Source organism: Teleopsis dalmanni, chromosome 1 (genome assembly GCF_002237135.1).
Source record: "Teleopsis dalmanni isolate 2A chromosome 1, ASM223713v2, whole genome shotgun sequence".
NCBI lineage: Eukaryota > Metazoa > Arthropoda > Insecta > Diptera > Diopsidae > Teleopsis > Teleopsis dalmanni.
The window spans coordinates 165,140,360-165,428,717 of record NC_051846.1 but is presented as its reverse complement, the minus strand read 5'-3'; the positions used below and the strand labels follow the sequence as shown (position 1 = coordinate 165,428,717).

General features: G+C 27.0%; 19 protein-coding genes and 1 non-coding gene across 33 annotated transcripts; 11 read left to right on the top strand and 9 right to left on the bottom strand.

Moving 5' to 3' along the window:
* Positions 1-11,526: 11,526 nt before the first annotated feature.
* Positions 11,527-11,622, top strand: Trnay-gua. Its single transcript has 2 exons — positions 11,527-11,563; positions 11,587-11,622. It is a non-coding gene; the product is annotated as a tRNA-Tyr (tRNA).
* Positions 11,623-29,540: 17,918 nt separating this feature from the next.
* Positions 29,541-30,238, top strand: LOC119669397 (enhancer of rudimentary homolog). Of its 3 annotated transcripts, none has more exons than XM_038079294.1 (3): positions 29,541-29,608; positions 29,694-30,006; positions 30,101-30,238. In XM_038079294.1, the coding sequence occupies exons 2-3, from the start codon at positions 29,704-29,706 to the stop codon at positions 30,104-30,106; spliced, it is 309 nt and encodes a 102-aa protein (XP_037935222.1). In that variant the 5' UTR covers positions 29,541-29,608; positions 29,694-29,703; the 3' UTR covers positions 30,107-30,238. The 3 variants fall into 3 exon arrangements, with proteins under 3 accessions (XP_037935222.1, XP_037935214.1, XP_037935206.1); XM_038079286.1 differs by having other exon boundaries at positions 29,541-29,630; positions 29,694-30,011; positions 30,101-30,237; XM_038079278.1 differs by having other exon boundaries at positions 29,694-30,011; positions 30,101-30,236.
* A 40,927-nt stretch (positions 30,239-71,165) lies between these two features.
* LOC119666639 lies at positions 71,166-71,977 on the bottom strand. The gene is made up of 2 exons (XM_038075921.1): positions 71,459-71,977; positions 71,166-71,366 (listed from the first exon to the last, which is right to left on the bottom strand). Exons 1-2 carry the CDS (start codon positions 71,486-71,488, stop codon positions 71,166-71,168), a joined length of 231 nt encoding a protein of 76 aa, XP_037931849.1. The 5' UTR covers positions 71,489-71,977.
* Positions 71,978-73,877: 1,900 nt separating this feature from the next.
* Positions 73,878-74,873, top strand: LOC119669390 (enhancer of rudimentary homolog). Its single transcript, XM_038079265.1, has 4 exons — positions 73,878-73,993; positions 74,110-74,196; positions 74,276-74,684; positions 74,748-74,873. Exon 3 carries the CDS (start codon positions 74,296-74,298, stop codon positions 74,605-74,607), a length of 312 nt encoding a protein of 103 aa, XP_037935193.1. The 5' UTR covers positions 73,878-73,993; positions 74,110-74,196; positions 74,276-74,295; the 3' UTR covers positions 74,608-74,684; positions 74,748-74,873.
* Positions 74,874-82,209: 7,336 nt separating this feature from the next.
* LOC119669899 (protein MAK16 homolog) lies at positions 82,210-89,095 on the bottom strand. Its single transcript, XM_038079946.1, has 4 exons — positions 88,978-89,095; positions 88,866-88,912; positions 88,036-88,801; positions 82,210-82,470 (listed from the first exon to the last, which is right to left on the bottom strand). Exons 1-4 carry the CDS (start codon positions 88,990-88,992, stop codon positions 82,282-82,284), a joined length of 1,017 nt encoding a protein of 338 aa, XP_037935874.1. The 5' UTR covers positions 88,993-89,095; the 3' UTR covers positions 82,210-82,281.
* A 2,758-nt stretch (positions 89,096-91,853) lies between these two features.
* Positions 91,854-97,086, top strand: LOC119669898. The gene is made up of 4 exons (XM_038079945.1): positions 91,854-92,075; positions 92,233-92,571; positions 95,023-95,671; positions 95,734-97,086. Exons 1-4 carry the CDS (start codon positions 91,972-91,974, stop codon positions 97,006-97,008), a joined length of 2,367 nt encoding a protein of 788 aa, XP_037935873.1. The 5' UTR covers positions 91,854-91,971; the 3' UTR covers positions 97,009-97,086.
* Positions 97,087-99,149: 2,063 nt separating this feature from the next.
* LOC119669382 (uroporphyrinogen-III synthase-like) lies at positions 99,150-100,089 on the top strand. The gene has a single exon (XM_038079251.1). The coding sequence runs from the start codon at positions 99,222-99,224 to the stop codon at positions 99,993-99,995; it is 774 nt and encodes a 257-aa protein (XP_037935179.1). The 5' UTR covers positions 99,150-99,221; the 3' UTR covers positions 99,996-100,089.
* Positions 100,090-103,667: 3,578 nt separating this feature from the next.
* LOC119669895 (moesin/ezrin/radixin homolog 1) lies at positions 103,668-171,539 on the bottom strand. Of its 4 annotated transcripts, XM_038079944.1 has the most exons (9): positions 164,430-164,542; positions 123,519-123,606; positions 110,317-110,496; positions 106,806-106,931; positions 106,508-106,534; positions 105,633-106,399; positions 105,179-105,566; positions 103,958-104,176; positions 103,668-103,889 (listed from the first exon to the last, which is right to left on the bottom strand). In XM_038079944.1, exons 2-9 carry the CDS (start codon positions 123,531-123,533, stop codon positions 103,725-103,727), a joined length of 1,887 nt encoding a protein of 628 aa, XP_037935872.1. In that variant the 5' UTR covers positions 123,534-123,606; positions 164,430-164,542; the 3' UTR covers positions 103,668-103,724. The 4 variants fall into 4 exon arrangements, with proteins under 4 accessions (XP_037935872.1, XP_037935869.1, XP_037935870.1 ...); XM_038079941.1 differs by lacking the exons at positions 106,508-106,534; positions 106,806-106,931 and adding an exon at positions 165,608-165,689 and having other exon boundaries at positions 164,430-164,590; XM_038079942.1 differs by lacking the exons at positions 106,508-106,534; positions 106,806-106,931; positions 164,430-164,542 and adding an exon at positions 171,307-171,539.
* A 2,241-nt stretch (positions 171,540-173,780) lies between these two features.
* Positions 173,781-175,954, bottom strand: LOC119669892 (SWI/SNF-related matrix-associated actin-dependent regulator of chromatin subfamily E member 1). Its single transcript, XM_038079938.1, has 2 exons — positions 174,795-175,954; positions 173,781-174,727 (listed from the first exon to the last, which is right to left on the bottom strand). Exons 1-2 carry the CDS (start codon positions 175,885-175,887, stop codon positions 173,973-173,975), a joined length of 1,848 nt encoding a protein of 615 aa, XP_037935866.1. The 5' UTR covers positions 175,888-175,954; the 3' UTR covers positions 173,781-173,972.
* LOC119669894 (frataxin homolog, mitochondrial) lies at positions 175,894-176,705 on the top strand. Its single transcript, XM_038079940.1, has 2 exons — positions 175,894-176,360; positions 176,413-176,705. Exons 1-2 carry the CDS (start codon positions 175,956-175,958, stop codon positions 176,671-176,673), a joined length of 666 nt encoding a protein of 221 aa, XP_037935868.1. The 5' UTR covers positions 175,894-175,955; the 3' UTR covers positions 176,674-176,705.
* On the bottom strand, positions 176,692-177,814 carry LOC119669893. Its single transcript, XM_038079939.1, has 2 exons — positions 177,589-177,814; positions 176,692-177,529 (listed from the first exon to the last, which is right to left on the bottom strand). The coding sequence occupies exons 1-2, from the start codon at positions 177,617-177,619 to the stop codon at positions 176,718-176,720; spliced, it is 843 nt and encodes a 280-aa protein (XP_037935867.1). The 5' UTR covers positions 177,620-177,814; the 3' UTR covers positions 176,692-176,717.
* Positions 177,815-181,974: 4,160 nt separating this feature from the next.
* LOC119669891 lies at positions 181,975-186,405 on the top strand. The gene is made up of 3 exons (XM_038079937.1): positions 181,975-182,134; positions 182,225-183,299; positions 185,176-186,405. Exons 2-3 carry the CDS (start codon positions 182,519-182,521, stop codon positions 185,796-185,798), a joined length of 1,404 nt encoding a protein of 467 aa, XP_037935865.1. The 5' UTR covers positions 181,975-182,134; positions 182,225-182,518; the 3' UTR covers positions 185,799-186,405.
* An 11,966-nt stretch (positions 186,406-198,371) lies between these two features.
* On the top strand, positions 198,372-204,743 carry LOC119669890 (alpha-(1,6)-fucosyltransferase). The gene is made up of 4 exons (XM_038079935.1): positions 198,372-198,677; positions 201,183-201,660; positions 201,728-202,152; positions 203,992-204,743. The coding sequence occupies exons 1-4, from the start codon at positions 198,445-198,447 to the stop codon at positions 204,629-204,631; spliced, it is 1,776 nt and encodes a 591-aa protein (XP_037935863.1). The 5' UTR covers positions 198,372-198,444; the 3' UTR covers positions 204,632-204,743.
* A 4,097-nt stretch (positions 204,744-208,840) lies between these two features.
* Positions 208,841-244,852, bottom strand: LOC119669886 (phosphorylase b kinase gamma catalytic chain, skeletal muscle/heart isoform). 7 transcript variants are annotated; one of them, XM_038079926.1, is made up of 10 exons: positions 243,814-244,852; positions 218,962-219,140; positions 218,605-218,889; positions 218,437-218,527; positions 218,226-218,362; positions 216,725-216,822; positions 216,052-216,189; positions 214,591-215,034; positions 209,309-209,467; positions 208,841-209,243 (listed from the first exon to the last, which is right to left on the bottom strand). In XM_038079926.1, the coding sequence occupies exons 1-10, from the start codon at positions 243,903-243,905 to the stop codon at positions 209,109-209,111; spliced, it is 1,758 nt and encodes a 585-aa protein (XP_037935854.1). In that variant the 5' UTR covers positions 243,906-244,852; the 3' UTR covers positions 208,841-209,108. The 7 variants fall into 7 exon arrangements, with proteins under 7 accessions (XP_037935854.1, XP_037935856.1, XP_037935857.1 ...); XM_038079928.1 differs by lacking the exon at positions 243,814-244,852 and adding an exon at positions 235,704-235,798; XM_038079929.1 differs by lacking the exon at positions 243,814-244,852 and adding an exon at positions 225,812-225,898.
* Positions 244,853-248,272: 3,420 nt separating this feature from the next.
* Positions 248,273-269,662, bottom strand: LOC119669889 (septin-1). Its single transcript, XM_038079934.1, has 5 exons — positions 269,259-269,662; positions 249,566-249,758; positions 249,225-249,483; positions 248,799-249,164; positions 248,273-248,729 (listed from the first exon to the last, which is right to left on the bottom strand). Exons 1-5 carry the CDS (start codon positions 269,274-269,276, stop codon positions 248,474-248,476), a joined length of 1,092 nt encoding a protein of 363 aa, XP_037935862.1. The 5' UTR covers positions 269,277-269,662; the 3' UTR covers positions 248,273-248,473.
* Positions 254,258-258,977, top strand: LOC119669888 (UDP-glucosyltransferase 2). Its single transcript, XM_038079933.1, has 4 exons — positions 254,258-255,146; positions 255,208-255,650; positions 258,372-258,588; positions 258,661-258,977. The coding sequence occupies exons 1-4, from the start codon at positions 254,500-254,502 to the stop codon at positions 258,947-258,949; spliced, it is 1,596 nt and encodes a 531-aa protein (XP_037935861.1). The 5' UTR covers positions 254,258-254,499; the 3' UTR covers positions 258,950-258,977.
* Positions 269,663-270,928: 1,266 nt separating the features above from the next.
* On the top strand, positions 270,929-272,214 carry LOC119669884 (NAD-dependent protein deacylase Sirt4-like). Its single transcript, XM_038079924.1, has 2 exons — positions 270,929-271,217; positions 271,288-272,214. Exons 1-2 carry the CDS (start codon positions 271,040-271,042, stop codon positions 272,031-272,033), a joined length of 924 nt encoding a protein of 307 aa, XP_037935852.1. The 5' UTR covers positions 270,929-271,039; the 3' UTR covers positions 272,034-272,214.
* Positions 272,215-272,444: 230 nt separating this feature from the next.
* LOC119669882 lies at positions 272,445-275,437 on the top strand. Its single transcript, XM_038079921.1, has 5 exons — positions 272,445-272,707; positions 272,764-273,004; positions 273,072-273,848; positions 274,028-275,029; positions 275,084-275,437. Exons 2-5 carry the CDS (start codon positions 272,855-272,857, stop codon positions 275,282-275,284), a joined length of 2,130 nt encoding a protein of 709 aa, XP_037935849.1. The 5' UTR covers positions 272,445-272,707; positions 272,764-272,854; the 3' UTR covers positions 275,285-275,437.
* A 38-nt stretch (positions 275,438-275,475) lies between these two features.
* LOC119669883 lies at positions 275,476-276,217 on the bottom strand. The gene is made up of 3 exons (XM_038079922.1): positions 275,908-276,217; positions 275,729-275,838; positions 275,476-275,664 (listed from the first exon to the last, which is right to left on the bottom strand). Exons 1-3 carry the CDS (start codon positions 276,212-276,214, stop codon positions 275,482-275,484), a joined length of 600 nt encoding a protein of 199 aa, XP_037935850.1. The 5' UTR covers positions 276,215-276,217; the 3' UTR covers positions 275,476-275,481.
* Positions 276,218-279,381: 3,164 nt separating this feature from the next.
* LOC119669880 (fumarate hydratase, mitochondrial-like) lies at positions 279,382-287,831 on the bottom strand. 3 transcript variants are annotated; one of them, XM_038079918.1, is made up of 5 exons: positions 287,523-287,831; positions 281,939-282,070; positions 281,668-281,868; positions 279,814-280,618; positions 279,382-279,745 (listed from the first exon to the last, which is right to left on the bottom strand). In XM_038079918.1, exons 1-5 carry the CDS (start codon positions 287,667-287,669, stop codon positions 279,483-279,485), a joined length of 1,548 nt encoding a protein of 515 aa, XP_037935846.1. In that variant the 5' UTR covers positions 287,670-287,831; the 3' UTR covers positions 279,382-279,482. The 3 variants fall into 3 exon arrangements, with proteins under 3 accessions (XP_037935846.1, XP_037935847.1, XP_037935848.1); XM_038079919.1 differs by lacking the exon at positions 287,523-287,831 and adding an exon at positions 286,994-287,188; XM_038079920.1 differs by lacking the exon at positions 287,523-287,831 and adding an exon at positions 282,163-282,318.
* Between the last annotated feature and the right edge of the window lie 527 nt (positions 287,832-288,358).

Here is a 288,358-nt window from a genome sequence, read left to right as displayed (position 1 = left end):
TTAAATAACAAACAATTTATATATTGAACTTTTATTAATTTTTTGTGTAAATTTTATCATTTGTAACACTTTGCAAAAAAAAAATAATAATAAAGTATATAAATAGTAAAATTTAAGGAATTTAAAATACCTACACGCAGTACAATTTAAAATACAATAACAAAATTTTCCATATCAAAAAAGTAATATACTATGTCATATATGTGGATCTTAAGAGAATAGTATCCTTTATTAACTACACAAGTTGGTCTTAAAATTTAAATCTTAAAAAATAAAATAAAGTTATACGTACACTTGATAAAAGAACATGAAATTTACACATGAAAATTAACATTGAAGTAAGAACTGTGTTAGTTGAATCTATGTCTATAAAAAAACACTGCCTAGGCCGATTTAACAATAAATTTTCATATAGTGAAATGAATAAGATATATACATAATATAAAAAACGTCTTATTATAGAATGCAAATAAAAATTTGTTTCAGTTAATCATTTTTTCCTGATGCAATAGTATCACATTTAGCCTCTGACTAATTTTTCAGAACTTATTAGGTGTTAGTCTGTCTTTACTAAAAATTATCAAATATTATATGATACTTTAATCCACTTTAATTTAAACCGACTTAATAGAATATGCTCATACAAACATATTTCTACACCGTGTCAAAATTTTTTCTAAATTTTAATTTATATTTTTCATTATTTATGACATTAGACGAAACGATCAGGAACAAATTTTTCTGATTTTATTGTTTAATTTAACAAATTCAAGGAGAATCGATTGAAAAGAGGATCTTTATACATTTGTCATTTCAGCACTTAACTCAATTACTAAGCTACATCGGAGGTAGCTCCGATAGAGGTACAATTTTTTCTAATATTTATTTAATATACTTATGATAAAATTTTGATATCCAAATTGAATACGGATATTCTAATTTCTTGATTGTGATTCATATCCATCAATAAATAAGAACACCTTTTTGGATTACGGTAGTACAGTCAAACTTCCATAACTCGAACTTCTTGCTATAACTGGAATTTTCTTTAATTCGAACTGCAACAGAGTTTAGAGACCAAATTATACCTACTGCTCAAAAAGTCTCCGGATTTTGTTGTTTGTTAACTACATCTTAAGTAATAGACCTTTTTTTTTCTTTTTTTTTGTTATGTTGGTACACTCTTTCTTGACATATGGTACAAATCTGTCAATTAGTTTCTTTACAGCAGCTGTTAATGTGAGACTACCGCAAGTGCATTTAGTGATTTTTACTGTGGAAAATTCTTGTTGTACGCGATTTTTGACCAAACACGGCACCGCTGTCATCGCTCAGTCACCATATTCGCCAAATCTGGATCCGTGCGACTTTTTCCTGTTCCCGAAACTTCGTGGTAAGCGTTTTGAATCGATTGAATCGGTAAAAGAGAATTCGCTGAAGGAACTAAAAGCTATACCTTCACGGGCCTGCGAAAAGTGTATGGAAGATTGGGTTAAGCGTTGGCATATGTGTATTGCTTCAGAAGAAGCATATTTTGAAGGAGATAAAATAAATTTGAAATAAAATTTAAATTTTATTAAATCCGAGTACTTTTTGAGCAGAAGGTAAACATTTACAAAAAATTCTTTAACTTGAAGTCGCCATAAGTCGAACCTTTTCTTCGCAAAATGGTACTTCGAGTTATGGAAGTTTGACTGTAGATGTTTTTGTAGCACTCTTCACCAACGTGCATATTCGATACACTTTACTGCATCGTACAAACGACTGCAATTTAAACGTGCTGTACTGAGACGACTTATTTTCATATCAGAGTTTAATGGCGTGTGAATATGATAATAATCATTACAACTACGCGTTAACCATGATAACCACAATAGCAATTATGAAATTAAAATAAATAAATAATAAATTTTGTTTGTTAATATTTTAATTATGCTAAAACTAATTCTGTTTTAATTGCAAACATAAAAAACTTTTAGAATAAATGTTAAAACTTTTGTAATTATGTAAAATAATTTTTTATACTTTTTTATACATTATTTATTCACCTACATTTCCTTGTGATATATGTTCATATTCAATATACATAATACATGCATGTAGGAAAATATTACTTTATAATTAATTTATCTAGTTGCCAAATATAAATAAATAATGTAAAATAATTGTTACAATTTTGAATATATTTTCATTCAATGAAATAAAAACAAATTTTACTTTCCCCCCAACACAACAAAAAAAAAATTGTATATAAAAAATATTATATTTTTGACTACACGACGGCAGTGCATAGTAATTTTGGGTATTTATTATGAAATTATTACATATATACTATTAGCAATAACTTTCCAAATTACTAGTTAATATTGGCAAATAATTTGATTTGGGCAATAATATGTAATTTCTTAGAAACAATTTCAAACCGTTTAAGGATAAACAACATATGTTGTTATCTGAATACAATCTGAGCGTAGCTCAAATAATTTAAGCTCTTTATGGAATGTGCTTCAATAGTGCCCATTTGGTCTGTGGTAAAAAAAAATTAGCAATATTTCTTATTAGTTCATGTCGAGCTCTCTATGGCCGACCTCTCTGTATCTGGTTCACTGTATCTTGTATTTTTATTATGACATTTTAACATAATATTGTTTGTTTTGTGTATTTTGTTTATTTTGTTTGGCTTTATTTGTTATTGTGGTTACCGAGTAAAATAAAGAACAATATGCCAACATATCCTTTGTCGAATTTCATATAAAAAATATGCTTGGTAATGTGTATGGATATGTGCAGATATGTGTGTTATTAGACAAACAATTCTTGCTATGAGTGTAAATGGACGTCCTGTTTCGCTTTTGTTGATATTCATGCAGGATATTTAAAAAAAATTATACAGTTCCGGTAGTTCTGGTTGTTGGTTGTTGGTTGGTCTATGCCAATAAAATAGTAAATTTTGACACAAAACAAAAACCCATTTCGTTTCTTTTTTCAATTATTATGTTTCCAATTATTTTATGTGAGTACTGCACAAAGGAGCATAGGGCAATAATAATATTTTTTTGGAAATGTTAAATAATATTGAATTTTGGTTAAATTAATAGTTTTACTATTTTCGGTCATTCTGCCAACAGTTTAATAGATATAGAAAGTAATGTATTTTTATTTGTATTTCCTTTTATAAGATTATTTACAGTATTGCACCACATTTGAACGCTTTTAATGGTATATACAGATGTAGAAATATTGAGCTAATTGTAATTTGATATAATGACGTTTAAAAAAGCTTTAAAAATTTATTATATACACCTAACTTTATCTCTAATTGCTTATCAGATGCAAATTTATATTAGTGAAATCAATGTAACATAAGATACAAGATGAACTATATCATTTGGTGAACGAAGATATTACTGAGAAGAAAGAAAAAATAAAACACACTAGTCATATTGTACGAACATTGTGAGAAGATAGACTACGAAAAAAGTTTGTCTTAACAAACTTACTGGACACCGCTAGAATAAAGCAACCAATCTAAAAATGAATAAATTAACTGAATCATGATATCCTAATTATAGGCAATAATTGAAAATAAAATGCAAACAATCGACAAAGTTTGGAGCAATCTGATGTTATATGTTTTAAGGACTTTCACACCAAAAATAATGACTTTTATAATGACTGAAAGCAAGCCGAGATAAAAACATTTTATATGTAGCAGATTTTCAATTTCAAGTCACTAAATTTCAGCAGAAAGATGAGTGAACCATTAGCTTAGTCAAGATGATATAAATAAGAGAACAGTTTATAAGATTATTTAATGCGTGCAATTTAACAATTATGAAGCTATTAACAAAATATAGAAGCTGCATTTGTCGTTTTCCAAAAATTCGAACCATTTACGCATAAACAGTTATGTATCTAATAATCTTTTTAATATTTTTTAAGTCACTAAATTTCAATTGAAAATTTGGTGAATCATATCTGATTGAGCTAGTTAGAATAATAGAAGACTTTCTTAGATTCTTTCTTAAATCCTGGAAAAAAGGAAAGAAGAATGACTTCTCAAAACATACTTAAATAGAGAAAAATTTGGTAAACGCATTATAGGCAATAACAAAAAAAGAAAAGGAAATAATCAACAATCGACAAACAAGATTGGAACTCTATCGAACTATAGACTTTAAAATTTGTTGTGCCAAGGATGATAATGGTGAAACCTGCAATATGGAATGCCTTAGATTTCAACCTGAAGTCGTCACTAATTCCAATTTAAAGTTTCAATTCAAAACTTATTAAACTATGTATTTAGTCGAGTTTATATGAATAATATAACCTTTTATCACATTCCTAAGACCGATTTAACAATTATGAAGCTACTAATAAAAGACAGAAACCGAATTTGTCGTCTTCATAGAATTCGAACCATCTCGTACGTCTATAAAAAAAAAATATGATTCACATCAAATAAATATAAATATTTTAGAAAATGAAATTATATTAAAAATTTAGGTAATCAGAACGAACCATATCAGTTATCAAAAATATTTAATATAAACAGTTTGCAAATCCAAACAACACATTCAATGGACTAAGTAAAGCTAAAATTAATAATTTATTTTCAAGAGAACATAAACTTGTAAGCTATCTCTTTTCCAATATGAAGAGCCTGAAAAATGCCAACACCTAATAAATTTCATGAAGACATGTTCAAATTGTGCTCATTTATTGTAATTTTGAGAGTGCATCTAAAATGAAAAATCATAGTTTAAGAATTTGCGACAGTGGTTCGGTAAAAGCACAAGATTAGTCTCTGGAACAAGTCAAGGATGGTAATCACATTAACCAACGTTCGTAGTCTAGAAAGCAATCAAAAGAAGAAAAAATGAATCTAAGAATGTTAAAGCATTTCTAAAGTTTTTTAATCTCACCTCGAACATATGAAAAACAAAAACCTTCAGAAATAGTCTCAAAGAAAGTAGTGTCATTGTGACTTTTCCGATGGTAATAATATTAAGTAAAGATTTAACAATAACATCAGATGATTATGCAGTTATACGTTAAAGTTAAAATCTCTTTTCTAAGATATAATAGATCTCATCAAATAGACCGCACAAAAAATGTTGCAACACTGCATTTTCAAACAATAATATTAACTGAAGACTTAACAGATAGCATGAGTTGATTTTGTAGTTATATATATTTATATCCGAGTGGATTCATATGAAAATTTTTACTTTCAATTATTTGCGAAAATGTTTGCAGTAGCAATTTTGTCTCAATCTTATTCTACATTTTTAGTGAAACTAACTAGCACTTTTGTGTTTATTGTTCAATTTTTTCATATTATTAAAAATATTAATATTAAAATTAAAATATTAATTAAATTAAATATTTTTAATATTATTAAGTAGAACATAGCTTTATTTTAGACTATATATAATACATATTTGAGTTAAGTTAAACACCAGTGGCATAACCAGAAGTCTGCCAAGTTGGTTGATGTAGTCGAAATACAAGTAAATTAATTATAATAATACTTAGCAACAGAATGATTTATATTATAATTAAAAATTTAGTTTTAGAATATAATTATGTATTATAAAATTATATATTATGATTTATATTGGCAAAAGGGGCCTGGTCTCACCCTGAATAAGCTGCTATTGTTTACTTCGCGTTTGGTGTGAATTCAACTTGGTAAGGCAATTAGTATGCAGTGTGACATTTTCAATATACAACCTAATGACTTAAGTAAATCATATTGAGAATTTTTTATATATGTAACGTATATACAATTTCAATTAATTGCTTTTATTAGAAATAAAAGAGAAACCAAAGCGTGAAAGCTGAAGTTGACCATTTAAGTGAAAATAAAACGGTCACTGGTAAAAATCTGTGACAGAAGACAGATGTAACTGACAACTTTGACGTCAATTAGCTGAAAAATTAAGCATAAGGATAGAAATAATAATTTGTTAACTTAAGTTCAAAGTTTAAGCATATGCTATACTTCAATTTTATTTCAATTTTTCTTCTCGTCATAAAATAAATAATAGCTGTTGATTTCAAAAAAAAGAAATTTTTATTTTTTTCTAGAAAGGATATACACGTGTTGGCACCAAGTCTTTGGTGCATGTGCTGCACTTTGGCATGTTGACATCTTGACATGAATGTCATACTGAAGGATAGCTTGACCTTCAATGACGACATAACTGGGACATTGATATAAAAAACATGTCGTATATATAAATACTGAAAATACAGAAAATACTAAAAATACTGAATATTTTCAAAAAGTCCAAAGTTACTGTTAATGACATTTCATGTTGCAGCTATAATTTCGTTTGGACACTTTTTCAAAGTAAAAAATGTTGCTGACTTTTTCTTTGGTTTTTTAAGCATCAAATGCAAAATAAAAAAAAACTACTTTTGTATTTATTTTGTGTTTCTAAATACATGTTTATATAAAATATTTTTAATTAAATATAAAAAAACTATAATACGTTGTTACTTCGTTAAAATTGCAGTAGTCTCGCCTGGGTTGCCGCTTCATTTTACAAACATTAATCATTTGGCAGTTTTTCAGTGCTGTTTTGGCACTTTCCGATGGCATTGGCATAAAATGTCTCAACATGTCATTTACACCCTTTTTTTATTGTTTTATAATTCAAACAATTTTGCCTCTGTTCTTCTCTTATTTTTGGTAATTTTTTATTTAATTTTTAATTGAATGTATAAAGTATTTTGGTTTACGCCAAATGGTTTCGGACATTCTGATACTTCCCAAGCTTCATTATGTCCGACCGAATTTGTAATTTCATTTTATTGTTTTTTCTGCAATTAAATTTGATAATGACGTATTTTGTTGAATGCAACTGAAAGCTAAAATCTTTTGTTTTAAATTTTAAGTGATTTTACGAAAAAAATTTTTAAAGCACAAAGAATTTGGGGATTTGAATATTTGATTAAAAAATTATTTTTTTATTTTTTTTTATAATTTAAAAAATTTTAAACATAAAAATTTTAAAAAGAATTTATGCAAATATTTATATTATTTAAATTTTTTTTTTTATCTCAAGTTTTATGTTTACGCAAATTATCTATCAAATTACCGCCGAGATATTGCCATCACTCATTTTTCAATAGAGAGATTTTCATCGAACAATAATAAAATTGCAACAACAACAAAATTTATTTTTTTTGTTATAATTTTGTATCAATTGAATTATTGACCAAATAAGTTGATTGAGTTTTAATTGTATTTACTTGCTTTACTTAAACAAAAAACTTTAAATTATAACCAAAGTGAAGGTAGAAAAAATTACAAAAAAAAATTTTTTATACAACTAATTATATTTAAAAGGCTTATAAATAAAAATTATTTTTGTCATCATCTAATTATCATTTAATACACAACAAAACACTTTCAACCAAGGGCATAACCAGAGATGTAAGAAGAAATCAATTGAAGCCCTTTCGACAGTCGTAATACAGGACTGCAAAAAGTAATGCAATACTTTTTTAAACTATGGTAAAACTATTGAAATATTTAATTGATATATTATAATATTATATTATAAGTTGTAATTTAACGTCAGTTTAATCTCTCAAGTACCAGGCAATTTCAGACTTGGAATTTTACGGTGAAATTTTCATAGTAAATAGTAAAATGAAAGAAGTTTAAGTAAATGAGAAGACTTTAATATTTACTTAAAAGATTACTCTCACTTTATCTTTATCTAAAAGAGATAAAATATTCTTTGAATAATAAAAAATATTCCGAAATGAGTTAAGACGGAAGTGACTATTATATTTAACAGAAACTAGTATATTTGGTAAAGAGAATTCGAAAAGTAGTAAAACACAATAACAAGTCACAAGTTCAATCCCTAGTACTTGCAGTCTGTAAAAATTTTTTACGAATAATTAAATACAGAAATATTTCTTAGACTACTGACGATGGGTATTTGACAATGCTCGAAAGAGCTATACCATATTATCAGACAAAAATTTAATTAAAAAAAAATAATGTAAAATACTATTATATTATGTTATATTATATAATATAATATAAATTAATAAGATATGTGGATAACTGTAGATATATAATATCGATAGTTTGACTTATGTTTTAAGGAATCAAAGTTTATAACCCGATTATATGAAACGTAATATATAAATACAGCATAAAAATATCTCTACCACAATTACTCATTAGAATATAAGCAGCCATATTAATTACTATATAAATATAATAAAAATATTAGTTCTTGTACTTAAGTACATAATTTTATACATTTCATACATTATAAAATTTTCAGGTATTAATTCATATAACAGACTAATTAAACATTTTACTGATATATTGCGATATTAAATACATTAAATTTTTTTGAATTTAATATAAATAAGAACGTTCAGAAGACCAGGAAACTGAATTTTATCTTTGTAAATCTTTATAAAATTTATATTAAATAAATATAGCCACATCATAATAGATATGTATACAATTATATATACTGTTTACTTAACTAAAGCAAATGAAAATTATATAACATAAATACCTTATATATATATGGACATTTATGTAATAGCACAAAACATGATAAATAGTAAATAATTAAAACGAAGAACTTGAAGCGATAAGTCGCTTTTGGAGTGACAGCCTAAGTAAGAATATTTTCAACGAGAGAGCTCTCGAGCTTAGCAAAAAATATCGGTTATGGTCGTACTCCGTTTTAAAACCTAGTATTCTGTAAATGTTTAGTTGTGCTTTTCAACTTAATTAACTATTAAAATCATTTTAAAGCGTAACCTTAAAAAATTGCCATAAGAAGAATACGCAGAATAATCAGCAGAATACCATAAAGAATAACTTCAAGTATAATTTAAAATAATAATGAAGAATCTTGCAGTTGATAGAAAGCGATGTGAAAACAAAATCACTAAAGTACAATAGATTTTTGACAGTTATTGACCGCTTCTATAACAAGTATTGGAAGATATGAAAAATACTCTCAATTTTTTGGTACTTTTTATTTTAGACACAATATGTAGACTGCTGAAGTAGCTTTAATAGCGCCCAAGTGTGCTCATCTTTGCAGTCCGGCTAGCCTTTAAGCAATGTATTATTATTTAATTTGAGTTAAAATTTATTAAGACTAGAAACTGCACCAATACTTATGATTCTTATATTTTAATAATAATTTTCAAATGAAAATAATATTAGCAGGGTTCGAACAGTAATGAACAAAACAACAGACTGTAGTTTATAAGCTCGTTCTAACTAAAGTGAAAAAAAAAATTTCAAACACGATTAATTATTGTTTCTAATTTGACAGGTACGAATTCTGAGCCTGGCTCTTACAGTCCAACAAAGTATATACAGTCAAGAAACTAATTAAATATAAATTCGAATATTTCCTAAGTATACTAATCATGAGGACTTGACAATACTCGAAACAGCGTAGTGTATTCACCTAAATTTCAATAAATTAATTAAAATTTCTGCTGTTATTTTTTCATTACTGTTTAAACCCTTCTAAAATAGTTTCTTTTTGTCATAAGATGCCTTATATTCCACAAAAAACTGAACATTTGAAAATTATGTTATTTTAATAATTGATTTCATGAACCTAATATATATCATTTAACGAATTCAAAATAAATTATTTTATCGCTCAGACGTTTTTCAATTGCCTTACTTTAGATAAAATTTATATATACATTGATTTATTAACTTAAATAATGTCATCTTTCAGACAGTTCTCAGTATTCTTAGTTTAGTTGAAATTAATAAATACATTTATTTATACATCAGTCTTCGTTTATTCTCAGTTTAGGAAAAATTGAAATTTTATTTCAAAATAAATCAATATATAATATACTTAAGCCTAAAACATAATATATCTAATAGAAAACGTCTCCATAAATAAATTAAACCCTCGTAACCTGCTTCAATACTTTACCACAATATTTAATATGTCATTTATTTAAAAAAAAGGCATTTTTCTAAAGTAAAAAGGATAGCAAAAGTATTAAATTCACCTTACACCATTAGACGCTTTCAAAGTGTTTAAAGAAAAACACTTATTTAAGTGACAAATCGCATCAAATTTTGTTCAAAAGCTTAACAAAACCATAAGACTGCGTAAATCACCGGCATAACCGGCAACAAATCAACAGACCCATTTTCTATTACCTAGAAAATCCTGCTGAAAACGAAGGAATAGCAAAAATAAACTACGTTTATATGTTCGAATTGCACGTGATTAACTTAGCTATGCTTAGCACTCCACATTTTACTAGCAATTCCATTGAAATCTTTTGAGAGGAGAATCCTAGTTCCAGTCACCAGAGGACGCAGTTTGCATATCAATGTTTCGAGCACATAACGAAAACGTACAGAAAGGTTAGAAATGTGTAAGGTTAACAGCAGTGGTGGGGCTGGGTTGCACGTAAGCAGTATAATTTTTACAACGTTGTAATTATGCGCCCACAAACCCACAAAGTTCAACATTTCTGCATTAAAAACTTTTGGTTTAACATTGCACAAAACACTGAAGTGTTAGAGTTAATTAAGCATTCCACGAACTTGTTAATTAGCTTTGAAATTTATTTAATATATAATTTAAAATATGAAACATTCAGTTTGTATTTTAATTTCATAGAGAATTCATGCAAGTTGTGCTAAATTGAATATTCGCGCAATTAAATTTATTCAAGAAGTTTTGACAAAAGTTTTTAAATTTTATATAGTGTTTTGTATATTAACAATAAAAATAAGTTATTCATTATTTTATTAATATATTTAATTACTTTAAATAATTAAATAAAATAATTAAATAATTTGATTTAAATAAATACAAACAGTCACACACTAATGTATTTAACATTTTTAAGTGAAATGAATCATGTAGAATATCTTAAAAATTAAAAAAAAAAACATTCCTTCGAGCCGGATTTGAACCAGCGACCTATGGATGTCTGCACCCGATGGAGGTTTGGCATTCGAAAATGCTTTGGCCGTCACACAAGTTGTTTAATGCATTCTGATAAACTACTACAGTCCACCGCTCTACCAACTGAGCTATCGAAGGCACTTGTGCGCTTTCGATTTATTATGAATTTCATTTTAAAAATTTTTTTTCCACAGCACATATTTCTACAATTTTTATTGTATCTTTCGCTACGTCTCACTTGTGCTTCATTTAAATACATTTGTAGTTGCTTTGTGCACTTAAAATAGATTTACTCGCATAATAATGAAGCTTCGTTGCTTTCTCCTCTCAGATCATCATTTCATTGATGATCAACCATTTTGTAGTCATTCGCTGTTGGCACTGCGAATACGTGTGGGCATTCAATCATAATGAGTAAACTACAAAGCGCATTTACTTCTATGAATTATTGAGTATGTGTGTGTGTTTTTCAATTTGAATTTTACTTTCTTTTCGTTTGAAGCACAGTCAGCAGTTTATATTACAAAAAAAAAAAATTTATAAAACTTTTGACATCAGAGTAGCAAGACCTTCGATAGCTCAGTTGGTAGAGCGGTGGACTGTAGAAGTTAACAGAAAGATGGCAGATATCCATAGGTCGCTGGTTCAAATCCGGCTCGAAGGATAAGTTTTTTTGTTTTTTTTTATTCGCTCATTCAAATTTAGTATTCTTAAAATTTTTCTTACCTTCTATATTCTGTATATCAAAAATAATTGCTTTTATTTCATGTTGATATTTTTATATTACTTTTATATTTTTTCATATAAACTTTTTGTATCATTAACTTTTTTTGGTATTTTTATGTTTCTATATACCATAGACACTTCTGATTTTTTTTTTTTGTTTTTTATATTACTTCATATTTGTTAATATTTTCTTATTTTTATATATTTCTTTTTATTTTCTTACTTTTATATATTTCTTTATATTTTCTTATTTTTATATATTTCTTTATATTTTCTTATTTTTATATATTCTTTAAATTTTCTTATTTTTATATTTCTTTATATTTTCTTATTTTTTTATATTTCTTTATATTTTCTTATTTTTTTATATTTCTTTATATTTTCTTATTTTTATACATTTCTTCATATTTTCTTATTTTTATAACGAAGTATAAGTAAATTATATAAAGAAATATTATATTTTCTTGTACTTCTTTATATTTCTTTACATATTTTTATATTTCTTTATACTTTTTTATATTTTTGTATTTATGCTTTTATATTTTTTATATATACTTTTGATAGTTTTGTATATATATTTTTGATATATTAATACATTTAATATATTTTCATAATATTTTTATATTTCTTATGCATACCTTATATATTATTATATTTTTTATATATATCCTTAAATATCTATATTTTTTCATATATTCTCTTAATGTTTTTATATTTGTTTATATACACCTTCGTAACTTTTATATTAATTATGTATATATATTTTTAATATTTTAATAATTTTTTTATATTCCCAGTCAAGGTTTTTTTATTTCCTTTTTTATAAACTCGAGTTTTTTATATATATATTTTTTTTCACATATATTTTTTTTTCATATATATTTTTGGTATTTTTTCTATATTTTCATATATACTTTAAAGATTTATTATATATACAATTTTAAGTTTTTATATTGAATATAAATGCTCTTAATATTTACATGTTTTTTATACATTCTGTTGATATTTTTTTCTGTCTTTATATATATTTTTAAATATTTTTATATATTTTTATATATTTTTATATATTTTCATATATTTAATTATTTATTTAATATGTTATATTTTATATATTTTTCTTATATACATTTTTTTTAATACATATTATAATCATTTATAAATTTTAATATTTCTTAAGTTTAATTTTTATATTTATGATGTTTTCATATTTCTTTATGTTTTATATTAACTTAATTTTAATATATTTTTATATACAAAATATTTTAAAAATATATATTATTAGAAATGCTTATTTATTGAAAATTTTAATTTGACGTCAATTATGATAACAGTGACTATTTTACTCAATAGAGTAAATTGAGTAAATTTTACTCAAATTTACTCAATTGAAATTAATAGAGAGGTTTCGAACAGTAGTGAACTACAACAACAACAAAATTTTGTTATTAATTTGTTACTTCCTTTTGTGTAGAATCTAATCTAGGATCGTATTACGGAGAAAGGCGTGCTAATATAATTCTACGATCCGTATAGCGAGACTGTATATAAACTTCCAGGCTCAAAAAATTATTTATAAATAATTATATACAAGAAATAAATTCGAGACCATTGATAATGAATTTTTGATAATACTTAAAACAGCTGTATGGTCAGTCAAAAATTCAATTAATTTAATTAATTAAAATAATATAAAAGCATTGTGGTTAATGTAGTTCATTAGTTTCCAAAACTTCTCTAATTTAATGAAAATAAATTAAGAAAAATTTCAATTAAGTGAAAAGCTGTATACATATCAGAAATGTTTATTTAGCTTTATTATTATTATGTTGAAGCTATTTTGAGCTAGTACACTTAAGCACTTATACTCTTTTTTAACTCGAGGTATTTTCAAAACCCCTCTTTACGCCTTGACTAGATTATTATTTATCACTTCATCAGATGATTTTTAATAAATTAAGCTGTATCTGAATTGAGTATAAGAATTAAATAATTTATTGAGAATTGAAATCTTCATTTAGTTTTAACGAAAAATAAATTAATATTTTTTTTAAATGAAGTTGTGTCTGAACAGGGTATTTGAAATAAATAATTTATTAATAATTAAGAAAAAAAAATTTGAAAGTTGTGTTCATATCAGTCATCTTCATTTAGCTTTAATGAAAAATAAATCAATATGTTTGTTAAATGAAGTTGTAAATGAACTTCCTAAAAATAAAAAATTTATTTGCAAAATTTTATATACACTACAGATTTATATTTTATATTTAAATGTATAAATTAAAATAGTTAAGTTTAATGAACTTTGCTTAAGAAGCTTTTCTCTTAAGTTTATTTGAGCACATATTCACCATAAAATATCATGTTTTATATATGTACTATATATCTTATACACCATAAATCAAAATTATATATGATATAACATAAAAATAATAAAAAAAGTGAATTAAATTAATCTACAAATGTATTTATTAGCTTCATAGAGTGTTTATTCATCTTGAAAATAATTTGGAACTTAAATGGCAAAAATGAAAAGTTAATGTGCTCATAAAAATAAACCAATTTTCTGTTAATTTAACGAAAGTAGATTTTATTAGTAAAATCAGAATATTTAATACACTCTTTTATACACAAATTGTTTGCAGTCAATAAAATATTATACTACATTTAAGCGATAAAATACAATACCAGTTGAGGAAAAATTTAGCAAAAGGATATAAAGAAACATTTCTTAAAGCGAATTATTATAATCTGTATGAACTTTGAAAACTTTTTCACACAGTCAAACAACCGTCAACCGAACAACGTGAACCTTAATTAACTTTTTGTACTTTTATTGGCGCTGTGGAATTTTCACATAATAGCGCTATATATATGTATGTATATAATTTAAATACTTTTAATTTAATAGAGCATTCACTTGTCTTTACTTACCGAACATACAACATAATATATAGACTAACAAAAGTACTCGTATACAAAAGATTGCGGTAGGTCGTGTAAAAGGTTATGTTTATCTTTGAGTGCTATGACCATTTTCCTATCCTATCCTCCATTTCTTCGCCGCCTCAAAATGGTTATTGTACTTTATAAACACAACAACACAACAACACAACAAAAACATTTGTAATACAACAGTAGCAACAGCACAAATTAACAATTTTAGCACAACGACACTAAATCCTTAAAGTTATTGTACCGAAAACAATCGACTAAAGTTTAGCTACAAAAATAGACTAAAAGTGCAGTAGAAGAAGAAAGTGTCTATTGTGCCACACAAATAGAAAAAAAAGAATCTATAACAATGCAAAGTAGCTACAAATAATGATACAATCAAAGTAAAGACAGACAGTTAGACAAACAAACTTGGAACTGGCAACTGGCAACTGAGCGGACGTACTGGGGCAAATTGCAAAATAAAAAGAAGTACGCGTCGTGGTGACAAGACGACATTTAATGATATGCCAAAATATTAACACAAAACTGCCAAAGGAGCAACACAATGGATGGTGTATCCTTGCACGAGTGTATAACGTTTTGTTCAACAAAATACACTTTTCTTAAGTATTTTGTTAGAAAATTAATGCAATTTTCGTCAGCTTTATTGAGTTAATTTGGCTTTTATTTTCTTGTTGGTTTTCTCCTTATATACCATACATTCTCTGCAACCGTATATGCGTGTATACGTTTGTATGGATGTAAGTAAGTACTACAAATTGTTGAGCATATTTTGCACGTCATATTGTATTGTATTGAGAACCAACAAAAAGGTATTGTCACAGTGTAGCTGGAAAGGATAATTCATGTATGTAACAATATAGTGGCAGAAAAAAAAGGTACCTATAGTACACATATTTTATTGTAATTCAATGAACTTTTTGTAAGGACATTGAGAGAGCATAGAAAATCTGCATAAATGATACAAAATACTTGGCACATTTACTTTGCATATGTGGGTGCTTCAAGAAGTGTATAAAAATAAAGAAACTTTTTGTAAATTATTCAGTAAAAAGTTTAGTAAAAATAGTACGTAAGTAAATATATATGCTTCAATATATAAAGAACTATTAGAAATCTGTTATAGAAATACAACAGACTACATGTTGCTGTTTAGTTTTTGGTTTTATGCCAAAAATATAAAGAAATTATTTTTATTCCTTAAAAGTGCAAGATATTTGCTATATAGTTTTTGTGTCAAAATATAAAAAAATTATTTTTATTCCTTAAAAGTGCTAGATATTTACTCTATGGTATGTGTTTAAAATGTCCTTTAAAATAAACAAATTTTATTTACTTCAATCTTATAAATATATGCATTATGCATTTTCGTTTAGATGGTTCTGTAATCTCATATTGGCACTAAAAGTTTTTCATATCTATTTCCATACCCATTGTCAGACTATAATATTTTGTGATGTGTAATATCTAAGACTTAAAATCTAAGTTATTCTTTCCTCCCTACTTGACCAATGCACACACAGTAATCTGTTCTAAATTAGAGAATTTCTAAAATTGGAAATGAAATTCAAATTCAAATTTAAGTTGAAATTTGTCAGACTTCATTTTGCTCTATTCAATTTCAGTTAACATCAAGCCTACATGTTATTCTAAACATTAAGCAAATAGAAGGGAATTGGTTATTTAAAGAAAATTTATGAAATGTGCAAAGAATGTCCTGTAAGCTTCTATTTGCATTTAATAGTAAAATCTCCTAATATTATTCCAAAAAAAAAATATATATAATATTTAAGAACTTGCACGTAATACTAATGAACTCTTGATTATTAATAAATTCATAATTACTAAACTAACCAAAGGACTGACATAAGTATTTAATAATTTAATTAAAATGTACAAATTGCATTTCAAATAATAAGATAAAATATTTAAATAATTTAATTAAAATCTAATTTCATTTCAAATAATAAGATAATTTATTTAAAAATTTTAATAAAATATTATTATATTTACCAAAGGACTGACTAAGTATCTAATTAAACTTTCCTAATTTGATTAAAAAAAAGGTAAAATATATAATAAACTCTTGATTGTTAAAGTAATAGTAACTATTAAATTTACTAAAAGACTGACATAAATATTAAAATAATTTTATTAAAATCTCTTAAACTTTTTTTTTTAAATAATAAGATTAAATATTTAAAAACTTCAACAAACTATTATTATATTTATCAAAGGTTTGATTATTTAGGTATCTAAATAATTTAAAGTCTTTTAAATTCATTAAAAAAAACAGATAAAATGTATAATCAATGCCTCTATATGAAGCATCAAAAACCTTGTGAGTAAATTTTCAACCATATGAAACTAACGAGACTGATTTGGGCAGGTGTTTTTCACAGAATCAGAGAAACTAAACCAACGGGAGTTCGAAAGTAACGAGATTGATTTTGGCAGGTATTATTAACAGAAGTACACTCAGCAAAGCATATAGACCATGGTAATAAGCGCCATTATCCACGAATTTAAATTAAAAATTCGATATAAGAAATATAAGAAAAATGCCATTTGAACTCTATTGGATTTCAATCAGCATTACTGGGACATATTACAAGAGGGACGTAAAATCTTTGACATATTTTTTTGTAAAGTCAATTTATAAATTTCTTGTTACTTCATCATATAAAGTAGTCTTTAATGAGATAAGAATTAATTGTTCAAATAAAAAAAAATTACAACTGTTTTCATACAGAAAAAAAAATTTATTTATGCTATATGTTAAAGAACATATAACATTGACTGACTAGGCATTAAAAACAGATTAAATTATTTAGTATCAATACTAAATTCAAAGAACAATAGAATACAGAGACAGTTACAGAATTTTGGTTTGCCAATGGAGCAAAACAATTTCACCTTAGTGGATCTTGTAGACTAGCAACTGATTCTAATCGAACCAAAGCTAGTCAGTCTTTCGTATGAAAATCTTCGTATGCCTCTTTTTGATAATTTAATGCAGAACATTGAAATCAAACTAGATTTTTATACTAGCTCTAATACAAACAAAAGAGAAGATAATCATTATTTTCAATGATAATCCGAACATCTCTTGATGATAATTTTCGAATATCAAATGAAAGTATAAGGTCTCGCCCCAATACTCTCTTCCTGCGCATCGAAGCACTGACACCATAGTAGGTCTTTTGTACTAATAAATTACCCTAACTAAATAGATGATAGTTTGAATGATATTAAGAATGTGTTGCGTTATGAATTTTCCAATATCAGACATGGGTAGAAACACCCATTCGAATATTTTTCTGCTGATTAAAATCAAAACCACGTAGTTACAAAATATGTACCTCTTTTACGCAAGAACAGACAATATTCTATCACTTCAGTTAAACCTATCTTGTTAAGATGGAGATGGAGAAAGAACACTACTTGCAGGATATATAGGTCATATTACAGGGGATAATATTGTAGAAAAAATTATAGAACGAGCAGAAAATTGGAACAATTGGAACTCAATTCATCGGTAATGTTCTAATGGAAAAGAAGAAAGATCTGGACGCAATCTAATCTTAAACGAAGAGCACGAATGAGAGACGGAACACATACTCTGAGATTGGGGCCTAGACGCAGGGCACACCGATGGAAGTCTTAAATGACTAATAGGGACCCTACCTCGAAGTAATACTAACGTAGTCCCGGGGTAGAACAAGGTCTCTAGGAATGAGGGGGAATGGTTTAGCCCGTGCGAGTCGGACACTCCGGGGCGCCGGAAGGTGGTCAGTGCGTAGGCATTCCACTCCTCTTTGCCGCAAAAAAAAAAAAAAATCTTGTTAAGATGGAAGCGTAGAATTTATATAACCTAACAGTAAACTTCGTTCTATTTTACTGCGATAAAATCTAAATCTTTAAATAATTGGATATATTTAATATTTTCAAATTTCCATTATTTCCAATATTTTTATATTTAAATATAAGAAATGTTAAAAAGAACTGGGAAGGTTTGTCTAACATCCCAAAAATAAAAGAAAGCATGATAACATGGTATACAGACGGCTCTCTCACCAATGAGGGAGCTGGAGCTGGTGTTTATGGACCAGGCAAAAAATACTGGGAAGCATTAGGAAACAATACAACCATCTTTCAAGCGGAAATATACGCGACAGATACATGCGCCAGTTTCAATCTTGAACGTAACTACCGGAACCGTAAAATTGCAATACTGACTGACAGCCAGGCAGCTATAATGGCACTCCTATCTTACCAGGTAACATCCAAACTGGTATGGGAATGCATTGACAAGCTGAAAACACTCGGTGGGATCAATCAGGTGCACCTTTTATGGATTCCGGGACATACTGGTATCCAAGGTAATGAAATGGCAGACAAACTTGCAAGAAGAGGCGCGGCATCAAGAATGATAGGCCCAGAACCATTTTGTGGTCTAGGCAAAGGAGCTCTATCCATTATCATGAATGACGCAGAGAAAAAAGAGAGAGAACTCTATTGGTTAATGTTACCAAGACTCTCACAATCTAAAATGCTTTTAGGGACTTACAACCTAAAACGCTTTAAAGATTGCATAGTGCAATCAAAGACTAACATAAGAATTATTACGGGATTACTGACCGGTCACTGCAGATTGAATAATCACCTATCGAAGTTAGGAATTCAATCCAACTCAGACTGCAGATACTGCAGGGAAGAGAGAGAAACGGCATACCATGTGCTTGGGGAGTGCCCGGCACTGATGCATAAACGAAAGAAACACCTAGGAGGGTATTTCATGGATCATAAGGATTCAAGACTGGGGAAGATAGGATCCATACTGTCTTTCATTAAAGAAATCGGACTTGGAGAAATACTCTAACCCGACAAAGGGGCACAATAGATCTTTTAGGTCGCAGTGCACGATCCTTTACTCAATAATAATAATAATAATAATAAGAAATGTTGCAATATTAAATATACATACATATTTTTCTTGGTATTGTTGGTATCGGCATTATATCTTTAAAGTATAGAACTCTCTAAAACGTAATTTAAACTAATTGATGGACAATCCTTCACACAAGTAGTTCACTTAGGCCTTAAGATGTGGGTGTAGTGAGATCTGTTTTGGCCTAAGAAATTACTGAGTATTTTTAATAATAAGTTCAGTGATGCTGATGATATATTAAACAGACATTTTGGGAAAGAGAACCCTATAAAGTGTATGAAATGCTTATAGTGAACCTGACAGAGTAAGTAACATTTTCCTGCTTTTTCTCTGGTTAAAAGTTATAACAGTTTTACTTAAATTAGATTATAAAAGGTGGGTTTACTAAGCAATAGGCAGTACAGGGCAATTATATTGAACAGTGAAGAGCTAGTAAGAGTTGTCTCTGTGAGTGAGTTCTTTATTTTCTATTTGTAGACAAACTATATCAAACGTGTAGTATGACTTGTGTGCTCCTCATGTTACCTGTGGTTCACCATTAAGTGATACAAACTTATACAAATAAATCTCAATAGCTACACATATATACTATATATAAAGAAAAATAAGAACTAGTATATACGTCCAACTACAAAAACTTCACAAAAAGACATTAACTATCATAATTATGTCGTTACATGTATTTTAAACTAATATATAATTAGTGATAATTATATATATAACATATACTTTCAGTCAACATAATTTATTTCGCCTTTTAAGTAAAACAAACGCGCACAAGGCATAAATTGCTTAATCGCTCCAAGCACGCGTTACCAATTTTTCACTGAATTTTCCTATTCCTTTTCCCTTTCGTGAAAAGTTATTTGGTTGTCAAAGTTACTAAACGGAAAACAATTTGGGTGGCATTTTAGATAGTTTTAACAGCCCAAAACCGAAAACTGAAAACGGAAAATTTCGGTGATACGACGCCATATTTTGAAAGGAAATCTATTAATAATAGATTCATATGCGATATATGAGTGCAGTAGCCTTTTCATATGCTTTTAATGACATTCCACTGAAATGCGGAGTTAACCTAATTTGCCACCACAATTTTCATATTAATTATTCAGTATAATAAATATTATCATTATCACTTATGTGATTAAGATAAATAATGTGAGTATGAGTATCCATAATTTAATTTGCTGACAGCTAAAGTTAATATAAAATGCGTTTTCAATTAGCAAAAAATCCAAAAAAAATGGGGCAAATTATTCTATTCGGTCGACACAACGGGGTTTTAGAAGAATTATCAGTTTATATAATTACAACTGATAGAAAATAAATCAGACAGATATCAATGAACCCATAATCGATAAATTTTGATTGAAATTTATGTATGAGTCGAAAAATAGAGGAAAAAATACCAAATAATCAATGAAAACATGAGAACGACAGGAAGTAGAAAACTGACATTTGTTTAGAATCGCACAAATGGAAAATACGAATAAAAAACATTAGCAAAATGTATAGATTAAAGGAAAGGAAATAGGTACATTTGTACAAAAAATTTAGGAATGACGACAAATTGTGAGTATATCTAATGTAAAATAAAATAAATCTATTCTATGAATCAGTATTTGTATTTTCTAAAGTAAATTTTAGTGTTACAACCGCCACACAATAAAAATTTTCTGATTATTTTTCAGATAGATGTATATATCTATCAGACAGTTTTTCAATTAGTATGTTAAAGTAAATTTGTATGAAAAATATAATATTAATAGCTCGAATTTGGATTTTTCTTAAATAGATGATGAAATACGCAGAAGATTCGTATCCTCTGAATCATCGATTTTATGATCTAGAGCACAATTGAAATTACCAAATGTAAATGAAACCAGCAAAAACGAGAAAACTAAATACTTATAATAAATTAAAAAAAAATACTTATTACTTAGGAGCACCGTAGTGTTGAGCCTTCAAGGTAGATAATTACATTAAATATCTCTAGATTAGTAAGATACAAACAATTATGCATCAAACATACACTAAGCCAATAAATAACATCACCATATAAGCATTATGCTACATTAAACAGGCAGGTCGCAAACTAGGGACCTTAGCAACAATATAGCGGTAAGCGATAACTAGCTAATTAGTAGATCAGGTAATGTCAATAGAATAACGCCACACAGTATATAATTCAAGTGGATTACGAACCACCTTTACTTAAGATGTTAAAATAATAATAATAAAACAGTAGAATTTAGAAATATATTGAAAATATGTGAAAATGTAAATATTTAGCCATGTATAACAGAACTCTTTTTCTATACCACTATTCTATTTTTCTAAAAAAATGAGTCTGAAAGCACTTGTATTTTTATTTAATTTTGTAAAGTTTAATTTTGATAAAAAAAAAATTCTGCATATTTTCCTGTGCGAAGAATAATATATAACATTTTTTTTAGAAAATTTAGATAAATCGATATATAGATATTTTTCGAAAAAAATTTTAAATAAAAATTTCATTAAAAATTTAAAGTTAACATTATTAACTAATGTTAATATACATCATATGAAGCGTGAGGAATAAAAATTATATAAATAAAATTCATTTAATATTCTTTTAATTAAAAAATATAAATTTTGAAAATATTTAATTTTTATTTTTATTTTGTTTTTATTTTTATTTTTTTGTTTATATTTTTTTTTATATTTTTTCTTTATATTTTTTCTTTATTTTATTTTAAGTTATTTTAATTTAATTTTAATTTAATTAATTATTTGTAATTTGATTAATTAATTGTAATTTGATTGATTAATTTTAATTTTTTTAATTTAATTTTAATTTAATTAATTAATTGTAATTTGATTAATTAATTTTAATTTAATTAATTAATTTTAATTTAATTAATTACTTTTAATTTAATTAATTAATTTTAATTTAATTAATTGATTTTAAGTAATTAATTTCAATTTAATTAATTGATTTCAATTTAATTTTTTTTTAATATTTTATGTTAATATTTTTGCTTTTACTCAATATTTTTTAGGACGTCCTATTACTCCAGAAGGAGTTCAGAGAATCAATATAATAGTAATAATAATTTAATAATTAAGTTTTTTCTTTTAAAAAATGTAAATTCTTGTGTTTATTTTGGTTGGAAAATTGCTTTAAATATTTTTAATATATATAAAATTCATGTAATAAAAAATTTAATAAAAAGAATTTGTAATTACCTTATATTAAAGCGATATCCCTTTCCTTAGCGTCTCAGAGCACTTCGTTTTTATAGCTGCTTTCCTTGAAAAAGTACTTCAAACATAAATTTTAATAAAATTTCATTTAATAACACTTGTGAGTACATATTTTTTTTAAACCATATTCATTTTTAATGCTTAATATCTAGATATTATATCTGGGTATACTTAATATTATTATAAGGTTTCTTCTATGGCTTATTGAAAGGAAATACCGGAAACACCGTCAGCACAAGTGTGTGAGTTTTTTTTGTTGGTTTCGTATTTTATTTAATTTTTTTTTGTTTAATATACATGCTCTTTATTAACAATATTGTACAAGAAGAGGCGTTGTCTACTGTTACGCGAATTGCACGTTTTTATAATAATAATCAAAATAAATACGGCGCCAACAATGTCAAATTGAGGAGTCGCAACGTGGCGCAAGTTCAACTTGTGCAAAACCACAAACCACGTCGACTATCGCCTGTAAAGTTAAGGAATTAACATAAAATTGCATTTAATTTATGCGTCCGGAGGAGGACTATTAACACAACAACTTTTCCAAAAATAAACAACTGAAAAACAATGAGAAGAAAATATAAAGAAGTTAATAAAAAATTAGAATGTATACACATTATATCTATGTATTATAGACTGTATATACATATTAGATATATAGTAGAGTATATATGTATATATACCTACATCTATAATATAAAATGTATTTATGCACTAAAAAATTGAAGGCATGCAAATTGATGGACTTTTCAAGTACCATGCTGGGCTTTGAAAATGGTAGAAGAAACAACCAGGATAACGGCGCGGAAAATTTATGCGTTTTTAATGGCGGTAAGCGTTAAAGTTGTTACTGTAAATGAAGTAAGGAAACCAAACAAAGAGAGATAAGCAAAGTAAAGCAGAAACAATTAAATAATCATATAATTGCTGCTTTCAATATATACTTCAGTGAATTTTCTATATAGTAAATTTAATAAAAATTTTAATTACTACTAAGCTAACATTTAAATTTTAATTTTTAATATATGAAATTATAATTTTCAACTAATTTATATGCAATTAAAATTGATTTAATGTAAATATTTATTTAAAGTTATTATAGAAATAACAACGAAATAGTCAGGATTGTAAGGATTGTAAAATCCTTACGTTGTATGAAGATTTCTAGAAATACACATAACGAAATTTATAAAGGCTTTGCCAGCTGGTAACTTTATAATGAGTTATAATACCACATATGATACCAAATCTGATAAATTTATAATAAAAGTTACCAAATTAGGAACGAGGTTCACAGAGACCTTTATGGTATACGGCTAAACTAAACTAAATAACTAACTCAAGGAACTAAAATCTATGACTAGAAGACGGAAACTTTAAACTGTTAGTTACTTATATTCACCTTACTTATATTTTTACAGACTGTGCAAGCAAACTTTTAAACTACCTAAAGAATATTAAAAGATCAATTAAGAAAGACTTTGTTAAAATAGGTGAGAAGTACAGCAGTAAAGTAAGTAAGTAGGAAGGACTTAGAAGTCAAACGTAGAAGAACGAAAATATAAACCATTAACTGAAGCACTTTAAATCAAAGTTAGCAAAAAAAGTTTACACAGGATGAAAGCCCGAAAGGATATATACTCCAGATGCAGCAATCCAGTGATGTTAAAATTACGAAATTAAAGTGAAAATTGCTTAATTTTGTTGATAAAAAGCATATGCACTTACATATATAACTCTCGATACCTTTCTAATTACGTAGTTATTATTTAAAAGATTCTACAACATACGAGAAAATTTTACTACCTCGGTAAGACATAAATCTTGGCGACACCATACTGATTATGTATCTTAATATCATTCTTTGTAAAATTTAATTAGAAACATATAAATTCGGGACTACAGACAAAATTATCAAAACCTTATTGTTTTAGTTTTACAGTACTATATTAAAAAAATAAGAGATATAAATAAGGGATTCTAACGATACAATAATGACTATATATTCTCATATACACTTTTTCAAATTAAAAAAAAAAAATAGTATGAATAATACAGGAAACATTTACTAGCGAATTAACCAATACCGTCTCCAGAAAGTCAGAAATAGTAATAAGGACTGTACTCAAGATTATACAATGGTAACATAGTCAAAACTATTATTTATTAAATTTATGTTTATCTATTAAACATTAAATTTTATTTTAAAGTCATTTTTCATTTTCGTGAAATAATTAAGCTGCTTTGTGATATTTTTACACAAGTTTGTGATTTAAATACTTTAATAAAAAATGTTAAAGACTTTCGGTTGTTATTTTCAGACTCAAACCACTAAGTCATATTTTTTATGATATTTTTCTATTTTTAAAACAAAAAACTTAAAACTATTTAAACAGTAAACGGGTCTGAAAATAAAAGAACATATTAGAAATGCATATAAGAAAGACGTACTCCGTACAGTAGCAAAGCTATATTAATAACATAACTTTAGAAATCGTAGATAATTAAACCAGGAGTTATAAAAAACCGATTAGTAATTCTTACAAATATTTTTGTGATTTCACTAAATCAAAAAAAAAACCGCAGGAATAAACACTATCTTAATATATTAATATATTGTATTTTAATATATGGTATATATAAGCGGTCTATTTTACAGAATACTAAATATATTCGTTTAGTCATTGGTATGAAATAATATGCACACATATATTGTTATATATCTAACACTATAAGCACTATTGTGTGAATTTATATGAATATACCAGTCTCAATATCTTAAAAAGGTTTCGGATAACCATTATGTACAGATATTGTTTATTAAAATCTAATTCAAATAACAAAAACCATAGGTAAATCTGTTGAAGTTTTTTATTCACCAATTTTTTTTCTATTACAATCAAACAGAGTCATATTTTATTCACGTACCATTAAGATTATATTACAAAACATTTAATTTATTGCTAGTAATATACACTAATTAAAGTGCATTGTGGAGAAATGATTAAAGAACTGCATTAAATAACTAACTAACTTCCATTAAACAAATTCATGTATCAAAAACACCAGCTTATATATAATTCAAAAGGTAATACTTAATAATGTACACAATAATGCATACTTAATGGACCTATAGTCATGATAGGTTTGGGTAGGTAGAAATTAATTATACTGTGTCACTTAGAACACTATTTTCAAATTCAATTAATTTATGTTGTAGCTGCACGTATCTGAAATAGGTATTATTCTCTTTTGCAATTAAACCGAGTATGAATGAACTTCTTTTCACATGCAAATAGCCAATGTAAATGAATTAAAATTTTTGCATAATTAATAAAGATTAGCTGGAAGCTTTCATTTGATTTGATTGAATTTAATTTAGTAATGTAACTTGAGAATTTAGTTATACACGAATCTACAAATCCCAAAAGAATATTTTTTTGACATAGAGAAGTCAAAGGCCACTACCAAAGAATGAGTTAGTTTCGTTTGGTTAGTTTACTTACCAAACAAAGAAAATTAATGCAAAATGTCATTGAATAGATTTTGGTATAGTCACTTTGAGTTTATTTATTTACAAATTACAAACATATATATTATATTATATTAGAAGGTATATATAGTACTCTTCTACTTCTATGTAGTACTTCAGATGTGCTTAACTAGTGTTGGAGCAATTTAGAAACGATTAACGTCGGCACACGTAAATGCAAACAGAACACGTATAAACTCAGAAAACTACACACTATAAAAAGACGAAAATAAAAGGAAAAAAGTTTAGTACAGACAAAAATGTAATATAGAAAGAAATATACATATATATATTTCCAATACGTAAATCCCAGGCTAGACGTAAATTGCAAAAGCCAATACAAGTCATAATTATTTGATGTACATATGCGAGAAACAATATGATGCCGCAAGGATATAGAACTCATGCATATAACTACTTACTAACACATATGGATGGATGGTTGGTTGGATATCTATGCGTATGACTAACTGTATGACTGATATAAGGTTTTTAACTACCACAGGATGTGAATTCAATTTTCCAAAGTAAACATTTTCATAACAATAACAAACTGACATATAAAGCCAGCAAAATTGAACTATAGGCAGAAACAGCACAAAAGGTATCGCATCGCGCCATGGTATGTGACAGAGGAAGGACTAAGTTCATCCAAAAAAAAGAAGAAAAAAAATATTGTGATTTTAGTACAATTTTCACAAAATGTAAACGAAGTATGTAAAGAAATGTGAATGAAACTTAAGTAGCCAAAAGTCAAATAACGTCAAAGTAAGAAAAAATAAAAATTTTCACACAAAAATGCGTTTGTAATGTACTCTCATCCGAAAATAAAATGAATTATGTGCCAAAAGTAAGTGAAACTTGTTGAAAATAAAACGTACAAATAAAAAAAAATAAATTAAAATGGTTACCGGAAACGTGCACCGCAAATTGTTTATAAAGGAAAATATTACGGTTAAATTACACCAGAAGGAAACCGAAAAGTGCAAGGAAATAAGTGTAAAAAAAAAATACTTCTAATAAATCATTTGTAAATAATGCTAATAAAGAAACAAATTTCACAAAAAAAAAATAAATAAATAAAAATAAATACTAGAAAACAATTATACTAAAATGGCAATTAGAATAAGGAGCAACAGGATTAAAATAAGATTGATTTAGGTTTCAAGCATTAAGAATTCTAAGTTAAGGAGCTTAACAAATGGTATTAGTTGTTAAACAAAATAAACAAAATCATTTAATTACTTTCAACAATTTGTTGTAGTTAAATTTTAAAACTTTTCACTATACAACATTCACTTAATCGCGTTCACTTTAACTTTAACTTTTACTTTTACTTTCACTACAATTTTTAATCCTTTGAGTCAAGCTCACAAATACTTTGCACAAGTAATTCCAACATTTTGCATATTTTGCGTATTAAATTTAAACAGTTTTAAATTTTAAATAAAATAAATTACAATGTTTTTGAAATAATTAATTACACAAATTTAAGGAATAAGAAAAAAATACGCTTTAGGCAATGTACAAACAATTTTTTTTTAGAAAATTCGAAAAAAATATATAATTTTTTTTGAAAGAAAATTATTTTAATTTTCTCTACTAAAAATTTAAATTTAAAATTTAGATTTTCTTTGCTTTTATCTTAAGCGCGTAATTTTTCACAGCGAACAATACGCGTCGAACGTTCAATGCAAACTGATTTGAAAATGGAAAAAAAATTTTCATATAGAAATTTTTCATACGAAGGAAAGCACTTTACAAAGAATTGTTTTGCTTGGTTGCACTTCAACATGTTGTTGCAAAGTGAGTGAGTGAGTGTCTGTCACAGGAGATGACGGGAACGTAGCGTACTCATATAATAACACACACAAGCAAGGAGTGCTGTACATGCGAGCTTTTTCAAATATTTCAGAGTAAAAAGCTTTCACACACACACACACACACACACACATAAATGTTATCATACATATTGAGTAGAATATAAATTCATGTGAAGGAGTGCAAAAGAGCACACAATAGCACGGTTGTATTTCATTGAAAACACCTGTAAGCATCCTGTTATATGGAAAAGCCGGTAAACAAATTTATTTTTTTTGTTTTTTTTGTTTTTTTTTATTTTTTTTTTCTCTTTTGGTGTAGAGAGTTGTTTTCAATGTCCAATTTTTTTGTTGCACAGTTGCAATGTTGTCATTCCTAAACAATAATGTAAGCCTTTAATTTTTCATAAAACAATGTTGTGAGAATATGAGAGAGAACAAGAGTATGAAAATTCAAGTTATTCATACGCCTAAACACATATGGTATGTACACATACACATACATATTTCCATGTTTAGAATGAATGAGTAAAACATTTTTCTTTTGGATTTTGTGTTTTTTTTTTGATGTTATGTAGAAAAATTATTGCTACTTTGTAGTGTAACGGAAGCGGAAGCTCAACAGTTGGCACATCATTTCTTCTTTTTTTTCATTTTTAATGTTGACATTGTATGAAATTTATGGTATAAGAGCGCAACAGTTAAAGAGTAGTTAGTTATGTTAAAAGGACGACAGCCAAGTAAGTATAATTTTAGGATATAATATTATTTATTTTATTTATATGTGTTGTGAAATATGATATAAGCTTTGACATATGGTATTGTGAAGAAATGGTAATGATCTAAAGTTAATCTGATATATTTAATGATGTTAAGAGATAATAACATTCAATTTTAAAGTAAATGTATATAGAATGTATATTATATTAACAGAAATTATTTCATTAAATATTATTATTTCATTTATGGACTGGCTCTTGCAGTCCAAACAAATTATATATGGACTATAAACTAATTAAGAAATTCGAATATTTCTTAAGACCACTGATGATGAGTACTTGGCAATACTCGAAACAGCATTGACCATACAACAAATTTTTGCCCTTGTTTTTTCTTTGCTATTCGAATTCGTCTATTATTGTTCTTTAATACCCTAAATAATAAAATAATTAAAAAAAAAAAACAAAAAAAAATCAAAATTCGCAATAGTAAAATCGAAATCAAAAATCATGAAAAATATCGATAACAATTTGACATATAGGTTATACAATTTTGATCTTAGTTACCTGACATTTGTGAAAAAAAATATACACACAATATTTTTTTTTCGAGATAATTTTGAAAAAGTTGAGCTGCACATCTCACAATAAAGCTCTGTCATTTAACAACAGCGCTACTATAAGGTTTTACTATTGTAAGTAACATACTATATGAAAGTAGGTATATTATTTATATAAATTTATTCCAAGCTTATTAATATAAAATTTCTTTTTAATTAGTTGAACCCACATGTCTCATACCGTCTTGTTGATCCAACCAGGTGGAGTAGAATCTCGCACTTTTAGTGATTTCGATACGGTTGAGCAATGTATCGAAGGCGTTTGCAACATTTATGAGAAACACCTAGAACAGTTGAATTCGGATAATTCCACCATCACCTATACCATGCAGGAATTATTTGAGTTCATGGATCAACTAAATGATATAGTCTGCCTTGTTTACGAAAAATCTACAAACTCCTATTGCCCTTGCCCCAAACAGTGGATTAAGAAAAAAATGTATGAATTCTTCGAAGATTCTGCTGTTCGTCAAGTAAAGTAAATACAAATCAAATTTATTTATTACTAATAACGTTGACAGTTTGATTTTATATTAAAATTTTTTCATTTGTTTTTTATTTCAATAGAACTGAGAGTGGTAGCGGTGTTCTGGATTAATCATTCACTTATATTTCCTTTAATCGTGTAACACAAGCACCTTCGATGCAGAATTTTAAAAAAAATAAATTCTGTTTTGCCTAAAGTTATGAAATTTAATCTTTTATAAATATAAGTTATATTGAAGCATGAAAGAACATTTAAAATTGAAAAATATCTATATATATGAACATAGTTTAAATTTTTCTAATATAACATATATATAATTTTTCTAACATATATAGAATTATTTTAAAGATGTAGACTTTGGATTAATTTCCAACAGAACTAATCTAATACAATATAAGAGCTAATAAAATTAAAATAATACTCGAATAAAATAAAAATAATAAAATTTTTATTTCAATAAAAAATTATAATAAAATGAAAAATGAAATACTATAAAATTTAATAAAATAAAATAAAATCTAATAAAACAAAATAAATTCTAATAAAAATAAAATAAAATCTAATAAAATAAAAGAAAATGTAATAAAATAATATAAAATAAATTAAAATAAAATAAAAATAAAATAAAAATAATATAAATTAATGTAAAAATAAAAATAAAATAAAATTAAATAAAAATAAAATAAAAATAAAATAAATTAAAACAAAATAAATATAAAAATAAAAATAAAATAAAAATAAAAAAAAATGAAATAAAAAAAAATAAAATAAAATAAAAATAAAAATAAAATAAAAATGAAATAAAAATGAAATAAAAATTAAATAAAAATAAAACAAAAATAAAATAAAAATAAAATAAAAATAAAATAAAAATGAAATAAAAATAAAATAAAAATAAAAATAAAAATAAAATAAACATAAAATAAACATAAAATAAAAATAAAATAAAAAAAAAATAAAAATAAAATTAAATTAAAATAAAAATACAATATAAAAAATAAACTTGGTTATAAAGCACTCTCTAGAAAAAAATTAAGAGTAACAAGAATTTAGGAGGATTGGTCGACTTCCACTTCATCTATTCACTAACCTAAATGCAATGGAATGAGTATCACATTAATCTCGAAGAATAAACTATGGTCACAAAAATAAATTAAATGAAAAATTAATAATATTAACTAGGTTACTAGGATTTTATATATTTTTTGTGATAAAGTTCATTGCACTATACAAATATATATATATGAACAATGGTTGATATGACCCCCCACTGACACTAAAATTCTCTAGAAATTGAAATGTCGCAAATCTAAGCCAATATAACGAAATGTGTTGCCATTGAAGTTAATATGCCTCATTAAAGAATTGAAAAATACGCCAAAAATAATAAAAATAAAGTACAACACAGTATTGAAAAATCATGTTAGTTCCTGGAATTTTCGTTCACAAAATGCTTTAAAAAAAATTGGGTGAAAATTTGGAAAAGTGTTTAACACGCGTCATAAACTGAAAAAAATCACACAACAGAATAAATTTTTTTAATTCTAAAAATGTTAATTTGGCGAAATAAAATTTTCTTTCATAAAAAATATAGACTCATACCTTTTTTCTTATTTGGCTTAATCATGATTTCCTAGCAGACAGAATGACTTTTTATTATTAACAATTAAAAATTTTTAAATAAATTAAAAATGCGTTTGTGGGCGGAAATTTAAGAATAATATTTTTTAAGTTGCGTAGAACGTGTGTCAGTTGAGTTATGATAAATAATTTTTCTTTTTTATTTTAGCTTCTATTTAATTTTTTTTCAATGTGAATGATTTATGTATAGTGGAAAAAATATTTTATTTTTAAAATTATCTTATAAGTAGAAGTGTGCTAAGGGGTCGAGAAAGCGCACAGGTAATGCTTCATTGACTGCAATTAAAATTTATTTACAATAAAAATGAAAAGCAAAACAAACAACTCATCATTTTAATGAATAAAAAATATTAAAGACATTCTTAATCATTTAATAATAAAAGATTTATACAAAAACAAAATATTGAAAAATTAAAAACAAAATAATATTGGTATTGGTAGTTTCTTGTAAATATTGGATATGACATTGTTGCAAGAGTGTATGATAGAATTGCCACATACGCTTCGTTTCCAACCTTAAAGTCCACCTCCATCCTCGTGAAATGCACTATTTCGACTAATGAAGGCTCAGGTGATCGCGACTAGGACAGAACAATTGTTTTTTTTAAGCATTACTATATGCTTTAACTTTTTCTCTATAAGAGTAGGAAATGTGAAATATGTACCAACAACATTGATACCAATAACCTTTGATTCCCAAAAATTTTTCAGCAATATGTTAAGGACGGAAAGAAATAAGACTGATTATTAATGTGTCACCATAAGATTGATGAAATATGAAATAAAATATTTTTTTACATACTCCTAATAGAAGTATATTAACATATTAGATAACTATTATATTATTAAAATTCTGACAATGACTAATCACCTTCTATAAAATTGTATGACTACCTTCAAACGACTATTAAAACTGCGTCAGTGATCTATGTATTTTCAAACAGATTTTAGCTTCTTCGTAAACGATATTTTTTCGAAATCATATACTGATGATCATAGTATGGTATATTATATAAAAAACAGTAAAAAAGGTATATATTTGTGATTAAATTTATATAATAAATAACAGATGTACAATTGAGCTAAAAAGCACTGATCATTTTTAACAGAACCTCTGTACTTTAGAGGTTTGCGATATCATTTGATAGGACGATTAACAAAGAAATAAATTTATCTAATATAAAGAAACACACCTTTCGCATACATCAAACGTGGTACCAGGTTTTTTTGATTTCTTCAAATCAAACTGTTTAATGTTACCTGAGGCAATATTGTCAGAATACTTTCGTTTTCATGTTCCCGGTTCCTAATAAACATACCAAATACTAAAGTACCAGTTTATAATACAATTAGCTGTGTTCATTCGAAAATATTTTTGTTTGATTATACATAATTAATTTTTGTGAAGAAACGTACTAAGTTTTCTTATTTAAGTCACATTTAACGAACTGGGTCTCTCCACTAAAATAAGGATGTAATGAGATTTCTACTGAGATATATTCTGATAGATAACTTTTGATCAGAAAGAGAAAGCTAAGACGAACGAAATGGGTCTCTCTGAGGAAATTCTAATGCGATGGGATTTCTACTCATATATAATCGGATAGATAACTTTTTATCAGAAGGAGAAAACCAGGACTACATTTGATATTATGAATGGTAGATACTCTAGCCATCGTTCAAAGAACCGGTATATCCTCTATACCTATACTATAATTACACAGCTGTGCTCTCCTGGAAGTCTGAATTGAAATGTTACTCTATCTCTAGGTAAAATATATATGTTACTAAGATTCGGATTGATTATACAGTTTAAAAATTAGTTTATTGAAAAAACAACTGTACTTTTAGTCCTAATATCACACATAAAAAAGTAAAAAATAAAATAAAAATTAAAAAGGATTTTCGACATTAGATTATATACAATGAATTTACTATATAAAACCTGATTTCGGATTTGATGGATTATGGTAAAAATGATATTCTAATAACTAGAAACAAGAGACTATATTTTTTCAAATTTACAAGTTATATATGCAAAAGTAATTTAAGATGTAATTATTTAACACAAATTAAATGACTTGTGAAATGTTTAAAAATTATAACACGCAACTAAAAATATTCACAGAAATGAAAAAAATAAAAAAAAATAAACTAAAATTAAATTTCTGTCTAAAACAGAAATGTCAATGGAATGAATTCTCTAGAAATTTTTGGCTTTATTCATTCGGAAAAAATGTTTAAATGTGTGTCGTAGTTGAAAGTATTTAATAAATTGCACTCTGGTGGTTAGATTTCCCAAAGTTATTTAAAAATTCTGGAAAATATATAAACATTAAGTCACCGGTTTCTATTGAATATCTTAAAGTATTATTATAAGTATTAAATACTATATTATAAGATGTATATAAATTATATACAAGAAGTAGAACTTGTTTTCTCACTTCCGTAATTGATAGTTATTAATATGATGTAGATATGTGTTTTATGCTATATATATATTATAGATATGCTGCAACGGAATAAGACGTCCTCACCAAAAAATTCGTCAGATATTTATTGCTAAGCTAAGTGGAATTAAGTAGTTAACTAAGTTAACTACTTGGGGGATCACCATTTCAAGAAATTGGCATAATAAAGAAGCATATTTTGATAAAAAAAAACCATTAAGACCAAAATATTGGTGTACAGGAACCCACACTGAGAAACTACGCATTCCTCATAATTCTCAATGCAGAAGTTTTGAAAACACACAGGAAAATAAAAAACAATAGTACATTTTCTCTGTGAATGCTCGACTTTGGTGTCCAGAAGAAATAGGTTTTTAGGAAAGTACTTCTTTGGCGTCCAGAAGAAATAGCTTTTTAGGAAGAAACTTTTGACAGTTTATTACACTGCACAGCGTTAAAGACGAAAAACCTATTAAATTATATAAATTCGATGGATTTAGTCTCTATTCTTCTGTATTAAGGGTTCTTACGGAGAATGTGGTAGCAAAACGATGAAAAATCGCTAATTGAGGTACATGAAAGTTATCTAATGGCCTGCCACTGCAACCAACCAAACCGAAATAACTGTAATATTAATATTTTTTATGAAAATTAAAATATAATTAAATGTATTTAACACAAATTAAAATAGGTGTAATTTTTTATAATTTTATATGTTAAAAATTATATGGTGAAAATTAAAAAGCTAATATTAAATAATTAAAAACTTTAAAACAAAACTCAAAAACATTACTCATTTATGAAGAAATGGCATAGTATGTACATATGTAATATCAGTACCAGAAAATATCATTGAATAATAAAAAATAAACCAGCAGTTTTATTCGAACAAGTATACCATTGAAAAATGAACTTAAGATGCTACAGGATACTCATATAAACAGGACTCCTCTTGATGTATAAAAAGAACGATTCGATTCAAATGAAGAGAAACTCAGAAACGTGTCGCTATTTGCATATGACAATACGAATATCAACAGGCAATATAAACATAACGTTTAGAAATGGATTTTTACTTAAGTAAGAATAATCTAAAATTTATAAAGAAAACATAAAGACAATGAAAAATGCGTGCAAATATTGAAAATAAAAATTTTAAAAAGTTTAAAAATATGATAAAATCTGAACAAAACGTACTAAGGCAGCATAACATATGCACACTCGTAAAATCGTAAAAGTTTATCTTCCACAAATTTCCATATTCCATACTCAGTAGTACACAGAAAACGGGCTGAACTGACTAAAGCATTGTCATGGCAAAAACGGATATCCGTTTTACCTGCAGTTCGACATGCTTGGCCTGTGCGTGGGCTTTGAGGTTTCACATCTTACACTCTTCAGGCATCTCCAGCCTCCATCACATGCCATTGTTAGATTTATGTTGTTGCACACTTGCGGCGACACAATTTTAATATTAAAAATCAACCAACAACAATCACAATGGCCATAATAATATGACCTCAAAGTTAACTTCTGGCTTTACACATTGGCACACATCTCAAAGGCTACGTACATACATAACTGTCAATACAAAAAAAATCATATAAAGGATATAAAATGTTAGTGTACATATAGGAAAAATGAATGCGTATGGCAAGGTAAAAGGATTACAATAAACGTTTAGAAATGTATTTTTAATATATTGAGCATCTCCGCAAAATTTATAATTTACGAGTAAAGTATGTTGAGTTATAGTTGAAAGTATGGGAATATTTTTTGATTCATATGCGGACGAAAGTAATAAAATTAAAATTTTATTGATGAGAATTTTCTTAAAAATTTGAAATTTAGAAGAAATTAGAGATTAAAAATACTTTATTTTGAAAATTTGCACACAATGGTTCTCTAGTAAAATTATTTTCAAATTTTTTTTTATTTTATTTTATTTTTTGTTTTCATTTCTCTTTTTTAAAGCTATTAAGTAGCACTTTAGCGGTTGTTTATAGTGATATGTATATATATTTGAACACTAGGTCTTCATTTTAAATATTACCCGTCGACGCTGACATAACCTACCTCCAATACATATTTGAACACTAGGTCTTTATTTCAAATATTACCCATCGACATAACCTCCCCCCGATTTACTGTACACCAAAGAACTTTCAACTGATTTTTTTCAAGCTCTTTTCCAAAGGTCTATCCGGTCTCTTGCTCTCTACTTCTACAAAATGAATCACTCGCTCACACGATTCCGTTCTACAATCGCGGATACCCTAACCCGTTCTACAGAATATACTCCTAGAGAGTCACAAACTGCTGTAAATGCCCATCATTGCCCATAACTAATGGTCATACGTTCTCTCTCTTAGCTTAGATAAATTTGAAAACTCAAATACTAAATTTTTAACATCTATAATTTACAATTAATAAAATACGACCTGTCAGATATCTTTCACACTTTAACGACTGAAATATTCTCAACTCGCTCCTAAGAGTTGGATTTAGTGCGTTCACGTCTCACACTATAACTTTCAATGCTTTTCGCCTATTGCAAGAAAAAAGAAAGAAATCAATTAAGATATGGTTGGTTGGTTGCATAACACACCAGCAGATAACTTTCCATTGATCTCAATTAGCAAAATTGGACCATTTTGCTACTATATTCTTAGCAAGAAACACTAAGATAGAAAGATAATTTAATAGGTCTTTAGTATATAGCGATGAACAGTCTGATAAGCTATCACGAAAATACTATATTTAAAATAAATTGAAAACTGACTGCAAGCATAAGTGAAGTGAGGGTGTTCAATCCAATTATTATTAATCCTAACCTTTTGTTTCGCAATTTTTCAATTATATTTCATTGAAGTATAAAAAATCTACAATAAAATAAACATACTTTGTAATAACATACTTTCTAATGCTTGGCTATGGAAATGGGTTTTAGAAATGATTTTTAGAAATGGATTTTAGAAATGGGTGTTAGAAATGAGTTTTATGTACATTTTTATTTTATTGTTGTTTGCAACTATAATTTGAATATATACTAGATAATTTGATTTTAAAAGTACAAAAATATATATTATTAAATTGTATTGTGAATTGTATAATTATATTATTTTATTTCATTGAATTATTATTTAAGTTATATAAAAACAAAAATTCTAAATTACTATTAAATCTTGTCTAAGATACGTTACAATAGTATTTTTGTGTATGCAAAAACCAACCGAGAATCCTTACAATTTCTTCGAGGTAAATATTTTTTAAAATTCTCGAGCTTCGCATTTACATATTGCAAAAATTATTATGCAAATATTGCAAATATTATAAATACAGTAAGAGTGCATTCATAAATCAAAAATAAAAATACTATTGCATTAAAAAGTTATATTTGCTATATAATAAAAAATTGATTTTATACGTGTTTATGCAAAGTAAGAGTATTTAATAAAAAATGCAAGTAAAAACATATTTAATTTACACATGAAAAATATTAATATTATTGAACAATATTGTATATTATAAATATTTTTCTTGTATATTTTGAACAAAGTTTCAGGAATAGGGGAATATTCAATATAGGATTTGCAAATTATATCACTAAAACGAAATTATTGCTCACACTCATTAAATTTTAAACCGTTTGATTCCAACTTCTACAACTTCGGCAGCTATATCTCAATTAACGGCGATAATAAATGAGACATCAAAGTTTATTATAATCAGATAAAGCCCCATTTTCAACAAAATATAAAGATCTTCAAAAATCTTTATACTGATTTTAAAAAAAAGCACACTTTTAAATTATAGTGAATACTTCGTAAGCTTTGTCAACCACAGTCACCACCGTATCTTACGAGTATTCTAATCGAACATAATACCAAACGCTGAATCATGGTTCAAAACTCAACAACCTTTAATTAACGAATCAAAAAGGATTTGAAAATATGTGCCTTACTAACAGACCTTTAGAAGACATAACTAAATGAATTCTAAATTCCAATCCCCATAACAATAGAAGATCCGGGTGAAGACATATCTAAATAATTAAATTATTAAATTTCTAAATTTCAATTCTCAAAGCAATAGATGATCTTGGTGTTTACCCAAAATACAACGTAAGTGATCGTTGTTCTGAATTCAGAAAGAGCTATATTGTCTAACCATAGAGGTTTAGGTAGGATAGAGGTAGGATCATGTTATCATATATAATTATGCTTATGCTTGATTTTTATATTTAAATTGGTCCTCAGCTTCAAGATATACAATATCAACAATGTATGCGACCTGTCTACTTCCACTATAGAGATATATAATACATTTCGTGTTAGTATGATTTATTCTAAATGCAAACTACGTACCACCTCTATAAGTATTATACGTATATGCTATTTCTACAATGCAGTTACTAACCGCTATGAGTACGATATCGTCTGCATAATTGCAGATTTTATAATTATAGATTTTCTATTAATCTCGATATTGAAAAGTCTCTGGAAGTCGATACATAAGGACAGAATATTTGTTTCAAATTCATAGAATGATATGCCTGTACAAATATAATACCGGCCAAATTATATTGCCAAATTATACTTTAGTTTTTATATATATCTGTTTTTTTTTAACTATTTGTATATATTTTATTTGATATATCTATAAACTTATAATATAACGACTTTCAAGCACATATTTAATGAGTGCATATGTCCTGTCATCAATGTTTTCTATATGTCAATTATTGTATTAAAATGTGTATAAAAAAATATTATTTTTAATAGTATGAATATCAAAGGTTTGTATCATTTTTAATAAAAGGGAAGCTAAAAACAGTTTTTCTAAAAACAAAAATTTAATATAAATGCACCGGATACAGCCACGCGCCTACAGTATTTCATTGAACGAGTGTATAGAATGAATACAATTGAACAAAGGCTCGTATTCAAGCTTCCATTTGAAGTATCCTTAATACAAACGGAAAATTATAACATAAAAGTGCTCAAAAAGTGACATTTGACTAGAAAGTTTCCGTTTGTAAAAGGCGTAGTATTGTCAACACACAGCACCAATAACACAAATGGAGCAATGAATAGAATAAAAAGGAACTACCAGGAACACAGTTAGTTGCATTTGAAACGTTGGTTTAGTCATTTGTTATATGGACAAAAGCGAAGTCAAAAGAACACTTTGAAGTGATATAAGCTTCGTTTTTCGCACATATCATTGTACAATGGATAAAGGATATAAGAATCTGAGATATATACAATTTTGGAAATAATAAAAAGAATGAAGTGGAAAGAAAAAAAATTGATGTTATTAAACAAAAATTAAAAAATTGATTTTTTATATAATTATTTTTATTTTCTTAAGTACATTTAACTTAAAATAAAGTGAAACATAAAACACTATATATATAATGTCAAATATATTTGACATATATTATATATTTAATTATATATATATTATATATTTGACAGCGTATCGCACTATTTCAGCGAAAGCATTTTTTGTAATAGCAGGTATAAATTCAATTAATCAACAAGCAAAGGAACACCAAAGAGTATTCAACAAAAAAATACACGACTCTTATACTCAACCAATAGCAAGAGAAGATCAATAGTAAGCCATCGCAATATGACAAGAAGGATGGAACAATATCACACAAGGAAGATGAACAATTAGACTGATACGTAATATAATCATCTGGCTTAAAGAGAAATTGAAAGACACATATTACTACCTCATTTAGATGCTTATCAGATTTGGATATTTTTGGAAGTACCTCTGCCGATACTATCAACCCGGCTACATTTATGACGACTATGACGACGCAGAGCACACCTTCTTTTACCGTAACAGATGGCTCACATTTGGAGAAGAGATAATAATTCAGAATGAACCAATAAATCTCAAAAAATATAGTAGAAAATATAAGAACTACACAGAAAAACGGATGATGATGTCATATGCGACTCAAGTCATCAAAACGAAGAAATTAGACCTAAGGCACGTCTAAAAGCGATGAAAAAGAGGTGGTCTGGACGCAGATCGAAAAATAAAAAAATTTGGCTTGCGAATCCTATATAAAGGAAACCCTCTCCGGGTTCAAAAGCGGATCCAGGGGAGAATAAGTCTCTTCGAAAAGAGAGTGCTTTAATCTGGATACTACATATTGGTAAGTCAAAGGGTCGGGCACACCATTACGACAACAGTCGGTTTGACGGTGCATAAAGCATAACACCTCGCCACAAAAACAAAAAAGAAATCATATTTACACATATCATGACAAAGGTTTTTTAAATATTATTTTATAGAAAATTCCATATGAATGGAACAGTAATACAATATAAGTACATCAATTCTCACAATGAATTTTTGTATACAAGACTGAAGCAACTCACAATTTCTATGTCACCACATATTAAAATAAGTGTCTATATTGGAAAATATACTTGTAGTACTTTAAACCAAAACATAATATAAAAACAAAATCATACAAAGTTAAATTTCATTTTGAGAATACAAACATTGCACTCAACACAGTAGTGGAATTTCGAACAAAGCTCAAGAAGTTTAAAAGGAACACCTTCGCAATGTATTTTACAGCTATATTCAGTAGATTCCTTTTTCATATTGAAAAATAAACTACGAGTACACAATACTTTTCGTATCCTAAAAGACTTATCTCGTTTCACTCATGGACGTCAGACAACAATAAAGCTTACATGAACAATGCTATGTACCCGCACAGTTAACCATTCGCATATTCTCTATATTCCCTTCAAGAAGTAGTAAGTGCCAATACAGTAACGGTAACGGCATTACACAGACACTTTGTGTCTGGTCGTCAGCTTATGTTGTCATTGCTGTAAACAAGTATATCGATTCAATTTGATATGATAATATCCTTTCGCATAGTCGCATTTGTAGTGGAAGTTCTAGTCATGCTCACACTAGCACTCGTTACCATCACTCACTCAGTAGTAAAGCAGTAAATTTAAAATTCTTTAAGGCAACAATTTTTACACTTAGCATCATAAAAGGGACTCGTTCGTATGAGTTCAGTGTTGTTTTAAGTATTTACCAGGAGTCACATTGTATAAGGAAAACTCCTTGACACACTGTTCCGGTTGCAATGAAATTTAGTGTGTTTACATGATATTAAAGGTTTATTTGTTCCTTGAGTATATGTGCTTTTTAGAGGTCTTAAAATGGTATAGCACTCTTTTATAGTTTACCTTTAAGAAACTAAGTTACAGGAAAAGTATTAATATATATGTATATAATTAAAAATTTTCCATTTGAAGTACAAATAAAAAAATAATTTAAAAAAAAATTAAATTATAAAATAAGACAAAAATTAAATTAAAAAAATAACACAAAATTAAATGAAAAATAATTAAATTAAAAAAATAAATATATAAATAGAATTAAAAAAAAATTAATAAAAAAAATAATATTAAAAATAAATAGAATTAAAAAAAAATATTTTAAAAATAAATAAAATGGAAAAAAATACAACTAAAAAAATAAAATTATAAAAAAAATAAATAAAATACACAGATAACAAAACTATAGTGCTAGGTAATTTTTATAGCAATTAGAGAGTAACAAACTATATAATGTTTATATTATTATATCCAGTAGCGAATGCTCTAATTTATTTGAGGGGTTGTTTAGGAACACAAATTCTAAATTCATGTGAATTCAAATTTAATTGAAAAAATATCTATTATATGTTGTGAAAATCCCAAACCTCTATTTCGTCCGTTGAAAACGCCATTAATTATGGTAGGTATATGCAATGAATACCATGTGAACGCTGTATCCACATCGAATTCAAACATTTATAGCAATATTAAAATGCAATATATCATAGATTTTTAATTAATTAGATCAGATAATGAATATCAAAGGCAGCTATAAATTATTTCCGATAATTTTTCGAACATCATAAACGATTGAAAATATCATTCAAAAAAATTTTAGTATATATTTTGAGATTGAGAGTCTAACGAAATAACCTGTTAAAACGTAGTATACCTACATATGTCAGACCTAAAGTGATTTCTTTAGATTCCATTAATTTATAGTAATTATTGAAGAACTCTATTTTCCAAATAGTCTTATATCGAAAAGGTTAGCTAACCAGCAAAAATTTAAAAAAAATAGATTAAAATACAAAAGTTTTACTTGAAACTATTACGTATTATTAAACAAAAACAAAGTGTATTTTATAACTCAAAGTTATCTGATATATATCCGTTTAGTTTCGGGTCAGGAGTGATAAAGTTTAGATATATTTAGGCCGCCTTTAGCATAACACCTAAATATTACAGATTTCGAAAAAAAACAGATTTCCTTAGATTTCTGAAGCAAAATGTAAGCTAGACTTTTAAACAACAACATGGAAGAAACTACTATGCACTGGGAAAAAGCCAATTTGTAAAGTATTAGTAGATTATATCAGAAATCAGAACTTTAACGGAACCTTGGATATTATGATATTGAAGATAATATATTTTCTAAAAGAAAGGGAGAGGCACTTTAGATGGTATTCAATTAATTAAATAACTTTTAATGAACTGAAAACTTGTATATATCTTAAACTATTTATATGAAACCTTTTTTGAGATCTAAAAGTATTAAGATTAAACTTTATCATTCGGCTACTTGACAAATATTGGAAATTGACACTTTTTTTGTGTATCTGGGATCATTTATTTTGCGGGTGGATTTATTTATACTTTGATAAATATTGAAAATGGATCTTCTCCTCTCAAATACCTTTTGTTTTTAGACCGTGTATTTTTCGAAAAGATTTATATACACCTTGATAAATATTGAAAATGGGTCGTCTCCTTTCATATACTTTTTTTTCTTATATCTTGTATATTTCAAGAAGATTTATTTTACACTTGAATAAATATTATATTAAAAATAAACCTCTTGTTCCCGTACACATTTTTTTGTCTCTTAGACCATTTATTTTTCGGAAACATTAATTTACACTTGAACAAATATCGAAAATTCTCCTTTTGATCGATTTTTAATTTCTGGAATCATGGAAGCACCTACTGAAATTAATCGAAATTAAAACAATATACTCTTTATATTTTGTATTTTATTCAACTAAATGAAATCTGATGAATCTTAAAACAAGCTATGCTATGAGGCTACCTTCCAAGCACTTATTTTTGTTTCTTGAATCCTGAAATCACCCACAAAAAGTAATCCACTTTTAAACGAAACACCCTGTATACTTTGCATTTCATTAAACTCAAATTCATTTCATTTCCAGATAAAATCTATTAAGTTTTAAAACAAGGAATACTGTTGGGCTTATCAAGAGACTTAATTTGTCCATTTTAGCTTAGTTAACTTTCTCCACAGATAATACAATAGACCCTGTATACTTTGCATTTCATTAAACTCATTCATTCCATTTCCAGATAAAATCTGTTAAGTTTTAAAACAAAGAATATTGTTGGGCTTATCAAGAGACATAATTTGTCCATTTTAGCTTAGTTAACTTTCTTCAGAGATAATACAAAAGACCCTGTATATTTTGCATATTATTGAATTCAAATTTATTCAATTTCCGGATAGAATTTGGAAAGTCTTAAAACAAAGAATATTGTTAGGCTTATCAATAGACATAATTTGTCTTTTTTAGCTTAGTTAACTTTCTTCAGTGATAATACAAAAGACCCTGTATACTTTGCATTTCATTGAACTCAAATTCATTCAATTTCCAGATAAAACCTGGTAAGTTTTAAAACAAGGAATATTGTTAGGCTAATCAAGAGACATAATTTGTCCATTTTAACTTAGTTGACTTTCTCCAGAGATAACACAATAGACCTTATCAATTACAATGTTTCTTTCTATCTTTTAATAATAAATATACGAGATTTTTGTGAAATATGTATATAAATCACATCGTATCCCCTTTTTTGGATGCTATTATTATTTGAAATTGAATTATAATACCTACAAATTTCAATAATTTTATTATAGCACAAATGCACAGATATCCATTGATATTTTATTTGAAACTTCAAATTGACTTATCAACCTTATATTGTCAACTATAACCTACAGCACAAAAAAGTATCATCAAAAGCCTTTAGTAAATGATTTTACACATTTTATTCACTTTTATTTACTAAGAATGCCAAAGGCAAAATATCATTTTACCTTTCGATTCATTTTGAATAGTCAGTCAGAAATGGTCCATAATATTATACAATGAAATTTTGTCAGAGTGGCATAAACAAAATATACTTTTCCTTGTGAAATTGTCATAAACAGATATTTTCAGCGATGATGACACTCAAAATAAGAAATCAGATAAGCACTGAATTGCAATCAAAATGGCAAAAAAGGCGATTTTCGCGTTTATGATTATACTTCTGAGCATATAGAAAATGAGTGTATCGCTTCAGGTAGAGAAATAAAGCCAATACACGTTAAAACAATAATAAATATAATCCTTAAAATGAGTATAATCATAAGCATAATAACAACGATAAATGCTTTAATTTTATTTTATCCACTTGAAATCAATTGGAAAACAGTTCTCATAACAAAGTGATTTTTGTGCAATTTCATTTTTGAAGTATATATAGATAGATACATATGAGAGATATACATATATCTATCACTGTTTCAAAAAGCAATTTTTGTAGTTCACAAGGAGTATAACTCCTATCAAATCGGTAAAATTTTTGTAATCAAACGTCGGTATTGACGTTGATGTTAATAATGATGATGATGGCAATGTAAAAGGCAATGATGATTGTTCGAGTCTGAATTTGTTATTGCAGTTTTTTTTCTCCTATTTTTACACGGCGGCAAATTTTAACGGAAATACTCGTATCTAACACAACTAGCGTGTCAATAAAGTATATTTTCGTATATATATATAAATATCAGCGAATATATCTGTACAGACGTTCCACTATTGCCATTGCACACATGCTACATTTCCGTTTCTGTTTTACGATTAATTCCTTGAAATTGTTTTTTTACCTGTCTGCTAGCATAGATAAATATACTGAGGCGTTATAATTTTCATGAAAAATTGTTTCAGTTGCAAACTGGCATTTCTGAGATTCTGCGATGCTTTCATGTTTTTTTTTCCTTTTTTTTTTACTTATATAGTAGTACCTTAAGGCGAGAAAATATGATTACAAAATAGCGTGCAGTTGAACGCGTTTACCGAATTTCTGCATTTTCAAAAACCCGATAAAAAACAAAAGATATTCGATGCTTCGAGGTAAAGTGATTTTCATTGAATTTTCACTTATTTTTTTTTTCTTATTATATTATAAAAATTCATTTTTCTTAGTTATATATATATATGTTTGTATATAAATTTTAATTAAAAAATAAATTACTTGTATTATCCATTTGGCAATTAAATTAAAAATTTTATTTAATCAAAGTCTTTTCTGGTCTGTTTTTTTTTATATTTTTTTTTTTTTGTATTAAAGTAACAGAAATTTAAGTACAGTTCATTGCATTGGATATGGAATTGTGTAAATTGCAGTTTTACGCTTTTCACTAAAAATCATTTAACGAGCGCAAAGACTTGCTGCAAATTCCAGTGAAATGATATCTATCCATTTTCTACTATATTTTAAATTACTTACTCTATTTGTTTGGAGCTCACGCGATTATACGATAAAAATAATTGAAAAATGTAAAAAGTTTTCATTGAATACTCACGCATCTCTGAAATGAAACAAACAAAAAAAATAAAAATAAAATATTAGAATAAAATATATTGGATTTGTTCAAAAATATAATAGTTCACAATTTTTAATAAGCTTAACAGTAGAAAAATCATTTTACAATAGATTATATATTTATAGAGTTATACTATGTTCATACAGTCAAATTTCCTTAATTTCGTGAAAATGAAATTAAGTTAATTTCGAAAGTGTTCATATTGCCCCAAATTAAGAAAATCAAATGTTTTTTGTTTACAAATTGAATATTAAAAATTACTGTTAATGACATTTATTAAAAAACCAAAATGTCGCTTATACGTTATTTCAACTTCATATTTTGTTTTAAATTGATCTTACGTATAGTTCTAACCTTAAAACTGAATTTTATATGGAAAAAACTACTTAATTTCGCTGAAACGAAGGTGAAATTAAGATACTTGCGAAATTAAGGTGTACCTAAACATAGTTTTAAATATAAATATATATATAAAGATATATTATTTTATATATTTTTCTAAATATTGCTACCAAAACTAAAACAAACTAAAACCCGGCAATTAAACAAATATAATATTTTATTTTAAAACAGAGTAGTATTGAAATTTAACAATTAACAATAAAAATATATCATAAATTAATTCAATTATTCTACAGCTGGTTTATGATTTCGTTCTAATATAAGCATAGAAAGTGAATTTGTTAATAAAACTTTCACAGTAAACTAACAAAACTCCAGAAAAATATGCGAACATAAAAGTCAAGTACAGCTTTGGATCAGTTGGTTAAGGTGCACTGACTCTAAGCTTCAAATTTGACAGGGCACGAGTTCGATTTTTGTATTTGAAGTCTCAAAAAATTATTGACGAATAATTAAACACAAGAATTATTTTCAAGACCAGTGATGGATGATGGTTTATTTGACAATACTCGAACCAGCTGTATGGTCAGCCAAAAATTCAATTAATTAAAATAATATAAAATAAAATAAAATTTTTGTTGTTGTTGTTCACTACTGTTCGAAAAACCTCTTTAGAAAAGTTTTTATTTTTTATTTTTCATTCGTATTAATCAATAATTTCTACTTGTCCTGTTTTTCATTTAAACTTTAAAAGAGGTTAACAATATAATAGAATTTACTTATTAGATAGGTCATACGATCTATCTAATGGTATAACTTGTGTAACTATAACAGTTGATGCTAGCGCTCCATTGGTATTTTTGAGCATTATTGAGCATTAAAGCTGTGGAATATTTAAACAACAATACTATATCGTCCCATGAAAACAGGCCGATGGCACTTATATATATACTGATATGTACTGACGGCTATAAAACATAAAACTAGGTGGGTAGTGAATTTTTTGTTTGTGGATTTGGAAATATTTACATATTATAAGTTGCCTCTTTGGACTGAATATGTTGCTATTAGCGAAGTAATAACTTAACTTGAAGTTGATAATATATTGAAGAGAAATATATATAAAACATGGAATAAAGAAGTGGCTTTGAAATCTTTGAGATTTCAAATCTTTGAAATCTTTTATTTGAGAATAATATCTCTGATTACATGTTTTAACATTTCTGTTCTTTAAGTTAATAACTTTATTGTAAATTCCAAAGCATACAAGCTAACCAGATAAGATGCCTGAGAACCTCCTCTGAATGAACCTGAGAAGTTCATTTTTCAGATTTGAAACAGATTTGAATGCTTTATAGATATTAAAAGAATAATTTACAAAAAGTCCACTCTTTCAAAAGAATTTCTTTTCAACTCTACTATTTATGCTACAGATTTAAACCGTATAACGTCTGCAATGGCTTCTCTAGACTGAGTACTTTGTCAGATGAGTGTAAAAAATACTTAAGCATTGGCTAAGTAGCCGCTAAGATAAATAAAATATATTATATATATTATATATTACTTATATTACAATCCCTTCAAGTGTTCCTTATTAAATTTGACGATAATATTTTGATAATACAAATGCTTTATTAAAATATATATTTGTCATTGCACAAGTTTGTAACAAAGACAAAGTACTTATTATCGTATTTACTCACATTAGTAAAAATATCTTATATTAATAAGAAATTGAAATATGAAAATTATGTAAAAATACTACACAATACAACAGTGGCGCCACGGAATGCGTTTTTAATGGGAACGAAATTCAATGACAATAAAGTTTCATGAAGAGTATATAATAAGTTCGCGGAACAAAGAGATACTAAATATTTTCGATAATAGAAAATTACAAGAAAAAAAAATTGTCAAATTGAATAACTTTGAAAGACTGTAACGCATCATTTATCTGAAACACAAATATTGCAATTTAATAAATGAATTTCTTAAGTTCTGCATGATTTGGATTAAAAAGAATGCAACATAAGTGCAGTACGAGTATCTTAATCATGAATTCTGTAGAAATTTTGAGTTTGAATGACGCAGAAAAATTCATTAAAAATATAGAAGAAAAAGCTGATGTGATTATAAGATATAAAAATTCGAAAGAATAGAGATTTCAGCTTTGTGAATATCGATATAGTGTAAGACATCTGAAGTGGAAAGAAAACATGTAGTACAAAACCCGCATTAAAAGTTACTCATACGTCTGGACAAATTTAATTAAAAATGTAAGGCATAAACGAGTACAAGGAAAAAATACCAGGATGAATCTCTGTTTATGAAGTTCTTTACAATACTTGCAATGCAGGCACGTATATTTCATTTAAGCACTTAAAGGAATAAATACAAGGGATATGTCAATATTAAAATATGTTAAAAAATTTTGAGGTCCACAAAAAAAAATTTAGATGGTTCCACTAACATATTAGGTAGTCATGTAATTTGAAATCAAAAATGGAATGAAATTTAAAAATGCAGGTAATGTAGCCATTTTAAAACAATATACAATATATTAAACAATATATATACTATACACACATAGAAGTATATAATTTATGCAACAGCATGACCACAATTAATCGAAACCTTCAATGTTTGAACTTTTTTGTATGAATTTTATACAACCAATCTTATATATATATTTCTTCTGTACGTGTGTTGACAGTGAACTCCTCCTAAACGGCTGAACCGATTTTGATGAAATTTTTTGTGTGTGTTCAAGTGGATTCAAGGAAGGTTTAGATTCACAATTTGGCCCACTGGATAACGTCTTTTTAATTAATTTTTTATTTTTTGGTATCCATATACATTTATATTAGAAATTTAAAATTTATCCATGCTTACTTTGATTTGTTTAAAAAGTTTAAAATCTCTAAAATGAATCGTAAAATTGCATAGCTTAAATGCATTTAAATTCCGCAGTATAATTATAGGGGAGCCAATTTTTAATCTTAAGTTATGTGGTGGTATTCCTGGTAAATCCAGCGAATTCAAAAATTCCACAGGATAGTTGAACGATTCATTTTAGAGTTTAAACTTTTTAAACAAATCAAAGTAAGAATGAATAACTTTTAAATGTCTAATATAAATGGACCAAATTGTGAATCTAAACCATCCTTGAATTCACTTGAACACACACAAAAAAGAAAAATTATATATATAAAGATATAAATAACGTACAAAAAACAATGCCACGTCTTCGTGGACAAGGAGAAAATATTGGTCGAGCGACTCGGAATTCACAATTACTCCAGAACCGTCGGTTAAATAGATCGGCAGAAAACAATGAGAATGTAAGAAACCAGGATACAATCACACGTGTTAATGAAAGTCAAGAGCAACGCAAATAACGCCTTCGAGCTAATGCATTGAGACAAAGACTGGCCCGTCCACGAGTCACCGACATATTCAGAACACGTGAACAACGGCGTTTGCAAGTGTATCGGGCATTGACACGTGCATCATTTCATCGCCTTGCGTTTAAATATGAATCGGATATCGACTATTCGTCACATTCACGAATTGTAATCGGTGCTATGAACAAACAGTGCCAACACTGTCATGCACTCAAATACAAAGGTGAATCGGCCAATTTCTGCGGCGCATCTGGAAAAGTTGTATTGCCACCATTGAATTCGCCACTAGAACCATTGAAAGCACTATTGGCTGGAGCTACATCTCAATCTAAATTGTTTTTTCGTAAAATTCGCAAATTCAATTCGTGCTTTCAAGTGGCATCATTTGGAACAACAAAAATCGTTCAGAATGAGAATGGTCGCAATTTTCAATCAACGTTTAAGATTCGGGGCCAAGTGTATCACCAAATTGGATCTTTAATGCCGATGCCCAATAACGATCCCAAATTTCTGCAAATCTACTTCATGGGTGATGAGAAGCAGCAAATAAACACACGTTGCCAGTGCAACCATATCGAGCAGATGGAGGAGCAAGAAATTGTAGGTATTTTAGAACCGTTTTTAAAAAATCACAACCAGTTGGTCCAGTTGTTCAATACCGTTTCAAACAGACTGCTAAACAACAACTATACAAACCAGGAATGCTACCATATAACTTAAGATTAAAAATTGGCTCACCTATAATCATGCTGCGGTGAAATTATTTGCGAAATCTGACAGACTTACCAACACCGCGTTATCAAATCTCTGAATGGTTCCAGGCTCCTCGGGGAGGTATGCAGATCTGAGGTCAATAATTGCTTAGTCTGATGAAGTGATAAATAATAACCTTTTTTCATTTAAAATGTATTGCTTATAAGGATTTGAAGTAACATGCAAATATTTGTAACATAAGTAATGCATGTGGACTTTTTGTAGATCAAAAGAAAAAATCAATTCAAAATAATTTTCGCATTAAAATGCTAAAGGTTAAGTTGAATAACAACAAATATTATAACTCAGCTGAGCCAGGAAAATTAATTGCAAAGGGAAACAACGTTCGCCGGGTCAGCTAGTTTAATATAAATAATATTTAATAATAACATATTTAATCTTATATATATAATTCTTCTGTACGTGTGTTGACAGTGAACTTCTCCTAAACGGCTGAACCGATTTTGATGAAATTTTTTGTGTGTGTTCAAGTGGATTCAAGGAAGGTTTAGATTCACAATTTGGCCCACTGGATAATGTCTTTTTAATTAATTTTTTATTTTTTGGTATCCATATACATTTATATTAGAAATTTAAAATTTATCCATGCTTACTTTGATTTGTTTAAAAAGTTTAAAATCTCTAAAATGAATCGTAAAATTGCCGTTGCATAGCTTAAGTGCATTTAAATTCCGCTGTATAATTATAGGTGAGCCAATTTTTAATCTTAAGATATGTGGTGGTATTCTTGGAAACTCCAGCGAATTTAAAAATTCAACAGGATAGCTGAACTATTCATTTTAGAGTTTAAACTTTTTAAACAAATCAAAGTAAGCATGAATAACTTTTAAAGGTCTAATATAAATGTATATGGATGCCAAAAAACTGTATAATAATTAAAAAAACGTTATCCAGTGGACCAAATTGTGAATCTAAACCATCCTTGAATTGACTTGAACACACACAAAAAAGAAGAATTATATATATAAAGATATAAATAACGTACAAAAAACAATGCCACGTCTTCGTGGACGAGGAGGAAATATTGGTCGACGGACTCGGAATTCACAATTACTCCAGAACCGTCGGGTAAATAGATCGGCAGAAAACAATGAAAATGTAAGAAACCAGGATGCAATCACACGTGCTAATGAAAGTCAAGAGCAACACAACGAACGTCTGCGAGCTAATGCATTGATACAAAGACTGGCCCGTCAACGAGTCACCGACACATTCAGAACACGTGAAAAACAGCGTTTGCAAGTGTATCGCGCATTGACACGTGCATCATTTCATCGCCTTGCGTTTGAATATGAGTCGGATATCGACTATTCATCACATTCACGAATTGTAATCAGTGCTATGAACAAACAGTGCCAACACTGTCATGCACCCAAATACAAAGGTGAATCGGCCGGTTTCTGCTGCGCATCTGGAAAAGTTGTATTGCCACCATTGAATTCGCCGCCAGAACCAATGAAAGCACTATTGGCTGGAGCTACATCTCAATCTAAATTGTTTTTTCGTAAAATTCGCAAATTCAATTCGTGCTTTCAAATGACATCATTTGGAACAACAAAAATCGTTCAGAATTAGAATGGTCGCAATTTTCAATCAACATTTAAGATTCAGGGCTAAGTGTATCACCAAATTGGTTCTTTAATGCCGATGCCCAATAACGATCCCAAATTTCTGCAAATCTACTTCATGGGTGATGAGAAGTAGCAAATAAACGCACGTTGCCAGTACAACCATATCGAGCAGATGGAAATTGTGGGTATTTTAGAACCGTTTTTAAAAAATCACAACCAGTTGGTCCAGTTGTTCAATACCGTTTCAAACCGACTGCTAAACGACAACTATACAATCGTCATAAAAGCAGACAAAGTACCATCTGGGCAGCATGCGGGCCGATATAATGCACCGACTATTAATGAAGTTGCAGTTGTTATGGTTGGCGACGCATTTGAACGTCAAGATATATGAATACAACGCAGAGATAACACAGTGCATACGATTGATGACAGTTATCGCTCTTACGACGCTTTGCAATATCCATTGATATTCTTTTTTCATTTAAAATGTAGTGCTTATAAGGATTTGAAAATATTTGTAACATAAGTAATGCATGTGGACTTTTTGTAGTTCAAAAGAAAAAATCAATTCAAAATAATTTTCGTATTAAAATGCTAAAGGTTAAGTTGAATAACAACAAATATTATAACTCAGTTGAGCCAGGAAAATTAATTGCAAGGGGAAACAACGTTCGTCGGGTCAGCTAGTATACATATAGTATTTTCATTACAATAGGTGTTTAATATAATTGTGTCGACTTTAATTCTTTATATTATAATAAATATTCCAGTAGTTAATTGGGAACGCAAAACGAAATGTCGACGCAACTCAATATTTCTCTAATCTTGATTCCCGGTCATAGGGATAATTTCGACAATTGCAGAGCAGACGAGAAAGATTGCTACTCTAGGCATAGAAAGACTCAACGATATGCAAACATCTGTATGCAATCTAGTCACACTCCGATAAAAGGAAATCCAAAATTCGCATTGAGATACCCAGTAGAGATATCAGTTTTTTGGTAGATTTACAGATCACTGTAAACTAGAGAACCATGCTAGAAGATTACGTCTCCCTTTGAATCAAACATGTCGCAGCTGTGGGGAAAACGATGAGAGTGCCTCCCATCTACTATGTTTTTGCCCAGTTCTTGCACGGCGGCGATTTAACACTTCTGGAGCGCACTTTCTTGAGGATCGTGATCAATTACAAGACATGACACTCAATAGCATTTTAGGCTTCGCCAGAGGTTCTAAGTGGTTTTACGGCAACACTCATTAAAATTTCATTCATTAAAATTGATGTTTGGCGAATACCGAAAAACTGGTTGAATTATTAACGTCTTAATTTCACAAACACAAATATATAGTATGTACAGATTTATTACTTTACCAAATTATCAAGTTACCGAGCCAATCGTATTATAAATAAATTTTATAATAAAATTATATTAAATTGATTTTTAATGTCCATTTTGATGAAAGAAACTAAATTCTTAACATAAACTATTGTTTTCAATAGAGAAGTTTTTAACGAACAGTAGTGAATTGCAACAACAAAAAATGTTATTATTTTATTTAAATTTTTGGCTGACCACACAGCTGTTTCCAGTATTGCTAAATAGCCATCATTAATCAGTGGTCTTGGAATTATTTCTTTGAAAAAATTTTTGAGACCGCATGTATCAAGAATAGAACTTATACGCTGTCATATTTGAAACGCAGAATCAGTGTTCTCTAGCCAACTGACCCAAAGGCACATCCAAAGGTTTATTCAAACTTATATATATATAAATTAATTTAACTCCTAGAAGAAGCATAGATCCGCACAGTATTTGGTTAGAACTTGTAGTTTTGTTAATTAGCTGTGAAAGTTCATTAACAAGTTCACTTGATGTGTTATATTAGAACGAAATCATAAACTAGCTGAAGGATAATTTAATTAAATTAAATTTTTTTATTTATTAAATTTTAATACTATTCTGTTATTGCATGATTTTATTACTCTTTCTTGAGTATAGAACCTAATCCTAAGAACGTAATGCGGAGAAAGTCAGGCGAATGTTACGATTCGCTTAAGAGAAATTGGAAACTTGAATAAATATTTCTATTTATAATAATAATAATAATAATAACAAACCTTATAAAGTTTTAATAAAGCTTAAATTGAATGAAATTTAATTTTTTATAGAAATCTTACTATAACAATGAGTGAAATTTTTAACAGTTCATTTTATATATTTTGATTTATTAGAATTAAATTTATGTATAATAAGTACATTTATAAATTTCTCTTTCATAGATAATTAATAATTAAAGATAAATAATTAATTTCATAAAATCACTTTACTATATATGAACAATTATTCAAGTATCAAGGTCAAAAAACTGTATCTATTTTGCCCTGAAAGAAAATATTTGCGCTGTGAGATATATTTTGCCTGCCTTATTCTGTTTGTAATTATTTTGTGTCTGCATTATAAATAAAAACTTCAAAAGTGTTGTGATTAATCACTTTGCTGGAAGCAATACTTATTCTTCTAAAGAGTATAAACACGCTAGAAAGAATAAAATATAAATATTATAGAGAATAACAACAGAAAAAATAATATTTGCATATGTTTTTTCACTTCATCCAGGGTCAAGTACTTCTCAAACAATACTTGAGAAATATTACAGAGAAGAAAATCGACCAAGTTGTGCCTGAGATGTGTCAGAAATGTCGAAAGGATTAAGAGTTAGATTTATACAATGACTTTAAGGGATTTAGCAAGTACAAATATAACTGCAAACTTGAAGTCGTCAAATGTTCCAAAACATTTGTTCTTAAAAAAAATTTATAAAGAATTTTCGCAATTTTCTTAATTAAACAAATAAATTACGGCAATTTTTTTTTTAAATGAATATAGAGAATAAAAAAGTAATTATTTTTCTTTGTGTTCCTGAATGGCTTAATTAACGCCAGGAACAATTGCTCTTATAAGGGCGCTTACTCTGCACTGTTTTTTCGAAAGAATATCATTTGAGTTCTTTATTAAGCATATGCCTCACTCGCATTCTGTCCGGATGGCGCAAATATGTTGCGTCGCCTCCACAACGGCATCATATCATCGTGTCGATTCAGACATTTTCATTAGGCAACCGCTTCTGCAGTGGCAATGAGATACGTTCAAATATAGATACAATTAATGCAAAATAAAAAGTTCAAGTTATTAATGGACTTGAATACAAAATATAGCGCGACCTTCATGAGATTTTTGAAATAAGCGAGTGTATATTTATATCATTTAGAATTTGAAATACGATTATGTTTACTGTGTACTTCAGATTTCGCATATATTTTTTATTAAAATACATAAAAAATCAAATATTCTGAAAATGCTAATTAGAGAAAATATTATGCCTTGGGGCTTGGTAAATATAATATGAATATTAAATTGCCTTAATTAATATTGTTTCATAAGGGTGAGTGAATAATTATCACTTACTCTATATAGGTTACAATCTTTTCAAGTGTGAATAAATAATTTCAAAAAAAAAAATAAAATTTAAAATCGTTATCTTATTACCTCATATTTTAATAAATAAATAAGTTAGTATTTGTTTTAAATATTTAAAAAATCTACATAAATTGAATGAAACATTATTTTATCTTCTGCTCAAAAAGTATTCGGATTTTGTAAATAAAACACACAAATTTAAATTTTATACCAAATTTATTTTATTTCCTTTAAAATACGCTCCTTCTGAAGCGAACGCTTAACCCAATCTTCCATACACTTTTCGTAGGCCCGTGAAGGTATGACTTTTAGTTCCTTCAGCGAATTCTCTTTTACCGATTCAATCGACTCACAACGCTTACCACGAAGGGGCTATTTGAGTTTCGGGTACAGGAAAAAGTCGCACGGATCCAGATCTGGCAAATATGGTGCCTGAGCGATAACAGTGGTGACTTGTGTGGTCAAAAAATCGCGTACAACAAGAATTTTCCATAGTAAAAATCGCTAAATGCACTTGAGGTAGTCTCACATTGACAGCTGCTGTAAACAAACTAATTGACAGATGGCGCTCAAATTTGCACCATATGTCAAGAAAGGGTGTACCAATATAACAAAAAAAAATTTATGAAAAAGGTCTATTACTTAAAGACTAGTTAACAAACAACAAAATCCGGATACTTTTTGAGCAGAAGGTATATGAGATTAACGGAAATTATCATAAATAGGCATAATCATATCAAAGAGTCATACATATGTGAGACTATTTCACTTCACTCAACAAGTTTCCGTAAAGAGTAAGATCCTTTAAGCGATATATAGAACAATTTTGTGATAATTAGCTTACAGGGTATAGTGCTTTTGATGGCTGGATATTTGTTATTTGCAAAACAATGGAAAAAAAATTATTTTGTTTGTTTTTTCAACATGGATTTATCATTGGAAAACATGCTGCAGAAATCAAACACTTGTTTGATGAGCGTTATGGAGAGTCTGCACACATGAAATCAACTAATTTTAACTAGAGTGGAGAATTTCAACGATGTTTATAAGACAGGATAAAACATGAGATCGTATTACATAAAATAAGAATGTATAAGAAAGTCCACAAAATTAATACCCTAAACATATCAGAAGGTTGTTTGTTTGTAATTTTACCGTACTCTCAAACTCCCCCTGCGGGTAAGAGGTTAGAATATTCCCGAGTAAGGTATGCTTGTCGTAAGAGGCGACTAAAATTCCGGGGCTATATCGACACTGTTTTGGAGTGTGCATGTTAGTAAGTGACACGGCACTTGCGACACCCGACCGGAGGTATAAATCTGGTACTATGGGGGCCAGGGGCCCACAACTTTGGCCAATTAAGGTTAGCTGAGTCGTAGTAGTAGTTAGTACCCAAACTTACACGAATAGAATGATCAAGTATTTGTTAATCATTCATTCGGCGTGGAGTTGCGTATTCACCACCGGGTGCTGTGACCCAAAATTCAGCAGAAGTATTGGTAGACCTCGCTCCTTACCAAGGAGGAAGTTATGTCCAAGACACATAACTTCATTTGGAACCGGCGGAAATTCATTACAATTACCAATGGAGCATTTATCAGCATAATATACCATTACGTTTGTTGAGACCACCGTGGTGTTACGCCTTCACGGCCGTTAATTACGTAAAAAATTCTGGCCGACGGAGTACTCTCAAGCCCCACCAATGAGGAAACGATATCCAAACGTAGTGTTTTAATTGGTATCAAAGGAAAGAAATTTACTCAAATGAAGAAATGATGCCGAAACTAAGTCCTATTTCAAGAATGTATCACTCTTAAAAAATGAAGTCGAAAAAAATGAATTATCTTAGCTCGACTGAAGACTTATTAAATAATATATTATATGATGAAATTGCGAAGAAGCCCATTACTTTAAACTTAATGTATCTTTTATTAACATTTGCTGCTGCTAGTATAGAATATGTGTATTATTAATAAAAAATTAATAAAAAGAATATGAAGAAATTAACTATAATGGCACTATTTTTAAATTATATTTGCTTTAACACTCAAACAAATATTCAAATATTCTCCAGATCTTATAAAAGGTTCTTTATGTCTTTAACAATTAACTGAGGAATAACTTGTTCAAGCGCTTCATCTAAAATCCATATTACATAATTTTATCAAATTTATTTAGCAACAGCTCAGACTTACTCGACTAAATCAATATCACTATCGTCTTCTTCATCCTCGTCCTCTTCGTCTTCATCATACTCATAGTCCCTAGCCAAACTGGATCGACGATTTACATTCAGTGGCACTTTTACGCCAACACCTTGTAACTCGTCGTCCTCATCATCATCTTCAAATTCGATTACATCCATATCGCGTCGCTCAGGCATTTTTAACACTTCAAATTTTTATTTAATAAATTGAAATAACTTTTATTTTCTTGTTTAAAAAAATTTATTATTACAATATTAAATATTTAGTACAAATATTTTTAATTAATTTTTTAAAACTTTTTGTATAGATTTTAAAAACCAAATTTATTTTATATTTATATTAAGTTAAAAACTCACAATGCCTTAATTTTTTTATTTAAAGAGAATTTGTTATAGTTTTAATTATTTGAAAAAAATATTTCACTGAATAAATTTTATTTTTAAAAATAAATTTTTGTTTTTAGTTGTTATTAAAATTTTTAATTTTTTGCTAAAATAAACTTTAACTTTTATTATTCGGCAAAAATTTTATTAGTTAACAATAATTTATTCTTATTTTTTGTAAATTTTTTTTTGTTGTTGTTGACTAATAAAATTTATTTTATATTATTTTTTAATTGAATTTTTTTTTAATAATAGTTTTTAAATTATATAAATGTATACTAATTTAAAATTATTTAGCTATTTTAACTAAATTTTTTTGCTATATATTATTTATGGTCCCATTTTTTTTTTACAAAAATTATTATAGCTTAAAGTTTGCATTTATAATATTTATAGTTATAATAAATTATTTTTTGTTTGTTTTTATTTTTGTAGTATTATTTTATATCATAGATATACTACACATAGGAGTATAATATATATTTTTCACTATTTAATTAATGATATAATTGAATTTTATTGGAATTTAAAGAACTTTTACACTTTTATATTTCGCTAATATATTATACTATTAAAATTAATTAATTATTAATAAAATTATAATTAATATATATTAATATATTATATATATTAAAATCAATAATTACATTACTTTTTTTATATTTATTTATATATGTTTTGCTTTTTGGTACTAGTTTAGTATTAATAAAACAATTTTTATTTCTTAATATATATATATGTTATATATATATGTTTTTATTGAAATGAATGTAATTTTTTTGTTAATTAAATATTTTTATTTGTTTTTTTAAGTAAATTAAATATTTTTTTTATTTATATTTTTGCTTTAGTTAATATAAATTAATTCTGATTATAGTTAATTACATTAATTACAATAAACGATTTTTTTTATTATTTAATATTTAATAAAAATATTAAGATTTTTTTATTATTCAACAAAAACATTTTTTTAATGTAATTCTTTTGTTAATTAAATATTGTTGTTTGTTTTTTTAAGTAAATAAAATATTTTTTTATTTATATTTTTGCTTTAGTTAATATAAATTAATTCTGATTTCAGTTAATTACATTAATTACAATAAACGATTTTTTTTACTATTTAATATTTAATAAAAATATTTAGATTTTTTTATTATTCAATAAAAAAAATTTTTTTTTGTTTTATTATTTAATAAAAATACTTAATTTTTTTATAATTTTTAACAATTATTTAGTTTTTTATTTATTTAAAAAAATAAATTTAATTGTTTTTTATTTAAAAAAAGATATTTAGCTGTTGTTATAATTAAATTTGTTGGAATTTAAAAACAAAATTTATTTATTATATATTGTATCATATCAAAAAACACGGAATCCTACGGTTCTTTTATTTAAGTGTAGCTGTAGGTATATTTAAATATATGTATGTATATATAATACTTCCAAAACACAGGCTGCTTTCAGTTTTTCTATTTAAGAGTAAATTAATTTTGTGTTTCTTGATAAATTTTGACTTAATTATTACTTGATCTTTATTTTAATTCTTTGCTATTTATTAGATTTTTAAATAATTTTTATATTATAAATTATGCAACGATATGAAAACTTTTTTTTTCAATAATTGATACTACAACTTCCGACAATTTTTGAACCAGCACAAGAAACGCTAAAATATTTACTAAATTTGTTTGAGGGAATCTTCATAAAAGACTACGTTATAGTAGAGAAACGAACCAACCATTCACTATTAGGGCTTCATTTTAGAGGTGAATTCTAAATCTAATTAGCGACTAGAAAAGTGTCAACATATTTCTGCAAAGATTGCATATATGGAAAAATTTCAAAGAATAACGAATATACGTATTTCTAAAAAATTGAACATAATCCCAAATAAATAGAAACAGTAGAAGTGGGAAATGACAATGAAAGCAAACTAACTGATTTAAATATGTCATGACATAGAATTTTAAATTCCTTTTTAAAATAGAATATATTTAAAATACTATATAATACTTTAACTATGCGAATACTTTAACTATGAAAAATATTCAACAGTTTTTGTTCATATATTTTCTAATAAGCATAAGACGATATTTTTAAAATAAGACTAAGATACGTACTATGAGGTAGTTCGCAATATATGTAACAGCATTATTAACAAAAATTAAATTCATTTGAACATTTAATCAAATAAATGATAATAAGTCCAAGAATAATTCCATCTAATCTATGGCCAGTTTTGATATGCATTATTTTCAACGATTACCTAAGGTTAAATAATTATTATTAAAAATAGTGTCTTAAAAATGTAAATTAATTATCAATTTATTTCATAATTATATTCTTCACAATTTAGAATTTATTCTTAACAAATCAAATATAGTAAATATTAATGTTAGTTTACTATCAAATAGTTTTATGAAGAGATAGATAGAGATGAAAGAAATTTCGTTACTCACCCTAGATATTGATAAAATCAAAAAATCGTTATGAATCACAATTTAATATAAAATGTTCCGATTCTTTCAATTATCTCTAGTCTTTTCCCAAAACAAAATTTTGTGGGGTAAAAATGTTTAATACTTCTATATTAAACGTTTTTAAATTATCCATCAAAATTGACATGATCAAAATCTGGTCAACCCGTCTAGTCCAAAACGTAAGCGTCCTACTAGTACTAATTACACAATAAACCAAAGTGTGGAAACTTCAACTTCTTGAGAGTTCCAAAATGTTACTGATTAGACTTTAGAGCATTGACAATGCAGTTAGAGGAACTAAAGAATTTTATAGATACTTCATAATTCATTTTGCGTGGATTGAATTAGATGATTGAATTAAATGATTGAATTAGATGATCTCGACCTGTAGTTCCAACAAGACGTAGCAATATTTCATACATCTAACGCAATAAATTTATTGACGAAAGAATATTATTGACGAAATATATTGTTCTTATTTATACACCCTATTGAGATCTCAGTAATTGTTATATTCCAAAATGTGAACTAACACTACTACAAAAATGTTAGATTACTCTAAAAATGTTCGTTTTGGCAACAAAATTTGACAGATCAAGAATAAATCTAGATTGATTCTAAATTTACCTATCGAAAACACCATTACAGTTGATATTATGTTCGTAACTTTAGTCTGAAAACTCATATAAATATGAATTAAATCAGTAAAGTCGATGAGCTAACTATAACTTAAATTAGTATTAATTTATTTAAAAGATTATGACAGATATAGAGAAACCTGTCACAGGAAAAAACTTATATATCTTCTCTGACAGTAAATCGTCACTCCTAGCACTACGCTCACTTCGAGTAACCTCAAAACTAGTGTGGGAATGTCTTCTACTTCTCAAATACCTTTTGAAAGGAACAGGGTTCACTTAATATAGAGCCAGGGCACAGCGGATTTGAGGGAAACGAAAAAGCAGATGAACTAGCGAGAAAACGGGGCGGTCTCATATTATATTGGGCCACAACCATTCTGTGGTCCTTTATAGAGCTTTTTCAAAATTCATTTAAAGCCAAAGAATTCAGACCATATCGATCAAAAGCCAGAACTAGGGAGCAGAAGTGAACTGAAGTGGCTTTCGACTTGTCACAGGGTTTCTCACTGGAAACTGCGAATTTAAAGAGCATCTATCGAACCTAGGTATTACTAGAGACGATAGCTGCCGACAAAGTCGTGACAGTCTTGCCAGACTCAGACTTCAATACTTATCCACTGCCTATCCAAGTATAGCGGAGTTAGGCAACATCTCTCCAAAGGACAAGTGGGCGTTCTTAACTGCTACTCGTCTATGGAACTGAAGTGGGTATATCACAATAATCCTCAAAGGATGCAGTGACGTGATGACAACTTCCCAACCCATCGTAAAATCTAATCTAATCTAACAATCCACTTTAAATAGTATAAATTTATTTAAAAGTTTAAGACAAATATAGAAATTACAATCTTTAAGAATAAATACGCATACATACATAAAAAAAGCAGTTTACTGGAACAATTTATAAACATTTTAGATTATGTTATATGATTAAACTAGAGTATGTTAACTTAGGGCAACGAACCAACAAAATAAAAGATACTTTTAAGTCATGTACCCAATTAAGTTGCTTAATATGGATAGTTGACCATTTACTTTTAATAAGTTAATAAAAATTATGAAGTAATATTAAAGCAAGAGGCCCTGAACTTAACTTTAGTTGAACCGGCACTTTATAGGTAATAATTTATAGTATACATTGTTGTTGCTTTGTAAGTATTTTGCAATTTTTATGTGCTTGCCTAACATTTAAAGCGCAAATATTTTATAACATTCAATGGAATATAAAAATTGTTTATATATAGAAGAACGCAGAATAAAAATACTTAAAATACGTTATATAATAAAGTGTGTGTGTCTATAATTGTTGCAGTTGAAATCGTTACGCGTTATATCTCAACAGCACGTTTCCAATTTTAAAAGATATACAATATATTTTTGTTTGGTTTTATTGATTTTCGAAGCTATTTCGGCTGAGCACTATTGACCGATAATTGAATTGTAATATTTGTTTCTCTCTGTTTTATGGCTAATTTCAATATGAAAATTATTTATTTTAATATTTTTGAATGTAATTCTTAGACGATGTGTGGGGGAAGTGTATCACGTGCTTTACAATAGCTGCAAAATAAGTACAATAGATAGGAAAACTTACAAAATAGTGCTATAAGCAAGCAGACTAAAAATCTGTGAAATGTCAATGAAGTAGAAGCCAATGAGGTGTCTTTGATTCTTTCGTTCAAGTGAAAATTGCAGTATTGCAAATAAATAGAAATAAATAGACTAAAAAGACTAAAAAATGTGGAATGAGGCAATTTATTATCTATTATCTTAATTATTGCTTAGTCTGATGAAGTGATAAACAATAATCTAGTCAAGGTGTAGAGAGGGATTTTGAAGAAACCTCGAGTTAAAAAAGAGTATAAGTGCTTAAGTGCACTAATTCAAAACAGCTTCAACATAATATCTTAAATTCTCGCTTTCCTTTAATACGCGACCTTTAGCACTTAAATCTTGACAGTTTATCTTAAGAAAAGCCATGCTTTTGTTGTTTATCATTTGACATATTAAACCCATAACCCATTAACAATTTTGATTAAGTGACATTAACCAGCCATCTTCCGGCTTAAGCACAATTAAATTGTTGCTCAGTCTTACAGAAACCGACAACCGCTATTGTATCGCAAAGTCAAGTTGCCTACTGAAGCAATTAAATTAATAGCAATTATTGCTCTTTGCGGTTGTTGCTGCTGGTGATGCTTGCAACATTTCAGAAATGAGCGAAATGGAATTGTTTTTAAGGCAAACGATTGCCAGTGTCAAGGCAACAGTCGTTATCAATTGACATAAATTGTATTCGAAACAAATTTATCACTTGAGAATGTAAATATTTTAATTACTAATTTGACACTAAATATATTTAGTAGTAGTGGTCAAAAAAAAAATAGATATTAGATACGTTTTGTAAATTCGTATTCAATCAATGATAAAATTATTACCTCTTTCTATAGCGTACAACGAATTAATTAATTTAATTTAATTAATAGACACTGTATATATTGCAAAAATCTACTGGAAGTGTAGTAGAAATAAGATCAACCATCAAGTAATTAGAATCTTCAACAAAAAGAAACAAGAGGATGATTGAGAGATCTCAATAGACGACATCTGAGAGTTCTATGCAAAGTCACCACAAACCATTATTTAAGTAGACAAAAAGCAAGTAACAATGGCGTATTAAAGCACCAAACACAAAACCCTATACTGATGTCAGTAATCGATTATTGGAAAATGAAAACAGAACAGAAATTTTAAATAGCAAATTTAAGCAAGAGGCAGGAGACAGTGAAAAGCATTTGTTCATCAAAGATCCAACTTCAGATGTATTGGAAAATGACAGATATATTTTATCACAAATTTAAGTTGGAAAGAAGGCAAGAGACAATTGAGTATTTAGTCACCAAAAACCGAACTCTATACTGAGGTCAGTAATAAATGGTAAGAGAACGGAAACTAACAGATATATTATATAGCAAATTCAAGCATCCAAGAAGACAAGAGGCATTGGAGCATTAAAACACCAAACACCCATCTCTATGCTGATGTCAGCATAGACATAGACGAGAATGACTGAGATATTCTTAAATAGATTTGTTGTGATACTACATCTGATATATCACTCTAAAAAAATTTTGAAATTTAATAACATATATTCCATTCGGTACCAAAAAACCAATTTATTACTTAAAGTAATGGAGTTTACTTTTCATGACTATAATGAGTATTTTTATAAGACAATTAAAGAAAGGAATGCATAAATAAAATGAAAGTTGTTGAAAAAAGATGGATGTGGTAATATATCCCATCCAAACTATTAAAACAAACTTATAGATCAACATTAATAAAATATAAGATACCTGACTGAAGTCATGTTTAGTGACTATGGTTCATAGCTTACAGAACCATAGACTTACAAATCGATAAGTCTATTCTTCGAAATGCATGCTTCATTTTTCATTCTATATAAAAAGAAGTGTTTTTTTATTTATATATTAGTACCGGGTTAATTCCCAGCTTATTCTGGTTTCATTCTCATTCCTAAAAAATTTACAAGTTTTATAGGATTAAGTTCCAAATCTAATAATTATTATAGGTTATAATTCAACCAACGATGCCTTGTTAGAATTTCTGTGAACTTTTTAAGTCAACTTTCGGACAATTTTTAAAACGGTTTAGGTGGCAAGTCGTTATAAATGATTTCGATTGTTAAAATCCTGGCAGATTGTCTCAGTGTAGCTTTCTTCGTTTATTCATATTAGCTCTAGGACCTCATTGAATTATAATACTTTAACAGTTTTCTAAGAGTGAAAGCCCTGACAGATTGTCTCAGTGTAGCTTTCTTCGTTTCTTCATAGTAGCTCTGGGACTTTATTGAATTATAAAACTTTAACAGTTTTCTAAGAGTGAAAGCCCTGGCAGATTGTCTCAGTGTAGCTTTCTTCGTTTCTTCGTAGTAGGGACTTTATTTAATTATAAAACTTTAACAGTTTTCTAAGAGTGAAAGCCCTGGCAGATTGTCTCAGTGTAGCTTTCTTCGTTTCTTTGTAGTAGCTCTAGGACTTGATTGAATTATAATACTTTAACAGTTTTCAAGGAGTGAAACCCTGACAGATTGTCCCAGTTTAGTTTTCTTCGTTCCTTCGTAGTAGCTCTAGGACTTGATTGAACTATAATACTTTAACAGTTTTCAAAGAGTGAAACCCTGACAGATTGTCCCAGTATAGTTTTCTTCGTTTCTTCGTAGTAGCTCTGGGTTATGTATATTGTGGACTTCATTGACTTATATCCTCAAATATATATCGGTAATATCCAAACCCGATTTGATTTTTGAACTAAAAATAAACTATTTCTGCTGATGTTCTTAAAATAAACGTATGCATCTTAATTATGCTTCTGAGAAAAACGAAAAACTCTTATTAGAGGCGACAATGGGCCTTTAGTTTTTGGTTCGATGATTTATGAAGGCTTTTAAAATAAAATTTAACCTTTTCAATAAAACAGTGCGAATGTTTAGATTTACACTTTGCACAACGCTAAAGCGTTATAAATTTTTTATTTCGACCTTGTTGCCGCCAACAAAATCTTGTATGTAAACACAAAATGCAAGATACAAAAATCAAAACTTTTCAAGATCAGAGCGGAAATTTTTAAAATAAACAATTGCAAAATATAAACAAAATATTGTATAATTATACAGCGAATGAGTAAAAGTGATAAGCAAATCACGTGCTTGTGAGAAGTTGACTTAAGTCATTCAACTTGAACTGAAATTGTGAATATATGGGCGGGTGAGTGAAGGCATTTTTTATAAACTAAAACTGAACTGGAAGTAAAAATTTTATATGAACGAAAACGATGAAAGACAGCTCAACTGACTGACATATGAATGAATTGTTGATAAGAAAAGTATATCGCAAAAAATACGCACAACAAAAAGTATCTGTGAATTACGAATTTAAAACAAAACGATTTCAACTGCACTCACGTTTTGTATGAAGTAAAATACAATAAAAAAAAAAATAAAAAGTAAAAAAATAAAATAACTGAAAATGAAAATAAAAATAAAAATAAAAATCATGAGAGTTTATTTTAAAAAACATAAACAAAGCAAAGCCGGCAAAATTTTTTATCTTTTATCTTTAATAACTTAAGCAGTCATATTTCACATTGAACTCGTTAATATGAGATACATATATTGTGACAAATTAGTTTGTTTAATGATTGCCGGTATCTAATTGTCAAATATAAAGAACGTTATAGATACAAAGTAGATTTATAAATGATTTATGATATGAAAAAATATGGAAAATATAATTCAATAAATATGTACTTAGATAAAAATATACAGAAATAGCAATAGATATAAAAAAACTATTTTTATTTCAACTATTATTTATCTATTTAGTCATCTATCTTTCCAAACTTATGTATATCTTTTTATAGGTGATTTTTGTCTAAAAGTTTATTAAGATAGATTTTTTTAACTTTGTATCTCAGTAATGATTTATGTTATAAAATATATTGAAAAATTATTTTTACTTTACCTATTATTTATCTCTATTTAGTCATCTATCTTTCCAAACTTATCTACATAAAGGTGATTTTTGTCTAAAAGTTTATTAAGATAGATTTTTTTAACTTTGTCTCTCAGTAATGATTTATGTTGTAAAAATATTTTGAAAATATAATTTATTATAGTTAAAAACATAGTTAAAAACACATAGGAAACACATAGGTTATCTGATTTTCGTTGCTTCAACTGTTATCTATCTATTGAACTATCTATTTTTCTACATACATGTAAAAATCTTTGTTAAAAACACAAGAAAATAGCACTGAATATAAAAAAGTGTTAGGTTGTTCCTTTATCTATTATCATCTATCTAGTAATCTATCTTTCCAAACTTATCTATATCTTTTTATAGGTGCTTTTTGTCTGAAAATTTATTCAGATAAATTTTTCTTTAACACTCTCGATCTCTATACTATATATATAGTATATAAATGATTTAAGTGTAAAAATATATTGAAAATATAATTTATTAAATACATAGTTAAAAACACATTGAAACACATAGGTTATCTGATTTTCGTTGCTTCAACTGTTATCTATCTATAGAACTATCTATTTTTCTATACTTAACTATATATACTACTCATATATGTATACACTCATAGTGTTTTCTGACCAAATGTTTATTCGTATGGATTTTTTTTATACACTTCGTGTATTAAACTCACGATTTTGTATATTATTATTATTGCTATGGGATGGATTCTAACAGCACATGTGTGACTGACTCTTTATTCTCTTCGCAGAATCTACACATTACAACCGTATATGGTATATACCCAGTCTCATAAGGTGGTATTATAGTTTACAGTGCCCTCTTAAGAGTCCTGTGATGATTCTAAGTTTTTCTTTTGAAAGGTTTTTACAATCCTGGTATCTATTTTTTACCAATAAATATTTTTTTACCTATGTTTTGCTACCAATAAGTGATTTGGAATACGTTAATCCTGGTATATTATCCCAGTAAACGATTTTCTATATGTGTTAAAACAAAAAAAACTACGACCAATTTTTCATTTGCAAAGTATCATATGAAAAAGTCGTCATGAAAAAACTTTCCGTCCATATCGTGTTTATTGACCTTAGATCAAAAATGTAATTGCGTATATATTTTAAAGGCTTTGTTACCAAGGATTTTCTTTTTAGAACCTAAGTTTAAAATGACATTTACTGCTACTGAAATCTAACTATCTATCTATGTTGGGCTTGAGACTTTTTAAATAAACATTAGTTGTATATTTGAAAATTTAATTTTGCTCAATATATATTTTTTTTTGCTCCTATAAATATTGATAATAATAACCATTGATAATAATTTGATATCGAAGACGAGAACGAGCTTTTATAATAAAGCGTAAACTAAATTTAAGCATATGTTGAAAGGAGCGATACCTATAAATACAACAATTGACAGCTGAGGAGGTGTTTACATCATTTACAGAGTTATCATTTAACGGTATTAGATGTAGTTATGCGAATGGAAGCCACTCTAGTTTTAACTCTATATCGACATCCGAGAATCGAAGGACGAAAAAGGGCCCAAGTCGTTTCGTGGTCTATTTCGGCTAATCCTTTACTTCAGTGGGGTCACTTGCTGGGCGGCGCGCTGTCCCAACGTCCCACAATATATATAACGGTATTCAAAATGTCTTTTCGAACCCTTAACTTTATATGGGATAAAAATAAAAGAAATTTCAATTTTCCATACACTACTACCCTATTATTTAACAAATTTATTTTATTTTTATTTTTTTTATAATATTACAATGCGTATATATTTTTTTACGTATGGAGATCAAGGCACCATTTAATTTTTATTGCTTGGCAGTTGTTCAATTTTGTTATTAATTTTAAAGCCAACTGCAGATACTATTTTAGCTTTAAACGATTTATGTTTGGCAGCAAAAAATAAATGAATAATTTTATTTGAAGTCAGTAGTGTTTTTTGTATGAGACAAAAAATTTAAACACTACACAATGGCTTTCTAGGGAATTTCCTTTGAGCTCGGTTAAGTTCAAGTTGAATGGGTCATTGAACCAAGACGCAAACGATTTTTCGACCAAATACGCGCAACTCAAACTTTTTTTGTTAGCTGACTAAAAATCATTTAAGAAGAATAACTTTTTTTTGGGAAGATAATATTAATTATTTAATTAAAAAACAAAATGAAAGTGTGTTTTTAAACATAAGGTTTTATACACATTAGCCAAAAAAAGATTTAGCAAACAAAATTGAAAGTTTCTGTTGAAACCATCAAACTTAAAAATGAAAGTCAGATGATAATTAAACAAAAAAATGATTAAAAATTGATGAACCAGAAAATTAGAGTTAAAATACTTTAAAGAAATTAATGGAAATATATAACAATTTTAGAAGCCAATTTTAGACGATGATAGATATTAATTTAAACAAATTGCGTTTACCACGAGCTTTTGTTATTATATACTCCCTCTTCCAGTAGTGGACATCTTTAGGGTTTCTATTATTCTATAATACATGCAATTCTGATTTAAGAATTAAGTGTATAACTTAAAAAATTACAAAACTACTTAGTTTTGTTTTAAAATGCTATAAGATTTCAAAATCATATACGAAATAGAGTGTCTCAAGAATTGAACCCGGTTCCTTGCATTTAACTCAGCATCTTAACTACATTGGCAAATGTGTTCTTGACAATTCTTATTCTAATTTAAGAATTTTATTTAATTTTTGTTAAAAAATATGTCTCTATGGGAAATTCTTAGTTCCCCATAGACAATGGGAATGCATTGTCAAATTTTTTTTCTTTAAGTTGTCAACACTGTATTGTATTAACATGCGATATAAGATCCCGATCTTCCTGCTTAGTATGTTAACATCAAGTGTTTTTAAAAATATACATTACTTTACTCCTTACCCAGGTGTATTTTCATTAGGTGCCTTAACAAATATACTTTTGAATGCTCTGCGATTACACAAGATCATCGTTAAGCCAAAGTTCTTAACAGCAAAATATGTGATCGAAATATGTGATCAAAAAATCGCCGTACTCAACTAACATAACTCCATAGCACTTTTTTCTGTTCACGAAGCTAAAACACTAGACACGAAAATACTTCGTCCCTATAATGGCTCTAAAAAAATTAGATAAATGAGTTGAAAGCCAAACTGAAAATGTCTGAAATGTTACGTCAAGCGACAACTTATGGCGTTATTGATTGGTTAATCTGGATTCAATCTAGATATACTTTTGATCTGTCAAATTTGGTTGCCCAATTGAACGTTTTCAGTGTACTCTAACATTTTTATAGTTTTGTTAGTGTTCATTTAAATTGTACACTATTTATAAATAAATACATATATCGAATGAAATCACATTTTATTTGACAAGTCATATAAAACAGATGGTAATTTCAGCGTAATGTTACTACTCTGACCAAATATCTAGAGTGTTATAAATTAATCTTAAGTGTTATACATTTCGCTCGAATCTTATCAATCAAGAATGAAAATTACACAAAAAGTGAATGCCGGTTAAAAAAATTACCCCAGGTTTAAAAATCGAAAACGCCATTACGAATCGAAAATGAAAATAACACTAAAAATAAATCTCGATTGAAAAAGTTTCCACAGATTAAGCTATCCAAACGATATTACTTTATCTGCTTGTATAATTAGTTGTACTTAATAATTTTCCAAAAAATGTATTTTCAATATCGATTTTATCTAACATAATACTGGATTTACACAAGAGTTTTGTTTGTAATTTTGGCTGTCAAAAATTTTCATTTCGCATTGAAAGCAACAACAATTGACAGTTAAAATTACAAACAAAACTCTTATGAGAATCCAATATAAGTTATTAAGACCGTGTGCGAGTTCAAGTAAATTAAGGTAAAGTAAATTCAAATTTTCTAGGGATTTTTTGCACTGCACTTATGTAAATACTTATTTATTTATTTATTGCACTTATTCATTATTTTTTGTTAAAAGTTTTAAAATAAATTTATTTATTTATTAAACATCTTATAAAAATTTCGAAACTCTGGTATATAACAACATTCGCTGCCATACCGACATATCAACTATTTCCCTCAATTTACCATCAACTTACTTGAAATCGCACAATGCCTAAATTTTATGATTAAATAGCTTATTAGATTATAATAAATGAGGTAAGAGTGATCTCATTTTACCATTTAATAAATTATAATTTTTTTTAGAAGGAATACCTACTATTAGTCAAATTTAATGATAATAATTTTTTTTTAATTAAACTCTAAAAGCAGTAAAGACAATACTATATCCAGAAATAATTTACAATACAATTCATATCTACTGCTTATATTATTTCATTTTTATTGTTTATTTGCCATCTACTACTCATGCCATTTTATTGTTTTGTTTATTTGCATAACAATAAATATTGTAACTAATATGGAAGCAAAAAATCGAAACTTACCCATTTGGAGAATCGATGACTTCAGGTGTTGTTGGTACTGGACGATAAATAAGCGGCTTAACACTGCAATTGTCGACCTCATCGAGAAAGACAATATCGTGCACCGGCGTAATACGATGATCGGTTGAGGTAAAATGGAATTCGCGAAATGAGCCCTGCAAAAGGCAACGCAGCGTCGGCGCAGACTCATTGGGTAACTAACGGAAAACAACAAAAAAAAAATTAATGACAATGCGACTGCGTAGAAAAAAACAGTTACTTAATTCATTTTTAGTAATAAAAAAAATACCTTAACTTTAGCATTTGTTGTGGAAAACATTGGAAAATTTCATTTCTCACTACAAACGCGATCACAACACAACAAAATAATAAATTTGTAAACAAAAACAAGAAAACTACGCGCAGCTGCTCAGAAAATTCTAACAAGAAATTATAAACGCTACGTAAAAACTGAGAATAATCGAACGGTAGAATTTTAAATGCAACACGCCGAGTACCGCAATTCAAACACAATATACCTTTTTTATTACATTTTTTTTTAGCAAATAAATTTTAAACTTTCATTTTAAACACATTTTCAGGCACTTCTCATTTATTTATTCAAGATTAAGCAAGACCAATTGGCGCCGTTATTTCATGTAAACTTCAACACACACACATTATTGAAATTTTTTCCCTTTATCTTTTGATAAAAAAATTTAATTTTCATAACATAAATACTTTTTACTAAATTTTTATATGTATTAATAAAATCACTAAAAACAAAAAAACCTCTGATCAACAAAAAATAATAATAAAAATAAACGTCTCATTTCCTTGGACCATTCACACAGCTGATTGTCATTTTTGTATTACACTTACTACCTCATTCGTATTGAACTGACCATGGGAAACATGCGATCGTGTTAGTGTTTTATCTCATTCTTATCATTTGATCATTCTACCTTTGCAAAAGCGAGATATGTAATACGTGCATTTGAGAGAAATCCAGTTGAGAATTTAGAGTTGCCAGCTTTTGCTTTACTAAACAGTCTACAGGAAGATATATTAGAATTATGCTATGAAAACAATCAAATGATCATCGATCCACATATATGTTGTTGCTTTCAGTATTTTAATATTTTTATATAAATATTTTTTTTCAATACAACAACAAATGTGGGAATTCAAAATCAGTAAATTGTCTACTGTCGCTTAGGATATATAGTTCAAAATTGGTAGCTTAAGTAGTTTTCCATTGGTAAATTTGGATTCAATCTACATTTACTCTCGATCTGTCAAAGTATATTATCCAATCAAACAATTTCAAAAATATCCAATACAAAAGTGGTTTAGTAGGAATTTATATTTTTCATAATTACATATATCGAATATCAAATCACACTGTGTTTGTCAAGTCATAAAAAAACCGTAATTAATTTTAGGGTAATCTTACTACTCTGACAAAATATCTAGAGATATAAACAAATTTCTAGTAATATAAATTTTACTGTGATTTTGCAAATTGATAATCAATTAATAATCGAATAGTTCAGTAATCTCAAATTACTTGAAAATAAACTACTCATCGGTCTGTATATCTTAGATCAAATATGAACTCTGTGCTTAATATTTCTTAGCATATCCAACAGTCCAATCGTGATTTGTAATAAATAATACAAAAAAACATATTAAATTAATTGGATCACTGTTTCGGTTACGTCCATTGAACTGCAAATTTGTAACTAATATACAATAATATATATAAATAAGTACAATAAATATATATATGGAGGCAATTCAATAACATAATCAATATAATAAAAAATTCTAACAATAGATAATAGATATATCATTGTCGATACCAACTCAACAATAGTTGAAATTATTTAATTTGAATATAACAAAGATAAATATTTAAATGTAGTGTAACAATCGAAAACCAGGTCTGCTCCACGAGACACTCGTAGTAACTTCGAGTAACACTGTATATACACAAGTGTGTACCATCAGCAGTCTTTACTTGTTACACAGACTTTACTTGTACATTTTATTTCAAGAAAAATTTGAATTGATATGTGAATCAGGTGTTTTGATTTGAATTTAAATTTTTGTATAGTTTATTTGCACGGCACTGGTATTTACACCAGACTTTACACAAAGGTGTCCCATGAAAATCTGTATAAAGAGCGTAATTTGACACTTTATTTGTGTTACACTCTCAGTTTGTAATTTAGTTATGTTTTATTTGAGTTTTGCTACGAGCAGCTTGCGAAACAAACCTATTATTAAATATAAATAAATTTATAAATAATATAAATTAAATATAAATATTTAAATAAATATTAAATTAAATATTAAACATAGTTTATTTTTAATTTAAGCATCTTTATGGAACGAGTACTATTTCGCAATTGTACTTTGGTATTATCAACGATGTGTTTTTAAAAATCTGTTATTAAAAAGTGCTATAATGGGATAGAAAAATAATTAATACTTTCATGATTAAAAACGAAATCGTTTTTAAAAAGTGTTTAATATATATAAAATTATTTTGAACTTTGCATTATAATACTTTTTGTAATTGAACTTCATTTTATAATAACAGTTTTTATTTTTGAATTAAAACATTAAGTAATCATATGCAATTCCTTATATTTATCGATTATATTTAGACATTTAGTTCACAGCTACTGTCATGCACTGAACATACGACAGCTGTCAAAAAGTGAGATAGCTAATGATAAGCGAACAAGTGCTATTAGTGAAAAGGAAACCAAAGGAGTTGTGCGGCATAAAAAAGCCGACAGAAATAAAACCAAGTAGCATTTATTAAAATAATTTGGTTAGTGACAAATAAAGTTTTATTTTTTATGTATGAAATACGTAAAATAAATAGTGTATAAAATATTACAAATAAATTTGTGTTTTATGTTTAATAAAATAATACATATTTTTCAGAATTAAAATATAAATTTGTGCGGAACAAAATTTCCCCATAACAACGCTGCCATTTGTCAAAAGCAGCAATAAATAAAAAGTTTTGTAGTAAGTTCAGTTAATAATCGCGCTTGTATTAAAACGAAAAAAATATAATAATTTACTTGTGTATTTTTTCTTTAAATAGTTTATTATACACTGCCCAGTATGTCTCATACAATTTTGTTGGTTCAACCTGGCGGTCGACCAGAGACGCGCACGTACAGTGACTACGAATCGGTTAATGAGTGCATGGAAGGTGTTTGTAAAATCTATGAAGAACACCTCAAGCGTCGTAATCCAAACACCCCCACCATTACTTATGATATTAGTCAGTTGTTTGACTTCGTGGATCAGTTGGCAGATATAAGCTGCCTTGTGTATCAAAAGTCAACAAATACTTATGCGCCATACAATAAGGAATGGATAAAGGAGAAGATATACGTATTGCTGCGCCAGGCTGCTGGTAGCACAGACTGAATTTCATAAATTTTTCTTTCAAAATTTAATTTAATTGGAGGTTCTTTTCTTACTATGTCATCATTAAATAAATAAAGGTAAATATTGCGCTTAACATTTAATTTAAAATATTTTTGCTAAAATATTCTTTTATTTTTCAGATTTTACTAAGAGTCTCCAATATCGAAATAAATATTTGCATTAAAGTATACTCTGTTTTATAAAAATCTTCATCTTACTAACTCATTACAATATTCTTATTGTTCAATAGATCAATCAATATTAATAATAAATCGTTAACAAAAAGAAAAATTGACAAAAATCAACATTTTTAACAATTTTCTGTTAAAATGCATAAGTCAAGAATATTTCTTTGAAAATTTAGTAAAATAGTAACAATACTAATCATAATTTAATACAAAATGTTTTTGTAAATGCCGCAGAAGCGACTTTATTTAATTCTTGTAAAAAGTTAGTTTTAGTTTCATAAAATAAAAAAATATGTAAAAAATAAAAAATGCACTTGATTGAAATTAAAAAAAATCGTTACTTTAGGCGAAGTATAAGAGGCAATTAAATTTAAACAGCACAAATAGTTTATATTGAAAAATATTATAAATTAAAGTCTTTGTACATTATTAAATAAATTAATTTTATGTTTAATTAAAAATTAAAATTATAAGAATTTAAAATTAAGTGTGTATCATATTCCAGCAACACAACACCACATAAATAATTTGGTGTTGCAGTCATAAAGGTGTTTAAAAAAAATTTTATAGTGTGAAGTATAATTAATTGATATTTTGTAAAAATAAGAAACATTTTATATACATATATATATATATTAATAACCATCAGACAAATGGAAATCTCTTTTGAAAATCGTTATAAAAGAAACTACGTATAATTCCTTGATCAATGACTAACAGTCAAGTGGAAATCTTTCTTCTCTTCCACTTGTATCCAAAATATCCAATAAGATTGCCTTTAATATCTCATTTTTTATGCCGTTTGCAATAATTAGAATTCCACATTTTATATTTTTATCATACAACATTATTGTGTTTAGAATTATCAGAAGAAGTAATTGCATGGATTCCATAGTATCAAATCAATCTGTTGGTAGAAAAGAAATAGAATAGGCAGGATTTTCTGGCGAAAATAATGAAAGAAATGGAATACGCAATTGAGCATTTAAGAAATTATTCCAAGACAACTGATGATGGATATTTGGCAATATTCGAAACAGCTGTATGGTCAGCTAAAAATTCAATTAATTAAAATAATAAAAATTTTTGTTGTTGCAATTCACTACTGTTCAACGAAAACTTCTTTATTTAAAACAATAGTTTATATTTAGAATTTAGTTTCTTTCTTCAACGCGGACATTTAATATCAATTTAATACAAAAAAAAAATTAAAATATAGAATCTAATCAAGGTTATAATCAAGCCACACATTTAAAGGGGTTCTATTCAACTAAAACATTATTCTGATTATTATTTTATTATTCTAATTGTTGTTAAAATTTTGCCCTCGTAATCACGGATGTTTATAATTCCTAAGTCCAGTTAAACTACGTGTTGGCATTTATTCCGCAGTCTGGAACCATTTTACTTTCCTTTAAGTATCATTTTGTTACCTAGCTTTCGAATAACATAATCAAATCATATTATACTATGTGTCTTGACATTGAAACATTGGGAAACAATACCAAATTTTTACTGGTAAGAAATTATAGACATATATCCAAGTAATGATGAATAAATACCTGGTTAGAAATTGATCGATTCATTATCAAAGACATCTAGATATGAAGAAATACCTTAAAACTGAACAATTCCAATGTAAGATAGACTTTAAAGACAATTTGGGACAAATGAGTAAAATGTCTTCAATGGATTTTGCCACTCTTAAAGACTGGAAACCTCCAAATCTCTTGTGCAGCGTCTGTGTTTGAGTAATAATATTCATTCTTAACGTAAAAACTGTAAATTATTTCAGTATTAGTGTCTGCTACGTATGTTTGTGTAGTTATCTAATGATGCTATCCTCGGACAGTCGATAAGACAATGTCTATTGTGAAATCCAATAGCAATAATATTAATTAATTGTAGAAAATTACTAACTAATATTAAGAAAATGTGATGTACATATATTAAAATAAAGATAAAATATACTAACTTCTTCACAAATACCAAAAAATAGAAAAAGCATCGGATATCTGATAAGAATTCTATGTACAACATAAGGTGTTATTATAGTATAGTACCCTAATGTAAAATAAGCACTTATCTTAATCCAATAATTTTGCATAGATTATTTTATAACAAAAATAGATTCAAGCTAAATATGTTATGTATTTTCTTCTCTGCTTATGGAATAATTATACGATCTGAGAGAGAGGTGCTGAGATTTTTTTTTCGTAGTAATAAAGTTTTAGAGATAAGATTCACTATCTATTATTAATATTACATGCTGGAGTTTATTCGCAAATAAAAAAATTAAATGAAAATAATATCAGAGGAAGCAATTCAATGTCGTATGAATTTTTTGCAATTCTAATTTTATTTTATTGGTTCACCTAATTTTGACGTCACGATTTACTGAAGAAAATTCAGTAATTATCTGAAAAGCTGAGTCAGAAAATTTTATTGGGGCTACAAAAAATGTGGGTTTGGATTTTTACACTTTTATATATATATACATATATATGTATGTATAACATTTTGATTTTTAAACAATAAATAATGTAAGTAATTAAAATAGTATGTAATGTTATTTATTTATTATATATACATATATAAATATTTAGTTTACATATACATATGTGTGTAATGAATGTATATTAATTACTGTGTAATAGTATATAATGTTTAAGATGAAGTATCAGATTTTATGGTTACATGAGTTTTCTGAACTTTTGTTTATTCAGGGTTAACGTAAATGTAATTTATATTTTGAATTGTTTTTAATAATTTTTTTTTTAAATCAAAATTTTAAACACAATTAAATAAAATGTAGGAACTGACCTGAAGATGACTAAGTGAGTGCTCCCAGTTATGGAAACATTTTCGGAATTAAAAGTATAAAATTTCATATAAAGAAAATTTTTATTTAATCACTGATAATTGCAATATTATTCATAATTTCTTCTGAAATAACAAAACAATGGGCACGTCTATTAAAAACTTAAACAAAGGTTATAAAATATGATCCTATTTACACACTCAATGTAGAGGCCCGTAAAAAAATTAATTTCCGGGTGATGCATTACTAATGAATAGACATATGTATGCATGGAATCATCCGTTTTATTTCAAAAAGAACTTCAGTTCCTTAAACCTTACCCCGTTTGAGATTCAACATATCGAGTATATCTATTTAGATTATTGAATCAATTTCTGAGCGCTGAATTTCTTTTTCTTCATCTTTTTCATCATTCTTTTGAAATCCATTAAATTAAAAAGTATATTAAGATATATAAATCCGATCGTTATTCATAACTAATATTATTATATTAACACCTAAATTTATAAATTAAACCAATTAAATCATAACATTCATCTATTATAAACTTAAATAATCGATTTGGTTTCTGACTTATCCTTTTCCCTTTTTAATAGAAATATTCACCAATACGATGACATTTTCTCTGTGAATGCCCGGCTTTGGCATCCAGAAGAAATAGATTTTTAGTAAGATACTTCTTTGACAGTTTATTAGACTGTTAATCGGTGAAAGACCTACTAAATTATCTAAAAAATACTCTTCTATATAAGGAGTTCGAGCGAGTAATGTGGTAGAGAAACGGCTTAAAATCTTCAACCGAGGTACAAGGAAGTCAACTGATGGCCTGTCACTGCAACCAAACAATCAACGATGACTGATTTTACAAGTGATAATGTTGATCATTTCTGTAGTGAAAACTAATTGAAAAGATACTGATTGGATTTCGTAGTAGGTCTAATTAGAATCAGACCTGTGGAACGTGTTGGCATTCAGAAAAAATAGATTTTTAGGAAGATACTTCTTTGACAGTTTATTAGACTGTTAATCGGTAAAGATAAAAGACCTACTAAATTATCTAAATTCGTCGGTATGGATTTAGACTATACTCTTCTATATAAGGAGTTCGTGCGAGTAATGTGGTAGCAAAACGGCTAAAAATCTCCAATCGAGGTTTAAGGAAGTTATCTGATGGCCTGTCATTGCAACCAAACAATCTACGATGACTGATTTTACAAGTGATAATGTTGCTCATTTCTATAGTGAAAACTAATTAAAAAGATACTGATTGGATTTCGAAGTAGGTCTAATTGGAATCGGACCTGTGGAACACGTTGAAATAGAATGTAGCACTAATCTAAATATTTTTATATTTACCTAAATAAATTTCTCATAAGAAATCAATAATTCACTATTGATTCTCGTTTCCCAAAAAGGCTATCCGTTATATCCAAAGATTTTCTGAATGGCATGTTCCATTTATTTAAAATTACTTAGTGGTTCCCAGATTTGAATCAGGGTTCTATTTAAAATTTTTCACTCAGCTAAAGTGTTTAAATTTTTTTTGTTATTATAACGATCAGACTTATTAGTTCCTAATTAGGTTAGTTTAGGAAATCGAATACCGATACAACTATCAGTACTTCTACTTTAGTATGTTTTTGGCACATTGTGATGCCTTAAAGGTGACCTACATATAGATGCTTAATTAGCGCGAGTACCGATACAGCTATGAGCACTTCCACTTTAGGATATTTATGACCCATTGTGATGTCTTAAAGATTACCTACATATTGGTGTCTAAGTAAACCATGTTGAAAGTAGATGCCATCTTTTAATTACATTTAAATTTTTTTTATTAATTACACATTTTTTCATAATTATTAAAAATGTATTGTTAAACTTTAAAAGAATTAAAAATAATATATTTGGAACTGAGGTGTCGAGAAATAGTTGCCTACAGTCTTAAATATTTTTTCGTTTTTTTCTTTTAATAGTTAAAAATTAATAATATATGCATAAGTATGTATGTCTAAATGTATATCAAAGTAAACAATATTGCAGTTTAAGTCAACGTAATTTTGCAACTGCATATTGTTAATGTTAAGTAAATATTATCGGACTTAGAGCAAAAAAAAAAAATAATTGTTTAAACATTGTTATAAGCCACATAAAATGAGATAAGCGTTAATGAGAGATATGCTAATAAATACATTATCAACTATTCTTTAGGAGCTTGAAATCTGTTAGGTATACATATATTACTTCAATACACATATATCATATATTTAAAGGTCTTTGAAAACAAAAAAATATCTAACAATATAACTTTAAATATTTTTTTGTAATAAACTAAATGGTAATATTTCTTACATATACATATATATAATAACAAAACTGACAATCTATAAAGATGCTGAAAAATGAAACGTGAGCCCATGCAGGTTCATCAGCTTATATAGAACGGCAATTTATATCAATGTCATGTAAAATATATTTTAATCCGGTTTTGCAAATCTGTATAGGCAATACTATAAATAATTTTTTTTTTTAATAAATTGTTAATACTCTTACGATTGAGTTTGTTTTAATTACTATACGTCATCAGTTGAAACCGGTTACATTCTGAACAAAAAGAATCTGCTATATAAGTGCATTACTTTAAGCGCAATGTGAACAAGTGAAAATAGTAAGAATTGTGGAAATATTTCAATACTTTGATTTTGATACTCTACAGTTGGTATTCCTAAAATAAACTATAGTATTCAAACAATAATAGAAACTATCATAACAGATTGCTACCAGTTTTTACAAAAACATCTTCTTAGTTGAAATAGATACACATGCTTCTGAAAACAATTCGTGGAATCCGTGTTGCACCTTCTTTGTAATCTGCCTATATTTAGTCAATGCAAGGTTAAATGTCTTTCGGTCAACTTCTCTTACCAACCTACAAAATTAGGCACTCAACTAAATTTATAGACAGGAGGAGAGTAGGAGAGTAGTCAGGAGAGTAGTGAGAGTAGTGCCTTTTATCGTTGTCTATACGCTATTAACTGCATTTCTTTTGGGAATCCATTTACTCTGCCTATGAAACGGTAATCCGTGATACCGTGAAACGTGCCATTATTTAAATTCACGTGGGTTTTGTTGTGTAAGACCGCCACTTCAACTTAACCTAACCTTCAAATATACAACATTTCAGTAACTTTTCCAGACCAAGTGGATGTGTGCAGACATACACTGCTTGGTTGCCGTTTACTATAAAATCTATCACAAAATATTTTCAATACAGGCTTCTAGTCAATCATATGAAAAACAAGAGCCTACCGTCCTTAATCCCTTTGAATATAAATATTGATTCTAGTTAAGTTCAATTTAAATCTCACCCATTACCCAATCCTACGCTACTCCCTAACAATCCCTTCCCCTTTCACACACCCATCCACATCCAAACCCCTATATTCGTCACGTAATTCCTTTTATTCTAACTGCTTTTCAGATCCCCGCGGGTTATAACAATAACAACCGAACTTATTTTTCTAACTGTGTCTACTTCGAATTAGATAGCGTTCAGTTCGTGATTGTGGCATCTGCTAGATCGCCCTTCTGCGCAAATGGACTTAAAGATTCTCAAATTCTTTTTCAAGAATACAGTAGGGACTTTTGAGTGCTTTTTACTGTTAATAATATTCCTATATATATATAATTTTATATAAACTAATTAAAAAGAAATTCCCATATTTCCTAAGACCACTGCTGATGAGTACTTGGCAATATTCAAAACAGGGTTGTATTGTCAGCCAAATTTAAAAAAAAATAACTAAAAAATGTTTGTCTTTTCTTTGATATTCAAATCCGTCAAATCCTTATTCGCTCTTAATTTCTAATATTTGATTTACATTGCATACAACAACAATTTTCCATCCGACGAGACCATGACTGTCTGCATAACATGTCATTAATTAATATCAGTAATTAATTTAATATTAAGATTATTATTTTTTTTATTTAAATTTATTTCCTTGATATACATAAATATCAACAAGTAACTTTATAATAAGCGCACTTTGTATGTCTGGTTTTACTATAATAATTGCTGTTCAGAATTTTTCATTGAAATATAAATTATCCACAAGTAACTCTATAGTAAGGGCACTGTTAATATCTGGTTTTAAAATAATTGAAATAATTGGTATTCAGAATTTTTTTTGTTTTTTTTTTTTCATATATCAATATCGTAAAAACTTCAACGCTACTGCATCTAAAATGTAGCGGGTTAGTATTGTTTGCTTAAGTGAGATACTTACTTTTTTGTGTTATAGAATAACACCCGCGCGTATTAGTGAATATACAAATATGTACATTAATCATAATACCCACAGTTATTATTAAATTATTAAAAGTTTAAAACGTAAAATCGCCCAACAGCCGGTACTGCGGCCAGAAGACTCCTCTTGTACCAATTTCAATATTGATTACACAAAGCCCTTGAAGCTTTCTGAACAAAGTCCAGAGTTAATAAATGTTAAAATATTTAAAATAAATTATATACAGAAATCTGTTTAAATATTATATTTATTTTTTCTTTTTATTATTTTATATATCATTTTTTATCTAATTTCATAATATCTATATATATAAAACACAATCTCACTGTCAAATAAAATACTTGACCCATATACCTTAACGGCGTATCCTTTGCATTGACGTATTAGCTTCAGTTTCCATCTCATATTCAATTTCTGGTTTAGCTTTCCGAAGACGACGTTTACTCGTAGGTTTACTGTCTTTACTATCCGACTTACTTGTGTCTTTCTTTGATTTAATATATTTAGGCGCGAGTACAAAGGCACCGGGTATAACAGGCGTGTCCTGTATTAAAACGAATTTTTAATTAATATAATTTATATTTTTCTAATTTAAATTTTATATTTTTTAAAGAAATAAAATATAACGCAAAACACCGTATGTATATTAAATTTTAAAATAATTATAATTTGTTTAAAATTTTACTATTTAGCTATTCAAAAAAAAATAAATAACTTAGATTCATTGAGTAAATTATTGAATTATTTGAAACACATTGAACTTTTGTAACACAACTAAATAATACACTGCTCTGCTCTGCTATTATTATTATTTTTATTTTTATTTATTCATAAGTTTCAAGAAAACAGCAATAACAATAACAATTATTATTTTGTTAATAGAAGCGTGTTAATTAATTTTAAACTGAAATACTTAAATCAACAATTTTCAAAATTTTGCCCTTGCAATGAACACGTTTAGTTGCCGGATTTGATTTGACAAAACGATATTTGGTATATTTGGGATATGAAAAAATATATTTAAATTCATTATTTAATAATAATACAAAAATAATAATGTAATATTATTTATAATCTAAAAATTCTACAATAATGTTTGCCACTAATCAGCACTTAAAATCATATCGAAAGAATAAAGCTTACACAGCAGCAGAAGCTATAATTTGACACAATAATTTTTATTATTTATTTTTTACTGCTTCGATTTTATCTAGAAATATTTTATTAAATTACTTGCTTTATTTAATAATTTATTATATTTCACTTTTATTTATTTTATTTAATTTATATACGAATTTATGGCGCAAATATGAACAAACGAGAGACGACGACGGGCCGAAACGGTCGACTGCTGGTAGAGCAAAAGTTACTGCCGTAATGAAATGAGTCTAATCAAACGCGTACCAGACAACGTTCCGACCTACCGTGTTCGAAATGCTGAGATAAATAATTTTTTTTTTTTTTGTTTATGTCATTACAATTAAAACAAACATAATATTTATTTTTTGTAAAATAAAATTTAAGTGCCGGCTTGAAATAAATTAAAATGCAATCATAACAAAAACAGTGGCTAATAAATAAAAAAATAATTAATCAAGTGATTTAATTGAGATAGGTACGTGGTTCGAACACCGGGCCGCGGCTACTCTCCAAGTAGTGCCGTGATAGTTAAATAGAAGAGTTTGAGAAAAGAATTACGACAGTTAATAGAAGCATAACCCAATACAATTATACAATTTACTTAGATAAAAAAATACTAAAATTTCTAAAGTTATTAAATAGTTTTTATTATTCTTATAAAAACGGGCGGTGCTATACTTGAAGTTTGTTAAAACCTTCAGATGTTATAATTGTTGGTTTTTCTTACATGTGGATTTGGCGATCATAGGATCGATAATAATTTCATTGTTCCCATTTGTATCTGCCAAAGCTTAAGAAAACTGTTGTCAGCATAAAACTCGTTGTCTTCATACCAACCCCTGCGGAAAATGGATTAGAATATGCCCAAGGTAAGGCATGCCTGTCGTAAAAGGTTTCTAAGATCGAATGATCATCACTCGATACTGTTTGAAGTACAAATGATAGAAAGAGTTTCACTTATAACACCCCATCAGAACTTCGACTAATCTGATCAATTGAGAATAGCTCCTATTATATAATGGAAGTATTATGCGGACTGTGGTTAAAACCCAAAGTTACACGAGATAGATGACTGCGTTCATTACTTTCATATGATATGGAGTTCACAGGTTGGGTGTTCGTAAGAACAGCAGAGATGTTAGATGGACCTCGCTTTCTTGGAATCTAACTGAATCTAACTTTATATTGAATCCAACTTTATATCGACAATTTTCAAATCTGACATAATTATCTAAGTAGATTCTAAATCCGATTTGTTCTTTATAGAATTGAAAAAAAAAATAATAATATTCTTAGAGATCAAATTTCGCATTTTTTATTGAATCCAACTTTAAATTGGCGACAATTTTAATATCTGACTTAATTATCTAATTAAAATCTAAATCTGACTTGTTCTTTATAGAATTGAAAAATAAATAATTTTCTTAGAGATCAAATTTTTCTAAAATTTGAACTATGGAACTATTTACGAATTATCGGTGAATAGGAAAAATAATCGAGTGTATGTTTTCAAGGACAGTTAATTCCTAAAAGACCTAACCAACAAAAAAGAATAAATAGGTATAGAAGTAAATTGAATATTTTGGGGGAAACACATCTCTTTAGCTATTCGTACTCTGACCACTTCAATATATCGGGACACAAAATGAGAAATGAACACACAAGAACTTCATCGGATATGGTATTTTTTGATCCAAAGTAAACGGAGTCATATAAATATACATACACACATTATAAACAGTTCAAACTGATGTTACCAAAAATTAACGAGAACTTTATAGGTTTTCTTAAACATATATTATAAACTATAGATTACTCTAGAAAGTGTACTCACTGACAACATTATTAAGCACCTAATTTTTTGCGAATCACTGACTATAATATTTACTTTGTTGAGAAGAGGTTTATGCTATGGAAGCTATTTGCAACTATTTTGTATTCATAATAGTTAAAATAAGAACACTAAATTCTGATGTTATAAGCAGCAGACAGCACATCCCCTTTCTACTCTCAAACATCTTTCCACTTTCAACAATTTTTATATAAAATGAATTTTAAATACAAGAAGTCAACAAAAACTTAACAGGTTTTTATATATTATAGATTGTAGATTACTATAAGCTGTAGTCACAACTGACTTTACCTGCGCCAAGCATCTCATTTTTAGGTGTCACTGACAATTGCATTTACTTTACCGTGAGGAGGTTTATGCTATAAAAACAATTTGCAATATTCTGAATTCTTTGTACTCAACTTTAAGACCCTGAACTCTGACATTAAAAACAGAGAAGAATGGAAGACTGTTGTTAAACAGGTTAAGGTCCTACATGGACTACATGTATGATGATGAAATCTGATATTGTAAGAAGCAAATATTACATCGCCTAAATACTCACAAATCTCTCTCTACTCCTTGAAAAATAGTTTAAATCTATAATTGAACTATGAGATTGTAAGAAGCGAATATCACATCTCCTTAATAATCTCAAACATCTCCCTACTCCTTGAAAAATAGTTACAATTTTTTTTCAATGGTATGAGATGGACTCTCAAAACAATTGACCTATACGAGTATCATTTTTCAAAGTTGATTTCTAGGGTATTGGTATTATCTATGGTAGGGTATTATTAAATTATTCTTTGAAACTGTATCTCCTAGTTTTAATTATTAATATCACTACTAACGGAAAACTGTTTATATAACTTCAATTAAATATACAAGCAATCGATTTAAAAAAAGAAATTATATAGGGCTGTGTATAATTTGATCATCCGTTATTTTAATAAATGTTCTTCATTATATTCCATTAAAAAGCTTTTGTTATAGCTTCAAGTATCAAAAAATAATTGATAATAATTTAAATTACTTTTCGAGTAAAAAATTTATTAACTTGAACTTTAGAATTGTTCTGCTGCATCGTCGTTGACTTTGTTGCCGACTTACTACTTAAGAGCAAATATTATTTATACTCGTAGACATTTTTTTCATTTTTTAATAGTAAATACTAATCACACGCTTAAGATTTTATCATTTCTTTGTCAATTTTAAATTACAGCTATTTAATTACAAGTTTCATTCAATACATGAAAAACACGTAATTATTCGATAATAATGATCAATCTTGCTTATTATAAATGCAAAAAATATAATTATGCTTCTATATTGTTTTGCATATGAAGCGATAAATAAAAAATTGATCATAAATACTACTTAAGTGACTGAACAATTCAATAGCTTTTAACTATCTAGCGGACTAGATAATCACTGACTTACATTTACGACCCATTTTAAATTACGACAAGTCAACACAAAAACTACGTATTATCACAACTAACATGAATTTATAGATAAGGCTATATATATACATACATATATATGTCTAAATCTATATTTGTATATAATATACAGAAAAAAAAATAAAAGGTTGGATCATTATCTAACACAGATAATATCACTGACGAATAGTGTTATTATTTAGTAAAATCATCTACTACTAGTATTTATTAGTGGAGCTGTAAACGTTATCGAAAACTATAAATATCGATAAATATCATTAAAATTAAAACAAAATTTTACCAAGTCTATTCAAATAAGATTCAAAGATTATCTTACAAGATTATCTAAATATGTATTCATCAAACATTTAAATAAACTTTGTTGATTATTTAAACTTTAAGCTTTAAGTGTTATCGAAAACTATAAATATCGATAAATATTATTAAAATTAAAACAAAATTTTACCAAGTCTATTCAAATAGAGTTCAAAGATTATCTTACAAGATTATCTCTATATGTATTCATCAACCATTTAAATAACCTTTGTTGATTAATTAAACTCTGCTCCGCTGGAGAATGTAAAGCAATGGTACAACAATCGATAAATATCAATTCATCGATACTTAAATAGCAGATTTGATGAGAACTAACAGTGGCTTAGATGTCAATGGATATTTAATTTAAACTGGGTGTAATTTTAGTTTAATTTAACTAAATGTAAGAAGCTTATCCTCCATTCTCCTAAGAGAACACAAAAATCAAAGGAAACTTTCACAGATGGTAAACCATTTAGACATTATACATATTGCTCCTTTTAAAGAAATACAAAATAATCATTGCAATAAACCAAAAATATGTGCGCTTACAAAAAAACACTCCAAAACGACACTTTTTTAAGAACATTTACGGCTCCTAAAAGGCACATACATCTGAAGATTTCCGCTGGATAATTTTTAAATAGATTAAATCAGTGCAAGTGAAATATATTATTTAGAGATTTTAGAGCATTACTTGACCGGTTATTTCAAAATTGATTGCAAATGACTTAAAAATATTAAGAAATCAATTGATTTGGCATATTTTCTGATTCATTTGAGTCATCTGATTCAGTCCTCTGGTATTATAAAAAATACATTAATTTTGGGATCTAAAAAAAGCTTATATATGGAAAAATTGCTCCGAAATGTGTAGAATTTATCCTCATGAAAGAGTGTTTTGGGACGGTTTTGTTTGATAGGGAAGTCGCTTTTGTTAACACAAACATATCAAATGAAGTTCCTTTAGATCTTCCAATATCCACCACTACAAAGAGTAGATTCAAATTACACTGGATGTTTGAAGAGTGTTAGGCACAAACATGGAGAAGTTTCTTCACGTAAAAAGTATTTTTTTTTTGATTTTTAAACCATTATTTTTCATTTCTTATGCTTTCGGGTTTAGTCACAATAATCTACTCTGACTGCCTTAGTTTAATTCTACCATCCCATAAATAAATTGTTTTTATAACTTTATAATAAGTAATATAAACACACATTAGATAACAGATCTAAACTATTACACATAGTCCATAACTACTTTGCAACTTATAAGAAAGAATTGCATGTAGTATTTGTACACAATTAGCGTCTCTGCGTTAATTTTTAAATTTCATCCAACTGTTAAAATATATCATTCAGATAACAATATGCTTACCTCAATATCATCTCCATTCTCTTCATCTGATGATGCAAAATCACTCTCCAATTCTACTTCTTCTTTTTGACCAGAATCACTTAATGCATCCTCATCATCACTATATTCCTCATCATCATCTTCCAAATCGGATTCAGCTTCAACAAATTCTTCATCAAGTAATTCACGTCGTACATCTTCATCAAGTTCCATTTCTTTTTCAACTTCGGCTTCTTCTTCCTCACTTTGTTCAGCTTCTTCATCTTCAATCTCTTCCGCTTCAAGTGCCTTATTAAAGACTGTCTGCGGGAAGTTGTATATATCTTGATACGTGCCACGTTTCAAACGTTCCAACAATTCCTTCTCAATATGATTATCAATTTTGGCTGCTATAAGCGCCTTTTGTTCTCGTCTAGTTTCACGTCTTTCTATTTTCCTAGACAGCGGTACTATAAGTTTCTGTCGTCGCAATTTCAGTTTACGCATACGCATCAGATACTGTGTAATTTTCAAGAAGCGCTGTTTATTTTTTGCTATCATATATTTAGGCCAGAAAACTAAATTTTCATTTATTTGCTGTATTGCTTTCTCAAAGTTTCTTGACAGTTTGACGCGTTCCCAAGTTTTGTTCGGCATGTGTGAACGTTCGGCCGTCTTCATGAAAAGATAAATAATACCATTTTCTTCACGGACTGTGGCATATTGAGAGTTGGCGAGCGGGCAAGTGCGTCTTGTACATAAGCCGGTTATATTGTATTCATGTCGACAAAATGTTCGCGTATCAGTTCTGTTGTAAAAAATTTATGAAATGGTTAATATTATTCACTATTTTTATTGATATTTATGCTTACCGAACTTTATGTGAACAAAACGATTTGTTTATGATGCTCCACACAAGCTAAAAAGTAAATATTGATAAATTGATATAGTTGTTGTTGACAGTACGAATCCTTTTATACTTACATCGTCGTGCTGCATTTTGTACTATTAAAATAAATGTAAAAAAAACAAACTATAATTCAATGCCAGCAACAAAATAAAGGAACACGTGCCGCGGCAATATACTCAGTTGTGATTGCAAATGTCAAACTCAACAGTTGTTAAAATTTCGGTGTAGTGAAATTCTCTTTGCTGAATAACCCAGCAAGACTTAAGAGTGGTAAAATGCGTTTATATATCTTTGATATGAATCATGTGTATAATATAATTCATTAAATAGTTCAAATTTTGAATTAGAATTTTATTCTTACTTGAAAAGGAGAACAAAATAAGTTTATTAAAATAAGGGATATACTTATATATTATGAACAAAATTAAATAATATATAATTATTATTTAAATTTATTTAAATATTATTAAATTAATAATTATATAAAATATTTATTTAAATAAAAATTATTTTAAATTATATAAAAATCAAATTTATAAAATAAATGATTATTAAAAAATATTTTACCAATAAAAATTGAAAAATGAATTTATTTGTAAAATAAAAGACATTTTGGCCAATTTTTTCAATTACATATTAAAATATTATAAAAATATATAATGAAGTTATATTTTACCTTCATCCAACATTTTTTTGGCACAAGCCAAACATCAAATCAACAGGCACGTTGACAAATCAGCTGAGAACAAATGAAAAACAACTAATGTGAACAGTTTGAAATGACTGATTTGAAATGAGTCATCATATACTCTGAAAACTTCTTTTTAGCTTCGATGAAGTACTTTTTGGAAAGTAGAAGTTTCAAAAAGAGATACATCGTTTTCAAGGAAATGCAACCACCGAATATTTATTTATATTTCAAAAACAGCTATCTCAAATTGTCAAAATCCCAGGTTCAATGTTTTCATTTGCATTTGCAACACATTTAAAACTCGTCGAAACTGATATATATAAAATGAGATACATTGCGAGAGTGTGGATCTGATTTCCGCATATGAGATTTTGTATGCAGAAATCAGTCATTTGCTTCTCAATTGTAATTTTTGACCCAAATCACTCATTCGAAGCCAGTCTAAGACCGCCATATTAAGACCGGAAAGTATAAGAATTAGATATTAGCGACTTATAAAATAGGCTAAATTATTTCCAGTCTTTTTCTCCAAAACGTATTGAAATTTTAATAATTTGCTCCTGAAAGGACAGATAGCTTCGGTTTTGATGATGAAATTTTAACCGACATATTGCTTTTTCTCTCACTATTTATTTTATAATTTGCATTGAAAACAACAATTTTGGTTATGATGTGTTCATTTCTATATATAAAATGTATGTTTATAAAATGAGTTATGTTGCTTACTGACATTTTTTCTCTTAAATGTATAAAAATTCTAGTAATTTGCTCCTTAAAGACACAAATGTTGATATATATGACCAACAACATAACGATGCACAAAAAGCAATACTCCATATTCAACGTTAAATTTAATACCAGAGACCGTAACAGTTATCATAAAAAAAATAAAAATCACCTTATAACTATTATCATTGGCATTTTAAAATAAAACTCAAAAAATAATAATTAAATTTGCTTTATATTATATTCATCAAAAATAATTATTTTATATGCCTTTTATTTTATTAAATTAATTATTTATTTATTTATTAATTAATTAATTGTTAATTTATTAATTATTATCATTAGGCCTTTTCGGTGGCTCGCAAGTACGGCAAAAAATGCATGTTGGCCTATGTTGGCCACGCGAGGCATTGGCATCACTGTTGCAATCTGTCAAATGTTTTGTTTTGACAAACAGCAAATCTTGTATATGTGCATATAAATCAAATATATTTTTATAAAAATATTATAAAATTAAAATGAACACGGAATTAAAAGGAATGGTAAGAATATTGGAAATTTAAAAATAAAACACTAAGATAAGTAAATTTTTGTAGGTACTGTCGATGTTGGGAGAAGAAAGCAACGTTTTGCAGCGGCCGAGGGATGCAAGTTGTTTCACGGATTTTTTAAATGTTATGAATGCACTCTAGAAAACACTTCGTTTCCTTTGTGGTCCATAGTTTGCGTGTATTTCTATAAAAAAATTTTTTAGAAAAACTTCAAAAATTATGTTTGTTTATTAATTTTACGTATGTAAACTACAAATTAAATGAAATAAAATAAATGTTACTTGGTAATAACTAACATAATAAAAAATTCAATGTGCTTAATACTTACGATTTCTCCATTCTTATTATTTCTTCGTTACTTTTCAAGATTTTTCAAATTTTTGAATTCTGTTTGAATTTTTATTTCCTCAATTTTTGACATTTGATTGCACTATTCGTTGGAATTTTCAATGAAGGTTCACAATAGTTCGCTTATTGCGTTGGTAACATTTTTTTTTTTACTGGCCGATGTGGTTGGCCAGCATAACTATGCTGGCCGAGGTAGAGAAAATAGTGTTGTTGTTTTGCATACATTGCGGCCAGTATAGGCCAGCATAGGCCAGCAACTTGCTGTTTTTTGCCGTACTTGCGAGCCACCGAAAAGGCCTATTGGCATTTTAAAATAAAACTCAAAAAATAATAATTAAATTTGCTTTATATTATATTCATCAAAAATAATTATTTTATATACTTTTTATTTTATTAAATTAATTATTTATTTATTTATTAATTAATATTTAATTTTAATTAATTGTTTATTAAATTAATATTATAAAATTATATATAATTCATACTAACTGCACCAATCAGCTGCCGCGATGCGAGGTTGTATCTGGTGCCACCAAAAATACTTAAATGCTTTATCTAATATTCAGTAGTTAAACTGTGGTGAATTGCAAAGTATAAGTACATACAGACAGCATGAGGCCAAATGTACTGCATAAGGTGACATACACTTGATTGGTTGTCGCGGGGACCGCGCTAGTGATTTTTTTGCTGTGCAATATTTTTATAATAAATAATAAATTAAATTATATGTAAAAACATTCTAATTGTAAAATATGAATAATAATTATATTATTGAAATTGCGGCTAATACAATACCGAAATTGGCTTTTGTTTTTGTGGTGTTTTTAGTACTACATAAATTTTATGTAAAAGTGCGGTAAGTTAACTAATCTGACATGTGCGGAAGAATTTTAAACCGGTTGCCGCCTAATCTTTTTGTATAAAAAAATATATATGCAAACGAATAAATATATATGTTGAATAATTAGTGTAGCAAAATTTTGGCGCTATTATTAAATAAATTCTATTTATAGATCAAAAACTAAGACTACCGTGAATTGTTGGTTTTGCAATGAAAATACCAAAGTCCTATATGTCGAATCCAACAGTTGGACCTGTCCAAAATGTGAGCAATATAATGGATTTAACAAAAATGGGGATTGTAATCGCCTAATATATGAGAAATATGACTGCAGCAATCTAACTACTAATAAAATACAATTTGCTGATCCCTCATCAACACCACTTACCTCATCACCGCAAAATGGACTTTGTAAAGCATGTAATGAAGCCCAAAATTGGATAGTAGAAAAACGTGCAGAATTTGAACCAACGAAAGAAAATCGTTTCGATCAGGAATTTAAGGTCTACAAGTAAGTTAACGTACTATTAGAGACATTTATGTAGTGGTAAAAAAAAAATTAAAGAGATTAAAAGGTTTAGACGACAGATGTTACATCAATTTTTACCTGCTCAATAATGCCTTAAACTATGACCTTATTATCTATACTTTAATCAGTTTAGAATAAAAGAAAGGGATTATTTTTGCAGAACTAAAAAATTCAATTAGTTATATTTAATCATTTATATACATATTTTGTTCTGTTGATGAAATCATATTCGACCTTAACTTAGGAATGAAATTCACAAGGTCTTAAACATAAAATAATTATGTTTATTACAATAATTAATATAATTAAAATTATAATTAAAAGTAACTACAATTTGCATAAATAAACCTTTTTTAGGTATTTCATTTTATTTTTATTTATTCAAATATTGTTAAATGACAACATATATATTTAATTCTTATTATTGTTTATCTATAGATTATATCAATATTAATAAATATTCTAGTATTCATTAAGCAAATGTTATGTCTGCAGATTCCAACGTATTTTCGATACAAAATATTTTCCAAAATTTTTAAAATTCTGTAAATAAAGTATATATTAAGTTTGACTAATTGATCATAATAGAGAAGAGAAAATAGCATCATGCGTTGCAAGAAGATTAAGGACAGAAAAACATTAAACCCTATCAAACTTAAATTTTCTTAATCAGCCTACAAAATAAATCCATTGAACATTGCTGGTCTGTTTGTCAGAGAACCTCTAAGTATTTGAGCTATTTTGAGTTACTTGGTCCAGAAGTGGAGATAACGTTAGATGTTATAATATGACTGTATTCCTAATTCATCGGCAAAATAAACCGATCTAACAAAAACAGACTACAAGACTTTCCAATAAATATTGAAAAAGTTCAAGATCGCTAAAAAATTAAATTAGTTGACTATATGTGAAAACCATGAGAAATAGAATTAACAATCAAATTGGATATTCAGATGGAAAAATTTAATAGGTGTACAGATAAATAATTGGTTTCTAACATAGGTATTTTTGTAAAGCGAATTGATTGAAATTGAGTTTTCCATTTTATATATTTATATTGAGAAACTTATTTGGCATTCCAATATGATCAAAAAAAATTTTTACACCCCAACAGTTCATCTTCTTACATATATATATGATATAATTAATTGATCGTAACAATCGAACAAAATACTTGTAAAATTCTATATTGAAAGAATTAATCAATTCCGAAATCTTGAATTATCATTAAAGTCATAGTTGCACACTATGACTATAAGTAGTTTATGATACTTATCAAAAATCAACAATGTAATCTACATGATTATATGAATAAACATAGTACATATACAATTTAAGTTTTTGTATAAATAAACAATTTTATGCACATTTATTTACAAATTGTAATATTCTGATTAGTAGTGGAGAGAGTAAGATTGATGACTACTGTACTATCAGATAAGGAGAACATGTAAAAACCTTTGGTTTTCATGGTTTGGATTTCTTCATTAATATATTTCTAATAATTCTTATAGAATCCTTTCTATACCAGATCGTAATTTATTGAAAACTTCAAAATAGATTTAGTTTCTGTTTCCAGGATAATTTCTTCATTTCAATCATAAGTATTTTCGCGTAACATCCGATTAAGGTTTTTGAACAGATCATCGTTATCATAATCAACATCATTATCATCATCAACATAGATATACAGTCCATTTGAAACGTAAGCTTGTTTCACAACACCATCATCATCATCATCATCATAGATATACAGTCCATTTAAAACCTTAACTTGTTTCACAACATACTTTCATTCTTTCCAGTTCTTTGCTTTCATCTCTCTGAGATCTTACGGCATACTGCCGATTTTTTCGGTTCTAAATTCACCTTTCAATGATTTGCGAGCAGATAAAAGCCTCAAAAAGTCAGATCTGAAAAATAAACCGAACAGGAAAGAAGTTTTTATAGTATTATCGTTTTGTTGTAATAATATCTGATAGGTGGAGTAAGCGGTACTTTTTGATCTGTATAAAAAAATCTACAAATAACGTAGATCTGAAAGTTTCTGGAACTTTAATATAATATTTTTAATATAATTTTTTCATTTGAGTCCCTTTTTTTGCAACTTTAACCCAAAATACAACTCTCTCTTCTATTATTGGTTACAGTTACTGTTAGTGGACTTCTTTCATTTTTGATATCATATATATGTCATAAGATATAATGACTTATATGTCATAAGATATCATAACATATATGTCATATGTTATAGATATCATATGTCATAACTTTCCATTCTCTATTTGATATTGTTGTAGCTCTCGAGGATCTGTTTGTGTTGTCACTTCTTTTGATTGGTTTTAGTTGCATTTATCTTTATAAAATAATATATATTATATTGGTAAAAATACTAATTAAAATATTTTCTATATTTATGTTTGTATTTTTCAGTGCTCAGCTAGAAAAGCAGTATGGTTTATGCCGTACTTGTAAACTTCATGTACGTAACGTACTGAACGAGGGGAAAAATTTAGCTTTGGGTGCAAAATTTTTAGACTATGTCACCAAACGTGCGGGCTTATTGAAAGAAGGACAATTCACGGAACTTGAAGAGGCTGTTAAACAACGAAAGAAACATAAATTCAAGATTTTAATTGCCACAATGGCACTTTTGAATATATTTTGTCTTCTAGGCAATATGACGACAATAAAACGTGATATACTTACAGAAACATTTGGAGAGCTATTAGGAAGTAGTATCTTCAAAGTATTAACGCATTCGATTGCATTCATTCGTGTACTGTACACATATATGGACACCTTTAGTAAATATGATATTATAGCCAGAATTGGATCTTTCGTGCGCACACTTTTTATGATGTTACTTTACTCAATGGGTTTGAGTATGCCAGATATAGTTCGCCTAGATTTCAATTCTATATATATGGTTATAAGCCCATTTACAATCTTATGCACTGCCCTCTACTATAATTTATTGGATAGTTTGAAATTGACACGTTTTACATTTTTAGTCGCACTCTGGGCTGCATTTGCTATTGGTTTAGTGAGTGATGTGCATATCTCACAAAATATGTTATTCGTAAGTTTTAATTGAAGTTATCAAAACTATAAATAAAATTAATATTTTTTTTTATTTTTAAGTTTTCGGCGTCTGTCTTAACAGTTATTCTTACGTTAACGAAGACGAGCGACTGGTCTAGTGCACAACACGACAGTTCAACAAATAGTTTTCACAAAATTTACTCTGAATATTTAAGTGACGAGGAAACAAAGAGTTTTATAAGCGATTATTACAATAGCAGCATAACATCAGCTCATAGCAATCGATCATATCCTACAACAACCAATTATTCAACTGTAACACCATCCGCTCCATCAATAAACAGTTTTCCACGATCTCAACTTTCTCCTACTTTGAGTTATCGTACCTGCTTTACAAACAAGAAACCAACTTCATGCTCACCTAATTCTTCATTAAACCACAACAATAGCACGCCACATAATTCTACCTTTAGAGGAGAAGGTCTAAAATCAAGTAAAAATATTTTGCGAGAATCTGTACTAAATCTGAATCGTAAAAATAATGAGAATTCTTTATACAAAAACTCTTCGTTTACTACTAATCCCTATGGTGATACTTTTATTATCAAAAACAACGAAAGTAACTATTTAAATTCAACACTGCAACATATAGACGCAGACAATTGTAACAGAGTAGCTCATTCGCCGTTTTCGGCTTCTAACACTGCCTTACATCAATATAATTCTTATGCCGAGCCTCTGTTAAAGAAGAACAACCATAGTTTTTTAAATTCAACTTTACAAAGTATGGACTCTGATGTATTTTCAACAAGAGCCGAATCGCCATTTTCCGTTCCTAACAATACTCTACATCAACAAACACAAGCACACGTTGTTATGCCATCACCTTCAAATGCAAACACATCCTGGTCTTCAGGTGGGTTATTTAATCGATATAAACGTACAGAACAAAGAGCTACAAGTTTATTTCATGAACCACATAATACCATTGATAATAATGATGCAAAGTTTTCACGTTCATCTTCCTTATCATCAGGTTTTGAATCACAAATTGATCGTGATAATTCTGCATGTCCTGACAGTGTTCAAGCACCACATGCAACTTCGCGTTTAGATTATTATAATTCCTTCGAACCAATCAATGGAAATTATCACATTAATACAACTGCCAAAAGGAATTATGAGCAACCGTTATCAATAAATTGCTCTTCGCGGGCACAATCCGTTTGCTCTGAATTATGGAATCTGCCAAGCAATGGTAGAAGCATAAATAGTCAAAATTCTTTCAACTTACGTAAAATTAACGATGTACTGCCAACATATAGACGAGGAGATTTACTTAAGAAATGGAAGGAGAGTCAAATGACTTCTTAACAAATCTTCGTTCAAATCTAAAAGTTAACTATTTTGTTAATTATCGTTAAGCAAGAAATTGTTTTAAATTAATTTTTGTTCTCTATAGTATATATATATATATGTATGAATTAAATATTTATTGATTGAATTATATATAAGACTTAACTACTAGAATAGTTTAGAATTAATTTATTTGAAATTAAAAATGTTTTGAATTGACATAATTTTTTATCATAGGTTTAAGACAAATTATACATATTAAAAGACAAAAACAACCAACTTTAATATACTGCCATTTTTTTTTTTTGTGTGTGTTTCTATATATTAAAATTATAATTATTATATATAAAATACAATTAAATATATAAATAAAGAAGTTTTAAGGGCACGTGAAATTAAATTAATTTTGTTTTTATTTGTATTTATACAGTTAATTCTAATATTTTCTCTTATATACTCTCTCCCCCTTAACTCTAATTACATCCATCAATTCCCCTACCCATGTATTCGTCTTGTAATCCTTACATGTTATCTGCTTTTCAGATTCAGGAACATGAATTAATGATGATTATTTGTGGCTAATACCTTTTCAGTCTCCACTATTAAAATTTCGCAGACTCTATTGGCTCTATAAAAATCTGTTCACTGGACTTTTATGCCAATGACATAACTAAGATGATAGATAAAAACAAGAAATTAATAATGGTCCCGCCCACCATTGAACCTTGACAGACATGACTATTATAGTAATATTCTTTCCTATAAATATATATACATGTATGTTCACTGAACTATTATGCTAATGTGATCGGGGTGTAAGGTAAATAATTGGTTGTCTACCGCTCACAACTTTACCGCTTAAACTAAACTATCAAGCAACAGCTACCAGCATTGGCCAACAGATAATAAGTTGTGCTCCATAATGACACTGCTAGGTAACACGCATCTTTGATGATCCAGTACAAATTCACGAAAATTCAGTGTGAAGTTTTAATGTATCCATCGTTTAATTCAAAGCTTGCACCATCTAAATACTGTTTGTTTTAATCTATGCAAAACTCTCTAAATGGTAATAAGTTAGACGACCAAAGAGTTATTAAAAATCAAATCATTGACCAAGTTTTATACCGATAAACCACAGAAATTATGCACTAATAGAATTTTAAAGCTAACCGAAAAATAGCAAAATATTGGAAATAATAATGGCCAATAACGTTAGTTGAAGTGGAGAGGGGAACGAATCCTCCTCAATTAGCTAAGAAAACTATTTTGAATCCACAATTCCTCGTAATAGTGGGAAGAAGAAGGCAGTTATAGAGGCTAGATTCTGCTAAATGCTAATATTGGAGATTATCGCTGAGTGTGAGTGTGGCCCCCAAAAACCTAAACATAGTCCTAACCAGTACTGAAAGTAAACACAACAGCTGTTTTGGTGTTTTTTCTGAGAGAGTTGCTAGGCATAGGCTGCAGCAGACAGTAAAGGGTAGGCCGAGTCAATATGGTCAATAAAAGCTTTATTAAAATTCATTTATTATTTAACTAATAATTTCATTAATAATTTTGTTTAAAAGTATACCAAAAAATTACAGATACTTTTTATATCAACTAATATATGGGTAGAAAATGTAACAATCAATTATTGAACAAAAAAAAAATTTTTATATTTTAATAACAACTCTAAACAAATTCACCTTTTTTGTTATTAACAAAATAAGCCATGTGCGAGTTCGAGTAAATTGATGGTAAATATTATATTATATCGGTATGGCAGCGAATGTTAGTATTTACCAGAATTTTTAGTAGGGTAAATTACATAAAAATTAGGTAAATTAGGTATTATTATTGTGAAAATTTTATAAGATGTTTAATAAATGAATAAATAAATTTGAAAACTTTTAACCAAAAATAATAAATAAGTGCAATAAATAAATAAATAAATATTTACAAAATTGCAATACAAAAAATCCTTGGGAAATTTCAATTCACTTTACCTCAATTTGCCTGAATTCGCACACGACCATAATAATATTTTGAATAAAACAGTCGACAATTCAGCAATATTATAAATATTATTGTATTGTTGGTAAATGCAACCCTGTGTTTGTTACTTCACTTCTTCATTATTTTTTGTTTTTGTTTTTATATTTACATTCACATTCCACTGCAACAGCGCAGTAATTTTTTTAATTGCCTAATAATATAAAATTATTTTGTTATTTATAGTCGCCTAGATGAGTCGTCAAACGATAGTTTTCTTGAAATCGGAAACGGAGAGCTCCGATATGTATAATGACGTTCTACGAGAACATGGGAAGAACGTTATATTCGTTACTACACTAGTATTTTGTTTTAAAAATCTTGATGATTTACGAGCGAAATTATTGCAGCCGGACAAATATTCCGGTATAATTTTCAACTCGCCACGTAGCGTAGAGGCAGTGGAAAATGCGTTGAATGATATGGAACTTAATCCTGGTTGGAAATTGTTACACAATTATGCTGTCGGGGAATTGACACATAATTTAGCAATGCAGAATTTACAACAACTTTTCACTCACGGCAAACAAAGTGGAAATGCAGCCAGCCTATCACAGTTCATAATTAATAATTTTGATGGCAACAAGGAACGACCATTGCTTATACCTTGTGGAAATTTGCAAACAGATGCCCTGCGCACAAATTTAACTGAGAATGGTTTTGATGTGGAAACTTGTGAAGTGTATGAAACAAAATGTAATCCAGATTTGGCTGAAAATTTGGAAACTGCACTCAAAGACGATACCGTTGATACACTGACCTTCTTCTCACCGTCAGGCTTCAATTGCACCTATGACGTATTCAAAGCAAAAAATCTGTCTTTCGATAAATATAAATTGGTTGCAATTGGACCCAGCACACGTCGTGCAATAGAATCTAAAGGCTGTATTGTGCATCGCACTGCAGAACGTCCAAATGTTGAATACATTGTGAAAGCGTTATTAGAAACAGAAGGAAATACCAAATAAGACTGATGCTGGTTTTAAGTTGAAGCAACATTGTCTAACAATGTATTTAAAAAATATGAAAAATCATAAAAAAAATTTTTCTAAAAGCTTCAAAGGCTATATATTGTTTTGTTATTTAATTATTTTAAAATCAATAAAATGATTTTTTACTTAAGATTTTGTTATATATTTACCGGAAGATATATTGAGAAAAATGTATGCTATTTCTGCACATTTTCTTGACCCACTATACGTACAGTTATCGTTAAAGTTTAAGGTGTTTTATCTTGTCTAAATGCTAATTCAATATTGGCTATTAGCCAATTAAGAGTAATCAACCAAAGCAATTACAGTTTGTCAATATGAGATACAATTAATTAATTCTATGGTTTTATATTCCTATTATTTTTAAAACAAATTATATGTTTTTTAAGAGTAAAGAGAAAATCTTGATTTATAATTGGAACAAAGTGTGGAAGACAACATTTTCTTATTTTTTGATTTCTACTTGCTCACTCCTTTGCTTGGGTTTTTAATAGTTGCATAAATATGAGTTACTTATCCGCAATATTTGCATATATTGGTTAATAATTAATTTCATAATAACAATATTTTGATACTTTCAGTTTTTATGTGCCACATTGATACAATGTTATTCTTCTTGAAGGATGAAATGAACATATATAGCAAGAAGATGAAACAATAGAACTTAATATTCATAAACCATAAACTGTCTCTGTAGAAGACAAAATTTTTTTTCATCTAATCTCTACATTTTCACTCCTATTTTTTGAATTTTCATAGATGCATAAATAGAAATTTATAAATTTTCTGGCAGATGGGAATAAATAAATCCGTAATAAAAATATTTTAATTCTCTTACAATTCTCTCTGCTACAATAATACAATGTTATTCCTCTTGAACAATCAAACGATCATCTATAACAAGATTTTATGTGTATTTCATGACCACAAACCTTAATTAACTTGTTCTTCATCGTTGGAACCATTTATAATAACTAACAAAAAAATTTGAATAAACATTAAATAATAATATTAAGAAATAAAAAGATGAACTTAAATTTCAATGCTTAATAATGGGCTCCTTATATTATCGTTAAATGGCCACAAAATTTTTAGTTCTAATATTTTATAATATTAGATAATTCTATTATATCTAATGTCCCTCAACATTTTCAACAGCCTTCTGCCGTTCTTCGATTAGAATTATTATTATTATTATTGTAGAATAATAGTTCTACAATCTCGAGTTTATTTTCAAAGAACTAACAAAGATTTTCCAGTTTTTCTTTGAGGTCAGTATTAGACCAATAAAAAAGTATTATAGCAACGGGAATATATGATAATCTAATAATGCTTTAAGAAGACAACACGCTTGATCACCTCCTTCACAATAATGTCTTTGCAGTAATAAGCAAATAAAAGCTAGAAGCACCTTTCATATCTAAATTTCTCTAATGGATGTAACTGATCATCTAAGAGTTTATTAGTTGTAGTACCACAGGATTAACGTTTGTACATGCGCAAACTCGAGGTCAGTATACGAGGAACGCAGAAGGGACGACTTCTCCATTAGGTAAAATTGAACCAACCTAACAATTCTATTAACTTGCATAGTTCCCTAATATTACAGGACGACACCAGGTTTTGATCGGTAAGGGGCCCCAAAGTTTTTAGATCTTCCCCTAGAACACTGACACATAAGGTGAGTACAGTTCGCTCCTCATCCACAGAGTGATCCTTTCTATCACATAGTGATCCGCCAACACCGACAGTTTATTGTAATATAATACTGACTCTACCACCATCATGTTTTCGGGCCATATTTTATTCGAAATTTTGTTTCATAAGAATTTTCATATCAATGTCAATCAATTATCCAAAAAAAGATAATTTGTTTAATTGAAAAACAATTTTCAGATGAGGTTTAGATTTAAATACATAAAATTTTTAATGAAAGCGAACAGAAAAATAACGCCGAATACTTTTCGCCCAATCTAATACTTATAATATTACGTGCACTTTCTATTAAAAATAACAAATAGATATCTAATTAAATTCTGTTAAACATTGTAAGAAGACTGTTGACTTACAGGATGGCATAGTTAAAACCTATATTTAAAACCTATATATGCCTATAAAGGTATCGCTTTAACAAAGCTTGCACTGTAACAGGATATTAATTTATAAAATGTTGGAAAAGTACAAATAAGTCATTTTACATTATAAAATCTTAGACTAATTTAAAAATATGTTGCTAATATTTGATATTAGCATATATTACATATTAGCAAACATATTATATTATTATGTTATTAATTTATATTATTATTATGTTATTAATTTAATTATATTATTATATTTTAATTATTTTATTATTATTATTATTATTATATTATTATTATTATATTATTATTATTATTTTCTTATTATTATTATTATTATTATATTATTATTATTATATTATTATTATTATATTCTTATTATTATTATATTCTTATTATTATTATATTATTATTATTATATTATTATAATTATATTATTATTATATTATTATTATTATTGTTATATTATTATTATTATTATATTATTATTATTATCATATTATAACTTTTAATTATTATTATTGGTTAGCTGGCTATTTAAAGTCGTAAACATATTATGGAAAGAATCAAAATTAAATTTCTATTAAAACAATTTATATTATTATCATACGCACTTGTAAATAAATGACTTGTTTCTGTTTTGTAACTATTAAATTAATTTTTATTTATTTAATCTTTAATTTTATAAAAATATACTATGTATACATAAGAAAGTTTCGAATATTTTGCGTTACAAAAAAGAAAAATAATACAATAAAATTAATAATTCAAACCTGCGCTAGTATGCGTTGTTTCATCTTTATACTTTTTTTTCCAATAATACATGTTCTTTATAAATATATATATATTTTTCTTGTTAAATTTAAAATGCTTCAAATTACTATTTTTATTTTATATAATAATAAAATTATATTAATGTAAATGGATTTGTTTTTGTTTTTTTTTATTTTGTGTGTGTTATAGTTATATTTCAATTTTTAACCGTTCTCATTTTATGTAATTTAATTTAAATTTAAAATTGTAAAAACATCAACTATGCCTTAAAATTATATTTAAACTTTCAAAAAAAAAAAAATATAATAGAAATTATATATATTTATATATAAGTTGATTACATAATTAATCATATAATAATAATAATAATAATAGTTAAGACGGAACAATCTTAAATAAAATTTCTCCAGTATTTTTAAAAGGAAAAATGGAAGTAATTTATTAAATATAATTAACTTTTATTTTCGATTAAACAATTTTAAAAATATAAGAAAAATAATATATTAATTTTCAAACTTAAAAATGCAAATGAATGTCGTTATTATTGTTGTTTGTATTAAGCGTTTAGAAATACATATATATGTTAATAAATATATATGTATGTATATATATTTATGTTTTTATATGTTATATACACATATATATAAATATATATATATAAAAATATGTTGTTTTTGTTTTTATTTTGCGACATAAAAGACACTTTCCTGCTGATAATTGCTTAAATTGTTAAGTTTATTAATATTGGTCGATATTTGTTGTTGTATTCTTCGTGGTAGTGTTGTTGTTGTTGTTTTTATTTTTATTGTTATAAATGTTATTTTTAAATCAATGGAATCAGAAGAGTAATTTACATGTTTTCGAATTGATCCACACGACGTTTTGTGTTACCTTTTCTGATTTCACGTAATGTCTTATATTTGTCACGTCCTTGACGTACGTTTTCACGATGAATTTTATCGTTTTGTGTTTCTTTTGTTTCATCACGAGATTGTGCCAAGTCTTGTTTTAAGGCCTATTATTGAAATAATTAATTAATTAGATATTTATCATAAAACAATAATATTTATAAATGGTACTCACCTTCAACTGATCATGTAAACGTTCACTACGTTCAGCCAATGTACGTCTATCCTCAATTGGATCTTTAATATGCTCATCTATATCCAAATCCCGTGAAACATCACCGCTAGCGTCACCATTTGTGAGTTCTTCTTCATTTTCATTTTCATTCTCATCTTCTGCGACATGATGATGTTGTGGTGTTGTTGAAGCAGCCAATAGAGCAGCTGCAGCTTCAGCCTAAAAAAGTAACGTGTTTTGTAGTTAAGTTATTGTAGCACATTATTAAGCTTATATATATGAACTTTAATTAATATCTATTAATTAAATATTTATGTTTCCACTATATAATTATAAATAACTACTAAACTAAATTAGAAAATCTCTCCAATCTCTCAATCACTCTCTAATTTAGTTAACTAATTGATATCTATTAAATAATTTTTTTAATATAGATATCTATGAATGTAAGTTGGGGTTTCGCTCAAATAATTTTTAAATTTTTATTTAATTAATAACATTCAATATTTAAGTAAATATTTTAAATTATATAAATTTATTAAAATATAAATTGTAGTATCTCTTAGCTGAAACATTTTGCTAATTAAAATTCTATTACTAGAGCAAAATAAAATTGTTATATAAATATTTTAGATATTTAAATATTAAATACTTTTTTTTTATCCTATATACAATATATAGCTTATATATACAAAACTAATATATATTTCGCAGGAATGTAGAAGCTCGTTAATAAAATATTAATTATTATATAAATTATTTTTTTTCTATTTATGTGGCTAATATATATTAAACTAATATATACTTATCAGAAATATATAAGTTCATTAAATTAGGAATAATTATATTAATTTATATTATTTAAAAATAATTAATTTTAAATTAAAATATTATATAAATTTTAATGATTAATTAATATAAATGTTTGAATGATAAATTTTTTAATTTAGAACAAATATAATTAATATATTTGTATAATTAATCTTAGGTATCATTTCTAATAATAATAATTAATACTTTTTTTTCTAATAATAAATAAAGATTTCATTTCTAATAATAATAAATAATAACCTCATTTCTAATAATAATAATTAATCGTTTCATTTTTAATCATAATAATTAATAACTTTATTTCTAATAATAATAATTAATAACTTTATTTCTAATAATAATAATTGATCATTTATATTCGAATAATAATACTATACATAATAAACTCACTTGTTTACGTCTGGCTTCTTCGACTTCATCTTGTAAACGTTTAGTTTCTTCATCCTTAGCATTAACTTCATCTTGAATGCGTTGAACTTCCATTTGCTTGGCATGAATTTCTTCCTCCAATTTCGCCTTCTCAACGGCTTCCATATTCTTGGCTTCTTCAAGACGTTGCAACATGGATTGTAATTCTTTTTGACGTAACTCCAATTCATCCTTGGCGGCTTGCAATTGTCTAAGTTGTTCTTCTAGACGGCGTATCATTTCTTGTGCCTCCAAGAGATCCTTTTGAGAACGTTCCATTTCTTCAGCCATTTGCTTAAGGCGATCTTCGTACTCTTGCTGCTTCTTCTCAGCACGTTCACGTGCTGCCAAAGCAAGTTGCAACTTTTCACTGCGTACCAAAAAGAAAACTCAAAATTATTTTCACATTTTCTACTTATTTTTCTTTACAACTTACCGTTCTTGTTGTTTGGCATTTTTTTCCTCTCGAGCCTGTGCTTTCATTTGCTGCACGTCAATTGTATCCGGTTTGCGACGGCGCATGTATAATTCATGATTACCCATACACAAAGCCAAAATACGTTTGTTAATTCTGACGCGACTAGCGAAGAATATAAAATCTGGTGCTTTTTTATCAATCGGTTTAATTATAAACTTCTTATCAGAAAATGATATGTTACGAATTTCTGACCATGGAAAACCAATTTTAGGTGTGAGCTTATCATCTTGCTCGTAAATGTTTAAGCCTAACGCATCAACACCCAACCACAATTCCGTACCTTTCTTGTTACGAATTTCAAAATAATTGACACCGTACATTTCTAAATCTTGTGCTATCTTTAGATACTCCATCATGGCATCTTCACGTAACATGCCACGGTGTTCCTGCCACCAGGTCATAATTGACTGTTCCCATTCATCCTTGGACATCTTGTGCTGATCAATTACACGTTGTGGCAACAAACGATCGTTCGTCAAGAAGCCGGCGGTATGCGTGCCCTTGTTGTGATCACCATGGCGTGCCTGTACAGCGTACGAAGCTAACAGCACAGATGTTTCTGGTGGGCAATAGATTTCATCGGATAATATGGCATTTTTTACTTGTAAATAGAACAAGCGAAGTGTAATATCCTGTATGATCTCTTCGGCTACATCTTCAGGATAGAATTTAGCGCGGAATCTGAATTGAAGAGGATTCTCTTTTTTAACATCTTGGTTTACTACCTATAGTGAAAAAATTATCATATTTATTTATTAGTACAGTGATAAATTTTCTTTATATATTTATTATATTAATATATAAAAATTGTATTTCATTTAAAAAAAAGTTACCCAAGTAGAAAATGGCATCGAACCAGTCTGCGTTTTGTATGGTTTGCATTTTGGAATAGATACGAATATTGAGTTAATTTGTATTAAAATTTTGAGATTTTCTTGAATTCTTGTTAACAAACTACAAAGGAGAAATTCAATAAAAATAATAATTCAAAATTGCTATAATAAAATTAGAACAAAACTAAAAAAAAAAATAAATGATGACTACATTTCAATTCCTAGTTTAAATCTATCTACATTTATTGGATTTAGGGGTCACGTCAACACATTTGAATGAAACGGATGCGTGGCTCACCATATCATCTGCATCATCGTCTTCGTTGCTATCGTCGTTGTGATGTTGTCCATCCGCTGTTTTTTTGTCGACATATTTTTTAACACGTTTCAGATATTTTATGGTCTTTATTGCCGGTGATTCAGGCTGATGTTTCGTTCGAGTATTTTTAGTTGTGCAAAAATATATATAAAGCATTCAGGTTTTATAGTTAAATTTATGCATGTACAAGTAGATGAAATTATGTATAAGTGAATACTTGTGTGACTGATGTGCCAAATTGTAAAAATTGTGTTGGCGAACATATAACCTGCTTTCATTTCAATTTTGGTTAAGTATTTCTTAGTCGGCACGAATGATTGGACAGAAAGAGCAAGAAATGTGCAAAGGATACAGGAGTTTATGGGGTAACCCTCATTTTATATAGGTTAAGAGTAAAGAAAATGATTAAAACTAGTTTTATGGCATTAGATAAAATTTGTATGAATTATTTATTAACTGTTAAAACTATTTCGAATAAATGGTATAAAATAAGCTTTGCATATAAAGTTATCTGTAGCAATGTGTGAAGACGACGCTCATGTGCTATTTGAACAGAAGAAAACGCTTTACCGTTACAAACCAAAAAACGATCTGTATGTGAAAGAGAAGAAAACAAACTACAACTCATTCGGCGTAAAACTTTTTTAAGTTTCTTGGAAAAAGAGCAAAAGTAGAATACAACAACTGGACTTATTAGGTATCTTTATTTTCTTTATTGAGACAAAGATGCAAAATTTCATAAAAATAATATTGCGTAAAATACAGTGTTAGGGGGGCTTTCTCAACAAGTAGTTATTATTATTAATATTATTGTTGTTGTAACCTGCTTGAAGAGTCCCTTTGGAACGTGTCGACAACGCCACTTGGTCGTCGTTGGCGATGACCCGACAGTTCTTGAAACCTTTTTAATGGGTAATAGGTCATTCTATGGATAAGATCTTTATGGATCCAAACTGATGTAATCGGAAGCACTAGACAAAACATAGCCTAGAGACATGTGTGTTTATTTTACCTTAAATGTAACTATCGTAATCATAGAATAAAAATCATAACTTATAGACAGGCAGCTATAAATAAAAACTCTCAATTCTTATAAGATAACATTAATAAACTTGATGGAGTAGTTTTGAATGACTAATATTCTTAACTACAATATGCAGATATAAATCTAATGAGTTCTAGACCTTGCTGGATCTTTCAGCTATAAAAATTGTAAATAATTTGCTAAAAAAATGATAAGCCCTACTGCTTTTAAGCCCGGAACAAGTCTGTGAATGGGGAAAACGGAATTTCTTTTCATACATTAGGAAGGAAGAAAAAAAATGGAGATAACTATACTTAAGTTGCCCAACTCATGCACGGCGGCGAATTAACACTTAGCGAATCCCCTTTCTTGAGGACCTGGACCAGTTACAGGAACTGACACTAAATAGCGTTTTATACTTCGCCAAAGGTTCTAGGTGGTTTTAAACCAACCCTGAGTTTTTCCCATATATACGGTAACACAATGGGCCATTAGGCCTAAGTGGATCCACTAGGGATCGCCGGTATAACCTAACCTATACTTAAGTTATTTTTACAATATCCAGATATGAATCTAATGGCTTCCGAACCATGCGGGAATTTCCAGCAATAAAAGTTACAAATAATTTGACAGAAAAGTGATAGCCCAACTGCTTTCAGTTGGGCTATTCAAACATTTAGAAGCAAGAAGAAAAATAAAGAAAGGTATACTGCTTCAAACATTTAGAAGCAAGAAGAAAAATAAAGAAAGGTATACTAGGATAATTTCGATCACAATAAAAATAGTTTATAGAGGAATGATTTAAGTATTGTATGCAACGAAATAAAAACAAATTAGAAAACATAGCAGAACATTTGTTAGGGCACTGTAGGTTTAACAATCAATCACCATACAAAACTGGAAGCATACTGCATAGAAATTGCAGGTTTTCTTAGAAAGAGAATAAGACCGCAAAGCACATGTTGCTGGATTGCCTGACACTGTTACTTCAACAAGAGAAGTACCGTAGTTACCGTAGGATGAAAAAATAAGACTCAATAAAGTTGGTTCAATATTCTAATTAAATGAAGAAATAGGACTTGTAATGTGAATCCATGAATAGGGAACAATAGATCTCAATATGGTACTGAAAAATCCCTAAACTGAATTCCTAAACTGAATTCCTAAACTGAATTCCTAAACTTAATTGGAAAAACTTATATTTTTTAACGATATTAACTGTTTTGTTAAGACAATTTTCGTTAAGTCTGATTTAAGTAGCTGTTACATATAGTTGTATCGTCAGTTATAAAATTACTGCTATACTCAATCAAAACGTAAATATAGATATCTCTTTATCTATCAGAATCTTATATTTATTAATCCCGAATCTAAAAGAATATATTGAAATGTTTAACAGTATTATTCGGTCAATATTCAGATTACATTAGAAACAAAAAAAAGTATATTAAGACGAAGTAATATATAAAAGGGTACGTTGAAGATGACCTGAGAAAGATTAAAACTAAAACCTATCACATACTTTCGGCTTTTGAGAGACTTAAAGTTAACTTAAAATTTTTATTAAGCTTTAGTTTCTGTAGCAACGTTCTCCGTTTACTCTGATGCAGAAAAAAATATATAAATTAATATAGGAATCAGATATCAGAAATGCGAAAAGATAAAGGGGAAGTCTAACCTTTCTACTTTGGTAGCGTAAGGGCTCAGGATAGTGTTTGCTTTAACACAATTAAACAAATCGTCAATGCAATGACCTGTAATTTAGTTACACGTTTAAAATAGATAGATTAATTTGTGATAAGCAACTGTTTAGATCGCTGCTAAGCCGAGCTTAACTTTTATCAGTTTATCAGTCTATCTTAAATTTTGTTGAGCTTCATATGGGAACTTGTAAAAGGTTCTAAAGGTGTGAAGGACTATAAGTTGCCGTCAATAATCAACCTTATTCTTGTTAATATCATTTACTTTTTTCTAAGGTATATTGTTTTAAGTCCTTGCAATGATATGAAATGTACTGCCATAAATTAAACTTGACTTGCCATATAATTTGACATAAAAATTGTGATTATACCAAGTATCGCTCCCATATGGTACTCAAGAATGTTCCCTGCCTGAATTACAACAAGTACAGAGACATAATCAGTATACCTATTTTTAATTTTGGAGTAATAAGCACTTCGTTTAGAAGAGAAGTTACAATTGTGAATTTTAAACATGAATTTATTAATAAAAAATAGTATTTTTTTTTTAAATATATATATATATATATATATAGTGTCTTGTACTTCATATTCTTATCACTCGATAGAAATTTTGTCAGACAATACGTAAACAATAAATTATCATTAACAAAATCAAGTGATATAATTAATTTTAAATGAATTTTCGAAAAAAAAAAAAAAATATCACATAAATTAATATCTATAAATTCATATAAGATAAAATAAGTCACGCGACTTTACTTACCTTTTTATACAATTTGATCCATGTCGAATCGCCTCTTGAGTCGGTGTATTGCAAACCAAAGAACCAAACCTCACGTAAACCAATTGTTTTGACAACTTGATCGAAGAGTTGCTTACCGGTGGTGGCTTGCTGTATGGCAAACTCCAGCTCGGCATCCATTGTGGTGACGCGTACATTTAACTAGAAGCAAAAATAAAAGGTATTATTATTAATAAAATAAAATTTATTAAATTTCTATAAATAATTATCTTAAATTATTTGATACCATACTAACAACAATTACGCATAACTGAAATAGTTACAGTTCAATTGTGGAATAGGAAATTATGTATCAAATGTTACTGCCAATATAAGATGTATGATAAATATTTCCATTTTAATAATATTTATGTTAAATATAGTATACGAAATCGCCATGGTGCAAAGCTATGTAGTGGGCTGCTAGGGTCGGCATGAAATTATACGTTATGCATGACTGCCGTGGTTAGCGTTGGGACTGACAACAAACATTAGAAAGTGGGACATAGTCACGCTCACCTGCACGTGTGTGATGTCACAAACGCTGTCAGAGACGTTTAGCGACGCATTTGCATGTGGATATGGAAAACAATTTTCCGACAAGTGAAATGACCACCGACCACCGTAGAAAAACAAATAAGTGTATAGATAATATAATAAAAAAAAGTACTAACAGACATTAGGTAGGAATATTGAGCATCGTCCATGTGCAATTTGTCAACACTCTCTCTGTTAGTATACAATTTCTTTCAATTTTAATCTTTTTTGTTGGTATTTTAATTTTATTTGCATAACAGTGAATGACTGACTGCATCCAAATATGAACGCACTGAAACTGGCGACTAAAACTGAATGGCACTGCATGCATGCATTTAGAAGTGGCGCATTTGCGACATGTGACTTAAAATTACTGAAATGTGTGTCACTGGTCTTCTTTATATTGACGCGAATGTTATGTATGGTGACACACAACGGTATACAAATGATTGATTTTTGATATACCATTTTATTTTTCAGATTTACAAGTTAATTTCGTAAAACGTAGTGCACGTTTATTGTATTCTACTCGTATAACAATTGCGATTAAAATAAAATAAATAATTTCGATAGAAGAAAAAAAAAATTAAAAATACTAACAAAGACAATTAACTAGAATTTTAATTTAATCTATATACAGTGTTGTGCATAACAAAAGCAACCAAAATTTGCCCATTCAATAAATAAGTTTTTTGTCTACTTTTTACTTTTCATTCAAAAATCTAAATACACAGTTTTATTTGTTATTGTATTAGCTATTATAAAAAAACAACAAAATCTACAATTCTTCATAACGGGTTAATTAATTCACACAAATAATAAAATATTGCGAAATGCGGCTGTGCAGAACAATAGCAACTTTATTTATTATATTAAATTTTTGTATTATTTTTCTAAATTTTGTATAAAGCCCTTTGCTTTTTATTACTTGGGCACTTATACGGGTCATAGGTGATATTAAATTGTTAATAAAACTATTTGGAATTTTACACCATTCATCTTTCATGACCTCAAACAATTGGAAACTTTTCGACCCCCAAAGCGACGTTTGAGAATACCAAAATGTTCTCAATTCAATTAAAATCAGGTGTTTGGGCTGGCTAATCTAAAATTGGAATTCCATTTTTCAAAATCCATTCTCTTATCAGCTTTAAGGTGTGTTTTGGGTCGTTATCGTACTGATATACCCGTCGGAGTGACATTTTTCATCCGCCATGGGGTACCATATGGCTCTCTAAAATTTTTTTGTACACATGTTGGGCTATTATTTGATGAATTTCATGAAAAGATCTTAGTCTAAATCCTGAAAAGAACGCTCAAATTATTACTGACCCACGCCCATGCTTCACAGTCGCTTGGCAGTTACGCGGATACAAACGATTTTCTTTTTCGCGACGTACTGTGCACATCCCATCAGAATTAAAGATGCTAAATTTTGATTTATTGCTGAAAAAAATTATTTTCCATTTAGTAAAAGTCCAATTTAAGTGATTCCACGCGAAATTTGATCTAAATGAAGTATATTAATATTAATTAAAAAGCAAAACAAAAATCTGCCTCTTTTGCTAATGCTTTTTAGTCAACATTGGTTTTTTGACTGGTCTGTAACTTTTGAAACCGGCTTCGAGAGTAAGCCTGCGTACAGTATTAGAGTCAACACCTTGTTTAAGCTCGGCTACGACCTTTTTCAACGACACGAATGGTTGTTTTTTTTGTAATTCTTATGATGTTTCGATCAATTCTACAAGTAATCTTAAGAGAGCCTTCACCCAAATAAACCGTTTTAACGGTATTTTGTCTAATTATATTTTTTTATAAGCTGCGAAACAATAAACTAATTAATTTTAAATATTTTGGCTATTTCATTTGAGCACTGCCATTTAAATATTTTTCAATTCTTGCTTCTTTAAACTTCAAAGTATACGTGTCACGAGCCATGATAAAAACGTACTTCCATTACCTGATTTAATATTGAACTATTCTGTGTTTATGTTCTAATTTGCTTAAAAACATAAATCACAGCATAAAAATGCAAAAAATCAAAAAAATATCTTGCTAGAATGCACTTTGGTCATAGATCTATCATTGATCTTGTCTCAGTTGCTATTGTTCTGCACAGCCGCATTTCGCAATATTTTATTATTTGTGTGAATTAATTAACCCGTTATGAAGAATTGTAGATTTTGTTGTTTTTTTATAATAGCTAATACAATAACAAATAAAACTGTGTATTTAGATTTTTGAATGAAAAGTAAAAAGTAGACAAAAAACTTATTTATTTGATGGGCAAATTTTGGTTGCTTTTGTTATGCACAGCACTGTATATATATAGTTATTATGAAAATATGGTGGTCTAACCACATATCAAATACAGAACTTTTGCTCCAAACAAATCAGAAAGCTCCTGTGAACGAAATAAAAATTCGGAAATGGAATTGAATAGGACATACTATTCGACGACCAAATAAATACATTCCACGACAAGCTTAAACGTGGAACCTACAAGGTAGAAGACGCCCTGGTGCACCGGCTTTAACTTGGAGAAAGACAATTGAAAGAGAAATGACAGTAGCGCACTATACATAGAACGATATATGCAGAGAAGCACCTAACAGAGTGCGGTTTAAGAGAAGCGTTGCAGCCCTATGCCCCATTAGAGGAAACAGACACTAAACACACTAAGTACAAAGATTAAGAAAATATATATTCAGATTTTACATTATATATTTGGACTTTTTAAATAAGTTTTCTACTTCTCCTTTTCTAAGCATTGATAAACAAAATTAAACAGATGAACAATCCTTTTGTCAGTTTTCAAGATCGACTTGGTAAAAACTGAACAGGAAACGTAGAATTAGTAAAGAGCGGAAGACACCCATTATTTTGAAAATAGAATGATTTAATATAGAAAATATAGTGGTGCAAATGGTACCAAGAACGATTGTTACTATATCTCTGAGACACTTGTACTGCCATTCATCCACTTACGTTGAAGATTCACTATTTACAATAAAAACGAAAAAGCAGGTTTTGCTGACATGGATAAGACTTTGGACTACACAATAATACATTGCAGAAATCTGGTATAATGTATCTGTATTAAAATAAAATGGTTGAAAAGAAATAATGTAAACTAGTTGTGTGCATTGAGTTCAGAAAACAACATTTAATATTAAAACTTCTGAAAATTGGATAATATTTATAAAATATATTTTAAGGTGCATATAAAGAAAAGAGTCAATATAAAATTTAAAAGTAATTTGTTCAGCACATATAACATTTAATATAACATAATAAATATAATATATAGTATAATATATATAGTATATATACTATGAAATATAAATATATAGTTAAACTATAGAATAAAAAGCTTTAAGGTTATTATTACAAAAAAAAACAATATGTTAAAAAAACAGTACATATTTAAAAACATGTTTAAAATTCTTATGTTATGACTAAGAATATATTTTCTTAACTTATGTTAACTATTTATCTTAGTCATTACTTAAATATAAAAAAACAATATTTTTGCTTAAGCAACCATTTCAAGGTGTTCAATCGATTTTTTTTTAAGAGACACTAGGGTAAATATGGAAATAACTATTTGACTACTAATTTTATTTTTAGTTAGATGATTTTATAGTGATAAATTATATAAATCATTTTAATTGTTAAATGATTTTACTTGATCCCAATACTCGTCAGCTGAGTTTAGATAACTTTTAAGTAAACTGATGAAATCAAAAAATCGAAATTAGGTTATTTAAGCAACTCTTACAAAAAATTTAATTTAAATTATATACCCACAGTGACGAATTCAATTCAGATTTATCAACCTCAAATTTTAAAACCATTGAAAATTCAAAAGAAACTTGACTTTCTTGTATAATTTTTTTATAATTTATATGATTTAAGACAGATAAATACAAAAGTGGGCCATGATATTTTCACATAAGTGGTATAATAAAGAAAAACCACAATGCAATGGCTATAAAAATAAGATGCAATTTAAACAGAATGGTAACCACCATTCTAATTATCAATTAGAAATTAGCATATATATTCTATATATGCTAATATTAATTTTAACAAAAATATAAAAAATATATAATAATTAAAGTGTGAATTTATAAAATAAAAGAATTCTATATCAATTTAATGCATTGAAATTACGATATAAAACAAATGCATTAATAGCATAAATACAAATATAATATATATGTAAATAACGCATACATCATATATGTTAAGATTTGTTTATGCATCAAATCAAACATAAATAATAGTATCGATCCCAACACTCAATCCAATTAACGTTTTGAGGTTAATGCAGTCAGTCATACCCAGCCTGTGTGCGCATGGAATTGAGTGCATGCGAGTCTAAGCTACATGATGAACACCTTTCATTGTCTAACTTTTTTCTCGCATGCTACAAAAATTGGTCAAAATAACAAATTGCAAAATATAGTACAGTTTGTGTTTTCAAATCAAAAATTATTTGGATTAGTATTTAAATAGATATTTTAAATATTTATATATTTTAATATAACTAAATTATATTTAAAAAAAATTATATATTAAATATATATTTTTAATTAATAATAATTTTTTTTCAATTAAAAAAAGAATTAAAATTGTAATTTATTATTAAAATTATTAAATATGATATAAATAATAAAAGCATTTTAAAAGTCTATTCTAATTATTAAATAAATAAATTAACATTTTTGAAATATTTATTTACATATATGTTTATTGTCACAGTAATGACTATTGAATTTAATTTAATTCTAATTAAATTGAATCATTATTAGCACACTTTGTTTAAACAGACTCTCTAAGTGTTAACATTTCAAAATAATTAATAATTTTCAAAATAAAAAATCACCCTAAATATTATATTAAAAAATCAATCACAAAATATATCACAAAACCGTTTTTCTATACATATATAAAAAAATCGTGATAGATTAGGCCTTATAGGTAGTTTTGATATATGGTACTTAAACTATTTATTAATACAATGAATTACAGTTTCCATTAAGACTTCTATCCCTAGTTTTCAGCTTTAAGGACCATTTTAATTTTTCATTAAATTAATTTTGTTAATTTTTTTCTCAGTTATATCCTAGAAGGATAAATAGACTTTGAGCCGGCAATATTCTTAAAATATGAACAGTAAATCGGATATGAGCAAGACAGTAACATAAGAGATAATGTACGCTTGTTTCTTCATTTTCAATCTTAAAACTTCGACGTAGAATTGTGCGTGATATATTTAGACTTTTGAAATGGGTTTTTATTAAACAATGTTCCATTATTACATCCTCATAATTCTCTCTATAATTAGTTATTCTACTAAAGCAGTATTTGTTTTTAGCAAAATCACTGTTTTTTGACACCAGTATAGAATACAAAGACAAGTGATAACTTGAAAACAATTCGATTTAATTTTTTTTGATAATAATTACATATATTAATTTAATTTCCTTTGATAATTAAGCATATAGTGTGGGAAAAATACTGAAGAACATAATTAGGGACTAAGGCAGTGTTTAGAAAAGCTATTTTAATATATTTCTTACTAGATTTTATTATTAATATTATTATTATATTACTATAATTACTATAATTATTATTTTGTATTGTATTATTATATTTATTTTATTATTACTGAAATGGACAATGATATGACGGCGTATATTACTGGACATACCTGGAATCCCAATCATACCTATAAGTATTTTTATTGTTGACCTGAAGTTCAGATTGTCTTAAGCGTTGAGCGCAACCATTTATTATGTTAATTTAATAAGTTAATAGCAGTTTGGATTGAGTGCAATCGCTTATCTTAATTTAATTTACAATTTTCAGTACTAAAACCTAGTAAATGTATTTGGTAAAAGTATTTGGTATAACATGTAAGTTCTACTTTAAATCACTTCCAATATATAGATCATCTAAGTAGGCATATTATATATTGAATAAGCAATTCTACTACTAAAAACATACCGTTTTTTGCTTCAAACTTCCATTATAGCGTGACAATTGCACGCGGTTGTCTGAAACAACCATGTTTATAATTTTTGGTTTAATAACGTCAATATTTTTAAAAACACCTCAATAGAAAAACGTTTATTATATATTATTATTATTATAAGTTTAATGTATTTTACACTATAATTACTGTATAATTTTAACCTATTCTTTTCTAAGCTAACGTTCACACTTAGTTGACAGTTCGCGCAAAACTAAAATTTAAAAAACCCTGATTTCGAACTTGGGTGACTTTGTCACAGAGAGGGTTGAAACTAATTAAACAATTCTAAATGTAGCGCCTGTGCATTTAAACAAAGAAACAGAATAGAATTTTCCATTATTTTCTAGCACATGTTAGAAAGATCGGGCAAACTGAAAACACCACCACCTACGGTTAGAATTAAAAACAACAAAAAAAAAAAGAAGGAAAACTATGTTAAATATGCATAACTTTGCATGTAAATTTGTTTATATTAACAATTAAAAATTTCAAAATTCATTCAAAACAAAATTCGCTAAATTTTTTTGGTGTTTATATTCTGTTTACTACAATAACAAATATTTGAAAAGTTTATCTTTATGGCACAGTGGGCCGGGGACAAACATCTCCCACCTCATCTGACTAATTAACGCATAATTACGCATTTTAAGGTTACACATTTCTTGTGAATATGTGACTATATTTTATGTTTACTACTACTCTTTTTAACGGGGTTTCGTATTGTTTTGTTGGATATTTTGTTGTTATTGTAGCGAAAAATTTTGAGGCGTTACATACCAAGCCCAACTGTATTGAGGTACTTGTCACAAATCTTTATTCCGTTTTATCTGTGATTCATTTTTTTAACGTTTTAAATTTTTAATTTTTTTTCATTTAATTACACTTGCTGATTTTAATAGTCAAAAGGCAGTGATTTTCATAGCAATTTTAAAAATATTTATAATTTCTACTTATATATTTATTTAAAAATTTTAATTATTTAATAAACTTTAGATTAGGTTAAATGATTTTGTTGGGATTATAAAGAGCGATATTAATAGAAAATTAAAATAAATTTAGAATTATTTTATAAAAAAAATATATAAAAAAATATATATAAAAAATAAAAAAAATATATATAAAAAAAATATATAAAAAAATATATAAAAAAAATAAAAAAAATATATAAAAAAAAATATAAAAAAAATAAAAAAAATATAAAAAAATAAAATAAATATAAAAAAATAAAAAAAATATAAAAAAAAAAAATATAAAAAAAATATAAAAAAATAAAAAAAATATAAAAATTAAAAAAAAAATATAAAAGTTTAAAAAAAAATATAAAAATTTAAAAAAAAGTAAAATTAAAAAAATCAAAATTTATTTAGAATTTAATTTTTTTAGGATTTTATTTATTTAGGATTTTATTTATTTAGGATTTTATTTATTTAGGATTTTATTTATTTAGGATTTTATTTATTTAGGATTTGCTTAATTATTTAAATATTTAAAATATTTTATTAAATAATTTAAATCAATCGTTAACTGAAAAGAAAATTATAATAAAAATACGGATATTTACTAAGAATACTGGCAATACTCGAAACAGCGTTGTATGGTCAGCCAAATTTCAATAAATTTATCAAATTTTTGTTATTCTTTCTTCATTACTGTTTGAACCCCTCTATAATAAAAATATTTTAAAAAATATCTACATAAATGTAGAAAATCTTAATTATTAAACTTAATTATTCTTTATTAGAAACTTTATTACTAATAAAAAAATTAACTCAATCATTAATAAATTCCTCGCAAAATATAAAAAAGTGAGTTATTTTGTGTTGTCCAGTATAAAATCAATTAAAACAATAGCTTTTCTCAACACATCGTATCACATATACTTGACTTGTGTGTTTACAGGCATATGACAATTAATAATTAACAGACCTCTTATGTAGTATTCAGTTGAGTAATAACTAATTCCTATGAAATTTTACGTTCCATTGATAATTTTTACCTTTTTAACAAATAAATGTTAATAGCTTCTCTCTTCCCTATTTGGCTGTATGTGTTTTAAAGTTTTAAACACAAGATAGCAAGTATTTTTAGAGTTTAGAATCTATAACATCACTTAATTTTAAACCAGTTTGTGTAAAATTTTACATGCCATTAATAATTTTTTTCAATTTTAATCATATAACAATATAGAATATATTTTGCTATTATAATCTGCATATAAAATGTGTTTTCATAAAGAATATAAGTTGAAGAACCCATTCAATTGATTTTTTGAAATATTTTTCTTTAATTATTTATTCTTTTTACCCTATATAAGTCTTTATAATATAATATATTATATGTGTATTTTCTGTATTTTCTATATTTATATTTATAATTTAAATTTTTAATTCAATTGAGGTGAAAATCTAAAGAAAACTAAATAAGTTTGTACTCAACGATATATTATTTGAATATATAGAAAACATCACCAACATATTTATTCTTTGTCAAGCTCCGATACAATCTTCTTCATTGGCATTTAGTAAAATGTAATTTTAATAAATCATATTAAATAAAATTGTTAATTATTTTTAATAAAATACCTTTAAAAAAACATTACTGATAGATATTTTAATATGTGATTTAATTGGAACATATATAATATGCAAAAGTTTTTAAAAATTTAATTTTGCGAATTTATAAACACTGCAGTGCAATTGTTCTTTTATGTATACATAATATTTAAGCATTTTTAATATAAAGAAATAATTTATAATTCTCATTTTGTTTGCTCATTTATTTTTAACAACTTTGTTAATTACAATTCTTAAACACTATGACTAATTTTTGTATTAAGAATCAGACTAAAAACCTTTCTCTTCAAGTTTCAATTATTTTAATATACGCATTGACTAAACATTAAACATCAAAGTTGATTTTTACTATATAAATTTAATATATAAATTTATAAATTTCTATATAAATATAATTATTTTCATTTATATAGCCTGCATTTACGATAAAAAAACAAAAGTAATAACTAAAACCTTAATATAAAGAAAATTGATCACAATCCTCTTATTGGTTTTTTTTTTGTATTATTTAAATTGTGTAAAGTTCGTTATAATTCTCAAAGACTACCCTTGTTTTTGGTATTAAGTATCAAAATTAAAACTTAGTTATTCCAATGATTTTAATATATGTATTGACTGAACCTTAAAAATCTGTGTTAATGAACTGAGAATGGTAAGAAAAAAAAATTAATAAATATTTTTGCTTTATTATTTATAAAGTTTGCATTTATAATGAAGAAAAATAACTCATGTATTGTTATAAAAAGTGTTAAAATTCTATTTTTATATAAAAGTTCTAGAAAACAAAAAAAAATATTCACGATAGATGTCTAGCTCTATTAATAATGTTTAAAATGTTGAACGACGAGAGAAACAAACAAATAATTCGAAAAGTTAAGACATAAATTAATATATCGTATATATATAGTGTGGTCTAAATGTAAGTGGACTTATCGTTGTGATATATCAAATTTATATATATAATTGTTGGGAAAAATAAAGATATAACACTTTTAAGGTATAACTACTATTTCATAATTCAACTTTATCATTTTTGAATGGACTTTCAATTATGGTTAAACATCTTAATTTTTTATCAAATTTTTTTATTATGTTACTTTTAAAAACTTCCGCTTTTAAAACGTTGCAAAATTGAAAGGTTTACTGTGCCGACCTACTCAGAATTACAGCATAACTAATTAATGGTTAATTTATCTAATTCATATTCATGTCATTTTAATTAACTATGAATTATTTGTATGAAACTTTATTCTAACGAATTACATTGTAAGATATTATGATGTGGGTATGTGGGTATGTTATTCAATAGTGTAGTTTCTATTAGAAGTATGCATATCTATAATATAGTACATAATCAGTAAATGTCGTACATTTTGTTCATTAGAGTTTATAGCTATGTAATAATATAACTACACAATGTGAAGCTTGTAAATAGTTCAGATATTAAGTGCCTTTAAAAATAATTAATGTTAACTTGCATTATATTAAGGAAAAAATATTACTTTATTATTTTTATATTGATTCATCAACGCTATATCCTCGCATATTAAAAAACTACAAGTTACAAACTTTAAGAGCTTCACTCTAAAGCCTTACATTATAATAGACATAGAGAGAATTATTTACAATTTTTACAAACAGACGTCGAATTTCTGAATAACATAATTGTTAGTCAGATTAAGTTGTATATAACTTAACTTTTATTAAGTTTTTTTATATTTTTTTATTAGATTGTAAGAATCGGTTAAGTTAATCTAGCTGAGTGTAAGGCACGCATAAGACCCATATTGCTCCCTACCGATACCAAATACATTTAAATCTGTGTATTTATATATTGTAATAGGCATTTTTTGGTAAGTTCTTGAAACTCTGTTACTAAGACAGAACCACTAGGTATTTTTTAAAGATTTCTTAATAGCATGTTTTTATTCCTGAACTTAATGAAATTTAAACCCAAACTCTGTGTACCGTAGGTTATGGGAATAATGTTCTCAGGAAAGTGGTTTTTAAGTATTATTTTAACTTTATTAAATAATATGTTAAATATTTGTAACGAAAAGAATAAACAGATTAATATTGATATAATTTTAGTTAATTCTACTAAGCTGTTATGTCAAAATTAAGCTAAAACGAAAATTTAATTAATAATAAAAACTAACAAAAATGTAATAACAATTTTTTTTGAATTTTCTAACACAAACACATGAATAAAATACACATTATATATATATATATATATTATAATAATAATATCATACAGATGTTCCAGTGTTTTTACGTGATTTCCTGCCATCAACATCACGGTGCTCTTAACACACGTATTAATTTAAGCGTCAATCAACGCCCCATTGGAATAGCCTGCTCTATTCCGCCGGTACCAATGAAGAAATTCATGCAAGTTATAACTTCCACCTTGGTAAGATGCGAGGCCTACCTACTGACCTCTGCTACAATTTGGGCTGCAGCACCCGGTTTGAAACGCACACCATGGCGAATGAATGACAAGCAAAACATTTTTCCCGCGTAAGTTTGGGTATTAACCACAACCACTTCGAAGCCAACACCAATGATCAGTACAGCCGAAGCTGTCGGGCCACTGACCCCCGAAGTACCAGATAGTATCATCTCTGGTCAGATGTCGCAAGTTGTCGCCCACAACTCACTACCATTTGCACTTCTTGCATAAGTGCCAGACTGGCACTGGGGGATATTAGTCGCCTCTTACGACAGGCCATCCTAACCGCGGGAGTGTTCTTTTTCCCTCTCCGCAGGGAAAATAATATCGTAAGTAGGTGCTCACAATTTTTAAGGTTCAGTTTGAAATCATTACTTTGACTTTAGTTCTCAGAACACTTGTTATTGAATTTTTTTTCGCCATGCTATATGCATACATAGCTATATAAATAAATGGAAAATATACCATCCATAAGAATACCATCTATTCAATTTTAAAAAATTTGTAACCACGAAGTTCAAACAGCACATTAATACATTCAAAAATTCTTATTACAATAATTATTTTATTATAATATCTCTATACTTTATGGGTTCAATAATAAATCAAGTCTAAACGTACACGATTGTTCAACTTGGTGAATATAAAACCCTCACTAAACTTTTCTCAAAACTCTCCATTAAATTCCTACAAAATTGGAAACATGGTCAAGAACTCTGTGACGTCTTATAACTTTCTCTTCACTTATAATTTCCATTTCTAAAGGATCAAAGGACCATTCCCAAAAGTGTTCTTCTCTTCTTTCTGTGACTGCAGTTTAATGCCATGAAGAAAAATCATATTTGTTATAAAAATATATCTATGACGTACTTTTTTGATCAAATAAATTCTTTTCAATTTTAAAAACTATAATGCTACCAATTGCGTATAAAACATGACGAACAAAATCAAATATTCTCTAAGATAAAACTTTTTAATTTATAACTTGTAAAATACAAAAATCTTAATTATACAAATGACGTCAATATCATGACGTAAACTAAGAGAATTAACCTCTCCTTGACAATTAGCGATTAAAAATTTTTATTTTATTTAAAGATAAAATCTACACTCATAAATGTTTGTTATCAGTTAATGCAAGTACATAGTATATATAGATTCCAATTCAATACTAAAATTTTAGCGAAGTTAGACAATAGTACTTAGAACTCAGTACTTAATAAGAAAAATGTTTATTTAAGCATGAAATGTGTTTCTCTATTAATAATTTCATCAAGAAATCAAAAATAAAAACCCCAATGCAGTTAAAATTGTATTCGTGATTGGCATTTAAAATGATTTATCACTGGACGAGTCAATCAAGTGACAATCGTTTAGAAACGCTTGCGTATCCAAGTTTTATACTGTGGGCGGCATTTCGTTGGCATTTTAATGACACGATATCATCTAAAACGTATCTTCATAGCCACGTACATGATTTTTTAAGTACAACTATTGCAACGTCGGTTGTTATACAATTGTTAATGGCACCAATTTAATTTATTTGTAATAAATAACAAATTTTATGTGTACTTACCGATTTGGGCGACATTTTGATTGATTTTTTTCTTGCTCTGCTTTAATTAAATCCAATTATGGGTCAACGGTGTAAAGTGAAAAAAAATCTGTAAAGAAAACAAAATAAATATAAATTTAATTAAAATTCAAACAAAATTAAAGGTTTTAATGTTATTTTAACATGATTAAAATGAGTCACCGTCCTCCACCAGTCTAAAATATTGATGCAAAGTTTACAGTAAAACACATTTTGTGTATAAAATGATTAATTTAAATATATTGTATATATAGGCACTTAAATTATATACAACAATAAATAATAAAGCTGAATAAACAATTTGTAATTTGTAATTGTTTATATAAAATATTTAAAAGTAAGACAAACATCATAAACAGGTTTCTGATGAATCAGTACTGCTGTTTTTAATTTTATTTGCTGAGATAATCGAATTGTTCAAAGTTGAGCTTTATGTGAAGTTTCGAAAAGAAAACGTTTTAATCAATAACAAAAATTCATAATTATAATAACATATATAATGAATTTAACAGTTTCAAATAAAACACTAACAATTGAATTAAAATACTACTACTACTATGGCCATCAACTATATTAATATTAAACCTAAACAGTTGATTATCACACAAACAACTTCTTTGCAAAAACTTATAATAGCTTAAGATTTGATATATTGTCGCAAAAAATATATAAATATGAAATAAATCCAGGACAGTTAACCGTTTTAAGTTGATGATTTTCTAATATCAGAAATAAATAGATATTCCTGGTACAATATTCTACTCATAATACAATATTCTCTGAGATTAAGCCTGGAGAGTCACCAGAAGTGTGTTTGTTTAATAGTCTCAATTGCTTTCCAGTCAACTATAACAACATGTCAACTTATAAAAGCATTTCACTTACACATCACATCAATAACAAAATACTTAAAGCAACTTATGATTATGATAATGATTCAATGTTTTTCGTAAAAGGTTCATCATTTAATATGCGTATTAAATGATCTATAGCACATGCAAAACGTTATCTGATAATTCTGCTATAATCATGGTACGAATGTGTTTTTGTCACTTTTTGAAATAAACATTCTAGTCACTAAAGAAATACAAAAACGCAAACTACTTCACGATATGTATATAATTTCTTTTATTTCATTACACAACAAACTCCAACTATAATGTTATAAATATTCTTGGATTTAGTTTGATTGGAATAAAAATGAACCGTAGCTTCATTTCTTAAAGGAATTAATTCTGACATTGAGAATATTTTAAATAATTTAATAATTATTTCATTGAATGTTCAATTTTTCATTATAATTAAATTATAGAAAAAAAATTACTAACATATGTAGACCAGAAATATTAGCACAAAAGATCAATCATGGTCGCAGTGCTCTGCTCAAATGGGAGCTAACACTCCGTTCTTTCTCTATTCTATTATAGACCAGAAATGTACTTCAACAGAATGGTCTTTCAGATAGTTACATCATTTTGGAAATAGATGATATTTTATACAATATTAACGGACCTATTCTGTGCACTTTATAAACTTGTCAAACATTGACACTTGTCAAAATTGACTACTGTAAAGGTTTTGGTATTCTGTGACATAAATAAAAAGCTCTTTTCCTGGTTAGTTGTCAATACTACAAATGCTGTTGACAACTTTAAAAATATGCTCTTTTTAAGCATTTTTTATTTTTTGCATGCATGACAAATATTCTTTACTAAAATATATGCTTTTTACAAGCATATTTTTTATTGTTATTTGAATACATGGAAAATACCTTTGGTAACTTAAAATATGTGCTCTTTACAAGCATTTTTTACGAACAGTTAAGAACAATTACGAACAGTTTTCTATACAAAACACTTTACACCATAGTGTGGTGAGAAGCACTAGGTACTTGAGGTTTGAAATTTGTCAAGATGTGTCCAGAATACCAAAAAGCTTTCTGCTCTATAAAACTCAAAAATTTTATTAAAGAATTTGACAAATCTGTCAAGTGCACAGAATAGGTCCGTAAGAATAATAATAATAATAGATATGCATAAATCCATTTCTAAAATTCCTTAATATTGGGTTATCGATGGTTTTTTTCAGGTTTGTTTTTTGCTCCAGTCCACCTTGACTAAGTGAGGGGGATTGTAATTAAAAAAATTACAACATATACAAAAATCCATTTATTCCTAACTGCCAAGCCAGCATAAACAATCACCAAACGATAATACTCGCCAAAGAATGATAACTTACTATCTATTATTATATGGATAAAATTAATGCTAAAACATAGAATATAAAATCATACTTCGACATCAATTAGATTTTGACTGGGACTAGAATATCTCCCATCACTGACACTATGCTAATATTTGTTCACAGCACCACTCGTTAGCTTAATCACATCTTATAATTCCATATTCAATGAATCAAGTTACTCATCTTGTTAACAATTGTTCGTCGCAAACCATGTATATATGTAAGTATGTATATAAATATATATTTATTTAATTATTCATTTATTCATTTATATACATATATTAAAGTAAGTACTCAAACAAGTAATGAGAGTTCAAATTTGCATATGTATGTACCCATATCCATTATAATATCTAAGCTCTTTTGTACATCGCAGTTTTGCTCTTTGAGCCAATCTTCATCTGAAGTGCAATAATTAAAAAACAAATAAATAAAAGAATTCATTATGAAGTAGATAATAAAAACTCTGGAACTATTTTTGTTTAGGCGGCATGGCACTGGCATTATATGCAGGCGTATATGATGATTAATTTAAACAAATTGTAGTTAAGTCAAGAAAAGAGCAAATATTTAATAAAAGAATTATTGTAGATATAAATAGTATTTTGTAAAAAAATTAAAAAAAAAAATTGTTAACATATTTTTACTAAGAAAAAATGTTGTTTAGGCTCATTTTATCTTTTTTTTTATTTTTATTTTGTGAGGAAGTAAAATGCAAAAAAAAATTATACTGTCAATGTCAGCTCTTAATAGTGAAAATGAGAGCTCAGTTTGAGGTATTGGCCAAAAGTCAATGAATTCATTAAAATTAATATTAACTAAAAAGAAAAAAAATTTAGTTAATAGTGCAAAAACATAATAACAAAATTAAATGAATACAAAAAAAGTTAATGACTTTCATATGACAAAAAAATAAATAAATACACAAAAAAAAAAAAATTAACAAAAGCACATAAAACTTGTATGTGAGATTAAAACCAGTGGCGGAAAATCTACAAATTTTGTACGAACAAATGTATTTCATCGCTACAAGCAAACAAACTTTAAAAAGAGAAAAATTAAAATTGTAAAATAAAATAAAATAAAATAAAATTAAATGGTTTTAGCCTTTCTGTGACTTTTGTTTTGTTGTTGTGCTGATTTTTTTGTTTTTTTTTTTCTGTAGTTGCGTTTGTTATTATTGTATAATATATATTTAGAAATAATTTACAAAGTCAAAAGGAAGGCAAAAAAAAAAAAAAATCAAAAATATCTTTTATATTTCTACTGCCCACCGTAAATAAATTTTGCCTTGAACTTGATTTTTATAAATGAGGGCTGCTGCTACGTCGCTGCATTTTATTTTTGTTTAGAGTTTGGCATCATATTTTTTTAAGAAATTCGTACATAAATAAAATTTAACATAAATGCAATCCATATACAACTGTATAACAATAAAGACTGAAGACAATAATAAAAGATAAAATATACAATATGAAAAGGAAAAAAATTTTTAAAATTAAAAAAAAAAGCTTAACAAAAGATTGAGTTAAAAATGGTGTGAAATTTTTGTATCTGTTGGTTGGCATTCGTGCCTGAGGCTATTTAGTCAATTACATTTGAATTTTTTATTTTGCCTTCAATAAAGACATGGATTCTTTGGTATGTATAGCAGCATTATTAGCATCAAAAGCTATACAATTAATAGCAATAAATAAATAAACAAAAAAAAAATTCAACAAAATCCACAGTTATTTTTTGAGTATGTATTAAAAAATCATGAACTAATTTAAAAAGAAAAAGAATTTCAGAAATTTTTTGGGAACGAAATTATAGAGAAGAAAATAACCAGTTCCAATATTTTTAAAAACAAAACAGTTAAAATATTTCAAGAACTTTTGTTTAACAATAAATATTTATTAGGCTTATTACTGTTGTTCTATAATTAAACCAGAATGGTAAGTAGATAGGTGAATACATGTGGTCATCGGATTCCATTATATATGGAAATCAAAACACAGGCTAAATAGACATATTCTGATAGAGCATGATATCTTAGGAAACCAAATCAAAGTTATCGATTCTCTCTGAATTAATTTATCGATATTTTAAGATCTAACAAATTTATTCACAGAAATACGGGCAACTTGTGAGATCTCTTTCAGCGGATAGTGCTATTCATATTATTTGAATATTTTAAAAACCGAAGTTCAACGAATATTCGATTAATCGGATTTCAATGATTACACATGTTTGGTACTTTAGTGTTTGTTTTCGTTCACTGATATGTTGTAATAGTCATTGGATGTTATACCCTTTTTTGAGAAGTAGTGCTATTCATATTATTTGAATATTTTAAAAACCGAAGTTCTACGAATATTCGATTAATCGGATTTCAATGATTACACATGTTTGGTACTTTAGTGTTTGTTTTCGTTCACTGATATGTTGTAATAGTCATTGGACTAGCCTTTTTTGAGAAGTAGCATGTATAAAGTGTATAAGAGAGTATCGGTGAAGGATTGAAATATGATCTTTTCGCTTGAGGAGTCTCATACTAAAATATTAAAATATATAAATTCTTAAATCAAATAAATAATTTATTTAATTACTTTGAGTTCACTTTTTATGGATGTGTTTATGATTTGAAGGCTCTTTGGAATTTTTTAAATAAAGAAATATTCTTTAGTTCTAATTATTAATTCATTTTCTGTAATTAAACAGTAAACTGATAATTAGTTGGAATTTAATTTAATAATCATTTTTATATAAAAAGCAATTTTGATTGGAGAACTCAATAGCAGTCTGTATAGAAAGTTTCAATGTGTTAGATCAAAAATATATGGAAAAGTGCAACAAAAGGCAAAATTTATTAATCAATACGAAAATATAAATACATATAAATATCTATTTTTTAAATATACTTTTAAAGATTTTCAACTAAATTATACAATTTTCATATACTCTTTAAGATATGCAACTAAGTACTATTAAACAAAGAAATACACAATATCAGCATTAAAGAGAATGCAAAGTATACGTAGAATTAAGCATTTGTATTCTTAATCAGTTTAATCTTAAAGATAAGAAGATATTTATCTAAATATGATACGATCGTTCACAAAACATCTTAATATTTTTTACTTAGCTAAAAAGTTTTTTATTTTAAATGGATATATTATTTTTTTGAAATAATTATTATTCTTATGAAAAGATTTCTTATCTTGAATGAATTTCTTTTTTTTTTTGGAATTTATAACAATATTGAATTCACATTGCAAATTAGTTGATTTACTGGATATACAGATATATGTTACAATATATTATATATATTAATTATATATTATATATATATTAGTTATAAAAATGCTAAATATCTTTAGATTGATAATTGGAGATATTATACAAAACTTTTTTTCTTGGAAGAACTATTTCAATCAATTAGAATTTTAAAGCGATCTATTTAAACTGAAGCAAAACAAAAATTTATCAATTATATCTTATGGTGGACGGAATTACTGAGAAAAAGTTAATTCAATCAAAACCGGGTAAATAATATAAAAATGTCAATACCTTAAATTTATATCTAGACATATTATGGTAAGATTAAACGATGTTTAAATGTATCTTTTAATTGCTTATAGACGACTAAACCAAATGAAAAAATGCTTTAAAAAATGTATTAATATTTCAAAATATAATAATTTATATTAAATAATTAATTTTTACATTGAATAATATAAATATAACTACTTAATACTGACAAAATATATCCTTTACTGAAAACAAAATTTAATTTTAATTTAAATAATAGATAGCATTAGATATATTAATCCAAAAAAAAAAAACATTTAAATTTGTGAAAAGTTTATCTATGGCAGTGTTTCTAGCTCAAATGTATTGTGAGCTGGAAAAGTTTAATTAATGTAATGCAAAGGCAAATGAAAATTTCAATAAATTAACTAAAATTTTTGTTGTTGTCTTTTTATTTCTATTCGAACCCTTCTAACTTTAAAAATAGTTTCTTTTCGTCATAAGATGGTTACAACAATAATAACTTATTCACGTTTATCAAGGATATACCATATATATGCAGTGTTTCTCTATCCAAAACTTATTGTGAGCTGGAAAAGTATGTATGTAAGTGTTAGACAAGGGCACTAGTATCTTCGCAAGAAATAAAACACTAAAATACAATATTTTATGCACTAGTATTGGTCCACGGACCGGTTGTTGAGAAACCCTGTTATAGAGCATGAGCATACTAATATGGTATGTTCTATATTATGAAATATAAATTAATTGTACATTAATGACCGAAAAGCTTTCGGAAATTCTCATTTAAAATTCGCGCGCTGTATATTTTCCGATATTTTAAGTTTATGTAGTTTGGCAGCACTGTCCTTAATTACTATGCCAAAAATGAGCGCGATCTGTCAGACAGTTCGTTTACGGCAGCTGTTGAAACCAGTTCACCTCAGTAGGGCGTTGCGAAAAAAACAATGGAAAAAAATATTGAACAAAGAGTTTGCATCAAATTTTGTGTTTCGAACGAAATTTCGTGTGCAGAATCGTTGCGAATGCTACAAAAGGCTTATGGGGAATCAGTTTTATCGAAAACTCAAGTTTATGAGTGGTACAAAGCCTTCCAGGACGGTCGTACGACCGTCGAAGACATTTCGCAACGCACTACTGAGGTGAACTGGTTTCAACAGCTGCCGTAAACGAACTGTCTGACAGATCGAGCTCATTTTTGGCATAGTAATTAAGGACAGTGCTGCCAAACTACATAAACTTAAAATATCGAAAAATATACAGCGCGCGAATTTTAAATGAGAATTTCCGAAAACTTTTCAGTCTTAATGTATAATGGCGTGGAGACAGAATCCATGAGAGACAAAAATGAAATGTTTTATAAAACTAATAACTATGAAGACAAAATGAATCTTTTTCGATATAAGATATAAATTCTATCAACTTATGCACAAAATCTCAAGTTCATTGCTGCATTTAAACAAAAACAAAAATTAAAAATTCTCATAAACAAATCTTGAACTTCCGTTCAAAAAAAAACTTATTTCCGATTAAACTTAGAAATATAAGATTTTTTTTGAACTTCAATTAATAAAACGAATAAAAATAACTCAAAATGTAAAAGTCAAAAAAAAAAATAATACTAATAGTGATTATACTCGTAATATAGAAATTAACGGAAATGACGCATTCTCCAAGTAGCTCAGATGGGCGCGAAAACATGTGGAATAAAAAATGAATAAATTAAATAAAAACTTTGCCAAATAAAACAAAAATACACATTTCGTTCCTTTCGAGTACAGTGAAATTAATTGCATATACGACGCTTAAGCTACACCAGACCAAACAGATATAATTTGGCTGAGATAAATTATGTGGAACTAAAGAAATTGTGTCAAGTGCATTTTACAGTTGTTGAGGTGGCAGGATAAATTAATTGTGAGCAGATCAGCAGATATATTTCAGACTGCCAACAGACGTACACAGAAAGATGAGATATTGTTGGACTGTATGTAAAATAGAGAGAGAGGAAGAAAAAAATTATATTTATTTAAAAAAAAAATACACAACGTGAAGTGCACCCAAGTGGAAAAATAATACATATTGAGGTTTAATTTAACTAAAATGCAAATAGGCCAACAATACAGCGCTCAACAATGAATGAATGAATGAATGAAAGACTGACTAAATCAATGAATAAAGGCAAATTTAAATAAATGAATTAAAAACTGCAAAAAAAAGGCATTAAATCTTTTATTAACTAAAAAAATAAGTAAGTTATGCGTTTAATTAAACAAAAATAACACAGAAATAATTTATTTTTGAAAATGAAGTGTTTTAAGAACCTAAGCACGTAAATATGTCAAGTTCAGAGAGTATGTCTCGACTCGTCCGTCCGCAAAGTACAGTTCAACGTGTATAATAAAAAAATAATACAAACGATCTCGTCTTATTGCTGTTTTAAAGCACACATTCATAAAAATTGATTCAGCTTTAAAAAATTCGAAAAAAAATTCAAAATTTAATCAAAAACAAAATTCAAAAAATGTTCGTTAAAAATATTCAATGAGGAATGGAAAAAACTAACACATGATCTCATATGAAACTTATAACTTCAAAATAATTCTACACATTTTTCTTCGAATACAGAATGTGATAAAAAAAAATTCAATTTAAATTCAAAGTAAAATTGTCGTCAGTCAACGCTTTGATATGCGAGAAAAGCAGTACAAATAAATTAAAAGGCGATAAAGAAGATGACATCATAATTTATTGAGTAAAATAGCTTAACTAAAAATAAAAGATGGTACAAACCGTACAGCAATAAGAATCAAAACGATCGCAGGCAGGCAGGCAGGCAGGCAAGAGTAGACAGCTTTTGAGGTTTATTAGAAACGTTAAATTAAAAAATTCCAAATGTGAAGCGAAAACTTTTAAAAATATACAATATAATTAGCAATAATATCTAAAGGGAAGGGTGCTCAGGGAGAACTACGATCGTTTACCAGTAGTAACAGCGGCAAACGCTAAATAAATAAGCCAACAATGAACAAATATTGACACATTTTTTTTGTGATTTTTTTTTTTATTTACTTAATTATGAGCGGAGTTTTGCGGTATTACAAAAAAATTCATTAGAAATTATCTAAACATAGGATTTATAGGGGGTGATTCTGAAGTACATAATTGAAAAACTCACTAAATTATTAGCAATCACATGTTTGATTGCAATGACACAAATTACTAAAATTAACTCTACATACTTCAATTATATATGTATGCATATAGTTTATTTATACAGTCCAAAATCAATTTCATGTATTTAATTATATTTGTGAATATAATTTATATAGTTTTTTTAATTAACACTAAATAAAATCAATAAAAATATTGCTTATCAGTGGATTATTCTAGAAAAAGCAAGTATAAAAAAGATATAGCTTTGACAAAGCTTATTGAACATTTGCTAAACAATAATTTTTGAGATTAGAAATTTGTGCTTATATATTTATATTTAAATAATAAAAAAAAAATATTTCCATTTAAAAAAACTATCTTCTCCTGAACGATATCGATTAACAAAGATATTGGGAAATTAAACTGAATTGTCAGTCTGTCGACTTCAACCTACAAGTGTCGATACTGTAGAGACATCTACAATAAAGGATTTATTTCTATATATTTAAATATATATTTATAAATTTAAATATTTAAATATATATTTATAAATTTAAATATTTAAATATATATTTATAAATTTAAATATTTAAATATATATTTAAATACATTTAATTTATATTTATATATAAATTTATTTATATATATATTTATATATAAATATATTTAAATATATTTAAGCTATATTTAAATACATTTAAGCTATATTTATATTATAACTACATTCAAATATAACTATATTTAGATTATAGCTATATTCAAATCTAAATCGACTAACAAAATTTTTAATAATGAAAACGAGATATAAAGTCCTATAGATGTATTTAATTATGGTTGAATCCACTAATAAATATGTAACTTTTCCACAAAAGGATTTATGTTAGATCATTTAGCTTATATGACAACTACAACTACTTAGTTGTAATAGTAAAACTATATGTTAATAGTAAAACTATATTTACAAATTTTTCATATTAAAACTTGTATTTTAACCATCCGTCCCTCCATATTCTCCTTTTCAACTGCCTATCCATTCAGCAATCACATTTTTTAAATTTAGTTATTTATTTTACATTAATATGTAGGAGGTTTCAAAAAGTAGTGAACTATAACAACAAAAATTCTTTTTATATTATTTAAATTGAGTTTTTGGCTAGATCATATAGTATTGACAAATATCCATCATTAGTGGTCTTGAATTTATTTCTTGTATTTCATTATTAGTAAACTGAGACTGTAAGTATCAAGGTTTGAACTTGTGCCCTGCCAAATTTGAAGCATAGAGTCAGCGTTCATTAGCCAAGTGACCTAAAGCCGTACTTGACTTGTATGTTCGCACTTGAAATTTTGTTTCTTTGCTGTAAAAGTTCATTAACAAATTTACTTGCTGTGTTATATTAAAGCGCAATCATAAACCAGCTGTAGAATAATTAATTAATTATATTTATATTTTCAATTGATGAAATTCAATACTATTCTTTTGTAATAAATATAAAGGCTCGAACAGAATATATAGAAATAAAATATATAGCATACAAAGATAAAATAAAAAAAAAAATTAATTACATGAGTATAAAAGTTCGAATAGGATCTAAGATCCTATTAGATACGAAGATAAAATAAAAAAAAAAGAAATTTATTCATATTAACAATAAAATGTGAGTATAAAATTTGAGTATAAAATCTGATTATGTGTGTTCTTAATCCAGCCGATTCACAAATATTCCTCTAAAATACGACATCTGTGTACACCCCATACACCGTTTTCCTTCTATTCTTCTGTACAACATCGTTTGTAGTAGGTCAGATTTAGTGCTACGAGGGATATGCCACGAATAAACTTTTCTTGTTTGAATCTGATAGAGGAATGTTTTATGTCGACAATTTATTCAATAATAAGGTCAAGTTTATTGAAGATTATTCTAATTATTCTATTATTTTAACAAGATCCACGGGTCTTGTTCTCTAGAGTCTTCGCGTTTTCGTGAGTTATTTTATTGAAAGTGAGTTAATTTTATTATTTTCGAACTTTTCTTAAAGATTACAATAACTCTAATATTTAAAACCAATTGAATGTGTTTCATTCCTCAATTTTTGTGAATGGGTTTCCTCAATTTGGTGATCTTTTCTTTAACTTTCAAATATAACGAAATAACAATTAAAAAAAACTACTGAATAAAAGTGAAAATTGAAAATTTAAATTTAAATTTAAAATTTAATTGCTTAGAGTGATCAAACTTTTAAATATTCAATAAAATTTTCAAATATGTACACAGTTGATTGAAGTGATTATACAACAACGAACTTGGGAAAAAACCGTAAACAACATTTTAATTGTTGACCACTAAGAGACCAAAAAATCAACACCACTGGAAGCTTAACTGAATAAACAAAAAAACCAAAATAAACTTTTCATAATTATGTATAATCAGGTATCGTTGCTCATAGCAATGTTCAAATGGAGGGCACCGCTATATGAAAGAGCAGTCACAATTTTATACACCAAGTGCTGCTGTTACTAACCATCAAAATAAAAAAAATGTAGGTAATTATAGTTTATAGATAAATTATAAGCAATGGAGAAAAAAGCGTTTTTCATTCAAAAAATTTTACATACTCTGCACTTATAAATACAATACAATACACAATATTGTACTCATTTTAACATATATTTCAACATAAATAAAATATACTTTTCACAGTTCAACAGAGTTCACACATGGGTCACTATTTGGTAATTGCCAGTTGGGGTTCCGCACTTTTCAAACCATTTCTGTACAGACTCGCATAATAACAAACAACATCAGCACTTACTTGTTTCCAATTGTACTCGTATTGACTATAATTTTTACAGAAATAAAATAAGAAAAGCAAGTTTCATAAAATACTCGTATCCACACAATTAATGCTAGCTAGGGTTAGTAAATAAAACTTTTTATGGGGATCTATTTAAGCGTGTACAAGTTGAAAAAATTTCTCTTCAAACTATTCGTACATTCATATATTCGTAAACGTATGATGTAAACCTTTTAAATACAAGTGCATACTCCATTAATTTTTTAAATGTTTGCTTTTAATCGACTTTTAAAATGTATGAATTCCGAGTTGTAACTCACGTGAAAGAGTAAACACGCACATTTATGGACTGAACGGACAATAAACAGACAGACAGACAGACAGACAAACAGACAAGCAAAATGACAGATAAACTTTAGCGAAAGTGACAACAAAATGCTTGATTATGATAAAATGTTGTTGTTGTTGTTGTAGCTTAATTAATTATTCAGAGTAATAAATATTTAATTAAAATACATATAAATAATGCATTTCAATTCCTCTTTTAAGAGGAATTATTTTGTACAAAAAAAAAACATTAATGATAAGTCTGGATCAACGACATCGCAAAATTAATAGAAAAAAGTAGAAAAATAATAGCAAGATAATAGAAAGATAATTGAGAGATAATAGAAAGATAATAGCAAGATAATAATATGGATTTTTCTTAGATCGAAATAATATACATAATATCTTCAGTCAGTTTAGATAGTAAGGCATAAAAACGAATACCATTAGTTAGGCATAGTCAAGATGAGTAAGTATTACCAAGTCCTATGTTTTGTAGAGTGTCATGGTCATATTAAGAAACTGAGAGTGAAAGAAAAAAAAACAAGTGTCGGTTTAAATTTGGTCATGACAGCCGAGGCTATCTGTACCTCGTCACTCAGTCAAAGACGTGTTGTATGCATGTATATATTTACTTGAAAATTAAGGCACAACCAAAAAGTACAAAAGTAATAGTAAAAATTACTTTTTATCATACCCCAATTTTGACATTCCCGTGACACTCTATATAACATGGACCCAAATTGTGATTCCTGATATATACTATAAATTGTAACAGAAAGAAATGAACCGAAGGTATAAGAATATTACTACCTACAAATAATCACGGATAAAATAGCTACTTCTATATAATATAGAAGTGGATGAAAAAAAGACAAAATATCTAAGCCGGCTTTATATGCGCGTGATCGCTGTTTTGATGGGGGTGAAAGCAGTCCACTATCTAATAGGAAGAAACACGTGCTGCTATACTCAGAGGTTCCTCAAATGATTTTGTGTGAGCTGACATGACACGAAGTATCATCTTCTCTGTAATTGTCTAGCATACGTAAAACTCGTACGAATACACTAGGGAAAGGACTCCTAAATAATCTGAGAGACATTAACAAAATAGACTTATATCCGCATTTTGCTGTTTACAAACGACAAAATTGGTTTCCTGTGGAACGGTGAGAGATTTCTTAATGGAAATCTGATGGTATAACAACCAATAAGCTAATAAAATATTTGATATATAGTAACTACAAATCGTAAATTATGAAACTTAATATATTTATGAACAAAATGCAACTATCATTTAACAACTGCTTCTTTTTTTTTTAATTACATATGTAACGCCAAGTTACGTTATTACAAATAAAATCTTAAATATCTAAGCCGCATAAAATCATAATATTGTATATTTTGTATATAATATTATGTTTAATCAAGATGCAATAATATCAATAAAAAGTTCTTTATTTAGGAAAACTTTCGACGGAAAATTATGATATTACAAATAAAATATTGGAAATTTATATAAAAATCTATTGTAGTTAACACAAAAAATGATATCACGAAATCATTTTCTAGGGGATATCTAGTGATATATATTGCTCAAACATTAATCACTTCAAAAGTCATAATTGCAACAACTGCATATGTATTATATTAGTATTCTGATGATGACTATAGGATATAGTATATATATATTAAACTTCATGTTATTATATCAAAGTATATATTTAAAATTTAATGTTTAAAAAGAGAATAACAAACTATTAAATGTACTTTTTATTATATTAAATAAAACATTCAAAATTTTATATAAAAATGAAAAATATAATTTTGACCACAATTGACATTTTTATAATTTATTAAGGAAAGATAAAAATATTTCCTATAATAAATTCTTTTAAAAAAACGTAGTGTTAGCAATAATTCATTGGCATTAGAGGATTAATATTTTCTATTTTTTTAATGAACTTGAACTAATTTGTTGGCCGAACACTTAAAAACTATATATTAAGAACCAAAAATAAAATTGAAAAATTTATTTAAGTATCGTCATAAAAAATAATGAAATCATCGTACAAAGTTTTAAACATAGTTATTAGTTGGAATGAAAACTTATGTTTTATAATGATACTCGGTTGTAATGATGATGATACCAAATGAAAACGATGACGAGGAGGGCATTTAAAAAATTGGCAACTAATAGGGAAAAGGAAGCTCATTGATGACAGCAATTTAACAAAAATATAAACAAAGAAATTTATAATACTTTAAATAAATATGATTTATAAGCGGTAAATATGACATAATTTTTAAAATTTTATTTTTACCAAATATATTTGTAACATACAAATATATTTTTGTATATAGAACGCTTTAAGTTAAAAAAATAAAATAGAGAAAATAAATATAAATAGATACACTCGTATTTTTGAATATGATATACATATAGTGTATTGGTCACGTTGACGTGATTTTGACATTTGTTTTGTCAAAAAATTTTTAATAAAATTTGAAATTCCTTTAATGAAATTTTTTTTATCTTAAATTGATTTTAGAGGCATATAATAAGAACAAGATTTTTTTTATATTAATGAATACTAATCTAAATCTTAAAACTTGCTTAAACCAAAAAACAATCTAAGCACGAATATTTTTCCAAGTCTAGTATCAAGTTTAAGTTATGTATTAGTTAATTACTAAACTCGCTCAGATTTATTTTGAAGTATGATGATGTTTTTACTTTATAAATACAATTTCTATGACAACGACAAATCATCGACAGATTTTTAAGATAGAGATACCAGACAGTGCTGTTATAAAAGTTCTAAACAATGCTAGACAGTATATTGTTGTTGTTTTGTAATCCATTTGATGGGTGGTGAACTACATTTGGAACCAGAAAACATAATATTCAACAATATATCACGTTGCTATTAATTTAAATCTAGAGCAGTGTTTCTCAACAGGGAGATAGTTGAGATCGTTTGTAACAGGGAGCGATTTCACATTGATTAAATTGGTGCTTTGGTATCACCAGAAACTGAACTCGAATCTTTCTAACAAAAGGGTTATTTGTAAAAAATAACAAAAGTAAAGCTTGTCATTTTGATGTAAAAATTTTATTGTCCATAATCACATTTTTTACAGAATCTTTATGTATGTTATGTAGAAGGGGCATATACATTTTTAAATATTCTAAGTGGAACATACCAAAAAACACTGATCTAAAACCTTAATAGCACTATTAAAGAACTTATTTAAAATAATAATTAAAAAATAAAAATATTTTAAATATTTATTAATTATGTATATACCTATAAATCCAACAAAAAACCAATTTACAGAAAATGTATTTATTAATTATACATAATGTAAACAAATTTTTTTAAGGCGTTTTTATTACAAAAATATTTTAAAATTGATACTCCTATTTCAGGTTTTTGTTTTTTAAAAAATATAACTTGTAAATTTATTTTGAATAAAAATAAGATATATTACGTTTCTTAATTTACTATGAATAAATATTTACATATTTTCTTTGTCTATAAAATTGTTAAGCCGTATAAAAAAAACTGTCCCATTAATATAAACAAAAAACTAAGGCTATCGTTCATTCCTCATCGTTTGATGACGTAAGCTGCTTACACTTGTAAAAAAAAAAATTATTGATAATACCCAAGCAATAATTAGTCAAGGTTCTAGTAATTAATAATCATAAAAACAGATAATTTTTCTTTTTGATAATAATTTTGACCCTTAATTTTTTTTTGCCCCCATTTTTATTATTCAATTTATTAAACGTTATTATTGCTTATTTTATCATAGGCATTGAATTTAAATCATTACAATAAAAGATATATAACAAGTAAAATAAAAAAACATTTTACAATATATCGATTCATACAATTTTTGATATATAGTATATTTTTAGCATATCAAATTATATAACAATTTTATATCTACAAGAGTTTAAATTTTTTTATAAATTCAAAATTGACAGCGCATAGGATTATATCAATTTTTAGTATAAAGTCACGTAGTACGTTTATTGTCATTGTCCACTTTCTTTTCAAAAAAATAAAATTAAAGTGAATTAAAACATTTTAGCAAAAAAAAATTATTTTTAAAATTATATTAAATTAATTTTTATACTTGAGACCCTATTCACACAGCACAAGTAATCGTAATTTAGAATTATGATTTAATGGTCATTTTTAAAAAGTCATAATGAAATTAAATACGTCATTCACAATAGCTTATTGGGTAGCGTTATTGTGAATAATTATCATAAACTAAAGCCAAACAAAACAAAAGATCTCTATATTGTTCGGCAATTTCATTTACGAGCACAACTACGAGAACAATTATGAAAACCCTAATTAAGATAAAATTATGATTTGCTGTGTGAACAGGTTTTTTAATGAATCTGTCTAACTAAGACATTTATTTGTGAATGACTAATATAAAACAATCTTAAACTATTATACTACCCATATAGACCTAAAATTTATAGTTCAATCAATTCCATTATTTTTACAATGTTGAATCATTTTGAACTTAACCAATTTTATGAATTTGTACTTAAATTCAAAGAAATCAAAAAATTATTTATAATGTAACTTAATATACTTAAGTATATTATATCATTTGAACTGTATAGATATAGTATGGTAGATAGGAAGATAATAAGTAGCTATTATAAAACCTATATATTTTATAACTTTTTATATATTTTAAATTTCTTTTGTATATTTTAAATATTAATAAATATAAAATATTTATATGTTATTTATTTCTACATATATATAGATTAAATTTAAATTAAATTGAAAATTCTTTATATTATATTATTTATTTTTATATATATCTATATAAATATTGTATTTAGATAGTCAATAGATTTAGACAAACAATGGAATTTAGCATTAAGACCTAAGATGTTAAGATCTTACGTATATATATTTAAATATACATGAGATTTGCTAAATAACGTTTTCCTGTTATTTTACTCTAACGCAAGATATATATTTTAATTTTTAATAAATATTCTTAATTTATTCATAATTACTTACACGCTCTATGAAATTGTATGCGTTTTTATCGAAAAAATTACACGTTCGCTTCAGATGCTAATTGCGAGAAAACAATAAGTAATAGAACAATAATTTTATAGTGAAAATAACATATTATATATTTATTTATACGTAATAGTCGTATATATAAAAAAGTGTTCTTTCTTAAAAAAGTGTTCAGAAAAATATGAGCTATTCGAAAAAGTAGATTATAAAAATGAACAAAAACCAAGGTTTTGCTTAATAACTATGTTTTTCAACTTTGGAACTCCATAACTTTTTAATCCATTACAGTAGAATAACCAATTAATTCGGTAACATATTAAATTGGTATTAATTGGTATTAAATTATTTATGTAGTAAGGATTTTTTTTTAGAAAACACTGCTTTTTGACAACCTGTATCTGAGCAAAAATTTAAAATGTTTTTTTCATTTCTTAGACCAAAGAATTCTCTCCAAACTTTTTCGGAATGTTCCCGTAAAACAACCTATATAACTTTATAGACGTTTTAAAAACGCAATGATCCTATGCTAAAGTATACATATTTATTAAGTTTGTCTTTCATTTTCTAAATTTACATATATGACATATTTTGTTGTCTTCAACGTTAAAATATATTTATTATATAGTAGTAGTAATTAAATAGGAATTTTTAATAAAATAATGCAGATGCCTTCAACTACAAAATAATATTGTCAAACATTTAATTTTTAAGTGATTTGAACGAAAACAATTTTTTTTTTTTTTTGCAGATACCACTTATAACATATAAATATTATCTAATCTAATAATGTCAGCATATCGGTAAATATTTAATATGTTTTGATCGAAATTTTACGCTAATTAAAGTCTAAGGCCTTTTAAGTACAAAACATCTTAGGTGCGCAGTAGTACAAAAGTCGAAACAATACACATAAAATTATTATAAAATAAAATTTTAAATATGCAAAAATATATATTCACATTATACTAAAATAATAGTTGCAACAATATTCATAAAAATATAAAATATAATATGACAGAAAAATTTAATAAAAAATCATAATATAATATATAATATTAAACAAAACATATAATAAAACTACCATATTAATTTTTACAGTTCTACCCTAAACCAGCGCTGTCCAAGGAACAGCCAATAGGCCACTCTACCACAATCTACCACAATTAGGCAAATATTTCTTTGTGATATTTTGGTAACATCACAATATTTCATTATTATGGTATTCTAAATAAATGAAATAAAATGTTTTAAATAATTTAATACACTTCATTCACGTTAATTTACTTAACTAACAAAGACTTAAGCAAATATTTCTTTGTACAATATAATTTCAATATCACATTAAAAATAAAACATCTTTCGTAAAGTAACAAGTACGTCTACAGCAGGAACTCACATTGCTTTAATTAAATTCTTAATGAATTGCACCTTAACAAAGCATTTTTTGCTTTATGATAGCACTTTTTTAAATTGTTTCAAAAAAAAACTCCAAAGTTGTTACTTTTTAACATTAATAAAAATTTAATTAATTAAACGCCTTTGAGGGTATAATTATTTATTTTGTTGTGTTTGATTACGCATTGTTCCAATTAAGTACAAGAGATTAAATTCACTTTAAAGACGAAATACTTTAAAAAACGATACCAAAAATATTACAAAATGAAATAAGAAGATGCAAAAGCAGCAAAGTTCGTATTGTGCTAATAAATTTTATTGGAATTATATAATTCCCTTTGACAAAATTTATTAATAAAATTATTTGTTTACATAAAAAAAATTTATCTTATCTATAGAAACAAACACAATAACATAAACTTTTTAAAAAGCAAAAGTAAAAAATCATCGTCAATGTGGCAATTTTGGCTTAAAACAATTATGAAAAGAAAATCAGAAATAATTAACTAACAGAAGAAGAAGCAAAAAAAAAAGTTTAGTAAATATTTTAACAAAATTTTAAAAATATATACACTCACATCGAGTTACCAAGAAATCAATTATTGGCAATAAACTGTCATTGTCACACATAAAAAAGATACCAGATACAACGAGAAACACCGAAAAAGCCATAACCACGTTTGGTATACAAATTTCGCAGACGGTATGACAAAATTGAGGTTTTTGTATTTCATGGATGTCAGCGAGTGAATTTGTTAATTTTACTTTTGCTTTTTAGCTTTCAGTTTTTTCAACTTTAGTTTTTCAGTTTTTTTTACTGTTGTTATTGGAGTTTTTGGTAGTAAAATTGCCTACGTGATGCTTTCGATATTTTGACATGATTCCGTACATTGATAACAATTAAATTGTCACAGGAACGGTTTTAACAATCAAAGGCCGAGTAGAGGAAATTTTTTTATATTTCGAAGTTAATGGAAATATTTTTTAAAAATATTTTTATATACTTAATAAAGGTAACAGAACCTTGAAGTATTTCATGATAATAAAAAAAATACATATAAATAATACATAAATTTATTTAAATAAATAAAAACGGAAATACGTTTGACTAAATACTGATAAGTAAAGTAAAGTACTTTGCGAGTAAATAAACCTTATTTTTATTATGAATGAAATTTTTGTTTGCAGTTTTGTATATTAGGGTTTTATTAATATATATCGCTATACTAAAGCTTTAACGATTAAAATAGTTCAATTAAACGCAATATCTATTATTGTATTGTATGTTATATTGAAGTGAGACCTATCTGAAAATACAAGGTGTTCAAAGTAGTATTAATCTTTATAACAATTATTCAATTTAGTGCTACAAGAAAGTCTAAGTTCTTGAGAACAAGATTTCAAGCATACCTCATAATATTAAACCTCATAGCTCATACCTCATGTTTGAAAATGAACGGAAGTAGTTGTAATTTAAAAAAAGTAATTTAAAAAAAATTTAAATTATAATAACCAAAGTAATCGACATACAGCGCTTAATTTGTTATAAAAACTTAAAAACAGTGCTTGAAGTATCAAAGCTTATGAACCAAATAATATTTGAATATAGAGTACAATCTTGTTAGATCTTGTTCTCAAGAACTTGAACTTTCTTATAGCACTAAAATGAATATTCGTTATAAAGATTTGCACTTCAAAACGTATAAAATTTCGTTGTTCCAATAAAGTTTGAATATAGAGTACAATCATTTAGAGCTTGTTCTCAAGAACTTGGACTTTCTTATAGCACTAAATTAAATATTCGTTATAAAGATTTGCACTTCAATACGTAAAAAATTACGTTGTTCCAATAAAGTTTGAATATAGAGTACAATCATTTAGAGCTTGTTCTCAAGAACTTGGACTTATAAAGATTTGCATTTCAACATTTAGACGTTGTTCTCAAGAATTTCGACTTCTTTATAGTTCTTAAGTTCAATTCGAATATTCGTTATAAAGATTTACATTTCAAGGCGTATAAAATTCCATGTCTCCAAGAACTTGACCACGCACCTAATTCTTATGTAAAAATTTTTGGTATGAACTCTATAACAACTTGAAACAGATCTATTATCGAAAAGTCAACTCTAACTATAAATCTCTTTATGATTAATATATATACAAATTAATTTATTTATAGAAAAATTTTATATCTTATTTCTTTACTTTTATATATCTCATATTTGTTACAATGTAAAAGTATTTAACATAAGAAATTGTTGGCACATACAAAATACCACTTAAGCCCGTACACATGTACTAAGAGTATATTATATATACTTTCAAATTATGTAAAAAGAAACTATACCCAGTTAAATATAAGTATTCGTGATATCTAAAATATTTTATATGTATATAAAATATACAACTATTTATATAACCACTTAATTGAAAAGCAATTAGTACTCTAAAACAATGTCACCAATATCTTACCGAACGTGTGATCCTCAAGTGGTTTGACGCACTAAATTAGCGAAACGGTAAAGTCATTATACTATTTACAAATATATAGATAGACAAGACACGCGCCTTCAGTTCACTTCTTTTTGAAATATTTGGACACGTTTTATTTATCAAATTGTTTTCAACAAGTCATTAAATGCCAAAATAAATTAAAAATACTAACGAAAAACATAAAACAAATTACAAAAAGAATATAACAACATGAAAAATAATCCAATATTTTCGTGAATGAATATTAAATGAGAAATTTGTGGAAATAAAAATAAAGTATAAAACATGCAATAAGCAATAGGCCAATATTTTTTTAATTTCAAAATAAAAAAAATCAAAAAAACTACACGTTAACAATAGTGGTTTAGGAAAATATTTAATTTTAGATTTTGTTAAAATTATTATCTAAAAGGTGGTATTATAGAAATTGCATGATAAACTTCATTATCGTAATAAACCTTCAATATTGGGAATTTTTCTAGGTACTTTACATATTTTTAAATAATTTCAATTTTATTCAACTCATAATTAAATTAAATTTAATAATTTGTTATAGGAATTATTTTTAATATTATTTAAAACTAATACTGTTTTGTTTTTCATTATTAATACTCATATTAATTTAAATTTTATTTTTGAATAATATTTTGAGAACATTGAAGATAATATACAAATTATTTTAAAATGTTGAACATAAAAATATTTTAAAATGATTTTTTTCATATGCAATGACTTTATCAGTTATAAATACTTTTAAAATAAAATAAATACAAATATTTGCATTAAGGTTCGTAATATTATTATGCCATTATTTAAGTTGAATGAACTTATAAAAAAACGTTTAATAAACGTGCAAACATTATCAGCAAAAAATATATTTTATTAATACAAAATATATGTGCAACACTTACATATTTTAACAAAAGAATTTTAAATTTATATATTAATTTTTTATATAAAAACTTATTTACTAGCGTTAAAAAAATTTTTAAATTTTTAATTTAAGAAAATTGGTTATATATTTATTTAAATATAACATAAGTAATTCTAATATACGAGTATATAGCGTAAAATTTTTTTCTAAAAAAAAATCCCGTAGCGAATATAAATTTGTATAGATAATTTAAATTCAATTACTTGATTAATTTTTTTTCCCAATATTTAATTCATGTATGTATGCTTTTATTACTCAAATTAAGTAATAAATTAAGTATCAAGTTTTTGAACTATGATATGAAAGCCATAATATGTAACGACATATATATTTGAAAAAATTTTAGATTGTGCAGAAAATAAAATATCTCATATAATCCATCAAATATCCTCTTAGGAAGATATTAGGTGGAGGAGGAGAAAATGCATATAAAGAATATCATATAATATCATTAATGTAATTCCCTATTAGAAGAATTAGTTTTCTAAAACCAATATTTTTATAATTATTTCATATAACTTAGCCTCTCTTTATTTTGTATATGAACAACATATGGCGACCCTGTAAACACAGAAAGTAGACCAAACTGCGAATCTTCAACACAAACCTATGAAACATGGAAAAACACTCCAGACATATAGAGAGAAAGATGCAAGTGTTTGTCTACACGTCTACCTAGAATTCTGTAAATATGGTGACCAGATCGAATATCAAATGAACGCCCGCTAAATCAAACGAATCAAAAAGCCACACAAAATAAGATAAAAATGAGAAAGTGAAAGTGGATAAGCCATACGCTTAGAGAGAGATTACATAGCAAGACAAGTGTTGGCATGAAATCCACAAGGTAGCATAACACCTGGTCTTATGCTACGTGGAAAAGAACTATCGAAAGTGAGCTAGCTGAAGCACCAAATAGAGTCAGATTTAGAAGAATCATTGAGGCCCTAAATGACAAACCAAGTCATTTAACAGATGATGTTATCTATCTAAATAATAGCTTAGATAGACGATTAACTGTTAGTAGGTGCTATAAGCACATTGAATCTAGAAAAAAAAATGAGATTGAGGATATCAGATATTGGAAAGTCAAACAAAGTTAGATGTTGACAATCACAGCAAGTTCAAATATAATAAAGCTCAAATGTACAGATCTCAAAGAATAAACTAATTTTGAATAAAATTTGTCACTATGAAATAAACTTACTTTGTCGTTATTTATTTATTTATATTATAAACAAAATTAAGTTTACAAACAATAAATTTTATTTCAAGTGAGCTCAATTTTAACTGACATTAATATTTGTGTATAAAGCAATATATACTTTACAACACAAAATCAATTATAATAGTAATAACTGCAGAAATAATTTCTTGGTTATGAAAGCAGTAATATATACTTTGGAACGACAATAATAATTATAATATGGACAGCTTCTACAACTGTAAAAGCAACGAAAAAATAAATGAAGGAAAAAAAATATAGAAAAATAAAAGTTCCATTGAATGTGTGAAATTAGAAATACGTTCTATTTGTTAAAAGAGTCTTTTAACATATAAATATTTTTTTAAATCTTAAATAAAATTTCATATAATTGATTTTTACTACTTAATCAATAAAAAAATCTATTTAAAAAATATATTTATATATTTATATTCCAATTCCTCTCATATTTGTATTAAAATTTTGCAAAGCTCAAATTTGAAATCGTTTACCTAAGGAAATAAGTCAAAACCATGTTATTTTATTTTATGATTTTAATATCTGTCGATTGATCGAATCGATCCGTTTTATGTGTCAATTAAGCCTTAAAATTATTTCATTATATTTTGTAGCAATAATTTTTACTTGAACTATAAACAAAATCTGTATAATATATCAAATTTATCCGTTTACTGTTTAATATATATCGATATATCTTTTAGATTTTCTTGATTTAAAGAATTTGATGGTTAACGGTCTTCAAGAAGCCTTAAATTGCTTGAAAATTGTGCAACTAATTAAAACTGATGTATAAAACCTGACTTAATTACTCGTTAATATGAGGGTTTCAAATTTATAAAATATATATTTAGAAAAAGTTAATGTATGGGATCACTATATTCTCTACCTCTCAATTGTGTTAACTTCTAAAGATTTCTAACGTAAGTTATTGTGACTATAAAAATCTATATTAATCAACGTTTTTTTATTTTTAAATTATTATTAAAAAATAATGTAGTGTATTCTAATTTAGAACAATAAAATTTAATGTACATTGTGACCGAAAAGTTTCCGGTCATAAATAAATAAAACGCAAAATTCTTAATCTTCATCAATATTTATTTTATCTCCTTCAAAATATGCTCCATTAGAAGCGATACACAAATGCCAACGTTTCTTCCAATCATCAAAACATTTTTATAGGCGCTTTCCGGTATGGCTTTGAGTTCCCTCTGCGAATTCTGTTTTACGTCTTCTATGGATTCAAAACGCGTTCCTCTGAGTGGTAATTTGAGGTTGGGAAACAGGAAAAAGTCACACGGTGCAAGATCAGGTGAATACGGTGGCTGTTCGATGGTATTTATTGAATGTTTGGCCTTAAAATCGTTGATAATGTTGAACAAATTGAGGTGAATCGGAACAAGCCGGGCGTTGACACGTCGCATACACAAATTGTCCACCAAAATCAAACGAGCCATCTCACGACCGATGCCTAGCTCTCGTGCTATCTCTCTAACACTCACATGAGGATTTTTGAACACGATTTCCTTTGCCTTTTCAATGTTTTCGTCGGTGGTAGAGGTCGAAGGTCGTCCAGAACGCGGCATGTCTTCGACGGTCGTACGACAGTCCTGAAAGGCTTTGTACCACTCATAAACTTGAGTTTTCGATAAAACTGATTCCCCATAAGCCTTTTGTAGCATTCGCAACGATTCTGCACACGAAATTTCGTTCGAAAAACAAAATTTGATGCAAACTCTTTGTTCAATATTTTTTTCCATTGTTTTTTTCGCAACGCACTACTGAGGTGAACTGGTTTCAACAGCTGCCGTAAACGAACTGTCCGACAGATCGCGCTCATTTTTGCATAGTAAGTAAGACAGTGCTGCCAAACTACATAAAACTTAAAATATCGAAAAATATACAGCGCGCGAATTTTAAATGAGAACCTCCGAAAACCTTTCGGTCACAATGTATACGACAAAATATGATTAACGAATATTTTTATTTTAAATTATATTTTAAAAATATGTTTTATTATCCTCTAGAGCAAAAAATTTTAAAAATGCATCAAAATTTTAAATATTTTTGTATAATTTTAAACAGACAAAATTGTTTTCGTTATATTATCTTATGAATATATTCATTAAAATTATACATATATATATATATATATATATATATATATATATATTTAAATAACAAGAAATATTGCTATTTTCGAGTTTTTAATGAGTAAATTTTTTCCACGCCTACATCTGTATGAATAAATTTTGCGTTTACTAATTATTCATATGCGAAATTAGACAAAAAATAATAAATAAAAAAATAAAGTGAAAAACGAGTGTCAATAAATAAGAGTTATTAAATATATTATGAAATATAATACAAATTTTTATGTACTTGAATTTCACTGAATCAGAAAAAAAACCTAATATGTACTTTTAAATCGAGATATTTTTTGCTCATATTTAAAGTATATACATACATATATATATGTACATATGTATATATGTTCATGGAACGTTACTAATATATAACATATTATTATTATTATTGATGACGCTTGCACCTAACCGCACATAAATACTAAATAATGGATACAAAATTAATGAGAAACAATAAATACAAACTCTATTTTTTGCTGATAAAATGAAGCACGTATGTGTTAATAATTTGTGGGAATTAAATTACTCACTAATCAAATAAAAAACTTTAATTAATAAAAATAGATGAATTACGTATTAAATATGGCATTGAATATTGCAAATAAATTTATCTATAAAAACATGAATATTTTTGAGTGAAAAAAGAGCACGTGCTATAGCTAGGAAGGTAAAAATAAATTATTGTATAATTATAATATATCATTTGCACTACAAAAAATAATTATTTTAATATGCATTTAATATTGAATTTTCGTTTGCTTGAAATTAAAATTAAATTAAATATTTAAAGTTCTAATAATAAAAATTCAAAAAGAGAAAAAGAGAAAAAGAGAAAAAGAAAAACTAGAAAAAATATACAAAAACCTGAAATAGCAAATGTTTATATCAAAGTTGACTAAACGCGGTAATTATTTTAGCGCAACGGAAATGGCATTAAAACGCTAAATAATTAAAACAGTAAATAAGAAAATATTGGATAATACATAAAAACAAAAACAAAAACAAAAACAAAATAGAGAAAGAAAAACAAGGAAATATATGAAATAATATTGTGTGTTTACTGTTGATGTGGCACAGTTTAACACAAAAAAAAAAAAGCATTTACTTCTGACTTAATTAGAAAAGCGGTGAAACGTCATTTTAACGGCCTAGAAATGACGTTAGCTTCGGGATTTGAAAAAGTGACTAGCCTTGTCAGTTTCAGTGGAAAACATGTTAATGCTTTAAAAGGTTTTTAAATAATAAATAAATAATCAGGTCAATAAAACAAAGCTTGAGACGACATTTAAAAAAAAAAAACCTATAAAGAATATAGAAAGAATATTTATAAAAATTAGAATCGTCTAGGTATTTAAAAATAAAATATAAATTTTTATTAAAAAGATATATGAAATTTTTATTATTATTTTATTTTTTATTTTATTTATTTTATTATTATTAGAGAATATTTTGCAACATATTGATATTTTCAGTTTTTGAGTACATTATAGCTTTGTAAAGGTTCTCATGTACAACTTTTTTAAGGTTAAGTTGAATATAGATGCATTGTAATATCTCCGATATATTATGCTGTTTAAAAAAAAATGGAGTCATTTCTTTTTATTTTTTGATTTTTCAACAATTTTATATTAAATGAGGTCTGCCGAGCTTATATTTACAACCCACTATTCTCACAGACATATGGATCTCTCGCAACAACGGAATACAATTTATTTCCCTATGCAACAAAAATGAAGTCTTTTTTTTTTTAATTTTTAAAAGTTTTATATTAATTTTGGTTTGCTCAGCTAAAATTTGCACCCACTATTCTAGCAGACATCGGAATCCCTGGCAACAACGGATTACAGTTTATTTCCCTATGCAACAAAAATGAAGTTTTTTTTTCTTTTTTTTAATTTTTCAACAGTTATATATTAATTTAGGTCTGCTCAGCTCAAATTTACAATCTGCTATTCTCGCAGGCATATGGATCTCTGGTAATAACGTAACACAGATTATTACTCTGTGCAACAAAAATGAAGTGTCTTTCCTTTTTTTGATTTTTCAAGAGTTTTGTATTAATTTATAGTATGTTTCCACTGCTTAATTAATAAGCGTAACTTATTTAGTAAATTTCGTTGAGCATAAAAAGAGTTTCTGTGCTTTTTACCTTACTTAAAAATTAAGTAAGAAAAATAAGACCAAAAATTTCAAATACAACTGTTAAAAATAAATTTCCCACAAGGGAAATTACCGTAATTTGAAATAGTTGTCATATGTTGTATATGTAAAATGTGAACAGACAGCAACTGAGCTGTAAACAAAAGCACTAAAGAAGTAAATAATTAATAAAATATTTGATTTTAAAAATTGAATATTTAATGGATATATAAAATATATATATAAACATGATTTAAAATATCAATTATATATTTAATTTTATATGCGATATGTTATTAAGTGAAGCTTATTTAAATAAACAAAAACTTTCTTAGAACTTTTTGAAACATAAAAGCTCTTTCACATGCAATAAGTAACTTATGTCAATGGAAACGCTAAAATCTTAGCTACTTAAGCAGTGGAAACGTGACATTAAGTCTGCTGAGCTCAAATTTGCAACCATCTATTCTCCCAGAGAGACGCAAAAAACGGATGGCAAAAACGGATTACAGTTCGAGGTTATCTTGCACTAGATATTTCTGTTTCTCTCTCTTTCTTCAAATTCTCTTTCTACTCTCTCAAAAAATAATGTTTCTTAAAACCAACTTGTGGAAAACAATATTTGAAAAATCTGTCTTTTAATAATGTGTAAGCGAAAATTATGAGAGTGGCGATTAATTACTTTACTATAAGTGATTAAGTGTAAATCTAAGATAGGATTACAACAATAAAAAAAGTAATAATTCAGATTCAGTACTTCGTAATATGACCTTATTCTATTATCATATATAATATTACAAATATTATTATTAGCACATTATAATGAATATATTTGTTTATAAAATTATTTTCGTAATAAATATTACTTTATATAATTATTAACGAAACAAAGAATTAACTATTGAAAACCCTTTTTAAATTACTCAGTAATTAACACATTGAAACGTGTTTTATAATTACTCTCATTATAATGAGCAATTTGCAGTTAGTACGTGTTTTTATTGGTTTCTTTGTAAGATAAGTTTTGTAATTAAAGTGAAACTAAAATAATTATGTATTTTTTCAAACGTCTGAACACACATTTTTGAAATATCAGAATGACTATGAATTTATCAAAAATAATAATAAAAAATACTACAAAGTTCGCCAGAAGTATAATAGTAGCTATTGCAGTTTCCAGAAACAATATTTGTTTAGCATTTTTCAAAGATACTTAAAGTTCTTCGCATATTTAAAATTGCTCATATATATACTTATTATATACAAATATATATATATATGGTATATATATGTAGAGGTATGTATACCTTATGTAAGTAACTGCAATGCAATTTTTTTATAAATCTTATCTAAAATTGTTCTGCTACAACAATTCATATCAGAACAAAATTGCTCAGAATGAAATTATATACAATACTCGTAGTTTCAATGTGAATCATTTGAAAAGAGTTTCAGCGGACTGAAACGAAAGGTGTATTCTCACTTTTTATAACTTGAAATCACAGTAAAGATTAGTTGCACACAACTATTTATTTAGTTTGTAGTCATTGATTTAATATTTAAAAAAAATTCATTCTTGATAACAGCATACTTCGTGATTTATACATCAAAGGAAATTACTTAAAAAAAAAAAATGTATATAAAATTAGATCTTTTTTATAAAATTATTGAACTGTCTTTTCAATGAATCACTAAAAAAAATTAATATATCATTTAAAATTAATAATTAAAAATATTATTTAATGAATATTACAAATCTCTGAGCAAATAATTTTTAATTTAAGTAAAAATGCCAGCAAAATAATTGTTTACAATAATATTGAATCTTATTATATTGTTTATAACATATTGGTGAAAATAGTGGTACTGTTTTCGCAGAACCACTGTTTTAGCAGAACCACTGTTTCAGTGGCATATGCCAAACAAAACTCTCATCTAAAGCAATATACATTTAGTTTAAGGTTTGCCATTTCACAGCATGGATCGTTTAACAACCGCTAAAATGTGCTAAAATTATGAATTTTGCTACAAAAATAATAATTTTTGGTATCAATTTTTTTTTATTATTGATATATACCTATGTCACATCAGCTGGGTAGTGAAAATTTACTAAAAATAAATGTCGATCATTATATCCATAAAAAGTCTCTACAGCCACATATTAACAAAGTGTTTTTGATGTGAAATTGAATCTTTGAATGTAATAGATATATTCCTTCAACAGATCAGTAATTCTTTATCGAAAATTTGTGTTTACAACTTTATTTAATTGCTACAAATAAGTACTTCAGATATTAGTAAAATAAGCATGAGCACTGGATTTCTAAATAAAAATTGCAAAAATAAAATTTTATTTGGTTTTTTATTGCACATTTTAAAAGTTATATCAATAAATATTTTGATATACTCGTTAAAACCATTTAACCTTAGCAACAAACATTTCTACTAATACAAATACTTGAAATTGTTAGCACAAATGCATTAATGTATACTGACACTGGCATGTATTTCTACCGCCTTGAACTTTAAACAGCAAAATCTTTACGATACAAAGTCAACGTTTTATTGATACAACAGTGTTAGAGACTGGGTCCAACAAAAAAGTTAAGATAGAGAGAGAGTGAGTGCAGAGTAGAGTACTCTGCACTCACTGGCATATAAAATAATTTAAAATATAAATTATTGAACTCACTGAATTTTTTATCTGATTTTTATTGTTTAAAATCAAATATACTTAAAAATATTTTTTTGGTTATTTTTTAAACAATTCTTTTGAAATTTTATATATCAAGATTAGTAGATTATTTTATTTGAAATTAATTTTATCAAAATGTACAGTTTAATTTAAAAATTTCTAATATTTTTAAATGCACATTATTATATTTAAATATTTTTAAATAATATTATTTTATATTATTATTTTATATTATTATTTATTATTATTTATAAACCATTTAAAATTATTTTGTAGTAATAAAATAAAAGAATTTCTTATCTTTTTGAAAATACAAACTTAAAATACAACAGTATATATTACAATACTTTATTATTATAAGAACTTATTATTCATATAACATTATATTCATCAATAAAGAATGTTTAAAAAAAAAATATTTTATCGTAATTAATCACGCCGCATACTTTTTTTTGAAATACATGACGTATGAGTAATATCTTTTTCGGCAAATCAAACAAGATATTGACTAATAAGCCTTATATGGTATATTATACAATTCGAAATTATCTTCTCTATATATGTTAGTAAAACATTACAAGGCAGCGGGAATTTTCTTTATTATTTTCGATGATAATATTTAAGTATTTTTAGATGTTTTATAATCATTTTCCAAATAAATATATTCTGAAAACTTAGAATAAAAAAAACATCAGATCGTTTTGTTAATTTAAGATATTAATTAAAAGGAAAAAACCTAACTATCTGATAGATTTATATGTTTGATTTAGAAGACTCAATACTTTACTTTTACAAAGATAAAACTAAAGGTAAATTGTAATGCATACTACAAAAACTAAACCAATAAGAAATTTAGGAAGAGCATTTAATTTAAATTTAATCTAAATTTAGTAGAGAGGTTTTGGTAGTTTCTATTAAATAAAATATATTAAAAATATATTTATTTTAGTGTTGACAAAAATTAGGACAAGAAATAGTACTGTGAAAGTACTTTTCAGTTAAGTTATTCCACTATAGAAGGCTTTGAAATCAATTATTTCGCTCAAATGCTATATATATGAAGATTTTATAACTACAATATGCTTTATTAATACGAAAATTGGCTTCAAAAATAATCATATTAAACATCTCTGGATGTGCTATTTCGTCAGAGGAAGACGCTCTAACGCCACTATTATTGCCTAACCAACAATCAGTTTTTAACAATTATATGGCGAGTACATAGTACTGTCCTTACTGTCAAAAGTTTCCTGCGTATGATCTAACATATCTTTGGTTCAATTCAGAGGCCATTTGGAAGATAACTATATATGATACAAAATATATATATAAATTGTATACATATTCTAAACATATATACAAAATGTATTTACAAAAAAATGTTTTTATTATAATAAGGCACTAAGATACGCGAATTAATAAATTTTAGATAAATCAGATTTTCTAAAAATATGACCGAAATCTTTTTGCAAAAATGGTGCTATATGATGTCTTAAGATATTAGAATAAGTTTTTTTGTTCTTTTGTGATATTGAGGTTTTGATAGGCTTATTTGATTGAGGCTTATTTGAGATATGACTTTTGTTGGGTATCATATATTTCGAGTTAAACTAAAAATAGGATCTTACTTTAATGCTACTTCTAAGTAACATGAGGTAAGGAATAGGAAAAAAAAAAAAACTTACTATTTTTAGTTAAATATATATTTTGAAGTGTTTATTTTTATTTCAAACGCAGTAAAAATATTCTGTAACAATGGTACATTTTCATAAGCAAATTCAAAATCAGGTGTTTGAAAATATATAGCCTCTACAAAGTTCCAAAGAAAAATTAATAGATTCAAAAATTCTAATCACCAGTTACAGAGTAATTATGTAGAACAATTCGCAATAAATAAATGCATAACAACCCAATAATTTTCTAACAAATTTTGTAGGTAATAAAGAAGAAAACTCTTTTATTACATAGAGATGCACCTAATATGACTACCCTACTTAGAGTATTTAAAAATAGCTCGTGCAAGCCTTTAGGCGATTCCTTAATTATTATAAAGTGTGCCTATGAAACAAAAGATTTATGTGCATTTAAACACTTCAGTTAGCTTCGAGCAATCTTAACTCATATTTCAAATTGATGGGTTTGCGTGTTCAAGATGAAAAAGTAGACAAGGCATACGAACAAGTCAAAAATATGTGTGGATATTTCCGTCCGTCTATCAGTTGCGACTTTTGTTATGTTTATAATTGTTATTATTATTGTTGATTATATTGCATGTTCTTTTAAGCATTTTCTTCCCTCTTCGCACAATAAAGGTTATTAAAAGCTATTGTATTTTGGATGACTGTTAAATTACAATCACGTTTAAAATTACTCATATTTTTACAAATAGAATATCATATAAATAGAATATAATACAAAAAGCACAAAATTTACAAAAACTTACTACTGATTACATCCATTTAATTTTAAATGTAAATAAATACATTGTTAAATTTAATATGTTATATAGAATTTTATCTTATTAATATTATTTTTGACTTTTTCGAAATATTTTTTTCTTAAAAATTTTACTATTTGTATCTTTTATTGTACAATTAAAATCATTACCTATCAAAACAATAGTATTTAATTGTATTGCAGCTATAATATTGTAGCTTTTATATATATAATAAATAACTTCAATAGGTATCATAATATATAACATAAATAATATAAAATTTATATTTAATAACGTAAATAATAAAATAAAAACCCACAAGTTTAATAAATCGGAAAGTTTTATTTATATAAACATTTTAGAGTTTAATTATCTGTCATATCAAGAAATCGGTTGACTCCCTCCCTAAAATTTGACATAATTCCTATTTCTGTGGCGTCCAGATTTTACAACGGATTAAAGTAAAATCGATTATTTTAGACAAATATTTCCATATCACTAAATGCCGATACCATTATCTTTCACTGAATCGCTTTTTTGAATAAAAAACTTCATATAAAAATAATTATTAATTATATATTTAGAGTGCACCCTAAACTGCAAACAAAAAGTGCAACCATATAGCACAAAGACAGAATTAAGAACGAAACATAATCATGTCTTAAAAGTTTAAAAATGCTTGCAATGCTTTTAATTTATAAATAACCAAAATAAAAAGAATAACTTAATTCTGCATTTAGAATTGATTATTAGAAAGCTGATATTTTATTATATGAAGATTTTTATATGGAGCTTCTTAAAGGTCCACCTTTATACCTCATTTATCAAATAAACATATAATTGCTTTCATTAATGGATACCACTTGTTTTTCACAAAATTATATTATTTAATGCTGCTTAATCTGCAGAAATAGTGCTAGCAATTAGCATGAAAAAAGGTAAACCAAGAGCAAAAAAACTAATTTTTTCATTTTCAAACATTTTTCACAATTAATTATAAGAAATGTGATCTTATTTTTCTATGCGAAGTGTTTCGGGAACGTCCCTTATGAGTTAGCTGAGTATTAATATTACGCGTGCTATAGAAAAATACCTGGTTATATCCCTAAAGAAGAGTTTAAATCAAATTTTCACAAGAATTTAATAACAAAAAAAAAAATGCTTCCAATTTTTGCACACAAAAATTAAAACGCACTAGATATTTATATTTTAGGAATTTTATCAGTTTTATGAATAATTAAAAATTGTCATCAGTTAATCCATGCAATCTTCAGAACACAAACTTTTTATATTTCAATTTTAATATATATTTTCACTGTTGATTTATAACGATTTATAACTTTAGATTAGAAAAGTAAATGTTTTTTTTTTTTTACTTTCTACAAAATATAATACATAATAAATATATAGGACAAGGTTTATAGTGTATGTCTGCGATATGAACTTGAAAAGTATTTCCGCTGCTATGTATCAATACAATACAAAAACGGTAACAATTTCTTTGAGCATTAATTATATATAATTTATCCACATAAGGCGAAATTTTCTTAACGTCAAGTTGGCACAAATTATATAGAAATGAAAACCTGTAAAAACTGGACACATGAGCCTTAATTGCAAGTTATTTCAAATTCAAATAAAGAAAACAAGAAATTCGTTCTTAAAACTGTGACAAAGCCAACCAGAATTGACTGGAAGTAGTTAAGTAGGTTTAGTTTGCTTACTTCGGTTAACATACACAGGCGTGCAGGTTGCCAATGCTAACTTAGGCATGTGATGAAGAGAAAAAAAAATTTTATAAAGTAGCATAAGGCACAGAAACTCTACAATAAAAACAAATGTCTTTTGTCGAAGAGACCCAGAAGATGATGGTAACACCAACAATACCAACAATACCAACAGTGCTAACGACCAAAATGTCGGCAAGTCTGAAAATATGTTTTATATGCTTGTCTCCAATACTCAAGCAAGATACTTTGACTTAAAAGCCGCATAGCAACTTTTAGTCACTTGTCTCTCTAACTTCTTCTTCTTCTCATATTTTCTTAAAGATTTTTAGAAAGTATGTCAAATTAGAAAAGCCAAAGTAGCTACACAAAAAAATTAGAAAAAACAATAAATAAATATTTCTTGAACAAAAAAAAAAGAAGAGAATCACTGAAAAATGTTGTTTGCTCAAAATACGAGTAGTTTAAATTCGATGCGGTACATAAGCTAATGGAGTGCCTTTACAGTGAGTACGCAGCATCCGTTCACGGCAACAGCATGCACAGGTGTTACAGCAGCACTTATTTTTATTATGTATGATTTTTTTCAATCTCAATGATGCTAATGTTACTGAAAGACGAAATGATTAACATTTTCATTAGCAACTTCAGAAATGCGCAAACAAGTGCGAGAAGAAGCAAGTTTATTCAATTTTAAAATTTTTTAACTCATAAAATTTTAATTTTAAATCCAGAGACGACACATCAGCAGCAATTCAATCATTTAATAAATATAATTTTTCTAATTACAAATATATTCAATTTTGTATTTAAATTAATGTATAAATAAGTAAATTAATTACTAACCACTTTTATTAATATTATTTAACTCAATTTCAATTGAAGTTAACACAAGTCCGGAGAAACGTTAACCGATATGACCAATAACAAGCTGGATATATAATATATATGCGAGTAAGAAAGCGTTAATCGCCGACGATCGTACGCGAAAGCTTGTTTTCTGCTGACTAAATGGCAAATTTAATAATTTCTGAGTGCCTGCCCGAATGCTTGCCGGAATACTTTGGCCTAGAGCTTAAGCTTTGTAAGTTATGAAGAAATTATACTCACAACACTCCAAACACAATAGCGCTACGACAATAGAAGTCAAAAACATCTACGATAAGTAAAAAAAAAATAACGACAATATTTTTAAGATAGCAGCAACAGAAATACGACAGAAATAACGCTAACAGATAAATAAATAAAGTATAAGCATATCAGCTCCTATAAGGTGAGATAATGTAGGGTCGTACTGAGTATATAAAATTCATGAGCAAAAAATACCTATACAACGAAAATAAAAGTGTAGGTAATACAGAAACACAGCGACATTCTTTATTAAAAAAAAAAAAGATGTTTCTAATAATCAGTAATAATTTCTAAAGTAATTATAATTTTTTTATTACTCCTCGTATGTACTTATATAATCAATTATCTCAAAGCTTGTTTAATTATAGATACGAATATATAATCGTATATTATATAAATGGAAATAAATTATTTAAATAAAAAATGTAGCTTTTTTTATACTTAAGGTCAAATAAAAAGCATTTCCATAATAAACGAAAACATAAATATTCTAAAAAAAAAATTAATGGTTGTTTCCAGGTAAGGACGAAAATGTAGTTAAACAGATGACATTAATCTGTTTACACACATTATTATTATGTCTATAATAGACATTATAGAATAAGATATTGTATTTCAAAAATATATATGTAAACTAAAAAAAATAAACCTAAATAAATTCGCTTTTGCCTTCACCAGGAGAATTCCTAATAATATTCTATTAATATTAAGTATAGATTAAGTACAGATTAATGTCATCTGTTTACACACATTATTATTATGTCTATAATAGACATTATAGAATAAGATATTGTATTTCAAAAATATATTTGTAAACTAAAAAAATAAACCTAAATAAATTCGCTTTTGCCTTCACCAGAAGAATTCCTAATAATATTCTATTAATATTAAGTATAGGAATAATAGAAATAAACGGAGTACCCAATGGAGCGGAGCACTGCGACCATGGTTGATCTTTTGTGCTGCAACAAACGCTAACCGAACAGAAGACATTTCACCTTCCGAATGAAAGCCAGAATGTCGGTCATTAAGGACCTCATAAGGTCAGAAGGGGAGAGTAGTTCTCGACCCAGTGACCTCCTCCTGGCAAAGATCAAGGCTGGGCAATCACAGAGAAAGTGACTGGAAGTCTTGTCTGCTTCATTAATATTTCGAATATTAAAAGCGAATTTGCCGAAATACGTATAGTAGTTTGTAGTAAATGGCAAATGATTAAAAGACCCTACACACCAAATTCTGAAAATTTTCTGTTGCTCAAGATAAAGAATTTTAACATACTTAAGTTATTTATTAGAACAGCGTAAACTAAGATAATATCTATTTAAAAAATCACTCAATCACAGAATCCAATTTTCTATGGAATTGATATAGAAATTGCATTCCAAATTCTCTGCGAATGTTATGCACTCGCCAGAAATGATATATGGAAAACTATATCAAAAATAATAGTAAGTATTATGAGCAGTAAGTATTTTAGCCATCTTCTCACCAATAGCTAAGAAACCAATAAGTATTACTGTTAAAGCTAGCGGCAAATCTTTTATTTGCCTATTTATATTATGCTTATCATCGATAAACTGAACTTGAAATTTTATGCAGACTATAATGAGCTACTAGTCTTAAATATTGAAAAGTTCTTCCATCTATGAATCGCTATTTGAAGGGTTTATTCCGCAAGAGTTGCTAGCACAACAAATACTCTTGTTGGCAGTTCAGTTTTTTCGTTTCAGAAATAACTTTGTTTGTTTAAATATATGTAAACAGTTATACATATTTAAAGTAAAGCCTGAATTACTAAATATAGATTGTGTAATCTATATTTAGTATCTTACATCTTAATTAAGAACACTTCTGCCTGTAATAAGCTAAAAGTGTTTGAAGATTCATAAGATTCAGCTACTCGAAATATATACCTCAACCTATGAGGCAAGCAATTTTGGAACCAACCATAAAAACTACAGTAAAAACTACTAAAACTGCAGTGAAATTCTTGCTGAATATTATCTTCGCATCAATGTAGACATTTTTGTTAGAAAAATTTGTTATTTTAATAGAAACCGAAATTATTAGAAACCGACTAGCTCCACTCAACCTTAGTGTACTTATGATAGTCGATAAATAGATATTTGAGATCATATGAATCACCACATTAAGTGCTTCTCTGGAGTATAACTTAAGCTACAAGTGCTGTTACACAGGTTTACCTTTTTATACTTTATATATCTCTATATACTCCATAATCACGTACTGTTAATGTTTTAATGATTCATAATAAAAATATACTTTTAGAAGCATTTGATTGTTCTCAGACCATGACTCACCAAACACCTTACCAGTCGTTTTACCATAACACTGAGCTTATTATAAACATAGACCTATCACTTTATTTTTACTTTCACTTTATTTATAATAATATAAGATTGCTTTTCTGGATCATTTATCGAACTTTTATTTGTTAGTTAAAAATTATAAAAAATGCTTAACTTTTTTAGGCACTGTTATTAATACGAATTATTTATGACATCATTAACCATAGATTAGTTTTTGTTCTAAGTAAAATTTAGAATAAAAACAAAAACACTTGCTAACATTATCACATCTTCATTGACCTTTAACAAGCTTTTGGGATAAGATATATTTTATTCTCTATAATCGGAAAGTATAATATATCAAATGAAAGTAACATTAATATAATAATTTTGTTTCAATAAAAAGTCCAATAAAGTAAAAGAGGTGTTTACGATTTGACAGTTTACCATTAGGAACATTATTAGAATAAAAGTCTTTGAAAATAGATACGTAGGTTTTATACAATCTAAGCATCGATAGCAATAGTAAATTCAATTGGATTACAACAGTTTTTCTTATTTCATATGAACTACTAAATATTTTTGGAATTTTGAAGAAATAGATAATATTACTAATATTACTATATAACCGCCTCTGGTATTAAACCATGAATGCTATGCGTGCCAATTTAGTACGTTAAACACTGCACTAAAAATGTCACTATTCTAAATATAGATAATAATTTTTTTTTTTTTTGTATGTACTTTACTGATAAATTACTTGTAAGTGGAATTCGATATTAGATGAAAAATTCAAAATCAACATCATACACATTTTTTAATTATGAATAATATTTTGCTTTATATGCATCATAATTATATTAATAAAAAAAATTCAGCAAAAAAAAAAAAACAATCATCAAATATACATTAACCATAAAAAAATGTATAGTAAAATGATTAAAAAATAAATTTTTAAAACAATTAAGTAATTTCTTTTATAAACATTAATACAAATATTTATAAACCTACTTCAATGTATAAAAATAAAAAAAAAATATGCTTCAATATTGCAGCAAAAGAATTTTTATGTCCAACGCCAAAGATAAGATATGGACACCCCAACCCCCTCTGATACCGTTCTCTTTAAGATGAAGGAAAATTTCGTTATACTGAGTATCTAAAAGTGCTTAGTTTTTTTATTTACTTATAGTGATAATAATATTAAAAATAAAATCTTATCAAATAGAGCAAAATTTTTATATATAAGAGCATATGATAAATTTGCTGATGACGCCAATAATGATTGCTATTAGAAGCTTTTCATAGCAGTGAAAGATAAGTACAAATATTAACTAAAAAAAAAATGGAAATCAAGAATCTTTAAGTATAAAACATATAAATTACAAATATAGTTTTTTGTATTTGAAAAATTTATAAAAATTACTAAAGTTTTCGCACTTTTAATTCGTTTTTAAACTATAGTAGTTTTAGTGCTTTCTAGTTTTTTAGTGGCATACATATAATGTAATAGCATGTCAGTTTTAAACATAATATTTCTGTAGTAGATGGATATTTATTCTCACTTGCACAAAGGTTTAAGCGGTGTCGGCATTACCTCTTCATAACCTGCAAGTAAAATCTCTTGCTTCTGATTTCCTTCAATATTTGAGGCAATTTTAATCTAAGGTCACTACCACTTTATGCATAGAATCTATAAATTAATTAAGCTAACAATCAATTTTCCTAATAACAACCCTTTATTGTTTTATATGATTTTAGCCCTTTGCTCCACTTGGAGTAAACGGAACAAAGAAGAAGAAGATGATTTTAGCTGCTAAATATGAAAACTATAAACATGTCCTTTTCTTTCCCTTCACTTACGTAGTGATACTGTTAGTGATATCTACAATATTTTCTTTATGCCCAACACATAATTACAAGTTAAACAATTTTTTTGTATTTTTTTTTTCGAATTATGGAAGTTCGAGTTATTGAAGTTTGACTGTATCTGTTAAACCAAATAGAATAGGAATAATTATTCATATTATTCAAAATAATATTTCTATTAAAGAATTTTAATATTTTGAGAAGAAAATGTACTCCTGATGAATGAAATTGTATTTAAACTAATTTATAAAAAGTTATAACTATTGCATATAATGGTTTAAGTTATACATATGATTTATATTTCATACAGATTTTTTAATGTTAATAATCGTGTATTTCTGTAATAAATAGAATATGAATTTTTGTATTCAGAATAATTTCAATTTCTTACAATAATTTTATAATAATTTATTGTTTTAATAACCAAAAATATTTAATCATAATTTTGTTTTTAAACGGGCTAATGGTCAATAGTTAAATAATGCATTTTTAAAAAATATTTTAACCAATATTTTGACTTTATTGTATAGTCATCTCCAGTCTACTATAATGTTCCTATTATGTAGCAAGAATTTAATATAAATCACTTATTTATGTATATTAAATTTGAATTTGATTTATATTAAATTTTTATTACATTATAAGAACATTATAGTATCATGAAGGTGACTTTAGAATATAGTTGAAATATTGGTTCAAATAAAATTGTTTAAAAACAATTTATTTCGATAAGTTTTTTTTAATAAAATTATATGGATGTAAAAACTATAAAAAGTTGAAGGGTGAATTAATAGGAAAACATAAAACACAAAATTTAACACAAAATTTATTTTTCGACCTGTTTATGGTTTTTTTATATATATTTTTATTCTGGCTGTAGGTCCCTTCTTGTTAAATAATAAAACGTTTAATATAAGGATGGAATTAATATATTTCGACTCTCCTTAAGAGTCATCATCAGAATTACGATACGTTCTCCTCTTTGTTCTATATTGTATATTGTACAATTGTTGTATAATTGTACAATATAGACGATAAACCAAATAGGAGGACGTATCGTAATCCTGATGATGCCTCTCATGAAGAGTCAAAATATGGAGTTTAATAAAATATATTAAACGTTTTTTTATTTAACAAGAAGGGACTTAAAGTCAGAATAAAAATATATAAAAATATATAAAACATATACCAACTTATAAAAAATATTTGTCAATATATGTACATTCATTAGTATTAAGGTTTTAAATTTTTTGTACTTACATTTTTATCTTATGATATAGCAAGCTTTTATCTTATGATATTGGTTGATCATTCAGATATTGTTTTGTATATTAAAACTTTTTTCTTTAATTTTTCACAAAAACAAACTTTTCTTGTAATTATTATCACAGTTATTATTTATTATATTTTCAATTAATACTCTATAAATAAAATTTAAAAAAAAAATAATTAACTATGCACTTGCGAAACACATACAAATATATTACTTATGTATATATATTATATATTACAGTAGAAAATGTAATTATTTAACGTTGCAAAAATGATAAAAATTTAGAGAAATCATGAAATAGCACATCGCGAGGCAAAACACGTTTCAAAATTGTAAATGTAAAATTATATTATTCGCCTATACTATATAATATATAATTCCAACCGATTTTCATTAGCGAGGAACGTGATTTGTAATGTATCTACGACAAAACGACAAATAGTTGACAATTTGAAAATGCAGTACTTCTCACTAACTGCAACGAATGTTGGCATCTATAAAAATTACATTAAAAACAAAACCTAAAAAAAAAAAAAGAGTACATACAAATCCAGTTAAAACTACTGCAAAGTGCAAACTGGAAAACTACAAAAGATACGTAACTGAGCTATTAAGTGATGGTCTACGGCTACAGTAACTGCAGTTAGACGCAATATTTTATGCAAGAAAAAAACTAAAACTAAAGCAAACAAAATTAAAGAATAAAAAAGTTAATGAAAAACATTGTCAACGTAAAGGTAAAAAGTATCTACAATAAAAAAGTATCTACAGCAAAAACAGATCCACACACATTACAGTAACTATAAAAGCCGGTATAGAAAACAGTATGTATGGTACAAAAAAAAAAACAAAAAAAAAGATTAAATGGAGAGCAAAGGAACTGACGGTAGTCAGAAAAAAAAAAAATATGGTTGCTTATCGACGACGCGTTGTTCTTTCAAATTTTAGTCGTTTAAATTTGAATTTATTTTCTGTGTTGTTGCGCGTGTTAAAAAGTCCGATAATCGTCGTTTTCTTTTAATTAAAATGATATACAAGATACAAAACTATTGCTCGAGTAGGAACACCCAAGCAAGATAAAAATTCGCATTGTGTAAATTTAACAAAAACAACACATATTCATTCTTTAATAAAATATATCTACGAACGCAAACATTGAACATACACAATAAAAATGAAGAATACGCACACGAACACACAATTAACTTTATAGCTTGAACTGTTCCCGACGAAAGCCAAATGCGAAATGAATTCGGGGGAAAAATAAACATCACGAATAAAATATGTTATCCCACATACAACACAACCAACATCTTTTAGCGCAAAAGATGGAGCAAAAAGCAATATGCAAAAGAGAGAATACAAGTGAACCCCGCTGCTCGCTCTCAACTACTCAATTCAGTCAGTCCAACAAGTAGGCAAACAAATTTAATGGAGACAATTGAATGCCCATTAAACAAACAAGTTAACTCGTTTTGAGTACGCGATCATTTTATGCACCTTACAGTTGGGGGTTTCTAGCTACTAGAAAAGCACTGACAAATTTAGAAGAATATATGTATGTATATATCTTATTTAATATGTATAACTTAATATATGTAACTCAATACATATAACTTATTACATATAACTTAATTTATATAACTTAATATGTATGTTGATCCTTTTTTCGAGTCAGCGCAACTGGCACTTTTACTCTTTGATAGCTGGGGGTACTACAGGGTCCCACCCATCTCATTGACTAATTTATGTATTGCCTATAAGCTTCATGATTATTCAGTGATTGATCTAAGATCTGCGATTTAATATATATAACTCAATATATATAACTCAATATATATAACTCAATATATATAACTTAATACATATAACTTAATATATGGTATATGACTTAATATATATAACTTAATATATATAACTTAATATATATAACTTAATATATATAACTCAATATATATAACTCAATATATATAACTTAATACATATAACTTAATATATATGACTCAATATATATAACTTAATATATATAACTTAATTTATATAACTTTTAAGAAAAATGTGATTCAAATATATATCGATATATAAATAGCAAATTTAATTCAAATGGAATAAATAGTAAATAAAATTTATTAAATAAAAAACTACAAACATGGATGGAGAAAAAAAATATTTGTCTGACATACAGAAAAATGAAAAATCCGCTACATCATTTAGTCCGTGTGCGAGTTCGAGTAAATTGAGGTAAAGTAAATTAATATATCCTAGCGATTCTTGGCTCTGCACTTATGTAAATATTTATTTATCTATTTATTGTACTTCTTTATTATTTTTGGTTAAAACTTTTCAATTTTATTTATTTATTTATTAAACATGTTATAAAAGTTTTACTATGGTAATACCTAATTTATACCTAATTTCGAAATTCTGGTAAATACCAACATCCGGTGCCATACCGATATAATTTACTATTTCCCTCAATTTACCATCAATTACTCGAACTAGCACACGGTCTTACTATAGTAATTAAGTTAATCATTAAAAATGTCCTTAGTATAATAATAGCTAACTCAAATAAATATAACATATCTTGTATTAAGTTTTTTGACTATTACCAGGCTTACGTCCTTTATTTAACACATAAAATTATAAAACATTTTTCTAAATAAATAATTTTTTCAAGTAAAAAATTTTCTTAAATTCAAACTTCTATGTAACAGCACTTAAATCGCGGCTTACTATTTCTATTTCAGCTTTAAAATATACATTAAAAACAATTGTCAAACTGCCAAGTAACAGCAGTAAAATCACGGAAGAAAAGAAGATGCTAGCTAACTGTTTTTAAAAGCTACTAGCAAAATATATATAGTGTTTTCTTAAAAAACATCAACGTTTAAACGTTTGTAATCATAGACATGGCACTATCACTAAATTTCTAATATAAATCTGTTGTCAGCTGATTGGCTGGCAACTATCGATAACTAACATAAGCGAGACATTAAGATATATGCGATTTGAAATAAGTATATATTCAGTTTTTGGGTTGCTAAGGATCATAAATACACTAAAAAATTTTTTTAATGCAGTTTACCTTCTGCTATTTAAACCATTCTGAAAAAAATTTAAAAGCTTCAATTTTGGTAACCTCTATTTTAAAAATCCGAAAATATATATTTGTTCTAATAAGCAAAAAATAGAACCTTACTGCAGTTTTCATTTGAAAAATTTAGTTATAATTCTGAACCAATGTCGGCATGTTTTCATTACATAACCGAGACTTTCCTCTTCCAATGCAAAATGTCTTTGCATACTATAACACCTAAAATATTTTAAATGATTTGAAATTTTTATAACTAATAATTTTGAAAGCAATTTGAATATAGCGCCCCAAAAATTCACTCAATACCGAATAATTGAACAACTGCAGCTAAAATTAATTTGAAATGCACTTGAAATTTTTTTTTTTCATATATTCGTATTACTCATTATAGAAGAGAGATGAAAACAGAGGTGGTGAGTAATAAATAGGATTGCATATTGAGAATCAAATAGAGATCCAACAGGTGGGATTAAAAAGTTATAATTATCATTTGTCTAAATATCGACTAAAGTGTTTTTACAAAAAATAACAGAGAATGACGTCAATATTCAATTTAAATCTATAAGTATAAGTAAAAATATAAAAAAAAAACATTTAAACAAAAACGTTTCTAAGAATGCTAATATTTACCTGCGATTCTGCGCTCTTCAAATAACTTAAAAATTTCTTAATAAAAACGAAATCAAAATCAAAGTAAGATGGGAAGGAACCAGTTTAAAGATTCCACAGAAACAAATAATTTAAGATATAACAGAAAAAAATATCTTCCATGAGAGTTGGGATTAAAAATAAACCTAAATATCAGTTTTGAAAAATTGCATTTTTATAGCAATTTATGCTTATTACATAGAAAATATTATATGTTAATATGTGATATTAAATTTTATAATATGTGTATAAATGAAAATTATCATGAACATAAAAAGGAACACTATGGAAGGTTGAGATGATTAAAATATAAATTAATTTATTATTATATTTACATTACATTACTGGTTATTTTAAACTGTCATTAAAAGTAATGAAATGTGTAGAAAGAGACAGTAATATTTTCGAAAATTCGTTTAAACAAATATTACATTCTAGTAACTATTTTGAAACATTTATATATATGTTTTATAGTATAATGTTTTATAGTACAATGTTTTATAGTGCAATGTTTTATAGTACAATGTTTTATAGCAAAATTAAAATCAAATAAAAGAAAACATTTTTATAATATAATTCGTTTAACTTCATACGATATTTTAAATGAAGATCTCTTCAATTTATATAATTTTAACTTTATTTTTTTTTTTATGACCAAACATTATATATTAATTATGAAACGTGTTATTAGTTATGGATCTCTTAAAACAATATTTAGATTTTTTTTAAATAATGTTTTTTTTTTGTAAATTATTTTCCGATACTTCAACTATAATCGTTAATTTTGATAGAAAATCCTTTAAAAACAGTTGTGTTTTGATTACAATATATAATCAATTAGACCATTCCTTTTCCGTTGAACAATAGTCCTATAATTGGAATATATAAACCAACGTGAGTATAGCTTGTTATCGTAATTGAAATCATTTAAAATGACATTTCATGCACTGTGACATTTTCAATCTTTGACTTAATTATTTAGGTAAATATGTAGATCTTTAATTGATTTACCATATATGTATAAGCTAATGATATACATATTTACATTACGAACTTTAGTTGGGGCCTTGTTGTGTAGAATATCATGAGCTCATCATGAGCAAAATTGTTTTTGTTTTCAATGCCATTTATAAAATTGAGAGTGAGAGAAAAAACAATATGTCGGTTCAAATTTGGTCATGAATGCCGAGGTTAACTATGCCTCGTCACAATTTTAAAATTGCGAGTGAGAGAAAACAATATGTCGGTTCAAATTTGGTCATGAGTGCCGAGGATATCTGTGTCTCGTCACTTAGGCAAAGCAGTGTTATTCAGTAATAAATGTCAACATTTGTGTCATTTCTGTCACACTCTACATAACATGCACTTTCGTCAAAGCCTAAATAAATAATTTTGACGAGCTCATAACACTCTACATAACATGGCCCTTAACTAACTTTACTAAAGTTAGTTCCCAAACGTCATGTGTTTACATTTTCGTTTCAGGTTTTCATTTTGACAGTTGTTGATTTTTTAATATATTGTCTACCATGAAATTAGAAACGTTATTATGGAAATCTGAGTTATTTTTTATTAATAATTCTTAAAAGTAAATTATTTTTTAAAAAAATCAAAATCGAACTGTACTTAAAATCAAATTTACTTAAAAGTAAATTATTTTTAAAAAAAATCAAAATCGAACTGAACGAAAATTCATAATTCAGAATTTTTAAAAACTTTCGATTAAATAGAATTTAGAAATTTATCCTTATTTAATTATTTTCTGTGCTGTATTCAAGAAAATTATAAAATGAACTTAACTTCCAATAAGAGTTGAACTTTGTGGTGCCTATTTTTATATGAAAAAGTAAGCTTTGGTAATTGGTTTTGAGCTCAAAGTCGATTTTCACCAGCAAAGTTCGTAATGTAAACATAGTATAAAATATTAGATTGCCCTGCGGTAATGCACATACGAAATAAGCTCCTGCGAATGTATATTCTTAAGAAAGAGGCAATAAAAGTAGGTTCTATACTATTTTTTCATTAACGCAACAGGGCTTAGAAACCTATTCTAAACCCAGAAGGGAGTACAATAGACCAGACGACCCCAGTGCCAGATCCCCTAATAATAATAATAATGGTATAAAATAAGCATTAACTGCTGGCGAGAGTGAAACGTAGGGCTTATTTCGTAATAGTATGGCATTTAATACGTTTTCAATTATTGATTTAATTATTTAGGTAAATATATTGAGAATATAGAGTTAAATTTAACAAAAAAAAAATTATTTAATTCATTTATTAATATTCTCCACACCCTTAAACTGTTCTACATACTACAGTACTCTATACACTATAAAAAATTGAACTTCAATAGAGAAAAAAAATATGTTAAAGGCGGTATAACATTTGGAGCATTACGAACAATTTCCATTGCAATAGAACCAGAGGAATTATGACATTCTCATAAGAATAATTCCCACATATTGATGCAAGCGTGAATTATTGTTGATAGTAAGAAAAAAACTTCATTTAAAGAACTACGGTGTAAAATATAATAAATATGATGTCAATGCAAAGCTGTTAACCGTTTCAGCAGCGTTTTTATTGTTGTTTCTTATAAATTAGCAAAAAGTAAAGAAAAATTTTATAGCACAAGCAACCACGTTGATAAAATGAATGATATAAATTATATTGAAGAGTATTATAAAAATAATAAAATTTTAATGATATTTAAGCACAATAATTTTTATAATAAATCAGTGGTTAAATTGGTTAAAATTATTAACAAAAAAACAAAAAAAATAAATTAATATGCAAACTACTTTCACTCTCTAGAAAGCAACTATATTAATAAAATTGTAGTCCTTATTTTATATATAATTAAGTTTAATATATAATTTTATTGATCACATATCTTATAAATTTTTTCTTTTTTTGTTGGTTTTTAATTAAGAGTTGTGTCTTAAATTATTGCTATCACATTTCTTTGAAGTCAAGGAACACACCGGCGACAACAAAGACAATTTTAATGACTCACACATTTAATACACACAATAACCGGCAATTATAATTTAATACAGTAATTTTATTTATTTTTCACAAGTCTCAATATAAAGTTAAACTAATTAAATACTTACCAATGAGGTGGGAATTTTATAAAAAAAATTTTAAAAATCAAATGCCGAATTACGAAAATTCCGATGGTAGCGAAGCTGACAATAAGCCGCGACGTTCTCGTTATAATAAAAAGGCGGTGTTGCTGTCTTCGTTTTGTGTTTGTCTTTCGCCTTGTTGCGCTTTTTTTTTGCAACTCTATTTCTTTTAACCTTTATTTATTAATACATATATTTAACAATTGTTTTATTTAAATTTCAGTTAAACACTATTCGATATTTTTAATTTAAACAGAAAATTAAAATGATCAAAAAAAAATTAAAACAACTAAAAACGTACTTTCGCACGGCGGAGAATGCTCAAATGACTCTCGTTTGCGACAGGGTTGCGCAGAAATGCATCAAATGATAATTTGTTTGATTGAAAAAGGTAGTATGTCGGGTTTTCGCAAGTCATACAATTAATAGTATTTCATAGACAAATATTTCAAATTTGAATCACGTGTCTGTTGTCAAACAACTGATTAAAATAAAAGATCTTCACAATAAGACTTAGACCGTGTGCGAGTTCGAGTAAATTGATTCAGGGAAATAGTAAATTATGTCGGTATAGCAACGAATGTTGGTATTTACTAGAATTTCGATTAGGGTAAATTAGATAAAAATTAGAAACATTTTATAAGGTGTTTAATAAATAAATAAATTTAAAAACTTTTAACCAAAAACAACAAAATAAATATTTACATAAGTGCAGTGCAGTTTTCAAAATAAATAATGCGATTATTTTTTAGATATACTTTGTTAATGTTGAAATGCCAATTGGAATAACTAATTATAATAAAAGATCTTCAAAATAACTCTGCTAATATTAAATAATTACATATTTCAAAAGTAATAATGAAATTATTTTTTAGATATATTTTGTTAATGTTGAGAAACCAATTGGAATCATAATATATAACAATAACGATTGGTACTTTTAATTTATTCGATTTTTTCGAAAAAACTGTTTCGAAGTTACTAAAAATACTTCTTCGAAAATATCAGCTATCGTACACTGGATCCTAAAAGAATAAATGCATGAACCCCATTTCAGAGTCAAAAAAAAAGAAGCACAGAAAATTCATCAAATTAAGCATTTATTTTATAAATTTATTTAGGTTGGAAAATGTAAAGGATAGAGGTTGGCTATCGTTTTGATAACCTAACATTAAACTAAGCATTTATTTTATAAACTTATTTAGGGGGGAAATCTAAAGGATAGAGGTTGGTTATTGTTTTGATAACCTATAGAGATTTGCTGGTATAGTTCCTTTTGGGAATAGTGAATAGTATTTGTTGAAGTTGACATTTATCGCGTGAACGTAAACTCGGCCTCTGCTGAAACCATCAAGGATGGTAAGAGAATCTTAAATATAAAATAACTTTATATGGCTTAATTTATAAGTAAAGTTTGCACAAGAAATTCGAGATTATAGTAAGAGAATGGTTAAAGTTAAACAGATAGACGAACCAAAATTGAGAACATATTACTTCATATTTTTATTGTTTGCAAGAGCTTTAAAATCTATTTTAAAAGTTTAAGAGCGTTTACTAACAAAAATTAAAAGACTGGTACGTAAACTTACAAAACTGACTTAAGCATGAAAATAATCAGTTAAATTAATGATTTAAGCACGACTTAAGTCTGTAGTACGATCCATGAAATCGGTTCTTAAAGTTGCTATCATTTGACATTTGGCTTTCAAACCTCAAAACTAGTTTTTAGGTGTTTCAGTAATGCCTAAAATCAATGTTTTCTTCATAATGTTATATACTTTTAGTAAGCTAAAAGCGGTTTTAAATAAAATTTATTTTAGATTATTCACACGACCTTAAACTCAATTTCAAGTCTTCAACAACTGTTTACGCGATCTATAAATTGATTTTAAGAGCCCTGAAGACACTTTTCAGATTCTCTTCAAGGCAGTAATTATTAAAAAAAAAACCGGTGAACAATTTTTAAGCAAATCGGTGAGAAATTGAAATGCGTGAAACCTATCAGGTGGGAAATCCCTAATAAAATAAGAAGAACATTTATCTCTCAACAAGGTTAAGATAACAAAAATTGATCTGTTTGTTGGATATAAAATCAATTATCACCAGTTTAATTTATCTGGAAGCACCTTATTTGGAAACGCATAAATATAAATCCATAGGTAATGGTATCTATAAAAGTTCGTTCATTCGCTTGGGTGTGGATGCACCTTAATAGATTTTCATTTTCTACAAAAGACTGCAATTTTGACCCATTGGAAATTTTACTTAATATATATCTCTTATATTTTGTGAACGAAGATTGCGCTAAACGTTTATACAATTTTTATATTAGAATCAGACAACTATTATTAAGTTATGTTCTATTTCTTATCATTTAACTGAATATACTTTTATACGCAGTACAAATAACTAAGTCACTGTATAATATAAAATCAAATTCTACTAAATTTGTTAAACATTTTATATATTAATATAATCAATTACTTTACCAGACTTTCTAATATTAACATATTTCGAATTTTTTATTATTGTTACGTTACAGACATCAATAAGTTCGTAGTATAAATTTATGTAAATTGATGAAAATTAACCTAAAACTCTACTTATATGTTCAAAATTGTTTTTTATATTTTATTTAATAAATATTGCAATTACTCGTCCTTTTTGTCTTCGGTTTTAGGTGCCTCAGGAGTAGTGGATGGAGGAACGTTTGGTTGTGGTGCAGCAGGAGGTAAAGGTTGTTGCTGTGGTGGAACAGTATTATGTGGTGGTTGTCCATAAACATCATGAGGTTGTGGAGGATAGTGTTCGGGATAATGAACTGGTGAACCATTGTGTTGAGGTGGTGGACGAGAATTCATATAATGTGGACCAGGTGGTGGTCCATAAGGTTGTTGATAATGTGTATATGGTGCATATTGACCATATGGCTGCGTCGGATGAGGACCATATTGCGATTGATAATATGGTGAACGTGCTGGACCAGTTGGTGCAGGCATCGGTTGCACAGGATAATGTGGAGCACCGCCAGCAGCATAGTAAGCTCCTTGCGGGTGATAAGGAGCATTTGTTGGATTTGAGATTGGTGGATTGTTTGTTGTAGCAGGAGCAGTTGATGCTGGGGGTGGTGTTGGTGGTGGTGGCGTGGGAGTTGGTGTAGGAGTAGGTGTGGGACTTGGTTGCACTTGTTTACCAGTTGATGGTGGCATAGGCTTAGATGTTTCTCTTATAGCATCTGTGGGCATCTTTTGAATCTTTGGAGATTCAATTGGACGCACATCGGTTTTAGCTGGCATGCTTGATACAGCTTTGGGAGAGGAATCAGTTTCCATTGGTTCAGTTTCAGGTTTGATACTCTGTTCTGGAGCAGGTTTATGTAAAGGAGCTTGTACAATCTCATTTTTTTCTAAAAAAAAAAAAAATATAAATATATATGAATGTAATCATTTAATTTTTTTGTTTTATAACATTACCAGCTGGAATGGTTGCTGATGTATTAGTCGGCGCTATTTGAGCTTGTGGTGGCGTGATCTGTGGCTTTTCCTCTGCACGACTTGCTGTAGGAGGTATATTTGGGTTTGAATGCACTTCTCTGGGATCATCAACACGTTGACGATCACGTTTCATTTCCTCATACATACGCTGTACCATCTTTTGAAAAGTTTCTTCATCTACCGCTGGTTTGCAATGACGTTTAAGTTCTTCCTGAAATGCTTCGCTACTCTGCATCATTCGTTGCTTTTTAGTTTCAAATTTCTCCTCCATTTGTTGGAGCTCAGCTTCTAGTTTGGTTTGATGCATTGTAAGAGAACTAACTTGACGTTTTAAAACCTGCATACGCTGTGTAGTTACTACTGATCGGACATCCGGCACCACAGCATCAGAAAAGATTTCATTGATTAGTCGATGGTTACGCAAATAACGTGCATAAGCTACATGCTTAAAAGAGTATCCATCATCCTGATCATCTTCATCTTCTGCTGGTTGTATATCGATTCGCCGTTCTTGTTGACTTTTGCCGCTTGCACGTGATGGTGTCTCGTGTACGTCCGCATCGGTTTTCAACTTACTCTTTGCTGCCATATATGCCAAATATGCTGGAGAATTATGATAAGCTTTAAGTGATTTTTCGTATTCCAATTTATCAGTTTCATATTCGTCAACATATTCTTGTTTGTCTATATCTGGTAATTGTTTCCAAATTGTGCCAATTTTCTTGCTCAATTCCCAAAGTTTTAATTCTGGATGCTGTGCTTTTATGTTATCCCACACACGTCTCGAATACCGCATATAAGGTAACGCAGGCTTTTCAGGTGCTTTTGGCGGTTTCGGAGCGCGAGATTCGGATTGACTCTTCGAACTTGACGACTTACCCACTTTTTGTGGTGTGAACGCAGGATTACCATAGTTACTATGAGTAAAAATTGGTGTAGTATCTTTGTTGCGTTCAGATGCACTCGCGCCTGAAGAACGAGACCGACTGGAACCGCCTGAACCAGTAGTTGCAACTGGTGTGCTGGGTCCAACATTTGCCGCAATTTGTTTATAATTACTTGGAAGCGACATATTTTACAACTTTTGTTTTCCGTACAACCAAATTAGCGTCTCAGAAAAATTTTCTTTCTCCTGTCAAAATGGCTTCCAATCTATTACAATCAAATGACAACCGGCTTGAAATAGCTGCAAGAAATGACATTTATCAACCGCAACTAAGTTCACTAAGAAAGTTGGAAAGTATGTCTGTGCGTTTGTTAAAACAGTTTGGTAAAATAAGTCGAAATATTCGGCCTGCATTTAAAGAGCATTGCACGCGAATAATTACAATTAGTAACAGCGCGAATTATGTTCATAACACCACATTATTTTTAAGTAGCAATAGGCTACTGTCAACAACAAATATTAATTTAAACGATGCGCCAACTATTGATCATGTAACTTACGAAAAAGTTTGCAGTGAAACTTTGAATGAACTCTGCGATTATTTCGAAGAGCTTACGGAAAATGCTACAAATATCAGTGGCTCTGATGTATCATATGGCGTAAGAAATTTGAAAATGTTTTTATATTTAAATAATTATCAATTCTTTAAAGGATGGTGTTCTAACTGTTAGACTTGGAAACGATTTTGGGACATATGTAATTAACAGGCAAACGCCAAACAAACAAATATGGCTCAGTTCACCAACAAGCGGCCCAAAACGATATGACTTTGTGGAAACTCAGTCAGGCAATAGTGGAAAGTGGATTTATAAGCACACTGGAGAATCTATGCACGACCTTCTCCAACAAGAAATACAGAATATTTTTAAAGATCAAAAAATTAATTTTCTTGCGCTACGTTATAGCAATTAAATAAAAGCAGTACAAAAGTATTGAAAATTGTTTTAACTTGTATTTTATAATTTTTTTAATAATGCACGCTGTAAACTAACCATATCTTCAAGGGTTTTTAAATGCTGTCGCGCTAAATTTAAACTTTCTTGATGCCTACTCTCTTGATGTTCGTTGAACTCTGTTATTGTCATATCTTTTATTAAATGGGATTCAGACTGCAATGAAAACTCTGTGGATGGCAATTCGTATGGTAGTGTAACTTCATCTGTTAAAATATTGTGTTCAGATTTAACAATTTTAGGCCGTTTTGCGGATGGTGAATCGGTGTCATCCTCAACCAATTCAAATTCTTGTGCATCATCAATAACTTCAATTTTAGTTTCAGTTATTACATGCGGTTCAATTTCGTTGGTATCACTTTTCTTTGAACTTTGTAAATACAAATTATCGAACTCTTCAAATTGTAACGGCTCCTTAGTCGTCAACTTTGTGTTGGAATTAGACTTTCTTCTTATTTCTATGATTTTTCCTGCTTCTTTACATTTAATTTGCGGTTGTCGTGCAACTTTTGTTCTGGGTTCTAAATAAGCAGTAAAGTTTTTGGCCAATAGCACTTGATGTATTTCTCGCATTTGAGTAAAATACTCAAAGTTTTTGGTGTCCATTTCAGAAGAAGTTTTTATATATTCGTGCCATAAACTATAGAATTTTGTTTTTATTTCTTCATAAGTGAACTCAAAGAAACTCTCTTGCATATCTTTGACAATATCACGCCACACATTATCAAACTCATCCTGGTTGTAGCAACCCAAATTTTGTATTTTTTCCAAATACAGTGACATTAGGCACTGTATAGCATTCGGGTAGAAATTATCTATAATTTATAAAATTAATATATTATTAATATATTATCTTTCCATATAAAACACTAACCTTTCACTCTTTCCATATTATTTGTAAGCATATAACAAAGCTATGTGCTGGTTGTACTTTCCTATAAATGTTTGAAAATTTTGTTTGGAATTATTTGTGAAATTGTAATTTGCATTTATACTAAATAAATGTTTAAATTCGCGGCAATGTTTTTAATGCATTTACTTCTAGATGCAATCAAAACAAAGTATTTTTGTGATTAGAATAGAACTAGATAACACAATTTACTATGCAAAGATTCATTCAATCAACTAATGAATCCAGCGAATCGAGTAAACACTACTTACACTCTCAACCTAATTTGCTTGTTCAATTAGCGTTGCAAATAAAAATTGAATTATTTAAAAACCACATATGTTATTATAATCTTATTTTTAACAAAGTGCTAGAAATTCTAATCAGTTAAGCATTAATACAATTAAATTTTTTTATAATAGACTATTCACACACCAGAAGTAATTTTTATTTTATATTAAAGTAGTTGTGAGTTTATTTTTTTAAATATTTTTAATATGTAAAAAGAGGCTAATGTGAAGAGAAAATAAAAGCATCTATAAGCTTCTATAGTCTTTATTTTTGTTTTTATTATTATACAGTAGTTTATATAAAAGTCGTCGACGTTGCGAAGTTTGTTTGACTTCTATCACAGAGAGAACTATTATTACAACTTCGCAGGGCAGATTTTTATAATAACAAAAATTAATCTAATAATCATTTATTTTCTATTCATGTCAGTCTTTTTTCACCAATTAAAAAAAATTTATTTTGATTATTTTTTTGCTAGTTTTATTCGTTCACTTTATTACAAAAACAAGTCGAAATTGCAATTCGATGTCATATAAAACTCCAACTTTTAGAATTTAATTTAATTATGGGCTACACAAAATCAAATTGAAATTAAATTCATAGGCCGTGTGCGAGTAAATTGATGGTAAATTGAGGGAAATAGTAAATTATATCGGTATGGCAGCGAATGTTGGTATTTACCTGAATTTCGAGTAGGGTAAATTAGATAAAAATTAGGTGAATTAGGTGTTACCATTGTAAAAATTTTATAAGATGTTTAAATAAATAAATAAATAAATAAATTTGATAAATATTTACATAAGTGCAGTACAAAAAATCCCTAGGAAATTTCTATTTACTTTACCTCAGTTTACTTGAACTCGCTACATGTATGCACACTAAATATACAGACCAAGTGTTAGCTATACACTTTGAAACAATATGTAATTTTACTGCATACATGTCTCTAGACCGTAATTTGGTATGCATACTTAATTATACACAGTGCGATTTGGTTGCACGGCATACTTGGTTTGCATACATGTAGCAATGTCTATATTATGCTTTACTGTTTATTATATTAATATTCTCGAGTAAGATTGTTTTAAAAAGATATTTGCTCCTGTATTTGAGATTGATTGAACATTATCTATATTATTAATAATATATAATATGATTTATTTAATGAAATGTATAAATAAAAATACAAACTAAAACAGAATTTTCCAGAAAACTATTTAATAGCAATATTTGAAAAATATTTGACTTTAATAAAAAATTCATTTTTAAATCATTTCCAATTCTATGTTATAAACATATCTATAAATTGTTTCGCCTACAACAAATCATATTAATAATTTAATAAACACTTAACATAATGAAATATGGTTGTTTAGAAATATATTGATTATTTTTAATAGTAGTTTTATTAGTACAGCAATTATAAAATGATTCGTTTTTAACTGATTTTGGATCACTTTAAAATCATTTTAAACTATTATTTTGTTTTTGTTGCAGTTTTTCGGTATGGTTTTTAGTTAGAACTATTTTAGTACGAACATGATGAGACTAATCTTCATAAGAATTCTTTCAAACATCTTCTTTGAATCAATTATAAACAAACTTCTTTGAATCAATTATGAGCTAAAATTAAACATATTAACGATTTATATATATGTGACAATTTTACTTATAAATCTTGCTTTTTTTATGATTTATTTATAATAAAGATATGTAAATAAACTATGAATATATAACCGGGTAAGCAAATAGTTTAAATGGCTATTAGCTTCTATTAGTTATATTAATAAATTTAGTAATACCTGACGATTAATAAAAAAAATATTCATATTATGTCTTAAAATACGTTTTTTACTACAGATTCTACTTTGCACCGAATATTGAAAATCTGCTTCAGATTGGTTAATTTCATTAAAGTACTTAATATTTAAATAGTAATTTCTATAATCAATCTTAAAAATATTTCCCAATTTTATTAAAATTAACCATCACTGATATTTATTTTAAAAAAATATTACTTTTTCGTTATCTCAACTTTATCTTTTGCCTAAAATTTATCTTACGCATAGTTGCATTTGAAATTTCCCTTAATTTCAGCCTTCGTTTCAACGAAATTAAGTCCATTTTCCCTAATTTCGTTCTAACCTCAAAACTGAATTTTGTATGGAAAAAACAAATTAATTTCGCTGATATGGAGATGAAATTAAGGACGTGTGCGAGTTAGGCTAAGTTGCATTCTAAATTAGGGAAATTCTAAGTTATGCCGACATTATAGTGATGATCCCAAAAAACTTCCCATTTGGTTTAGCATCAACTTAACCTAACTCGCACACGTCCTAAGATTTTTGCGAAATTAAGGTAATATGTACGTTTTTCAAATATCATATACAATCATATACAATAAACACAAACGTAGCAGTTTTTATACAGAATAAGACGATTTCAACCAAATAATGTAAATGTATATATTAATATAGCATATATAAAAATTATTTAACCTATTAATTAATACGCATTTTTTTATAATATATGTACATATGGAATTGGAATAACAATTTTTATATTATATATTAAATAACATATATATATTTTTAAAAGAATTTTGTTAACAGAACACATAGTTTTCTATTGAAACAGTGAAATATATACGAATTATGTTAATTATCTGTATTCCTTCCAAGTCACAAATATTCGAGTGTCTTATCTGCGTAATCATTTGGTTTTTTCCTTTTTTTGCATTTTCTTGTTTAACATTAATTCTCACGTACACATACCCAAGCGGGCAAAGTATTAAACAGAATTCTGTTTACGCAAAAATGTATGAATTTGCTTTCCAGTTGTGTTCGTTTATATACATGTGTATATATGTATATGTGAAACGAATTTAAAAAATGGGTGCAAAAGCAATTTCAAAAATGAAATTACAACAAAAAATTCATTTCAAAACAGGTAAAACAACGATCTATCAACCGTAGAAGTTAGTAACAATGAAAATGTTGGCATATACATATGAAAAAGAATTTGTAGGTTAAAGCGAAATACAAAAAAGAAAAAATTTCATATATTATTTAAGCAAATAATCGATAAATAAAAAAAATTGTATAAATTATAAATTTGTGGAATAAAAATATATTAAAAATAAAATTTTTTTTAAATATAACTTTAGACATGAAAAACCTGCAATACATGTATGTATTTCCCATGATTATCTGACATCAAAAAGAAGATATACCCCAATAATGTGATGATACATTCACTGCAATCACAATAACAAAATACTCGTATAATGTACTATCATGCTTATAGGGGTTATTGTTTTCTAATTCTCCCTTGCTTCACATATTCGTACGTTTTCGCTTCATTTAGTTTGCATTGTTGTTTGTTCTTCATATTACTTCAGGTTAAAGCAGTATAGCGCAGCAGTAAAAGCAAAAAGTAAAATACTTTTAACAAAAAGTGGTAGAAACAAGTCAAAGTAAAAACGCAATATTTAGGTCGGCAATGTTGGTGTTATTGTGCGCTACACACAATGCCTGCTGAACATTGTTAACAATATTCTGTATTAATATATCATGGTATCGCATAATATTGTGAGCCTTATGAATATACTATGTAAGATAATATACATTTACAATAATTCTATTTTATTTTAACGAAATAGTTAACAAGTGTAATTTAGTATATATATATTTATATTGATATTGCAATTAAATTTAAGTTTAATAATAATATATCTTGATATACGTGCAATTTCTTTTAGTTTAGTACATACATCTACATCTAATTTTGCAATAAGCAGTATTAAATGTTTCAATATGCAATTAAATTTATTTCTCTTCATAATTAGATTATATAATTATTTCAGATATTTAAAGTGTTGCTTTTTTATATAAAAGATATCTAATAATTAATTAGAAATAATATTCTTCATCATATACTCAAATATCGATTATATGAATAATTCACTTATGAAGTGCCTAGCGTAGAGTTCTTAAAACCATTCCGTGCAAATGGCATATAGCAACCCTGAAATGTCGGCATATAAAAAGAAACAACAGCGGCGGCAAACGTATGGTGTGAAAAAGGAAAATGTAAACGAAGAGTAAAATTTGGAACGAGTCGTTTTTTGTTCGTTACTGCTCTGTAGTTGAACGAATTTTATATTTTAAAAGAAAATTTTTGAATTTTGAAATAAATTTTTTACAAGCATAAAAAGTGCTGTGTATAATCTTAATAACTTGTAAGTGAATATAATTATTAAATCTTATAACTCTATATATAAAATAATTAAGAATGTGTTATGTATATTAATTTTACTTGTTTGCTACAGAATATATTGAGGACGGAGAGAGGAGAAACTTAACAGTGCAAAACGCAGCATTTAAAATTTTTAAAAGTGAATTATTATTTAAATTAAAAATAGTTTAAATAAAAATTGAATTAATAAGGATATATACGATACGAATATATATATCCTTTCATAAAAAAAAATACATTTTAATTACCACCACCACTAATACAATTACAAACATCGTCACCGCAGCTGCAGCGGCCATCGCTTATCATCATTGTTGGCATCACCACTTTTGCTGACACATCTGTCACTGCTGCCACAGCTGTCAAAATGACAACTGGCAAGGATATCGCATCGTTTTTCGAAAATGGCACAACTGAACAATTTGAATATTGTTTTAAACTATATCCGCAGGTGCTAAAATTAAAAGCTGAAAAACGAAATAAAAAGCCACAAGAACTCATTCGCTTAGATGAATGGTATCAAAATGAACTGCCAAAACTTATTAAAGCACGAGGGAAAGACGCACATATGGTTTATGATGAGCTAGTGCAAACCATGAAATGGAAACAGTCAAGAGGAAAGTTTTATCCACAACTTTCTTATCTAGTAAAGGTAAATACGCCACGTGCAGTCATGCAAGAAACTAAAAAAGCTTTTCGTAAATTACCAAATTTGGAGCAAGCTATTACGGCATTATCAAACTTAAAAGGAGTAGGTACAACAATGGCATCAGCATTACTTGCGGCAGCTTCTCCAGATTCAGCACCTTTTATGGCAGATGAGTGTCTGATGGCTATACCTGAAATCGAGGGCATTGATTATACAACTAAGGAGTACCTCAATTTTGTTCAACATATACAAGCAACAGTCGCACGTTTAAATACAGAGGCTGGTAGCGATACTGTATGGTCACCACACCGTGTAGAATTGGCCTTATGGTCACACTATGTGGCCAATGACTTAAGTCCAGAATTATTAGAAGAAATGCCGGGTCCTGGCGCTGGTGGTGGCGCTAAGGTAAACGGTACCACTGCCAAACCGAAGTCACCAAAAGAATTAGATGGTGGCGAAGACACAAACGATGCTTATGACGAAAGTTTAGTTGCAGGTGAGTTCTATATTCAATTTAATTTTTATATAAGATAAAAATTATAAAAATAATAGATTCAAAAATGTATTTAACTTTGGTTGCCGTAGTTTTCTATACCTAAAAAAATTTATTTTATTTGTGTTATTACTCATACATAAGGCTTTTTTTTTATAACTACAATACCTAGAATTTAGCAAAAAGATATTTAATAATTGCATTGAATTTTTTATGCTTAATTATATATATTGTTAAATGCCTTCAAAATTTACTTTATTAAACTTAAAATTCAGATATAAATAGATTATTTCAATTTGATTTTTTTTTTTTTGCATAATCAATATAATGTAGTCACTAACAAAAATTAAAATTTGAAGAATGTTTCTATATAAATTAAAAATTATAAAAAGTTAATTTCTTGTCTACAAAGTCTAAAATTAAAATCTCGTAATCCAGGCTCCCATGCTCTTAAGAAGAAATATTACATTTATTTGTGTAGTAGCTTGAATTGTTGTAACACAGCTGTAACACGCATTATCTAGAAACTTCACAATCAAGTTTGTAAAAGTTCGAAATATTTTACGCTTAACTTATCACGTATAAACACAAATTTTTCGAATTTTTCGAAAACTTACTCGAAAATTGGAAATAGAAATGGTGATTGTTACTTTAAGGCAAGATCGTTGTTAAACTTACCAACCTAATATAGGTTGGGTACAAAGTACATAAAATTTTGAAATATATAAATCTCAATTTAAATTGTTAGTATAATTAGTGGTGGTATTGTAATTGTAATTCTCATTTAATTTAAATTATTAATGCATAAGTTTGAGTATCGGTCACTTGACGTCTACCTTGGATAGATTTTGGAACAAAATGAGATTGTGTGCAAATATTATGCTAAAGTTCACTTAGTACAGACTATAGTATAGGTTAAGTAATTCGAATTAATTTTGTCTTTGATTAAATCCAGAGGTTCGCAAAAATATATATAAACATTTTTTAAATTAGTGCGTTATAAAAATACAAGGCGATAAAAAATACGAACATTTATTAATTAATATAAGTTCAATAGGATTTTAAATAAAACCAACTAATTTTGTTAATGTTGATGTTTATCGTAAAGTTATTGTTACAATAACTCAATACGAGTTGTAGAAATATATTAGAGGTCAGAAATATTTCAGGAACATCTAAATTAATATTCCTAAAAATTTATAGACAATAAAATACAATTTTGCAGTATACATACACAAAATTTTGCCTCTGCTATAACAGGCAGCTGACACATTTATAAGCCGATCTTTGCTTTAATACTTGCGGCTATTGGTTTATGTACCTCTTAGCCCTTATACTATACATAATAGTGTTGTTACTTCATACACCTCTCAATAATAATCCTCTAATCTGTATTGTTTTCCATTTAACCTTTTAGTAAATAATTGTGTCAGGTTCGAAAAATTTTTGTGCACAAGTTGAAAAGGTAATGCAAAATTGTTAGAATTTGGCAAAAACTTGATCGTGTAGTTGCTGAGCAAGAAACCAGTTTATTGAGATACCGACAGATGGACGGACATTATAAACGATATAACTTGTGTTAGCCATGAGTATATATAATATAACCTATATGTATAGTCTCCGACATCTCGATTCTATTACAAGCATTTTGACAAATATATTATATTAGTTATTATTCAAATTAAAAAAATAAAAAAATTTTTAATGTTTATTTCAAAACTTAAAAATTTGATAAAATACCATACCATTTTTCATTTGTAACTACAGGACGAGGTGATATAAATAATATCGCAACTAAATCACTTATTTCTTTTATTATTTGATATCGTTTAAGTCTTTAAAATTAATAACATACTATTTTTTTCATTTATAACTACAGGACGAGGCGATATAAATAATATCGCAACTGAATCTGAAACAGATAATGAAAATACAAATCCAACTGGAACTGTATTACAAGATGGTGATTCCAATTTTGTTTCTAATGATTCCATTGATGAGAATACTACTCAAACGACAGCCACAACTTCAACTGATGATGGAACACCGTTGGCCTCAGACTCTGAAAGTAATATAGAGGCACCTTTAAAAACTAATGCTACCACAGGTGTAACAGGAGCAGCTATAGTAGCACCTCTTTTGCCAAATGCCGTAAAAAAGAATGGAAGTAAAAATTTGGCATTAGGAAATGGTAACGGAACAGGTACAGGTGACAGTTTAGATGGAGAAAACAGTAACTGTATACGATCTTCTGCTAATGAAGATGCTAGTGAAGAAGATGATGACGACGACCGCATGGTTGATGAAAGCAGCAACAGTAACAGTCTTGGACATAAATCCGTAACACCAATAATTAACCTCAACGACGGAACTACCAATACTGATAACGATTCAACTTTAAGCAGCGCAGGCATCATACAAAAACGGTCACTGCATTGCAGTAGTGACGGTATCGACGATGGTAACAGTCAACCGGAAATGAAAAAAATTCGAAGTGAATAAAAGAGAGTGCGCCGAAAAGACACTTTATACAATGGAAGTTAAATATACATTCAACTCTAATATTAAGTCAAATTTATATACACACATAACTTTGAGAGAAAAACATGAAGAAAAAATATTTAAGTTAGAAATAATCCTTCATCGAGAAAAAATTAAATCTTTTGCATTATAAAATTAAACTTTCCATTACCACACTCACAACTTAACAAGATTAAAAATTAGGTTAAAAATAAAAGCGTAGAAAAGAGAACAATACAAAATAATATTATATAAAATAGCTATAACGATAAGTATAATTATATAAAACTAATATACAATATAAAAAAATTGCTAAATATTTTTACACAGATACTAAGTAAAAAAAAAGAAATAAAAAACTGCAATTTAATCCCTCTCCAGAAAAATACTTCCACTTAACAGGAACACCAATGCGAATGCCTATGCACTTAACTAACTCGTAAACGTTCCAACAAATTTGTACTCATTCAGATCTGTTATCCGATACTCCCTGAAACAACAAGAATCATAATTTGTTCTTAGTTTTATTAACGGATTTCTTAGGTTAAGCATTTTATTATTACGTAAATTATATATATGTGTTTTTTTATTTTATTTCATGTTTCAATAATTATCTTTGTAATATTTATTTGCATTTTTATTTAAAGACAAAAAGAAAAAACTCGAAAAGCAATCACGCAAAATTTTAAGTTCATACTTAATGAAATTTTTTTTTTAACATAAAAAATGGTTACAAAAAAGTTATATAAAATATATTAATCACAAGACGCGAAATTATGAAATTAAGTATAACAAGTTATTATTTTTAAAGAGTAATTTAATGTATACTACTTTATAATTATAACGATGATACCATTACATAAAATTTTACTACAAAAAAAAAAAAAATAAAATAAAAAAAAAAGCCGGAAAAATTATATTGTTTAAATAATTAAGAAATTAGTGTGTTTAGGATATATAAGGGAGAATAAAATTTTCTTAAACACAAAAAGAAGTATTGTATAAATAATATTTTAATTATACAATATTTATAAATTATTATTTAATAATAATAAATAATGCTGTTTTCATTATTATTAAATAATAATAATATTTATTAGTCATTATTATTAAATAAGAAATAATAAATATTGTATAATTAAAATGTTATTTATTATTTAATTAATTGTTGTTACGACCAATTTACAAAAAGTATGTATTTATTATTATTTAATAACAGTAAATAATGTTTTTTGATTACTACCAGGTTTGGGTCGTTTATTTAACACATTAAATTATGAAAAATGTTTTTTTTAACAAAAAATTAGACTTATTAATTTATGTTAAATATTTTAATTATATATAAATTTTTATAAAAAATTACAATGAAGATAGTCTTCACATAGATCGAAATATCTGTAATAAAAATAATTTTTAATAAAAATTTAAAATATATATAAAATATTGAACACAAATTAGTAAGTGTAATTTTTTGTTTAAAAAAATATTTTTATAACTTTATATGTTAAATAAACGACCAAAGTCCGGTAACAATCAAAAAACTTTTTATAAATTGTTCGTAATAACAATTAAGTAATCATTATTTAATAATAATGAATGATAAACATTATTATTATTTAATAATAATGAATAATAAATATTATTATTATTTAATAATAACGAATAATATATATTATTATTTAATAATAATGAATAATAAATATTATTATAATATTAATAAATATTGTTTGCACAATATAATGCTTAAAATATATTCAAAGTAAACAAATTAGAAATAATAACACATACATATAGTATTTATACACACTTTTCGTTAAACGTAACAGATGTATTGATTATTCAACAACTATAATAACAAAATTAAAATGCATTTCTTGTTAGATTAGCATCTTTCAAAAAAAGAGCTTATAGCAATGACGGATGATTTTACATGAGGGATGCCAAATGCTATGCACAACCTAAATTAAAAGATCTGGAGGTATTACTCATTGTATGCATTATGCAGTTAAATACAAGTTAAAGACTGGCATTAAATATTCTTGTCAAAATAATGTTATGTGCAGATTCCCGACCGTTCACGATTTTTTATATTATTCGGGTGAATCTTATAACACGGAATCTCTAGAACACAGGAATATCAACATATTATAGTTGTTAAATCGCTCTGAAAATTTCTACCGTGTCGGGGTTAAAGTATAGCTAAAACCTTAATATAAACTTTTCAATTTCGGTACTCTATAACGGAACTCTATGTACACGATGTCATCAATCTGTTCAACTATTTACCTGCTCAAAACTCTATGCATTGTCACTTCAAGAAGTGAAAGTTTCAGTATGTGGTACAATTAAGAAAACCATTGTTTGTTATTCTTGTATTATATTTTTCCGGGTCTACTCTTATCTTTAATTTCTATATCATCTTAACTCATTTCAATTTTTGTTATATTCTTCGCTTGATGTAGTTACCAACTATTTTTTGTAAGTATGGTCTGACTAAAAACAATCGTTTAAATTTATTAAATACTTATGCATATAATCATGAGTTTTTATTACATTTAAAAACAAATTTTAAGTTTAATTTTAAGAAACTATCAGTTCCAATTTTTGCATTTTGACCTAAAAACATCAAGACATCTTATAGATATTAAGGAAAATGATGACCGAAATACAAAAGAGGAGTAAAGCAACTCAACAAACAATATCAAACATTACTGCGTGATTCCGATAACTCTGGTACACCAATTTGACAAAAGAGTCGAGTATTGAATTGCTCCTTTCTACTCCAGATCATGCATTTTACGAGTAATTAAATGGAAACGTAAATTATCGGCATAGGTGCTACCTTCATCTTTTGTTCTTTCCATAATATACATTCAAATTACAAATTATAAGGAATAATAGAATGAATCATACAAAATCATATAAAATAAAATGAATCATTAACAGAATCTATTAGATAGATTTAGGTATGACCTTTAACTCTATCACCTAACAGCTATCTAACATTTTTTGAAATCAATCGACTTGATTGTGTTCGAGCATTTTCTCTTTGGGTGTAGAAAAAAGTAACACGGGTCCATGTTAGGTGAGTACATTATTGCATTAATCACATCACGATAACTTTATTTCTATATGTACATATATATACATATTTTGTACGTAAGTTTTAGAATATATAAATTTGTGTATGTTCTACTTTCAGTTATTTCTTTTCTAATTTTCAGGAAAATTTCTTTTATATAAAAAAAATATTTGTATCTCAAAGCCGGTATCTCAGCTGAATTGAATATTATAAATTTTAGAAATTGAGTATCCTGAATGTAAATCTCTGCTAAATGAACTTATATACAAAGTTGACATAAGGCCTAGGTTACGATAGGTTGGAGTACACCAAAGACCATTTGAGTATACATAATGAGCTTTTGTAATAACACGGAGACAAAACCTGGGGATGTGATAATTTCAAATAATCTTCTAAACAATATTAATAATTTTCTATTATTTACAATATTTGAAATATAATTGAGGTATAAATATATAATTTATTAATTTTTTTAAATAAAAAAATACTACTTATAATTGTTTAATATAAAGCAGTAACGGGTTTAGTACTTGAACCTTTTCAGATCATGCTACGGTGCATAGAAATATGATATAAATGTATAGTTTATATAAATACATATGTATGTGTATATATATACAGTTTTAAAAATGTACGATAATAAAACGATAAAATTTACAAAAGCATTATTTACAATTTAACTTTTTTCAAATTATACCAAAGTATTACAAAAAATTATATTAAATTAAGGTTAAGGTACTCTGACTTTGAGTTTCAAATTTGGCAGGACACGAGATCAATTTCTGGTACTTGCAGTCTCAAAAAATTATTTACGAATAATTAAATACAAGAATTATTTCCTAGACCACTTATGATGGATATTTGGCAATACTAGAAACAGCTGTATGGTCAGTCAAAAATTCAATTAATTAAAATAATATAAAAATGAATTTTTGTTGTTGTAGTTCACTACTTTAAAAAAAAAAAAACCTCATTAGATTAAATTTTGATTTTTAATGAATTAATGTTAAAGCTATATATATGTACCTAAATCCCATATGGAATAACACGTACAGCGACTCCAACCTAACCTCACCTATATATAGGTCTTATAACTACTTCTGAAATAAGTAATAAATTGTTTGGTTAGAAAAAAAATATTCAACGTAATTTTTAGTTGTATTTAATAATAAATTTTGTATTTAAAAAAATTTTATTCAAAACTTTTGTTATATATATTTATATTAAATTATATAAATATTAACATATATTTGTTATATATTCGTCATATATTTATTATATAGTATTATCAATTTTATTTTATATATCAATACTTTATATTAATTTAAAAATTGTTTATATTATGTGAATACTTTAAATACTAATTAAATTTCTTATATCAAATATAAACAAATTATTAAAATTATGTGAAAAAGATATATGATTGGATTATGATTAGAAAAATTACAGTTTTCGTTTATTTTTAAAAATTTTGAATAAGAACAGACATTAGCTTTTGGCTACCCAGCGCTACGTGGCGCACCAATAAAGTTTAAATGCATTTAATTGCATGACACAATTTTATATAAAATATATTTAAAACTTATTCAATTGAAAAAATATATATATATTTAAGTATATAATGTTATTGTATTTTTAAAAAATATATTAATAACAAATTAAAATTTAACAAATCATACAAATCGCACAAAAATGCTTATTACACAACACAAACATATTACACAAAATGATTTTGGCGTTTACAAATGATACTAGTTTTGTGTATTTGCACCTCACACTCATACAAAAAGAACTACGGTTTAGTGAATAATGGGGTGTTCGATGTGCTGGTGTCTTGATAGGTAAAGTGTAATATTTACGTGAGTTAAATCAGCAAATAAGCATTAGAAAATATTATATATTATCAATGACAAAAAAAAAGTGCTTTTAAATAATGCAAATGCATAAGTTAAAAGATTTAATATTTAAATTCAATAAATCAAGTATTGTGCTTGATGAGTTGTGTTGTCTGCTGTCGTAGCGTAAAAATTGTTTATGTAAAAAACAGGGTGCATGGTACATCCTCAAGTCATACTTTTCACTTTTGTACCAAATGTGCGATTTAAATTAATTTTAAAACTTAATATGCATTTATAAGTGTTTATAATAATATAGAAAAGTATACGTGTATTAAAAATTAGTAAATTTAGTGTTTAATAACTATGTTTGCTTTATGCGGGCTGCCACCCTGTGTGCCCCACATATGTGTTCTCATACAATGGTCCTAATTTTCTCAAGTGGAGTAAAAAAATAATGGTATATTTGTTTTTTTTTTTTTGTGCTGTTTGAATACGAAACTTAATTGCGTACCGTTTAATCTTCATTTTAAAAGTAAGATTAAAAAAAATTTGTTCATTTCTGTTTTACAAATTATATATAAAAATAAAAATAATTTAAACTGTTGGATTAAAAAGTTTCTCTTACCTTGCGATTGTACAATCGAGAGAGACGAAATGAGCAACCGTAAAATGCCGGTGATGTGGGGTCAACAATTTGCAATTGTCGTTTATTTTGTAAACATTGTAAAAAAAGGTCTTAATAATAATGCGTACAATACAAAAAGTTTTTAACAAAATTTATAAACAAAATAATTGTAATAATTATAATTAATTTAAAGCATACCTAATAAATATTCAGTTAAAAACAAATATATCATTAAATTGTTGTATATGGAGAATATTTCAAATTAACAAAGTTTTTCTGTATTGTAATAATGAAAATATATATATAATTATTTAATCGATTTTATAAAAAACTAAATAAGAAAATTTTCTTGAGGTGGCTTTAAACGTTTCTATAACGTCGGTGCTTATTAAAGCTTCAATCGTAAGGCGTTAACAGTTTATCGTCTTAAGCGTGTTTAGCGCGTGAAAAAAATTAAACAAACAATTATTAGAGTGAATGACTAAGTACATAAACCTCTACGAAACACATAGATACTAAATATTGACAATACACTTTTTTTCTTATCAAATTTAATTTATTTTCTAAGTGATATAATTAAGTAAACATGAAAATCCTATAAGAACGTCAAAATACAGAGCCGTCGAGCACAACTGATTGTTGGGAAAAACATTTATTGCATATAAATGCATAATGGTATTCCAATTAGACATTTGTACTAAAAACATGCTTTTGTACTAACATATATAAAAAACAGATTGGTGGGAAAAATATTTATTGCACATAAACGTATTATTAAACAAGATAATGGCATTTCAATTAGACATTTATACTAAATACACAATGTTGTACTAATAAATATATAAATATATGAAAAAAGTACTAAATTTAGAAAAAACGGATTATTAGGGTAAACATATTGCATATATACTTACGTATTATTAAACGGGATAATGACATTTCAATTAGATGTTTGTATTAAATACACAATGTTGTACTAATAAATATATAAATATATGAAAAAAGTACTAAATTTAGAAAAAACGGATTATTAGGAAAAACATTGTATATATATGTACGTATTATTAAACGGGATAATGACATTTCAATTAGATGTTTGTATTAAATACACAATGTTGTACTAATAAATATATAAATATATGAAAAAAGTACTAAATTTAGAAAAAACGGATTATTAGGAAAAACATATTGTATATATATGTACGTATTATTAAACGGGATAATGACATTTCAATTAGATGTTTGTATTAAATACACAATGTTGTACTAATAAATATATAAATATATGAAAAAAGTACTAAATTTAGAAAAAACGGATTATTGGGAAAAATATTTGTTGCATATATATATATGTATAATTAAAGAGATAATTGTATTCCAGTACAAATATCTATGTACTAAATACATACTTTTGTACTAATAAATATATACAAATATAAAAAAAGTACACAATTTGAGAAAAAACGGATTGGTGGGAAAAACATTTATTGCAAATAAACGTATTATTAAAATTATTATCATTATTAATTGGATTATGGTATTCCAATTAGATATTTGTACTAAATAAATGCTTTTGTACTAATAAATATAAAAAATAAGTAGTTGATACCGATTTTTAGTGCGCTGCAATTTAACAATCGATTTTTGTTGATTTGTTCTTTTTGAATAACTTTGTTACCTAACACGATATAGCTTCATTCTCGAGATGTCGGGCTTTCAAGATGTACATATATTTTTACACAATAAGAACTAAACGTGCCACCAAACAACAACTGCTATATCTATAATTTAATGACTTTTAAATTCAAATTATTTATTTTAAAAATTTGAGTGCCTGTAAAAGCAATTTTTGATGGAGTTCTGGGTAGCTCACCAGTTATTTAGAATCGTGAACTTTTCAAAACCGTCATTAAATCGTGGCACCTTAGAAATCGTAATAAGTCAAATTTTAAAAATTAAACCTAATTTCAGACAGTGGTTTTGAAGAAATCCTATATAATAGAATCAGCCAATGTTATTATTATTCAGACTTTAGTGTTTGAATAGCTCTGTCATTTGAATATTTCTGTTAGTAAGCCGAATACAAATGACCAATATTGGAAGCGATTACAATTTCCTATGCGCCTTTGCATAGTTGTAGATCTATATCTCTACCCAGCTGTTTTCATGTCGCAATCCACGTACTAATTTGGGTCCAATTTATTTTTAGCTTCAATCCATTACAATGGCTAGGTTTTTACGTCTTAGCCTAGATTGACTTTAATTAAAACACCATCCATCCCCAATCTATTCTTGCTCTAAAAAATCACCTCCTCTCTCATACTACCATTACCTACGTACATCCTAACATATGTATACGGTTTTGTAATTTATGTTACAAATCTGTATGTTATCTACTCAATAGACTTCCGCGGGTTATAACAATAAAAATCTCTGGTTTAACAACGGATGGTTTTGAAACCGACTATTTGGATCAGCCTTTTTTCACTAACCTATATGCCAACATAAATTGGTTATCCAGAAATCCAACTTTATAGTTGTTAATTTGAACTATGATTACACACCCAAAAAGTAGTTAAGCCATCTAGCGGCAACTAGTATATAAAATATTAACATTGTTCTCACAAAGTGATTTGGCACATATGAATGTTGGTGTTTTTCAAACTTAAGAACACTTAAGCCTGATATCTCGAGAATCAAACTATTTGGCATATATATTAGCTTAATGAGAAAAATTCATTAGTTATTAATTCTATATTATTTTCAACATAGTCTCAGAACAAACATTTATGATGAGGATTTTTGTGACATCATTAGCTATTATTAGTACGAAAATCTTTTTAACTTGAATCATTAATTTGGGTTTTGGAATATATACATGTATATATATATTGGAATACATTAAATAAATTAAATTTTATTTTATTAAAAATTAAATAAACCGCTTCTATTTTTAGTGCTATTAACTGGCACTTTTATAAAATTTATTTTCCATGTTGTCCAGTTTTATGTTTTCTGTATGCTGACCACCGTGGCCATTTTGGTGGTCCTTCTGGTCTGCATATGAAGAATGCTAATCCGTGGTATTACAACATGCAATTATTTGAGATTAAGTGAGCTTTGGTGTACAAGGTCACCGCTCCAACCTAACTGAATGTCGTTTGCAAATAAATATTTTAAAGTGCTAAAATGATATAAAACAAATTTTTTGAGGTCGGATTACTATATGGTAATATATGATTCGCATGGGCGTACCCTGAGCCGAATTGGGGGAAAGGAGGGGTGGCGCTGGTATGCTGATATGACATCATATGTTTTATGCAATAATAAAATATTGAAATCCAGGGGGGGAGGAGTGGTTTGCGTAACCTTACCCTAACTGTATACGCCCATGATAATTCGAATAGCTGTAATATATAATAAGTAAATGACCCAGTATTTTTGCTGGTATGCTGATATGACATTATCATATGTTTTATGCAATAATAAAATATTGAAATCCAGGGGGGGAGGAGTGGTTTGCGTAACCTTACCCTACCTGTATACGCCCATGATAATTCGAGTAGCTGTAATATATAATAAGTAAATGACCCAGTATTTTTGCTGGTATGCTGATATGACATTATCATATGTTTTATGCAATAATAAAATATTGAAATCCAGGGGGAGGGGTGGTTTGCGTAACGTTACCCTACCTGTATACGCCCATGATAATTCGAGTAGCTGTAATATATAACACGTAAATGACCCAGTATTTTTGCATATACGAAGTCTATTTAATTAGTTTTCCGGGAAAATAGTTTTTACCACAAAATAAAAGTAAAAGTTAGTATATTAGAGCGAAAAAGGCATGAAAATATTTAAATTTTTATGTTTATCAACATCACGTTCATTTAAAAGTGAACCAAGCATAACAGTAGGGAAAATTTTTTCGTTCTAAATGTTCTCATATGAAAAATCACTGTATTAGTATCCAACAATTACTACAACAATTTTATCTAATTATGCTTTAAAGCTTATGCGAGGCCATTATATGATTGCTCTTACCATACTGATATCTCATCATCTAGAACAAAACTGTGACTAAGAACAGTTTTAATGTATGATAAAACGATTGAATGTAGGAATATTACTAATTTTTTTGGAAACTATGATTGTGGCTACAAATATTACTTAACAAAAAGTATAAGATTTATTTAAGTGGTTTTACAGATCACATTTAATTGTCATCATCATTATTAGTGCACTCTCATTAACTCTCATTAATAGGCCCAGATTATGTCTAAAGTAAAAAGTATTTTTGTATAATAGCTAATATAGCTAATGGTATTCATATATTTGGTAATGCTAGTGCCTCATAGTATGTTAGAAATTAAAGTATTTAGCGATATCCCCCTAACTAAAGCTATGTTTGAAAAATTAAAAACGAAATTCTATCAAATGGTTACAGTATATGTTAAAGATCTTGAATATTTATCCAATATTTCTCGTTTAAATAAAACTTACTATCTATCCATAAATTAAAATTAAGCAACCACAAAAATAATTTTACCTCTTTGTTATACTCTTTGTTCACTAGCCTCATTTACGCAGTTTTGCTCATTAAGGCCGTTAATAAGAGTAATTCACCATACAAAAAGCTTTCATATAAATGAATTCATTATAAATAAATCAAGTCATTTAAGACGAAAAATATCGAATGCAATTCTTAAAAATAAATTTCTCACAAGTGAAAATTTGAAATGTTTGTTTTATATTTTACATGTAAAATGTAAACAAATTATCTATTTCACATGCATAAATCAGATTATGCCAATGGAAACGACTAAATCTTAATTACATTAACATAAGTATTTATAGCTGTAGTGGAAACATGATATTAGTAAGTTGCAAAGAATTATTTATCGTTTCTTACATATTGTCCATCATTCATTTTACTGTAACTTAGCCGAAGTCTTTTAAATGACTGTCGGAATATAAGATTTACTTATTTTACTTTATATATTTTATAATATAGAATAACTAAAATAAATATTGTAATAATATGTAATTAAGTGTTAAGATTTAACACTTATACTTTGGTATATGTAGTATAGATTTAATTATCACAAATTGATTCAGATTCATTTAGTTTTCTGAACAGCAAACTTTTTCAACTTAAATTATTTAAATATATTAAATACTTTTGAAGTATAAAAGAAAGGAATAAAAGAAAGAAATGCTTCATAACAAGCATTCCTTTGCATATTTCTTTTATTATTTTACGCTTCCCTGGGGCAATTTTTCTCGTCAAGAATATGCAATTTTGCAATAGCTCCCCTAGTGTGATTTTATTCCTATTAAAGAGGATTTAATATATAAAAAGTTTGCAATAATGCTGTTGATATGTGTTTTTATAATTATAAAATAATTGAAAAATATTTAAATTTAAGAAAAGTTTACATTAAACAATTAAAAATTAAACAACATCTGTCCATCACTTGTTTAATTTGTAATATACAGGAAATATTTCCAAATTAGCTTCACATAGTTAAGATAAAAGCTGTTGTTTATATATTTTGATACTTTTTATATATCCGTCTTTACGAATATGTATATATATGTATAACATATAAATATGTTTAATTTGTGAGATAAAATGTTATTTCATATAACTCATCAGCTACGGAGAGAGAGATAAAGATTATATTTGAAATCTATTGGCTTTATACCTTTCATACGGAACTGAGCATAAAAATGCTATTTAAACTTTCCGACTACTGCAGCGTGTCCCAAGCAAAACGAGAAAGTTTTGCCATTAAGGCAATTAAATCATACTGGTCATCATCCAAAAATGCTCTAGAATGCAAGAAAACTATAGCCAGACTAACCTGCAACTCCAGACTTTGTATGTACTGGATTCCTGGTTATAAAGGTATAGAGGGAAATGGGATAGTTGATGCTATTGCTAAAAATGGCGCAAAATTTTCAGAGGAATAAACTTGCGAAATACTAAGACCTTTCAGACCACCTTTAGAATAGCTAGGATCATGTGTAGACACATATACGAGGAAAAGTACACCAAGAATGTTATATCGTCTACTGGAAGATTCTGTAGAACATTAATTTGTGTATTGACAGGTCATTGTCTGGTTGCACCACATGTGTACTAACTAAACCTAATTCACAGCGATGCTCGAGAACTTGACAAAAATACTTGAGACTGTCAGTTTTACTGGACTGGAGCACATACCTGAGGTCTTTGTTAAAAACCAGATAAAATTCGCTTCTAACACCCACATTCTAAGCGATGCACCCTATCGTTTAAAATTAAGACTCTGATCTGGTATCACAATGGACCTTAATGGTGTACGCGTGGCCTTTTTAGTCTGCCAGCATAACCTAACCTAACCTTCTTTTTGTCTATCTAGTAAGAAGTTTAGAAAAAACAACTTCACGATAATCAAAGAAAATAGAAAATTATAAATTCCGCTTAGTTTTTGAATAGAGGCTATAAGAAAAATTGACTAAATTAAAATTTATTCAATATAAATTTTAAAAATATAATAAAGTTTTATTAAATCAGATTTGTAGTCTAATATTAAGAGACAATTAAACCAATTACATTGTCAAAATAAATAGTAATAGCTATTCACAACGCGGTATTCACAACTACTTTATGCTCAGCCCTGGTCGTTTTACTGGATGTGGAAACCAAAAATTAGTTCTCTGCTAAAATTATTTTTTTACTTTTATTTCTTCTATATATAAAGTTTTTTAACTATTTCAACAATTATTTTTAATATAAAATACTAAAGAGATATTCAAATAATTATTATATTTTTTGAATAAGTTAATTTTAATATTAATTATTTTTATCATCAATATCTAAAAATACTTATTAACTGTGAAATTTTATTTCAGATGAATTGTTGAAACTAATACATTCAAAATGAGAAATATATAAGACATATATTATAAATATTTATAAATAATGATGTGACATCAAAACAATATTTTACACGATTTTTATTTGTGGCCAAAAATTAAAATTTAAGAAGTTTTGAAAAATTTTTCACGTGATACAATAAAAATTTCAATCCAATGTCTTTTGTACGGCAAATTTTTGGCACAACTTCAAACTTGGGTATACGAGCCATTATAATTTTAATGCTAGTTTGGGCATTTCTTGTCTATGCTTTTGTATCAAAACTTAACGCTCAACCAACATTCGAGCCAGATGTTACCGCCAAACGGATTAACGAAGCGCTGCAGTTACTGGAACATTCGAAGCAACGCAATGAAGAGCTAAGACAAATGATTGACGAACTTTTAAGGTAGGTTCTAAAACAAAGCTCTGTTATATTTTTAAATTAAATATAAGATTATAAAATATATTAAATATATAAATATACAAAAAAATATTTAAAAAGAATGAGAGGGATTAGATTAGAGATTGGATTGATTAATTAATAGCAACTCGATTTTACAGCAAAAAAATCTAATTTTGTTTTTATGTTATATAAAATTAGTGCTGCAATTTAACAAAATAATGCATTTATATAGCACTTTTTTTGTATTTGCTATAAGAATAGTAAAGCAAGTGAGTTGCTGTTGAGAAAAAGCTACATTTGATATTAAATATATAAGCCAGTGATTGTTGTTTAGCATCACCAATGTTGTTTGCATCCTTCAAGCTTAACGCCTGGTACTTACAATATAGAAATTATATATGAACCATTAAAATCGATAAGCTTTTCCATAGCTAAAAGATAGTTTGCAATATCCGATACAGTTATATGGTCAATCAAAAAATTAGCTTAAAAATTAGTTTTTGCGGTAATATATTTTTACATATTTTAGCACAATAGTAAAAAGAATGCATTACTAAACCTACACTATTTTATATGTTACTAGCATTGCCAGTACAGTCCTAACTCGATCAGTCAATCTATACTGGCGTTTGATAAAAGCATCATCAAACATTTCATCGAGAAAATTATTATTAATGTAATATACACTGACGGGAGTATATCAATACTGACTGATATATAAAAGACAGGACTTTTTCTCAACTTCTTCTCAAGACTTCTCAAGAAGATGGGCGACTGATGAGAGCAGTATGCGCTGTTGTAGTTTAATTTATTGAAAGTGCTTGAAATTAGTTTGGAGACATGATGTGCTTTTAAATTAAATAATATAAAATTAAATAAATTTAGTTGTGAAAAGATAAAAGTGGTGAAAGAAATTGTTTGATGGTAATTATTACATAATTAATTAGGTTGGTTAAGGTGCGCTGATTCTGAGCAGTCTCAAAAATAATTATTTACGAATAATTAAATACAAGAATTATTTCCAAGACCACTGATGATGGGTATTTGGCAATTTTCAAAACAGCTGTATGGTCAGCCAAAAATTCAATTAATTAAAATAATATAAAATGAATTTTTGTTGTTCTAGTTCACTACTGTTCGAAAAAACCTCTTTATAATTAATTAATGAATATTAAATATATTTATTACAAAATATTTTAAAACCGTAAAAATATTTTTGTTTTGGTGAAGAATCGTTTACCACGATCTGAATTTATTTACAACTCCGTCTTAATGAAGTGAAAAAGCGTCTAAATCTTAGTATGGATTATATTCTTTGTGTCTATTTCGCCTTATTGCTTACAGAGTTTGTGGAGTATACTGGTAATGCTCGGACCTCACAATGGAGTATAATATTTCTAGAACAAGCTGTGCTTAATATTATTGAGTGGTAAATAATGTACACTACGATTATAATGATCTATTGTACTGTGTCAACTGATTATTATGTTTTTAATAAATGTCAATATCTCTAAGAGTTCTGTTTTGTTCAAAGGGGCAACAACTCAGTCCACACGATAAATTCAGTTGTTTTAATATCCATTTCACAAAAGCGGAAAATACTGGTATCTATTCGAATCATATTGTTTAGAGTTAGTGCTGAGATTTTCGATAAACTCTCTGTGCATTGCAAGAAGTCTACTTGAGACTAGAATAGTTGGATTTACAAATAACTTACTCTGCTTTTCGTCTTCAAGGTTTATGCAGTAATATTTAAATTACGATTCTTTCCAATATCTGTATTTTTATCTCAGTAGAACTCAGGTTCAATTGAATGACGTTGAGCTATTGCTTGACGAGAGAGTCAGATATTTCGTAGCCATTGTATCCTTAGACTTAATGCAGATAGATGCGGACACTTGGCCACAGGTTATTAAAAGAAAATGTATGAGGCAGTTATCTAGCATTTATGAATATTATTGTTATTAAGTCTTACGTTTTTCTAAAATTTGGAAACAAACTTGATTTCTTGATAAGTATCTTACAAGTTTATTACTTGGGATTTTTATGTATCTCAAAACAATTATTCGAATGTTATTAAAGAGTAGAATAACACCTTTAGTTATAGAAGTCAGTTCTCTATATATTTTATTTAAATATATTTTGAATTGTATCAATAATATATTAACTTCACAATTTTGTTTAGTCATAATAATAGTAGTTAATAATAATAGTAGTAAAATATTGAAAATAGAGCATGTGTGTGTTGTTACTCAAGCAAATTATTTGCACCTGGATGGTTTTCATCGCACTCTAAAAATAATCATTTTTAAAATTAAATATTTTATAATTACCACGATATTATATTTGCACAGTGAATAATAAAATACCAATATAAATATAACAAAAATAGTTTGTGAAATATTAATAAAAAAGGAAGAAATGTGTTGTTCATAATAATGCGTCAAACCAACAAGTTTCGATAAAAATCAATAATAATTTAAAATTTTTTTCTTTTATTAATTGCAGTGATCAAGTCGATAAGCAATCTGCTCAAAAATTAATGGAACGACTTGAATATAATATACAAAATTCCATAAATGGTTTTGGAGACACTGATGGAATTTTAAAAACAAAAGATTCACTTACATTTAATGATATATCTCATGAACCTAGTTTAGAATATGAGTTAACACGAAGACGTCTACAAACCAATATTGGTGAAATTTGGAGCTATTTCAGTAATGAATTGGGTAAAATACGGAAAAAAGTCGCTAAGGTTTTACCGGAGTTAGAGACAGAAATCAACGATGTATTAATCTTAGGTGCAGAGCATAAGCGATCTCTGCTAACCGATATGGATACTTTACGAAAATCTGATGGCTATGAATTATGGCGTCATCAAGAGGCTAAAGATTTAAGTGATTTAGTACAACGTCGTTTATATTATTTGCAAAATCCAAAGGATTGTAATAATGCTCGTAAATTAGTATGTAAATTAAATAAGGTTAGTATATCTTATTATATATCAAAGAAAAATATACAAAATTTATTTTCATTTATTTTGTTTATAGGGCTGTGGATATGGTTGCCAGCTACACCATGTAGTATATTGTTTCATTGTAGCTTATGCTACTGAACGTACTATGATATTAAAATCACGTGGTTGGCGTTACCATAAAGGTGGCTGGGAAGAGGTATTTCAACCTGTCTCAAAAACTTGCTTTGATGCTGATGTAGCACATGCAAATAACTGGCCTGGTAAGCGCGATACACAAGTTTTAGTATTGCCTATTATTGATTCACTGATGCCACGTCCGCCCTATTTACCATTGGCAATACCAGAAGATTTGGCGCCTAGACTTAAACGTTTACACGGCGATCCAATTGTATGGTGGGTTGGTCAATTTTTGAAATATTTATTAAGACCCCAACAGGGTACACAACAGTTCTTAGAAGCTGGTCTGACCAAACTTGGCTGGAGAAAACCAATTGTTGGGTAAGTACAATATTTAATATTTATCAAAAAAAAAGAAAAAAATGAATATGTAATGTTTAACGCGGCTTTAATACTTATAACTATAATTTTAAAAAAATTTATTTACAGAATTTATTATGTTTGTTTTTATATTCTATTTAAGTTCACGATACATATCAACATTTTTTTTATATTAATTAAATTTTTTCATATGTCACAACTTAATATTATCAATATTAACGAAACTTTATTATATATTAGTCTTGGAGTCCTTTAATACTGATAAACATGCAATGTAATCAGTTGAAATTTCTTTACTATAACTCTACTTATTATATCCAATTGTTGGAGCATTACTGACATTATTATATTAAATTAGCGCAAAAAGCAGGGTTTCTAAAAGGCCGGTACATGCCATTAACACAATGATATTGATTTGAAAGATATAAGTACCAGTTTCTGAAGTACTGGCCCGGGCCATTAACACCATAATAACATTGTTTTGAAAGATATATGTACCAGTATCTGAAGTACCGGTCCGGGTCACTAATATCATGATATTATTATTTTGGAAGATAATAGTACCGGTTCTTGCAAAATACATTGAATATTTTACCAGTCTTTGTGAAATATATTAAATATTTTTCCGGTTCAAATAACGTTTTGGATTGAGAAACATAACCATACATAGCTTAGTTGTACGCTTACCAGATGAGTTCAAATTAACTTAAAAGCCAAACTATAAAAATTATATTATTTAGTACTTTAAGGAATTGTATTCTCTCTTCAAATAATGTGTTTAAAATTTCATTGTAATGAATTCGTTAAATACTCCTTATGGTGATTCAGAGTTTCAACATATTGTGCGTTGAAATAAACACATAAATTTCATAATGGATATATTGGGTTTAGCGGCGGAAATTCAAAATTCCTTCTGAAGTAAATAGAGCATATGATTTCATTCATAGCGATCACAGATAAATCATACAAAACAAAGTCCAAAATAACTGAGGCACACATGAAAGAGATATTAAATCTATACCGTACCATATTCTTCAATATGGCATACTGAGTTCTTTCTGTGCTGAAATTTTTAATAGAAGATGATAAGACTCAACGATATGCAGGCATCTGTATGCAATCTGGCCACTCTCTACTAAAAGGAAATCCCATATTCTCATTAAGATGTCCCATAGAGATATCATTCTTATGGTAGGTTTATTTATAGATCACTGCACACTAAGAAACTATGTTAGAAGATTGAATCTCCCTTTGAATCCTACCTGTTGCAGCTGTTGGCAAGACGATGAGAGTGCCTCTTATCTGTTCTGTATTTGCCCAGTTCATGTATAGGAGCGACTCAATACTTTAGGAGCCCCTTTTCTTCAGGATCTTGACCAATTATAAGACCTGCCACTAAATAGCATTTTAAGCTTCACTAAAGGTTCTAGATGGTTTTAAACCCTGAGTGTTCTGTAATATATACTGTAATACAATAGGCCAATAGGTCTAAGTGGATCCCCTAGGGATCGCTAGTATAACCTAACCTAACATAAATATGGCAACTCCATCTAGTGGCAAAATTAGTTAATATGGACATATTGTTTATCTTTGTATCTATTTGATTTTCATTTATTTAACTCTTTGTTTTGCATATATATTATTTAGCTTTCTTATATCACCTGTTAAAAGTTTATTTAAAAATTTTCTTAACAATTTTTTTTTTCATATATCTTTTCCATATCCTTTATATCTATCCATTAATATTTAGTTACTTCACTATCCATTTGCTTAACCAACGTTGTGTTTCATATAATTTTCCAGTTACATTTAAAATATTGTTATAAATATTTTTTGCAGTGTACATGTTCGTCGTACTGATAAAGTTGGCACTGAAGCAGCATTTCACAGTATAGAAGAATATATGACTCACGTCGAAGATTATTTCTTAACATTAGAGATAAATGGTACCATAGTTCCACGAAGAATATTTCTTGCATCCGATGATGCACGTGTTATTGATGAAGCACGAAAAAAGTATCCCCAATATGAGATAATTGGTGATTCAGAAGTAGCACGCTTGGCAGCTGTATCAACGCGTTACACAGATACTGCACTAAATGGTATCATATTGGACATACATCTGCTCTCCATATCCGATTTCCTCGTTTGTACATTTAGTTCTCAAGTTTGTCGTGTGGCATATGAAATTATGCAAACATTATATCCAGATGCGGCAAATCGTTTTAAATCGCTGGACGATATATATTATTATGGTGGACAAAATGCACACAATCGAAGAGTCGTTATAGAGCACAAAGCACATAATCGTGATGAAGTTTATATGAAAATTGGAGAATTAGTTGGAGTGGCTGGAAACCACTGGGATGGTTTTTCAAAAGGCAAAAATACACGCACAAATCAAGCGGGCTTATTTCCGTCATTTAAGGTAGTTGATAAAGTAGAAACTGTTAAATTGCCAACATACCCAGAAGCTTAGAAATATTAGAAAATATTCTATTTTACTTTGATATTGCTTTTATATCTTTAACTCTTTTTGTAATTAGGAAAGTATAATTTAATTGCAACCGCTATTTCTGGGGAATAGTGATCTCTCTAAAAAACAATTTCAAAATAATATTATTTATATAAAACTATTGATATATAATTTATTAAGTGCAATAATTTTCACTATATATATTATAATTATATTTCCAATCTTATATTCAAGTCTTTACGAAATGCACAAACAAAATTAACTTAATTGTAATAAATATTAAAATTGATATTGTTTATATTCCAATAAATGTGAATTATACTATAGTCTGAAAAAAATAATATAGAATATGAGTTATTGTACCGGCCAAAGCATTACACTTGTAAATTACAGATATTAAAAATACTGTTATTTTTTGGATCTGGAATAAATTTTGTTATTTTGTAAGTTTTTAATAATCGCTATTTTATTGTTAAATTTTTTTTTAATTTTTAACAATACGTTAATACTATCTCAACACATTTTTAAAATTAGTTTGTTAATTGTGTTGCAATTAGTCGAATTTTTTATATATATGTGCTTAAGATAATCACGTCAAATCAGCACAATTATCCACTAATTGCGTCAAATCAGCACAATTATCCACTAATTGACTTCATTAAGAAGAATGCTGGTTCGAAACAAGCCAATGTGACATGGAAATTTATTAAATATAAAAATTAGTTCTCACTTGACCTTTTTTATAATATTTGCTTTTGTGTTTTGTTTCGCTCTTTGTTAATTAAGTTGTTGTAGTGTGAACACTTTACAAGTAATACTAAATGAGATCTGCTAATCACAATATAAAGTGTAAGCCTAATTTAAAGAAGCAACAACTTTTTTTGTTGGAAATATTCAACTATACTTATATGAACGTTGATAACCTACGCACAAACAGAACTACTTATTTATGTTATGTTGCTAGTTTGTTGTATTCACACTCCTTTCTAAAGAGAGAAGTTTTTTAATTCAAGTCCATAAAATTAATTTTTTAATCAAGCTAATGAGAAACTGTAAATAAAGTGTAACGCAAAAATTATATTTTTTAGTCCACATAATCAGAGCTTCATAAAAATCTGTGCTGTATATGTTATTGATATTGCTATATCTGGGATTTTTTAAATTGTATTTATTTAAACTATATTAGTAATTTATATATTTTTTTACTCGAATTATGTTGAATCTCTTCATATTATATTGAATATATATTTTTGAAATATTTTTTATCCAATAAGTTTCCAAATATTGCAAATACAATTTAACAATATGAAGTGTTAATTATGGTTTTAAAGTTTATATTGCCAATTTGAACAATTAAATAAAGTAGCATTTTAAATATAAGTTAAATGTTAATATTTTTAGTAAAAAAATTAGCATTAGGATCAAAATATTTGAACAATTTTTGCCTTTTGCTTTGCCAACAACTGACCACAGTATAAACCAAGAGTTGTGCTTTTGACAATTGTATTAAATTAAAAAATTATCCTAAAAAAATAAGATTAGCTTATGAAATTTTAATTTTCAATAATTCACTTACAACAATCAGTGTTCTATTTCGCACTATCCACTTAAACAAATTTTCTGCATTCAAACAAATTTCGTATGAACCACAAAGCAACATCGTTTTTATTGCAAAGTTATTGTTTTTTTTTTAGTAAATAGCTTTGACATGTACTTTGTTGCTACTTATTCTTCTTTTGTGCTGCTTAAAAAGTAGCAAAAACAAAAAAAAAATAAATCCCAAAAGTTGAAGAAAACAGAACAAAATGAATAATTTTGCCGTTAGTTTTGTAAATTTTATAAACATTTTTGTATAAACATTTTATATATTAAATATAAATTCGTAAAAAATTATTTTCAAGCCAATAAAGTTTTACAATCCCGATAGTGAGAGGTTATCAGTAGAGTAGGTTATAACATTTATAAAAAAAAATAATGTACAATTCTCTAAAAACAATTAAATAATCTTTATAACATTCAAATAAAATACGAAGTTGGTTTGGCATAGGTAAAAGGTACAGTACCGAAAATTATCTCGTATTTGAACAAATGCAATAATGCACGTTATTATTAAAAATAAGTTATAAATATAAATATATAAATAAAAAAATTATGTATTGTAATAGTTACTTTAAGTAGTCACGAAAAATATAAAGCAATAAAATGTAAAATAAAACAAGTACTTATGTTGTTTAGTCTGTAATACTTTGTATGAGAACATTCCCAATGGACAGATCCAAAATTTTAGCTTTGGTTTTTTAGTATTTTGATTATTTTGCTGTTGTTGTAGTTTTGTAGTTTATAGAAATTGAAAGATAATAATAACTTAAATCTAAGTAGTCAACTGAACTTATCTTATTAGTACCCTTCAAAAAATTTACTACTACTGTTATTAGGTAGTTTCTTAACATTCGAATGGAGGAAAGATGAAATAGAAACCGAGCCAGAAAGAAAAATGAATACCAAAGGACTGAAGGACACTATCTTTGTAAAGGCAATTATAATTCAATGCCTGTTAGATCAATACACTTCTTTTGCGGCATTTGACCTTTGCGCATTTTAATCGTCTGTCATCGAATGGCACCTGTTAAACATCTTTATGCAGAATCAAAAATGCTAATTGTGAAAGTGCATCTATCTTCTTTGTTCCGTTAACTCCCAGTGAAGCAAGTGAATATGCATAATCACTTGACCATTAACCATTCCTGCTTGCCATAGAGATGGATATCAAACAATTAGAAGAATCCTTTTTTCCCGTTGCATTCAGCTATCTTCGTATCACGAATATATCGACACCTTTTGCAACAATGAGGAGCCCGTACATCGATACGGCTTATCAATAGGTCTCTGCCTGTTTAATTTAAAGGAACGAAATTGACTTTCACGTGAAACAAGGATTTAAATAGTAATAAAATTAAACAGAATTGGAATTAAGGGGATCATTGATGCCGAAGGGTAGTAGACAGGAGAGCGCTGATATACTGAAGTGACAAATAAGTTTTCTTTTTCCTTGGAGTGTTACATTTTCATGCAAATTAATTATGAATTAATAAGAGGAATGTAAATAATATCCAATTTGTTATAAATAGTTTGCTTTAAGCGAAGTTCGTTTTAAGTTAAAACCAAAACATAATCGTTTATTAAAATTATGTACGTACTTTCTGAATTGTTTTGATTTAAACAGATTTTTTAAAACAGGTTCGATTTACCCTAAAAGTAGTAAGTACACTTATGTTACGGCTTCAAATTAAGTTTAGATATAATAAGGTTCTAAGCAGCTATTTATAAATAACTTTATTTCCAATATATGATATTTCTTTATCGATACCTCTCATGACATCTTCTCCATCCTTTTAACTCTCTCCAAGCATTCACAAATTTGTGCCCAATTAATCTGTTTATTTGTCCCATCAATGTGTTAAAATTCCTTTAACTTGATTTTTACTTATTTCAATACTACCAACTATTACATCTACCCGTCTTTTGTCCTCATTCATATTCTAATTTTTGCTTTTTCATAATAAATAGAATATCATATCAATCAATGTAAATATATACCTAGAATAAAATTATTCCTATATTAAAATTAACAAGAGCTTCTATTAAATTATTTTATTCATTTAATTTTTGTTTACATATATTATTTATATCGTTGTTATTTAAAATTTTATTTTAATTTATTAATTAAAAAGTTAAAAACAAAAACAAAGCGTTTTTAATAACAATTGTTAACTATAAAAACAAAAATTTTTAAAAAACAGAATTTTGCTAAAGTGCTTTAAACTATTTTAATATATTTTAATTAGTGTTTAATTTTCATTTTAATATATTATAAATAAACTTAAATTGTACATTTAGGAGTATATTTCTTCGAATTATAGTAATAATAATTAATATTAAATATAAATAATATTATAGTATTTTATCTAAACTACACTTAATAATTTTAACATTTGTGTGTGCACCGAAACGTTCAGCTAATATAAAAAATCTTTATATTAAGATTTTTCTTTTAAACTTCCTAAAAATTTTGAAAAAAGTACTACAAAGCATTTTCAAAAATGAAAAACAAAAATTTAAATAAATATTTAAATAAAATTAACATGTTACAAATTACTATACGACTTATTTAAATAAAATACAATAAATTACATGTTTAAAATAAAATTATAAAAAGCACTAAAAATTAATAGGATGTTTTGCTTTCTTGCACTAAACCTAAGCAATCATTTATACAATTTACAAAATGTAAATCATAATATGCTTAATTTTTATTATCTTTATATATTATATATGTATATATTTGTAATTAAGCTCAACTTTTTATTTGGAACTAACAACAGAATTTTAATAGAACTATAAAATTTTTCTCAAAAATAATTCTCATACTTTATGATCATTAAATTTAATTAGTTTTTTTTTTTTATTATTATTAGTTAAGCTATCGGCTTAGGTTATTTATATATAATGCATGCAATTCGGTTCTTGGAGTATTTTCGAAGAGAGCTGCACGATTTTGACCTTCTCCCTTCTTTACCCAGTGACCATAGACCCTAAAGGCACAGCCATCAATAACCTGTAAAAAAAACAATATATTTTATAATATAAAATAAAATTAATTTTCATTAAATTTGAGCTTACCTTGCGCAGCACTTTAACCCTGTATGGATCCCGTATGGCATCCTCCACATGCAGAGGCTCAGCTGTATAACGCAGGCGTCGTATTCTTATCATGGCACGTACCACCAATATAACATATTGGAATTTTTTGCGTGCATTGAAACGACTTTGTTTCCGCAACTATAAATTTTGTTTTCAAAGAGAAAAATATATTTTTTATATTATTTTAGGTGCACTTTTTTTATAAAGTTGCTGGTATTAATTTTCATTAAGTTTTCTGGAAATTTCTGGAGAGCTAAAGTTTGCTTTTAACAAAATATACAGTCAGATTTATTAAAGTCAGTATTAGAAAGATATTAAAATAGATCTAGATTTAGTAGGACTTCCCTAGATATATGTAGTACTTATAAAATCATATAATGTATTATTTGTATTAACATTTTGCTACAGATATTGGTGAGATTACAGAATCTTACAAGGTTGTGGTCTGGATTTAGTAAAGAATCACCCGTAAGATCGTTAAATTGAATATAAAGAAATTTATATTAATGCAGATAGGAAAGATGAAGTTCATAAAGATATTAATTATAATAAAATACTAAATAACAAGCTGATAATGGTAGTAAGAACTTAATATTTTACAATTCTCATTTGGTATGATTAAATAATGTACATCTATAGAATGAGATAATTATATTAATTATTGCTTATTGTACTCATATAAGTCAAAAAATTTTTATTGGTTTTTAATTTCTATTTACTTTGACTAACCATTTTTGTAGAATATATACGAATGTACAGTATTTTTTGCTTGAAATCAATTTTCGGCTAAACCAAACCACATTTTTAATGACCAATAAATTCTTATTTAAAAACAAATCTGTGTTCAAATTAGACATGATTCGATACCTGGTACTTGCAGTTTAAAAATTCTACACGGTGATTGAATATTGCCAAAGTTTACTGGTCCGAAAAAAACTGTAGATTTAGGCATTGAATTTTGCATAATTTTAATCATTTATAGCATATAGCATATATTGTTATAAAAAAAATAATTTTTTTATATAAATTTTCACCTAAAAGGAACTATTGTTTTTGGTTCTTTAAAATTCGGTTAAGTGAAACTTACTGTATTTCTTTTTTATATTATTAAAGCTTGCAAAAAAAATGCGAAATAGTCTCCCTGAGGTATCTGAACCTTTTCTGTTTATTGAACAAATTAATAAAATTAACAATTGATTCCCTTTAGATATTCATTTTAAATTTTTACTGTTAAATGCCTGATATTGGCGGTTTTATATATAGAAATAACCAAACTATTATCTATATATACTATATATTATTTATTAATATATTAAAAATTATAAATCAATAAATGAATTCACTATTATAACTTCCCGCCATATCAATATTGCTAATTAGTTTAAGTAGACTAGGTGCAATTTCAATGAAAATATAAAAAAATAAATGAATTAAAAGTATAAATACATATTTAGAATTATCCAATGTTCATAATGACTTAAATATCCAATGATATGTAGAACACATCTTTATGATCATCAATTAATTTCAATTAATTTCTCTACTGAAATTGCTTACCAATCTATATAGATTTTTTCATAAGTCAATATTATTAATTATACTCGTATTATTTAATTTAAAATTTCTAATATTTTTAAATTTCTAAAGATATTTTTAATTCTTTTCGAATTGCATTATAAAAAAATTCCCTACCTAATTAAAGTTAAAGGGTCACCGTTAAGACAAACAACTTGTTCACTTTCCAGAAAGTTCCATATATAAAATATAAATAATTTTAATATATTTAAATATATAATGTACAAATAACAAATTCTAGGATGTTAGTTTTATATCATTTGTTTATATATGTGTGTATGTGTTCCTTTTTTCTACAATTACTGACAAAAAAAAACATAAGAAGACAGGACAAGGCAACATAAAATAAAGAAAAGCATAAAATACATATAACAATAAAATGAAAGTGCAAAGATAAGAAAAAATTAATATAAAACTTAAATAAATTATTTGAAACAAGCAAAAAATTATATTAAAAAATAATAACAATAAAAAGGAGTTTTGAAATGATTAATATTAAAACATAAAAAATTGCAAATAGAATTTTTCTTTTTAAATTATTTAAATAAATTATTTTGTTTTAATTTTTAATTAAATATAACTTTAAAATTATTTTAATAAAATTGTAGATAAGCAAAAGCGAAATAAGAAGTTAACATTTTTTTGAAAAGATTTTTACTTATTTATAAATAAAATAAATTTCGTATTTTTATATGTTTTTCAATTGATAGGTAAATTTTTATGTATTGACGTTACTCACAAAGCATTTTACACAACACCAACTTATAGTAGGTCTTATAAGGGCGTTGAGATTTTTTTTCACAAACTATAAAACATAAATATAAAATGGTAAATTATTTATATAAAGAATTTAATTAAATTAAAACGGAGGAAGGGTATATTTTAATAATAATAATAAAATAATTGTAACAAAAAAAAAAATATTACAAATCATATTAAAATCTATTTTATATTATTTACAACAACGATTGATATAAGGACACATAAATTCAAGGAAAAATCAAATTAAATTTTCATACATTTTATAATATAGTGTATATTTAATGCATTTTTTAATAAAAAATTTGTTTGCTTAAAGTGTTATTTTATATTTTTCTAATATAATGTTTATCAAAACTATAATTTCTTCAGAAATTATAAATTAAAACATTTATATATATATTGATGTCGCTAAAGGCTTGTGTGAATAAAATGAATAAAAACTATTAGTTGGTTTTTATTTCCTATATAAATAACGACATTGGGTAACTTATATTCCGTTTCACATAAGTCTTTAATAACATAAATAATACTGTTAAATAACTGAACTCGTTCGTAACTATTCCCAATTTATATATTTTTATATATATATTTTAATTAACCAAAAAAAATTTGTAAGTTTATATTAAGTAGTTATAATGTTATCTAATTTATATTTTGTTTTTATAAGATTTTTATTAATATTATTTTAGAAAATGTGTTGAGCTATAAAAAAATTGGATACCAATTGAAATCGAAATTATTGGATTCCACATTCATTTAAATACGAACTCCTTCAATATATTATATGATAAGCTTCCTTTGTTTCGGAATTCTTGAAACATTTGTGTTTAGGCCAAAAAAATTTATTTATATTGGATTTGATATAACCCTTGAAAATATTTCTTTTATATTAAAATAGGTTTTAGGGTAAACTTTTTCCATTGAAAAAGTTTATATCTGATTGCGATCTGTTAAAAAATTCGCTTATTATTAGAAAAATAGATAGTGTAACTTCTAAATTATAGTTAGAAATTTATATAAAATTTTTTTTTGTTTCCGAGCTACTATATTTCAATGTTTCATTAGACCTGATTTGAATTTATTAAATAAGCAAACAATTTTTATATTAAAAATTTAATTTTTGACTATATATGTACATTTTATTTATATTGTATTCTCAATCATATAAATGGAAATTTTTTCAATTCTTGGCATTTTAATACTTTTTTAAAATTAATTAATTAGTTAGTATTTTTTTATTAAGCTATTTGCTATTTCGTTATTGCATGATATCATATTAAACCAATATTGGTATCCTATAGAAAAACAATACCATAGATCTGCAGTAAAATTTAAAAGTTTAAAATTAGTAGAATTACAGAATTTCAAACTTTTCAGAATTTCATCAAGAATTTTTAATGAATAAAAGGCAAGAAGTTTTTTTTTTTAAACGAGTAACAATTCTTGTTTGTCTGACCCTCTAAAAACATACCTTTAAACGGTACGTCAACATAATTGGAATGTCTGGCACGTCTAGTCATCGTCCCGCTACAATAAATATTTATGTACACGTCCAAATTCAAATTGTCCCCATAACCTTTCAAACCGTCTCCTTTTAAACCATAAATCCCAAGTTAACAGGATGGATTTACAAGTGAGTTCTACTTTAAATAGCTTCCATTTTCTTATTAGAAACGCCAGGCCCCAATTATTGTTTTGTTATATAAAAATTCACGTTATTTACTCGACCTACCGGTAAGTGGTATTTTGTAGCACTAAAAAATATCAGAGATTTGATGTGCTTAGGAAAAGGTTTCTTTGTGAATGTGGTACATTCCATTCGCAATGTGGTATGTGTTTGTTGAAACCGAATTATTGTCTTAATTGGATTGACCGTATTGACAATAAATTATTTTGTTGTTGTAGTAGTCTGATGAGGTCTGTAAAGCAAATATAACTGCTTATGTAGTCCCTTTGTGGGTTGTTGAACGACGCTTGGTCGTCGAGGTCGATTAGTGGATCCGGAATGTTGACCCCGTTATCTGATGTTAAATATTTTTCAAACATTATATTTCTTTTAGTTAAAAGAAATTTAATTTCAAAAAAAACCTATAATTTTTCTTCTCTAAACTGTCATTCTAACTTATAAAGAAATATATTTAATATTAGTGTTAATTAATTAGTGTGTTTAAATATACTGCAGAACTGATATCATACCAAAAAAAAAAAGATTTTATTATTATTGTGGTATATTAAATTAATTAACATTGCAATGCATTAATGACGCCAGGCTTGGGTCTTTCAAGGACTGTTATGCTAAGGATGGTAAATGCATCCAGATTAAAATTATTAAGATTATTGATAAGTAATTATAGTCATGAGATTGCAGTGCTTGGAGTAGCGCACGTGTATAACTTAATATAACAATTATTAAAAATTATTGTTTTTTTTATAACAAAAAACTTTTAAAGTTAATAATTACAAAAAAACATTTTTGAAAAAATTTTTTTTTAAATTATTATTGGCTATTTTATAATATAAAAGTTAGTAAATATTAATAAAATAACATAACATAAATTTAGTGAAATGGTAGTGAGTACATTGTTCGTAGTAATATTATATTATATATACAATTTTTATATACAAAAACGAAAAGGTGCATATAATAGCTGAACTAATAATAATTAATTTTAAATACTATTAAATACTATTATAGCATAAAAAGTGCAGAAATAAATTGAATTCTTTCTACTATAAATCTAACAACTAAAATAATTTAATTAAAAAAATAAATACATAAATACATATGTAGCTTTAAGTCCTGTGATTAAGAAAGTATATTGTCTAATTAATGCCGTCGATGTAATTACAATGATAATAGAAGTAATATCCATCTGAACGTTATGAAAATCGAAAATTATAGAAAAATTTTGATAGAAACATGCCTGTTGTGCATTAAGAATTTGCTCTGAAAAATCAGCTGAAGTAAGGAATGTATTTTGCCCTGATTGCGGTTGCTGCTGGTGGTTTCGGATTTGATTTTGCTGTTGTTCTTGTTGGTAGGGCGTTCGAAACTGAGGTTGCATTCGCTGTTGTTGCTTCTCATATTGATTATATGAAGATGTCGTTGCCGTTGCCGTTGAACCAACAATACTGTTTGTTTGGAATGTATTACCTGCTGACACAGCAGGCAGTTTGGAATTATACCCTACATTATTATTAAGCAGATTTGAACTAATCGGCGTGCGATTAGTGGGTATCAATTTATTAAAATAGACCTTTAATGAGTAATTATTATTGGTAATATTATTGTTATCCGAATTGCGTATGCTTTGTGATTTAAGTTGATACGTAGTACGTCCATCGCTTGTCGGTTCAGGAAGTAAAACCTAAAGAAAAAAAATAAAAACAAACGAAAAAAAAAACAGAGAAGGAAGGCCAGCCAAATGGCAAATGAAGTGGAATTAGAAAAATGTGCACAAAATTTTATATCTATAATAAAATAATTTATATAAAAAAATTTTTATTTTATATGATTTACATGATAAATAACGTACGTATTTCATATAATCTAATATAAGCATGAGAAAATAAGCAATGAATATAAGCGCATGTAAGCAGTATGTTCTTAAGTAGGACTTTAGGACTTAATTGTAACTAAATATACAGGAATTAAGTTACTTTAAAATCTATATGAACCACCGACGATAGCACGAAAGGATACCTATATTTTTAAATGTTTTTTTTTTTGCTGTTCTAAGCAAATCAACATAACTACTATCACTTGCACTAAAGTATCTTCACAAGTTTTTAAATACTATCATTTAAACCATATCTAGTAATCTCCTCCTATAACACGGTACCTTTAAACCACGTTTTCATATTACGCGATTTCAATCCTTCGTATAACACGGGCATTAATCCATATAATGCGGGGATTTTTACAGTTCATAATTAGCTTCGCGTACGGGAATACTCCTATAACGCGTCACCAATCTACCGCGTTATAGGGGTGGATTACTATATTAACCTAATACTTTCTATATATGCACCTTCAGATTTGATGTTTTTTTTTTACAAATGAATTATATTAGGTATTAGTAGTTTCGTATTTGTTAAAGAAAGTATAGAGGAAAAGAGTTAACATGCAAACTAACATTTAAAGTAAATAGTAAGCAAGTAGTAAGTAAGTAATCAAGTCATGCAATTTTATAAAAGAAAAACAAATTCAAAATACAAATTATTTCACTACTTCGTTTTAAGGACGAGAAGACAAAACTCAAATAACAACTAAATAGTACAAAGCAAAATTCAAAAGGACGCACAAAATATTTAAAATGAAAATTAAAAATTTAAATCAAAATAAAATTAGGAGAAAATAAATAGAAAAAAAAGTTCACAATCACTCTTTTTTTAATGTTATCGAAACAGTAGTTTTGTGTCCAGAAACGTTTCGTTACCAGTGCAATTTCTGTGATACGACTCATTCTCCTAGATTTGGTCGATAAGCTGCGCTTAAGTCCATCTATATTTTGCTCGAATAACTGTGCACACGCGTTTTTTACACGAGACAAATGAATTTTTAAAACAAAAACATTTTTAAATTTTGAACAAAACAATTGCATATTTTCGATGTAATTCAACAAAACGAAAATTAAAAAAAAAAATAATTAATTATATTTTAAATAATCATGTAAATTATATTTTTTTTGTTGGTGGTTTCACATAAGTAGAGCGTAGAAAAAAGAAAAAGAAAGAATAATTAGGTTAAATTATAAAATAAAAAAAATGTCATCATAAAAATAAATGAAGAATTATTGATATTAGAACCCAAAATTCAATTTATAAATTTACTATATTCAATACAAAGTATGGATGTATGTACTACGGCTAGAAGAAGACTAATATTAAATTTAAGAAATTTACAAAATTTTGAAAAATATTTTATGTTTGCAAATGTTAAATATATGTGAAAATTATATACTTTTTATTTAATATATGTAAATAGAATATGTGTACCAATTGTTCCAATATGTATATATATAAGTTCGCATTATTGCTATGTAATTCCAAGCTTACCATTTGATTGAAGAATGGATGCCTTAAGACTTCCTTGACTGTGATTCTTTGCGCGGGATCTACGACTAGACATTTCCGTATTAGATCTTTGGGATCCTCTGTAAATTTAAATAAAATTTATTAAAAATATTTCTTATTTTTTTATATATAAATATAGATCTTATTTCAAATAGGGTAATAATAACTAAAATATAACTTTTTTTATATATAAATATAGATCTTATTTCAAATAGGGTAATAATAGCTTAAATATAACATTTTTATAACATTTATAATGTTATATAACAAATATAACATTATATAAATATAGTTATTATTTTAAATAGGGTAATAAATATAACATTTTTCTATATATAAATATAGATCTTATTTTAAATAGGATAATAATAGCTAAAGTATAACATGTTTGAAAAAATAGCCTGGAACTACAGGAACAAAATAGTTTATAAAAGTGGCACTGAAATTTACAATTAAAAAAACTATAATTAATATTATTTTAATTTTAATTTTATATTAATTTTTATTAATATAATATTAATTATAGATCTTATTTCAAATAGGGTAATAATAGCCAAAAAATAACATGTTTAAAAAAATGGCCTGTAACTACAGGTACAAAAAAGTTTGTAAAAATGGCACTGAAATTTACAATTAAAAAACTATGATTACTTAATTCAATTATTCTATAGCTGGCTAATGATTTTATTCTTATTTAACACAGCAAGTAAATTTGTTGAAGAACTTTCATAGTAATTTAATAAAACTCCAAGTTTGAACATATGTACAAATCAAGTACGGCTCTGGGTCAGTTGATTAATGAACGTTGACTCTGAGCTTCAAATTTGGCAGGGCATGAAATTAATCCTTGAAGTCTCAAAAAATTATATACGAATAAATAAATATGTATTAGAAATATTTCCAAAAACACCACTGATGGTAGGTATTTAGCAATACTCGAAGAAACAGTTCTGCGATCAGGCAAAATTTCCATTTATTACAAATAAAGTTTTGTTGTTTCATTCAAATAAAATAATAAACTTTCTATTAAATGTTATTTATGTTATTATGATATTTATATATATTTAATAAATCAAAAATATAATATCAACTAATAGTTTTTTAGAGGCTTAATGGACCCAATGATCGCAATGCTACATTCACTCATAATAATAAAGAATTTTTTATCTATGATAAAACATTTGCAAATTAGATCTTTGAGATACTCTGTAAATATATTATAAAATTTTCTGTTTTACTGAAGCTTAAAATACAAAAAGTAAAATTGAAATGGGGCTATTATTTATGTTGTTAAACGTTTATGCTACTTATATATACAATAAAAAATAAATAATATTTCTTTATATAACTTAATAGCAAAAAACTAGTTTTATATAAATAAGTAGATGGCAGATAGATGCCGGTTTTTAGACCCCTTTTCATGCATAAGTTTTAATATAAATTTTTGGTGGTGTAATTTTACGCTATTATTTAAACAACTAACCTGATATATCAGCCCATTCGGGTGATGTAAAACTATATTTGCCTTCCATAATATTTCGAAGCATTACCATTTGTTTGCGATGCCAAAATGGCGGACAACCTACCAGTAATGTGAACATAATTACACCACAAGCCCAACTGAAATAAATTATTGTAAATTAATAACATTGTAAATGTTATATTATAGTATATTATATTGTAGTATAACTTACATATCAACTTCTTTGGAATAACCAGGAGAACCTTCGAACATATTACACTTCAGTGTTTCTGGCGCTAAGTAACCCGGTGTACCACAAAGATCTAAAACCATTCATTTTTTATTAATATAATATTAATATAATAAATATTTAAACAATTTTGTTATTATTTATGCATACCTGATAATTTTTCACCTTCTTTAAGAAGTCTTGCGAAACCGAAATCTGTTATTTTTACATTATGATTTTCATCTAATAATATATTTTCAGGTTTAAGATCACGATGGACTATATTTTTTGAGTGTATATATTCAACGCCTTCAAATATTTGGCGCATTATTGTTCTAGTCTTTTTCTCCGATAATGTAACTACAGAAGTAAGATAATCAAATAATTCACCCTTCGGACATAATTCAAATACTAAGAATACAAAAGCATCTGATTCAAAGACATCTTGTAAATCGACTGTAATTATATAATATTATTAAATCAATATATATATATTAATAAATTTATATAAAAAAATAATGTAATTACTTATATAGGGATGCCCCATAACTTGTCTGAGTATTGAGATTTCTTGTCTTGTTGCTTCGAGCATGTGATATGGATTTGTTTCTCCAGCCTCAGTGGCTGCACCCAAATCAATGATTTTTGCAGCAAATTCCTTACCAGTTTCCTTCTCAATGCAACGACGTACTGTTGAGCTGATGCCTCTGTAAATATCAAGAGGAGTAATGTTGTAGTTTATTCTTAAGATAATGAAAACGATTTTATATAAAATAACTTAGGCTGCTTAGTATTCAGTTGACGTTACAATTGTTTTTTTTTTTTTTTTCAACGTATGAATACCTATTAAAGTTTTGCCTGTAAAGATCTACAGTTCTTTTAAACTATACAGTATTGTTAAATATAAAAAAATAAATAAAATTTTATATAATAGAAAACAAAAAAAAATATTTAAGAAAAATTTTATTTTTACATAAAGAACTAAGAGTTAAGGATTTTCATGATTTGATTATGTACATTTGAATAACTTTTTAATAAATAATTAGTATAGATTTATCTTACAATAAAAAAAATAATCATTTAAATGCATTTAATTGATATTTGATATTAAACCACAATTTTTTTTTTAATAATTAAAGGTAGATACAATTTCATTTTGTATTTTGTAAACAATTTTAAAACGTGATAAATAATTTCTCGTCCTATATATATCCGTATGTATGTATAATATTTATTCGTATAATATTGCAGTACCAAATAACATAATGTTATTTTGACTAATATTTGCAGTTTCTAGTGATTATCTTTGTATTCAGAAATATATACAATTTAACCATACATAACCAATTTAACCATACATCAGAATAAGATTTAGATTATGATCTGGATCTGAGCATTTACAATGTATACGCATTCTCTTTACTGGATCTTCTTAGATACGAGTACATCAAGGAAACTAATAAGATTTTATTTATATATTTACAATAATGAATATTCTAGCGATAAAAATTTTTATCAAAAAAAAAAAAAAATCATCAATAGATGTATTGAAGTAAAATGGATGCTTGTCATGGAAGGATTTTGATAACCTTGCTAATAAGTATCATTATTATTCGGTGCAATATCTGATGCATCTGAGAGTCTTGGCAGTTTATTTAAGATATTTTATTCTATTGTTTTATTTTATATATATTTTTTAAACATATTAATGGTGAGGGAGATATTTTACACATTTTTAAATGCAATTAGTTATACTGTTGGTGTTAATTAAAATTAATTGGTTTTAAGTTGTAATTTTGTTTTAAATTTTTTGAGGCGTTAAGTCGAAAATATTTTAAAATCGGTTTGTATTTTTTAATATTTTAACTTTAATTTCGTTCTTTGTATTTTGTGTATCTACACGTGTTTCGGCAAATTTGCCTTTGCCTTCATCAAGAGAATTCCTAATGAAAATTGGTTTTAAGTTGTTCTATCCAAATAAAATTCGATTAGAGATTAAAAATAATTTTAATTTTATAAGAATTTCTTCACACATATAAACTGGATACAACGATACGAAAATCTATTAAGTAACATCATATAGTTAAGTAAACATGTTAGAAAATTGAATCACCGTTTCAATTATACCTTACTATCACTTTAGGGGCTTTCTATCGGTCAACTCTCCTTAAATATCATTATAGGCTTTGCCAAAGATTCAAGGTGGTTTCAAATATCATTATAAGCTTTGCCAAAGATTCAAAGTGGTTTTAAACAAACCTCAGAGTTTTTCTTTATACGTTAACACAATGGCCTTTAGACCTAAGTGGATTTCTTAGATCGCCGGTACAACCTAACCTAACCTAACACATCATATATGTTAGTCTATTTTGTATTTTATTTTCTCAAGAGTTTTTTATTTAATAGAAAAATAAACGTGTTTATTTCATTGTTAAGATTAATCTACTTATGACTATTTACTGAATATAAATTCTATTATATCTTTACAAAAGAAATTGCATATAAGTTACGTATATCTTAATTTCTGGTATAGAATGTTGCATTAATTCTCTGAGGTCTAATCTTATCAGATGCTATTGAAACGCATAGTTATCTATGCATGTGAAAACAATTTACTAGTTGTTTAAGGAAATGCAAAAAAAAAAGAAAATAAACTTAAATATTAATAACACTGGAGTGCATTCATAAACAAAATGTTTACTATTATTAAGGTTAAAAGTTGTATAATAAAAGTTAAAATAAATCAGTAAGTCAACAATTTATAACTCACTTAAGCCCAAACAGCAAAATAAGAACTTTTTGAAGTGTTTTTGTCGATCTTCATATGCCAATGCGGAACAATGTTTGCATGCATTGTAGCCATGATAGATGAATGATTTTTAAAGAATAAAGTAGTTCTATACAATATATTTTTTGCCTCAAAACTTATTTAAATAATTATTTTATTGCATTATCTGTTAAGTGCATGTATGATTCATAATTATAAAAATTTTATAATAATGACTACTCTTTGTTTTAACAAAATAATTTTTTACATATAACCAAAATTAACAATTTAATCGTTTTTGTTGGTAAATAATAATGGATTAAAATCATTCAAAAAAAAAATCGTAATAAAATTGGGTAATAATAAATAAAACTAAATATAAAACACATCACTTAAGATAAATTATACTATAAACGTATTTTATTGTATTTAGATCATTATATTTTTTCAAAAACAAATAATATTTACTTTAAATATATATATTATATGTTACGTGCTATTGTTGATTAGTTATTTAATATTATATTCAACAATTATTAAAATAAATTTACATTATTAGAGCATTAATCCTTCCAAAAATAACATTTATGATTTTTTTTTTATTTTTTAACAACGCTCATTCATAAGGTGCTCAAACTCCTTATTGGCACGAAGCTCTACAACTTGAATATATATATATATATATATCTTGATAACTCTTTTGTTTCTGTCAGATTTGTAATCTGTGTCAAACATTTAGATCACCCATATCTCTTTCATTTGTACGTTAAATAACCTTTATCTTTGATCATTTATATCTATTAAAAATATAATATAACTAGCTTAGGCTTTCTAACTTCAAAACTGTTACCATTATATGTGTATTATTCATTGAGGTATGTCTATTAATTGCAAAACAAATAATTAAATAATAAATAAATATTTACAGGAAGCTATATCCAATAACTTTTAAAAAATATTTTTTTTAAATTAAATTTGTTTTAAAATTTTATTTTAAACAAAACATTTCTTTATTAGACTTTTATACATAAATAAATAATGCTATAAATAATAAATGTATAAATATAAATATATATAAATATATTATATATTATAAATATATTTATAAGGAAGGCTATATTTTAAGACAAAAATATTTTAATAAAATTATATTTTAAAAGTTTAAAATAAAAGTATTTTTAAAGTTTAAAATAAAAATATTTAAAAAGTTTAAAATAAAAATATTTAAAAAGTTTAAAATAAAAATATTTTAAAAATTTAAAATAAAAATATTTTAAAAAATTGAAATTTAATTATTTTAAAAATTTAAAATAACATTTTAAAATATCAAAAATTCGAATTGTAATTATTTTGGATTATTAAATTTAAAACTTAAAAAAAAAATATATATTAGCAAACCCATTTTTTATTTTATTTTTTCCTGCAGAATTTTCGTGGCATTGTAATTTGCTTAGAAAGTTAAGTCTCCTTATAATCTTTCAGTACTTGATTTATCTTGAATCTTGATTATTAGAGAAAATCTGTTTCATGTTTAAGAATAAAAATATTTCATTATTTTTAATAACTTTAAGTAAAAATGATTAAATGGAAAATACAAAATTTGTTTAACAAATATTACTATGTATATCCCTTAAAAATGCATTTTTGTTTTAGAATGGATAATTTTATAAATTTTGTTATAATTATTTTAATAAAAATTGTTATTGAAATAGTTTTTATTATTATTAATTTAAATAAGCAATAATCTTCTGATATATTTTGTATAAATTTATTCAAAAAATTGCTAATTGGTAAAATTGGTTAATTGAAGTCTAACTTAGTGCAGTTTGCACGGACAGGGTGTTTTAGACTGTAGATCAGTATATACTTCAGTATGTCGGTACAAATCTTTTAGATAGCTTTTCAGGAGCAAAAAATTTTTCGTTTATTAAAATAAAATATTTATTTATTTGTTGCAAAACTTACAAAGAATTAAATCACAAAGTAAGGTTAAGTACAGAGAGTTGAGAACAATGGCCCTCAGCTTGGTTCTGATAATAAAATAATTTTTTAAAGCTTTATTTTATAAATCAAATTGTTATATTATAGGAAAACAAATATAATTAAGTAATACTCTTATATTAAGTATTTGTGTAAGATTGTGTCATATATAAAATGTTGTAAGTTATTACTTACTAAAAACATATACGAGGGGTAAGCAAAAAGTTTTCTACTTTCTGGCTTTAAAGTTTTCTAGCTTTAGGAAATATTTATTTATAATTTTATAAATAATACCTTTAAAAAGATATATATATTATTTTTAATGTCATCATAATATTAACTGATAAATCATCATAACTGTTAATAAAATAAGAATTACCAGCTACATTCTAGAAATTAAAGAAATATCAAAATAGAGTACTGATAAAGGTCAACGCCCAATAAAAGACAATGCATATAATAAAACCGATTTTTTGAAAGTAGTAGTTGTTGAAAGTAGTTGAGTAGTTGAAAGTAGTTATATTCCACCACAGCAATGCACGGGCTCATACTTCAGCTGTGATTAATATTTATTCTCATCTATGTTATCTGGTCCTATGTTACTATTTATTATCTAATATTATTGTCATATGAATATTATTGTCAAATGAAGAGCTGATGACGAAAATAAATATTTTGAAGACATTGGTGCAATGTATTACTTAGCTAAATTAAAGAAATTGGATCATCGTTCGGAAAATAGTATTGAATTAATAGTCGATTTATTTAAAAACTAAACAATAAGAAATATTTGAAGACAATTCTATGTCAGGAGCCCTCGTATGTATAAAAAGTAATCAAATTGTCTATCTAAATTTGTTATACATATTATTATATTTAAAAAATAATTAGTATTTAGTGAATTATCAAAGTATGACTAAATATATTTATTACATATACATATATATATATATATATATATATATATTCATTAAGAAATTGATTAAGCGTCATTTAATTAAAACGTGATTTGATTTCCATTGTAAGATTATCTGGGCACATGTTTAACTCTTGTGCTTGAAAGTACACAACGTGATTAAGAATAAATTGAATTATTTTCGACTATACAAAAAAATAGATTATATATAAGTACAATTTTATAATCACTGAAAATTACTATAATACAATAGATATAATATGTTAACCAATATAATATAGTATAATTCTTGCAGATATCATTTAAGATATTAATTACTTATATTAATATTATTGTTAATATTAATGCAAATTATATAGTTTTTTTATTTGATATCCCCAGAACCTTTACGGTTTTTTATAGCTGGACGCTTGTAAAATATATGTTTCACACAAAATATATATTTAAATAAAAATTTAAATAAAAATATATATATATATATTTCGCTTTCTTGATAGGATTCCTTAGAGTTTTTAAAATTACAAGAGTAAAATTGTATTGTTCATATTATTATTTTATCTATTATATATATTTGTGTTACCGTGTCAATTTGTAGATCTCTTTGAATGTAGCTATATATCTATATAGAGTTATAGCGATATTGTTTCATTGATATATTTTTTATAAAACTAACAAGAAAAGTGAAAAAATTATAATTTCTATCTTGTTAATTGAAGTGTATATTATTTACTATCAGAGATACTGATTTTTACATATGCAGTTTTTGCATAAGATTTGTTATGAGATATAGAATCAATGCTCTATTGTTATATATAGTATTTACTATATCTTATTTGATTTATAAATCTATACTATGATATGTATGGGTGTAATCTTATGGTATATAATTACAAACAGCTACTTTAGAAGCTTTTGAAAGGTAATGCTACCGTCGTTAACTAAATATTTCTTGGACCGACCATATAAGTTGTATGACGGTGTCAAAAAGGGTGAGAACTGGTCATAACTATCAAGCCTCGCAAGGCAGCTTATCTTCGATAGTACTAAATATTAATTTCTATAAACGATATTGAGGGGAAGAATCGTGCCTGAGAAGTATTCGTCAAGATAAACTAGCGTAATCGAATTATATTGCATACACACATTAAGTTATTTTCTTTTTTTTTTTTTGATAATGTCTCTTATATCTCAGGTATTTTATTTTCTATTTAACTTAAAGAACTTTTATACTCATATGAAATAAATAGCTAACATCCAGTAATAGATAGGCGGCAGTTTAAAAAAGAATGTAGTTATAGAAATTAAATATATAATTACCAAAATGTTTGTTATTTTTTTTTTATTAAATAAATAAATACATTTATATAGATTAAAATATAAAAAAAATTAAATACTGCTTTATGTAATTTTGCATATTAATTCTGTGCAACACAATCTGTGCTATTTTCTTATCAGGCCGATATCATGGACTAACAGAAATGTAACAATCAGATTGTTTGACTAATTTTTACAACTATCACTTTACTGCATAACAAAACACACAGAGCATTTGTTTATTAAATTAGAAATTATGATAATTTTATTGAGTATTGTAAAATGTTCTTATCAATTTATATAATTCGTTTGTAATTAATAATAAACAATCAGTGTTCAGAGAAGCTTATTTATGTACTTAGTGCTTCTGCGTTTTATATGTAAACTTTTGGGTTATTTACCTTTTAAATTATTCAGTTCGAAACTCTATCACTTAATTAATGATAAGTGTAAACAAATTTCACTATTTTCATTTATTATCATTTTTATATATATAAAATAATCGATTGAATAATGATTCACCCCATCAAGTGAATGCCGACAAAACACTTTATAAACAATTTAATTTATAAAACTTTTAAATTTTATATTATTTTAATCTGTTTTTTTTTTAATAAAATTATATTTTTATAAATTGAGCACTTTTTAAAATTAAGTTCTACGGCGTATATAGTAGATTTTCAGTTGGAACTGAGCACGCTTTCTGGACGACCGATTAAACAGAAAAAGTTCTTAAACGATTTTCAGGTTTGTATTTATACTGTTCGAATATTTACGGGAACAACAAAAATATTCTTATCTATAGAAATTAAAATACAAAATCACAAAAAAACAGCCTTGATTTTTCATTTTGCAAAATTTAAATAAAAAGGTAATTTATCCGTTGCTTTTAAAAATAGTTTTTTTTTAAAACAGAATTTTGACCTACTTTTTCATATTAGGCTTTTGTATTAAAGGGAACTTATTAGCCGGTTTAAAAAGGCGCTATATATAAAAGAATAATATGAGTATATTAAAAAGTTTAATTTATTTGTGAGAAATATCTTCTCTCTTTTATCCTCATCTTCCAGTAGCGCATAGAGCCTCAAAGAAATGAGAAATATAAAGTAAGAAATATATTATAATAAGGAGTTTTTAAAATAAAGATATATAGAACGTGACAATAAAATCCAATTGTTAGATTATGATAGGCGTATAGACGAAGGAACCAATACAAATTTTATATTTTGATTATAAACAACATCAAAATGAATTTATATTATTAGAGTATAGAGCATAGAGAAACTTATATTAACATAACATTTTCATTATATACTATATACATTATATACCACATTCCAATGAACTCATAATATCAGAGAATGATAAGAACATAGAATAACCAATACAAAATAATTTGGACCAGCATAGAGGAGCTCATATCAACATAACATTTTTATTATATACTATATACATTATATACCACTTTCCAATGAACTCATAATATAAGAGAATGATAAGAGCATAGACTAAACAATACAAGATAATTTGGACTAAATCGAGTTCTTTGAACTAATACATGTTTTAAAAGGTGGTCAACCATATAGAACAAGGTCCTTATTTTGAGATAAATCCAAGCCTATTTTTGAATTTTTTTTAATTGACATATATTAAAACCTAAATATAGAGCGAAAAATTATTGTCTAGATTGAATTAATAATTTTAAATAAATATAAATTCTCACAGCGACTTACTTCACATACTTGCGAAAATAAACGACGATATCATAAATTTTTCAGTTTATTAAAAATATTTTTCAAATTAGTTTTTATATATTTTATTTTTAGTGTGCAGTATTACTCCTAGAATGAATTGATTTATATTTATTTAAATATTTAAATTCATTGGATAAATTATTAAAGCAAATGGCGTAGTATAAATATGCTTTTAGATATAACATAGAATTACCATACCGTAAATATATACCAGATGTATACATACGTATAAAGAATATACATTGAATAAAGAATTAAAAACCGAAAAAAAATTATTGATGTGAAATCGCTCAACAGCCCGTACTGCGACCAGAAGAGTCCTATTGTACCAATATCACTATTGATTACACAAAGTCCTTTTAAACTTTGTGAACAAAGTTCAGAACTAAGTCTAGAGAAGAGCTCTTCATCTGTTCTGGTGACAGAAATTCCATATAAAATAAGTTTCTTCTGTGCGTTATTAATGCTGGACAGTCACAAAGAATGTGCATTTGAGTTATTCAATTATGTAGGAAAGACAGTATGCATAGAAGAGTAGCAAACAATAAATATATTATAATATTAAACAGTTATTACACGTAACATGAGTATATAATTATTGCTCAATAATACTCAAATTATTTTTATAAACAGCATTATGATTAAACTATGATTTGACCACAAAGAAACGTCCCCATTATAAAAAACAAACTTGAGGCTTCTTCTGGATTTCTTAATACCCATTATGAAGTTCAGAAGAAGATAAAAACCATTAGATGTTTGTTTCTGTTTTGGAAGTAATGAAATTTTAATTTTATATAAACGGTTTAGTTTTAGTTCAGGTGTAGTATACCGGGGAGTTCCTGTCCTCATTTAATAAAAGAACCTCCACAAATATATATGTTTCGTAATTTATAACGCCATATACTTGTAGATATTACTATGTACAAATATTATAAATAGATTTTTTTTCTATATAAACAATTAAAACATTTATGCCCTGATTTTACGATATAAAATTTTTACAATTTTAATCCTCAATATAATAAGATTCAGATTTACCAAGCACGCCGATTTGACAATGAATTTTAGTAGAGTCAGTTATTTTGAGCAATTATTTATAGTATGTTTTATGTTATGCCATGTATGTTATGTTGATTACATTAGCACAAACTAAACACGATAGCGAGTGTCAACTAGTATATGGTTAGATTGATGACACAAAAACAGATAAGAACAAATCGACGCGCCATCTAGTGAGTGGTCACGTCATGTGGTTTTCATCTTTGAAGTCCGATATTTTAAAAACTGAGCTAAATTGCTTTAGCTGTATATACCTAAATCCGTTTTTAAATGGGATTCGGAATCATGCGGATTAAAAATATAAGGTATTATTTAAATGGATAATATACCATATAGCATTGAAACACAGTTTCAATTTATTTTCCCCAAATTTTTTATATTTATAAATTTACTTTATTTTTTATACACGTATAGCCTAGAAACTATTCCGCGAACAAATTATTGGTATACATTTGAGACGCTGCGGCGTATGAGCGATAGATTTTTAAATTACAACATTTTATGAACGTTGATAGAAATATCGAAACAGTTGCGTACTGAATATTTTTTTTGTTAAAAGTGATTTAAGGAATTGAAATGAGACATACACAAAATTAACTTATATTGTGCTAAAGAAATTTAAAAAAAATTTAATAAAACACAAGCTTGAAGTAAAAACCTAAAATAAATTCGCAACTTCTTGCACTTCACATCTTAGATACATAGAAACATAGATACATTATTTATTTCTGCATTTAAATATTACTGTGTGTTGAAGAAAACTTTTCTTAACCTTGAATTGACTTTGGATATCAATATATCACTCATATAACCTTGGACGGCAAAACTCAAACAAATTATTACTCTCACATAGCGTATATAGGCTAATTAAATAATTTATTAAAGCAGGTAGTATACAAATTTGTTTATAATTGCACATATATGCTTGTAGGCATCAATTAAAATTACATCTTAATTATGATAGTTTAAAAATATATTTCGAACTAAAAAATAAAAGAAGAGTACTTTATGATTTAATGAAATATATTAGTTTTCTATTTGACAATGAACTCTATTGACACAGATAGTGACGTACATTATTTTTTACTTATAAGCAATTTTTGAAGCGCTACAAATTTTCAGAACTCATTTTCATTATTCTCATATCGTGAAATAAATGCATTTTGAGACTATCTTGCATATTGCAAAGATATAATGAAGTTTTACAACGTTCTTGCAAATATTTAGTAGCATTATTTATATTTAAATAGGTGAATAACATTTGAAAGCATTCCCATATTAATATCAATATATAGAACACAGTACATAAGAAATATAAAAATACAACAAACCTGTAAATACTATGTCCGAGGTTTATTTGGGATTTATAGCCTTGGATCATAGATCAATAAACTTTTAATGCTACACCAAGAAACCTATTAATTTGTTTGTAGATTTTTTATAAAGTCACTAAAGCTGATATTTTTATGAGTTGTTTATTTTTTTATTTAAAAAAAGTTTTTTTGCACTGCTGTTAAAATCTATTTTAGTCTGAAGATTATATAAATATGAAACGTATATACTACAGTTGAACTATTATATGAATTTTACATGTGCTTAGACAACTTGCGTCAATTCGAGTTTTTGTTTCCTTCTGTCAATTGTTTTAATCTATTTACTTTTTAAAGCAAGTCAATTTTTAGTTTAAATAAACTATAACTAAATATTATACAAAATATTATTATATACAGTATTATGTATTACAATTTTTTATCTTCACTGCAGTAATTTCAATGAACATACCGATACTGATATTAAAATGAATATGTGGTTTTATTATTATTATTTCAAGACACAAGGTTACCTCGCGACCTATGACAACAATGAACAGAGATTATACTGATCCTGAATATTACTGATAAACCGCAATTATATGTTACGGTGCGATAAAAACAAGTTGATGGTATTTAAGTCAATGACAGACAATTTCAGGGTCTGAGCCAAGAAACGAGTGTCATCCATTACACAACATGGATGAAATGCGATGACAAGTGAGTTTAAAGAATTTTTAAAATTTAAAAAAAACATTTATTTAATCCTCAGGCATTAGTCCTGAATTGGGTGGCTGAATTGGGTACTTTTCAAAAAGTATTTGTTTAATCTTCAAATAAGAACTGGTACGAAATAAGTACCGTTCAACGTAGTGTAGACCCCTTTTTCTTAAGAATAGATATAGTCATGATCATGTTATGTGATTTTATTTTTATTTTGTCGTTTGTTAATAAACATTATCCTTTAAAGTTAGGGGAATAGAAAAAATTTGAAGGATACCATCTCTGAAGAATAGGGTATATGCAACACTACTGTGATGCTATATTTCGCCACAAACTATTGGACGAAATATAGCATCATATAAGCCTAGTAATAAGTACTAGGCTTATATTATCCAGAATAATTTACCTTCTGCTCAAAAAGTATCCGGATTTTGTTGTTTGTTAACTACTCCTTAAGTAATAGACCTTCTTCAATTTTTTTTTTGTTATGTTGGTACACCCTTTCTTGCCATATGGTACAAATTTGAGCGCCATCTGTCAATTAGTTTTTTTACAGCAGCTATTAATGTGAGACTACCACAAGTGCATTTAGCGATTTTTACTATGGAATATTTTTGTTGTATGCGATTTTTTGACCAAACACGGCACCACTCTCATCGCTCAGACACCATATTCGCCAGATTTGGTGCCGTGCGACTTCTACCTGTTCCCGAAACTCAAATTGCCTCTTCGTGGTAAGCATTTTGAGTCGATTGAATCGGTAAAAGAGAATACGCCGAAGGAACTAAAAGCCATACCTGCACGGGCCTACGAAAAGTGTATGGAAGATTGGGTTAATCGTTGGCATATGTGTATCGCTTCAGAAGGAGCATATTTTGAAGGAGATAAAATAAATTTGGAATAAAATTTAAATTTGTGTGTTTTATTTACAAAATCCGAGTATTTTTTGAGCAGAAGACATATGTTCAGGAATATCATATTAATAAGATTAATTAATGATTTACTGAATTTTGTTAATAAAATTTCACAGTAAAAGTAACCAAACTTCAAGTTAGAACCTACAAGACAAGTACGCCTTTGGGTTAGTTGGATAATTACCACTGACTCTTTCAAATTTCAAGTTTTAAATTTGGCAAGATATAACTTCAACTCTTGGTACTTGTATTTGAGATTATTATTATTAATTATTTACATATAATGAAATAGAAGAAATATTTCCAAAAAGACCACTGATAATGTGACTTTAGCAATACTCGCAACAGCTGTATGGTCCACCAAAAATTCAATTAATCAATAAAATAATAAAATTTTGTTGTTGCAATTTTCTAAATAATTGAAAAAAATATATATTATTTCTTCTTTTATTTGGAAATTGTTTAAAATTTTTTGAAGAATGAAAAATAACAATAACGAATATTTACAAAAACAACAAATTCACAATTGCAAATTATAATAAATTACTAAAATATTATCAAATAAATGAATGAATTTTGAAAAATTTAAATACCAATTTATTAATTTTGAGCGGATGTAAAAGGAATTTATAAAAAAAAATGCATTACTTAATTTGTTTTTGAAAAATAAATACAAAAGTCTAGAGTCAAACACCTTTTGGCAAAGAAAACATTATTTTTTATAAATATGAATGAAAAAATTATTGCTTGACTCGGTTTAAATTAAAAAAATACTAAATAAAACGCAACTATCTTACAGCTTATTAATATGTAAAAAGATCGTGTTAACAAAAATTTAATACAACGACTTTTGCAGAAACCACAAGCAGGGTTCTTTAAATAACTTTGTTAGGTTGTATAATGGCTAATATTTATTTTCGATTATAATATAAAATTATAAACCGTGAGAAGTTAATTTTTTAACTCAAAAATTTAAATTTAATACAAACATATATATAATATATATAAAAAAATTGTAATACTGGTCAAAGAACTCTCCAAATAGGTGCGTTTTATTGGCTGCCTTAGCGAAAGCTATTCCAACAAAGGTCAATGATAGGATAAAACGTTTTAAAAAAAAAACCTATAATAAATTCAATATAATTAAATATGATGAAATTCTTTCATTTTCACATGCAATACAATGAACTGCATACTATATCTTTTATAAAGTTATGGCATATATAGTCTACTCGTAAAATACATTTATATAGATATATTTAGTTATCTGCATATACTTATTGCGCCTCTTTAATTAATCTCACTTCTTTTGTCGTACGATTTAGTTCCAATATCAAAAAAAAATTGGTATTTCCGGATTTATGTTGAATTGCAATTTTTAATTTCAAAACAAAACAATATTTGTTTTCATTTTTATATTTTTTTATAGCAAAAGTTTAAAAACCTTTAATGACTTAGACTTACCTTTCCAAGAATTGGTTTATTTACGACTTGCAAAATAGCACGTAAACTTAGAGTTATTGTGTCAAAAAAATTGGTAACTTTTTGTCAGGAATATGAAAGAGTCAAATTAATGTCGATTGTCAAAAATATAGAGCATAACAGAGGGTCTTGATATATGAAACCTAGCGTCAATTATGGTGTTAATTTTTTTTAAACATAAATATAATTACGAATAATTAAATTTATTTTGAATTATTATTATTAATATTTTGCAACTATTGATATTAAATATCAAGGTGAATATTTTTATATATTACCATACCATATCATATATATTACCATATTATAAACAAATATATTTATATTTATATTAAACAATATAAAATTGATATCTGTTAACTCTTATAGACATAAATTATTATGGTAACTTTTGAATATGTATGTACTTTCATTATATGTATCTTAATTTTATTATTCTCAAGTTTTAAGCAAACAATGGTTATGTCCCTAGTGTTTAATAAACAAAAATTTTTTAAACCGTTTGTCTTCTATAACAAAACATTCTAAAAAATACATTAAATGGTATTAGATAACCATTTCATAAACATTAGAGATCCATTAATTAAGACTCCGGAATCTAAGTTACTGATTTTAGAGATGGTAATGGTATGTTAATGATTGACTGCCCCGAAAAGAGCCGCAGTTACTGAAAGTTTTCTTTATTTTTGTAAGTTAATTTTTTGTAGATTTTCCTAATCAAGGCATTGTCCGGTACACACTTCGTCATAGCTAAGATTTACGAATAATGTTTGTAATTGACTGAGCAGATTGATCTACTCATTCATCAAGTTCAGTTTAATTCTTTCATTTCAATTCCTTCTTCTAATTCTTCAATAAAAATTTAAAGAAATTGGAGTATCATTAAGCTTCCCGGTAACTGTAAACAATCATTTTGCCAAATATGGGTTGCAGGACAGTAACCCGTCTGATAGAATCTGTAGATAGAAGGAATATTGGAACATTTTTGCCAAGCAAAGTAAATTATTGAAGAATAGTGCCACTGAATTATCAACTCATCCTGATCAAGGCAACGCCTATTCTAACCTAAACTAAGAGATAATGATATCAACACTAATTTCAATATTTTTTGCAAAAATTTACGAATTTTCTTTACAGATTAAAAAAATATTTTACTATTCTTTGAAATCCCCACAATATTGTGGTTTGTACGTAACTTATCATTTGCGTCACATGGTTATAGTGAGACTCAGTTCTTGTAACGCGCAAGGATTGGTGTGGCAATAATTAAACACTTACGAGTAATCAACAAGTGTATATATAAAGTGACCTAATTAATTGTTTGAATAAAATTTATATTCAACGAATAACTGCATTATACCTTAAGGAAAACTGCATAAAGTTGATCTTACTGAATTAATGCAGTTTTTTCAGGATTTTATTTTTAAAGATGAACATCATAAAATTTGAAATAAAAATGAAATTTTCGTAATTTAATTATAAATATTTTTATATTTGTAAATATATGAGTAATATTTTATAATATCAAAGCACTGATAAAAAAAATACAACTAGCACAAGCACAACTAAAATAGCTCTGATATACCCTTCGAAAGGGTGAAATATACTAATCAATTGTTCAAGGGAACCACTCTCTTTCTTTCTTCAAGAAAGTCTTCACAATTTTTTTATTTAAGGAACATGTACTTAATACTGATAGAAGATAATAATAATAATAATAATAAGATAGAAGAAATTAGTTAATACGTTTTGTTTTGTTGACTAAATAATAGATATAAAAGTATATCGTCATTTTCAATATGATATAATATGATACTTAATATAAATGACTTTGGGCTTATTGTTCTAACATTTTCGAGAATTAGGATCTCCTTAAGAGAAAACAATTCAGCCTCTAATCCAAGAAATTGACAATCATTTCTGTAGGTTACTACATACTAAATTAAGATATTTTACTACATTGGGTGCCTAAATACTTATTATATACTAAACATAACAATATTATGAAGGATGTGTTAAAATAATAACTGTGAAAAATGTTAGCTTTTTGATCAATTCAAAGTTATATTCTATATCTTCTTTTTATCAAACTGATAAAAAAATTTAATCTCTTAGTTGCGAAAGGAAATAACTTTTACTTTCATTCTTAATAAATAAATTAAATAAATTAAATTGAGAATTAATTAATATATGTTAAGAAATATACTTTTATATAATACTGCTTTAAGATTATATCAGCATGTAGGCCACTTAAGCTATGGTCACTTCGTTAGTTCTTTTAGATCTCTCATTAATTTAAAATAATGGTTGGCCCTTATTAGCGTCAGTAATTATAAAATATATTTGCAAGAAGGAGTATAAATACGAAAATAATGATAATATATTGATATTAATGTATGATAATATATAGATTTTTTAAGAGCATTAGTGGTTATCGAATCTCAGCATAATTACAGGCTTCTAGGAGAGGTATGCAGATCTAAAGTCAGTTATTGTTTAGTCTGATGAAGTGATAAACAATAATCCAGTCAAGGAGTAGAGAGAGGTTATGAAGAAACCTCGCAGTTAGTAGAGAGTAAAAGTAGTCAAGTGCACTGACTTAACTAGCCTTAACATAATAGTCTGGATAATTTAAACCACTTTGCGGCTATATTTTCAACTGATTGAAATGGGTTCTCAAGTATAACCACTTGTATTAACAAAATAACAGGTAATATATATATACTATAGTATTAATATATACTACTTTTTTAATTGAAACTGTGTCTTAGAAGGACATATCTTGCGAAAGGAAAGTAAGGATAAGAAAGTAATGCACAAAATAAAATAAAAATTAGTGGTTTATAATATAAACAAATTTATTATCATTATTCATTGTTGATTTTCAACGCGTAATATCTTTGTACACTATTTTAGAAATAGAACTTGCCGTTCTCTACTGAAGAATTTCAAAGAAATTATTTTGAATTATTTTATTTATTAAATCAACACGTTGTATATATTATATATATATAATAAGTTTTATTATAATATGATTACAAAACTTACATCTTTTATATAGTTTCTAGCTGGTATATTAAATCCTTAATAATTTTGGATAAGTTAATTTAACGTTTAAAATGAAAAACTTATATGATTTTTGCACAAACCTATCTAACTTTTTTTTTGTGTTATATTAAAATTATATTATATTTTTAATATAACAAATTTTTTCCTAATGCAGATAGTAATGTTTGAATTCATATTTATACTTTATGTTATAACATATTTTTTACACTTCCATGGTGTGTACGTATATTTATTTGTATCATATATTATACTTCACAATTATAATATTTGGTTATAATGAATTTCAATTCTATCGTTATAAATATAGAACGTATATTTAAAAAAAAACCTTTTTTTTGTAAATTAATAAAAATTTTCATTAACGCGATTTTACTTAATACTACCGTCTGTATAGGACAAAGATTATAAAGCAACTGAAATATTTAATAAAAAAAATTCTGTAAAATGCAAACGAATTAAGTAAAAAAAAATCAAACAAAGAATGAAATTATACAAAAAAAAAAAAATAAATAAATAAAAATAATAATTTTATATTGAAGTCGCCAGTACCGCGCAGATACCGCATGCCAATGAAGCGTGTGAAAACATAAATTTTTCTGAAGAAAATTTCTTAGTATTTGCCAGTAAATAACTCGTTCGTTATTAATTATGGTGCACTGCACAGTGATAAAGTATTTCTATTAAATATATTGTAATATACTATATATAAAATAATTACTATTAAGAAGTGCAAATATTTTATAGTAGATTTAATATATTTCACATTTTAAACGCCTGATAGCAAAATATGTGAATAAAACCGGCATGAACAGTTATTGCAGAAAAAATAAATAAATAATTAAAAATCAAACTATTTTAATTATTATTTTGCTGATATTATGAACGGGGAGGGCCTGATTAAGTAATGATATAGATTTTATTATCGCTATATGTGATTACAGCAAAGCAATTTTTTAATGCAATAGCAACTACGTATCTATTTGAAGACAGTCGAGTCGATGCTTCATTTTGTGAGTAGAGAGTTTTACATTTAACTCTCTAATTGTATATTATTAATATATTATATTATAAATTAATAACATAGCAGTCAATCAATAGCATTGTATAGAGAACTTTGTACAACTCGATTCTAAGTACATTTTAAAATTGCGTAAAGATTTTTGTTTACAAATTGAATAAATTAAAATAAATGACGTCAAATATGTTTTTATTAAACTGCAATAATAAAAAACGAATGGTTATGCATTTTAATTAAACTAAATATAGACGAAAATGTCAATCATCTGACTTCTAATGTGATGTGCAATATTTGTTTTATATTTCCTTATTTTAATTTAAATACGCAACTTTTTGTTTGTTTAAAACTAATTTTTATTAAGAAAAGTTTAATTAGTTTAATAAATATTATATTTAAATAAACAAACACTAGTAAAAAATTTTAGTAAAAGTTAGGACATGAAATATAATTCTCAAAAATTGATATGTGCTTTTAAACCAGTGATACCCAACCTTCGGTCCATGGAATGATTAAAAATGGCTAGGACATGAATTATAATTTTCAAAAAGTTATGTCTCAACACATGCAATATTGCTTCAGTGCTTTTAAACCAGTGATACCCAACCTTTGGTCCACGGGATGGTTAAAATTGGTTAGGACATGAAATATAATTCTCAAAAATTGATATATCTCAACACATGCAATGCTGCTTCAGTGCTTTTAAACCAGTGATACCCAACCTTTGGTCCACGGGATGGTTAAAATTGGTTAGGACATAAATATAAATCTCAAAAATTGATATATCTCAACACATGCAATGCTGCTTCAGTGCTTTTAAACCAGTGATACCCAAACTTTGGTCTACGGGATGGTTAAAAATGGTCCATGAATCAAATGGATACATAGCTTGTAGTTTGTATACTGAGAACTCAAAATAATAAATGATTTTTGTTTTACTACACCTAATATATTCTATAAATTTTATTTATATAAATATTTATTATTTTATGACCAAACGATTTTTAATATGTATAGTGTTTTCACAGTCTAAATGACAAATACATTATTTTATATACTCGTATATATATTTTTATTTAGAGCTCAAGTGCTAAGAACTTTTCAGATCGTAGTATAATGAGTGTAAATCTTAAAATATGGACATATATACAGTATACAGTAGATAGTTTCATTATTTTTAATTAATATATCTTATTTAGCAATTCTAAATTTTTTGAATTTAAAAAACCTTTTCAAAAGAAATGTATCTAAAATCTTTTACTTGAACAGCAATCCTTTTAATCTGTTGCAAGAAAGTCTCTTTAAATGAAAATTATAATTATTTCTACCAAATACATCATATGGTATATATGTATGTAATATGTACTCACATCTCTCTACCAAGAACTACTGTTTCTGTATATAGAAAAGATACAATTCTTGTGTATCAATGGGAGATCAAAATCAACTTGTCATGAGAGTGGAAAATTTTCGGCTTTTTTAACCATAAACTCTGAAAACAAACTGCATACATCCATCTTCTTACATATATTTGAATGTATTTATAATTTTTGCTTTAATGAGGCAGTCGGTAAATAATTTCACATGCCAACACCTGCACGTGCACGTGCTCGTTTGATATTTAACAAAATATTTTATGTATTCACTTTTTATCTGTCTGCTAAGGTCTTATAAATAGTAACAGCAGCTGACATCGAATTACAGTTCAGTCTGAATTTAGAGGAAGGGGGCATGTAGTGTATTTGCTATTAATGTGGTTAACTGCAAAACACGCTTGACGTGGCTTTAATCAATACAACCACAATAAATACAATAAAGCGAACGTTCTATATCGACTGCTATAGTTGTCTTTTTTGCACAAAATCGTATTGACCCCCAGGAAACAGCTGATAATGATATATGTATGCAGTTTGGTGAGGTTGTTGGCTGTTCGCGGAGAGATTGCTAGGAATCATTCACTTACTCTATTCAAAATGCTGTCGCAAATATATTTCAAGAAACGCTCTAATAAAAAATTAACAATTAAGTTTAATTTTTTTTTTCTAGAATTTAAGTTTAATTTGGTTTATTATAAATTGTTTTTTTTTTGTCTTTTCAATTATTTGTTTTTTTTTTTACTTTATTTATTTAAGTGTTGGATGCCGTACAAGTGACACACCTCTTCTTTCATCGCTGCTACTGCTGCTTCTGTATTATTAAAATCATTAACGAGATATTGTTATACAATTTGCAGTTGTCATTCCATTTCTTCTTTAATTTAAAATAATTTATATTTTTTAACTTTGCTAAATTGCTATTTTCTCTCTGTACAATTTCTACAGAATCTTGCCTTCAAATTCATTGTACGATTGTTTTAAAGCTATTTTTCGCATCACTTTTTTGAGAGCTAAATTTTTTTATTTTTTATTATCTATGAAATATATTTTTTAAATTAAATAAAATCGTTCAATTTAATGCTAACAGACTATAACATTTTATTATCAATTTTTTTCAAATGACTAATAAATTTTTTTATGTATTTTAATCATTTTTGAGTTTGAACAAAGATTTTTTAATAGTTTTTTAAAAACACATATTTTTTCTTTTTTTAATAAAAAGAAGTGCACGTTTTTAGATATATTGATATATATAGACATGACATATATATATAATATAGAAATATTAAATTTTTTGCAAAGCTGAAGCTTTACAAAATAGTACTTTCATAGTACTTTCAAAGCTAGCAATCGGGTGACTTCAACTTATTTTTTGTTTTATTCAATAACTATTAGAAATACAGAAAAACTTTGTATGAGTGAATTGTTTATTTTTAATATATCTATAACTTTTAGGAAGACAGTTTTTATGTAAAATTAAATATGTCGGAGATATAAGCAATCAAAGATGAATTTTATGGAAAAAATCGTTATTTTCCAATCTTTGAGGCTCTTGGAGCACCATTTCCACTTATCCAATTGAACTAAAATTTCACACAGATTATTTTTTTAGCAAAATGAACCGATCTGGGGGGTGCCACGGGCATTTTTTCGACTTTCAAAAATTAATGGTACCCTAAATATATATATATATATATATATATATATATATGATATATATATATATAGAGATTAATCTACTTAAACCCCTATATACGGTTATATATAATTATTTTCGAGATGAATGGCACTCTTCAAAATCATATATTAGAAATTCTACTGGGATCACGGAACAGATATAATTAACAAACCGCGTCGATTTTAAAATATGAAAGTTAATGACCTATGTTATAACCCTCATGAATATATTTTTCAATTATTGTACGTATAATATATTTACTGTATTTTAAGAGATATAGATAGGGATAAAGATATACAATTATTAATATTACTATTCTAAAACTACAATATACATAGTATATGTACTTTTCTATATTAAAAGCATATTTATTTTATTCAAAAAAACTTGTTAGCAATATAATATAACAAAATGTAAATTAAATGGGTTCAACGTAATAATTAAATATAATAAACTAAACATATTAACCCTTTTTTGCGGAATACCTTAACATATCTGTGAAATAATTAACCAATCTATTATTAAAAGGATTTCTTCGCCAATGTTAGAATTATTCTGCAATCTATAAGTGTGAAGTAAGTTTAAAAAGAAGGAATTTTTAATTGAGGAACAACGTAATGCACATTTAGAAATTAAGAAAGTTCTAGAGAGCTAGCCATATATAGAATAAATAAAGCATAAAAGCAAGTTAATATGTGTATTGAAGCAAATAAAGTTTGAATAGTTTATTCTGTTATGATAATTAGAACAATCATTTGTATGACGAAATATTTTTTTAAATAATTCTTAAGTAATTCAGTTATAATTTATATGTAATTATTTATTATAATTTTGCTATAACATTTATTATAGTAGGACAGTTATAATACATTGCACTTATTGAAGACTCAAACCGACAGCTTTATGGTTACACCGTGCTATCGGATTAAGGTTGTCCATGAATCTTATTTTTAAGTCCATAGATCAAAAAATTTAGAACAATAGATATTAATTAAAAACAGGAGTTAAATCTACAAAAATCTTTAGAACATTCGTATGCAAACATGGAAGATCTTGTGAAAACAATTCAAATAATAATTCAGATTAATATAAATTAAAGAAAAAAAATGTATGGTTTATATCCATTATTCCAATAACAACTAGTAGTAAGTTTTTTCAGTAATTAATTAAGAATATGTAAAAAAAATATCAAAAGATTAACCGAAGTATAGAATAAGTAGCGCACTTATATTATTGTTATCTATTGGTAAATAAATCAAGTTAAGCCTCAAATACACTTTAATATCGCTCAATAAATTATTTATTATCATTTGATATGTTTTGATATGTTAACGAAATATTACTATTTTTCTATTATTGGTGGATAAATCAAGTTAAATCTCAACTACAATTAAAAATAATGCTCAATAAAAATTGATTTAAAATTTAAAAAAAAAAAATAAACGAATTAGTTTCATCAAACTATCAAAACTCACTTATTCTGGAAGATACCTAATATACTTAATATAATCCGGATGAAAGCAGCAAACAAGCTGTAGAAAATAATAGTTTTGTAAAAGTAAATTTCATAATAAGAACATCAAGCAATTATTTTAGTTTTGAAGACATATTGAAAGATCAGAACTAGTACCTGCTTAAATTAGAACGTTATGCATCATACAAAGTAGGAAGAAAAATTAGTTGCAAATTACTATTATTTCCGGTTAAATTTTGTTTAATATTATTCAATCCTTGAATACTAATGAAACCTAACGTAACAAACCTACCTGATATGATGGCATAGTTACAGCACTACTAACTTATAGTAGACAATTTTTTTGTGTTGAATCCATTTTTGTTGTCACCAATGACATGCTATCATTATGGGTTGTATTATTTTCTAATAATATTGTTTTTTTTATTATTTACTATAGTATTTATACATTTAAGCTGAATTAAAAAGAACAAGTACAGTGTTGCATTTTACAACGAAACAAATTTAAAAACTATTCATATCTACAAAAATTTGCAACAACAATGATGTTGTCTTGTGTGTTATAAAGTAATAAATGATAGGTTATAAATGAATTATTGAGAATTAAAATTTTATAAGCTATTGATACGCATTGCAATTAATCGTGAGATTGGTTTATTAGGAAGAAAGTCAGTCGGCTTATAATCACAACATTTTTAAAGTTTTATTTATTTAGTATTTGATGTAGAAGACAATTTTTTTATATATTTATTTTTTTTTTTTTTGTTTTTGTTATAAACCATCTTTTGTTAATTAGTATCATCTTATTCTACGTTATTCAAACAAATAAAATTAATATATTTATTTCTATAGAACTATTATAATTTATATTAAGTTAGCCATATACGGATTCACTAAACTAGTATTAAACTTTAATACTGTATTAACATTTATAAGTTCATGAGGACAGTAACATATATAACATAAGTAGTCATTGAAGAATATTTTATATTTTTATTTTAGTTGGTTGTTTGAAATATTAAACCACCATATATATCTATATCTCTAACTGATTTAGTATCAGATGTTTAGAACAATTTTTTTATATATTTATTTAATTTATGTTTAACATTCTGTGTAGGTTAGTTAGTAAAATTAATAACATCTTTGATATATGGAACCATCAAAGATATCTATATCTCTATCTGATTTAGTATTCGATGTTGAGGATAATTTTTTTTAAATATTTATTTAATTTGTGTTTAACATTCTGCGTATGTTAGTATCATTTTATCTATTATTTTTAAAATATAAAATTAAATGTGTTTTATAAGTAAGACATGTGTGGCTTTACTGAACTAGTATTTAGCACCCAATATTGTGTTAACATTTATAAGTTTAGGAGGACGTGTAAACTTTGAAAATTAATTTATATATATGTACATATATATATATTCTAGCAATAGAGAGTATAGAATATATATTCTCTATCTGATTTAGTATTTGATGTTGAGGAGAATTTTTTTTATTTATTTATTGTATTTTTTTTATATGTATTTTATTTTATTTTTTATTTATTTTATTTTTTTTTTTAATAATTTTATTTGTTTTTTTTTTGTTTTTTTTTATTTATTTATTAAATTTTTTTAACATCGTTTGTTGGTTAGTATCATCTTATCTAACTGAACTGTTAGTAATTCTATGAAGTAAGACATATGCGGGTTCACTGAACTAGTATTTAGCCCTTAATGAATGTATAGTGTTAAAAATCATAAATTAATGTGAATGTTAAAATATATATGTAATTATTGCATAATAATTTACATTCATATTGTAGCAAAATGATTAAGATCTTTCAAAATTTTGAGCCACCAAAAATACCTATATCTATAAATCGATTTCACAATACAAACAGAGCTATGAACAACTATGCAATTCATGTACATATTAATGCCAATTTAGGACGTGTGCGAGTTCAAGTAAATTGAGGGAAATAGTAAATTATGTCGGTATGGCAGCAAATGTTGTTATATACCAGAATTTCGAGTAGAGTAAATTAGATACAAATTAGGTAAATAAGATGTTAACATTGTGAAAATTTTTTAAGATGTTTAATAAATAAATAAATAAATTTGAAAACTCTTGACCAAAAATAATAAATAAATGCAATAAATAAATATTAACATAAATGCAGTGCAAAAAGTTCCTATGAAATTTCCATTTACTTTACCTCAATTTACTAGAACTCGCACACGGCCTTAAACATTTTAAGTAACTGTCGTATTTAATTTTGAACTAACTACTTTTTATATAAGACATAAAAGAAATAGTTCTGTAAATTAGAATAAACCTATATATATATATATCTATGTATGGTTTAAGTTGCATTTAAAACGACATTTCAGCACGTTTTACCGGTTTGTGGTAAGACGCATTCGCATATGAATTATTTCTTATGCAATGCAAACAAATATTTGCTTCACGTGCTGTTGCTTATCAACGAAACGTGTTCGCCTCGCCGTCTGACAGTTGAGTTTATGAAAATATTTTGTATATTTTTTGCTTACCTGCCAAGAATTTCTTTCGGTTCATATTTCGCATAAAATCCTTTTGCAGCATCCTTATCAGGTAAAAGATCATCCTCTTCATCTTTAGCCATTTTTTCTAGTGGAATTTTGACGATTTTGTTGTTGTAAATAAAACTATTTTAGTCAAGCCTAAACACACTTTTTAGGAAGTTGAAGAAATCCTTTCTTTATTTATATTCAATTATTTCAATGGAAGATAAATATTAAGTCGTTGGCTTAAGAAGATCAAAAATATTTATTTTAGATGAATGTCAACTAAACACAACTAAATAATATTAAATATTTATTGTCTACTTGTCCATATCGTATGTTTGTATTTGTCGTGTGGAAAATTTTGTGTTACTTGCAGATGATTTTTAATTTAAAATTTTTTTAAAGATATTGAGATGCGCTCTGTATGCTATTTTTATAGAATATCACAAAAAGAAAAAAAAAATATCGTTCAGCTGGTACAAGTTGTTGTTGTTACTGAGACAATCGCTGCTACTGCAAAGACGTGTGATTTGTTTTACATATCATGTACATATATTGTTGCTTTTTTTGCTTTTTTATATAAAATTAATTTATTTTAATTTATTTAGTATCTTACTCGATTACACAACACATCCGATTTTTTTTTTGCAAACATTAATTGGTTTCTTTTACTGCCATGAAAGATATTTTGCACAAGATTTTATTTGTAGTTTTTAATGAAAAATTCATATTAAAAACTATTAATATAAATTTTACAATGTTTTTTCTTTTTTAGTTTGTGCATTGGCGCTTACTCCACTTTCAATTATTTATTTTATTTTTATTAGGGGAAGCAAAATTTGGTGGGTAGTTTTTTTTCGTGGCACTCTTCCTCTCTTTTTTTTTTTGTTTCTTATTCGATTCTTCAATGTCAAATAAGGTTAACAAACATTTCACATTAGAAAATTTGTCAGTCTTTCGTTGAATTAAAATAATTAATAATAAAAGCAATTATTTGTGTTTATTTAAATTCTAATATTAATAATTATCAAAAATATTAAATATTTTTTTACTAATATAAATTATTGCATATGTATATATTAATTGTTACGTTATTCACTAAAAGCCGCATCCGATTTTTATTAAATTCATTCATAATTGTCACAAGAGTTTTTAATATATATGCTTTTTGCTATATTAATAGTGAAATGAAATATTCTTGTTTTATTTTAGAATTGCGATAATATATATATTTTGTAACCTAAATAAGCCACCTCTAAACGCATTCACTTCACAACTACTACTGAATTTTTTTTTGTTTTTATTTCTATTCGCCGTGTATGACAAAATCAAAAACTGCCAAACGTGTAGTGAACAAAACATACGTAGCAAAACGTTACGTTATGTAAATTACTTACGTTTCCGTTAAGCGTTTTTTAAATTTAGCGTGGAATTAAATTGCATAAAGTTGAAAAATATAGTAAAATGTTTTTATTTAGTATTAAACATATAAATTATTTATTATAGTTAACAGTTTTTAAAAGTTTTTTTTTATAAGATATAATTATTTAAGTATAATTTATTGTTTTATTAAACAAATTTTATTTATATAAAATTAAACCAGCTTATCGTTTAATTACTTAAATAATAAAGAACTAAACAATTAAATAAGTAAAACAATTAATTAAAAACAAATTGATTTTAACAAATATATTTTATTTTCACCAATATTTCGACTATAGTCTATAGTTATCAATTTTATGAATTTATTTATTGAGTCAATGCAATGTAGACGTTAGAATAAAGAGGATGATATAGATATAGTTGTAGTAATATTAATTTATGTAAACTTGTGATCCTGATGATGACTCTCAAAGAGAGTCGAAATATAGAATATAATAAAAAATATTTAACTTTGAATTATTTAACAAAAAGTGACCTTTAGGATTAAAAATTATATAAAAATCGTTATCAATTTTATTTATCTATTATAATATTTAAATAAGAGCTGATAAAAAAATTATATATATTGTTGTATATAGGTGCATGTACATTGTACATGTACATAGGTCTCTATAATAGAATTGAAACAATTATTAACTTCATAAAATCTTCTTTAATAGAAGAAAAAAGCAAGACTTTATAAATGGGAATAGAAAAAAGCAATGAAATATTATAAAAAAAATATTATTGCATATTTGTTATTATACATTTATAAAATAATGTTTACAGGTTTCTCGGAGATGTATGCAGATCTGATGTCAATTATTGCTTAGTCTGATGAAGTGATAAACAATAACCCAGTTAAGGCGTATAGAGAGGTTATGAAAAAACCTCGCTGTTAATAGAGAGTAAAAGTGCTCAAATGTACTGACTCAACTAGCCTCAATATAATAATAAAAAAATTTAAGAAAAATTCATAAGTTTTTCTTATTACCATATAAAGTGTTAAATAACCAACCTTAAGCACATTAAAAATAAAATTTATAAAAGTAATGCTTACCAATAAATAACTCAGTTATGTTATAATATTTTAATACAATAATAGGGACAAAAAGCAACACAAGCTTTAATTCAATATAAGTTAATATTATGTTTAATTAAGAATTTTAGGAATAAATTATAAAATTCAAAATTCGCTGTTTAACGTTACACATTTCGGTAAGAAGCCGAGGTGGTCGGCATATAGCTTGTATTAAGGTGCCCATATTTGCAATATAATACATTTTATCACCACTTATGGTTTCTAAAGATCTTTTATTCCCTTTAATCGATTCATTAAATTAAATGAAGGATTGATTACTCATTAGCTTTACTGAAGTACAAAACACATTGTTCATTTTTTTTCATATTGTTTTATCATATAAAAACAAATGAATTAAAATTGACTAATTTATTCGATCCACGTGTTGACCGACGATGAACTGAATAGGATAACATGAATTATCAAACAATAATAACAATACAATAGAAGGTGTTACTTTAAGTCTTAATGGAACATAAAGCCTTTACACAACGTTTCCATTCGATATATTTTCTTCTAATAATTTAACATCATTTCGTAATTTTCTGTATTCTACAATTGTTACCGCAGACTGATGGGCCGACAGTTGATCCGACATATCATTTTTTGACACATTTTTATTGAAATGTTTTCAACTGAGATTACACTACTTAAATTGAGTAGTCGAGGTCGATGAGTGGCTCCGGGATATAGACTCGACATTTTTTGGAACCTTTCTCCCTCCTCCAACTACCACCCATCTCCACCCTAACCCATGTATTCGTTTTATAAACCTTACATGTTAGCTGCTTTACAGGTCCCGGCGGACTACAAAAACAACAACAACACTACTATTTAAATTAATGAACTGGTCTTCAAGTTCTAGGTTTCGGTTGTCGTTTTTGACAAACAATTTATTTGCATTATATTTCTCTAATCTGAATTGATCTCTATCACTGCCATTTTTAATTAAATGTTTATCATATTATCATATTATTTTGGAGTAAGACACATCATCGGCTTATTCAAGATCCTCGTTAAAATTGTTGGGTAAGGCATCTACCTGTGTCTGTGAAAATAAACGGTCGAAAGAACATAAATGATAAGCAACATGTTGACCTACCTAAATCTGTGGTCATCGTAGTTTCCATCAACACTTCGTGATTTCAAGGATCTGCTAAAATCTTGTGAAATACATTCGCTGATAAAAAAAGGTGTTTTGTGTACGTAGATGCCATTCAAAAGGTTGGTACTGACATTCTCAAGGACATACCATCCAACAATCTAAAACAGTCATTAGACATGCTTTAAGATTGTGTAAATCAGAGTATTAAGTCGGAAAGAGAATAATTAAATTTTTGCAATAAAAAAATGGATTTCGTTGTTATTTATAAACAGTTCTGTTTACTTTAAAACAATATTATTGTTTGTATATATTAAGAAGAAAGATATTAATATATCAAAATGTTATTATAATAAAATAATGAAACATTAAAAATTTATTTTAAGTTGTACATACGTATTTATTTTGCAAAACGTTTATATAAAAATTAAAAATTACACTTTTGTTCAAATACAATATTTATATAATTATTTATCATATTTATGTATGTCGGCATGTATAAACAGCTTAATTATAAGAGGAAGTTTTGGTATGATTAGTATATAGGCATAAAAAAGCTAAAAGCTAATACTACTTGTAAGCAAATACATACTTTATATATTACTTTTTTATATATCTTATCTCATGTTTAAAATATAAAAATTTTAAAAACTAAGCATAGGCATATAACAAGTGGATATAATATAGATATATAATTTTTAATTTCTTTTTTAAAGTATGCAGTAATAATAATAATAATAATAAAGGATTATGGTACATAAATAGGACTTTTTGATATAAATTGTGATTTTATATTTTATATTTGGAGTAAAAAATTGAAAATTGCTATGAGCAAAATTTAGAATTTTTGTCGAGGTGTGTGAGTTTTTAACGCAATCATATGTATGTGTTTTATTGTAATGAAATGTAAATACTTCATATGTATGTGTTCGCTTTGTTTGAACATATTACAATATTAAAAATAAAAGAAAATACATTATTAAATGATATAAAATTTGAGAAAAATTCATTAAACTTTAGAATTTGAGAAAAATTTTAATACAATATTTTTAGATTTTTATTTATTGTTGCGCCTGTATTTTAGCTTGCATTTGAGCCAACATTTCCTGCATACGACGCAACTCGGCTTCTTTCTCTTGTAATATTCGATCCTTTTCCGATAATACACTATTTGCAACTATTTGTGCTGGAACAATGGAATCTCGTTCAGGTTTAATACCATTTTCTTTTTGTTTAATGCCTTTTGCCAAACGATCAGAACGGTAATTTTCATAATGTACTTCTTGAGTAACCTCTTGTAAATCTTGCATGTGTGTACTAAAAAAAGAAAAATAAAATATATTATTTTCGCGCGATTTGTAGAATATTATTTAAATATATAATTACATTAGCATTGTGCGTAGTTTTATAAAATCACAATGGTCGGGATTTTCCACTTCAACTACACCCCAAGGATATAAACGACCACGCACTTTCTTGCCCTTAACTTCTAATAATGTATTAGCACCACAAACAGCAAATGGCACAGCTTCTTTAAGCTGTTTCACTTGTTCCTTATAGTCTTCATCTTCATCGGAATCGCAATCTGGCAGTGGATATATTTTAATGCCGTGGTCTTCAATTTCTTGCATAATACGACATTTTAAACGTAGCACCTCTTTTTTAGTTAAACAATCTGCTTTGGCAATGACAGGCACAATATTAACTTTACAATGTAATTTTTTCATGAACTCAACATCTAGGGGTTTAAGCCTATAAAAATTATTTATTATTAAAAATTAATTTAGTTTTCGAAAAAGTGTTTTTACGTACCCATGCCCAAAAGGCGAAATAAAATAAAAACAACAATGTATGCGATTGTCAATTATATTTCTACGATTTAAACCGCTTTCATCTCGAAGAAAACGTTCATATTGCTCGTCAATATATTCTAGTATGGCACTAAAACTATCCGAGTTATCGATAGCATCCCCAAAACCAGGCGTATCTACCACTGTAAGTCGTAGCTTAACACCGCGCTCTTCAATTTCTACAGTAGATGCTTCAAGTTTAACAGTTTGCTTTTGTTTTTCTAATTAAATACAATTTTTTATTAATATATGATAATAAAATGTAATAAAATTGAAATGGTGTAAAAATAATACTCAACATACCAATAGCATCTGGAATAATACGTTCTGGATATAAATCTGTTAAAAACAAACTATTGACAAGTGTCGATTTCCCCAAACCGGACTCTCCAACAACCATTAATGTGAATTCAAAGCCTTTTTTCACTGACTTTCGGTGCACTTGATTTGGTAAGTTAGCAAACCCCACATAACCTGGTGCTTCCATGCTTGAAAACTGAAATTGGACGAAAAAAAAAGTTTTTGTAAATTAAAAAAAATTATAATTCTTAACAATAAATGGAAATTCGATTTCTACAGTTAATCTGATATTAACATAATTCTGGAGAGTTGAGAGTTATAACCACAGAAAACTTCATACTAAAATAATAATACGAGCGAGTACCATAAAAAAATATTATATGGTAAAAATAATTGAATAATTTTTCACAATACGTTCTTAACGGCTTGGTTCAAAAAAGTTTGACTGCATTTTAAACGTCTCATATAGTGTAGAATCATTAGTTTAATGAAATTTAAAAATGTCAGTTGCTTCAGTAGATTATAACTTTTTAAAAAATATAGGAATACGTGCTGTTTTTTTTGAATGAATTTAACTGCATTAAAGGTAACAATATAAGAAACACTTCAGAAATTGGACCCTTTAAATTCTGGAGGCCTTTTCATCAGAAATTATAGTCATAGAGAGAATGATAGTCAATGAGAGAATGAATCAAGACCACTGATAATGTGTATTTGGCAATATTCGTAACAGTTATGTGGTCAGCTAGAGACCAAATTAATTAAAAATTATAAAATTTTGTTGTTACCATTCATTACTGTTCGAAACCTCTATATCTGCCTGCCATAAGTAACTTTTTTAAAATGGCACTATGAGCTAATTGATCTGAATTCTGGTCTATACAAGGTTATAGTAGGTTAAGTATAGGCAGACTGCCTATGAGTCCGTTGCGATTTCCTAGAGCTCATAACTAATAAATGAAAATGAAAAAATTGCAACAAAAAACTTAAATTTTTAACGACTTTTTTCTAGCCAAATTTTAGCCAAATATTACCCGAATATATATACAGAATATATATATTTCTACAATATAATAGAGCTTCACGCACTAAGAATTTTGTTTTGTTTTTATTAAAATTATTTATATGCAATCTATATATAAGTCCATAATTATAATTGAGTTTCTTAACATATATATATATTTAACACAGACTAATCTTTATTAAAAATTGCAAATCAATCATAATTTAACTATTAATTCCATTTTCTATAGGGCGATCTATCATCTGATATCTTTTTAGACGATATTCATAAGTATTATCATGAGAATTAAAATGGATACGTAATTGATCTAAGTATTATGCACTAGTTTTATTGATTTCATTCTTGATAGTAAAAATACCTAGGTCACAACATATTACTTTGTTGGTTTTAAATCATGGGGTTTTATAAGTTATTTGACTGGTGTCTTTGCAGAAATTCTACATTTGAGTTATACTAGTTATATAGATTTTATCTGTAGTAAGAACGAATACTTCTATCCTTAAAACTGATTGTTTTGGTTGCAAACCATGAGGCATTAAAAACTATTCTAGTAGACCTCCACTAGTTTATTTGCACAAACTCTAAATATGAAGTATATTGATTATATATACAGTCATATATATATATAGTTATATATATAGTCCATAACTCGAAGTACCATTTTGCAAAGAAGGGGCGACTTATGCAAACATCGAGTTAAAGAATTTTTTTTTGTAATTGTATGTAATTTGCTCGCTAAACCCTGTTAAACTATATTTAGTTCGAGTTATGGAAGTTTGACTGTATTTCATCTCTGATAGCAAGAACTCATCTATCCTAAAAAATTATTTTGTTAGATGCAAATCATTTACAAATTATTATATCTTAAATTGTGACCTTTGCAGAAACTTTATATTTCAGTTACTGAAGTATTATTTTCAGCAATTGCTAAACAGACAAGATAGCCAGACGGGGTGCTTCAAGTAACCACTTGGAATATCTTAACAATCTGGGCAATTCGTTGACAGCATGTAAATTGGTGCTAAGTTCTTCCTGTGCCGAACTTTTTCATAAAAGTGGGAAGACTCAACGATATAGAGGCATCTTTATGCAATTTGGCAACGCCCCGATAAAAGAAAATTAAACTCTCTCATCGAGATGCTTCGTAGAGATATCAGTCTTGCAGTAGGTTAACTTACAGGTCGTTGTATTTTAGGTAACCACGCTAGAGGACTAAATCTCCCTTTCAAGTATATCTTCCGAAGTTGTGCTCAGGATGATAAAAGTGCTTTCCACCTGCTTTGTGTCTGTCCGGCACATGCGCGGCGTCGCCTTAATACTTAATGGGCTATCTTTTTTTAAGGATCTTAGCGAACTTTAGGACTTTCCTCTGAATAGCATCATAGGCTTTGTCAAGGGTTCTAAATGATTTTAACCCTTGGGTTTTTAATAATACGCTAGCACTTTGGGCCTACAGGCCTAAGTGGATCCCTTGGGATCGCCGGTATAACCTAACCTAACCTAACCTAAGTTACTGACGTGTTTTCTGAAATTTATTGTCATAGAAACATAAAAATATTTGCATGTAAGTCAACTTTGTAATGAGTACATTTCCAATGTCGGGCCTAATATACTGAGAATTCCTTTTAATTGTATCAAAGTTATGCCAAAACAATCTTTTAATGTTTATCAATTTCATCAAAATATTAATAGTTTGTTTACTACCTATAACTAAATTAAAAATTTCCATTTCCAATTTTTTCCGTATTTTATTTTAGTTCAAATAAAGTATTTTATCTCGATTCTCTATATATGATTTAAAAATTATTTAATTAAAATGTGAAAATTGTATTATTTCATGACTTTGTTTTCTATTAGTTTAATTAAATTTTCTTAACTAAATAAATAATCTGAAAAACTTAATCACTGATATTTTGAACACTTGTAGATAAACATTCATTGTTGTTAATTATCAACTTCAAGTAGAAATACAATTAAAGGCGGTCTACTTGATTTAATAATTAGCTTCAGAGTTAGAATATATACATTTGTGCCTGTGCGAAGTCAAATATAAAGATTTTTATAATAACATATCGAATATAATAGTTTTATTATTGCTTATTTTTATATAAGCAATATTTTTCGTTCAATTGTGTTAATGTATACATTATCAGTAGAATAATAAAAATTATCTATGGTACTTAAAAAAAAATTTTTATTATTTTATAACATATAGTATACTTAAAATTGTTTTTTTTTAGATATTTTTTATTCATGAAATATATATAAAATTTATATCATTTGCTTTTTAATAAAAAAAATTATTTATTAATTATATTTTTAAAGGCAAAATCAAAACTCAGATATTGCTTTATGAAGGAGCATAAATAGAGTAAATATAAGTCCAACAAACTAAAAAAATCGTATAAAACGAACGTATATATTCGATATTAATAGAGATATGGGTATTATAGAACAAATTTCGATCACAAAAATTTGATATCAGAAACAATTTATTTGAAAATGTGAAATTTTCACTACTTTTTGCTATTAAATTTGATCCGTAGTTTGTTGTTCTTTCTTAGTAGGTTTAGTTATTACATGAATTCAAATTGATTCATTTTTCTAATATTTTAAGACTCGAAATTAATCACTAAAATCTACTATTTTTTTTTCTACAATAATGCCGTAATCAATATATAGTATCTCTCTAAACAGCAATATAATTATATTCAAATGCTTTTCCAAAATATCTAAAACCTTTCTTCTAGAGCAATTTATCTTTAGTTTTAAAATAGATGTTTGTTACGAATATAACTTCATCCTATACAAAAGAGACCTGCAAGAACTACAATTAGCCTAGCAGACTTTGCCCCCGTTAATGAGTTCCCTAAACATGGATTTATTATATGAAGCGTATGATTGGTCTTAGGTCACTACTACAAAAATGTTAAATTACTGTAAAAATGTTTGATTGGGAAACAAAATTTGGCAGATCGAGATTAAATCTATTTAAATTCTATTTGAATACTAATCAAAAATGCCATAATATTGAAAATGAAATCCATTTCACCGATAACATATGATTTTGTCGACTGTTGAATTATAAAATAATCTTTTAAATTAAAACATCATTGAACAATATAATTAAATTTATATATTTTATATAACATGATTATGATTAGGAAAGATTGTGACACATCGTGACATATGCAATCTATTACTTAGCGTAATATTGTACCATATTGTAGGCTTGACTTTATATAAACTACTTCTATTCTTAAGTATTATATATATATTCCTCTATAAATAGATGATTGCATAAAACAATTTATATATTTTTTATAAGAATTTATATAAACTACTCTTATTTTCATATATTATATATATACTGCTCTATTAATATATGATGATATAAGCCAATTTATATATTTTTTAAAACAATTTATAAGAACGAATTTATTAGATCGCTTGTCTGTTAGGCCGACAATTTTGAATTAAGTGCGTAAAGATTTTCCATAGTTAATCTATAAGATCAGCCTTACTTTGTCTCAATGTAGAGTAAACATTTAAAGAGAATTTGGGAGAATAGCTGAGAATAAAGAACCATCTGAGAACATCGTTAATAATATTATCTATGCATTATTTAAGCGTGTGCAAAATTGTGTGATAAAGTAGTTTGTGCTTAACACTACAACGGGTCGTTGTGAATTAATGAAAATTATTTTATAACATTAAAACGAGTGGAACGCAAGAAATGTGACGTGACACAAACAAAAAAAAATCTATAAACTTTGTCAGCTGTGAATTGCTTTGTTTATCTAATTCTACTTAACTTATTTTATTTGTTTCTATGTTTTGCTTTTGTTTAAAATTATTTTAGTTGTAAATTTGAATTCAAAGCCTTAAATAAACAAGAACAGGAAATTTCATTATGTTCACAAGCAAAAATCGTATATACACATTAACACTATTAACGCTTGCACTGTGGGCTCAATCGTGCACTTCTAGCAATATACTTGGTCTATTCCCACACTTCGGTTACAGTCACTTCAAAGTATTCTATCCAATATTACAGAATTTGGCGGAACGCGGTCACAATGTCACTGTGATTACGTACATTAAGAATCCGGACCCACATCCAAACTATGAGGAATTTATAATCACAGGCAAGGAAACACACGATGTCATAACATTGGACATGTTTACGCCAGCACGTAACTTGAAAATACTCTTTCATGAATATTATTTGCTACATGCTGAGGGGCAGGAGTCGTGTGATAAGTTTTATAAGAGCGGCTATGTTGATAAGATACTTGCGCGTCATGCACGTGTACCCTACGATCTGGTTATAATGGAAAATTTCAATACAGATTGTTACTTCGGTGTGCCATACTTGTTGCAAGTGCCTGTTGTGGGTGTAAGTAGTTGTGCGCTTATGCCTTGGTACTACGATCGCATTGCGTTGCCAGATATACCATCTTATGTGCAATCTGAATTTATTGGCTTTCCGGAAACACTCAATTGGCAACAACGTCTTACGAACTTTATACAGGCAAAAGGTTTAAGAACGTTGTACCGGTAAATTTCACTGTACACATGTTGTTAATTTTGTAATTAATTAAAGTTTATTTAATTATAGTTTTTACACAAACTACCTTGACAGCAAAGTTATTAAAAAGTATTTACAAATTGATGTTGACGTTAATGAAATCGCTAAAAGTCTCACTAGTTTGATTTTTGTAAATCAACATTATTCATTAAGCGGTAATAGGCCAATCACACCGCAACTTATCCAGATGGGTGGCGTACATATAAATGAGAAGCACATTAATGACACATTACCCAAAGATATAACAAATTTTCTGGATAAAATTGATGAATCTGCCACAAAGGGAGTTTTATTTATAAGTTGGGGCTCAATGATACGGTCTTCAAGCTTAGATCGAAAACTTATCAACACTATACTAAAAGTTTTAAAAAAATTTCCATTAAAAGTTATTTGGAAGTGGGAAACAGATGAGAAGCCAACAAACAGTGAACAAATCTTGTTTGTAAAATGGGCACCACAATTCAATTTATTATGTGAGTATAAAGATTTAAAATTTAATATATAAATAATCACAAATTGCACAGTGGGCTCAACTATGTAGATTTTTGTAAATAAATTTAACACGCTACATTTTTGAATAAATAGATGTCAAATGAAATGTCGCTCCAGATAAATTCCAGGTTAATTTATTACCAAATGACAATTCTTCTAAGAAGAACAAAGCCGACATTTATGGCGAGTTGCCTACTCTAAGTAAGCACCAGATTAATTTATTACAAAATTTAAATTTAGTAGATTAAAATCAAATTTATGACGAATTAATTAACAGTACACCAAACCTATTTTAACAGGTCCCAAAATGACAAAATGTCTAAAACAGTATCCCAAATCTGATTGTTGGGAGGATTTTGGATTGGTAGATTTTGTCCCATCTAACATCGAGAACTTTTCAGTGAAGAAATTTTGACTTTTGATCGTTTAGCGATTTCGATTGTGCACTTCCTATGCAAATTCACGTATTCCTTCATAATTGTCTACAAATCAATTGAAATCCTTGCCGTGGGTATCGCTGCACGAGAGGAAGACAAAAAACCAACGATTGAGAACTTTGTTGAAAAGGTTTTGCTCTATAAATGTCTGCGTATTAATAGATTTTTATAGTCCCTAACAAAAAGCTCAAATAAAGATCTTTAGAGAATATTTTCCTTATCAACTCTTAAATTGGTTTTAAAGGTTTTTCTGAATCTTATCTCCGAATATGCGATAACAAAAGTGGGGTTTATATGTTTTATGTTACAATAGAAGAAACTCTGTAGTTTTTATAATAGATATTTAATAGCTAACTAAGTTTAATTACTTGCCATAATTTCAATACTAAACTAGAATTTGAATTGAATTTGAATGAGGTATACTGCACATCGATTGTCTGTCTTCGAAAAGGTGACGTTGGAATGTAATGTTATAAAAGAATGGATATTTTGGTTGGGGAATCATATAAACCCATAGTTAGAAGTATATCGGTAATAAAAAACAGCTATATTAATTGTAATATTAAACTATATTGTATTTTATCAGCAGTTAGTATCACTGATTTAGCGATAGCCAAAACAACAAAGAAGAAACCTCCAGTTTTGTACGAAGAGTTATACAACTCATTGATTTCATAGAAATAAGTTATTTATATAAAAAAACACCGGACAAAATACAACTGAATTCTAATTCTCTGGAGTTGGACGTCTTCTCCATTTGTAGTTTTTAAGATATTTTAAAAAAAAGTATTTTAAGAACTAAGAAGTTAAAAAAACAGTTTCTTAACAACTTTCAAGATGAACTGTTTTATTATTCAATATTCCGGTTTCAACGACTATGATATTATAAATTCATGGCAAAGGTACTATCGTTGTTGGAGTTAGACAGTTCCTGATAAACCAGATTAAAAAATTGATCTTGGATTTAAAAGTGTTCTTACCATTTATATTCAAAATATATTTCTTATCATATTATAATTGATGATAATTATTTTCATTCGTACCTATCAGAGGTCAATCGCGTTTTCTTTAAAATCATAGGTCTATATAAATATCTAGATTTCATGTTTTGCGTAAATATCTGGATCTTGTATTGGCTTGGGCATTATAACCTAGAATGTTTTTATTGTTGTCTTCTACAGGTCTGCTTAAATATATTTTTACAACTTATATTTTAGGCCCATAATTTTTTGATAATTTAAATTAAGATATTTGCAATGATATTTAAAAAAATATACATTTATTTATCAATTAATGAATCTAGTAAGCAGAAAGATGAATGAAGTTCATTAATACATCGTTGTGATGTATTTCATTTATAATATATATTTTAAATTAATTATTAATATTTTAAACTAAAATTGAATTAAATAATGTTTTAAAAGTATTCTCAATAATAAAAGAAAAATTACTGAAATAGTTTTTCTTAAATTACTATTAAGATTTCGCTTAAGGCATAATAAAAATTTAATTTTTTAGGTTTATTATGCTATTTCGGTTAAACGAAAGACTTTCGGTTAAACGAATACTGGATACGAGTATAAAGCGCTCTCTAAATAAGAAATAATCAAAATTCTTATAAATAGTAATAATACTAAAATAAATTTTTTTTAATAATTATTGTTGCACATAAAATGCACTCGAAATAACTTAAGACCTTGACATTCTATCTTTCGTTAAACTGAGTGTATTCTGCTTTTACAAAATTGTTAAGATATACATATCTGAAGTGACGTTTTAAAACCTGCAATAATGCCAAGATAATAAAATCAAATATAAATCATTCTTTACAATAATAAATAATTTATTGAAATTTTATTAATCCTCAATATACTTTAAATAAATATATATCAGTTTATAAAAATCTTTAAGCAAATAAATTAAGACATACATATTACATATTACGAAAGTAGTGTTCTGGTTGAAGAGCATTATTGTATTTAAATAATATAAATACTTTTTGGCTAATAATATTTAAAATTATTTTAAATTAATCCATAAAACCATATTTTACTATTCAAGAAGGGGTTATTTTATAAGGGCCTTACATATAGATATATGCTATCATATATCCATAATAGAATATAATTATTAAATAAATATTATTGTACAATTATTACAACAAGCATCACAATTTAAAGAATATATATATATTTTTTTTTAATTTAAATGATTTTTATTTGTTTTATTTACGCAATGTATATTGATTTATTTATCGATTTACAGGTCACCCTAAGGTAAAATATTTTTGGGGTCATGGTGGTCTACTTGGCACAACCGAGGCTGTGTATTGTGGTAAACCTTTGATTGTAACACCCATATATGGCGATCAATTTACGAATGCAAATGCAGTGGAAAATCGCAAAGTAGGCGTGATAATGGATTACAATGACATTGATGAGAATCGCCTTGTAAACACAATACAAGAAATAATGCGCACAAGGTTGGTTAAAAATAATATTTTCTTTTGTGTATATATAGCATAAATTTCATTCATAAATTATCTCTTTTACAGATATACTGAAAATGCATTAGCACTTTCGAAAATATTTCGAAATCGCGAAAAAACTCCAATAGAAACCACAACTTGGTGGATTGAGCATTTATTACAAAATGGAAAAATAGCCAGTGAACTTTTGCATAATAAGGCCGTTCATCTTAATTGGTTTGTTTATCACTCTCTGGACAGTGCACTGATTTTACTTCTAGGAACTATATTATTCTTAATATTTATATGTCGTCTAGTCAAAATTGCGAATTTGGCGTGGAAACGTCGTTTAACTCATAAAATTAAACAAAATTAGTGATTTTAAGTGTATTAAAAAAGTTAGTTATTACAAACAAAACAAATTGTTATTTAATTATATTATTTATGTTACTATTAAAATCAGTTTGTAAATATATATATGTAAAAACAACTACGGTTTTATCGAAGTACGTCTTAACAGTATATTTTTACACTACGTTTTTATATGAAAAAAATAGCTGTTTCTCTTCAGTGGAATACCACTAAGTTTTCTACAGTTGAGTCTCTCTGGGTTGATAGACAATCGTTTTTGCCTAAAAGGTCATAAATTTTTATTCTGATATCACGATATCTTCAAAGAGAGACATTATGACATTAATTCGAAAGAGAAAGTATGCTCTGTTCTCCTCAGTAGAATACCACTAAGTTTTTTGGCAGTTTACTTGGTAGTTGGGTCTGTCTGGATGGACAAAATATCGCTTTTGCCTAGAAGGTTATAAATTTCTATTCTGATATTACGATATCTTCAAAGAGAGACATTATGACATTAATTCGAAAGATAGAGTATGCTCTGTTCGGTTGTTAATACAAAAGATCTATTATTACAATGCTCAGCTCCACTGAAAGCTCAAAATCCTGTAATTTTCTTTTCTATTCTATAATGCATTATTAGAACTAACGAAAATATTTGTTAAATAATTTAAACAGGTTAAAAAATAGTTCTGCTGTATAAATATATTTTAGATAAGTTTTTAAATATTTTATAACTGGATAGTACTTTAAGCTTTAGTTTGTTTTACATTAAAAATTAAATAATACACACTTCTTTACTTTTTTAGTTTACATGCTTGAATACTAATTTATTCTTCTTTAATGAATTTATATATACTAAAAATAGTGAAATATATAATGAAATGAAATGAACATTCCAAAGTAAAGTTTTGAATCCGTAGATAATACATACCATATATACGGAACTTCATGAATATTAAAATAGAATCAAGAAGGATCTGAAGGATCTATTCAATAAACAAGATACACCATTGAAAAATTACGTTTAATAATTTAATTTCATTTCATTAATTTACACTTCTTTTACAAAATAAAGGGCACAATTGTCTTTTATGAATACAAAAATATAAGAAACTTTGCTCTGAAAGAGAACACATTCTTCAGATATATTAAATTGATAAAAAAAAATAATGTTCTTAATATAAACCATTGTTTGCAATAGAGAAGATTCTAACAAACAATTTTTTTATTTTACGTTTTTTTTTTAATTAATTGAATTTTTGGCAGACCATACAGCTGTTTCGATTCAAAAATATGTGATATTATGATAGATAGTACAGACCTTATGCCACCATAAAAACATTAGTTTCATTCTATTTAATAACATATGCAGATTTCATTGAACATTGGTCTGATGATTTTACCTATATGCAGTCCATATAGTGTCACTGTGTTAGGTAAATACAAAAAAAGACTTAGTTTATAGGTCTAAAGAGTAGGAAGAAACCATGTTTTACCATAACTGTCAGTGTCCATATTTGGCCAATAAAAGACTAAAAATTTATGTGATGCACAATCGAGCAGAGCTGTCAAGCTTTTAAAATTAAGGAAATAGTCAAGTTAATAGTCTTTCCGTTTGGTTTACTTCAACTAAAATTGGGGAGTCGAGATGTATGTATCTACTGACTTAATAATTATGATATTATATACTATATTTGAACACAATTCAAAAAGTTCTATTATAATTTTTTTTCACTAATTTTATTAAATATATATTAATTTTGATATATTAAAGAAATTAAAAACTGACTTCAAGAGGTATGCAGTAGGCGTTAGCAATAATATGTTTTAGATTATAATAACGCATATATCTACTAACAATCACGGTATCCAATATGCATAATAAGCTCGTTTTCTTCAACAAGGAATACTATATATATACTGTCGCTAAGTAATACAGTAGTCTCTTTCAAAGTTGATAATAACATTAAAGTTTTTTTTGGTATTTATTAAGGATTGTAACGCCACCTTTCGGTGTCAATAAATACGTCAAAATTATAACAAGAAAAAAGTGAAGTAGTAAGTGAAAATAGTATCGTTCTCTGTTGCAGTCCGTTTATAAGTCTTAAATTATTATTTAAACTAAATTGGATTAAATTGAGCGTCTTTGCAAATTTTTATGAGCATTTTAGTAACTAACCGATTTCCAGAACGGAAACGAACAAATCACTTTTGGGTCTGGCGTTTATTCATGGACAGCATACCACAGAAATATTCAGAAATATTTAATCCAAATGTAAAAGATCTTTAAAATGGTTTTTAAAGATCTGGATTAGAAACAAAGTAAAATTTGAAATATATAGTGGACAAAGATTTCAAAAACTGACTTGTATATATAATGCAATAACAAACTAGCGTCCTTCAAAATGAAAGCTGGAAATCGACATAGATTGACTACACACCATTGAAACCAACTTCTGACATTACACAGCAAACACTCAATTGAAATCTCTATGCAATAGAAGGCAATGCCGTTCAAGAGAGGTGAAGAAAATTCATAGAATATTAAAATTCATAGAAATTTTGTGGAGATCCTATTTTTCACAAAATGTTGAAGGACATTAACGATAAATTGTTCTACAAAACCGTTTAGTTAAAAATTCAACGATCGTGATCCATACCCAACATCATAAATAATTTAGAATGCAATAACAAACTAGCGTCCTTCAAAATTAAAGCTGGTAATGGTCACGGATTAACTACCAACAACTGGAACCAGCTTTGGACATTACGCTGCATATTAAAATCCCTATGGCAATAAAATGTTCACAAAATGTTAAAGGACATTAATAAGAAATTCTATTTATCATATTAATTCCTTTTAGATGCAACTATACCATAAAATATATTTGTTTTTATTACTTAAGGTAAATTTAGTTTCGGATTTATGTATACATCTTAATTGACTCTAAAACACCAAAACAACAAAACCAACAATTAATTTTACGGCGATTATAAGCTCAATTAAACACAATGTATTGTATGTATGAAACCGTATAAGCACAGTGAAAACCCTCCTTATACACATGCCACATACTCAACATAGGGGCACAAAATAAAACAATTTCAGATGACTACGCCAATGCAAACAATTGAGCGATTACGTGTTTCTGCAGTATTTGAAATTCAAATTAAGTTCAATTTTTTTATCAGTCTGCAAAGACAGGCAGACCGGCAATACTTTTCGCTTTCTTCTCCATTTTTGCATTCGAACTTATGTTGTTAATGCTTTACACTCGCCTCTACATAAGCCTCTGTATAAGTTTCCGAAAGATTTGTGGTGGAAAATGTGTTTTTACTGTTGTTGTGGTAACTTGATTCACTTGTAATGCACTGAATTTGTGGAATTAATTATTTTTATTTACAGATACATGTTCGGCATTTAATCGTTGCAATTTAAAAAACACAGCAAGGCTATTGAATTACACATCGAGGTTTCTTCTAAGCTTTAATTTGCTGAGTTTGAATTCATATTTTATATAAAATAAAATATTTTTCTAATTTTGCTATCAAAGCATAATAAATATAACTCATAAATACTTTAAGAAACATGTTGTAAAAATAGTTTATTTTAATCTATTAGAAGATGATAAAATATGCAAGCATTATTTATCGCTTTAGAACAATTGTATTTTTAAGATAACGATTAATAGTACGTTTCCACTGGCCAATTTAGATGAATAGCTTCGTTAGACCAGTTAACTTACTTTATACTGCTTGAATTAGTTGAAGCTCAAGTAAGTTAACTAAGTAAGTTTACTTGAGATGGCTTGATTTACTTGAATCTCAAGTAAGTTAACTGGTCTAACGAAGTCAGTAGAAACAGTACTCTTAAAGTTGAACTTGTTTATATCTTATAAGGAACTTGTGGATTATTCAGCAGTTAACTTACTTTATACTGCTTGAATTAGCAGAAGCTCAAGTAAGTTAACTAAGTAAGTTTACATACTTGAGATTGCTTGATTTACTTAATCTCAAGTAAGTTAACTGCTCTAACAAAGTCAACTTTAAAAAAGTTCTTAAAGTTGAACTTGTTTATATCTTATAAGGAACTTGTGAATTATTCAGCAGTTAACTTACTTTATACTGCTTGAATTAGTTGAAGCTCAAGTAAGTTAACTAAGTAAGTTTACTTGAGATCGCTTGATTTGCTTGAATCTCAAGTAAGTTAACTGATCTAACGAAGCCAGTGGAAACATTACTCTTAAAGTTGAAATTGTTTATATCTTATAAGGAACTTGTGGATTACTCAGCAGTTAACTTACTTTATACTGCTTGAATTAGTTGAAGCTCAAGTAAATTAACTAAGTTAACTAGGTAAGTTTACTTGAGATTGCTTGGTTTACTTGAATCTCAAGTAAGTTAACTACTCAAACGAAGTCATTATTCAGCAGAGAGGGCTTGAAGTTTAAATTATATGTTGTGTAATATTTTGTATTGGTTCCCAAATATCCGGCAACACAAATCCGATTATGTCAAACGAACATGTGCTTCTTTAATGGCGACACTTCAAGCTACATTTTTTTATGATTTGTCACTCGTGTAAATAATGTATTAATTTGAAAATGAATAAAATATTTGAAGAAATATAATATGTGATGCTTTATTACTATAAAAAAGGTGAAACTGCTGCAAAAATATGCCGAACATTTCTGTGGTATGCTGTCCATGAATAAATGCCAGACTCAAAAGTGATTTGTTCGTTTCCGTTCTGGAGATCGGCTAGTTACTAAAATACTCATGAAAATTTGCAATGACGCTCAATATTTGGGGAACATTTAAATCGACACATAGAAGTTTGATTAACTGAATTACCTTTAGTGAAACGCAACGAAATCGAACCCTTTCCGAACCCTTAAAATGGATTATAGAATATCAAGACAAGAAAATCCATAACAAACGGTTTTGATCAAAGGCCATCACTAATGCTAGATCCATTATATATTCTTTAACTTAATATTTGATTATTTTTTATACTTGAATAGGTTTTTAAAAATATGGTAGCTTAAGGTTTATATTTTATTTTTTTTTTAAATAAGAATATTTTTTTTGTCAAAATTAAATTTTCTCAGAAAATCTCGTTTTTCTTGAAATTTTTTGTAAAATTCTTATAAATATAGATAAAATATAAATATAGATAATATAATATATAGATAAAATATAGATATAGATAAATATTTGCATATATTTATATATATTTTACTAAAGTATTTTCCTTCTATCAAGCACCTTTTTTCAAGTAATTTTAATGAAACATATCTTAAGAATGTTTATAAGTAATTTATATGGCTGATTGTTTTTTCGAAAGAAGTTTTCATCCGAGACACTCCGTATCTGAATACTCATAAATATATAATATAAGCTCTTTTCTAGTTTTTGATTAATCACCACCCAATATAAAAATAATTTGTATACGATATAATTCGTTTAATTTCTTAAGAAATTACTTCGAAGCAATACAGATTTGAATATAGTTGGCATACATTCTTATGGTTCATGCACATAACATATCTTTAATGGCAAAAACCGTTTGATTTATTATATAGAAACATATTAGGAAACTATACAATATTTCGTTTATAATCCTATAATCATAAAGCACCCAAAGAAGAACAAATTTTCAAGCACAAGCAATGCGATATAGATTGATACAAGATCACCTGGAAGTGGAAAATTCATAACGTAACTGAAATAAACTACTACCAAAATATAAACAAAGACAATGATCATTATCTGGTGTAAATATATGTGAGACACGAGTATCCGAAGAGGTAAAACGCAAATGTTAATACGTGATAAAAAGAAAAAGCAAAAATGCAAACATAATTTAGATAGAATGATCGATAAGCAATAAAATGATCTTGCCAATAAAATACAGAATACAGAAAAGTTTTAAATGGAGAGTAATGGTAGTGCTACCAATATAAGATTTTATGAGTGAATGAAAACTGTGGCATAAAATCGTGAAGTGAAAATGTCAGAAATGGTAATCTTTATTTTATAAAATCAGATCACTTTTAGAGAAGCATAAAAACAATAAAAATTCCTACTATAAGAAAATGGATAGAAAATCAGCCCATAAGGCAATCATACAGATAATGAAATATTAATTTAAGTAAATGAAAAACAACAAAGATATATTTTAATACCCAACAAATTGAATATTTTATTCAATATCCAATGTACAGAGACTGTCGAATAAACTTATAAGTTACTGTAATCTGTAATATCAAGAGAATGTGACAGGGATCTTTTACTACTGAATACCTGTTATATGTTATATTCGCTATATAGAAGATATCATTACAGTTATTTTTCTATAAGTTGGGTGCGCTACTCTATGTAATCATGCAAGATTGAATCGTGATCTATTACGCAGTGTATTTGTACCAGCTTTTTTTGGATCATACCTTTGAGTGTTTCACGATCACACAACACAATCATTGTGCAATACTGTTTATGTCATAAATTCAACGATTGTAATCCATCGAGACTCATAGTTAATTTTTGCTCTCGAAGCAACAATTATAAATTTGTCGAAAGTGTTTCGACTCTATTGTGGCCACAAAAGGAAATTCGCAGAAGTTAAAGACCATACCTGAAGCAGTCTACCATAAATGTTTGGAGAATTGGATCAAGTACTGACTCAAGGGTGCATTATTTGAAGTTGATGATTTTAATTAATCAAATTTTTAATTTATTTAACAATTCCGTATAGCTACTAAGATATACATCTATATAATCATAATCTAGCCACTATTTAGCACTTTAAACATCATCATGCTATCTTATTTAATACTTTTAACTTTAGGAAATATCTTTTGGTAGTACTGACGAGTTTTCTGTTCCAACTAATAATACTCAATATCTATAACTTCAATTAAGAACTCTATTCTTGTTCTCACAGCTAAAGAACACAGGTTAATATTTCTCAAACTATTGAATGCCAAAATATTTAAACATATGTATCTAATAACTTCCCTGAATTTAAAGACTTAAAAAAATAACTTTCGCCTACCAAAATATATGTTTTCTATTCGATGAATAAATACGTGTTCTGACTATTTCAGTATTCATTTTTTACTTATTTTCCAACAAATGTGAAACATTTTTTGAATTTCTAATTAAGTATTCTAAATATTTTAATGATTTTCTATGCTGTTAGTGGAAATAATTATAGAAAATTTTTACCCATATACTAATCATTATTAACGGGTGTGTTAATTCATTGCCAAATTCATATGTAAATCTTTATATTTTTATGAACTTATATATAAGGTGCGATAGATAGTTAATAGTAATAGTAAATAGTAAAGTCAATAACCTTCTCTAAGATATAGACAATAGTCTATTTTTGTAGTTATTTTCTATATAATTAATTAGTGATTTTATGGAGTTTAATTATGGAGTTGACGATTGATATATCTGGAACTAGATTTACCGTCGTTTTGTTTAATTTTATAGTCCAAATAGACATTTGCAAGGTAATCTAACATTTTTTTTAATATTATTGATTTGTTTTATTGATGCCACTTAAAGTAAATTTTATTGTAAACAAAAATAATAAATTATGGCTGTAATAAAACGATATCTCGACATAAATGTAAGAGGTGCTACCTGGTCTATGAAATAGACAGAGAGTGTATATTTACAATACTAACATGAATATTTCACTCTTTTTAGATACAAATATCTAAAATGGTTTGGACTAATCCAAATGATATGTTAACAGTAATCTGCGAAATCTTTATTTGTAAATCCACGATTTTTGAGCCACCAAATTTTTGATTTTCTGGACGTGCTGTCGTCCTGATGGTCGTCGAAAGACTGAATTTCAAAAGAGTAGGTTACGCTGAGATCAAAAATAATAATAGCTAATAGATATTTGATTAAAATTGATTTTTAATAAAAAAAAAGATATTTGTTTAAAAATGTTTAAAAATAACGTTAATGAAAGAATTAATAGCTATACTTTATACAAACCCCAAAGAATAGTGCTAGTACAAATTCAAAAGAAAACAGTCAATGAAAGTGCGATTAGCTCGAGTGGCTTATGAAATACTGTCAATTTGAAGTATAGTATGCAGATAAAGGTCAGTACATCTCGTTATGTTTGACTATTCAAAAAACTTCAATAGTCTGACATAAGCAGACAAAAGTTAAAATTAAAAATCTTAAACTATTTTTTAAACTGGTCAATATATTTTGCAGTTTTCTGCGACATAAAATATATCTCATGACTTGAAGATGGTTGATTGGTTGCAGTTGCATGACAGATATTTTTCCGCTGACTAAAATTAATGATTTTATGCCATGTAGCTACCACATTTCTCGCAAAAAAACCTTAACATCAAACTTAATTCAACTCGTCAAATTTAGATAGTTTAATAGATGTTTTCTGCTTACCAATAAATAGTCTGATAAACTGTCAAAACAGTACTTCACTAAAAATCTGTTTCTTCTTAGAGCCAGAGCTGGGCTATTTAAAAAGAAAATATTTAATTGTTTCTTTTTCCTGTGAGTTTTCACCACTTCCATAATGAGTATAAAAGAAATGCGTTTTTACTTTGTGTGGGTTCTTATACACCAATGACAAGAGAGAACTACAGTAAGCCTTGCATTATTTATTTGCCAAGATCTTAAATTGTTATATGAGGTTACATATGACCTATGTGTGTTCAATTTGAAGATAGTTAGCAGTAAATAATGTATAAAAGATAACGTTCATAGACTTCGTCAGAATAAATTAACATCCAAACTCCACTTTCATTATTCCAAAAAACCATCAACAGATATAAACGACAAATGTCAAACAAACACATACCTGCTTGTGTGACCCCTTTGGGAAATGTTGAATGGTGCTTGGTCGACTAGTGGCTCCGGGACGTAGACCCGGCCGTTCTTGGAACCAGATCTTTTCCCATTATCCCCTTAACTCTAACCCTACCCATCCACTCCCTTACCCATGTTTTTGTCTTGTAATCCTTACATGTTATCTGCTTTCAGATTCCCGCGGACTACAACAAGAACAACAACAGAACAGATATATACTGATCTACGTTTAATGTGCCCTAACATCTTTAACATCGCAGTTTGGAACGACTTGATTAGCAAAATATATATTTATATATAATATGGAGTAAGAGTGTTGAATGACACAAACATCAATAACCAATTATCATTATCATTGTCATCATTAAATAATTTCATTAATTTATTTATTATTGTAAAATTTCTCAGTAAATTTAACCAAGCGTTTATGGGTCAATCAACTTTTACATGTCTGCAATGTTTTTTGCTTTGTGGCGAGTTCGTTTAGAAGCGCACTATTGGCGTAGGAGAAAATTGAAGATCAAGCTTATATACTATATAAACTATTTTGATTTACGATATTACGAGATCCGAACTCATCACGCTGCTGTGTTTGTTTACAAGTAAATAGGAATTTTCAAGCGCTGCAAGTGTGAAAGAAACGTAATTGTACAATGTTTTCATCTCCGAGAAAAAAGAAAAAAATAATTTTATTGTGATTCATGAAATTTTAATTTTTTTTTAAAAATACTTTTTATATTGGCGCTGAAAACTGTGTTTACACTTGCATCTGCTGTGAATCGCATTTTTGTTCATTTTAATTGATATGCTTGGCACGCTTAACTATTATTCTCGACTGGAGAAATTGCAAAGATCTCGTTTATTGCTTTGTATTACACTTAAAAAAGAAAATATTAAAAAATAATTTAAAACACTTTATGTAAATCGCACTGTGAGCGCCGCACAATACTCGTAAGTAAGACGTTTTACGTCCAGCCAAGGGTTGTAAATGCATTCAAAAACCTGATCGAACGCTTGTTATTTCTCAGTGATTCATCAATTTACAAATTTTGCCGCTTAAATAATATTTATTTACAATTCAATTAATATATTTTATTTACTTAAATTCATTAAATGTATATGCTAAAATGCGTTCAGTTTTGTTTAAAACAAAAACGAAGTAATTATTTGGTTCCACAAATAATTTTTGCTTTTTTTTTTTTATTTTTAAAATTTATTATTTCCGAACACAACAACAAAAACAGGAGTAACAAACAAAAATAACAGCAGCATTGACTTTAGAAGATAAACGAAAAGGAGACAAAAAGAGACAACCGCGCCCTTGACTAAATGCATTATTTTAAATCTGATGGTCATATTAATATTATCCTTTTGCACGCTTTTGTAATAATACATTAAAAATATGCATATTTCCAAATAATAATTGTTTATATTTTCATAAAATATATATATTATAAACTTACGCTTTTAGTTTCTGACATTTTGCGGCAACAAAGTTTGTTTTATCTGCTTTATATCTTTTATTAATATATCAAATATTTTCTTCTTTCACGTACACACAATATACATATATTTGTTTAAAAATTATTTCTTTTTTTATCAGCAAAAATGAGCTGATTCAACATAAACAAAACGAAGAAAAACAAAAAGAAATAAATGCTACTCGCAAGCACAGTTAAACGCGGAAACGCAGAAACAGTGTATCATATATATAATTATGTATTTGTATGAAAAAAATTTTAATTACAAATTCAAAGTAGATTTTTAACACGCAGAAAAAATAATTAAACAAATGCAAGGCTCCGAAACGAAAAACAACACCGGCTATTCTTTCACTAACAACAGTTGCATTTCAACTAAATTGTAATGTCACAAACAATTGCACATTCACAATAATAACTAACCACTTACCACACTTGCCAGTCACAATGATATGCAGATATGTACGTTGTTAATTGCGAACAATCACACATGCGTTACAACAAAGCAAAATGTTCCTTTAAAGTAGGCTTAGGACCATGTTATGTAGAGTATCATGAATAGCAAATCGTTATAGTTTTCAATGCAAATTACAAAATTAAAAGAGTGAAAAAACAATATGGCGGTTAAAATTTGGTTATGAGGGCCTCGTTTTCTTTATTTGTGTTTTAAGAAATCAGCTGACCCACGTTTAAAAAAATTTAAAATGTGTAATACAAATGTAGGTTGCTTAAATTTTTTGCACGTATGTAAAATTTGCTCTTTGGGAAAACAACATTTGAAAGATTACAACAGTGTTGTCAATATGTTAGTTAGGGACTTAAAGCAAGAGACTTATGGGCAATAAAATATGATTTCTTTGTAGTAAATAACCTCATAATAAATATGCATCAATAAATGCATATTTATTGATTTTTGTTAATTACGATAACAAAAATTTATTTTTTTTAATTAATTCATTTTTTTTGCTGATCATATAGCCGTTTCAAATTATCACCATAATCATCATAATATATTTCCTTGAATAGATATGAATATGTAATATATATCATGAATATATATATTTATATATATTCTTTATATGATTTTTGCACTATAAGTGCCAGGATTAGTACTTTAAACTTGTTCAATTTAAAAAATAGATTAGCGTTTCATTAATCATATTATAATTTTGTTAATGTAACACACTATTATTTAAATATTTTTAAAAATCAAATTAATTTGATATATTAATAATGTGATATGGAAAAATAAAATGAATGCATTGTTTTGAATTTGGAATTAATTTAGAATTTCATTTATTATTTAATATTAATAAATATTTTTTAACACAATTTAACTACAATGAATATGCCGAACATTGCAAAAACAATTTCTTTTAATCTTTATAAGATTGAATTATAATTTTAAATAGTTTTTGTAATCGAGTGAAACGAATGAACCAAACGATTACTTATGATAAGTTAATAAGCTATCAGCTTATTGTATATTATGTTTATAATTATTGAAGTTCATTTACATATTATTATATCCATTTTTGTGTGGCATATAGTATAAACTAAAGAAAACTATCTTTGATGTAAACGTAGTGCTATTCTCAAAATACTTCTTTGTTTATTGTGAATTACATATTGTAAGAGCCGCTTAAATTTACCATATCATTTTTGTCAGCTGATTATGATTGCTAAAATATTTTTCTAAATAACGCAAAAATTATCAAACATTTTTTCAAAAGTTTAAATAGTGTTTATGGATTTGGTGTAAGATGAGGTTTACACAAAATCTAAGGTTCCATTTTGGACAAATTGATTTCAGTGCCAAACAGCAATTTGTGCCCAAGCATAACAAAGTTTTAGAAGAAGATATAAAACGTTTAGAAAACTTTTTACTCTCTAAACCAAAAACATTGGTGTTAACTGGTGCAGGAATATCAACAGAATCTGGTATTATAAATATATTACTTTTAAATAACATATAAAATAATAATATGCCCAAATTAAATTAATGTTTAAGGCATACCTGACTATAGATCTGAGGGAGTTGGCTTATATGCTCGAACCAATCACAAACCAATTCAATATATAGAGTTCCTAAAATCAGCTGATGTACGACAACGCTACTGGGCAAGAAATTTCGTTGGTTGGACTAAATTCTCCGCAACTGAACCAAATGCCGTACATCAAACCTTAGCACGTTTTGAACGTGAGGAACGTATACAAGGAGTTGTTACTCAAAATGTTGATCGTTTACACATAAAAGCCGGTTCTCGCAACGTTGTTGAAATTCATGGTAGTGGTTATGTCGTTGAATGCCTTTCATGTGATTATCGTATTGATCGTCATAATTATCAGGATATCTTAAACAGCATGAACCCCGCTTTGAGAGATTCAGCAGTAGATATGATTAGACCAGATGGAGATGTTGAAATTCCAGTAGAACACATAAAAAGCTTTAAAGTACCAGCATGTCCGAAATGTAACGGCAACATGAAACCAGAAATTATATTCTTTGGTGATAATGTGCCTAAAACACGCGTTGATAAAATAGCAGAAATGATATATAATAGTGATGGCTTATTGGTGCTCGGTTCTAGTTTATTAGTGTTTTCTGGGTATCGTATGGTGCTGCAGTCAAAAGATTTAAATTTACCTGTAACTATTGTTAATATTGGACCTACTCGCGCAGATCATTTAGCTGATATTAAATTGGATGCAAAATGTGGAGATGTTATACCAAAATTATTTAATTATAAAAGTTGATGTTATATAAATTTCGTATTGTGTTCGTTTTTACTTTGTTTTACTCTGTTATTGTTATAGAAAATTTTTTAAATGTATGATTTCAGAAATGTTGACTATATTGTATAATTTGTAAATTTTTAAAATACATGATTTTCGAATTGTTGGCTTTGTTCTACAATTTGTAAGTTGTTAAAATATCCTTTCGTAAAAATATTAAAACATTATTTTGCATTTTATGAATTCAAGGTAAGTAAAATAATTATAAGTAATTTTTTAACACTAATGAATTTGTTGACAAAATTGCAAACTCAGTTGCTGTGTGTAAATCAGAGAAATGTAGTCTTTTTGGGGTTAAAGATTTGTTTTGCTCCCCATCTATTGTGAATGAGAAAAAGTATTTTGCGAAAACTTTGTTTTTATTATGACAAAGGCTAAATTTAGAGATTGCACAGTACAAAAAGTTTTATAGCAAATGTGAAACTATATTAGAATTTTTTTAACGAAATTAAATTGAGAATAAAAATCAAATATTTGCGAGATAAATTCATATGTAATTTATATGTCAAACTGCTTTCCAACTTGTTTTTGATTATCTAATAAAACAAAACGCAATAAAATTTTTCCAATGTTACACACACACCGCCCCGTGCGGTTTAAAAATAAAATTTATTAAAAGATAACTTAATAAAAACGTAAGCAAAACAAATTTCACAAATAATTGGACATAATTAATCACTAATTTTCTCAGTTTTTTAGATATTCTAATTTTATAACACAACTTTTGTTTTTGTTGAAAATTGGTGTGCAAGGCACTTATCAGGGGAAGGCACTTAAGAAAAATGTCTGTGCGTTTGCTTACTACCCGACTTGTTAAACATGGTCGTTACTTTCTACAAAGCTTTTGTAAACGAGATATATATACCAACATTTTGGAACAAGAACAATCTAACACAAGAAAACGTGTGCCTATTTCGACCAGAGTTGTTAGGGTAAGTACACACTCATATTTTTTTATACTATATAATCTACTGATATATACCAAAATCTTTTTTATAGTCTACGACACATAGACCAACACTAAATGTCACAAAGAATGCGGTTAGTGTTTCGCTTAAATCTCCAAATGCATCGATTCCACGAACTGGACTCTTTCGATTTGGTGAACATGCACGAAAAGTTTTCATTGATAATATATTAAATCGTGTCACTACTCAATATTCTGAACAACTTCGTAGTCAGGCTACTAAAAAATTGTTCTACGGTGATTCTGCTCCATTTTTTGCCTTAGTTGGAGTTAGTTTAGCATCGGGTGCCGGTGTATTGACAAAAGAAGATGAATTGGAAGGTGTATGTTGGGAGATACGAGAAGCTGTTGCGCGTTTACAGGCTTCATGGGATTACGATGATATCTCAAAAAATTTAGATGAAGACTTTAATATAGATAAATTGGATATTGGGCCACCAATTGCTAAAGGTTGTGCTGCTGTCGTTTATGCTGCAGCTCTCAAAGACAGCTCTTCCAATGATAATACCAATATATCATATACTACTGAAAATGTAAGTGAAGCCAATCCAGATCGAAATGCTTTGCAACAACAAACGCTTAATTTCGATATAATGTCACCCATACAAAATATGTCACGATTTGTACACAATTTCGGAGGCTCAGTAGATAATTTAAATATCTATTCTCAAAGCAATGCAGCAACTTCATTTTTAAAAAATTTAGCTGATCGAGATCTTAATGAAGACGATATAAAACGACAAGATGAAATACGTGGACAGGAAATGAATAATGCTGCTTCCAATACTATAAACGATTCTCAACTTCTTGTAAGTTATAATATTTAATATAATTATTTTAATATTTTCATTCTATTAGTATTATAATTATCACATATAATTATTTTATATTTATATATATAATAGATCTATATAATAATTATTTTATATTTTTTCATAACTGCAAATTTTGCAATAATTTCTATTCTTTCCATTTTTTCTTATTTTAGGAATGTTTAAATACTGATATCACTCGCTATCCAATTGCAATGAAAATGATGTTTAACTACGACATACAAAGCAACGCTCTTTCAATTTTACGCGCTATGTACAAAGAAACTGTGCCCGCTCGTCAACGTCGTATGAACGCTTCATCTGAGGAATGGGAACGTTTAATATCTAATCAAACATTAACATTGCCTCCGCACCCAAATATCGTTTGCATGTATGGTTTCTTTTGCGATGAAGTGCGTAATTTTCCAGACGGGCATTTGCTTTATCCAATAGCTCAGCCACAGCGTATAAATCCTCTCGGTTATGGCAGAAATATGTCGTTATATTTACTAATGAAACGCTATGACTACAGTCTACGATCTTTATTGGACACACATGAACTAAGTGCACGCACTAAATTGTTATTATTTGCACAATTATTGGAAGCAGTAGCACATATAAGTCGACATGGAATAGCACATAGAGATCTTAAATCAGATAATATATTAATTGAAGTAAATGATGATAATACACCACCTGTTTTGGTACTATCCGATTTTGGTTGTTGTCTTGCTGACAAGGTACATGGGTTAGAAGTACCATATACATCGTTCGATATCGATAAAGGCGGTAATGTAGCTTTAATGGCCCCTGAAATCATTAATAAACGACCGGGTTCATTTGCTGTGTTAGATTACAAAAAAGCTGATTTGTGGGCATGTGGTGCAATTGCATACGAAATATTTGGTTCTCCAAATCCGTTCTATTCTAGTAGTGGTGGTATGGCAGCAATAAATGGCGAACAAACAAATTCCCTAAGGAATTCCGACTACCGAGAAGAGCAATTACCTGCATTAAGTAATGATTGTCCCTACTTGGTACGACAATTGATTTACAATATACTTAATCCAAATTCGTCCAAACGAGTAAGTCCCGATATTGCTGCTAATATAATGCAGTTATATTTGTGGGCACCATCGTACTGGTTGAAACCAGAAGGCATACCAAATAGTCCAGAAGTATATAAGTAATTTGTTGATTTAAGAATATTTTTTAAGATGTTTTTTTTTTAGATTTTACAATGGTTACTCTCGCTTACAACCAAAGTTATGTGTGAAGGACGGAACATCACTCAAATATTAAATGAAACGTTAAATTTTAATCACGGCGGACGTCGTACTTATGTGGAATATTTGTTAATTTCTAGTTTTTTGTCTCGAGCACGGTTGCGCCGTATTCGAGGCGCCCTTAATTGGATACAAGACACAGTTTAAAAGACATATATAATTGTTTGAATATAATAATTTATCAAATAATAATTTTATATTTTATAACAAATTTGAGAGAAGTGTGATATATTTACAGCAAACATAGAAACGGATAGAGAAAAATGTAATTACAATGAATAAAATTAATTATAATTTTCCAAATCATATGAAAAATATTATTAATAAAATTTAATAAAGCTTCATTAATCACTACTTGAGTCGGCAAAATATTTTCTTAAATTTCTAAGTAATCCAGATGTATCTTGCGTTTTATACAGAAATTCTTTGATGCTATCAAAATTTGGATGAGAGGGATAGATTTCAATTAAATGCCAGCAATCTTCTTCATTCGCCAATTTCACATAACATCTTGCATTGTAGTTAAACTGTTTAAATAAAAAATATATGATATTGTTCTTATGGTTTACAATATAATTATGAATTATTTACTGTTAAAACATTAATTTTTCCGTCTACAAATTCAGCATCAGTTATAGAATAGCCCAACAAACAATACAAATTTTGTAGATCGTTTGCTACATCCTTTTCATCTAAAATATCTGAAAGATTATAAAAGAAAAATTTAATTTAAATTAGATATACATTGTTTTGTGAAATCCAAAACTCACTCTGTGAATCATAATCTGCATTCTCATCTAATATATGATTCTTAAGAGTTTCCATATCTTCAGGCTCAGACTTTGTTATGGCATGTACCAGTTCATCCTTTTCTTTTTTTAACGTTTCCAGTTTTAATATTAATTCCTGTAAACTATTGGCTAGACTATTGCATACATTATGGCAAACTTCCAATTTATGCACTTCGTTTTGAATATTTTCAATATTTTTCAACTGCTTGTCGCTATTATGATCCAAATCGCTGTTTGTTCTCATTTTGATTCGAATTTTATATTTTGTTTTGATTGCTGCTTTCATTCAATTCAAAAATTTATAAAGTGGCTTGGTTCAGAATGCGTTCGAAAAGTATGCCAGAAAAAAATTCACAATATACTTAAACATAAATATAACGAATCAATTCTTAAAGAAAAAAAAAAAAAAAGTTTTGTTCAAGAGCATAAATAATAAACGAAAATATTTATTTAAGATTCTTTTGTATTAAGTTAAGTTATACTGCTGTTTTTAGGGATCTATTAAGACACTATACTACTGTAATAAAACTCAAGCGATTTAAAAACACTTTAAACCTTTAGCAAGCCTTATAATTCTTCTTAAAAGGAAGTCTTAAAGCTTGCTAAGATTCTTTAAAAAATGAGTTCCGAGTATCATTAATCTCTGCGCATATGTTAGAGCCAGAAGATTTTAGATCTTCTCTTAGCTAATGATGTACAGTGACACATGAGATGGGGCACAGTTCTTTTCTCATCCGCAAAGTCACAACTACGACAAAAGTTGTTATAATATAGTCCCAGTTTCATCATGCAGTGACCTGCACCGATACTGTAGTGCTGGGCTAGTTACACCTTAGTTGAAGTAGCTAACTAGCACGTTTCCTTTCCAGTTTAGACCAACTTAACCTAGAGATCTGATAATAAATAAGAAGAATGTAATAATTAAAATGAAATAAAAAATATAAAGATATAAATAATTCACAAAAGGATTGAACCTTTTTTCTTTGTACAGAAATATTTAAAAATAGTAATTTTATTTATAATATTATAATGTTATTTATAACATTATATTTATTTATAATATATATATATATTTGTATTTATATATTTACTGATATTTATAAATTATTTTAAATTGATTGACACTTTTAATTTCCTAAAAAAGAAATTATCGAAAAGTAAATTAAATCACCATATTTTATGGTGCTCTAATCAAATTCGCTTTGGATAAGTTTTCCCCAACACAAGCCTAATTGGAAGTGAAAGATCAAACAGCGGCGAAAATTGAAAAACAAAAAATCATAAGAAGCAGTTATAAAGTGATGCTTAGCTAGTTAATATCGGCAAAATTCAATATCAGTTAAATTCAGTTTTTAACATCAATTATAAAATAATTAAGTTAATAAGGATAAATGATTAAGTTTAAAGTGCTTTACAATAAAAATATTGTGTTTTTTCAAATATATTAAAAAATTTTGAAAAATATGTCGAAACCTAAAAAAACGCCATATTGAATTTCGTGACGCAATAATGCATTTAAATCAAAAACTCAATATTAATAATTTTTTATATTTACTTTTAATTGGTATGAAATAAATGTATGTCAATAAATCTATAATTTGTAGAGAGTTAAATTTATCTTGTTGGAATGAAAATTCTGTAATTTTTAAAAACAGTTGATAATGAACCACAAGTAACGGTAACCATTTATTGTGAAATATCTCACAATAAGGAGGGCAGCGGTTTAATTTTCGCCTTTATGCATATTGGTTGCTGTCAAATTTGGGTAAGTCAGTGAAGACTTTTATAATCATTACTTAATTTTATAAAAATTAAATAAATTATTTTGAAAATTATTAAATAAATTTTGATTATCGTAAAAAATATAGATTTAAATTATAATTTGATAAATTTGTTAACAAGTTTACTCTTATAGTAATTATAATACAGTTTTAAGCTTACACATTTGACTTTTAACAAAACGTGTGTCAGCGATTTATGTAGAATTAAATTTAAACAATTGAAAACGAATATAAAACAAAAATTAAAATGAATAGTAAATACTAATACTGGGTTTTTGGATTATCGGAGTTTAAAGATTTAAATTATTTACATTGATTACACAAACAACAATTATACTCGCCACCTAGCGGCAATTTGTACATTTACTTTTACTTTTTTTAAATATTAGTACATTAATTTTTATTAATTAATGTGCCGTGATTTAACTACAGATATATTGTTCACAACTTTAAACTTCGATATCTGTAGGTCCAAGAAATGTCGGTATAATACCGATTTTACCATATATTTCATCAATAGCAATGAAAATAAATGTGAAATACCAGAAGAAAATTAAATTCGGACAAATAAAAAATAATATTTTATATATAAAACCCTTCACCTAATGCTTTCAATGTAAGCAAAAATATGAATTATTATTAATGTTTTTTTATATATATTATATTCCCGGCTACAGGTCACCTTTTTTAAGTTAAACATTTTTTTAATATTTTTTATAATTCTATATTTCGATTCTTTTTGAGAGTCATCAACAAGACAAGAAATCTACAACTAATAATAAATATATTAATATAATATTAATATTAAATATATATTATATGTTATATTATTAATGTACATATTATATCATTAAATTTATTATTTTTGTGGAAGTTTTTTTTATATTTTCAATTCACTAAAGTTTTATTTATATACATACATATATATATTATTTACATAGATATACATATATCTATTTGTATGTAGAAAATAATATTCTCAGTTTTCAAGGGATTTATGTAAATTTATACTCTCTTAGTTTTGGTACTAAAATAAAACACTATAAATATACGTTTTGTGTAGTTTTGGATAATTTTAAATTTATTGTCAAGACATTATCTATCCCGTTGATCACCTCACGAAATAAACCACTGTGTCTTTAGGTGTGTTGAGATTCTGTCTTTATAATCTACTTTTAAACTTATGATTTTAAAAATAGAAGTCTGCTTTTGTCAAATCAGATATACGAGTATATCTTTGTAATAGGTAAAATTGAATGTCTAAAACCGGTCACAAATTTATTCATCATTATCCTCATGTATTACTATTAGTTAATGTCGATGTTAGCTTTCAGTGCTACATGTAAGAAAAGTATACTTTGCGAAATTACACTAGTACTCAGCTCCGTAGCCAGAAAATTACTTATTTGTTTTTATATAAAATGCTGGATTGCCTATAGTTTAATTTACTATTCAATCATGAGGTGATGCATTAATAAAGAATGGAGATATGAATTCGTAATTTCCTCGTATTATTTTCAAAGTGAAGAGGGGCCCTATTACTCCCTTTACGGCCTATTAGTTACATTTTTGTCTGTACTTCTAAAAACTCATCTCGATTTGGTAAAGATATCTACTATCTTAAAAAATATAATATAAATGTAATTATATATTATATTATACACACAGATGCGATTTGCCAAATATTTAAGAAACATATTTATTTAACAAATAAAATTTTAAAAATAAAAAAATTTTCATCGTATTATAAAATAAAATAAAAGCAAGCTAAATTTATTTCGGTCCCAACATATTTTTGGGATTAACCCATTCAGCGAATTGCTGTTCATTGAGGAAGCCCAACTTAATTGCCTCTTCCTTAAGCGTTGTACCATTCTTGTGAGCAGTTTTAGCAATTTTAGCTGCTTTATCATAACCAATATGAGGATTCAGAGCAGTAACTAACATAAGTGATTCTTGCATGATTTTAGCAATACGTTCCTTATTCGGTTTAATACCAGCAACGCAATTCTTGGTGAATGTACGGCACCCATCAGCTACAATATGATAGATGAAAAATTTAGTTACTTTAAAATTTTATTATGTTATAGCAACATATACTTACATAACAAGCGTATAGAACGTAAAACATTTGACACCACTAATGGTTTGAACACGTTAAGTTCAAAGTGACCATTTGAACCTCCAATAGTTACAGCAACATGATTGCCCATAACTTGTGCAGCCAACATAGTAATTGATTCACATTGTGTAGGGTTGACTTTACCAGGCATAATTGAACTACCAGGTTCATTTTCAGGTAACATTAGTTCTCCTAAACCACAACGTGGACCAGAACCTAGGAAGCGTATATCATTGCCAATTTTCATAAGGCTCACAGCGATTGTGTTAAGAGCACCGCTGACTTCTACCATTGCATCACGTGAAGCCAAGCCTTCAAACAGATTTGGGGCACTAACAAATGGCAGGTCAGTCAGCTCGGAAATACGTTTACAACATTTTTCAGCAAAACCAATGCGTGTATTCAATCCAGTACCAACAGCAGTACCGCCGATAGCAAGCTCTAAACAGCGTGGCATAACAGAATTAACACGATCAATTGCATAGGACATTTGTTGAGTATAACCACTAAACTCTTGTCCCAATGTCAATGGAACAGCATCCATGGTGTGGGTACGACCAATTTTGATAATATCTTTAAATTCTTCAGATTTTGCCTTTAAAGCATCATGCAAACATTGAAGGGCAGGCTTAAGATTTTTACACAATTCTACAGCTACAGAAACATGAATGGCAGTTGGAAAAGTATCATTCGAACTTTGAGATTTGTTGACATGATCATTAGGATGTACAGGAGTTTTCGAACCAAGTTGACCGCCCATCATTTCAATTGCGCGGTTACTAATAACCTATAAAGAACAAAAATAAATATATTTAGTTTATTTGATATTTGATTTTATGCGTAATTTCACGGAATAAGATTTCAGAAAATTTCAGAAGTGGTCGGGTGTATATCCCGGCGATACTCGTCTTTTTATACGACTCGATATCGTTCATCTTTGAGGTTAGAGAGATAACCCTTGCTAGAACTACTATAATTCCAACAAAAACATAATCTAGACAAATCTAGCAGGAGAATTATTACTAAGTTAGTAATAAGTGCAAAACCATTATCGTGGAAGAAAGGATAATCGGTTCATATCATAACAAAAACATTTGATGAATTTAATCAATTACAATAAATAGAATATTTCAAATTGTATTTCAATTTCAATTGTATTTCAATTGTATTTCAAATTGTTTTTTGCATAAATAAATTTTTTAATTTAATTTAATTTTAATTAAAGTGTTTGTGATGTACACCCAAAAACTATTTTCTAATATATTAACTTACCGGTAAACGGTAACTTAGTGGTAGTAGCAAAAAACTGAAATTGCATCTCTTTACTTATTTTAATTATATTTTCTATATATCAGAATTCGACATGCGAAGCTGAATTGCTGGATAGACAAAAATCCTATCGAATATTAACTATAAATCTTTATTATAATTAAGCTAAACTACAGTTTGATAAAAATAACCCGGTGTTAAAACACTGTTATTGTATGAAAATAATTTACTGTATTGTTCCAGTATTAAACATTATATTTTTGAATGAACCATTAATTTTTTGATTTACAACTCTCATAAACTAGATTAATTACAACTACAAGCCATATAAACACTGATAAATATTAATAGTATAATTAATAGTTTTTTCATGAATAATATTCCATGAATAACCATGAACTTAAATGGTCTACATTTATTAATGGTTCATAGAATGAACATTCTCATTATGGCCAGTAATTATTAAAGAAGTCAAGAAATTTCCAGATAAACAAATTTCTTGATTAATAGATCAAATTATATATCTTCAAATAATTTATTTTGAAATATTATATATTTCATACGTACCTCATTGCAATTCATGTTGGTTTGAGTACCAGAACCGGTTTGCCAGATAACCAAAGGAAAATGATCTTCATAGAGCTGACCTGAGATAACTTCATCACATGCCTTTGAAATATTCTCACTAATTTTTGCATCCAACCCGAATTCTTTATTAACTTCTGCAGCGGCCTTCTTTAAAATACCCATAGCTTGGATTACGGGTTTCTTTAATTAAAAAAAAAAAAAAGACAACTGAAAAACCGTGATTAAAACAGTTTGTATTAATTTAACATACCGGCATACGTTCTCGTTCACCACCAATTGGAAAATTTAACTTAGAACGCATTGTTTGAGCTCCATAATACTTATCAGCTGGTACCTTTAACTCACCGAAGGTATCAGTTTCAATGCGAAACTCCTTGGAACCCTGTGAAGAAAATAGAGCATTAATGTTTTATTTATTGCCAAAACAATTTTTTTTTAGTTATTAAACTACTCTTTATATTTTAAATAATTTACCATTCTTGCTTGCTTATAACCGATTTCTATCAAGTCAAACAGAAAACTGGACATGAGATTTTTAAATTTGCGTGAGATTACACTCAAACGATAAGATTAATAGATAGAACTATGACAACAAATATACAATTCTATGTATATATATATATATTACAAATTTCAAAACAGTAAGAAAAAAATAAAATTGAAATAAGATTAAATTTTTTCAAACTGCTACTTGATTAAATTTTATTTTATGAGAAAAATAAAGTAAAATTTAAGATTAAAATTTTTTAATAGCAGCGCTTGTATCTACTTTATAAGTTATAAGAAAATATATTTGCATGAAGTAATAAATCGAACGTCTACGTCTGATTCAAAATAGTTCAGTCGTGAAAATAGATATTACAATGTGTATTTAACTGCTAATTATATTTTTAATTGTACACATTTTGTAGGTTTTACTTTCGTAGCGGTTTTAGTTAATTGGATTTCAATGTACTGCAATAATATCAGTAAATTAACTTAAATTCCATTAAATAGTTATGGTGCATTAATAATTAATATACATAAGTATAAAAACAGTTTTTTGATTCCTATCGGGGGGGCTATAGATCCTCAATCCTACGCCCTGACTAGGTAACAGCGACCAACTTCTGGTACAAAGTATTATTTACTTACTTATTTACTATGCATGTACTACTACTTGTTATTATATCTATAAATTTACTTAAGGGGTCTTTGAATAGAATTGTATGTTGATCCTCTCCTTTACTCTTTGATAGCTGGGGGTACCACAGGGTCCCACCCATCTCATTGACTAATTTGTATATCTCTTATAATCTTCATAATTATTCAGTGATTGATCTAGGATCTGCGTACCTCCCCGTGCGGAGACTGATTACTCTAAGATTAGATAGTGGTAATTAGGATAGCCTGTCAATTTTCGCATATAACTTCAGGGCTCTGTCCCTTATGTATTTTTTGACTGACCAGGTCTATTCTAAGATCTCTTAGCATATCATTCGTGCGGATGTACTATATATAATCGTTGATCAGGTTAATAAACCAATAGCTGTATGATTGATATCTTTAATTACGACAACGATTTTGATTACCAGACACTCTTGAAGGATTTGGGTTAAGAAACCTACTTTAAAGAAATCTTTTCACTACGCTATATCCACATATAGCTTATTTTTAAATATATAGCAGACCTGGGAAATCGTAATGACGTTATAAAAAGTCGTAGCTTCACATCGTTAAGAATAACTAACTTAATTACTCAATAGTTGTTTTTCACAACGAATTGAACTAGCTTAGAAAATAGCTTATCCTTGGATCCGATGTGAGGTATTAGTTCGAAAGTAATAGTGGTTTCAACCAATACTGTTATCATTATTGTATATTAATTTTTATTCATCAAGTATCTTTATTATTATTATTATTAGTTTGTTATTATTATTGTTATTAGTCATTATTATCCTATTCTTATATTCCTATTCAATTCTATTGTATCATATTATATTTTATAGGATTTGATTCCATTCTTTTCTATTCTATTTTATTATAAACTGTGGTGGCACAAATTTAAAGTAGTGAAAAAAAAATACTTTAGAATAAATATATCAATATTATATTGAAGAGTAGAAGCCTCCATATTTCCTCCAGAAGTAAATAAATGTGTACTGTCCATTTTTAATGAGTGTCTTTGTAAATATTTTTGGATTTTTGGACTCATGCCGAGTTATTGAAGCTTTGGATTTTTTAATTTTTTTATTTTAAAGTAAATGTATTAATATATACAAACAAGTTTCACAAGTTTTTTTTTTTTTCATTTGTTTAAAGTGCTAAATGATTCATTCAAGCTGGGTTGATTTCTATTTAGAATTTTGGAAGCAATTTTTGTGTGAAACTAGTTTTCATTATATTGCAATTAAGTATAAATTAAAAGCTATTACCTAATGAATTTATGTCAAAGTGGAGTGCGTACTAAATTGGGTTCTATTTATTGTTCCACTATACACTATACTACTGAAAGTGATATGAATATCAATTTTTACAATAGTTTCAAAAGTTTCTTAAATGAATAAGACTGTATTAAACACAAAAAAAAATGAAAAAAATTATACATATATTTGTATAATTTCAGAAAGGTATTAGAATACAGCCCCTAAAATTACCAGTACTGTTGATAGATCTGTTCTTAGTATATGAGTATAAAGTATAAAATACCTTCTGTTCGAAATAAGCTTTATTTTTTTTTCTTAATGCGATAAATAATTAAAAATTTGATTTAAAGTTCATTTTAGAGTTAATTAGAGATTTACTAATGTAATTTTTTCTACGAAATAGGAGGGTTTCTAAAAGAAATCTAATATATCATTTACTAAAATAATTAAATCAAACAGAAATATTTTCATTAATAAAACAAATAGTTATGTGGCAGATCAAAAACTGGATTACAAAAATTTGATTTTCAATATTTCACTGGTATTGATAAACTCACTTTACATTACCAACCTAAATAAATTTTGAAATGAAAGGCACCAATCCAATTATTATGAAAGTTTTCCACTAATCTATATGCCAACATAAAGTTGATAATTTGTATATTAAGTCCACCAATACCAAGTAAGTCTTTTGTATATATAAACAAACTCCAATAGTACACAAAACAACATCGTTGTTACTGCAAATTTATTTTTGTATAAAAAGACAGAATCTAAAATATTTACATGAGTTCTAAATTTAGTAGTTAGTACTAAATTTTTATACTTTGTATTAAAACAAGAATAATAATAATAGCAACAATTTCTTAAGCAAAATTTTGTGTATGTTACTTATTATTATATAATTATATAATATTTATAATGTTTCTACAAAGCCAAAAAAATAATTATTCTCACGTGATTAAATCATCTAAAGTGCAAACTTGCATTGGACGGTGAAATTACACTTAATCGGATAATTAAAAACTTTGTTAAAAATACATTACAAATGTCTAATCAGATCTTTTATTTTAAACGTTATCATCTCTAATAAACATTCCACAGAGTTTTTTATAATGTACGATCTAGATCTACAGTTAAGATATTCTCACTTAGTCATTTCAGTAACAAAGCACTTGATTTTTCATTTATTGTGTTTTAATAAGGAAAGTTATAAATCTACGCCACGAAATTAACATAGAGCCTATAAGACAGATTATACTCTGGTGGAACAGTAACCTACTGTAAAACTACAAAATCTATGTGCACTACAAATGAAGAAATGTACACTTGTTTTGTACGGTCAGATAAAGATTGCAGAACTATTGTAGGTATGCTGGCGAGCACACACATTCAAGAAAGGAATTACTAATACTGCCGAATGCAATAAATGCAGAGTTGGAGAAATGGAGACACTAGAACATCTATGTTTTTGTCCGGCGCTGTTATATATACTCGTAAAATGGTTAGGCTTTCACAATTTGAGTTCAAGAACTTCTCAATAATGGAGCTTTAAGTATTCTTAAGATTCGTAAAAAGCGTTCTCATCCTATATAATACCTACTATAACATACATAGAAGTTAGAACCTTAAAGCTGTCGAATGCCTTTATTTAAATTACAAATTTTTTGTTTTCTAAATGTTATTATCGTTATTTTTATGACTAAGTGTTATGAGCTTTTGACCGCTTACAAGCACCGGGGCTTAATTTTGCTTTTATATTTAAAAATATTAATTTTTTAATCAGATAGACTACACTATTTATCAATATTTCTTGCTGCTCGACAAATCGGGGTTTAAACTTAAAAGATGTTGTAATAGTATTTGTCTAATCAAGGTAAATATTTCGTATGCTAGTAATCGTTATATAGAGTTATAATGAACGCAAAAATTTATAATTTGAAGCAATTCTAGAGCTTTAAGTTTTCGATACTGCTTTATGTACTCTACATGTACATATAGTATATTGGAAATAGTTGCTTAGTAAAAGCGATTGTATTAAAATTTGTCATTAAATCACTGCACTTTTGAAATTGTTATCGTACTTTAGAAACTTTAATTATGCCTTTTTTGGTCAAAAAGTAAGTTTAGTGCAACTAATTATGTCATATTTCTTGATCAATACTTTTCACCCAACCAATAATTGTCTTTGTATTGTATTCTGATACTCGACACTTATAAAAACTGCTAGATGCTTACATGAAATTGATAATTTTAGTATTGAGAAATTAAAAATTAAAGTTCATAAAAAAGTGTACCATTACTGACAGTTTACAGTGTACACAGCCTTGGTGTTACAATCAACCGGCGAAGTTGTAAACAAATTGTTATAAATATATACAGTTTTTATTTTTATATATCTATTTACATAATACTATTTAAAGAGGTTTAAATTGAAGTAACGAAAAGTAAAAATAACTTCTTAAATATTTGGATCTTATTGAGGTTACGAGATTATTCACTCACATATTTTTATAGGTTTCTTGGTTATAGACATCATTGGCCGGTTTTTAACATACACACATTTATAATATATTTATTAAGTATTTATATTGGTAGTTCTACATGTTCAGTAAAAATTAAAGTTGAAGAATTTTAATATATTGATTAAGTACCACATTTCATATTTCATTCCATATTTTATAATTAGGAATCACACATAGACACAAAAAATCTGTCAACGCTTGACTACATTTTACCAATTAGATGAATGTAACAAACTAAAGCTGCATCTTACTTTTTAATATGTGATATTAATATTATATTAATATAGATATTAAAATATTATAAAGTTAACCATTTTTGTTATATATTACTTAATTACATAACTTCCCAAAATTTACAAAATCTAATAAACATACCTTTGAGCTTTTGCATCTCAAAGCGGAATAACATCCACCGATTTTTAGTTGTTGTACACCCCGAGGAGCATTACGAGAAAGATTCGAAAACAACATTTTTAAGATTAGTTTATATACCCGTAATCTCAACTATCTCAAACTTCGGATAAGCAAACCCAACGTACACACACACACCGACTTTGGCCAAAAGGCATCACAGACTAATTCTTTTGGAAACAGCTGACAATCGAATTGTCAAATACTACACAAAGAAAAAATATTTAAATTTTGCTAATCAACAAATTTCGCTTTAATTTAAATTAATTTTTTCTCATTTATATAATTGTGAGGCTTTTATCATAGTTCCTTTTCCTCATATAGCTCTTTTATTATTTAATATGAAATAATATGAGAAAATAAATTTATATATAAAAAATAAAATTAACAAATTTATATTAAATTAAATTAATAATCCTAAATTAAATTAATTATATATCTTAATTAGTTACATATATAACTTCGTATAATATACAAAACATAAGATATTTACCTTAGCTCCACCCTTGCCTCCGCCCTTGGCTCCACCCTTTGAGTCGCCTGAACATTCTCCTTTGAAACGTTGAACGAAATAATAACCGGCAAAGTTAAATTGTTGCACGCCACGCAAAACATAAAGACGGGAAAGTTTAGAAAACATTTTGAAGATTTATTTATTTATTTTGCGTCAATGAATTATCAAATAGATAGATAAGCGAAGCCAATCCAAATACTTGCAGCGAATTTGACCAAAACGTATGGAAAGTTGCAGTCTATTGAAAATTGCTGACAAGCTAATTGTAGAATATAGTCATATACAATAAAAATATTTTATAAATGATATTACTGACAAATTTCACAATGATTTAAAAATTTTCTATATGTTAACTAGATTTGTTTTCAGAACAAAGAAAATGTTCTATATCGAAATGTATCATATATATATGTTGAGGCTAGTTAAGTTGAGTCAGTGCACCTGAGCACTTTTACTCTCTATTAACTGCGAGGTATCTACAAAACCCCTCTTTGCGCCTTGACTGGATTATTGTTTATCACTTCATTAGACTAGGTATCATACTTGCCTTAATATTGTCCGTTGTCGCTGTGAATCTATCAAGTCTATATGTGGCTCCGACGAGTTATCCACCATACTCCTCTCAATATCCTCTTAACTATTTTGGAAAGAAAGTTTACTATTTGTTTGTCATAATATATATATATATATATATTTTTAAAAACAATTTGATGAGATGGTACTTATAATATGATTAAATACGCATACATTAAATCCCGCCAGAAATACCACTCTTATTTCTTATCTATATCGGTAATACGTGAATTGTTTATTAT

What these genes read in the sequence shown, in the direction of transcription:
- LOC119669397 (XM_038079286.1), top strand. Translation starts at nt 29,704, where the DNA reads ATGTCTCATACCGTCTTGTTGATCCAACCAGGTGGAGTAGAATCTCGC. An exon ending in TCTGCTGTTCGTCAAGTAAA is followed by an intron (nt 30,012 to 30,100) that starts GTAAATACAAAT and finishes TTATTTCAATAG; the next exon opens with AACTGAGAGTGGTAGCGGTG.
- LOC119666639 (XM_038075921.1), bottom strand. Translation starts at nt 71,488, where the DNA reads ATGTTTTCCACAACAAATGCTAAAGTTAAG. An exon ending in CAACAAATGCTAAAGTTAAG is followed by an intron (nt 71,367 to 71,458) that starts GTATTTTTTTTA and finishes GTTTTCCGTTAG; the next exon opens with TTACCCAATGAGTCTGCGCC.
- LOC119669390 (XM_038079265.1), top strand. Translation starts at nt 74,296, where the DNA reads ATGTCTCATACAATTTTGTTGGTTCAACCTGGCGGTCGACCAGAGACG.
- LOC119669899 (XM_038079946.1), bottom strand. An exon ending in TTTTGTTCACATAAAGTTCG is followed by an intron (nt 88,802 to 88,865) that starts GTAAGCATAAAT and finishes TTTTTACAACAG; the next exon opens with AACTGATACGCGAACATTTT. An exon ending in AGAATGGAGATGATATTGAG is followed by an intron (nt 82,471 to 88,035) that starts GTAAGCATATTG and finishes GTTTTAATACAG; the next exon opens with GACACGCCTGTTATACCCGG.
- LOC119669898 (XM_038079945.1), top strand. Translation starts at nt 91,972, where the DNA reads ATGAATAATAATTATATTATTGAAATTGCGGCTAATACAATACCGAAA. An exon ending in AAATTTTATGTAAAAGTGCG is followed by an intron (nt 92,076 to 92,232) that starts GTAAGTTAACTA and finishes TTCTATTTATAG; the next exon opens with ATCAAAAACTAAGACTACCG. An exon ending in CAGGAATTTAAGGTCTACAA is followed by an intron (nt 92,572 to 95,022) that starts GTAAGTTAACGT and finishes TGTATTTTTCAG; the next exon opens with TGCTCAGCTAGAAAAGCAGT.
- LOC119669382 (XM_038079251.1), top strand. Translation starts at nt 99,222, where the DNA reads ATGAGTCGTCAAACGATAGTTTTCTTGAAATCGGAAACGGAGAGCTCC.
- LOC119669895 (XM_038079944.1), bottom strand. An exon ending in ACGATGATGCAGATGATATG is followed by an intron (nt 106,535 to 106,805) that starts GTGAGCCACGCA and finishes TACAAAACGCAG; the next exon opens with ACTGGTTCGATGCCATTTTC. An exon ending in AATGCCAAACAACAAGAACG is followed by an intron (nt 105,567 to 105,632) that starts GTAAGTTGTAAA and finishes TTTGGTACGCAG; the next exon opens with TGAAAAGTTGCAACTTGCTT.
- LOC119669892 (XM_038079938.1), bottom strand. Translation starts at nt 175,887, where the DNA reads ATGTCGCTTCCAAGTAATTATAAACAAATTGCGGCAAATGTTGGACCC. An exon ending in ATCAGCAACCATTCCAGCTG is followed by an intron (nt 174,728 to 174,794) that starts GTAATGTTATAA and finishes TTTTTTTTTTAG; the next exon opens with AAAAAAATGAGATTGTACAA.
- LOC119669894 (XM_038079940.1), top strand. Translation starts at nt 175,956, where the DNA reads ATGGCTTCCAATCTATTACAATCAAATGACAACCGGCTTGAAATAGCT. An exon ending in GCTCTGATGTATCATATGGC is followed by an intron (nt 176,361 to 176,412) that starts GTAAGAAATTTG and finishes AATTCTTTAAAG; the next exon opens with GATGGTGTTCTAACTGTTAG.
- LOC119669893 (XM_038079939.1), bottom strand. Translation starts at nt 177,619, where the DNA reads ATGCTTACAAATAATATGGAAAGAGTGAAAG. An exon ending in TAATATGGAAAGAGTGAAAG is followed by an intron (nt 177,530 to 177,588) that starts GTTAGTGTTTTA and finishes TATAAATTATAG; the next exon opens with ATAATTTCTACCCGAATGCT.
- LOC119669891 (XM_038079937.1), top strand. Translation starts at nt 182,519, where the DNA reads ATGACAACTGGCAAGGATATCGCATCGTTTTTCGAAAATGGCACAACT. An exon ending in TGACGAAAGTTTAGTTGCAG is followed by an intron (nt 183,300 to 185,175) that starts GTGAGTTCTATA and finishes TTATAACTACAG; the next exon opens with GACGAGGCGATATAAATAAT.
- LOC119669890 (XM_038079935.1), top strand. Translation starts at nt 198,445, where the DNA reads ATGTCTTTTGTACGGCAAATTTTTGGCACAACTTCAAACTTGGGTATA. An exon ending in ATGATTGACGAACTTTTAAG is followed by an intron (nt 198,678 to 201,182) that starts GTAGGTTCTAAA and finishes TATTAATTGCAG; the next exon opens with TGATCAAGTCGATAAGCAAT. An exon ending in TGGAGAAAACCAATTGTTGG is followed by an intron (nt 202,153 to 203,991) that starts GTAAGTACAATA and finishes TATTTTTTGCAG; the next exon opens with TGTACATGTTCGTCGTACTG.
- LOC119669886 (XM_038079926.1), bottom strand. Translation starts at nt 243,905, where the DNA reads ATGGCTAAAGATGAAGAGGATGATCTTTTACCTGATAAGGATGCTGCA. An exon ending in ATCCATTCTTCAATCAAATG is followed by an intron (nt 216,190 to 216,724) that starts GTAAGCTTGGAA and finishes GCGTGTGCACAG; the next exon opens with TTATTCGAGCAAAATATAGA. An exon ending in AAATTCTTAATGCACAACAG is followed by an intron (nt 209,468 to 214,590) that starts GCATGTTTCTAT and finishes CAAAATTTATAG; the next exon opens with TTGCGGAAACAAAGTCGTTT.
- LOC119669888 (XM_038079933.1), top strand. Translation starts at nt 254,500, where the DNA reads ATGTTCACAAGCAAAAATCGTATATACACATTAACACTATTAACGCTT. An exon ending in GGTTTAAGAACGTTGTACCG is followed by an intron (nt 255,147 to 255,207) that starts GTAAATTTCACT and finishes ATTTAATTATAG; the next exon opens with TTTTTACACAAACTACCTTG. An exon ending in ACCACAATTCAATTTATTAT is followed by an intron (nt 255,651 to 258,371) that starts GTGAGTATAAAG and finishes ATCGATTTACAG; the next exon opens with GTCACCCTAAGGTAAAATAT.
- LOC119669889 (XM_038079934.1), bottom strand. An exon ending in TATTATTCCAGATGCTATTG is followed by an intron (nt 249,484 to 249,565) that starts GTATGTTGAGTA and finishes GTATTTAATTAG; the next exon opens with AAAAACAAAAGCAAACTGTT. An exon ending in AAACTACGCACAATGCTAAT is followed by an intron (nt 248,730 to 248,798) that starts GTAATTATATAT and finishes TTCTTTTTTTAG; the next exon opens with TACACACATGCAAGATTTAC.
- LOC119669884 (XM_038079924.1), top strand. Translation starts at nt 271,040, where the DNA reads ATGAGGTTTACACAAAATCTAAGGTTCCATTTTGGACAAATTGATTTC. An exon ending in AGGAATATCAACAGAATCTG is followed by an intron (nt 271,218 to 271,287) that starts GTATTATAAATA and finishes TTAATGTTTAAG; the next exon opens with GCATACCTGACTATAGATCT.
- LOC119669882 (XM_038079921.1), top strand. Translation starts at nt 272,855, where the DNA reads ATGTCTGTGCGTTTGCTTACTACCCGACTTGTTAAACATGGTCGTTAC. An exon ending in TTTCGACCAGAGTTGTTAGG is followed by an intron (nt 273,005 to 273,071) that starts GTAAGTACACAC and finishes TCTTTTTTATAG; the next exon opens with TCTACGACACATAGACCAAC. An exon ending in GCATACCAAATAGTCCAGAA is followed by an intron (nt 275,030 to 275,083) that starts GTATATAAGTAA and finishes TTTTTTTTTTAG; the next exon opens with ATTTTACAATGGTTACTCTC.
- LOC119669883 (XM_038079922.1), bottom strand. Translation starts at nt 276,214, where the DNA reads ATGAAAGCAGCAATCAAAACAAAATATAAAATTCGAATCAAAATGAGA. An exon ending in TGCAGATTATGATTCACAGA is followed by an intron (nt 275,839 to 275,907) that starts GTGAGTTTTGGA and finishes ATAATCTTTCAG; the next exon opens with ATATTTTAGATGAAAAGGAT. An exon ending in GAAAAATTAATGTTTTAACA is followed by an intron (nt 275,665 to 275,728) that starts GTAAATAATTCA and finishes TTATTTAAACAG; the next exon opens with TTTAACTACAATGCAAGATG.
- LOC119669880 (XM_038079918.1), bottom strand. Translation starts at nt 287,669, where the DNA reads ATGTTTTCTAAACTTTCCCGTCTTTATGTTTTGCGTGGCGTGCAACAA. An exon ending in GAGGCAAGGGTGGAGCTAAG is followed by an intron (nt 282,071 to 287,522) that starts GTAAATATCTTA and finishes TTTTCTTCACAG; the next exon opens with GGTTCCAAGGAGTTTCGCAT. An exon ending in GTGAACGAGAACGTATGCCG is followed by an intron (nt 281,869 to 281,938) that starts GTATGTTAAATT and finishes TTTTAATTAAAG; the next exon opens with AAACCCGTAATCCAAGCTAT.